Here is a 288,358-nt window from a genome sequence, read left to right on the forward strand (position 1 = left end):
TTTGACCAATCGTCTTGTGTTCTCGATGGCGTGGTAATAAAATGAGGTCCAATCGGTTTCCTGGCGCCGCTGCTTAGTAACACAGGAACACAGGAACACAGGAACAGGTCAGCTCATAAATTAGGTGAAACCTGGGTTAGCACAGGGTGTCGCCCGCATTGCAATTCTCTCATTTAGCCTTTTGGTGCGAATGACGAGAGACAAGATAGTTAGGATTTTGAACCATTCTGTTCTGGGGTGGGTTCAGTCGGCTACAGATCGCTTATACCAATATGCCAGTACTGTAAAGTACAGCAAATGTATTTGACCACTTTCTTGCAACTGAATGTTAACCAGTGGATTTTTTTTTAAACAAAAACAATCACTATATGCAATATAGGATGTTTTTGTTTAAAAAAAATGAAATCTGCTGCCCTCTGGTCATTGTGTTGATTACAATTAACAAAAAACAAGCAATGACACAATTTCATATTGACATCGCAACAGCAATCGCTAACACGTAATGTTTATAGCGAGACACTTGTAACTCACATGTGTCAGAATGAAAACGTTAGCTTTTTAGCACGTAGGCTATTCCCACACAGCTACTTTGCATACTGACACACAAAACTAGATAGGGAATTATGAAGTCATTTTGCGGTTTGCAGCGTGACAAACATATGCAAAAAGCATATTTTTCAAACATTTTCAAAAAGCATCCATGAGCAGCATCCAACAATGGACAGTTGGACTCCTAGGCGCGGGTGTCACAATAATGGCCTTTCCATCGACAGTACGCCCACACCAAATGTATGGCCAGAGGTGAAGCAGGTGAGGACGGCAAAAACTATACGTTTAAACCTGACGGTACATTAAATTAGCCTTTAGCGCTCATGCCGTTAATGGACATTCACATCACACATTAACCCCATTAAGCCATCAGATGCTACCAACCGCTTCACTGCTCCCTCTTATTCTTCCAATTGTGCGAACAACCAAGTTTGCCCAGCAGCAAACAATACAGATGTAATGGCGGGAGGATTATTCAGTCAAAAGTCACCACACAATCCAATTATAAGATTCCAGCAATGATGTGTGATTTCCATGCAACATACTGTATAGAGAAGATAGCGCTGGCAGACCAAAGTCATAACAAGTCCAGCATTCATATGCTGGCAAATCCGACCCCTGAGATAAGCTATGGGGACGGCAATCCCGATTAGAAACAAACAAAGCTTCTTCAATTAAACAGAAAACAAATATAAAATATATTGCAGTGGGACTGTCATACAGTGTAGCCCGTAACTCATCTAATATGAGGTATTTACAATTAGAATTTAGTCTAAGGATTTAGTCACATCTTTACAAGAATATCAAGTCATATATGTTGCACTCATTTCAATTAGTTCATTAGTTTGCAGCTATTTTTTACTTGAATTGCAATTATTGGGATAAAGCCCCGTAAAAGTAGTACATAGTTCTCCTACCTGGATAACCTTGGAGACACTTTGTTTCCAAAGCTTCCTCCCAAACACCTGAGACATGACGGGTGACCTCCTCTACAGGAAAGCATTCACACCTCATTTGCAACTAGACAGAGGGGCGCATGTCATGGCCGATCAGTCACCATGTGACGGCTTTTTTTCGGGGGGGAGGGGCAAAATAGATATGTAGTCATCCCTTGTTCCGGAAAGTAAGTTTCAATATTAATAACCTGAATATTTATGTAGTTAGATCATTAGATCATGTTTAGGACATTTTAAATGCAAACTTTCTAAACATAATCAGAGCCCTGTAGACATAAAATAACAACCCTATAGTCACCTTTACACTGTAGTTTTCTCTTAGTTTATCTACGGGATCACTACAGGGATATAAAAGACGGCTGCCGCTAGCATTAGCAAGCCACTGCGGTAAATAATAAATGGAATGTGGGAGGAAAGACGAGTACCTGGAGAAAATTCCACACAGAGGTATTATTGTGACAAATTCATTTGGAGGACTTTTTGGTTTTATTGCTAAGAAATAATTCCCCATTTCACCTTCAACCCTCTGCATTGTTTTTCACCACAGGCTCCTTATAGCGCTGAATATGTGATTTAAAGCATGTAAACATACAAAACGTGGTGTTCAGATGGCGTTTAGATGCTAGTTTATAACAAACCTCATTTCAAATACAGTAAAATGAAACACCCGCCTGATTGTAACATACTATTGCCCTTCAAGATCAGCTTCTTTGCTATAAACACGTGATCAGTTCTGCTAAATTCCGCATCATGCATGACAAATGAATTACATTTGACCTTGGAAACCAAGCTGTCTGAAACTTCCGAGCTCTTGGGTCACCTTACCTCATTTTGATATTCTGAGTGCAGCATCGCTCTTGCCCTTTCACACTGACACTTCTTTTCAAGTCAGTCCGCCCTCTTAATTGGCTTCGTTTTTCATGACATCAGAGAATTAGGGCAGCCGACAAAGACGACGCGACAGAGAACAAGCGGCTTGGCTAAACTGGGAGGGCAATCAGCCTTCTTATTAGCCATGTGAGAACGCTTGCTAGCCTGGAATTATGTGTGTTCCTGCTAAACGCACACTGCTAACAGGATAATGCGGTGTTGGATGACTGTCTGTTGGCCAGGTAATTATCGCAGGCCTGCTCTCGTCTTACAGTGGGATGGGGGGAGGCGGGGACGAGGAGCCGTGGGGCTGGAGATGTTGACTTGCTGGTATACGTTGTTGATTCACAAAAGAAGACAATATCAATACACCAAGGCTTTTATGGCATCCCATGTCACATTATGTTATTGAATAATTGATTTCTAGTGGGTTTTTACTAGAATTTGTTGACAACAATACCTCTGTGTGGAGGTTGCATGTTCTCCCCATGCGTGTGGGGCTTTCTCCAGGAACTGAATGTGAGTGTGGATGGTTTGCCCAGATGTGCCCTGCCATTGGCTGGCCACCAGTCTGGGGTGTACCCCGCCTCTCACATGAAGTCAGCTGGGATAGGCTCCAGCATACCCTTGTGACTCTAGTGAGGATAAGCGGCATAGAAAATGAATGGATGGTTCAAATGCTTACATTCACTAGTGGTTGCTGGTTGCATTGGAATGTGACTGACACTCTGAAAAACCTGCCTGTGAGGTTTTGGTGACATGTCAGCCAATTTACCACTTCACAGGGTGCGCTTTGCCTGCGCCAAGACTAGACCGGACGGGTCCGGAGCCTTGTATGACAGTTATTAAAGTTTTTATTGGTATTTTTGATGATGAGCGGAGTAACAAGGTAAGTTGTGAGGTGTTTCGGGCTCACGTTGGGCCACGAAATACTAAAAAATAAGATGTTTCCAATATATTGGTCCTATTTTAATTGAACCTCACCGCACGAGTGAACATGTACCGCATATACACAATGTACTTTCATCATGTTTGATGATGATGCAAGTTTTTCTGAGGAAATGTACCCTGACCCTTCAGTCAACTGGAACCAAGTAGTCATAATTCATGTTGAGGGAAATTGCTTTTTGTCCTTAGAATGGAAGCAGGTGCATAAAAGGTAATTGTGGAACAAGATTTATGCCCTCAAACAAACACACACACACAAATAAAGTCCCACATTGACCACCCACCAATGAATATGAAATCCCATTGGTGTTCCCAGCAAACCACGTGCAGCCGATGAGGAATAGCGCTCCCTCTGCTTGGCCGTGGCTGACAGGTTTGTATTGAAAATAATCATTGCCAAACTTTGCATTTAAAAGCAGTTATTTCATCAATTATTCAATACGCCATGACTGAGTTTCCATATTGAACTGTCAGCTCGTGAGCTGCCGTGAAACAGGGAAGTGACTTTGAATTATACATGCAATGCTGAGATCTGAGAGGGAGGAGAGGAGGCTTCTCACTGAGGCTGGGATGGATTTTGTTTTAAACTCACTGGCCACATCATTAAGTACACTTGCACAATCTAATGAGCCACAACAGTACAACAACTTGAGTATAGTAAAACTGTCAGGGAGGGGTGAGAGAGGCCTTCATTTCAACGCAGACCTACCAACATGTACACATTTATAGTAAACAACATGCAGTTTGACTATTGAATGTGCTTGTTCAGTCTGTGCAGTACAGATAAATGAATAAATATAATCAGTTTCTCTACTATTTCAGATGGGGGGGGGGCATTTGTGTCCCTAAGGAGGTGTGGGGGCCATGGCAGAAAGTCATTAAGAAGCCCAGAAGCCAAGTATAATGTCAGTCAGTCTGCAGAGCTCCAGTTGTCATATTAACCTGTGACTATGCCGCCATCTAGTGGACTCATGCTGGCGGTGCACCGGATCGTTACACTATTTCAATCATCGCAAAGAGGCCAAAGTGTCTTGTAGTGATTCTCAAAGCAATTACCGCCCCCCTCCGCCCCCCCAAAGGAGAAGTGAACTGAAAATTAAGTCTAGAGTCTCTCGATTACAAAGAATTACGGACATTGATTGAAATTCATTGTTTTGTGGTGGAGAACTCCCCTTGGATCTTTTATTGATTTGGAATGAATGCAGGTCTTACAGGTAGGCCTAACTTTGGCATCTACTGTTTGTATGACCTTTTGTTTATGATATTTCCTTTTATGCATGGCTATTTTCACCTTCATTTAATGATTTAGCAACCAATTCACCTTTCCTCCCAAGGTCATGGCGTCTAAAGATAAGCAAATACATTATCACATTATATATAGACCTGTTCTAGTGTCCTGGTAAAGAAGCAAACAATGCAAGTACAGGAATGTGAAGAAGACATTGAGTGGTAGGGATGGGGGGGGGGGGGGGGTAGCATTTTTGAATGTTTAACTTGTACTGCAAACATGCACTGAGCACTTTTAATTTATTTGTTGAAGTGATGGTGATAAAGATATGAGTATATAATTCATCTTTGAATAAAATTATCTGGTTTTACTTCATTTTAATTGTAGTTTTGATTAGGTTTAAAAAAACAACTCGATTAAAAAATAAAGTATATATCATTAAATGTACTTTAAGTATTTTTCATGCAGTGCCTACATTGTTCGTTGTAATTGTAATTGGATAGCAGTTTTACCAATATGATAAGGAAGTTATGGCATTCCATAAAAAATCAGTGTATGTACTTTTGACCGAGAAAAGGCGCTCCTACCTGCAGTTCTTTGAGGGACTCCACAGGCCCACTGGGCTGGCTGCTTCTGCTCCTGTAGCTGACCTTCACCTGACGACATGTGGAAGACATCTTGCTAACATGCCTCCTTCAAATCACTTCCACTTCTCCACGGCTGTTGTTTTAAACGCTTAAAGATGTGTGTGTGTGTGTGTGTTGCTGTGCAGGCACCGTGTGTTGTTAGTGGTTACCTAGGCAACGTGGGCAAGGAGGGGGGGGGTCAACATGGGGGCTATTTCAACTTTTAGAGAGTCGTTGGTTGTCTTGTGAACTCATGGACACATTCACTGGCCATAATATTAGGTACGCTACACGCAGAGTGAAATATTTCAATAATTATCTTTATAATGTTGACGATTATAACTAATAAAACCTATGAAATGTTGATGGAAACACATGTCATTCTAGGGGCTGCACAGTGGAGCTCCCCCACCTTAGTAAGGATAAGCGGCATAGAATGATTGGATGGATGGACATCTCCTTCTCCCTAGGTCGGTATACATAAATGTATAAATGTGTTAAAATGTACAGCACTGTAAAAAGTGGTTGCCCCCCAAGGGTAATAACTGGTTGGACCGCCATTAACAGTTGCGATCAAGTGTTTGTGACGAGTTTCTTACAGCACTGTGGAAGAATATTGGCCCACTCATCTTTGCAGAATTGTTGTCATTTCGTCACACTAACACTGCGACGTATAAAAATAGACATTGTTGTGGCTTTTCAATTGCTCTGGGATTATTAACATTCACTGGTGGTCTTGGATTTGACCCCCCAGTACCCCATGATAACTGTATTCTACTGGTTCTGAATTGAATTTCTAAAATCAAATAACTTTTGACAATATTCTAACTACTGCGATGCTCATCATTTAAATGGACCAATTGTGATACAGCATGACAGCAAACTCAATGTACTTTCTACCTTAAATATTACACATTTTAAATGAACACATTTAGGAAGTATAAGCTTCATATGCGATATAAATGTATTAATTGAAATAACAAACATATTTACTGCCATAATGCTTGTTAGTGTTGTTAGTAGTGCTGTACCTGCAACAAGCAACTACAGAAGTCCACCACTAGGTGGCAGCAGCGCACTTTACGCACGCAGAAGGTCCGAGGAAGAGTGGTCCGGAAGAGAAGTGGGTTAGATTTGTGGGCCAAATGACCTCATACTGTGGCATCATCTTCCTCAAAGCCGACGAGAAGAGAAACCCCCCCAACACCGAACCATGTTCGAGCCCACGAACGTTCGGACTCCGAAAAGCTCAAAGTCACCGCAGAGGCCGCCGTTCAATGAGCGGCTGGGAAGGAAAAGCACGCAGACACGCCCACGCAGGCGATAGCGGCATCAATGAGCTCATACGGAAAGGCAGAAGAACGACACTCCCTCACGGCCCGCATCAGCACCGCAGTGACGTGGGAGGGGGGCCATAAGCAAGAGTGGTGCACGATGCGCCAACCCCCCTCCTCCCCCTGAAACGGAATCCCAGGATATCCCACCCCCAATCATTTCCAATCCTCCTCCCCTCTTTTTTAAATCCACCTTCTCCTCTTCCTCCCTTCAACTCGGGAGCGCCGCCGCTCGGTCGTGAGGATTTCTCCCTTCTCGGTCAAAATGGAGGAGGAGGTCTTTGGCTTAGTGAGGGGAGCGACGATTTTACGGTCGGATCGACTCCGGTGAAAGGCTCCGCTTGGCTAGTGCGATAAGAGCCGACACCGAATCGCTCCGGTTTGTGGATTTCTGGCGCTATTTGCGCACAGGAGAGCGCAGCCATGAGCGCAGGAGAAGGGCTGGATGAGGCTGCAAAGGACGCCGCAGACGTAGCGGCGTTTTTCAAATCCGGTAAGTCGAGAAGGGGCGAGTCTGGGCTTTTAAGCAGGGGGGGTAATGACAGCGGGGGGATCGGGCCCACGGTGAATTAGAACCATAACGGTGAGCGTACATGTGCCCGTTGGCCACATTTTAGCCCCCCGGCTTGTCTGCTGGGTTTCGGACACGAACGGCACCGTTAATGATACATCAAATGTGCGTGACGAGGAGCTGCGTGGCCCTGCTCTGAGGTACACTCAGGTGTGGGTAACTGCAGCGTGAACACGTTATGGATCCCGACAGGATTGATCACCAAGGCTTTGGATCGGGACAGGATGTTTCCTGATCCCCCCCCCGGATAACGTATACGTCATGCATCCGTGGGCCCTTCGAACGGTGGCATCACGATCACAACACCAAGCACAGGCCAGCCCACTAACAATGCATCCTGAACGTAAACACGTTTTATGGGGCCTACCCTGGCGTGACATCATCCACGCCGCGGTTGTTGTGATGGTGCTTGTGACAGCTATAATCATCTGACTTGCAGCTGCAGGGCTGCAATACACACTAATGGGCAAACCTGCCCCCCCCCCCCAACCCCCCCACTGACGAGGAAGCAGCTGCATGAAACACCCTCTATGTCAAAGATAGTACTGTCCACTTTTGATTTACAGTGTGTGTGTGTGTGGGGGGGGGGGGGGGGGTTGCATATTTGCACTGGAGCTGCACAAAAAAATCTCAACTGACTAAATTGTCAATGATGGCAGTTAAATATATTTTACTTAACAAGGCCCCCCAGCCAAGTTTGCTTAACTGCCCTGTTGCCAACCCCCTGATGGTTGACACCTCGCTTCACGAACCTCACCGGCAGCGTCTTATCGTTCTTTATTATCCTTCGCTTATACGTTTTTATAACGCCCGATCTCAGAGACATATTTTTATTTATTTTTTTGCTCAAGAGACAGAAAGAGGTGATGACGCAGTTGCACCCCCTCACTTTTACAGCAGTTTTAAACCATAGAAACGGCCACTAGGTGGCAGGAGTGCATCTGATGTGCGAGCTGATGTGTGAATTTGAATGGAAGAAACAGTGACAGCAAGGAGGAAGTGGAAGAATGTGGAGGATTGTGGGCGTGCAGGAAGTAGCGCTTTGTAGGGAAATTCACGCCCCCACACAGATGTCACAGAGTTGTAAATAGTTCATGTTGTTATATTTGTAAATAAATTGTCATTTTGACGTAAAACGACCCATATTTGTGTTGTTTATGGTCGTATGGCTGTTTAGATATTTCAGCTGTCACAAAAGCGAATACAAAATCTGTCAAAGTAAAAGTTACGCTTCAGAAAAAGCAGTTTTTCTCACTATTTTAGTTGGGAACTGATATTTTCCTGAAGCTTACCTATGTTCTACTGCTGATTGTCACGCCAAAGTGCATTGTGGGGGGAAGGAGTGATGGGGACCGCCACCAGTGGTCGACCCCAAAAGAAGCAGCTGTCTCCCCCTCTCACTCAGCTGTTTGACTCCCTGACAACTGGTGCCGTTGGGTCTTCTGTGTGTTGTGTGTTGTGTGTTGTGCATGGTCGCACATTCATGACGTACAACATTTTAAAAGGCTGCATATTGGCATATTTTGGAAAATGTGCTCTAATATTCTCCACATGAGAAATTAGCATCGTTTTGATATTGTCATCAGAATTGATTTTGATGTCGTTACAGTTGCCTGTATTCGTGTATTTTCTTGAACTTGTGTTTTATAAGGCAAGAAAGGGGGCACAGTTAAGTTGGACGGTTTGGATGTTTGTACAGCACCAAGCACTGCTCATACAGTATTCATGATGGAGGGAAATAGGTTATGGCATCAGGAAACTTTAATAAGAGACTATTATGCATAGAATATATTGAAAAACAGATTTTTATTTAAAGATGGAATGGCACTAACTTAAAAGGGAAGCCTATAATCGTCAGTTGTTGGTCATATTCTGTGTTGCTATATGGAGATGGACTTGAGGGAATGCAGCAAATTAAAGTTGCATTCATTCAGTCACAGCCTTTAATGTGCTTTTCATTTGACCATTACTCTGTTCTGTAACCTAATACACTGAAGCCATGCTCTCCGTATTCATCAATGCAAACATGGTATTGATCTTCTCAGTCGGTATCCTGATCCATCATAGAGCCAAGTGCTCTCTACTTCTACTAACGATGCATTGCGTGTCCGACCGTTATTCACCTACCGTATGTTAGGCAGAATCATCTGCCACTGTTTAAGATTACAGACATGTGACATGTCATAATATCAATAATACATTGACAGTATTCACATGCATAATTTAATCTAAAAAAACATAACATCGCAAATCATCAAAAGTGTTACCGCTCATGATGTTTTACAGGGCAAAAGCACCTTCTTCGCCAACTACAGTCCGTTTGAGTAGGAGTCTATCCGCATGACACATCCTGACTTTGCAATATTTGCCCACTCCTTTTGCAAAAGTGCTCCAAATCTAGCAGATAGCGGGGGCCTCTCATGTGCTCTTTGGGCCATCCCACGTACTTTGAAGTTGGATTCAGGTCTTGCATATGACTTATGGTGAAACATTTATTTCGTTGATTTGGGTGAACGCTGTTTGATGCTGAGCAAAATGCCATGTATGGAAACCAGCAATACCGCTAGTCGTCGCTACTTTGTACTGATCTTGACTCCATCAATTCCAGCTGACTTCAGGCTAAAGGCAGACTGGAGACCCTGGACTCGTGGGGGGGGGTTGAAAAACACAATGAGTGGTAATGGATTCCATGACTGTTATGTCAACCAGTACACTACAATGTCTTCATTAGGGTCATGTGAAAGCTGAAGCCTATCCCAGCTGACGGGGGGGCGGGTGACACCATGGATTGATCACCAGTCAGTCACAGGGCACACAGAGACAGCCAACGATTCACATTAGAATTCATTAAAAGGCCTTTGGGTAATTTGGACTCAACATTTGGACCAGTTAGCCTAACATGCATGCTTCTGGACTGTGGGGGGGTGCCAGAGTACCAAGTAAACCCATGTAAGCAGACTCCACGCAGAGCCAACCCAGATTCCCTGACCAGATGCAGACTGAGCTGCCAACCACTATTCCTTCCTGCCGGCCCCAATGATGTATGCGGTAAAAAAGATTATTCAAGTGCTTTTTGATGGACTTGTGCTGGTATAAAATACATATTTACCCAGAAACCAGGGTTTTCTTATTTATTCAATGCCTGTGCAGTAGTATAGTTCCACTTTACATGGTCTCTCCAGCAGGCACCCTTAGTGCTGCCAGCTTTTTGCACACAGAACTCTCGACACGCAGCTGCTCAGCCGAGTTGATCCCAAGCAATGTATTCCCAAGGCTCTGATTTGTCTTGCTCGTGTTTTTCTTGGGACCCGGCGGCGCTTTGCTTGTCAGCGATGGTAACAATGTAGCTATTGGCACCACCAAACAAACAGACCTCCACGGAATGAACGACTTTTCATCGCCAAGGTTAACTGACAGTCAGCATCAGTGGAGTTGAGCGTGGTGAGTTTTCATCTCCATGTGTCTTAATTTACTTTACCTGACCTTTACCTGACTTTACTCTTACTCTACTTATGAGTATGTTTACATGCAGTCACTTTTTAAGGTCAATAGTCCAGTTTCTGAAACACTCGGAATAAACCATTATTCCTGTTTACATGGTAATTGGAATCATTCAGGATATCCCAATCAGAACAGCGATGCCATTCCTGCTCTCTGTTTGGGTATTTTCAGCAAACTGACAGAATGCACGCCTCTAAGTCTGCCAAGATATCTTTCCACTCCAAGTTCACCATCTTTAGCTCTGTTAATTTTAAAACAAGCAGACAGTTTGGATTAATTAGATCTTTAAGATGACCTCCATCAAATGTGTTTAAACCCAGTGGAGGGAGTCTCAAGGTAAAACTAAAAATAACTTCCTGGTGATGCACATTTTCACAATCCGTTTCTTTTAATGGTCTCATGAGTGACGTCTAATGGAGTTACTGGGTGTGTGCAGTAGCATTATTCTACAAAACGGCATTGTGAAATTGAATTGGCGTCCAAGCGAGTGGATGCATAGTGCAATAAGATCAAACTAGTGTCAGTCCATCTTAAGCTACGTGTATCCCCATTGGTGCCTTTCCGAACTGGCCACAGCACGGTGGACGTCAGCATTTGTGGAGACTCACTTTTGCCCGTCAGACCAGTTCCTTTTCTGGCCTTCATGCACGATATTGCAGACAGGCTTTCAAATGTGTGCCAGTCTGCAGTGTTGAATAATAGATTGTTCCACATCAAGGGAATAATTTATACATTGGAGCATAAGGTTTTCCTGTGCTTTCACTCAATTTATTCAGGGTTATTTTTCATTTCATTCCCATATGTGGAAAATACGGGGGCAATGTCCAAAGGATGCTTTTTATACCCGAGCAGACTTGAGCGCAGTGCATATGGCGGGAACGACAGCCTTATATATTTATATATAATATAAAACGTTTTTTGAAGAGACGTGTGTTTGAAGAGACAAACAAGCTGTCACCCATCAAATTACAGAGTTGAAGTCCGAGTGGACCACGCCTTGTGCAAAGCAGGCATCTCGGCTTTTCATGAGACTGAACTCCTTTGGAACTCAAGGGCTCGTCTAATTGCCAGTTGGTCAGAGTTAAAGACCGAAAGCATGGATACGTTGCAGGAACCTGCGTGTACGCTTGGCTTTATCAGAACCCCAGAAGAAGGAGGTTTGGAGGAAGTCTGTCTTTATTTTTATCTCGAACATCCTTTTTTGTGCGCTGTATTTGCCATCATGTCTTGTATAGCCTTTTCTGAATTACTAACCAGGCCAAACATGAAAGCACTCTGACAGTCTGCTCAACTTATTTGGAATTTTAGATTTCCAGCAGGGCATTAGTTCACCGCTCAAGGCTTGCATCTATGCGACTGTCACAAAAACAAGTGCATTCTGCCTGAATGTTTTGAGCTCCTTTTTCCAAAAAATCCTACCTTACCTTGCCTTGCTTAGTGAGAATGAGTAAAGTCAATACATCAGTTGGTCATAAATGGCAAACAGAAGCAAAACTGTTTGGCTAGCATCCTGGATGTTAGCAAGAAGGAGCAGTTAGTTTCGTAAAGCTCCAACGGTTTGGAACCACATGTTGGAATTGGTTGTTTGCCACTGTGTTTATTATCGACACGTTTCAGGCCATGCTGATCAATATCGACAGTGATTCAACCCTTTTGAGTGGTCAATTATTGATGAGTTGAATACCTCATGTCGTTCTGAAGACACGGAAGCCTCATTATTAAATATGTTGGTGTGTTTACCTTTGCGGGCATTTTAAACATTTTACAATTATTGATTTGTAATGCTTCCGACAGAATGCTTTGGAATGATTGAATAAATGCATAATGTTCCCAATCATCTATAGATTTAAAGCCACTTTGTTCCACAAATATATCAGGATCAAAAGTATGAAACAATTTGTTGAAATCTTCCAATGGAGATTGTCAGCTATGCAATATTTAATGTAACAGTCATTCCCATGTAACAGTCATGTTACATCGGTGATTGTTATTTTCTCCCATGGCCCCTCTGGAGGACAGAAATGTTTTTGCAATACTATCAAGAAACCAATATCTATTTTACGACAAATTCATACATGTTGGCAGGTCTGCACTGATATGTAAAGCCCACCCTGCCTGTCACCCCCCCACCCCCAACAGTTCAGTTTGAAAAGTAGTGCTGTACATGAAAATTAGCTGGCATCCGTATGTTAATATTAAAGAAAGCCAGTCGGTAGACGATGCATTTGTATTCATTCTAACAAGGTAAGCGTATCAGGATAGCCTCATTACCTCACTCACATAGCCAACGCACGAGCACAGAGGTATAAATCACTACATCCCACCCACGTCGCCTTGGGCTCTCAAAGTAAGGACGAGGGGGATGGAGGAATGATGCGTGAGCGAGGGATGGGTGCTAGGAGGATTGGGAGGGGGTCATAAGAACAGGCTGCAGGCTGGTCTGTGTCTCCTGCAAATCCCCCATCTGAAAATAGAGGACCCTCGATCGGTTAACTGCCGACTCCCACCGCCGCTATCCTGCTTTCATTCCTTTCATCACCTCTTCCAGGCGTCTCCCACACAGCCTGTCGTCATTACCTCATCCCTTGCCTCCGCTATATACTGGATATGCGGTCAATCATCTCGTTCTGCAATATTTCGAAAGCCTCATACAGTCAAATGCTATTGGCAGTAAGATGCAATCTTAAATGTTGTAGTGAAGAAAAATAAACATGGGCAGCAATTTAATTAATTCCATGAATATATGAAACAGTTTGGAGGTTTGTTGTTAATTTGTTTTCTTGTTTCTTCTTGGATGACATGAAAAATACACAACAGATTCCCATAAATGAGCAAGAAGCGGTTAAATTTTGGTGCAAGCCTGGATCGAAGTGACTGAAATTTGGAATCTCCACCCGTGAAAAAAAAAACAATTTTAGTTTGTTTCAATGTCAGTCAAACATTATCATAAGTTCCATATGTGATGGCTTTAGTCAATGAAAACAAACATTTTGTCTAGTTCAGTTGAAAAAAAAAACATAAATTATGTCTAAGTATTGGAAATTGGATGAGGAAAAAGACAAATAGGGGATACAATCAGTCTCTCTGTATAAAACGTAAACCTTTCAAGGTGTACAGGTGAATAGAAAACCAAATGTAGGTAGAGCACATCTTAAAAACATCATTTACACCTCGCTGTCATTCTGTCACTCCCTGTCGCTGAAATAAAGGCCGCAGGAAGTCCCGTTGCCATGGTAATAAACTGCCACCCATTGGACAGCAGTTGTAATTAAGAGAAAGTTAGCCCTCCGCACGGCTAACGTTACGTTGGTAAGGTACATTAATCTTAATCTCGCTGATTTGTGCTACGTTAAGTTTACCTTGTCGAGGATCTTCCGCTTCATTTGGGAGGAGATGATGCAACTCGTAACGTGCTGCCGTTACAACGGCTACGCCTCACAGTGCCAAACTTGCACTTTCGCCACATTTTATGTCTTTTTTACATTTTGTTTTCCAACTCTTTTGTTGTATTCTTTACACCCTTGCTGTTCTGAATCACAAGTCCACAAAACCCTCTACATGTTGCTGACTCGCGGCCTATGCATTTTTTATTGAGTGTGACTGCTAAATAACCCGCCACGGTGCCAAGGAACGTCGGCATGTTGTTTTCTGCATGTCAAACTATAATTATTCTTTTGTATGTATTGTTTGTTCATATTTTTAGATGTGTGGAACGGATTCATTAGTCTTGCATTGTTTCTTCTGGGAAAAACTGCTTCAGGTTCAGTACATTTTACTTCTCGTCAAATTCATCGATAACAAAAAGTGAGGTAGCACCGTGCATTCTTTGTTGCAGTCACAACAGTTTTTAAATGATAGTCATTTTTTTTTTACATTTTAGCTTTTGTCATACTTTCATTATAAAAATTTATTTAGATTTTGTCGACTAAATTTCACATTTATATCGCCTAAAATGACAGTAGATGTAGTTTAATAAACTCTAAAGGATAAGGCATTAAAGTTTACACCAAAAATATTTGTCATTGAAACGAACACGCTGTGTGATTGGCTGGCGACCAGTCCAGGGTGTACCCCGCGTCTTGCCTGAAGTCAGCTGGGATAGGCTCCAGCATACCCTTACGAGGATAAGCTGTATAGGAAATGGATGGATGGATAAAGTTAACCCTGCTTTGGTGTTATTTTGTTATTTTGTCACAGGATGTACAGCATCCCACATGTGCATGCCCGTTCTCCACAACCTAATCCAAGGAATAATCTAGGTCTCAATCCACACACTTATCCAAAATGTTCAGTTCTTGGTTTTCCCTCAGTAACAACAAAACAAGTCCAAGTGATCTTGTATAACTCCCGCAGTACACATACGCCACATACTGTAACTTATCCTGACCCCAAGTGTTGTTTGTCTTTCATATTGTATATGAATTCTATGTGTACTCAAGCCATTCCTTTTTTATCTGTAGGGTGCTTTTGAAACAGTCAGACATTTTTCCTTTTTACTGGAGCTTCTGTCAGACGTCTCTGACGTGTACTTGTGATTCCAAGCCAGGTACATGCACTTTACTGCCCCTCTCTGCAATCACGGCATGCTTTCTCTGCTCCAACAAGAAGACAAGTTCTTCTTTCAGAGTAAAGCAAACTGCTTTTGGGGGTTGGAACTCCACTGGAGTTGTATCTGCATGCACTACATGTGTCAACTCGTGCTGCCGAGACTACTCTTCTTCTGTCAACAGCTGTGCACGGCCTGTCCAACACAAGCTGCGCTCTCTCCGCCTCTTCATTCCCTCTTGCTTTGAAGACAGCAGCAGGCTTTGATCCGTGTCGCGTGAACACTGCCAGCCCACTGCCAGCCCACTGCTCCTCTGGCTTAGAGAGGCTAAACTGCCGCTCGGCCTTCCCTGCTCCGGATAAAATAGGTTGGGGATCAAACGTGGTATCTTCCTGTATAGGCTTGCACCTAGAGCTAGCCTCCATACGCCTTGCATAGACGTGTATACTACCGGACCGGACGCCGTACTCTATGAAATAATACATCCAGGACGGGAACAGGTGATGGCTGTAATCTGGCAAGGCGGCAGCATATGCCATGCTGTTCTTCTCACAGAGGAGACCTAAGCTGCTCTTCATCCCTGCTTTCTCTCTCGACTATCTCGTGCTACGACCGTGTCCTACTGGCGTGACCCAGAAACAGGGTTTGATACAAAATGTCCGTTTGTCCAACTAGACCGTGTCCGCGGTGATGGACTTGGGTAATATCAAATAATGATGTTAAGTTCAGGGTTAAGTAAGCAAGCTGTATTGTTGTGTCTTTCATGTTCCTGCTTTGGCAGCGCAAAGCTGTTTTAAAACATCAAACAAGCATGCTTCCTGTCAAGTCTGATTATTTATTTGAAACATCTCGTCTCCGTGAAGAGGATGCTCCGGGGAAAACAGATCAACTGCATCTGCTGTTGCTTAGATTGTATGCAGATATTCATACAACGTGTTGTGTGTGTGTGTGTGTGTGTGTGTGTGTGTGTTTGTGTAAGATAAAGTAGAGCCAGGACTCATGGTGGCACTACAGACTTGATGTTTGCCTTACGGAGATGAGGATATCGAACATTTCAACTGGCCACCGATGTCTAGCCTTACTGTTGTGTTATTGTCAAGTCGCAGGATTTAATTGTTTGTATCTTTTGTCTTTTTAGATTTCTCACTTCCTAAATGTGAATCCAAACTAGATGGACCTGGCCAGACCTCAGGTAGGATTCATCTTTGTTCGACTTACTTAGCCAGCGAGCTAAACTAGCTTTATATCCACTGCTTGGAAGATGTCCATGCCCTCGTATCAGTGATTACAAAATGGATTACAATCACCTTTATTGGTTTAACATTCAACAGAATGAAACTGGGATTATTGTGGTTAGGTCAATTCCACACTTTGATGAATGATGTGTTTCTTGGTTTGATTATGGTTTAATTTGATTTGAACATGCATCAGGTTACAATGGAATGCATCACATAATCAGTTCAGAGTTCCACGTGTCCAAAAGGAGTAGGAAGAAGCAAATCTTAAGGCTTTCCTGGACTAGTAGAGAGTCTTACTAAATCGGGAGTAAAAGTTGACAAATGAGAAAAAGCCAAACGTTAGCTACGGAGCAAGCAACGTTATTAAGTTCAAATGTCCACAAGTGATGGCAATGTTTGAAATGAAAGTGGGAGGCGCCCATAAACAATAACTAATTACGGTCAAGACAAAAAGGGGAAGGAACTAAATCAGAGACAAGACGTAAGAGCACGGACACGCAATGTGTACTTGTGTTTAAAGCAGTACTATGGTTTTATATGTGTTTTTCTAATTTAATAATTGTCATCTATAAATTAGATGAGATAATCCAGTTCACTGTTCCATGTGGTATTGGGGATGGGATTACAACAACCAATTCAATTAATTAATCTATCAATTTGATTGACCCTTTTACTTTTATGCCCATCTTTATAACGCATGTTGCACTAAGTATAATAAGATGTGGCTTTTATTTTTTTTAGAAACTGGTCACAGATTGTCCTTAATGAGTATGGGTCTGGGTCTTCTGACACAGATAATCCAGTTTAATCTCCATTAGACTAGACTAGGAATAAGAGTTTGGGAATGTTGCTTCTTTCTACAGTGATGCTGGATAAAAATGGTGTTTAGCAGTAGATAGAAATGGAGAGTGAGACGGCAGACTCGGTATCTACGATATCTAAGGTATCTACGATATCTAAGGTATCTACGGTATCTATGGTATCTACGGCAGTTACTACCATGTAGTCGGTGTTGTGTTTATCCCAGCAAAGGCCATGTGATTTACACGGTTTTGTCCTGATCTTTCCAAATGGGTCATCCAGAGATAAACATTTTACAAGACTTTTTTTTTTTTTGCCAGTCTGACAGTCTGACCTATTAGTCCCAGTTGCCAGGATCTGAGCGTGGCTTTAATAGGACGTGATTGGACATAGTAGCCAAATCCCGTGCACAGGCCTTCTGCCCAAAACCTCTTGAGTTTCACCCCCCTCGGTCAAAATAAAAAAGAGGGTTAAAAGTGTATCTTAATTTGGATCAGACAGACATTCCAAGCCTTTCACGTTGAGTTTGAGGTCATGAGACTGCAGTGAACAAGATGAACAGTGAAGAATATCGTAGTGTTGATTTTGCGCTTAAATGCCTGAAGCTTCGTTGCACCTTAAAGCAGAGACACCAGGGGACGAAACATCTTAGAAACAGATGACAGATTCACTTTTTCTCAATGTCTGTAATGCTATAATGTATGCCAGCCATGCGCTTGACAGTGTAAGAGATGCTGTATAACAAGCAGTAATCACTTAAAGTAAAACTGCACTTGGTAAACATGTTACCCAGCATCCACAGTTCACAAAATCAGTTATTCATGTTTTAGTATTCCAAACATTGCAAGTTACTATTTTTCAGTCTTTTTGGACTCAACATCTACCCAGTCAGCACTTTCTGTATATCCTTCTCCCTGAATATTCCCTTTCTCTTTGCACAGCTGTTTTTGTGGAGCATTATCATTTTGACAAAAAGCATTTCTCTTCATGTTGTGGCCCAGCTTCTTTGGGTCCTTGTTTGTTTCCTTTAGAAGATCTGACAAAACCTCAGCTGAGTCCGTCCTGTTTTTCAGTCCAAACCAGACTCGTCTGCCCAACGTGTTTTTCAAAACACTTTTTTTCCATTATTTTATGAATGCTCTCCGGGGGGTCTCGCACGGGGGGCATTTTGCTTAGCCTTGTTATTAAGATAGATAGATACAACATGTTCTTGTGCACCCTTGAAAATAATAGCTGAAAATGCATTCATTTGATTTGGAGACACTTTAGTGTCGTGCTTGCATTGCGGTCTCGCACCAGAAAGACGACATTCCCTCCCATTGTCGAATCTGTTATTGTTTTGGTTTTTTGTGTGCATCAACACTAAGGAAGGCCTTTGGTTACATGTCTGTTTCTTGCTGGTGCAGTGCATCATTAAAAGTGTTACACAATATTTTGAGCGCGAACAACACAAGTTGTTTTTTAACTCAATCAATCCCAGCCATTTTCAAAGGTCCGCCCCTCTTTGGCCATTTTTGGATGGATGCATGAATGCATGGATGGACGGATGGATGGATGGATGGATGGATGGATGCATGGATGGACGGATGGACGGACGGACGGACGGACGGACGGACGGATGGATGGATGGATGGAGTGCGTACTTTGAAATGCAACTAGGGTGAACTACTCCAGCCCTCATTCATCAAAGTTTGCAGTTTTGCCAAAGGTTTGTTTAATGATGATGGCAAACGGTTGCCTGGTGGAAATGTCAGATGGCGCACACTCTCTCTCTCTTAGACACACACATTCATACACACACACACACATTCATACACACACACTGTAGAAGACTGCAGCCGTCCCCAAAACACTTTTGGCCCACATATGGATTTACAGGCTAAGCGTGCTTAGGGTAAATATTTTGACACGTTCCCAGATATGGTTTGGCGCCGAGACCCAGATAATCTGCAACAGTAGCCAACCGCCTGTTCACGCAGGACGACTCTAGATCTGTTGCTGCATTCATCATATTATCATATTTAGCTTTGGGAATCCAAGTCCAAGTACAACACTCATTCTGTCGTCCAATTAGCTCCAGTCACCATGTGTGTGTGTGTGTGTGTGTTGTATTTTGATCACAGGAGAAGCAAGACAAAGTGGAACCCGAAACCTCAAAGTGGCTGTAAGAATGTAATTACTGTGTGTTGTGGAATACAAGTGGCACTGTTTGATGGTGTTTATATCACCTCGCTGTTTGGGCACACTTGGAACACCCGTACAAATAGGCAGTTGTTGGTGCTACACATGCATATGTAATGGGCTCATACCCTCTAAAGTCAATAGTTTAAAAGGGTGTGTTTTTTGTACAAAAAAAAAGCAATGCCGCATTTGTGGCCCAGTTGATACTTACCAGTTTATTTTGGGGTCTATATCCGGACTCTCTTAATCATTCATTCATTCATTTTCTATCGCTTATCCTCACGAGGGTCGCAGGGGTCGGAGTCGGAGTACACCCCGGAATGGTCACCAGCCAATCACAGAGACTCTCTTAATCTTTGGTGCTAAATACAATATTACATTCAGTATAACACACTTCCTGGTGACGAGGCTCTACATTACCATCTGGTTTCCGATAAATGCAGGAAACATTGACATCCATGTTCTTCCCCACCTCCCCATCTCGTTCCGTCCTCGTTCGTGTTGACTGTTCAGTTCCTTCAGTAGTGAACTTCAGCTGTGTGTCTTGCCGTGCCCACACTGGGTGGTTCCTATTGGATTTGGGCTTTGAATACTAAACATGTGCACTCCAGGCCGACAAACATGCATGGCATAATAACTCGTACTGTTCACACACACACACACACACAGAAGCAGTAGAGGAAGTGGTTTTCTTAGTTCATTGGATTTTCTTTCTCTCTTTCTTCTACTTTCTTGTTTTTTGTGGCATTGCTGTTTTTATGAAGTGACCCATTTCAGTTAGGTTTGCAATCTAAATCTATGCTCTGTGTATTTCATGTAAAAATCAACCACTTTCAACACAACTAAGTTGAGTCAGATTTTGTGGATGGACTTTTAAAGATCCTGCAATGTTTGTACAGATGCTAGATGTTGCTAACATCACTGGAAAATAGTCCACTTTCCACTAATGTTTCATCATATTGTATACCAGTTAGGCCTGTTGCCATAAGTGGATAATTTTGCCGGCCTCCAGATATTGTTTTCCCCTCTCTTTTGACCAAACGGGCTGGATGGCAAGATGTTATACGTATCTACAGATAGTCCTGCAAGCTTAAAACAGTTGAACTAAAGCAGACATGTTGATGTGTGAACTCTGGTAGCCGTCATATTTCATCTCAGAATGTTCTGAACTTCTATTTCCATGCCATTTTGCCTAGAGATGCAGTATGTACTACCGTCGAGGAGAGCTACTGTATGTGTGAAGATAGGCCTTAGCTGGCATCACGTTGCTCTTCAGGCCACAGCGCCAAGTATTAATAACCATTCTGTTTTTGCTATTGAATTATTAATTATCATCACAATGATTAAAGATCCCTCATCATTTCCAATATCTATTCTTAGGTTAGAATAAAAGGTTGGTATTATTCCACCTTTGACATCATTTGATAGACTGTCAGAGTTGTCATGCTGTGAAGTCTTACGTAACATTTGTGCTTGTGTGAAACAGAAAGAGGGGGAGGGGCTCTGCAAGGCACATGACCGAGCTTTCAGCCCCGAGGCTGACAACATCATTCACACACAAACCACAACAAACACACACACTCCTGCCCACATACACACTCGGTAAATACGTGTACGCAGATAGCATGCTCTGTGCTAATGAGATCCATCTGCTCTGAAGTCCAATTCCCCCCGAAGTCAAGTCAAGTGTTCCTCTGCCCGGCCAACACCTTCACTGTTGTACTCGCCGCCATCATTGATCTCACTGCAGTTAGTACACATTATCAATCTATTGTTGTTCTAGACTACATTTTCACCCCAACCCCCCCCCTCGTCATCTTTGTCCTTCCTCTCCGCCTCCGAGATGCTCTTTTCCTGGAAAGCATCGATGCATAGCAGAGTAAGGGTTCCGCCACATTGCCCGGTCCAATCCCCGCCATCCTCTCACCTATCCATCCACCAATCGTCTTTGGCCGAGGGCTCACGGGGGAGGTGCTAAGCGTGAAGGGTGGGGTGGGTGGGGGAAGTGGTGTGTGCATGCTGGTTGCTGTTTGACGTGAGGGACATTAAGGATGCTCGGATGCGTTGCTGCAGGAACATAGCGGTATCTTCTTGGATTTCTTTACAGCTGACATTTTGGAAGCTCTACCTCTGTGGGGAGTTCTTTTTCATCAGTGGGCAGGATGCAGGATTTTGGGATAATGGATCATCGTAGCTTAATCATGTAAGTGATTATGAACAGCAATTTAATGATCAAAAGGGGATGCTCGGTTTTAGCAATAGAATGCCACAGTCTTTATGATGGAGAAGCAAAAAGAGGCAAAATTGGAGTAGAGTCTCACATGGATGGACCTACCTCCTGCATCCTTTCGCTGCTGTTTTTGTCATCTGTGAGCAGAAGTAGCGACCACCAGCAGAAGATATTTCCATTCCCATCATCACTGCTGGTTCTTGTAAGTATCATCTTTTTCAAAACCCACGTTAGCCCCACTCATACAAATATTAATCATAACATTTGGTTTCCCTTTTACTCTGCACTAAAGATAGAGCCCCCGCTCTCGACAGTATCACTACGCTATTTTTGGCCCGCTTGCTAACTAATGAATATGTGTGCGTCATGTGATTTTTTCCTCTCTTTATCCAAAAATGTTTGCTTACATCGAGATGGAGTAGAACCATCAGGGGAACTGGAGATGTATTAGTTGGAAAGCCTCGCTTTGATTTGCTCTCCTCACTTGCAAAGAGAAATCCATCTTCCTTGCTTGAGCGGAACTCCTCTCCTCGAGTCCCAGACTTTAGACCTGAACCTTTGATGGTATGCCTACAGGGTACAAGTATGCGGTCTCTACACATGCTGTGGTACACATGCTGTGGTACACATGTACACATGCTGTGGTACACATGTACACATGTTACGGTACACATGTACACATGCTACGGTACACATGCTGTGGTACACATGTACACATGCTACGGTACACATGCTGTGGTACACATGTAGTACACATGTACACATGCCACCGATCATGTGGGGCCCTTGGGGCCACCATCAGCACTTCACCGATATGTTTTTGTTTTCTTAATACTGTAGTAGTAATACCACGATATTTAGTGAGGACAAATCTGCAGGTCAAGCTTGTCAATTCCAACTTTATTTGAGTCCTTCTTACCTCCATGTGTGGACAAACTACAGTTAAAAAACAAAAGATGGAAAGCAGAAAGGAGTGTTTTTTTCCGCTTCAGAAATATGTTGATGAAAATAGGAAGCAGGCATAGTACTTCACTATATGGAGGGATGCAATATGGAGTCACGGTGCAGTCTAGATGTGGTCCAGGGCCGTTTGGGTAGCAGAGATCCAAAAGTTCACTTTTTAAAGGATCTGGAATTAAATGGCTTGAAGAGAGCCTTCATTCAGGAGTAGATTAAATCCAGACCAAATTGATATTTATTCATGTACTTCTGCCTCATCAAGCTAAAAATAAACATGAGCTCAGACCTGCAACTTATTGACTGTTGCAGGATTAGGACTTTGTTGGAAATGACATTTCATTTTATGGAAGCCAGAATATGTACTTTGTTGCACTTGTCATTTACTTGATGTATGGATCAGGCCATTTTGCTCCAATGGCGACCATAGAGTGGCGAGCGTGCGTGCATGCATTGAGGTCAGATAGCCCTGTTTGCTTAAGCGGTTGTTTTCAGGGCTGTAGCAATGCTCCATAGCCGCTGCACCAACTGACCGCCTCCTGGCTGGAGACGAGCCACGGGGCCATGGCCTGTAGTTCCCTGTCTGCTCGGTGTTTACTCAACAGGACAGCAGCCTTTGTGGAGGACAAGTCTAGTGAGAATCTATTCACAGAGGAATAGAAGGAGGAGTGATGCGTAGACACTGTTTTGGAAATCATCGGGCTGAGAGAAAAGGGGAGAAATAAGGGAAGCGAAAACACACATAGTACTTTCATTTAGTGGTTGTAACGTACACGACGAGCCGGACTTCTGGAGAGAAGCATTAGAACAATTGGATTCAGTCATCATTTTGTTGGGCTGGTTCTGTTTGGGGAACAAAGACCACAGGGAGTCCCTGTTTATCATCAATCCAGACGTTTAGTACCAAATGTTTCTCTGAAGAAAGTACACAAACGCAGTTGCTCAGCAACATTTTTGCTTTTGTGCTCACAGCACATCATTTCTTTCGCGTTTGCATTTCACTGATTAAAAAAAGTGCAGATCCAATCCCCACACACAAGCTTTGCTTTACTATTTCAGCAAATATTATTAAGTTCTTTCAAGTTATTGAAACTGAATAATTACTGGTACGTGAGTTGACTTCCGCCTAATAAAACATTGAACTGGATTCACTTGAGCCACCATGGGGGAAATTGACCATCACTGGTCAGTTAGCTTTAATTATTATTTAAATGAGGTGTTCTGAACTCCTGCTTTGATGCCGAGATCGAAGAACTAGTGGTCCGCGTGGACGTACAGAACTGTCACCTACCTTCTCATAGACCGCGGCCAACAGCACCACTGCTCGTTGAATCCAAGCAGTGCACCCACTCCATTAGCAACCAATGAATGATGAGTATGGCTATCCTTGCCACGTTGCCTCAGTTTGTTACAGTTTTTATATTCTTATATCATTTTAGGGCATACATTCACTAGCTACACCATCATTTGACTGAGAAGTACGCCTTCGACATGCAATAAATAGGTACACACAGGGATATCATAGCTTAGTGTAAAAGTCAACGTTATATTGTAGTCAATCTGCAAGAAAGCTCATTACATAATTCATTCATATTTCTGTTTATTGATTCAATAGCGTTTGAACCACATGACGTAGCATCCATTATACACCGTGCATGTTCCACTACTGGTTAGCATTGGCTTTAGCATCCATTAAAGATATGATAAACACAGACAATTATTTGAAACAAATAACAGCCGACATCAAAGTAACACAATAATAATAATAATAATTAATTTAATTTATAACCCACTTTACATCAAATTAATGATATCAAAGTGCAACAGCTACAATAGAAGAATAAAAGTTAACATCAAATGTCACAATAACACAATAAATAGATAAACAATAGAATAAACAATAGAACATGAATCCAATGGCACCACTATAATAAATTAGCAAACAAGCCCGTGAGAAAAATACTTTTCAGCAAACAAACAACTTTTCCACACAAGTTACACAACATAGCGGCTTCCAATACGACGGGTGGCAATTGTGGAAGGTGTATGTCCACCCCCCCCCTTCACCCGCGTTATGTCCCATGTCATCAGTTCACATCCCCTCTGGTCTGGGCAGTTGATATGTTGTTATTTCTAAGCCATTCTTTAAACTTCCTATTTCCTCCTCTGTGCTCCGAGGCAGCTATTGCACCGATGGTACACACACACACACACACACACACACACACACACACACACACACACATTCCTCTCTCTTCTGCACCCTGCCTGTCAAGTGTTATTTGCTGCACTGTGGTTTATTGGATGGGTTTTGTTGTGTGGCAGACAGTACAATCAGAGGATTGAGGATGGTTTGGATAGAGGGAGCTGATGAATGGCGTTCCTTGAGCCGGACAAAGAGCACCGCTATGTCGCCTTTTCTACTTCACCGACGTGTGGATGCAACTCAGCTGGCCGCACAGTGTGTTTCTACTGTATTCTACTGGGCGCGTACATGCAGATAGGCGCTCTTGGACACTCGGGGCTGAATAGGCCCAGCCTCCGCCTTTATAGCCCCGATCCCTCTCGCACTCTTCTCTTCTGTCATGATAATTCAGTCCTTCTCTTTCCGCCACACTAACATTTGCGACCTTACTCTAAGACCACGGAGACGTCTCTGCACCGCTCAGCGATGAGTTCACAGCCTAGCAAGGAGCTTCTGAGCACATATAAAATGTTCATTTAGTCTTTTGGGTAAAATAAGTAACAAAAGTGTGTTATGCTTTTATTTCCACTTTTTGGGACATTACCGATGTTTCCCACAGGGCTGCAGTCTAACTGTGTGTGTGTGGGGAGGGGGGGCGGGGTGCTATATGCAATTATTATATCATCATAGCATCATTGGCCATGATGCATGTGCATGTCATTTTTATGGACCCCCCAGAAAAGTCCCATAATAATGTGTTAATGAGGAGGGCTAACGGGTAGAAGTGCTTATGAAAGTAGTGTATGGAATTATGAACCATTCGGTGGTTCCAGTCAAAGAACACAAAATCATCAGAGGGACTCATCAACTCGAATTGTGGACTTGGACGTGTACACACAGTGCATTGCTTTAATTCAATAAGCTCGATGTCTCCAGTTTATATATATATATATATATATATATATGTAATTACATGCCAATGACATTGTAGTCTTAAATCAGCAATAAGAGCTATTTGTGTAACAATCAAATTCATGTCTGGGCAGTCCAAATGAATTAGTCTTGTTCTATGAAGGTATTTCACAGCATTGTTATATTTGGCACAACAAAACAGCGTGCTAGAAGTATACGCTTCATGAGGTAGTCACCTGAAATGGTTTTTGCTTCACAGGGGTGTTCTGTCAGGGAATTACTGAGTCGGGGCCATCAGCTGTGTTGCGTGTCCAAACCTTTGGTGTGTACCGTATTTTATTATCCCAGCCTCTTGGGTCAGCATTCCTCAGTATTATTCCCCATTTGTGCAAAAAGGCTTTTCTCAGGGATAGAAAGGGCTGCCTAATTTACAAACCATGTTCAGCATCCCAGCAGCGGCCCGACATGTGTTAGAAAACACTAGAATTAAACTGTTGGTATGCCATGTGTTGTTATACTCCCATTTATTTTAATTTCTACAACTCTATGCCTCCTCTTCTCTCAGAACCTCCCTTTTGGGAGACGACTAAAACGTTGTAATAAACATTGAATAAGCTCTTTGTCTTCTTTTCTGACTTGGAAGGATTTTCAGTCCAAATCAAGCCTCGGTTTTATGAAAGTGGAATTCATTAGAGTGTGAAGAACCATTTGGACGTACGTATAAAAGGGGAATACAAATGTCTTTGTTAATTTACACACACTAGGTCACTTTGGGCATGTCAGCAGTTTATGGACGTCAAGATTGTATAAGAGAGAGTTTTGTGTCCGTGGCGTGCATGCTAATTGTAATTGTAAATGTGTACAATCAGACAACCGCATTGTAGAGTAAAGTCAAGTTATTTGTGTTGTTCTTCTTTTTGGAGCCAGTACACACTTTAAGATATTTTATTTAAGATTTTGGCGTTAAAAAAAGATTTGGGTGTAAAGGCTCAGGGTGTAAGCAGAGAGAAGATTACAACCAATCATGAGTAAAGCCTATTTCACCCACAAATCCACCAGTGACAACTGTTTGACTGGTTTAATTTCTCTCTTTTTTTGGGGGGGGGGGGGGGTGCATGGCAAAGAAAAGCCAGTTGGTGTTGGCTAAAAAAGGAGATGGGAGTGTTTTTCAGTTTCTGCCGTTCAATGGGTGACAGGGCTTTGGGCGCTTGCCTTCTTGCCATGCAACGATGGCACAGCAACCAACAACAGGCCAGTGTAGGACCGGCCAGGGTGTAGGGTGTAATCTGGACCGATCGGGACCGGTTTGGGACCCTCTGGGTTATCAATGGCGGTGCTAGACAACCACAGCTGGCAATATGCACAGGCGGGAAAAGTCTTGATCAAACTCTCAGGTAGGATTTTTCTTCTGATGGACTGTTTTATTTTTCCCGAAGTCAAGGACTACAAATGAACTGCTGAACACGACATTGTGAATAGTTCAGTAGTGATCCTTTAGCATGTGGTTGTTTTGTTGTGTTTGATTGTGAGGCTTCCATGGATGCTTTTTAAGTGAGACTGTTATTGTCTTGCTTTAAATTAACTGGATGTTTTTCATCCAACAACCGTGGTTCAGTAAAGATTGTAAAATAAGTCGAATATTTGCTAATTCTGCACAGAGGAGAGGTTGTTATTCAGGCCCACCGAGGTGTGAAAGGAACACCAAAACAGCTGTAGCATCATAAAACCGCCCATATTGCATAAAGGTCTGACAATAAAGACAAAACTTAAATTATGCACTTCCATGTCCTCAACATTAGCTGTATAAGAATATTTTTTCCCTCACAGGCTTTCTCCCTTCAAGCTGCCTTTTTAGTTGCCAACGCATGAAAATGTGCTTTGATGCCTACAACGCTGTCCTGAAAACTCTACCTTTCCCATACATCTAGACACATTAATCCAGCGTTGTTTTCTGTGCGTTGGGGTTGTATCCAGGTCGCGGGGTTGTGGTAGGAGCCAAGTGTTATTTTTACTGTAAGCCACACTGTAACAACAATATGAGAAACCCAATGAAAGTTGAACTCACCACAGTCTGCAGGCCCCCTGCCAACTCCAACTGAAGGTCACACACAACTGGAGTGGAGCCTGCTAGACGTGACCTTATATCGGGGAAAGTGATGGAAAGACAATGTACTCAAAAGTAAATAAATAACTGTCGTTATTGCGACAGCGGTGCGGTTCAAGGGCTTTACTGACCGCCATAAGCTGTATCTTCAACGATGGACTGGTCATCCATCTTTCATCCAACTTTTTCCACTTTTCAGAGGTCGCAGCGATAGGAACAAGCCCCAGGCAGGTAGCGGTGCATTTCAGGTGGCTGACCAGATTTAATGTGTTGAAACTGAAAATGTTTTTTTCACCTTGCAGAATGTTAACCGAGCATTTGAAGCATTTGGAAATGTCTTCTGAAACAATGTGAAGTTCCACACGATCGATTCGTTTGAGTGTGCACAGGGGACGTTGGGACGGACTGTTCACGTCTCACAGCCCAATTTATCGTTTTTATGAGCTTTATTAGTAGATTTATCAGGACGATGTTATGATTGCCAATATTTTACTAGGTGTGCACGATAATTACCGGATGGAAAATTGTAAGAACTTCTATGGTCAACACAAAGCGTATACTCACAAGGAGGCAGCAAAGGCAGTAGCAGCAGGAATGTACACAAATGGTACGTGTACAGTGTGAAGAGGAGGCACGTTTTCATGTACGGAAACTGTGATGGAGTTTTAAAAAAACTTTACTTTTTAAAGTTGTGGCAGCAGACCTAGCTTTGCAGGGGATGTGTTGACGTCATGCTGTTCATCATGCAAGCACGTGTGTGTATCGTCTTTTATACTTACTTTTATACTGCTTGTGTTCTGGAAGGTTTCACCCCAAAATCTGACTTGTTGGCACATCCTTGCTATTCTAGTGTAGGAAGCGCTATTCTTAGAGGTCGCCGTCGCAGTGTGAATCCCTTTGTGTCACAGTAAAACAGGCCAAAACACGTCCACATACACATCCTATTGAACCACAGTCGAAATGAGATCTAAAATAAGGAATTTTAGCGGAATTTCCAAACAAATGAACAATCCCGTCCCAGACAGTTTTATTCCCACACTTCTACGGTTTCCAAGCGTTTCCCCCGAAAGTTATGTCCCTCCAAGTCTGGCCAATTTGAGCACAACCAGGCTGAACAACGTGACAAATACCTCCTAACTCCTGCTTTTCCCATGATCCCACAGAACTCATTGGACTGAGCCGGAGAAATGAAGTATGAAACAGCCATCTGAAATTCATCAGTCTCACAGTGTGACAGTTTCCATCAGAGCTCACGTTCATGCAGCTGTGATTAAAAATAAATCACTTGTGTGAGATTAAAATAGCCGTAGCCGGCACACTGTAGATACCACGTCGTGCCCCCCCGAGTCGCAGTGTGCACTAAAATGTACTAAAACATTTTTTGACCCTAGATGGGAAAGCATGGATTGGATTGTGGCGCTGATATCAGGCAATAATCCAGAATGGGCGGAATATAATTCCGAGTCAACTGGGTTTTTGTTGTGGCATTGAAATTTGGAAAAGGGTTGGTTTTGGTTTGGTAGAATGTTGGCTGCAGGAGAAGAGGTGGACTGAGGCGTTTGATCCTCCGTGGGCCCCCCTCCAGCCATGTTACATGTTGCCTTGTTGGCTGATATTCCTCATATTTTAGCAACAATGTGTGGTTGTCCCCAACACACACGCTTTGGCTTAAAATTGGTCACATGGTGATGATGCAGATGATCGGCATCTTGTGGTACGCTTGCTCGGAACAGACGCACGATGCCAAGTCTAGCTTGTTTTAAAGTTTAAAACATTCTCAAGTAGTGACTGACCATTTGTACCGAGGCTGGCGGCGACTAGAAGATGACACCAATATGTAGTCTGCCTTTTTTTCAAATGCCCTAAAAGTCAGGAGGCTTGTATGTAAAGACATTAGGACATTTTTTTGCTATTGCACATGTTGCAATTTGGGGTTTGGGGTTACTTTTCCCATTCCAGTCCAAATTTAGTGCAGTCATTCCAACATCATCTCATTAGAAGAACCTGGAGGCAGCAGCTTTGGTTTCAAGGATGTTTTCAGTCTGTGTTCTGAAAAAAGGCACAGACAGTAAAAATAGCAGGACAGACCATTGAGTGTGTCTTGGATCCAGCATGGAGAAGAAACATGGACAAGAAACATCTACACTGCAATACGTCAGTGAGAATCTCAGCGGTTCCAACGTCCTCGTGTGAATCTTTGTCCCCCCCCACGAAAGAAAGTTTGCTTGCATGCACTCACCGCTTTTGAAATGTCACAGCATTCGACTTTGAGCAAAGACATCAGACCGAGACTTCATTTTAAGGCTAACCGTGAAGACTCCCACGCTCATTCTGTGACCTCAACGTGGAAGCTTCAATTTCGTGTCCCCCTGTGTTTTCAGTGGTTGTGGGTTGTCTCAAACATTGCACCGAGAACCAAACCATTGCTGACCTTTTCAATGATCTTTTGCTTTTAAAATAATGTGCAAAGACTTATTGTAGTTTTTGCACAACCAAGCCTTTATTGCCCATTAAGTGCAAAGAATGAGAACACGGTGGAGGAAGGGGGGTGGTTCCCTGAGCTGGGGAGGACAACCGTGTTATTTGCTTCACTTTTTTTGCTTGCTTCTGCTCGCAAATCATGGCGGAGCATATTCTAGTAAATCATGGGGGAACACATTCTAGCTGAGAATGGCTTCTGCAGGATTTATAGATAGATGGATATACCGTATATTCCTAATTCATAGATAGATGGATATACCGTATATATTCCTAATTCATAGATAGATGGACATACCGTATATTCCTAATTCTTAGATAGATGGATATACCGTATATATTCCTAATTCATAGATAGATGGACATACCGTATATTCCTAATTCATAGATAGATGGATATAACGTATATATTCCTAATTCATAGATAGATGGATATAACGTATATATTCCTAAATCATAGATAGATGGATACACCGTATATTCCTAATTCATAGATAGATGGATACACCGTATATTCCTAATCCCATAATGCATTGGTTCTCAATTATATTTCTGATAGGCTCCCACAGGAAACATACATGTTTTTCGTTTTAAACTACTATTGAGAACTTGATAATATTCATATATTTATCTGTACAAACAACTGTATGAGTTGCTGGTACTAGTATTGTTCAAGCGTGAATAAAGACGCTGACTGTTTTCGCTCCCAATATGATATGAATATTGCAGTATCGGCTGATGTCGATACTAGAAAAACTAGAAAATGGCTTGATCAAGTGATATTACTGAATATTGAATTGGAGGATACATATGTAGTAGTATGTAGGGGAACAGACCCAAACTGTATTTCTTGCTGGAAATGGCTTCATGACCAACATTTTAAAGGTGACTGTCATCCTTTTTCAATCAATTATTTCGACTTACATGCAAAAACGTAAGCGTGCGTCATGTTGTGCGCCCGTACAGATGCGTTTCCAATGGGAGACGAGCATCTGGCATTCCTGTGCTGCAGAATGATTTACTACCCGTCCCGTGCTCAGATGATCTTTTATTTGCGTCACAGTCTATTGCTAGGATGCATACTCCTTCTACTGCGCTGCTTTTCCGTGCTCCAACGAAGAAGCAGAGGAGTGACCACAGTGGCGAGTACGATGAACGGCAGATCGCGCTATGAGGCTGCGACTGTCAGTAAAATGGATTGCTCCCATTATGAGTGTTATGCACAAGCAGTCCGTGATTGAAAATCTTTGTTTCATGCTTGGCAGACTTGTAAATGAGTAGTTTATATGAAGTGAAGAGAGACAATTGCTGCTGTGATTGTCTTGTTACTTAGGGTTAGTATGTGCAGTGACGGGCGATTTATTGTTTTCATTCAAGATGCATGTGATATAGAATATTACATAATCCGGTATGACCTTAAATTCGCTCATAAATTCTCATGAGATGTTGCAGATGTCAATTCAGTTACAAGTTACCATAAAAGGGTACTTTAATACTTAATTTATTCATCGATTTGTGAAATTCCATGCTTACCGCATCCTTTCAAGCAAATGTGCTGGTGCAGTAAACAAAATGCTTGTTTGTGCTGTATCTCCTATAACTGGTGCGGGTGCGGATGAAAGTGTTCTTTTGGATGAAACTCCAGCATAAATATCACTTAGTGTAAGACGAAAATAACAAATCCGAAATGAAATGAACGTGCATGAAAAAATGCCACATTTTGTCAGCTGATGTATGTATGTGTTAAAAACACGTATGAATACATTTTGACATCGTTCTGCAGATTTTTTCCTGTTTGTGCTGCAACCTTTGACCTCTTGTCCTCTTCTGTGTTGTAGGCTTCCATCGCAATGAAGACATGAAGGCCATCGATGTACTTCCCATCCTCAAGGAGAAGGTTGCCTTTCTGTCAGGTCAGACATTTGTATCAAAAACGTGCTGCAAAAAGACTGCCCTTTATTTGCATAATAACTCGGGATGCTTCAATCCATCAGCCTGTGATCGTCTTTAAATGCCGTTAAAAGCCCAACACAAGAAACGATCGGCGTGCCGCCACACAGAGCCGACCACAACTTTGTCCTTTATTTCCGTGAGAAGCAAAACTAGTCTGTAAAAACTCCCGGGTTCATTTAGCAGCCTGACACAGGCCAAGCCAATCGATCTCAGTGTGCTTGTTATACTAAATATAGTTTCTAGGAAGCCAGTACGTTTCGGTGAATAACCATCCATCCATTCTCCATGCCCTCCATGTCCTCATTTCAGTGAACATATTAAATGATAATAACAAGACACAATTCCCAATAAGGTCTATTGACAGTGTCCTCTGTGCCAAAATACACCGTGGAGTGGAGTGATGCTCATATGAAATCACGGAGATGATTGCTGCTGCTTGGCTGGTGCTTTGATCGGCGGCTCCTCTTGGCCATGGAGACCAGCCAGAGTCCAGAGTCTGATATTGTATGGGTGGATGAAGACCAGCAGTGTGTCCTGTAATGATGTCAGAGGAGCTGTGGAGAAGGATTTGCATACATAAGATGGACTGTTGTTAAGTAGCATAAGAACTTCTGAGTGGGTTTCTCTCACGTTGATCAAACGATGCTCTGATGTATGTAGAGACTGTATTTTCAATCTGGGCCTGTACGGTGATATGCAGCAGCTGTGTTAGCGTTAATTGTGTTATGTTTACGTCTACTATCTCCTCTCCCCTCGCAGGTGGCAGAGACCGACGAGGGGGTCCGGTTCTCACGTTCCCAGCACGGAGCAACCATGATAGAATACGAGCGGAAGACCTGCGCAGGCTCATAGCCTACCTCGCTACTATCCCCAGGCAAGAAACACACAAAGCATGTGTGCCCACGTACACACGCACAGGGACTTAACCCTCTTTACGGTCCCGGCTTAATGTGAAGCAGACGTGCTTCCACCGTTCACGTGTATAGACGTGGACAACACCTCGCCGTCCGCAGAGGTTTCCCATTGTTTGTGCTTCCCTTTTCCTGTTTCCATGCAGTATATGTGTGTATGCATATATATATGTATATATATATATGTCAAAGGAAAATCATTTTCTCTCTTCCCATTTGCTTCATTGTCCTTTTGATTTCTCTCTCTGTCTCTCTCTCTCTCTCTCCCTATCTCTCTTTCTATCCCTCCCCTCTCCTTTTTTTATCTGGCCATTTGGCGGCTATGGATCTGTTTTCATAGTGAGGTCAGCGTGAGTTAGAGCAGGAGGCCCTGCATATGCTTTGCTCTCCTAAGTAGACGCATTCTGATTGAAACCTTTTCACACAGAGAAATTACCTTTTATGGACTAATAGAGCAGCAGCGCTCCTGGTAAGCAACTGCAGACGTTTTTACTGCTTCCATTTCGACCCGAGAGGTTCAACGCCGTCAGTCGACTGTTACTTTGTTGAGGTTCTGCGTGGTTAGTCAGAAATACTACAGTGTGATCTAATATGTGATCTCTGCTGTAGTGAGGAAGTGGTCAGACATGGCTTCACGGTCATCGTGGACATGCGGGGCTCCAAATGGGACAGCATCAAACCTCTGCTGAAGATCCTGCAGGAGTCCTTCCCTTCTTGCATCCACGTCGCCCTTATCATCAAGCCGGATAACTTCTGGCAGAAGCAGAGGACCAACTTTGGCAGCTCCAAGTTTGAGTTTGAGGTAGGGGCGTGCATGTTGTGATACTTGAGTTTATTGGTCTTCCATGGACTGTAAACAACTGAGCAGTCTGTATCGGGATTGAGTGAAGTTGTTTGCGTTGCTATGGGTCCTAATTCATCAGTGCTAATTGCACTGCTGCTCCGTGACGGTGGCACCGTTCCGTCCCATGTGGTGGTGTGCTACTGGTATATTTAGACCTGACCCCGTTACCATGGAAACTGGATATATAGGACACCGTGATGCGTTTCGCCCCAGTGGTGAGCTGTGCTTGGACAAGCAACTTGTGGTTAAAAACTCCCAACAAAGTTTGTTGGACAAAAGTTCACCAGTCATACCCTTTCCTGCGCCTGCTGTCAATCACAAGTTAGGTGTTGCATAACTTTTGTTGTGCGTTTCAGTTTATTATGTCTCCAGGTCTATATCTATATGTATTTGTGTAACTTCCAATAGTATGAATGTTGCATGAAGTGGCTGGAATGTTTTCACACCTGTATAAACAGTAGATGTGAAAACCCAAACACGGCTCCACATTCTTTGCAGTCCTTAAGTTGGACTGTGGGAAATCTTTTTACAAGTTTAGCGGTTTGGTCGCTTGGGTGATGAGGATGATGATGATCATGGCTCCTTTCTTCTCTTCCTACCTGCTGCGTGACACCACCACCAGACGGTGATGGTCTCCTTGGAGGGTTTGTCCAAGATTGTGGACCCGTCCCAGCTGACAGCCGACTTTGACGGGAGCTTAGAGTACAACCACGATGATTGGATTGAGGTTTGGCTGCTGAAAACCAGCACTTTGTTCACGCAGACAGTCTTGAGTTTTTCTTTAGACGCAACTTATATTTGCAGTTTGAAAAACGACTTTTTTTGTAGGTGCGGCTCTCATTTGAGACCTTTGCCAGCGATGCTGCACGAGCTTTGGCACGCCTCGAGGAGCTACAGGAAACTTTGTCCCAGCGGGATCTCCCACGGGACCTGGAAGGGGCTCGGCGGCTCATGGAGGAACATGCGGCATTGAAGAAAAGGGCCACTAAAGCCTCGGTGGAGGAGCTTGACACGCAGGGACGAAGGCTGCTCCAAAGGCTGCAGTCCCAGGCGGTGGGAAGTGGGAGCGGGAGCGAAAGCGGGTACGGGAACCGAATCAGCGCCGCCAGCGGAGAGTCCAACGATCACCATCATGGCTTCCACACGCATGCGGACGCTCACAATCTGGGAGCCAAAGTGACGAGTTTACTGGATAAGCTTCACGGGACGCGGCAGAACCTGCAGCAGTTGTGGCACATGAGGAAGCTGAAACTGGACCAGTGTTTCCAGCTGCGTCTTTTCGAACAGGATGCAGAAAAGGTGGGAATGCTTTTCTCCTGGTGTGCTATGTGTCACAAAAGGTTTAAAATGACCAAGTTACCTAATTACCTAATTAAAAAGGTTAAAATTACCTCATGCACTCGGATGTAATGTTATTGCAGGGTGTTTGCAAACTCTTATCCACCGTCCGCAGTTCAGTTTTCTTCACATTCCGGCTAGATTCCAAGGCTACAGTTGCATAAATTGGAAAAAAAAACATGACAAATGACATCCAAGGCCCCGACAGACCGAAGGGTGAAATACAATATTGTTTTCCTTATCATTCTTTGATCAGATAATACTAGTACCATATTACCCGCCATACTAGTACATGTATGCGTGGATACAGAAGGCAGAATACGTCCGAGTGAGTGCGTGTTTGTCATCAGTATTCCAAAGGAGTGTGAGTGGCATGTGCAGAGCTGATAAATGTTGCTATAAGAGCCGGGCAGAGCTGGAGGCGATTTGCAGAGGCCTGCTGTGGAAAGTCTCAGGGCTGTAATTAAACACACCTTTCCATACTCCTAGCATGTCAACACGGAGCCGCTACTGATGCTGCTGCAAAATGAAAGCCCAATGTGTATACTGTATATACTGTATATACTGTATATACTGTATATACTGTACACTTTAATACCACAGCATAAGGCTCACTTGCAATGGAGACAATAATATACATGTATATGCAATTACAAAGATACTGATGCTTAAAGGGGAAGTGCACTTTATTGGGAATTTTGCCAGGGAATCATTCCCAGTTCTTTTGTGAAACATCAACACATTTATTTCCCTTTTCTGTGCATCCAAGCGCAACTAAACAAGTTTATATCAGCTTGCTAGCAACGGCAAGTAAATCTTGTGTTTGTCTGTTTAACAGCAGACAGAAGACACATTCTATCTGGTACATTGTGTTCAACTAACTTCATGTTCTTCCTTTTTCCTATGTGTAGATGTTCGACTGGATCATGCACAACAAGGGGCTTTTCCTCACCAGTTACACAGAGATTGGAGGGAACCACCAGCACGCCGTCGAGCTGCAAACCCAGCACAACCACTTTGCAATGAACTGCATGGTAAGATGCTGCTGGTGTTGGGCATGCACACGCACACACACACGCACGCACGCACACACGCACACGCACACTGAGAGAGGAGCCGCAATCGCATGCCATCATCATTACTGTCATTCACAGTAACCAGTAACACTCCATCCTCTCCTCCGCACACCTTCCTCTCCCAAAGCCTTCCCCTCTCCTAGGCTGAGACTTGTCACCGTGTCTGTCCTATTATTCAGCTGTTTGCCACTCAGCCTCGCTCTGTCATGTCTTATTACAGCACTGACCCAATAATTGACCCATATTGCCTCCCTGCCCTCCCAAAGCCGTGTGCTGCCCTCTGCTGCCCTCCTTTCTGTAGCCAGCGAAGCTCCTCTCCCAACTAATAAGCGGAGTTGAGGACGTTATGCTGTATTGACCTTGTGGTCCAACGGTGTTTTGCTCCACTTGCTCACATCTGAAATGCTGCAGCCAAATGCGTGTCGTTGCTGCAAACACGCTGTGGAAAATCCATCTTTGACCCTTTATTCTGTATGATATCATCTATGTATTTAAATTCCACTGACTGTTAAGGTCCCTCTGTCATGGATGACGAGACTAAGCAGGATTGCTGGAACATTGGGTACACACGGACATCAAATGGCGTCCAATCCAATATTCTTTATAATCATGCAAGTAAAATCTCAGTTTGACCAGTACAGCTCATGGCCTACTGGCTAATTCCTCTCGCTAACTAAAAGTAGCAACCTCAGGGAGCAATGTGACCCAGAGGGCCCCGAGTGGGGGCAACACTTTGGGTCAAAGCGACCAGTAACTCCTGAGTAGTAGAAGTAGTAGTAGCAAAAAAGATGGAAGTGCAACATACGCTTGCTCTTATGGAGCAAAAGTCACCAGGCTTGTTTGAAGTCAACTCCACGACCCTCCACCCATTCTTCCACAGGAAGCCGCGTTTCCCTTTCCTGTTGCCTGCATGACTGAATGGAAACACCGGCTGGAAGAACAATGAGTGACCAAGTATGATTAGGTTTCTTCATATTGGAAATAAGGTCACGGCGTAAAGTGACTGGTTTGTCAGTTATTACTATATCTTCTCCTTTGGTGTACAAGTTCAGTAAATCTGAATCAGTTCCGAAGAGATGCTCAGTTAATTTGACCTTTCACTGGACATCTCCATGGACAATACAACAATGATGACCTTTGTTGCTACACACTTCTCGGACGTGACGATTCCAGCATCTAAGAGCCAGCAACCACATATACATTGCAGACCTGTGAGAAGCATGTTTACTAGGGTTTGGCTTCCGTGCTCCGAGTACAGAACTAGAAACTTTATTACATACAGTAGCTATTCACAGTTGCTTACTGTCTTACTCTTACTCTACTTCCTGCTTCGAGGTGACCTTTGCCCTCATCAGGTTTGAATTAGGAATGCCATTTCCCCTGCCCAGCCCCACACTGCTTGCCATCCATCAGTTTCAGATTAACCTTCTGTCACCTGCTGAGTTCTAGTCGTCCGGTCTTTGTTATTTAATATCATTTGTAATCTTCTACAGATGCTTTTAGAGACCTTCAGGTATCTTAGTTGAAACTTTGTGCTTCTCTTACCCCCGTTCTTCTCTATTTGTTTGTGCACGTGCTTATATGCGTCTTCCTGGAGTCTAATAGCACCACGCCACCGTTCCTAAGATGGTTCTTCTGGGATGTTTGATTTGTAAATTGTGTAATAGGATTAAAGTTTCTCCATGCACTGCTGTTCTTTAGTGTTCCGTACCGACTGCTGTGTTCGAGGGCCGTCGGACTCCTCAAGTGCTCATGTGAGCTTAAGATTTAAGCACACCGCTGCCTCACAACATTGCAGCACCGTCGGTGCCCACCGGCAACATTTGTCTCCACTGTGGATTTGTGATGTTAAATTATGCGTTTTTCTAATATCAGACAATCTCTCCCAAAGCCGTGTCATGAAAGAGAAAGCTTGTTGCTGATCCGTCATGGCTTTATAGTTTTGTTGAACGCTCATAATGTTGGTTGCAGAACCATCCTTTCTCTGTTTTCCGGCTGTTGTTGCACTCTGGTGTTGATTTTTGGTTAATCTGGCCTTCCCGTTGTGATCTAGACAAGCAAAGTAAGAAGCCCAACAGGCGCCGGGAGCAGTAATTGAATAGAATAATAATGGCCTGTTACCAGTCTGTTAATTAGCATTCGCTGATCTGTGCCTATCTGCAAACAACAGCTTGAAGCCCATCTATTAAAGAAGAAAAGATGGTTGAGTGGCAAATGACTTTTCTTATTATTCCCAGGGGGGTATGATTCCCAAGCGAATGGTTGTATAATGTCCACAAACCGGTGGCGCCTCGGTTAGCGTACGCTCCGGTTAGAGTGTTTCTTAGTTTAGGAAAATTCACCACAACATTTCGCCTGTTTGCCTAGATTTTCTGATTAGCGTGTAATACGAGTTACACCGCGTGAAGGCAACCGTGTTCCTGTTATCTCAAAGCGTCCTTGTTAGCAGGAACCGGATGCCCTTGATCATCTCATCAGTGGTTGACTGTAGTTCCTCGCTAACGAGCACAAGTCTGAAAAATGTCAACACAAAACATGTTTTTGTAGTTTTACAATTGGACTTTAGTCTTGTGGAACTGAGTAATAAGACTATGATGTTCCACTGTGTTGACTGGCCTGCAAAACACGTCTCCCATCGTTCGGGAGCCTTCAAATTCTTGAAAAAATTGCATGAATAAAATGATCTAACAACACGTGAGTGATGAGTTTGATGGACGTCAATAAAACATCATTACATCAAACTGTACATAAAACTTGTTTTTCTTATAAATAATGTTGCGTTTGTACGTAATCTTATGAATATTTCATTTAGCACAGCTTTAATGTGCTGGAGAAGCTGAAAATGTGCAACTGCTGGCTGAGTACTTAAATTTGATGAGTTGCCTTAAACCTTGGCTTGTTTAACAGAAGCAAAACAATATTTTAGCTCTCAAGCTGTAGGCGAACTGGACCGGATAAATACCGCATGACAAGACTCAGTATGAGATGATACCGGCTGCTGTTTGTATTCTACTTACATGACTTTTACCACGCAGAGATTTTTAATCACACAGCAGTATCCACTCATTCTCCTCCATCTGTTCTGCAAACCACCATGAGAGGATATTGGTTGAGCGGCAGAATGCTTCAAATAAGAATGAATTGGGTCTGAATCTGTGCTTCCTTCCTGTCTCTCCATGGTCCCAGAATGTCTATGTGAACATCAATAGGATTATGTCGGTAGGGAACCGGCTCCTGGAATCAGGCCACTATGCCTCCCAGCAGATCCAGCAGATTTCAGGCCAGTTGGAGCAGGAGTGGAAGGCCTTTGCTGCAGCACTGGATGAACGAAGCACCCTGCTGGAGATGTCTGCCAGCTTCCACCAGAAAGCGGACCAGGTACTGGCAGACCCATGCAAACCCGCAGTATGCTAGTACGCGTTATACTAGTATGTACAGTATATTGGCATTTCTCACTGACAGTCCACCCAGATGGTGTGGAGCTCAGATAGCATCTATCCCCATGACTTATGAACAATATAAAGAGTAGAAAATGGATGAGTGTATGAATTATACACCATAGGGTCCATTACTGTGCAATATATATGCAAAACATAATTTCTTTGACTTAATGTTTGTTCTCTTCGCAGTACATGGGTAAAGTGGAGCCTTGGTGCAAAGCTTGTGGCGAGGGGGACCTGCCCTCGGAGCTCCAGGATCTGGAAGACACCATCCACCGTCACCAGGGTCTCTATGAGCACATCACCACTGCCTATTCCGAGGTGTGTACACAACAATTAACAATTATTTATGTGGAATTATTAATAAATGTGTAACACGGCAATTATTTATTCAAAATTATTTACATTATTTGTGCAATTTACTGTTTACGCTGTACATTGCTGTTCATATTTGATGACATCTATTCATTCGCCACATTATTATTATTTATTATTATACGGGAGCCAGGTAACGACATTTCGTTGGCAATTTCACTGCTGTGTTATTGTGCAATGACAATAAAGGAAGTCTATCTATGCATCCATCCATCCATCCATCCATCTATCTATCTAACACTCAGGCTGGACTTAAACACGTCTTATTTTCAACTAAGCACCGTCCACTTCAAGTGATGAAAGATAATAGTGGCCAGTTGAGAAATTAATTTAATAATATGAGTGACAATTTTGGAAGTGATATTAGTGAGTTTGGTGATCTACTACACTGCATTAGACCGAAAAATACCTTATTGAGCCGTGTGAGAGGAGAAAAATATTGATCAAGTATGCGGGGACGTTATGCACCACAACAATCTACAAGCACAATGCAGGTCCTCTGTTTGTTTCAACATTCAACCACCATCTTAAAGGATGAAGATGGTATTCCTGATCATGTGAAGGACCTGCTCCTAGGGAATGGACAGGGATAACAGCATCAGCATTGAGATGTTCTCCTCCCAATAAGCATGCGTCTCACCTCACATTATTGTGTTTCCTGTGTTCTTGACTTACTTCTCAGTCTATAAACACAACTTGTGTGCATCCCGAGGACTACCTCATGGTTCTCACCCTAAGGTGTTGTGTTCAAGTAGCAGAACGATCACGTAATTGTTTCTTGGTGTATCTCACCTTCACCAGGTAAGCCAGGATGGGAAGTCTCTGTTAGACAAACTGCAGCGACCTCTGACGCCAGGAAGCGCCGACTCACTGATGGCGTCGGCCAACTACTCCAAGGCGGTGCACCACGTCCTGGACATCATTCACGAGGTGCTCCATCATCAGAGGCAGCTGGAGAACATCTGGCAGCATCGCAAAGTCCGCCTGCACCAACGCCTGCAGCTGTGCGTCTTCCAACAGGATGTACAACAAGTGAGTTAGCAACACTCCCGTTGTTGAATACCTCGTGTGTTGGTGTATTACTGCTAACAGGCAGTATTTCCACCAGGATAGCAGATGTACGATATAAAGGATATAATATAATCAGCTCGAGCATCTCCAAAGCCTTTTGTGCTTCCTCCTGAGTTTTTTTTTAAGTAAAAGCTTCCGTCTGCTGAGCGAAACGCCATGAGACGGTCTCTACGGCGAAGGTCTTAGATAAAAACTGCTGGTGTATGCCGCCTTCTCTCTTCTCTACCCTTTGGGCATGAACTCCTCTCTGACGCTCTACCCCCTCGTTCTGGCTTCCTCTCTCTCTTTCAGGTAGCATCTCCGTCATTCTAGCATTCGCCTCTCATCACCCATCTCTCTTGGTTGTGGTTTCCATGGAGACGCACTTTAGTGTCCCAATCATTGTCATTGTATATTGCCTAAGACCTTGAAATGACCACTTCTTGCCATTATACACTTGGTCATATATATATAGTGTATATATAGCATAAAGTTGCTGAATAAATTGTATCACAATGGACACAATCACATTTTGGCACGGTGTATTGTTGCTCTCAAGAAAAAGATGTAAGCGATCATTTAAGACGTATTCCACGCAGAAAAAAAAACACCAAATACAGTAGATGACAAACCCTTGGAATTGAAATGGTGAAGTGCTCCCTCTGCTGGCGTAAAAGCTGCACTGCATCGGCGTCGCCCAGATTGAGAAATACCTTCTCAGCAATTGAAACGTACGAATGCTTACCATACTCTTAACGTGTTTTAAGGTACTGGACTGGATAGAGAACCACGGCGAGGCCTTCCTCAGTAAACACACTGGCGTCGGGAAGTCTTTGCACCGAGCCCGAGCTCTGCAGAAGAGACACGAAGACTTTGAAGAGGTCGCACAGGTGAGCTGTATACTTTTCCTGTTTCGTGTGCCTTCAGAAGAGGTTAATCTGCGGATTAAATACCATTTGAAATACTCACCCTAATTATCTTTAAGTTACTGTAATAAAGTTTCCCAACACTTCCAGTTAATGGATGTGATGTAATCTCTGTGTTCCAGAACACCTACACCAATGCTGACAAGCTGCTGGAGGCAGCGGAGCAGTTGGCCCAGACCGGAGAATGCGACCCAGAGGAAATCTACCAGGCCGCCCACCAGCTCGAAGATCGCATCCAGGACTTCGTACGGCGCGTTGAACAGCGCAAGGTCCTACTCGATATGTCCGTGTCCTTCCACACGCATGTCAAAGAGGTTTGTCCTGTTTTTTACTTTCTCCTTTCACACCCGCTTACATTTAAATGCAGTACATATATTACATATACTACAGTGTATACACAAACGTATGGTTTTTGTGGGTTAGGGTTGGAGTTATTTTGCATCCGTAGATGTATTATTTCTTTCATGGCTCAAGACTGGTGTGTGTGCTGTATTTCAGCTGTGGACATGGTTGGAGGAGCTTCAGAAGGAACTGCTGGATGATGTGTACGCAGAATCTGTGGAAGCGGTGCAGGATTTGATCAAACGCTTCGGTCAGCAGCAGCAGACCACCCTGCAAGCGACAGTCAACGTCATCAAGGAGGGGGAAGACCTCATACAGCAGCTAAGGTCAGCCTTATTTCCACACCCGTACAGGAATTGAGGGGAACCTCGGATTTTGGATGCCCCGCGTCCATCCGCCCAGGGCGGCATTCAAGCCAGAACCGCCACTGGGCATATACAGTAGTAGTCGGACAATTGCTTTCAGTATAACAGCAGGAGATTTCTTTCCACACAGGTGGGGTCCCGCCTCTGATGGGCGCTTTAAGGGGCTGCCAAAACGGGAGCTAAATCCTGGTCCCCTAAACACTGTGATAATGGAGTAAATGACTGACATTATTGGACTCTAATCCGAGTCGGATGCTGTGGCTTCTGTGCACAGAGACTCTGCCATCTCGAGCAACAAGACCCCCCACAACAGCTCCATGGCTCACATTGAGAGTGTCCTCCAGCAGCTGGATGAGGCCCAGGGCCAAATGGAGGAGCTTTTCCAGGAGAGGAAGATCAAACTGGAGCTCTTCCTCCAACTTCGCATCTTTGAGAGGGATGCCATAGACGTGAGTAGACTTACAGTCACATTGGATTTGTTTGGCCTCATCCCACAGAAGGCACGGTCAATACATAAATAATAAATACAAAAATAAATAAATTAATAAATACAATAAATAAAACATATAACCAACGCCAAGATAAAACTCCATTCTGAACCCCCCCAACTTTTAATGTTAAAAACCATATTTACAAGGTCATAAAGAGGTTTGATATGCTCTATGGAAGTGTATGGAAGATTTTTAAATAAGGGATGCTGGAACCATTTAATCGTGGTAAACAAGGGATGACTTCATATGTCTTAGCACTGTTTAAGGAAACAAAGAAATAAAGATGTTCAGACAAAAATACAAATAAAAGAAAAACTATTTTTTAAAAAGTAATAAAATACAAATATGATAAATAGAGAATATATATATATATATGTGACATGCATGATATGAAGAACATCTCATACATGTATGAGAAGAAGGTAGTTGTACATTTAGTCAAGATGCTACTGAAATGATTGACAGTAGGGAAGACCAGATAGACCACCAATTATCAAAGTCCGACACGCTCCTTTAAATAGTTTAATATTGTAATAGTGTGAAATATACTATATTATACTGTACTATACTACACTATACTACATTATACTGTACTGCACTATACTGTACTATACTATTTTATACTATACTACACTATACTATTTTATACTATACTGTACTATACTCTACTATACTATTTTATACTATACTATACTACTCTACTATACTATTTTGTACTATACTATACTGCACTATACTATTTTATACTGTGCTATATTGTACTGCACTATACTATACTGTACGATACTATTTTATACTGTACTATACTACACTATACTATAGTATTTTATACTATACTATACTATTTTATAATATACTATACAACACTATACTATACTATACTATTTTATACTATATTATATTGTACTGCACTATACTATACTGTACTATACTATTTTATACTATACTATACTATTTTATACTATGCTATAATATACTATATTATACTATACTATGCTATACTGTACTATACTATACTATACTATACTATACTATACTATACTATACTATACTATACTATACTATACTATACTATACTATACTATACTATACTATACTATACTATACTATACTATACTATACTATACTATACTATACTATACTATACTACACTATAAAGATATACTAGAGTTGAGTTGATGAAGCATCCTCTACCATCGTGTCAGCCTTTTCAAGTTCAGGCAGGCTAAAATACAAAAGACGTTGAGAGTGACAGGTTGCTTGTCTTGCTGACGAGTTAGTTCCTCAAACCAGATGGTATTCCAGCCACGGGTGTCGGCAAACGGATCTGTAATTAGGATTGACGACTATGTTCGGGAAAAGGGCCAGAATCCTCCAAAAGGTGAAGACTTGTGCTTTTCAATCATTTTGTCCTGATGAGGATTGAAAGGAAGAAGACATGAGATTAATGTGTCAAAGATCTGGTGTGGGGGGGGGGATTAGCACCATGCACACTCAGGGACGAGAAACACACACACACTCAAGCACACTCCCTCCTGCCGCTAATGGGGGTGTGTCTTTTTGAGGTGAGGTGAGACACGCGGCGGAGGTTTCCTTTTAGATGATTCCCTCCGTATCGCTGCGTTCTGCTGGAAAAGACACAAAGGAGCTGGAGCTCCTCTCTCGGTTGGACTGGACAACTTTAAGAGCAACTGATATGGTCTTTTGGCACGCTGAGGGCATTTTACTCAACTGTATGCGGAGAAGAGGGAGGAGTACAGATGAGTGCTTGGTGAGTTTGCCCTTGCTTGTCAGCCTAGTGAATGATCATCCAAGGTTAAGGGTTGTATTGTATTGTATTCGTGTCTTATGGCCGTTTGATAAGATTACTCTGAACCCTCGGAAAGTTAGTCTCCTATTCGCTGTGGATTTGTGTGAATCGAAATGCCCACAGTACTTTGTCACATCCGAAGAGAGCAAATAAATCTTTACCAAAAACATGGTAAATCTTACTTTTGGTATTATTAAATGGAACAATTTAATAACAATGTCTGAACTGGTTGGACTGGACAAAAATAAAGTATATTACAAAACAGCTGCACATAAAGTAAATAGAGAAGTTTGTTCTCATCAGAAATTATCTTTCACGGCTAAAATCTAGACAATAATTGCAAACACACTATGAAGTATATACACTATAACTTTGCTTAAAACAAAAACCTTCATTTCGTTATATAGTCTTTGCAATCACTATTTTGTCAGCAGTTGTATTTACCAGAGACCATTTTATCTGTTCCTTGCAGCAATCCAATTACCACAGCACGTTACACTGTTACACTGTTACCCTATCACTAACACAACACATACAGTAGATGACATACTCTATCACTAACACGACACATACAGTAGATGACGTAGTAATTGTCCACCTCCATCATGCACACACAGAACAACAGAACCAATCACATTAAGGCCCTGCAAATAAGAAAGACGTTGTTCAGTCGCCTTAACATGGCGTTCCTCTGGGCCAAGTCGTCTGTTTTATCGCCAATATGTACTGCTGAGGGAATATTAGGTGGAGGACATGACTGTACAATTGCCATGAGCCTCATAATTAACTGTTGTTTATCTTACTATTACCATATTAGCTTCAGGACGCATAAAACTTTGTTTGTAGAGGTCAGAGGTCACACCATGTTTGAGGCAGCGAGGACAGCTGCAAAGGAATCTTTTCATTTCTATCCACCGATTAATGTTACCGTAGTTATGAGGGAGCACCTTGATGGTTCTGTTACTGCCTTGGTCACATAGTGTATACATTCACTATGCTCAGTTGTTAGCATGGTAACTTCATAGTGTATACATTCACCATGCTCCCTTGTTAGCATGGTAACTTCATAGTGTATACATTCACTATGCTCAGTTGTTAGCATGGTAACGCCATAGTGTATACATTCACCGTGCTCAGTTGTTAGCATGGTAACTCCATAGTGTATACATTCACCATGCTCAGTTGTTAGCATGGTAACTCCATAGTGTATACATTCACCATGCTCACTTGTTAGTATGGTAACTCCATAGTGTATACATTCACTGTGCTCACTTGTTAGCATGGTAACTCCATAGTGTATACATTCAACATGCTCACTTGTTAGCATGGTAAATCCATAGTGTATACGTTCACCGTGCTCTGTTGTTAGCATGGTAACTCCATAGTGTATACGTTCACCGTGCTCTGTTGTTAGCATGGTAACTCCATAGTGTATACATTCACCATGCTCTCTTGTTAGCATGGTAGCTCCATAGTGTATACATTCACCGTGCTCAGTTGTTAGCATGGTAACTCCATAGTGTATACATTCACCGTGCTCAGTTGTTAGCATGGTAGCTCCATAGTGTATACATTCACCGTGCTCAGTTGTTAGCATGGTAACTCCATAGTGTATACATTCACCATGCTCACTTGTTAGCATGGTAACTCCATAGTGTATACATTCAACATGCTCACTTGTTAGCATGGTAACTCCATAGTGTATACATTCACCATGCTCAGTTGTTAGCATGGTAACTCCATAGTGTATACATTCACCATGCTCAGTTGTTAGCATGGTAACTCCATAGTGTATACATTCACCATGCTCACTTGTTAGCATGGTAACTCCATAGTGTATACATTCACTGTGCTCACTTGTTAGCATGGTAACTCCATAGTGTATACGTTCACCGTGCTCAGTTGTTAGCATGCTAACTGCTTTCTTTCAGCTTTCTAGTGGAATTGAAAAAAGCATATTTTTATTTTTTTTAAGAACTTTGCTCACCCCCCTTTTTTTCAGATATTTAAATTTTCGTCTTAAATAATCTTTGTACATTCTCTTCATGTAGTTTTTTTTAGATTTTAGTTTTCTTGTTAAAATACATTTTTAGACTGTACTGTGGGCAAATAAAAAAGCAAAAATCCAGCCCTCAGACGAGACTTTGGACACCCCAGTTTAAATATTTGCTTCAACCTGTAGAAATATTTAAGCTCTTATTTTCTAGACAATTGAACAACTTGCCAAACGTGATGAATGGTGGAAACAATGTAGATGAAGAATGCAGAGTGGCCGCTGTGTCATGATTCACTGTGATGCTAGTCTAAGACAAGCGCTGACATCTGCTTTACCAGCCGTGCATCGGCAGAGTGAGACGCTATCTCGTCTTATGGCAGACGTTGTGCCGTGTCGACTTGGGGTGCTCGTCTGGCTGGAGGAGTTATGACAACTATTAGCACTGAGAATGTCGTCTGTGCATGAATGGAAGTTTATGCTTGTGGAAATATTTGAGTCTCCCATGCATCGATGTGTCCCATGAAATATTTACAAAGATGGCAGCGTCTGCATTCATTTAACACTGAAGTGAGGCACCGTGAAATACAATGTTTTGGTCTGATTGCTAGCGCTGCAATAACAAGCTTCAGTTCGCAGCCCTGCTAAATAGCGTTCTGCCAAATTTGGCACATCGGAGTCGTACCCATTAGACGGACATTGATTTGCCAAGCCGCCTGTCCACGTAGTAACACAGACCACATGACGACATTATTCCCATAGTGAGGAGTCCAGAGTCCATTCTGAACAACTAAAGTCTCCAAGTACGGATCCAAGATTGAGCAGCTCCGATCCCTCACACACCTTTTACTTCATTCGTATTTCCTCCACCTATAGATCATCTCCGATCTGGAGTCATGGAACGAGGAGCTGTCCCAGCAGATGACTGACTTCGACACGGAAGACCTGACTCTGGCTGAGCAGAAGCTCCAGCATCACGCAGACAAGGCCCTCACCATGAACAACCTCACCTTCGACGTCATCCACCAAGGCCAGGAGCTGCTGCAGTACGTCACAGAGGTCCAGGCGTCCGGTGAGTCAGTGGTTGTGGAAACACATCTCGGGTGCACTTGAGCAAGGCAGCTGACCCCCGCCAGCTGCTCTTCTAACACTTGAAATATGCAACTCGACAAAACCCAACATCCACGTTCAGACTTAATTGGTCCCGTAACAGAAGTTGTGGACTTAAGTTTGTCAAGTCCGGCTTTGGACTTTGGGCTTTGGGCTTCAGGTTTCGGGCGTTCACTAATCAGGAGGTGCTTTCACTAATCATCCCGACTGGTGTATTTTACAAAAAATGAGTATGCAATTATTATGGAGCGTTATGAGGAGTTCCCAAAGGATTCCGACTGCTAAAAGCCAATAGAGCACCATGATCAACAATGCACATTATGACCACTAGATGGCAGTTTTGTGTTTCACGTGTTTGTGGCAACTATTTTTTTTTCGCTTTTACTTTTTAATTGTATTTTTGTCATTTTTAGAATATAACATTTGTTTCAATGCACTTATTAAGGTCTCAGAGTCGTTAATCCACCAGCAAATATTGTAATATAAGAAGACTAACAGTCTGAGTACTCAAGCAAGGACTCCTGTGACATCTGCTAACATGAATCATTCATATTTTATATTCTGTTTTATTTCTGGTCCTATAAATCAAATGTGAATGAGTAATAATAATAATAGCATTCCATGTCATCCGTGTCTCGTTCAGGTGTGGAGCTGTTATGCGACCGAGATGTGGACATGGCCACGCGGGTTCAGGATCTTCTGGAGTTCCTCCACGAGAAGCAGCAGGAGCTGGATGTGGCTGCCGAGCAGCACCGGAGACATTTGGAGCAGTGTGTCCAGTTGAGACACCTCCAGGCTGAAGTCAAACAGGTACGGCGTGGACTCTGAAGGGGACCGGCGTGTGAAGCCATTCACGATGTAAATGAGACCCGTTAAACCTTCTGACGTGTAAAAAGGTTCATTTACCGGGGGGAGGGGGCCATTTAATAGCAGGTCTTGCCTCAGCCGACCGACCGTGATGTCACAGCCGGGTCTGTCTGTACACGACCGTGGACTGATGACTCACCTCTTGCCAATGTTTCTCCTTCCTGTCTTGGTCTCTCTTGGCTTTTTCTATTCTTCTCCACTGAATGCTCCACTTTATGTGGTGCAAGGAGACTAAAATCTTTTAGTTGATCATGATGTGTTTTGTAAATCCTTGATCTTAGCAGCTTTACATCATGTCCATGAAGGCATGCTTGGGTACATTTGGTGTGAAAATACTCAAGAACCTTGACATCAACCCCATCAAACATTCTGGGAAGGAAGAATGGTTGTGAGCTAGCTGCTATCGTCCAACATCATTGATCGTGGACCTCACAAATGATGCTCCTGCATCTCAGGCCCGCTTGTGCAGCTTCGGATTCTGCAACAGCAACCTGCCTGAGAAGCTACTTCATATTTCTTTCACTTTTTTATGGCACGTCAGGGAAAGTGTAGCCACTTTGAGATGAATTTAGTCAGATGAAACCACAATGTGCCATATTTCACCTGTGGTTTCGTGCAACAGACTGGAATGGACTGCTTGTATCGCAGTGCCGATATCTGACATTTTAGGCCGATACTGCTTTTTTGGGGGTTGATATCGGATTGATATCAATACAGGAGTGGGACACCCGGAATATTTAGAGCATAGAAATCATATTTACAACCTTCTAAATATGTTTTTATACTTTTTCAGAGACCTCTAGATATGAAATAACACCCCTATGATCACTTTCACACTTTGAACCCCTAACGTCACTTTTGTACGATATTGGGGAATAAGAGTTAAGTTAGCGTGGTGTGGGTAACTGCAGGTTACTTCCTGTTGTGAGTGTATATCCTATACGTCTGTTATGAAATATTGCGTGTGTGTGTCTTTTAGGTGCTGGGTTGGATCCGGAATGGCGAGTCCATGCTGAATGCCGGCCTGATCACGGCCAGCTCGTTACAAGAGGCTGAGCAGTTGCAGAAGGAGCACGAACAATTTCAACACGCAATCGAGGTACAAAGAATACAAAAATGTTTCTGCACCAACATTAATATTTCATATATATTAGCAATTATTAACAATGAAACAGCCGTGAATGAGGATCCGAAGAAATGAACAGGCCAGATCCACAATTAATAATAAAGTGGGAGGGTCCACCGAATTTGAATTAGGAGCAACTGTTGTACCATCACCCGCATAACACGGTTCTCTTATCGCCCCCGTAGAAAACCCATCAGAGTGCACTTCAGGTGCAGCAGAAGGCTGAGGCGCTTCTCCAGGCTAACCATTACGACATGGACATGATCCGGGACTGTGCCGAGAAGGTCTGTCCCTCTTACGGTGCCACTTGTAGAGCCACAGTTTGACTATTCGACTGACGCCATGCTCCCCTGTGTGCATCACCTTGAAGGTGGCAGACCACTGGCAGCAGCTGATGCTGAAGATGGAGGACAGACTCAAGCTGGTCAACGCTTCTGTGGCCTTCTACAAGACCTCTGAACAGGTGTGTGTGTGTGTGTGTGTGCGTGTGTGTGTGTGTGTGTGTGTGTTGGACTGGACGCCAAGTCACGTGTCATGTGATAGGATGTCAGACGATCCCAAGGAGGGAGTTTGGGGCGAGATGATGGAACTGGAAGATGAGAATGAACGAGTCCGCCTGATGAGGATTTCTGTGTCCCGGGTCCATCTCAGGTGTGCAGTGTGTTGGAAAGCTTAGAGCAGGAGTACAAGAGAGAAGAGGACTGGTGCGGGGGGGCTGATAAACTGGGCCCCAACAGCGAGTCGGATCACGTCACCCCCATGGTCAGCAAACATCTGGAGCAGAAAGAGGCATTTCTCAAGGTGGGAAGCGAGTATATGGTGTACTTTATTTAGTAGTAACTACTACTATTTATGTACAGGAGAGGTACTCTAATGAATGTCAGTCAGTCTCACAACTTTGTGGCCTTTTCCAGGCGTGCACGTTGGCCAGACGCAATGCCGATGTCTTCCTTAAGTACCTGCACAGGAACAGTGTGAACATGCCTGGAATGTTGTCCCACGTCAAAGCTCCAGAGACTCAGGTTAAAAGTACGTGGAACCACGCTTGATGTCATCACTACACATTTAGCCGTTTTTATCCTTTCAGTGTCCACGTTTACATGAGGAGATTCTCCTCTTTCCGAATGGAATCTTTTCGAATGACGTACCAGAAAGCAGTGTATACATGGAAAGGAATATTCCAATCTTTCGTGTGGAATATTGACCCCCTCGAGGCTGGATCTTTATTTGATTGTATTTATCCCCCCCCCCCCCCCCCCCCCCCCCCCCCCCCCCACTAGATATCCTGAATGAGTTGCTGCAGAGAGAAAACCGAGTTCTCCACTTCTGGACCTTGAGAAAGCGAAGGCTGGATCAGTGCCAGCAATATGTTGTGTTTGAACGCAGCGCCAAGCAGGTGAATGGGGAGGGGGGGGGGCATTGTGTGCAAGTATACTGTACTATACTATACATTACATAATACAGTAAGTGACGTTCCTGGTCATTGATCACACACGTCTTTGATGCGTCTACTCATGGATCAATAAGTCGCCATGGCCATGCAGCCTCCATCTTATTTTGACTCTCTTTTACTGCTGAGTTGTTGTTTTTCTTCTCTGTAATGATAGGTGTCTTTTTCAGGAAGATGTAAGCTGGGAGACATTTGTAACAATGACAGTCGTAAGGGAAGCTATGATTACAGTACATGACCCTGGAAGCACACTGTGTTTATTACAGAGAATCACCACATAGCTGCCTATCGCTTATTTTGGCCTTCGGGCCATGCAGAAACATTCACCGTAGGGCAGCGATGTCCAAAGTACGGCCGGCGACTTGATTATTTTTGACCCCCAAGAAATAATTTCAAACACTATAACAATAGCGAAATTGGGGATGAAATTGTAATAAGGCACAAAGTGATGAAAAATTCATTCTGTCAATTAATAACAAAGCTTTGGTTTTAAATATATGTAAATTGTTTTTAATCTTTTTTTATAAAAGAAAAAATATTTATGGCCCCCAGCATCCTTTGTTTTTTCTTTTTATGTGCAGCCCTCTGTGGAAAGGTTTATGTTAATAATTTGCATTATGTAATTGAACATCACTCAGACTTGAGATGTAAACAGTTCACGGGTTGTTTTTCGTTTTTTTAAATAACGCATCATATTATATCTGGTTGAAATCCACCGTGTTGATAGAGCAGCGCCTCAAATGTCACTCCTGTTAAATAGCCCCCTCTTGTGGTGTCAGGGTAACATTACGCAAACATGGAGCAACACATTGACTCCAAGCATTTAAGTCCACATGAAGTACACTTGTACAAGATTATAAAGAAATGTGTGTACAGTATATAGTACAGTACAGACAGTACATCCTGTACGCTGGTGTGCAGCTGCGCCAAGGTATTTGAACAGGAATCCCACAGGAAGTGTAACGTTTTGAGTGGGTGTTTCCACAGGCACTGGAGTGGATCCACGACACTGGGGAGTTCTACCTGTCCACACACACATCCACTGGCTCCAGCATCCACCACACGCAGGAGCTTCTCAAAGAGCATGAAGACTTCCAGATCACCGCTAAGGTTGGTCCCTTTTCCATTCTACTCCGTGGTGTATTCCGCTCGGAGTGATACGTTGTTTGCACACTCCTACCCTCAGCTGGGGGGCCCATTCACAGGGTGACATATTGTTCTGTGTCCACTCTGTGTCACCGCTATTGTGTTGGAGAAGCAGCTAGTATGCCAATCACTGAATCCCCCCCCCCCCCCCCCCATCTACCTTTCCACCTCTCTGTGCCCCCCCCCCAAATGTGCCGCTATTGACAGCAAACCAAAGAGCGCGTAAAGCTGTTGATCCAGTTGGCTGATGGGTTTTGTGACAAGGGCCACGCCCACGCCCTGGAGATAAAGAAATGGGTGTCCTCGGTGGACAAGGGCTACAGGGACTTTTCTCTCCGTATGGACAAATACAGGACGTGCCTGGAAACGGCGCTCGGCATCTCTTCTGACTCCAACAAGGCGGTGAGTGTCGACCAGCGATGATCTTGTCAGACGTTCTGGTGGATGAATGCGATGGCGGTGATTTAGCTGACATCGGCGGCTTTTGTTGTTAGACCTTAGATGTTAGCCTAGCGGGTTGCCAAAAGGAGCTAGGAATCATACCGGAAACCACATGCCTCAACTCTGTATGTCAGAAACGATGTTTCATTCCCGCCTGTTGGAATGAGCTGGGAGAAACGGAGAAAGGAGAAACGAGTGCAACACGCTGCTGTAGGTGTGGTGGCTGGTGAAAGGCTGCCAGAGCCATTGTGCACGACATAATAGGGACTGTCTCGTTTTTGTTTTTTTTTTTACAGAGTAAAGAGCTACAACTGGACATCATCCCAGCTAGCGCTCCGGGGTCAGAGGTCAAGTTGAGAGATGCTGCTCATGAACTCAATGAGGAGAAAAGGAAGTCGGCGAGGAGAAAAGAGTGAGCGCCGTGTTCCTAAGACATTTTATGACGGCAACAGCAGACTACTGAAATTTATCTGAAATGATGATGATGCAAAGAGAAGATGATAATAATTATGATAATGATAATAATTGTCTTCTCCCTTTCAGGTTTATAATGGCTGAGCTGATCCAAACGGAGAAGGCCTACGTCAGAGACCTTCGAGAGTGCATGGATGTAAGTCCAGTCCCAGATAGAACCATCCAGTCACTTATTACACATATGGAAATCCAACTGGGGAAGATTCCTTGTATTTTTGCACAGAAATATTTCCATATAAAATGTTGTGTAATAAACAAGCTGTGGCGACGCTCCATCTGCCACACACTCATGTGTGGAGTGGGGGCCAACAAATTCCAGCAGGAACACGTACACATGAACCACTGATCAGTTGTATGAGCCACAGAAAGTTAGTTACAACTTTACAACGCCAGGGGGAGCCCTGTAACAGATATTCCTTACTTACCCATATATGTCACTACATACTTTTATTTGCATAACAGTACTTCTTTATTCAAATTATGAAATGAAAAACCATTAGATGCATATATTTTATTATATTTGTGGGTTCATGACCACAATATCCATTAATAAGCCATGCGCTGACATGCAGACATACCTGTGGGAGATGACCAGCGGTGTGGAGGAGATTCCTCCAGGGATCGTCAATAAGGAGCACATCATCTTTGGGAACATGCAGGATCTCTACGAGTTTCACCACAAGTCAGTCATCTTTATTAGTACTGATCCGTGGTGGAGATGACCATAAACGCTGATCATGGCTCCATCTCTGCACAGTATCTTCCTGAAGGAGCTGGAAAAGTATGAACAGCTTCCAGAAGATGTGGGCCACTGCTTCGTCACCTGGGTGAGTTGTGGTTTGACTTGTACATGTTGCTCTTCAGAGGATGATCAAACATAGAAATACTCATTTTGTCATCTGCTTCATAATGCGCTTATCATATCCATAAAAACAAATGAGTCCATGGTGCTGCCTGTTGCACTACTGATCACATTTGGACGGTATTCAAAGATTTTTCCAAGACTTTCATCTCAGGTATGCTTCTTCTCCCACTCAGGCTGACAAGTTTCAGATGTATGTGAACTACTGCAAGAACAAGCCGGACTCCACACAGCTCATCTTGGAACATGCCGGACCATATTTTGATGTGAGTTGTATAAATGCAATAACCTTCGGTGTGATTTTAAATATCATAAGCTCGTCTTAAAGGCAATGTTTACTGTGACATGATCATATGTAGACACACGATGACCTGACAGATGCGACTCTCCTTCACAGGAAATCCAACAAAGGCATCGTCTGGCCAACTCTATCTCCTCTTACCTGATCAAACCAGTCCAAAGAATCACTAAGTACCAGCTGCTTCTTAAGGTAAAATAAAGAAGCACATTCATCTTCACTCTTTGCTTCTTCTGCCCCCGCCTTACACATTAAATATATATCTATATGCATATGGTCTTTTACATGTTTATATTGTAGGAGCTACTGACATGCTGTGAGGAAGGAAAAGGTGAGATCAAGGATGGCCTGGAGGTGATGCTTAGTGTACCCAAGAAAGCCAATGATGCCATGCACCTTTCTATGCTGGATGGTAGGTTGAAACACAACCACACAATTACCTCATTCTTAGGACCGCCTTTATTGAATTAAGTATGGGGGTGACTCGTAAAGGTGCAACGGTAACGCATGGTATGGCGTCTACCTCCGTATTTGGGGATATATTGTCATTTTCATGCGTTTTTGTGTGGAAAGAATGAATCTGGAATCTGTGATTTTGTGCAGAAAGAATTAGAATTTGTTTATTATTTAGTATTATACTCGCACATCGGTAGCCAATCGCCACTTCCCTCACTTGAAATATGTCATGGGGCACGGGCAGGCATCTGGCAACCCACATGCTTGGACAGACAAAGAATCCAACCTTTTGTCTCACGACTTCAGGCTTTGATGGGAACCTCGACACCCAAGGAGAACTGATTCTTCAGGAGTCCTTCCAAGTTTGGGATCCCAAAACCCTGATCCGAAAAGGTCGTGACCGCCACCTGTTCCTCTTTGAGATGCTGCTGGTGTTCAGTAAGGAAGTGAAAGATTCAAACGGACGCAGCAAGTACCTCTACAAGAGCAAGCTGTTTGTAAGCAACACACCGTTTCATGTTCCATCTGCTAGTCGGCAATAGAGGCTTCACTACAATGTTCTTGTCCTCAGACATCAGAACTCGGGGTGACGGAACACGTGGAGGGGGACCCCTGTAAGTTTGCCCTCTGGGTGGGTAGAACGCCAACCTCGGACAACAAGATCGTGCTCAAGGTGAGGTATAAGTCAAATTCTATGCACAACCAAAGTCAAAAGGAAAGGTTGCATGTAGCGCTGGAGCTAACCCCCTCCACAGGAAAATACATAATTTATGATGTGTATGATATATGCAGATTATGTCTGCTCATATTGGTTTGTCTTGTCTTTGGGAAAGACGGCTATACCATATTTTCCGGACTATAAGTGCCACTTTTTTTCATAGGTTGGCTGTTCCTGCAACTTATACTCCAGAGCGAAAAATAAAATACCCGTAAAAAATGCAACTTATGTATTTTTTTGTCTACCTAATTATGCATTTTTGGCCTTGTGCGACTTATAGTCCAGGAAATACGGTACTATTGAAATGTTGTGGGTAAAACTGTGTGTCTGTTTCATTGTACAACGTGTGATGGAGATCTGCTCCTTATGCAACATGCCATCACTGCAGTCTCGGTGTTGCTGGTGTCAACGCGAAGGCGGGAGAGCAGGATGTGTCAGTGACGTTAATTAGACGCTGACAATAAATGTCTTTGAGCGGAAAGCTGCAAAAGGAAATGATTTCTTCCTTTAATCTCCACTTGGCTGACTCCTAGGTGGGTGTGCTGTTATTTGTCATTGACTGAAGCCGTTGCTCTGTTCAAGGCTTCCAGCATTGAAAACAAGCAGGACTGGATCAAACACATCCGCGAGGTCATTCAGGAGCGAACGGTCCATCTGCGAGGCGCTCTGAAGGAGCCCATTCACATCCCCAAAGCCACCACGGCCAAACATAAAGGCAGACGGTAGGCTAACAGGGCATGGCTTGTTTGCCGACACTCATTATGACAGCGTGCGCTAAAACAGCAAATGGTTTCTTCCATTGCACGTCGTTAACACAGCCGGACTGTGTTTCCATCAGAGGGGCAGTACAGCGACATGATATTGTTTATCCACTTGCAGGGATGGAGAGGAGCTCGACAGCCAAGGAGATGCGAGCAGTCAACCTGACACCATCTCAATCGCCTCACGGACGTCACAGAACACGCTGGACAGTGACAAGGTAGAAAAACACAGAGTCCCAGTAGTTGAACGTCGAGACGTTAGTGGCGCTCTTAGCCATGTTGGTATGCCGAGATGAGCAGAACTTTATGGAATGAATGAACACATTACTTTTACTCTCACTGGATGCATTTCACAAATAAACACTGTGTATGGAAAATAAGACGCACGCAAAGTAAGTGTAAAAACATTCAACCTCATTGAGTCATTCTAGCCAAGATAACACTTCACTATCCGCCATTTTATAGTAGGAAGATCAGACTCATGGAAGAATACATTGTTGAGATTATAAAAGCATATGAATACATATTTGGTATTGAAAGAGTTAAAAAGTCATGACCAATAGTCAACCAAAATAACACATAGTGCTAGCATTGACAAGTAATCTTTATAATTTGACAAATAAGAATCAAATTAAATAATGCTGGCAACGATAGAACACAATATTTGGCTCAATAAAGTGCAAAGTGCATTTGAGATTTTTGGATATGCCGAGCTCGGATGTGGAGTGGAACGTCACCACTTGTCAGCCAATGTCATTATTGGCCATATATGTCATTTCTATGCCAATAGCGCCCCCTGGATATTCGGACCTCGCTATAGTTGATGGTCAGTTTCCTCACATTTCAAATTAATTTTTTATTTTTCAAACAAACATATCGACAATGTCATTTTTAAACGTTCATATTTTGCCATTCCACCACCAAGGATAGACTGATAGAAGATAAAGATGTGTTCACAGCATTCCATCACGGGCATCCTCTTCATCGACCTGCGGTTAGCGCAGCCCGCGGACATGCCAGCGTGTCTTTGCAACACGTTTCCTGTGGAAGCGTCGAGTGACAGTCCATCTGTGACGGAGATTTGATGCAGTGTGCGCGTCTAAGAGAATTTCACCGGGAGCGGGGACAGCCGACTCCAGTTATATCTGGTAATCGCGCCACAGAAGGCTTGTCCTCCCACGCTCGGTGTGAGCAAAGCGAACACACTCATACGCGTACGCGTACACACCACTGCAGAAGAATCAGTCGATACTTTCCAGTCCAAAGTCGCTGCAAAGTGAAGCCATGCATGTCTGCTTCATGCATGGTGACCTCGTTGGCGTTTAAAACTCACTCGTGTGTCCAGCAAGAATCTGATCAAGTGTTCGTAGGTTTAAACCTGGCATGAATGCACCGTTTAATTGTGCACAATCGCACATGCAAATAGATATTCCGGCTCATCTCCCAGCCTTGAATGCATCTTTATCCCTCTCTGTGAGGATTCTGTGTGAAGCCTCTCATTCAGGAGGCGGCGACACTGCCGTGTTTGTGTGTTTTTTTTTGTATGCGAGGGCTCATGTTCCTGTGTGCATCCGCTTTAGTGACTGACTTGTGTGTCAGCTGCTTCAGCCTCCCACTCGCAGAGGATGCTCGCCTCTAATGCCAGACAGGAAAGAACCTTTTAAAGTCTTCACCGCTTTCTCTCGACCCAAGACTTCCAAAACCGAGACTGCGGACAACTCACCTCACTGGAGTTTTTCCCACTCCATTCCTGGTGGATTTTTGTTGCTGAACTGCCATCAGCGTGACTTTCCGGAGGATATTTCATAGGCAGCGATGGATTTACTGTACTGAATAGGATTGATTCCCACTTCAATAGAGTGCTGTTTACTATAGAGTCGTGGATTAGCTTAGGTTCGATCCCAGTGAACGTCATTCTAGACAGTTGGTGTAACGGAGCGTAGAGTCAGATCGCTGTCAGGGTTTTGGACACTTTGGGACTTTTCTCACAATGAGGGAGTGGAAAACAATGGAAAAATTGGAGGAACGGATCGCTCATCCCGTTTCTCAGCTTCTCAGCTCGCTGGCTTTACCTCACTACCAAAGGGTACGTTGATAATCATACCGGTACCGTTGATGCGGTCATCACGTGTAACGCCTCAGCAGTGGTAAACCTTGCATGCATTGATATGTTGCTGATTCATTCAATAGTTCACTTTCATTGAACCATGTATTATGATTGTATTATGATTATGACTGTACTTTACAGTCGTACACAAATCCCAACGACATCAAACTTCCTAATATTTTGCTCCTCGTGTTACTGAAAAGACGAAGGCTCGTTGCATGCCGGCACACTGCAACCACAACATATCATCAAATGAATGCTGCTCTGACAGGCTTAATTAAAGTAGTAATTATGCAACCTGTAATCAGGAGATCCATGTTTGAATCTCCATCGGAACATCTCTGTGGGGTTTCTTACGTGGGTTTTCTTTGGGTCTCCTCCCACACTCCAAAAATATGCTTTAATTGGAGCCTCTAAATTGGCCAGGGGTGTGAAGGCGAGTGTGAACGCTTGGTGTATGTGACCTTTGACCTGAAAAATCACAAATTTATTTACTTGGTAATTGATTTCCTTTGTTTTCTCAGCAGTCAGGCAGTCAGAGCGGAAATGTCAATGTGATACTTTGTACTAGCATGGAAATGTGCTTTACTTTCTGTCCATATGACTGCAACCAAAATATGAAGGGATAATGTATTTTCCTCCTGGGATGGACTAGGGGTGTCCAATAATATCGACTGGCCCATATTGGCATAGAAATGACATATCAGGATTGTCTTTTGTGCCACTCAACGGGTCTAGAATTGCTGATGGGCAGCCATCTTGCAGTGCCCGGGCGGGGGTCAGTTCTAGAAAAGCTTCGCAGCGAGCAAACATCCAAAGATAACAGCAGACTTTCTTTCTCTTTCAGCTGTCCGGCGGTTGCGAGCTGACGGTGGTCATCCATGACTTTGTGGCCACCAACGGGGGCAGCAGCGGGGAGCTGACAGTTCGACGAGGCCAGACGGTGGAGGTTCTGGAGCGGCTCCACGACAGACCGGACTGGTGCCTGGTCCGGACCACGGACCGCTCTCCTGCCCAAGAGGGCATTGTCCCCTGCTCCATGCTCTGCATCGCACACTCCAGGTCCTCCATGGAGATGGAGGGTCTCTTCAATCACAAAGGTAGGGGAAGGCCCCAGACCTTGATGGATGCTGTTGTTTTGGCTCACTGGGAGCCCAGTATGCCCAGTGGAGCCGTCTAAGTCACTGATGGCAGTCATCATGTGGTGCTTTTAACTCAAAGACGTGTTAAAAAGACAATTTTTTTTCAACCCAAATGCCAGATCCCAAAGACACATTAATATGTCTTTTAGACATATTTATACATCTTTAACCTTTTTATAGCAGAGCCATGATTAGTGGTGTTTTAAACTGTAAAAACAGCCACAAGGCGGCATTTGCTAAGTCTTTTCCACGTATGAAAGCGTTCCACTGCAAGGCGGAAGTGGAAAGTCATGGAGCCGTGCAGCGTGCAGACGTTTACTGATTGAAACGAGATGTCAACGCATGTTCAATTCCAAATGTGAAAATTGGAACTAGTGTATTATTTTGATGTAAAACAACCATTTTCGTGTTGTTATGTTGTGTCATAGTTGTTTACATATTTTGACTAAACACCGCTATATGGCTCCATTTGGGTCAAAGTGAAAGTTCTGCTTGAAATGTATCCAAAACTTTTTTTCTCCTCTTTTCTACACTTTTTTGATGCTTTATTGGTAGAATTACATAAGTCGTATATGCGTTAGGTACGTTCATATAACCTTAGAACACCTAGAATGTCCTATGTGCCTTGAAAGATCCTCTACAATGGAGGGGATGTCTGGCGGTGAACAAGTTCATGGTAAACAACCATGTGACTTTGTGTGGCTTTAGTTTACACGTCTATGTATAGGCCCGGTGGAAATGCATCATAGACTGTTGTGTATTTTGGTGTAATGGACCAGGAAAGGAGGAATACACAAAAAGAAAACATTTTTAAACATGGCAGCAAAGACGTCTTTTTTTGTTTGTTTCCCATTCCATGTTGATTGTTGCACATAATTTATGCCATACTTAGCTGATGGAAAGATTGTTTAAAAGGCTGGCGGCTCCTGCAGCGTTAACCAGGAACATAAATGTTCACAGATCCAACCATCAAAGCATCTGTGTCGTCTTAAAGAGTGGGTGAGTGCAGGAGAGCTTGTTTCTATGGCAACGCGGAATACAAATATTGTTTTGGCACCTTCATAAGAGGAGGCTGTGTTTATTTATGAAATGATATTGGAAGTCACAGCTTGAGAATTAGCTGAGCGTTTTCCTTATGTAGAAATGGAAGGTGAGAATGCCTATCTTCCGGTGCCCGTCTTCCTGCCAGCAGAAGGTCTGGTTTTAGTCTTTGGTCTGCTTTTCATTGGTTGCCTTCTTTCTATGTTTTATGCGACCTTGAGGAGACGTTTTGTAAAGGAGCTCTCCTCCAGCAGAGGATGAAGTCGACAAGGATGACAAAAGGTTTATCGCTCCTTTGTGTTCGCTGGCCACCGTGTAGGCCACTTTGTTCGGCGTTGCAGAAGTGTGACCGTTTCGGGGATTAGAGTGAAAAGCTCCCCAATTCCTGGAAGCAGGGAATAATTGGCGGTGGAAGTCACTGAAGGTTAGAAATAAAGGTAGATGTTCCACAGAATGTGTTTGCATGATGCAATCTGAGTGGTGTAACCACTGTTAAATTTAATCATGTTAAATAATTGATGCCTGGAATTCTTTGAGTAAATTAATTCATCATTTTTGATGAAAGAGTTGACCAAAGAAACCTTCTTGTCAGTTAAACAGCCTGTGTGGCCCAAAGGCACTTTAAAAAAGTTGTTGGAATTTCAAACATCAATAAGAGAACATCCTTGACTGTACGCTTCTTTTGACTGCACTTTATGAGGTTGCGCTGCTCGGATTTCATAACTCTATCTATATTGGTCTCAAGGCGTCGTGCACAAGTTCCGTGCATCCTCGTGCTTGTTAAATATGCGCCCGCCCCCTCGATCTGAGTAGGTGTACCCACAAAGGATAATATGGTCCATGCACAGCATGTTTCCAGACATTCCCTTGGAACACACACAGCGGAGGCTCGCCCAATGTCCTCGTAGCAACCCACTCATGAGGGGGGGAGGGAGCGAGGGAGTGAGGGAGGGAGGGAGGGAGAAACTCTCTCATGCTGCATTGGACTTTTTATTTTTCCTCACTCTGGACTTGACTTCCATGGTCCACGTATTTATGGAAAGAAGTCAAATTTTTTGCAAGAAATCATTTGAATTCCAAGTTGTGATGATGTGAGGGGTTGCTTCATGTCGGACTGGTTGGACGTTTTTGACTGACATGGCCCATGGGATCCAGTCTTTAGTGTCTCTGTACCCATTTTGCCCCATGGATTCAGCACAGGGAGCACCTTCGCACAACTGCAAGTTCTGGCTGCTGGACCTGGGTAAGGCGTTTAGACTGACAACATACGGCACTGTTACTTAATGTTAATGTTAATGTATGACATTCCATGTAAAAGTAAAGCAACGCTATCTTAGGGCAGGTGTCTTCTATTTTACCGTCCTTGTCAGCAGAAGGTGACGCAGCTGAATAGAAATGGATGCCGTGCTTCTTACCTTCATCGCGTAGACATGGAGAGTCTAAAAATGTGAGCGTGTTTTTACTTAAGAATGCGAAGCGAGTGCTGTGTCCACTCCCTTATCGCCCATGCCAACTACACGCCCTTCCTAAATGTGGCTGTCGGTGGTGAGAGCTTCTCAGCATGCATTGTCCTCATGTCTCGAGAAGAGAACCACAGAGGAACGTCCTCCTCTCTTGGAGCCTCTGCTTCCAAAAAGGTGCGCTTCTACCACATCTCCCATGGAAGATACAAGCCCACTCGAAGACGCTCCCCTGGTGACACCTTTGGAATCGCAGGCATGCTCCTGCAGAATTAGAGCCACTTTTCGGATTACTCCCCTCCATCCTATTGTGGGACACCGACCTGTAGGGTTCAAATTCTGGCAGTTTTTAGAGGAGCGTGAAATGATCTCTTGTGCTACACGCCATTTTGTGTATTTATGGCTGGATGTCAGGGATATCAGCTGACTGTTGGACTGTGGAAAGGACGGCTTGCAACTCATCTCTCCATGCTGACCTTTTACGATGCGCTCCGGGTCCTGATATTCGAAATTGGATCGTTTTTGGTTGGCTAAAATGGCCTCTAACTTGAATCAGCACCAAAGTATGCACTCATTTTTATTCTTATAGTTTCCTTCTTGCTTTCTTCACTGACAGATCTTGGCTTTGCTTGGCTTTGATTTTTTAGACGAGAACATAGCCGCCTTGTGGAAATTCATCCAATGACCTTCCAAACCAAAAAGGACAAAGGTCAAGCCCCCTGTGTGCATGAGTGTGTCCTCAGAGGTTATTTTCCAAGCCTTAATTTGTCAAGGCTGCCGACCTCTCGTCTGATCACCACCACCCACGGACCATGAAAGGGGACCTATGCTCATTCTGGGCCCTTTGTATTGGGTTCTGGACTCCTAAGGGGCGGATACACACCATAACCCGCATCGAAAGCTTTCTAGATCTTCCAGAATCTGCACCTATTCCAGCTAGATTTCGGTCTGTCTTCATTTATTCCACCTTTTGGCAAGTGATTCAAACATTTCTAATCATACGTGACGACAGAATTCCATGCAAACATCTAGAGTACAGGTTCTCCATCTTGTCCCTTTTAGGCCAACAGCCTCCTCATACCTCGCCTGTGTTTCTGTCTTGAACTTCGCTGATTAATGGCTAAGAAAGTCAAATATTGCAGGATGAACGACTGTGTCTGTCACTGCATCATCACTGCATGCCTTCAGCCAGCTCTAGACATGGGAGGAGATTGTTTGGGAATCTTCATGGCACTGATGGGGATGCTCTTCTGAGACCTGTTCTCCTGTACATGATGTGAAAACACTTGCTTCATAGAAGCAGTTAAAGGTCCTCCAGGCACAATGACTGCACCTTCGCATCCATTTATTCCAGGCGAAGGCTAATACTGTACACGCTGGACTATACTGTACTATGCTGTACTATACTGTACTATACTGTACTAAGCTGTACTATGAAAGGCTGCGTTGAAGTATGAATCCTTGACAGATGCTGTTTAACATGGAAAAATACTCCCTAAAGTGCCAGGCTACTGCAAAGCATCCAGATCTGTAGACGCGAACCCTCATCATACCCGCCGGCTGTTCGAGATGTTCCGTAACTTGAAAGGTCACATGACGTCAACAATCGTGTAGGCGTAGCTTCTGAGTCAGCGTCGGCCCCCGTACACACTTTACTTGTGCATCTTGACTTGAGCGCTTCCTGTGCCAAGTGACAAGTTGGAGTCTTGGTTCCGCTGCAGCTGAGAACAGCATGAGAGGCATTTCATTACTTTTGTGGTACAAAAGTACTTTTCATGTACTACATCCATCTTTCATTACTGATGTACTACATCCATCTTTCATTACTGATGTACCACATCCATCTTTCATTACTGATGCACCACATCAATCATAAAAGTTGGTCAAAAGGAAGTAGAAATAAAACCATGTAAGTAAATATTCACAGCAATAATGATGTGTTCATGTGTGGAATATAAAATCGTATAAAATCATTCCATCGGTGAACCGTGAGCGCTTCAGCGGGACTCATCCCGATGTACGTACGTGTTACATTTACATATACGTACCCTCCATCCGAAATTTGTAGCTTTTAATCGTGAGTGCATACTTAGAAGGCTGGCGTATGTTCCACTCAACTCGGACGTACGCGTGTGGGCAGCGTAGGAGGCTCGTGAAGCGCACTCGCTTCGATTGCAAGATGGCCGCCCTGGCTTCCCATGGTAAGCGTGTTAAGCGGGAGGAGCCGCCCACTGTGGCCGGGGAAGGGGCATGGATGTCGGATGATTTCTTGTGACCTGGCTACGTTCAAGGTCTTCCTGGGTAGCATCTAGGAGCACGTACCCCCCCCCCCCCTTTATTGGAGGTCAACAGTCATGTCCAAGGAATGTTGTATGGTATCAGAGTTGGGTCGACATTGCGATAACGAAGTTAGACTTCAAAAACACGGAAGATGGAAAGAGAATAAGAAGAGAGGATATTTTTTGAAGCGTGCAGCATATCCTTTGTCCTGAATGAATGTTCTCATCACCACACATAACAAAAATAGAAATGACCACCTACGTACGCCTCTGAGAACAAGTTGGGGATCCTGGGTGCGAACTAATGATGCTTATCGAAATAAATGTTGTCGGTATGAAGTCCGCCCGCTGAGCGAGACGAGCATTCATGCCGTTACTGTTGTGTTGAAACGGATGCCATGTTTACAAAGTACTCATTTGCTAACTAATAGATTTCCTCTCCTCCCCGCCCACCTCCAGACACCTTGTCTGTATCCAGCAATGACACCCTGCAGCCGGGCTCCAGCCACACCCTGGGGCCACACAGCTCCCCTGGCCCCAAACGCCCCGGGAACACCCTAAGGAAGTGGCTGACCAGCCCCGTTAGGCGATTGAGCTCCGGCAAGGCGGACGGTCATGTCAAGAAGCTGGCTCACAAGCACAAAAAGAACCGTGAAGGCACCAGGAAGAACCTGGACGTGATGCAAGGCCCTCAGAAGGACTCTGACGACAGTGCTGCCACGCCACAGGATGAGACGCTGGAGGAGGTGAGAAGAGTCTGAGCAGGTTCTTCTCTGTGGTTGGACTTCATCACCAATCATCTGGAGATGTTTCTCTTCCCCCTCCAGCGCATGCGTAACGAAGGCCTGAGCAGTGGCACGCTCTCCAAGTCTTCTTCATCCGGCATGCAGAGCTGCGGGGAGGAGGAAGGCGAGGAGGGGGCTGATGCTGTCCCGCTCCCCCCCCCCATGGCCATCCAGCAACACAGCCTGCTGCAGCCGGACTCCCAGGATGATAAGGTGGGTCGGCACGGAACAAGTCCACAATGGCCGGGACTTTTCTTAGTTAAACCACAAATAGGACGGCCTTTTAATTGGAGCCGAGGTTGTTATTTCCGAAACGTGACACCCTGTGGTGAATAACAAATGGGTGCGCTTGAATGATGATTTGGCGTGGATCAGAAAGTCAAAAGAAAAACAAAGTTCTCCTCGTCCACGTGGCAACAGAACCAATGTTGTAAAATACCCAAACTGCTCAGATATTTGCTTTTGTGGATCAGCGACCCTGCAGTTAATCAATAGAGGCTTCAATTGGAGCATTTATGGCACATTTACATTTTTTTTTCTTTTTTTCGTATTTTCTCTTTTTTCTTATATACATAATATAAAAAAATCCTACTTAGGTCATAAACAGGATAATTAAGTAGATAATTATTATAATTAGTAAATATATGAAAAACTAACTAATTATTATATCTATTATTTGCCCCATTGGACATGAGAAATATCAATATCATATTTTTTTTTTCACGGTACATTTGTTTATAGCCATATATCCATATTTCCTATTTAAATTGATCATTTAATTCATCCATTTTATCAGCGCATTTCCACTTTTTTTATTCTACATGTTCTAAAAATAGATTTGTAAAAATCCAATTTGCCTTGGCACTAACCATATTTCCTTTCTTTTCCTCTTATGTTCTTCATGGCTGCATGTTCTGTCCGTCAGCATTATGTTGATTTCTGTTCTGCCTCTCTTCTTTCCCAGTTCCCTTATCTTTCCATGTGAAGACCACCTTCATCCCCGCGCCTTTTTCTTTTCTTTTTGTCTATTTTCTTGACTTTTCCTCTGACGATTGACACTAACCATCGGAGTGTTGTGACTACGTATGTTGTTACTAAAATAATACTCCATTGTCCATGTTCTCATGAGGCTTATGGGACTGCCACTTGCCTGCCGTTGTGCCTCAAACTGCCCCCGTCACTGATGGAGTATTGAACAACATCCATCTTTGTTTTTATTTGAGCGGCTGAGCCAACCCCAGAGCATGCCCTTTACCGTGTTACCCCAAACCGACCTGTGATTGGCCCCGATTTAACCTTTTTATTAGGGACCACACACCCGCCAGGTCCTTATTTGAACATGTGGAGTGTCGGGGTCCGAACCCTCCACTGGTGAGCGCGATCACAAACACAGAGAGCAGCAGCCACTGAAGCTTCAGGGCTTCTGCATGCATGAAGATGTCAGGATTAGTTCATCATCTCATGTCAAATACAAAAATCATCACCTTCTTCTTGTTTCTTTTTTCTTTGCCAGTCCGCCACCCGCTTGTCCGCTCGGCCCAGCAGTTCAGAGACTCCCAGTGCTGCAGAACTCGTCAGCGCCATCGAGGAGCTGGTGAAGAGTAAGATGGTGAGAAATACAAATGCGCGGTGTCCCACCCGTCATTTGGGACGGTTGGGACTCGTGCCCGCTGTCGTCTTTTCCAACAAACGACCATTCCACTCACCAGCGTTCCCAATGCAGACATTTCCACTGGCCTTACGCTGGTTAAGTGTGTCTGGAGGCCGGATGTTTTTCTTAGAAAATGCGGTTTCCTGCGGATCAAAGCGCTACAAATACCTCACTGCCACAACATGAACCATGAAATACGCAGCTGTAGTATTACTCAGGGCCATTAGTGGATATTTTGTCAAGTAGTTTAACCGCAATGAAGTGACAACAGGAAGTGAAAGAAAATATATCAACTTGGTGTTGTCCATTCCTCCTGAATATAACAAGAGAATAATAAGATGTCGGCGGTCACAAAGCTTTCATCCAACCACAGTAGGTTTGTGTTTGTGACAAAATAGGGCTTTTCCCACAACGTTCCCACAAGGTTGGACGTGTTGAATTGTCCAAAATGTCTTTCCAAGATGAAGACTTAAAGAGGAAGTAAACCCTACAATTTAGTTGAGTCTAAAAGTTACTTTTATGTTCTCCTTCCCGTCCCTCCATCTGACCGCCCTCTGCTCTCCACCACTGCAGTCCCTGGAGGATCGTCCCAGTTCTCTGTCCGTGGAGCAAGGTGACAGCAGCTCTCCTTCCCTCAACCCCTCCGACAACTCCCTCCTCTCGTCCTCCTCGCCCATGGACGAGGTGGACGAGCGCAAGTCCGGCTTTCTCAAGAGAAGACAGTGAGTCTTGTGTTCTTCTGAACATGGCCGACTATTGTGTGTACTAGAAGCCAATATTCCGATATGATGATTGCTTTCTGTTGTTGTCTTTTAGTTATGTCTTACTGGAGCTGGTGGAAACCGAACGAGACTATGTCCGAGATTTGGGATCAGTAGTGGAGGTAGTATGAGCCCAAGTACTGTACTATATATACGTATATAGTAGAGCATATATAGTATATATATGATCCTAATGTGCTGTGGAGTTGAAAATGTTCACGGCGGTTTCCCCCCCCCAGGGTTACATGAGTCGGATGAAGGAAGAAGGCGTTCCAGATGACATGAGAGGAAAAGACAAGATGGTCTTTGGAAACATCCATCAGATCTACGACTGGCACAAAGAGTATGGCCATAGCCTTTATTCCTTGGCATCCTGGATTCATCATAAATACATATATATATATATATATATATCTCTAATATCCTAATGTGTCTTTTTATGAAATGATACCTTTTGTCCACAGCTTTTTCCTGGCGGAGATTGAGAAGTGTTTGGAGGATCCTGATAGACTTGCTTCTTTATTTGTCAAACAGGTATACTTTACACCGTGTTTCTCCATGGTGGGGCGGGCACCCCTGGGGGGGGGAGAAGGTCGGACAAGACAGTACTCACAACAGGTCGTTATTGATGCTTGAACGATGCTGGTGACAGCAACTCATACAGTGGTTTGTACAGCCAAATAAAAGATTATTAATAGTATTTCATATCTGGGGGAGGAGCATAGTAAGAAATAATGGACAAGCCCTGATAGCTAATATAAGATAAATGCTAAACCATCAAATGTTTATGTGGCTAACGGATACTTTTATTTTGTGCTATTTCTTCCCACTTCCCGTCTTCTCCGTCCTGCAGGAGCGGCGGTTCCACATGTACATCGTCTACTGCCAGAACAAGCCCAAATCCGAGCACATTGTGTCTGAGTACATTGACACTTACTTTGAAGTAAGCGTTTCAAATAATTGTTTAATCAAACATTTGTTTCGTAGGCCAGATGTAGTAATCCTGCTATCTGTCCATCAGGAGCTTAAGCAGCGTTTGGGACACAGGTTGCAGATCACCGATTTGCTCATCAAGCCTGTCCAACGCATCATGAAGTACCAGCTACTCCTCAAGGTAACGTGCCGCCACGTGTTTGTTTTTACGGTTCATGGACATTTTTGCTGAAGACTTTGTGATTTATCATGACTAGGATCTTCTCAAGGTCTCTAAGAAGGCTGGAGTGGATTCTACGGAGCTGGAGGTAAGACTAAATGCTCCGTTCCAGGGCGGAACTGAAAGTGTCCCTACTTGACCACGTTTGTAACGAACCAAAGTAGGAGTAGATGTTAAAACAGAAGATGATGCGGTGACATCACGCATGCATGCATGATTCTTGAAGTCCGTTTGCTTCTCTTCCTTCCTTCCAGAAAGCTGTAGAGGTGATGTGTGTGGTTCCCAAGCGCTGCAACGACATGATGAATGTTGGACGCCTTCAAGGCTTTGATGTAAGACTGCTGTCAATAGTTTAGCCTTTAGTTTAGCCTAACAATAGTTGGCTTTGTTTGAGCATCTGGGAAATGAATGGCGGGCATTTACGTGTATGACATGACCTCCGAACACGTGTACAGTGGCGTTGTTAGTCGTAGGTGAAATGAAATGGCTGGAATTGTTACATGGACACAGAAACCTGATGGGAATTGGCTGTAATTACATTGGGTAAAATTATTTACAGTGAAGGCCGTTATTCACGTTCACAATATTCACACACAATTAACAGATAAAACACGTTAACAATCGTTTACTTTTTGTCGCCATCACGCATTTTTATTAACATTGGAACGACTTCTGTTTTGCTTCTAACACAAAAAGCATGGTTTTACTATAGATGGATGGATGGATGGATGCCTGGCTCCCGTATAATAATAAATAATGATAATAATAATGTGGTAAATAAATAGATGACATCAAATATGAACAACAAAGTACAGCGTAAACAGTAAATTGCACAAATAATTAAAATAATTTTGAATAAATAATAATAATTTAAAGTTTTTGTGTGCATGTGGGCAGGTAGATGGGCTTATTCACGCACAATGTATTGATATATGGATATTTATTTCTTTATTTATTTATTTTATTATTATTATTTTTTAAATATTGATATTTATAAACAACATGGTGTCCAATCATCACCATAGTTATGGCTGACATGAAGGTTGGGGTCGTGTAAGGATTTATTTGTACCACCTTTCATAACTTTGATATTGTACAGTTATTCTTTTACATGTAGTAGTCGTCGTAGTAGTTGTAGTTTTGTCATTGGCCACAAGATGTCAGTATTCAGTATTTCACCCCCTCCCCTCCCAAGACTTGACACTCTGCTCTCCTTCTATCTTCAGGGTAAAATTGTAGCACAGGGCAGGTTGCTCCTCCAAGACACCTTTTTGGTTTCAGACCAGGATGGAGGACTTTTGTCCAGAATGAAGGAGAGGAGAGTCTTCCTTTTTGAGCAGATTGTTATATTCAGTGAACCCTTGGACAAGAAAAAGGGCTTTTCTACTCCTGGCTACCTCTTCAAGAACAGCATCAAGGTTAGTCTGATCCTACGAGCGTTTGGTTCTCACCACTCCTGTCCTCCTACGGCGCTCATCTCATCCCGTCCCACCATGGCAGGTGAGCTGGTTGGGTCTGGAAGAAAATGCAGAAGATCCCTGCAAGTTCACACTGACCTCCAGGTCTTCTGCTGGTAACGTGGAGAGGTACGCCCTCCATTCCACGAGTCCTGGAGTCAGTCAAATCTGGATCCACCACGTCAGCCAGATCCTGGAGAACCAGCGCAACTTCCTCAATGGTGAGAGAGGTCCCAACGTTGGCAACCCAAATTGGAAATTGGAAATGTTTGACTGTGTTTCTTCTGCTGGTGACGAGTTCAGGGTCGAAACATTGGATGAAAACCAGTAACTTTTCATTTCTCTGCCACAGCTCTGACGTCCCCCATAGAGTACCAGAGGAACCACGTGGGGGGCAGTGGGCCTGGGGGTCCACCCAACAGTAGCAGCAGTGGTACCGGAGGCCTTCCAGGAGGCAGCAGCTCCACCAGTACCGCCAGTCTGGGTGGAGGAGGTGGCGGCGGCGGCTCCGGAGGATCGGCAGGCAACTCCTCCTCCTCCTCCTTGTGTGGTCCTCGCTCTCGCCCCTCCAGAATTCCCCAGCCGTCTTCGCGTCTCCCCCAGCCAGTCCACCACCACCACCCCCCGGGCCCCGAGGGGCCTGACAGATCAGCAGGTACGTGGTCACCCTGCCACCCTCAGTCCGGCCCCTCTAACTTGTATCCCGGCAACCCTTCCAACGGCCAACTGTTGGATTCAGAGGAGCAAAAGATGGAGTCGGATGCGAGCAATGGAGGCGGAGCTAACAGCATCAGACCGGCAGGCAACTTGGAGCGAGGCGTCAGACACGGTTCGGGAGGCTCAGAAGAAAGCCAAAAAGCAGCCGCCATCCCACAAATGGCGGTCCCTCCTCTGCATCTGGCCCTCAAGAACCCCCGAGTCAGGACAGTCTCGCCTCTGGTCTCGCCTCTGGTCTCGCCCCAGTCTCCTGGAGGAGAAAAGGACGCCCTGGTCCCATCCAGCCCCGCTCATAAGGGCAACCCTTTCTGGCCTACGGTCCCGCCAGTGCCTGCTTCTCCCACACGGCGACCGAGTTCCTACGTGGGGGACGGTCTTGGCGGAGGGGAGTCCTTCATCAGGGGGATCCCTCCTCATCACCGCCACTCCGCCCACAGTAAGGATTTGGACCGCATGAGCACGTGCTCTTCCACCAGCGAGCAGTCCGTACACTCCACCCACAGCAACGGGGTAAGGACAGGTTGAGGTCTTGGCTTCGGACAAGCAACCCGCCGCCACTAACCCCGCCTTCACGGACTGGCCGCTGTCAGTCAGAATGAGAATGGCTTACACCGACGACTCCGCTGGAGATTAACGGCTAGCCGAGTGCACTAACCTCAGCCAGCGTGCGAGTGAGACCAGCATTTGGTTCTTCTACTAACAGAAGATCTCATCCATAGAGACGCTTTTCCACTTCACATTCTCTTTCGGCTTCGCTGTGTACGACCTTGACCTTGAACACCTGACAAGCATCGTTTCTCACCTTTTCCAGTCATTCTTCTAAGAAGGAATCCTAATCCCGAACCAGCTCTAACACACGAACGCCTCTTTGACCGCATCACATCCTTTCCTTCTTCGCCCAGTCTAAGTCCTCCAAACGTGGACTCGTGTGTTTCCACGCTGATTTAGGAGTCACCCCCACGGAAAGGTTTCAGGTCCAAATATTGGATCTTTTCAGCCTCCCATCCACATGGAAACGGCCTTCCGAGTGTCCTGAAACTGTATTTTTTGGAAAACGGCTTCCAGAGTAGGAGAATGTAAAATGAGTGGATTTCATGAATATCTGAATATTTCCACTGGCATGACTCAACTTTGTTGATGTATTTTATACTCTTATATCTTATACTCCAAAATGACTCGCAGTAATTCCACTTCTCCTAAGATCAGCCTTGGGAAGCGGAAGACGGATTTATGCATGCGTTCTGTCTTCATGTACAGTATAGCGCCACACGTAGGTGAGCCTTGTGTATTACATCCTTTCCACTCGGTGATCCGTTCCCGTGTACATGTGAGTACTTCCCACTCCGGCAGCAGCGTTCCCATGTGGACGGGGGCCTATCCTTCGAATGTCATGTGACAAAAGTCATCACTCCCTTTTCCTGTTCTATCAACACGTCCAGGATGCCGAGCACTTTAACCTGCTTCCTTTAACGCTTGCACCTTTAATCATCAAATCATACATTTGATTGATATTAAATATGAATTATTTCATGTTTGCAAGATGTTTCATGCTCCTTCCCATCTTGTGGTCTTCACTAGAGTGAAAGCAGCAGCAGCAGCAGCAGCGTGTCCACCATGTTGGTGACCCAGGACTACGTGGCCGTGAAGGAGGACGAGATCAGCGTGGCGCAGGGTGAGGTGGTTCAAATACTAGCCAGCAACCAGCAGAACATGTTCCTGGTGTATCGGGCCGCAAACGAGCACTGCCCCGCAGCCGAGGGTTGGATTCCTGGCTTCGTATTGGGACATACTTCATCCTCCACCACCCCTGAACTCCCCGAGGGAACCATCAAGTAAGACGACGTTGGTCGCCTAAATAGGAAGAAATATGTCCTGGAAAAGGTCAGTGGTGATGTCATCTCTGTTCTTGGGTTTAGAAAATCACTTTCATGGCATACTGCACTTCGTATCCGCCGCAAGTCCGAGAAAAGAGACAAGGAAGGCAGGAAGTTGGAGAACGGATACCGCAAATCTCAGGATAACCTGGCCAGCAAAGTCTCTGGCAAGGTGGAGAGTGGAAACCATCGTCCTTCTTTTCTTTCTGGAATGTCGTTTTTTATGTTGGCAGCTTATGTTTGTCTTTGTGTTTATTACAGCTTCTCAACACCAACTCCATCTATGATGGTAGGTCACATGGTTGTGTCAATCCCAAGCATGTCAATCAAGCATAATCTATTCTTGGATGCTTGTCACTCTTATTTTTATTTGACTGCGCTGACGATATTTTAATTAGACGTTATATTCTCCGAACCTGCAGGGATCTTCACAAGGATCTTTTAGTTTCAGCTTTCGGTGAAATTACATTCCATGGTTGTTATTGTAATTGATAGTAACTGTAATTGTATCCTCTATTCGCAGTGGAAGTCAATATTAATGTTTGCAAAATTCACACACAATTTCTGCTTTGGAGATAACACAGCCAAAGTACAGGAAGTTTGGAAAGCCAATACATGTGATCTTCCAAGTTGGCCGCCGTCACGCTCATTAATTAGCGGGAACGCCGTCTGTTTTGCTGCAGACTTACACCGACGCAAGAATTTGAATAAAATATTCATTGATAATCGCCGTATTCTACAGATTTTTTTATTTATATTTTTATTTATTTACATTTATAATGTAAATATCAACTTACAAAGACAACTGAGACGGAAAGATGGAATACAAATGCCCCCAAAAAGAAAATCTTATTCTGCAGATTACAAGCCAAAGTAAATAATTATGTTGATTGGCTATAATTAATAATTATATAATAATAATAATAATAATATTTTTTTCTTAATTAATATAATATAATAAAATATAATAATAAAAATATATAATAATAATAATTAAATAATATGAGACATAGTTTATTTTTATTGGTCTCTGATTTTATAAAATACATTTCTTATGGACCCGTGCGACTTATATGCGACTTTTCTTTTTCATTATACATACCTAGCGACTCCTAGTCCGGAAAACGGGGCATATAACGATCTCTGATATCTAGCATTTTAGGGTCATGTGACGCCCTCGGTTCCAAAGTATGACGTAACGATACACAAGCATCGACTCAGCGACTCTCATTCTTCCTCTTCTTCTTCTCCCTTGCAGCTCCTCCGGAGTTCCTCATCCCGCTTAGCGATGTAGCATGCGATAGCGGCGACAATGTGACTCTGAGGTGCAAAGTGAGCGGTCGACCCCGAGCCGCCGTCACCTGGCGAGGGCCGGACGGCGGCACGCTGAGCAACAACGGACAGTACAGCATCACCTACAGGTTCAAAGTCCATTACTTCTGTTTGGGTCGGATGGCGAGGGAAGGGTCCTCAGGTCTTCATGTTCGCCATCGTCATGTCGTATTTCTGGACGGCTCTCGTAGTAAAAAAAAACGATACGTGCGTGTTTCTGCAGCGAGACAGGAGAGGCGACTCTGAGTATCCTGGAGGTGTCTGACGAGGATAGCGGCACGTACTCCTGCGTGGCCATGAACGCAGCGGGTTCCGTCACCTCCTCCGCCAGCCTCAGAGTGTCAGGTGAGAGACTTTGGTCCTGGCGTGTGCCAGATATCGTTCTTATCCACACGGACGCCGTTTGAGATGCTCGGCGAATGGCGATGACTTCATCATAATCGTGAACATCCTCCTGTTTTTTCCCAGGAACCCCCGATGATAACAGCAGCGTCATCTGGAAACGCGGTTTCGAGTCCCACTACACGGATATTTCTGAACTCGGAAGGTAAGAATTCCACAATAATATCCAAACCACAGGACTCGCCGTGTCTATATCGGAGCGCCACAGAATAATTGAAGTGGAATCCTCTTAATAATCCTCTTGTGGCGTTTCCCAGAGGCCGCTTCTCGGTGACCAAGCGTTGCGACCAGCGAGGGAGCAAATGGACGGTGGCGGCCAAACACGTCAACAAGAAGCTGTTGCGTCGGGAACAGGTTCTGCAGGAGATCAGACTCCTTCAGACCGTGGATCATCCCAACCTGGTCCGCTTGCTGGACACGTACGAGACCGCCAACAGCTACGTCCTGATACTGGAGATGTAAGTTTGCACGCTAGCGTACGCCATCCCGTTAGAAGTTTGAGACCTTCCACGGAATGTTTGTGACGCCAAAGTGGCGTTGGTGTGGTGCTGGTGTGTTCAGGGCCGACCAAGGACGATTCCTGGACTACATTGTGAGCTGGGGCAACCTGACGGAGGAGAAGGTGGCTCTGTACCTTCGAGATATCCTGGAAGCTCTGCAGTACCTGCACGGCTGGCGGATAGCGCACCTCGACCTCAAAGTAAACACGCCCCCTTGCCGTCATGGTTTCCTGTCCTAACTCCGCCCCAACACGTTTTATTTTTTTTGGCTTTTTAGCCCGAGAACATCGTGGTGGAACAAGTGTCTTCTCAGCCTGTGGTGAAGCTCACTGACTTTGGAGATGCCGTCCAGCTCAACCCGCCTTCCTGCTTCATCCATCCTCTGGTGGGAAGCCCGGAGTTCTCAGCCCCGGAGCTGGTCCTGGGTCAGCCCGCCTCGCTGATGTCCGACATGTGGAGTTTAGGTGTGTGTCCCGTTCCAGCTCACGTATGTTGTTAGCATGTAACGTCGACTCATGGCTGCCTCGCAGGCGTGCTGACCTACGTGGTGCTGAGCGGCGCGTCGCCCTTCCTGGATGAGAGCCTGGAGGAGACGTGTCTGAACATCTGCCGCCTGGACTTCAGCTTCCCGGAGGACTACTTCGAAGGCGTGAGCGCGGCCGCCCGCGACTTCGTGTGCCTGCTGCTGCAGGGCGAGGCCGAGCGGCGGCCGTCGGCGACCTTCTGCCTCCAGGACCGCTGGCTGCGTCCTCCGGGAGTGACGGACAGGGACGGCAGATACGCCGCATCGCCGCCGCCGCCGCCGCCATCATCGCAGCATCACAGCGCATCGCACCTGGACACGTCCAGACTCATTTCCTTCATCGAGAGACGGAAACACCAGAACGACGCCCGGCCCATCGGGACCCTGAAGACCTTCCTTCACAGCCGCCTGCTCAACCACATGTGACAGGAAGTACCTCGCTGCTGTTCCTCCTCACCGATGACCTTCTCTCTCACTGATCCACAAGCGTCCTGCTGCTGCTGACTGACTGATTTGACGTCTGCTGATAAACCCTTTGACTCCGCCCCCTCCCTGCCCAACCCCGGCGTGCCGCGTGTATGCCTGCACAAAAACCCGACTTAGCGTGGAGAAAAAGGAAACAGGAAGTAGACAAGCGTACGGCCAGGCTGCTTTAGTTGACCGCAAGCTTGTTTTTGTAACGAGATGACTTTTTCTAAGTCAAAGTGTACACTTAGCATCAAATGAACCTTCTAGAGGAGCAAAGGAGGGAAAGTACAGCAGGGAGATGGAAGCCAAGCGGCGGCCGATAGCGAGGCCCGCTTGTCCTTCCAGCACCGTGAAGACCAAACCGTGGTTCCCCTCGCGGGAGTGCAATCGTGCGTGCCGTCGTCGGCACAAACTACGTGAACAAAACCTTTTCAGCAAAGCTTCTACGATCCGCGCCTTATTTGTAAATAAACACGTCGCTTTTTCATCGGTCGCCACTCGACTGAAAGTCTTACGTTGTTTGCAGGAAGGATGTTGGCGAGGAGCAAAGATGGACGCGCACGCATTCTGCATCGGTTCCCATGTGCAATGTTGCAGCTTCAACATGTATGCAACTATTTATGAAGACTTGTGTTGTAGCCGTATTCTTTAACCACAAAAAAGGCATGTACGTACCCGGTACTGCGATAGACGTCTGTATTGTGTTAACTCTTTTTGTATTAAGTTCAGTATTAATATCTGCAAAAATGTATCAAATGTGTACTATTAAAAGAATCAGGCACTTATGCTTTTTTAGTTTGTTTTCCATAACAATACCAAAGTTGTCGATGCTTTTATTTCCGATGTTGTTATGATTTGTCGTGTTAACTTATGGAGAGCGCAGGGAACCGGAATATTTAAGACTTTTAATTTATGATTTATGATTTCACTGCTGAGGAAAAGCTGGACTTGGCTTTGCTTGCTTTTGTGTGCATTCCGAGCTAAGTTAGGCAGATAGCGTATATGAATATATGCGTATAGACATATAGGAGACCTTATGGAGCTTAACTTATGGAGCCACTTTTTGTCCCGACGGTCCGGTATGGTAGCTAAAGGAAAGCAAAGGAAAAGGAAAACTTGCTTCTAATTTGATTAGAAGACGGCAAAGTTGAAGAAGTAGTTCTGCACATTTTCTATTTTTCTTTGTGCATCTGAGTTCCTTAAAATATTGCTGATGAAAGTCAGCATAATATGTTGTAATTAAGTCAATGCCTTTGTGAGCCCATCTCCTCCTCCTCCTCCTCCTCCTCCTCTTCCCGGTAATGTAAAGATGTACAGAGAGGGGGGGCCGGGGGGGCCGGGGGGCGGTTGGCCTCCAGCCAGGATGTAAACCTCATTCAGTGACTGTTTCATATTGGAAATATTGGAACCTGCAACACTGACGATGCGCCCGTGTCAATTTGAATGTTGTATGATGACGTCATTTTTACTTTTGCATGTATATTCTCTGTACAGAAGATGGTGTTTACATGTTACTTCGTGTTGTAAATATCTTAGTTTGTCGTGTTATTTTGCCATTAAACGTTCAAGGAGCAAGTCCTTGTATGTTTATTGTGGGAACTGAACTTTTTTTAATGTTGGGGGTGTCATCACATGATTTAGAGGCGAACACTACAACGCCATGCAGACAAAAGCCTTTTGTGGAAAATGGCATAGCTTTTAAAAGCCGATGAATGATAAACGGTAGCTACCTGCTAACGGTGTAGCAATAACATAGAAGATGACTGGCTGTGCATCAAAAGCGTTTTATTGCACAACACATGCAGATGAATTCAGCGGTGCGTTTATGGCATGACTTGCACGTTGAGGCTTCGAGGTTTCTTTTACTGCCCTCGTTTCCTCTTGCATCAGCGAGTACGTGACCTCACAACATCTCACATACTCGCTCTGCTTCAGTTTCTCACTTGCCATTTAAACAATACACAATTTCCTGAAGAACTATTCTTGTACATTTAGGACTTTACTGTAAATTTACAAGTAAAAAAAGTTGTAATATTGCAAGAATTTTTTTTTTATTTAAAAAAAAAATTTTGTTCATAAATGTAGTTTCAAAAAAGTTTCATAAATGTATAATCTTATTCCCCACTTAAATCTCAAACATGGATGACTGACTGACTTTTTCCCCCTAAATTTAAGACTTATTCCCTATTCCCTTAAATGTAGGACTTTATTCCTGTAATATTATGGCTTTTTTCTGATTTTTAAATTTGTGATGTTATTCTTATAAATTTGTTATAGTATTAGGAATATAAAAATATTCTGAGATTACGGGTTTACTCTTTAAAAGTAGATAAACAATTTTACATTTACATACAGTGAAGAAAATAAGTATTTGAACACCCTGCTATTTTGCTATTTCTCCCACTTAGAAATCATGGAGGGGTCTGAAATTTTCATCGTAGGTGCATGTCCACTGTGAGAGAGATAAACTAAAAAGAAAAATCCAGAAATCACAATGCATGATTTTTTAACAATTTATTTGTGTGATACAGCTGCAAATAAGTATTTGAACACCTGTGTATCATCTAGAATTCTGACCCTGAAAGACCTGTTAGTCTGCCCATTAGAAGTCCACCTGCACTCCATGTATCATCCTGAATCAGATGCACCTGTTTGAGGTCGTTAGCTGCATAAAGACACCTGTCCACCCCATACAATCAGTAAGACTTTAACTTGTAACATGGCGAAGACCAAAGAGCTGTCCAAAGACACCAGAGACAAAATTGTACACCTCCACAAGGCTGGAAAGGGCTACGGAGCAATTACCAAGCAGCTTGGTGAAAAAAGGTCCACTGTTGGAGCTATCATTAGAAAATGGAAGAAGCTAAACATGACGGTCAATCTCAATCGGAGTGGAGCCCCATGCAAGATATCACCTCGTGGGGTCTCAATGATTCTAAGAAAGGTGAGGAATCAGCCCAGAACTACACGACAGGACTTGGTCAATGACCTGAAAAGAGCTGGGACCACCGTTTCCAAGGTTACTGTAGGTAATACACTAAGACGTCATGATGTGAAATCATGCATGGCACGAAAGGTTCCCCTGCTTAAACCAGCACATGTCAAGGCCCGTCTTAAGTTTGCATATGACCATTTGGATGATACAGAGGAGTCATGGGAGAAAGTTTTATGGTCAGATGAGACCAAAATAGAACTTTTTGGTCATAATTCCAATAAGCGTGTTTGGAGGAAGAAGAATGAAGAGTACAATCCGAAGAACACCATCCCTACTGTGAAGCATGGGGGTGGTAGCATCATGCTTTGGGGGTGTTTTTCTGCACATGGGACAGGACGAGTGCACTGCATTAAAGAGAGGATGACTGGGGCCGTGTATTGTGAGATTTTGGGGAACAACCTCCTTCCCTCTGTCAGAGCATTGAAGATGGGTCGTGGCTGGGTCTTCCAACACGACAACGACCCGAAGCACACAGCCAGGAAAACCAAGGAGTGGCTCCTTAAGAAGCATATCAAGGTTCTAGCATGGCCCAGCCAGTCTCCAGACCTGAACCCAATCGAAAATCTTTGGAGGGAGCTCAAACTCCGTGTTTCTCAGCGACAGCCCAGAAACCTGACTGATCTAGAGAAGATCTGTGTGGAGGAGTGGGCCAAGATCCCTCCTGCAGTGTGTGCAAACCTGGTGAAAAACTACAGGAAACGTTTGACCTCTGTAATAGCAAACAAAGGCTACTGTACCAAATATTAACATTCATTTTCTCAGGTGTTCAAATACTTATTAGCAGCTGTATCACACAAATAAATTGTTAAAAAATCATGCATTGTGATTTCTGGATTTTTCTTTTTAGTTTATCTCTCTCACAGTGGACATGCACCTACGATGAAAATTTCAGACCCCTCCATGATTTCTAAGTGGGAGAAATAGCAAAATAGCAGGGTGTTCAAATACTTATTTTCTTCACTGTACATTTATGACTTTATTCTCATAAATTTAAGACTTTATTCCTGTAAATCTGCAACTTTATTCTCGTAAATTATTTTTTAATTTATTCTTGTAAATATAATTTTTTTTGCTCATCAAAGTACAACAACAAAGTCATACATTTATGACTTTCTTGTCAAAATGTCAGAATATTTGTATTTTTCAATTCCAGCCCTAATATTCTCAAGTATTAGAGTATTATCCCTAATACTCTGTTGTAGTTAGCATGGCCTTTTTACTAAAACAAAGCAAAAAACAAGAACAAGACAAAATGACAAAGTGTTGCCCCCTCCAACCTTTTTTTTTTACTTTGTCCCTGGGTGTACCTAATGTAATGTCCAGTGGGTGTATCTCCACCCAATGATTGATCTCCAGTCCATGAAAGCCCCCCAAACTAAACATGGCTGCCACTTTACACCGCAGTGCTCCTCTCATCCAGGCTGGTGGTTTGGGAGATGAAGGACCTGCTGAGATGTTCCTGAGGCAGGACCACCCTGACCAGCCGACACAGCCCACACGGAGCCCTGTGGATCAACCTGAGCAGGTTCCTCCTGAACTTCTCCCCCACAAAGACGTAGAGCACAGGATTGAGGCAGCTGTGAAGGTAAGCCACCATCTCGGTGATTTGCAAAGCCAACCTGATGTCTTTGCTACTTTGGCACTCCGTGTAGATGTGCAGCAGCTCCAGCGCTCTGAAGAAGGACGCCACGTTGTAGGGCACCCAGCACACGAAGAAGACCGCCATCACCACCAGGACCAAATGGATGGCCTGCCTCTTGGGCGACTGGCTGGAGAGCAGCCGCCGGATGATTTGTGAGTAGCAGAACGCCATGATGGCCGCGGGGACAAACAAACCCAAAACGTTCATTTTAAAAAGGCTGAAGACGCCCCAGAAGTGAGAGCTCGTGCCGTCCCGGTTGGTATAGACGGGGAAGCAGAACGAGGCTTTGGAAGGGTCGGACTGCTGTACGGTCTGTAAGAACGTGACTTCAGGGAACGAGGACAGAAACCCAGCGAGCCACGTCACGCCCGCTGCCGCCGCCCCAAAGGAGCGAGTGCGTGCCCTCATGGCGTACACGGCGTGCACAATGGCCAAGTACCTGTCGATGCTCATTAACGTGATGAAGAAAATACCGGCATAGAAAACGATGTGGTAGATGCCGAGCACCGTTTTACACATGGCGTCCCCAAATATCCACTGGTCCCGCCCTTGGTGGGCCAGGAAGGGGAGGGAGGCGGCCAACAGGAGGTCGGCCACCGCCAAATTTACCAAACACACGTCCGTCATGTTGCGAAGTCGCAAGCCACAAACGATGACCCAGATGACCAGGGTGTTCCCCAGAATTCCCAGGACGAAGAACACGGAGTAGACGGCGGGAAGAAAATAGGCTCCGTGGCGCTCGTAAACGCATCTCCCGAAGTCGCCATCGTCAGGCAAGGTGTAGCCGTATAGGTAATCGTACTCCGCCGTTGCACTCGAGTTGTCCGCCCAAGCTGTGGACGTTGGCCTGCAGGGAAGCAGGAGGAGGAAAGTAAGACATAAACAAACGGATCTCATTCCTCAAATTTCCATGGCAACTCGGAAGGTCGGGTGTAAGCGTGAAACCAAATGTCGTATTGATCCAAATATGGGAAAAAAGAAGCTTTTTGTTTTCATGGAAAAAAGCCATTTATGGAGTCACACAGCAATTGACTCCAGCAAATCAGAGCTTTTCTTCCTGTCAATCACACACACCAGTGACACCAGTGACCTGGAATGGTGCGTAATCCTGGAACCTGGAATCCTACGTTTTCAGGATCAGTCTTTGATATTTTGTGAAAAAATTGCCCTTTATTTTCTTCCAAGTTCCATTTTCTATGCCCAAATGGTGAACATGGTCCTATCTGGGAAGGTTTAAGAACATCGTTGTCGGTCATGGAGCCGCACGGTGGACGAGCATGTCAGGAGATCGGGAAGATTGATCCAAAAGGCGTCTTCGGCGTGGCGACCACCCACAGGGGACAACCCCAGCAGGGGCTTATTTTAAGCGAGGAACCGGTTCCAACATCCCAGCCATCTGATGCGTCTTATTTATGGCTACGGCAGCAACAACAGGAAATGAAAAGCATAAAGTGATTCTTACTTTGGTACGGTCAAGCCACTGAGAACAGCAGGACTTGGTGCGGCCATATTTGTCCGCCTGCAAAATAAAAGTTCATCACAAGCCGCACTTTGAGAGGATGGTAACATTCTGCATGTAAAACTTCATTTAAGTGGATAATTCATAACAAATATTACAGTTATTGTTCATACCTACAGTCTACATATAGCGTATTAAGCGTATTAATTGTAATGGAATGATAATAATGGGAATGTTATCCTTGCTAAATCATATTCACTTTGCATAATTCTTCCATCCGTCCCAAAGTTTATGAAAGTAAAAAGTAAACGTTACCTTTCAGCTGATGTTGATGCTAACCTGCCTGATCACGTCGGCCTATGAATCACCTCAAACGGATGAAATAAGAGCAGCGGCATCGAGGCGACACTTCCTGAGGATGCTTCAAACACGGAACCACAAGTCAGGAGTGGCGTGCGGCGAACAATACCAGGTGTTGAACTCGCAACTGCAATACTGCCAGAGAGCAAAGCGACATTTGGGCTGTGTTGGCGCTCGCCTCTTAACATGATCATGATTTCGCTTTATTTAGGAAATAAACGGCTTATCATGGCTGGAACCTCTGGACTTTACTCTGATTAATACATCTACATGAAATATGAATTATGAATTTATTTGTATTCACATAACAAACATGACATTGTACATTTTTCATGTGAACTGTTAAAAAGTATCTAAAAATAAACAATAACAATGGAAACATGAGATGAGATACAGCTGGTCAGTCTTAATGAATATGTTTATATACATATACCACACTCACATTCATACCTATGGACAATTTGGAGTCGCTAATTAACCTAGCATGTTTTTGGAATGTGGGAGGAAACCGGAGTACCCGGAGAAAACCCACGCATGCACGAGGAGAACATGCAAACTCCACACAGAGATGGCCGAGGGTGGGGAAAGACAAAATAAGAAGCCAAAAAGTTACCACTTCCACACAAAATAGGAGGACAACTCATTCATTCATTCATTCATTTTCTACGGCTTATCCTCATGAGGGTTGCGGGGGTGCTCGAGCCTAGACTGGTGGCCAGCCAATCCCAGGGCACATATAGACAAACAACCATTCCCACTCACATTCATACCTATGGACAATTTGGAGTCGCTAATTAACCTAGCATGTTTTTGGAATGTGGGAGGAAACCGGAGTACCCGGAGAAAACCCACGTATGCACGGGGAGAACATGCAAACTCCACACAGAGATGGCCGAGGGTGGAATTGAACCCTGGTCTCCTAGCTGTGAGGTCTGCGTGCTAACCACTCGACCGCCGTGCCGCCATATATACAAATATATATTTAAAATATTTGACTCAGTATCGGATCAGAAATCAAATCAGCGGTATCGAACATCAGTGAAAATGAAGCAACAACGAATTCCACACAGCTAATGGCCATCATCCATCGTTATGTTGACCACGTGGGTCCTATCCTTGTTGTGATCGCAAGGCGGTGTTGGACGTCTCTTTATCTGATGCGTCTCCATGACCGACAGACTCTCTGCTCTTCTTACGATATCGAGACACCAAATCGCCCAAAGGCTTGCGAAACTTCTCCCCAACCAATGCGTAAATGACTGGATTGAGGCAGCAGTGGGACAACGCAATGATCTCCGACCAGGCCATGGCCGTGTTGATGGCTCTTGAAGACCTGTAGGTGTGTAGGATCTCAAAGAGCTGCAACGTCTGAAGGAAAACGACAACGTTGTAGGGAACCCAGCAGACAACAAACACGCACACGATGGTGAAGATCAGCTTCACAGCCCGAGCCTTTTTGGCGTTCCTCGTCTTGGACAAGACAAGCAGGATCTTCACGTAGCAGAACATCTGCATTGGCAGACACAGGAAGATGCTGACCGCGTTCTCACTGAAGTTTCGCAGCATCTTCCAAAACCGCTGGTGGTGGTCCGGATAGATGGGCTGGCAACTCGGGGAGGTGTTGGCACCCGTCTCGATGGAGGCAAACAGCACCTGCGGGGTTGCCATGACGATGGAGGCAACCCAGATAGCAGCGCTGGCTGTGATTCCGTGGCCCAGCGTGCGGGCTCGCATGGCCGCCACAGCATGGACGATGGCCAGGTAGCGGTCCGCGCTCATCAGGGTGACAAACAAAGTCCCGCTGTAGAATCCCAGCTGTTCAGGAGCAGAGATTCATTAAGTTCATTAAAAAAGGGATCAAGTACCAAAATAATATACCTCAACTAGAGACCGCCATGGCTGTCATTCACACCGAAATAATAATGCTACATTTTTGGATCAGGTTTTGATATTTTGTGGAATCTGTCGTGTATTAATCTGGGTGTCATCGGTAAAACGCTCCCACCTGATAGACCCCCGTAGCGAGTTTGCATAGTGCAAGGTTGTGGGAATCGTACGCCCACAGGAGGAGAGATGCTGCCAGAGTCAAGTCAGACACGGCCAGGTTGAGGAGACATACGTCAGTCAGCGTCTTCAGCTTGATGAAGCGATGGAGAATCCACAGAACAGCCGTGTTGCCTGTGGAATAAACGCTAGAGGTCAACTGCTGAGCATTTATCGCTAAAATGATCTTTATTATGACATATTTCATTTTCGGAACATACCCAGCAGACCAAGGAAGAAGAGGACGCAGAGGATAACACGTAAGGCCACGGATTCATCAGAGTGGCGTGGACTTCCATCGCCGTCGTTTGTGGAGTTGGGATCATAATATTCATAATCATACATGAAGGTCTTGTTCTCTGTGGCGTCCATCGGTCTGTGTGAGCAGAAATAAAACAAGAACTAGACTGATTTGTGCCAAATGTCATTATAATCCCCCGTGGAGCTGCGGTGCCCGTGAAGACACAGACAACGTGACTTCATACAAAATTATTATTATTATTCAAAATGAAACTGCAACAGCATCAAGTCAAGTCACAGGAGGTTGAATCACAAAATAAAACATTTGCCATGCTCCACTCGCACTGCTCCATTAATGGTAAAAGTAACCTCCTTTATCATGTTATCATGCTCTTGAAATATGGTAATGGTAATGTAATGGTAATGGTAATGGTAATGGTAATGTAATGGTAATGGTAATGGTAATGGTAATGGTAATGGTAATGGTAATGGTAATGGTAATGGTAATGGTAATGGTAATGGTTTTATTTGATTTGAACATGCATCAGATTCCAATTGAGTGCATCCCATAATCAGTTCCCAGTTCCACATGTCCAAAAGGAGTAGGAAGAAGCAAAGCTTATTAAATCCTACCCCTCCATCTGGTACTTTTACAATCAGTAACTGTTACATTTGTTCACTTCCTGCTTTCCATAATACAGTTTACTGTTACAGTCAGTAACCGTTTCATTTGTTCACTTCCTGCTTTCCTAATATGGTTTAAGGTTTTTTTTATGTATTTATGTATTTATGTATTTATGTATTTATGTATTTATGTATTTATGTATTTATGTATTTATGTATTTATGTATTTATGTATTTATGTATTTATGTATTTATTTATTTATTTATTTATTTATTTATTTATTTATTTTGGTGATATGAGCATCCAATGCCATAATGTGTACCATAGTGCGTGTCAATATAGTGATATGTATAGCACATCATGACTGGTTCAAGACTCTTCATCCTTGTATTTAGCAAATAGCATAGAAGTGTTTCAAATGTACTTCTTCCCTGAGATCATATTTCTCCTCTCTTGTAGAGAAGTATTGGATGACATTTTTAGCTAATTGGTTATTTTTAGCCTTATGCATTATTTTAGCTGTTTGAAGATGAACTATATCAGCAAGTTGAAGTATTTGTGATTTTAGAAATAAGGAGTTAGTATGTTCTCTGTAGGCGGCATTATGAATTATCCTTACTGGCCTTTTTTGCAGTACATTTAGCCAGTGAAGATTGCTTTTATAGTTATTAGCCCATATTTCCACACAATAAGTAAGATATGGTAGAACCAGAGAGCAATAAAGAGTGTGGAGTGATTTCTGATTGAGAACAAATATGAAATATAATATATATATTTATATATTATAGTACAAGCACCGGCTCCTCTTGTTCTTTTCAACCATGAAGATGCTCCATTCCTCTGCAACATTTCCGTGCGTTGGTTCATGACGTGAACTTTATGTCAAATATGTTGGACTTTCCTGCCCTTTCATTTGAACTTTACCGTCAGCTATGACCTTCAGGGCTAACACTGTTTCAAGCGCTATAGCTAATTTGAACACAAAGCATCGGCTGTGCAACACCGACAACATGAGGTTTGGAACAGGAAGTACATCTTTGTTTCGAATAAACTCCGACTCCACTCCTGTGGTCTTAGTTATAATTGTGTTACCATCACAGGCTTCACTTTTTCATACCGCTGAGCCACAGCTTTGACAGCCGTGCGACCCTCACTTCCTGTTGCTGACTTGGTGTCACCACACACACACATTTACATACACACATTTACATACACAACTATTCCAACATTTTTGTGAAGTTGGTGAGCAAAGCCAACGAGGTTTAGCTAAAAGTCAAATAAGTTCCCAAAATGAGTTACCTCAAGTGGCGTCCTGTCTCGTGTCAGCTTGCACATCATCCTGTTGACATGTGTCGCTACCTTTTTCTAGTCAAATCCTGTGGCAAAGCTCGTTTCTGGTAAAAGACGAGCGAAGGTGTTGTTTCCTACGCACCGCACCGAGGTGACATGTGACTTGCTGAGAAATGTTGCCGTTTGCGCCAAACATGACGGAAAAGCAACCAGAAGCTGATGCTTGGCTGGTTGACACGTAAATTGGGAATGATTGGATTAGATCGTTAGGTTCATTGATCTTTCAGTGTTTTTAATGGTTTTGTTTCCTTTGTCTTGCAGTCATCTTTATGATTTATGCACACGGTCTTCTTGCCAAAGCGGAATGAATAAATTGATGGATCACACATATAAATATCATTTTGCCGGCCTTGATATACCGCCGTGTGTGTGTCAGTCTGTTTTCCTCTCTCGCTATTCCACACTTGGTCTCTGTGGGCGGAGGCGTGTCCGCTGATAATGGAATTGGGTTTTTATCCGTGATTGGTTAACAAAATGACAGAAAATTGAGGTTGTACGTCGATGTGTTTACTTTGTCACAGAGTACGATAAATGTAACCTTTAAGACAAAACATCCCAACTTTGACACAGGCCGTCCCACCCAGGTTCTCGATGGGGGGGGGGGGGGGGGGGGGGCGCTTTTGGGCCCATGTAAGAGGGTTAGGGTTTGGGTAAGGGTTAGGGGGGTTAGGTTTAGGGGTTAGGGTTAGGGTTCGGGTTGGGGGGTTGGGTTTAGGGTTAGGGTTAGGGTTACTAAATCAATTAATCTCAACTAATTTTCAAATCAGGTTAACAAATTATTTCTATTAATTTCAATTTAATTCTGAGTTGAATTTACTTGAGCTAATTAGTTACACTAAATCAAAAGTGAGTTGAGATTACTTGAGTTTTTATTGTAGATACAACAAAAATATTTGTTTATTTGACCTAATAAGGAAAGTTCCCAAAACAAAGCAATAAGTCACGTGAACTTGATCTTTTAAGTTAGAGAAACTTCGTTGAATTGAGTTGAAATTACCTGAAATAATTTGCTAGATTTAATCAAAATTTTAAGGCAGCGAGGTTATAAGTTTTTTTAAGTTGAGTCAACTTGGATTTTTTTTTACAGTGGACAGCGTGTCCTGTCGTGAAACTGAATTTCTCATGTTTATTGAAACTAAATGAATCAGTAGTTTATTGCTGTTTAGTTCTTGACTGCAGCCTGTTAGTCGTCAAAAACGATGCATATGAATTTTGCATATTCTTGGCTTAAGTTAAGCATTTTCAGTGAATTGATATAGAAATACAATATAAGGCATTCAGAAGGTGAATGCCTTAACTTTGATCACATTTGAGTCTAAAGAGGTTTTATTTTGAAGGAGATATGGTAGATACAGTAGATACAGTAGATACAGTAGATACAGTAGATATTTCGAGGCCTTTGATGCAATGGAGTCCGATCCCCTACATAATGAGAAGCGTTTCCGATAAAGTGGACGCCACAGAGCTCCTTCTGGAAAAGCTATCCGATGAATCCCTGCGTGCACGTTTGGTCCCAGGCACCCAGCCACCCAACAGCAGACATACGCGCCTCATGAACTTCTGTCCCACAAAGGTGTATATGATGGGATTCAAGCAGCAGTGTGTGAACGCAAGGGTCTCACTCACTACTAGGGACATTTTCACGTTATGGGCGGAGTCGCAGTCGTTCAGCAAATTCCAGTCAGATTGCAGGAAGATAAGAAGACGTGAAATGTTATATGGCGTCCATAAGACGAAGAAGACAACCATGATAGAAACTATCAACTTGACCACACGTTGCTTCTTGGAACTCCTTATCCTCATCAGGACTGGGATGATCCTGGAGTAGCACATGACCATCACCATTAAGGGGAGCACCAGGCCCAATATGGTATTTGCCGAGATGTCGTACACCCCCCATGCCTTGCTCTCTGGGTCATAGTCGCAACCAGGCCCGTTTGTCTCTTTGGTGAAAATAAAAGCAGGAAGGGAGACGCACAAACTCAGCAGCCACACGACGACGGTGAGGGCGGCCCCTGTTCTGGTGGTGCGGTACTTTGCCACCTTGACGCCGTGCGTGATGACCATGTAGCGGTCCAGTGTCATGACAACCAGGATGAAGATGCTGCCGAAGAAGCCGGTCCTCTTGAAGCCACCTGCAAAACGGCACAGGAAGTCCCCGTGGCTCCAACGTTTGACCACGGCGTAGTCGATGTAGAGCGGCAGCATGACGATGAAGATCAGGTCAGACAGAGCCAGGTTGAAGAGGCAGATATCTGTGAAGGTGCTCTGTTTGCGATGTTTCACCAGGACGCACACCACCAGAACATTACCTGGAAAGAAAAGGAGTGAAGGTTGTGAGATCGGACGTGGTAGCTAGCGTAGCCAACACTCACCGATGAGGCCCAGGATGAAAACCAACGAGAAGAGAACCGTGATGAGCATCCTGCTGAAGTCCATTGTACCACGACTGACGCAAGGACTATAATAGTCACTTCCATCAAAGTACTCCGAATAATCATATTCAGTCGTCACGGTGACGGTGACAGTATTCTCTGAAGTTGTCTCTGCAGGAAAACGGTTGCAACATGATGAATTTCAAACATAACTAAAATTATTTAAAAATCCATCCATCCGTTTTCTATGCCGCTTATCCTCACTAGAGTCGTGGGTATGCCGGAGCCTATCCCAGCTGTATTCGGGTGAGAGGGCACATATAGACGTTCACGCTCAGATTTGACAAATCTCGAATAAAAGTCTTCTCAAACGTTACCTGACATGGTTAGCTATCCGTGATGTCTCGCTGTCAGCTCTTTGGTGCTCTGTCCCGATCTTTGAAAAAACAGAAGCTCTTGTGTTGTGTGAAGCTGAAGATCCTTATCAGGTGTGTACACATGACACTGCATACTTAATGTGAAGATACACAAAATAAAGGAAGGGCTAGTACATCAAAACATTCTCATGAATTAGTGCCTGTGACTGGCCTTGAAATTAAAAGGTTAAGGCGTAATCAAACTTATCTAAAATAGAAAAATATAAGTATCAGTGTTTCAGCTTTTCTCTTTACAGTGTCCCAGATTGTTGCTGTTGGTGTTTAGGATTTACCAAGAGAAATAGCACTACTTCTACTACTTTAACTTGGATTCCATGCTAAACGTAAATGCTAATTGAATACATTTGTTTTGGTGTGATGAACAAAGAAAATAATTGTTTGTCAGATGTGAATACAAATGTCATGCATGTGCCACCGATGATTACCATCAAGTACTGTACAGTATTACATAAACAAGGTGTGGTATGCAGTGTCGCAGTAGTGACCTCTTGTGGTGGAAAACAGTATTGCTTGCTTTTGCACAGCACAATTTGAGGTGGTAGGATGTTAAATTTCAGAATCTCAGATTTTAGTTTTTGGTTTATTTAATCATAATAAAACACGCATAAATAACAGTACTGCTGCAATAATTTATTTTTGGAATAATTGTAACGACAATGAAATATTTAATCGGGTTTTCAAACTCCACCTGGCGCTAAGTGATTTCCCAATTCCCACTGAGAAAGATTGACGTGGGATCTGCTGACGAAGGCGGGTTAGACGAAGATTGCATCAAGTTAGATTAGGACAGTCGCTCCACGCAAGCATTGTTATTCAAATAAAAGTCGAACGAGGTGATGTTATATTAGATTATTTTAGAACTGACATTAGTAACTTAAATATACATTTATATGTCTTTATATTTCTTGATTAAAGCTAGGTTACTCTTCAAAAGGCTCTATAACACGCCGAAGAACAACAATGAAGCTTTTATTTAACAGTAAACCGGAAGTTGGCTTTCGTCACTATCTACATTGACAGTGGCTCAGGGAGAATCAGCTGCGGGAGAGCTCGAAGATTAAAATCAAGTGGACTTGACAAGCAACAGCCTACGCAAAATGGCATTGAGTAAGTGAGTTCTTCCTCTGGCAAAATAAGTTAATAAAAAAAAAAAACATAATTTTGTCCTTTGCGTGTCGTAGTTAGCCTTCAAAGTACTTAGCGTTGTGTTTTGCGCCAGTGCGTCACCTTTGCTCACCCACTTGTTGGACCTTATGACACAATGTACACAGTAAGTCGTGGCCCCCCTCAAAATACGTGCTTTGTTTTGCTAACCTCCAGGAAAAAACACGCTGGTTATCCACACTCTTAACAAGTAGCGGAGCTTTGGAGCACATCTTGAGCGCCGCAATCTTCTCCTCAATCTGGATTTCACCGCAACAGCAGAATCTTCACAAGCGGCTTCTGGGTAAGTCAATGAAAAGCAATTGGTACCAGCACATGTAGTATATGTAGTAGTATGTGTAGCTGTGTGTACCACCTGGGTATTTTGGCTCAAGGGCTGCAGAGATAGTTATCTAGTGATACAGAACTACAGTACTGTGTCATGTACTACATAGTGATACAGAACTACAGTACTGTGTCATGTAGTACATAGTGATACAGAACTACAGTACTGTGTCATTACTACATATTGATACAGAACTACAGTACTGTGTCATGTACTATATAGTGATGCAGAACTACAGTACTGTGTCATGTAGTACATAGTGATTCAAAACTACAGTACTGTGTCATATACTACATAGTGATACAGAACTACAGTACTGTGTTATGTAGTACATAGTGATACAGAATTACAGTACTGTGTCATGTAGTACACAGTGATACAGATTTACAGTACTGTGTCATGTAGTACATAGTGATACGGAACTACAGTACTGTGTCATGTAGTACATATAGTGATACAGATTTACAGTACTGTGTCATGTAGTACGTAGTGATACAGATTTAAAGTACTGTGTCATGTAGTACATAGTGGTACAGAACTACAGTAGTGTGTCATGTACTACATAGTGATACAGAACTACAGTACTGTGTTATGTAGTACACAGTGATACAGATTTACAGTACTGTGTCATGTAGTACACAGTGATACAGATTTACAGTACTGTGTCATGTAGTACGTAGTGATACAGATTTAAAGTACTGTGTCATGTAGTACATAGTGGTACAGAACTACAGTAGTGTGTCATGTACTACATAGTGATACGGAACGACAGTACTGTGTCATGTAGTACGTAGTGATACAGATTTACAGTACTGTGTCATGTAGTACATAGTGATACAGATTTACAGTACTGTGTCATGTAGTACATAGTGATACAGAACTAAAGTACTGTGTCATGTACTATATAGTGATACAGAACTACAGTACTGTGTCATGTACTATATAGTGATACAGAACTACAGTACTGTGTCATGTAGTACATAGTGATTCAAAACTACAGTACTGTGTCATATACTACATAGTGATACAGAACTACAGTACTGTGTTATGTAGTACACAGTGATACAGATTTACAGTACTGTGTCATGTAGTACACAGTGATACAGATTTACAGTACTGTGTCATGTAGTACGTAGTGATACAGATTTACAGTACTGTGTCATGTAGTACATAGTGGTACAGAACTACAGTAGTGTGTCATGTACTACATAGTGATACGGAACTACAGTACTGTGTCATGTAGTACATAGTGATACAGATTTACAGTACTGTCATGTAGTACATAGTGATACAGATTTACTGTACTGTGTCAGGTAGTACATAGTGATACAGAACTACAGTACTGTGTCATGTACTACATAGTGATACTGTGCCATTGAGTGTCTGCAGCTGGTGAGTTCCAGCATGACCAGGATGAACCTGCCCCCCTCCCCCAGTGTTTTCTCTATAAGCCAGCCACACTTACTCTAATTGTCTCTTTAGTTGCTTATGTAGAGAACGGGACCAAGGTCTATTACAGATGTACAGAATGAACATCAATGCCGGGTGTTGCTGTCCAAAGTACGTTTTTATTGTGTACAGGGTGTGGCAGTCGATGCAAACACCAGCTGATTTAGAAAGGCACGTGTATTTATTGTAGGATTGGAGATTGATTGGCCACCAGTCAAGTGTGTGTCCGAGCGTATGGGAGAGAAAAGACAACATGCTTCATGCAGGGCTGGGTGTGCATGGATGATTAAAATAAAGCATTCATGTTTTGTGGACTCGGTGTAAGTATGTGCTGATTTGACAGATTAGGTACACTATCGCCACGTGTCAGTTAGTGTCGCCATCTAACGCCACGCTATATTAATGAACAGATGGTTATAATGCACAACTACATCAGTTCTGGTTATGCTAATTAGCTGATAATGAAGCAGAGTTATGATGCCATCTACTGTACAAGGTAATAACAACAAGTCAGACGGACATTTCCATTAAATTGTGTGAGTGAGGGTGGACAAGCGAAAGATACGGCCGCCCTGGATGCAGCCTCTCGGATCAATAAGGGTCAGCCATACATTTTTAGATTAGTATATTGTAGGAAAAGTCAGGACAATTCCAGGAGCTCCAAAATTAGGTGATTATTTAAAAAAATTAATAAAAATACTGGAGGGGGCAACCTGATTTTTGTTTTTTTCTCGGGACCCAGAATTCCTATGCCGGTCAAGCGGAGCATCCCATGTTTATGCCTTACTGTAGACTTTTTCACATTGATTATCTGTTATTATTTTGACTTTATTCTTGTAAAATCAGTGCTGCTTCTTTCCATTTCGCATAAAACAAGTTTACTTGTTAAATATTTTTAGTATGTGGCGCAGGCCAATAAAAAAAGCTGTGGGCCCCAAATGGCCCCCGGGCCACACTTTGGACGGCCCTGCCTGGGGGGTTTTTGCATGTGACGTGCTCGGTTTATTTAAAACCAAATGAGCAAAAACCTTGGGAGTGTCTCGCCTTGACATTTATTTATGAAGACTGCTTACTACAGTATAATTGTGGCTACTTGAGGTCATCTCCTGGCTCAGCGTTGTAGGAGAATTACACTCAGCTTAGTTTCCTGAAGTCATTCACATTTGACATTGTGCATGCTGATGTGTCATTGACTTGCTGGAGCCATGAATCAACGTCAGGATTGGTTAAATGGTCATGACATGATTCATCAACTTAGCTTAAATGTTGTTTCTAATTATGTTCCGCATTGTTGGATTTTTCAAATGGATTTATAATTCATGGTGTGAGCCATGAGAAGCTAGCCCTTGCAGTTCAGTTCTGGAAGTGACACCATCAGGATACTACCACTCAGGTGAACAAACATAGCGATGTACAAGAAAGTGGATGTCTACAGTGAGTATAGTGAAGTTTAGAGGGCTGTGAACATCCAGCAGCAACACAACATTTTGGCACACTACTATCTCGATGAAAAATACGCTGAACTAAGTCAACGATCTACCTCAAAGCCTTTGTTTACGCTGGTTCAGCTGAGCGGCGTCACACCGATGATGTCACTTTGGGAAATGAGGCTGAGCTGCAAGCAACTTTGGAGTGGCTGGTGCCGTGAACTGTAAATGTAATTTTTGCTAATCAAAAACATGGTTACAAACAATATACAACATATTCAGGTAAAGTTGATGGATCATGTCAGGAACACTTTAAACACTCTGCAGCCGTGCATTACGTGTTTGGTGAGTCATTCATCACCTGCAGAGATACTCCGTGCTGATGATGTCACCAGCAGCATGGTCTAATTCCCCTCACTGTAAAGTCTGCCTTTAGTGATACGACGCAGCTTGCAGTGTCGGTTACCTTTTCATCCGTTCAAGGTGTGATTGCAGTCCGTATCACGGCGCCATGACAACTCGCCCTCTGTTATCTGTTTTTTTTTTCTTGATTAGGAGTTGTACCTTTTTATTATGTTGTCCATAACAGCTGCAACACAGCTCATACAAGTCTGTACACAAAGTTATTCTACAGTAGTAGCGGTTTTTGGATTGTAACTGACTTCAAAATGTACATATCACTCCCAAAGCAAGTAGGGAGAAATGTTTATTCCTGCTTGTATTCTACGTACCTAAGTGCCTAACAGAGCTGTTCACATTTTAATAGATATTTTCATTGACACAACATGTTGAGAAAGTCATAAACTTTTAAGATGACTTTAATCAGATGAATTTGTGGCGATCTACCATCCGCACCCCTGCTTGGACTAACTTTGTCACTTTATTGCTGTTCTGGCTTGCTATGCATTTAAAGAGGCCTTTTCTGCCTCCTGTTTCCGTCTGTTCAGCTGTAAAAACCCAGCCACAGAGAGACAGTGGGTGAGGATATATCAAGTACGGCATTACAGTCTGTAGAACACACCCAGACATAACGATTGGCCACCACATCTCCTGTTTGCATTGACCTGCCATTGCTGGCTGCAGTGTTTAACCACTGATCAGGTGAAAGAGTATTTGGGTACCATTTGTATCAGTCTGTCAACGCACCAAAAAAAATGACAGTCATTTGACTGTACCCTTTTCTGTCTCAAAAGATGGGAAAATATGAAAGTGTTGCAAATTAAACCTCCCCACCCAGGACTGCCATCAGAGAAATGATCCCGAGTAAAACCTCCTGTGGTCAGCCGCTTAGTCTGCACTGCTGCCAATGGGAGTTTGCTCTTCTTTTCCCTCCATGACTTGAAGGAAAACTGTATATTTAGGAAAAAAAAGTGAGTGAATTTTAACTCCAGTGAAAGAAGAGATAACTCAAGCGATCATTTTAAGCTATGCATTGTTGGAATTGTTAATACTTTTGGATCTTGTACAAGTACTTTTTTCCCCAAAGGGATGCATTCCGGAAACAAATATGCGGGTGTCACGGCGGCATTCGTCAACTTTACATTTTCCAACCACTGCAATGTGGTCGGAATATGCTATGTACTATGTATACTCATGGCATGTTCACGGGTATGTTCCACTTTTTATGTTCCCATTTTATTAGACTCCACATTGTCTTGTTCTCCTTTAATTCTCTTTTAACTCTCCTTTAAATAGACTTGAAGTGGTCTTTTGGCTTTGGGATGTCTCCAAATGATGTTGATGGGCAATTCTCTTGATAAGTCCTGAACAGCTCCATGGCAGCCTCCGGAAGCATTCAGCAAGATTGAAATCCCTGTTATTGGCTTGCTTTAGCTCCGGTTGCTGAGGCCGGAGGACACAACGGAAATAATCCGTTTGGGGTCTATCTTTTCCGGATGCCGGAGCATTGCGGGAATTTTGCTAGCCAAATAGGAAGTCAGATGTCTTGAGGTTGAAACTTGCGGTGCATTTCAAAATAAGATGAGTCTGAATTGCAATTACTGTATTATGTCTTATGTCACACATTCAACAATCGGGCAAAGAGGCTCATCTTGCTTTGTCTAAGCTGCTTAGCCTCACTAGGGTTGTGGGGGTATGCTGGAGCCTATCCCACCTGACTTTGTGTAGGAGGCAGCATACACCCTGGACTGGTCACCAGCAAATGAGAATCTTAGTAGAAACATGTGGATTGATTTACTGCCACCTTGACAGACTTTTCCACGATCCAATGACTTCTGGGCTTTTGACGATTTATTTCCACTTTCGTCAGTGCTTGTTTCCCTCGGTTTCAGTGAGGAAAACTAACTGGAGCAGTAGACGGTAGGGACACTCTCCCATCATAGGCATTAAGTCCTGATTTTCCTTTATGTCAGGTATCAAAATCATTTGGCCTTGAATTGCACCAAATCATCTGAATGCGGCAAATGTTGTCTTTTGGGAATGTAAACAAGCTTACTCTGTCTCTTCGAGTGTTTGAGCATAAGCCTTCCACACTGCGAGTGGGTATTATATAAAATAATTAAAGAATCTTGCTCTGGATGTTCTGAGCTCCTGTTTGCCTGCCAGTGTCGTATTGAACAGACTCATGGTGTCAATAAGGAGTTGCGATATTGTTGTTGTTGCTCAACTTCCAAGCGCCGATGATGAACACGTTGAGACTGTATCAACACCCGAATACACATCATACACCACCATGCCTCAATTGCTTCAAGACTCAAGTCATCCCTTATTTCCACACAGTAATAAGACAGCGTGTGATCAATGCCAAGCATCTACAGTAGACTATATTATGCAGCTGTTATGGGCTTCTGATTTATTTTTGGAAAGCTGCTGTCACATGTCACTGAGGTATGCGGGGTAGTGAGCGAGGAACACAGACCGACATTAGTTGTGTTCCGAATGGAGAGTGTGTGTTTTTGACCAACACAAACATAGATGCACAGAAAATGACTGAATGTGTGAAATTGCTCCTCGCCAGTTACATAGCTTAGTTAACTTTTTTAGAATTGAAATCACTTTAGAAGGACTCAAACAATCCACAGTCAAATCCCAAGAGTGTATATAAACTTCTGACGTGGGCCACTTGGAGCTTCACATTAGGATGTATTTTCACCACCCATTGGTAATAGGAGCATCTAGGCATGTTGGGAGGCGGTATGTCCTAACATTGTTCGTGTGTTTATGATACTTTATTGAATTGTATTGTAGTCTCCATTTCACTGCTATATTCTTTGTTTTTCAATAACTTGGTCATTTGCGTCTTGTGTGTTTTCAAAATCCACAGCTGCTACTAAACTGAGGTCTGCACGTCTCAGCAACCAAGTGGTGTAAATATAGGTTGCCATGGCGACACCATGACACCAAAGTGGCATGCTGCCTGGGTAGCAGGACATGGGTGCCTGTATGTGTGTTGAGTGTTCAGGGAGTGGCTGAATGCAATGTGGGTCACTCACATCGTGCCCATTGCATAAACAGGGATTACAACTCAAGTGTGCACATTTTGTGGGAGAGAGTTTGGTTCTCGAGGCATGCGTTCACAGACTCCATACAGACACAAGTATGCATTGTGTTTTGAAGGAGAAATTGGTTCAAGTTCATTTGTCACCAAATTTAAATACATGCCTGTTTGCCCTCACAGTAATATGACATACATACAATATAGCTATAATTAAGAATGACAATAAATAGAGCTATTTATTATTTTATTGAGGTCAATTTGTGCTAATTTTTGACTACCTGCTCCATTCCCAATTAGTGCTCTACATGAGGGAATAGTAGCTCATTGTTTTGTGAGCCAAATTTGTCACATGAAGTACTTCTGAATAGTGTTCTGTATTTCCTGATTTGATAGTCATTTGACTAAGATTTCTTTGATAGCTCATTTTTAATTTTAGATAGGAGAAGATACAAAGGAACATACTTTTTGTGCATTTTATTTCCACATAAAACAGAATGATAGAACTTCCCAGAGACCCAAATCAGCCTTGTCACATTAGACCAGTGGGATCCACAGTGCGTACCAGGGTAGATCCTCAGCCCACAGCTTCCCTTTATTTGCTGTCTGCCAATAAATTAACAATTAAAGTGACAAGTTTCCTAAGTTGTGTTTATGAGGAAAGGCTATTATGCTGTTGAACTACTCTTTTCTGGTCTTGAGTACCTGAAAGACCAATATGTCACATATAGTCAGGAACCTCTATTGGATGTTTATAGAGATGCTTCCTTTGGACTACACCCAGACTGGTACAGCACAGTACTCCAAATATACACTTCTACTACCCGACAGGAAAAATCAAGTCACTTCCACATCGGAGAGTCTATCTCTGGGGGGAGTTGTTCTTTTCTTGTGCACATGTTTGCGTCCATGTTAGCTGAGTTATTAGCTGTGCACGATATTTTCTTTTCAAGCCGATACCAATATCCATAACGTCCTGCTTCTCAAGACTGATACTAGTAAGTTACTTACCTTTTTTTTTTAGATTTAACTGTAGTCTGCACCCCTGGAGGTAAGAACGACTTAAACATAGCTGGATTTGACAAACCGTGCCTGTAGATTTGTCCTAACCAAGTATCATGACATCACTGCTATTAACAAAACACTCCAAGCAGCGGCGGCTCAGAAGTACACACCGTGGCTCCAAGGGGTTGGCGTGGTAAAGTAAATCACAGATTGCTTTTGCCCTCGGATCATCTCCGGTAAACATTTAGCATTTTTCTAAAGCTGTAGCAATAGGAACAAGGCCCGGGCCCCAGGTGTCCTAGCAATACTCGCGTTTGAGGTGGCAGATAAGGGATGCTCAATGATTTTCTTCCTTCAGTGCGGAATGTTTGCAGAGCATTTGGGACATTTGGTGAAATGTCTTCCATCCATACATGCATGCATGCGTGCTATTAACTATTCTATTTTTCTGTGTCTGGTTGGTGAATTTGGTGAACAGTTTGTGGCCTCTGAGATGATGCCTGCCCTCCACTTAGCTGCGGACTGGTACAGTTCCCCTATAGAGGGTCAGGTTGGTCCTGATTGTCTGTTGCCGTCTGCGCTTGTTCAGTTTGGTAACAGAGCCAAAGCAAACAGATGGGAGGTGCAAAGAACAGACCGTATTATTGCATCATAGAAGGCTGGTAGCAGTTCCTTAGGCAGGTTGAACTTCTTGATCAGTCTCAAGAAGCGCATCCTATGCTGCGCCTGTTTCTCAATCGTGTCTATGTGGGAGGACCACTTCCAAGTCCTGGAAAAGTCCAGTCCGTAGAAACCACTTTCTATATTGCGTAATCATTTAGTTGATGTCTTACTTGACAGTTAATTGTTAACTTAAGGTTAGAGTCCGCTTGCTGTGTGATGATCATGCATTCCTCCTTCCCTGGCCTCTTATTAAGCTGGAATACCTTGACAGATGCATATCAGATCACACACACATTCTGTCCATGTTGAGTGACAGATCCTTTCAACTGAATTGATAAACACTGTCAACAATTGTAGAATCTTTCATCTGCACAAGGACTCCTTCTGACGTGAGTGGGACGTTTATCTAATCTTATATTTGTGCTGTTTGGACTGGGAGGGAGTTTGTGAGGTTATGTTGGTGTAATGTGTTTTGGCAAATCAGCTGGAAGTACACTTTATAGTTTTCAACAGCACATTGGAAGCTGTCACCTAAATAGTCAGAAGCACACATGTCGTTGTAGTTCACACTTTAGCATTACTGCAGTTTTATTTTAGATGTTGGTCATCATTTTGGTGGATATTGGTGCTAAAATGTCTTTTGTTTAACTAAAGTTGGTCATTTATAGAAATGTTGCAGCAAAACTGTGTATTATCCAGTGCAATAAACAGATGTCCATGCTTGTTTGTTATGGCAAATTACAACATCATCCCAAAGTATCTCTTGATTGTTGCAAAATATAAAATACAGGCAGGCAAGAATATGCTACTTGATGCTTTCATCTGTTGGCCATGTTGTGTAAACAATACTTATTGGAAGCACAATGTTCTGTTGTTATATTTGTGGATTCATAATGTTGTTTCCCAAGTATTTACTGTATATGATCACTAAATGATATTTGAATTTGCCACTTAGGAGAATGAAGGCACGTGCCCCACCTCCGCCACAGGCCCCTCAACCTGCCCCGCGCCACATCTTTACAAACCCTGTACCCGATGGGGGTGGAACACCGGGCATGGACTTCAGAGAGAACATAATGACACTGACTGTGGATTTTGAGCTGACTCTCCCGCAAGGCTACCGGACATCTGTAACCGAGGATGGAAGGTGAGAACAGAGCGGTTGTTTGTGTTTGGCACATTAAATAATCCTTTGTTTGACTAGAAAACATCAAATCCTGCATACCTCAAGTTGTTTAACAATCATTTAGTTCCTGCTTGGTGGGTTTGTCCCCTCCCTGTCTGTTTGGGTTTCTGTGCCAGTGGGGCCTTTTCAAGGGACCTATTCCCAGTCTCAGCAGAAGCTTTGTCTCTCGGAGTGCACCCATGGAAGCCGAGCTTTTAACAGGCGGTCCCTAATGAGTTGCAGAAATCCAGGACTTTCTACCTGGTACAGAACAACAAATCGTTTTAGTGCTTTATTTCTCTTTTAATACATAACTTCACATTGGTCCCAAACATCATTAGCCATCAGAAATATTCTCAACATTATTCTTGACACTGTTAATGATGCTCGCTGAGCTGAGCCTCAGGACGTTGACGTCTCTGAGATTTCCTCAGTATAGCTGCACAGGCACGCGTGGTATTCTCCGTCCTGTAGGTCTGGAGTCAGTCATGTGTTTGGGACTTAACCAAATGTGTGATGAATGAATTTATGGGAATCACTCAACATGGTAACACTGATTATTGTAAACCAATTTGACAGCTATTATTAGCACACATGCACTGAAGTCATTGTGTCATACTTTTTGTCCTGCTTCTTTTGTCATTCCTCTGTTTCAAACCCGTAAGTTTCAGTTTCATACTGCAAATTGGAGGCTAACAAGTGAGGTGAGTATACGGTATACAGCAGCCATCGCTCGTGTCACTTCAGTGCAGTCCCGTTGGAGTATACGTCTGTGTATGGCGGATATATATGAAGGGACATGCATCCTAGGGACATACATCCTCAGGACATACATCCTCGGGACATGCCTCCTAGGGACATACATCCTCGGGACATGCCTCCTAGGGACATACATCCTAGAGTCATGCATCCTAGGGAGGATGGAAGATCCTCATTATATTTGAGATACTATAACAACAAGGAACCTTCCCAATGCGAAGGGTCTTATTATTTATTATCATATCTACCATATCAGGTAATGTGAGTATAAAGATGGCACGTTATAGGGGTGTTATTTCACATTTATTGGGCTCTAATCTAATGTTAAAAACATTTTATAAGGTCATAAACAGTTTTTTTCTATTCTCCAGTTATGGAAATATTCCATTTTTGAATACGGAATCAAACTTTGCTGAAATTCCCTTTTTACGGTCATGTCTGGAATCAATGAATGCGATGAAGGAGGGATGGCGAGTGTTTTCTTAAATGAACCAATTTGAGGTACTAGCTATACCATTTGAATGAGTGAAGTGCAAATGGACATTTTTGCATACGGCAGAAACCGATGCATCAATTTGCTCATATTGTTGGCATCAATGTCGCCTAGCGGACTTGCTTTTGGTCTTGAGGCCATCAGGTGAAAGTGTTTTGTAATTAGTATTCTCTTTACTGGAAGTAAAGCCAGCTTGGCTTGGTAACTCAATCTTCTCTCCTCATCTCTTCTGTGGTTCTTTCTTTCAAACTCCCTCCCACCATTCCTGCTGTCCATCCTCTTCCTCCTTCTCTTTCACTTTCTTCCCCCCTCCCCTCACTCTTTGTTCCTCTGTCAGTAAGGCGCTGATGGACTTGCTGGTCGACCTGTGTAGCCGCTACCATCTGAATCCAGCACTGCACACCCTGGAGCTGTTGTCACCCGAAGGCCACTCTTTGGGTTTCAAGCCCAACGCACTGCTGGGCTCCCTCAATGTTGCCTTTGTCCTCATCAAGGAGAAAGCCTACGAAGAGAAGGTGGTGCGCAGACTGGCACCCAAAGCCCCTGAGGTGATCTGGTTTTGTCATTTGAATGTTGGCGTTGTCGGGCACCCTTAAGGTTTTTAATGTCTAACTTTACGCTTTCTGTGTGGTCGGAGTGGAGATTATTTTCTCGTAGTAAACGTTTATTTATAAAAATGTGATTATCCTTGTGACTATGTATTTTCTTCCATAAAGTCAGCTTGCTTTTTTCAATAATGCCTTTCTGCGAAGCTCCCCACTAAAGTCCTATATTATCTACCTTTGTCCTCTGACCACTGGCAAAAAGCAAGGCCTCTGAGGGGCCATGGTAGGGCAGGGGTTTGGTCTAGTAGGTTTTTAGCGTCATTCTGGGCTTTTTAACATCATTTTCTCACGTGTGGCTAAGCTATTTTACCCTCTCTCCTCTTTCTCGCCACGATTCTCCTACAGTTTGAATATTTGATGAGTGCCTTACCTTTGGTTACCATGCATTATTTCTCGTCTGGGGACTCATTGGCTGCGATCGCTCCATGTGAACGTTTGCTGGCCTGTGGCCAGGGAGGGACACTGTCTCAGACGGAGAATATTTGAAGATGCAGTACCTATTGTAAAGCCGACTGACTGATGGGAATATTTATATTTGACCATGAACATTATTCAAATCCAATAAAAAAGTAATGCATGGATAACTTGAAATTGCACAAGGTCAGTCGATTCACTGAGGAGGCTTTATAGAACATGCTGTGTATTTGGAGTGCAGAGTGGGGTCCCACGTATTAGCACCCAGAGAGGTAGAGAGAAATGACTTGACTTTCATGGCATTTTCAAATTGTGTCATTAAGAAATGTCAAAAAATGATTATGTCTACTTAACTCGTTTACCTTGGCATGTCGTAATCTTAAAATTGGATGTCTGACTTTTGTCAACTTTGTCCGTCTCCAGAAAACAGTGCGTTTGATGGTGAACTATCACGGCGGCCAGAAGGCGGTGGTGCGGGTCAACCCGTTGGTGCCACTTCAGGCACTGATACCAGTCATTTGTGAAAAGTGCGAGTTGGACCCGAGACGTGTCCAGCTCCTCAAGGACAGCATCAGTCGTGACCAGTTGCCACTGGACAAGTCTCTAGCACAGCTGGGAATTAAGGAGCTCTATGTCCTTGATCAGGGTCGAGGTAAATCTGGGCACTTTCTTTTTTTACCGAGAATGAACATGCAGACAATGCACCGTTCCTCCTTGGCTCATACCAACAACAATTTGGTTAAAATCCATATTTCTGTAGGTTGTTTTCATAGACGCAATGGCAGTAAATACTGAGGAAATTTGGTATTTCTTTTTCATTTTGTTTTGTGAATATGCTGCCAATTATAGAAAGGCTTATTTTGTGAATATCTGTGCCTCTCTCATGTTAACTGACATTCGTTACCAAGTCCTCAAGGCAACATTAAATAAACAGACGTTTAATGAGCAGCCACTGGCAATGGCCAGCTATTGTATTGACTAAATCCTGTCATTTTTTCCAGTTTTGCACCAAAAAACGGCTTCCACACCTGCGCTAAACTATTCAGGTATTAGCCATATCCATCATAGCGTTGACTACAACCATAATAATGTTGCTCGTTATCACTAGCTAGTGTACATCACTAACCTATATTACTCAATACTAACCCAACCTTTTTGTGTTTACTACCATAGCTTGCCTCCCCAAAATAATTAATAGTGTTTCCCCAGTGATTCCAATTTCCAGTTATTTTGATTAGGAACCAGTGGACCTCAGTACTAACCCTGTAGCGCCCTCTACTGATTGAACATAGCATTGCATGGCCTGGCCACTCACTTGTTTCAGTTAAAATAGGAATACATTAGTCGACTTGTCAATCAACATTATGTTCAAACTAATATTTGGTTGTATATATATACAACCATATATATATATATATATATATATATATATATATATATATATATATATATATATCACACGTGCTGAAATCCATTTTTTTTTGTTTTGCAGACTCCACCAGCTCCATCAGCTCCACCAGTTTAGACAGGGGGTCTAAGAAAGGCCTTTTTGGATTTTTCCAGTTTGGCCGGAGGAAGTCCAAGGTGAGACTCAACATGGTCATTCATTGATGGAGCCTGAGTGCTGCATGCAATTCATACTTCCTCCGGATGTAACGTAGCCAAATACTGCACGGCTTGGCATTTGAATGTTGCATGTCAGCTTTGCCTTCCCTTTGCAGACAGAGACATCCTCTTTTGGCATGGATGACTGCCATGATAAAAGTCAATATGCAGACCAAAGCTCCTACGTGAGTATTTTAAACACTTCATTCAACAAAGTTATGGAATTCTCCTCACAAAGTAGATAATGTTGACTTGGGGTCATGAATGTGGCTGGGAGTGGTTGTTTGTCTATATGTGCCCTGTGATTGGCTGGCCACCAGTCCAGGGTGGACCCCGCCTCTCGTCCAAAGACAGCTGGGATAGGCTCCAGCATGACCTGCTACCCTAGTGATGATAAGCGGTAGAAAATGGATGGATGAAGAATTTTTCTGGCTTCCATCAAACCCTGCATTCTAATGGTGTCCTGTAGAGGGCAGCAAATGATCACCAACTTCTGGCTTTATTGCCTTTTAGTGCTCAAGTCACGTCAGTTTCTAATGCCAGTCATTTCCAACCAGTTATTTACCAAGTATTTCACTATTCCAATGTAATTGTAGCCCCTTTTAAAGAAATGCTGTGCAGCATACATTCATAATGAACCAAATGGATGATAGATGCATTAAGGAGCTCCCTACCTGTGCTTCCCACAACCCAGTCACATTGATTTGATTAGGAAGCCATGAACCTCTGGTTAGCAGCACCCGTCTGGGGATAACCTCAGATCTGTTTGACGTTTGATGAAATGGCTGCCTGCCTCGTTCTAAATCACTGCTGTCCCACCATGCTTGAGGCTTCTCTTCAACTTCCATCTACTTCTCATTCCCCTCAGAAATGTTAACCTTGCCCTATTATTTGAATAGGTTTGCGTTAATTTAGTGAAGCCACCAAAAAGTAGCTGGGTGGTGGGTGGGTGCAGTGGGGGGGTCGTGTGCTTCCCAGTGGCCTTTAATGCAGATGGACATCTGTTTGTGTGAGCACACACACACCCATGTCCATGCACACGCACACACAGGCTTATCAGCATGAAGGCATCATATTACCCCAGCTTGGCTACATCAGCACTAAAAGCCCAACCTCTTATCTCTAATTGTTCATTAGGGGCCTGACCATGTAGCTGTGTGTGTGCATGTGTGGTCTTAAAACAAAAGCACGTCATGCTGCAAGGCGCGTTTACCCTGATTGTCATCATGGAAAGTACATTACATGGTACTTTGTTTGCTTATGTATGCCTTTTGTTCCTGGACTGTCATGAAAGTTGAGTTTTGGTGCAAGTCGGCTCTCATAAATTATCTCCTAAATTATACCACAAGTCACTCCATTGTACCAGACCCCTGGACAGAATACATAAGACTTAGTAATATTACATTCAAATCCAAAGCACTAGCAACCTTTTCACTTCAATAGCAATACTACTACCTCGCCAAGTTTTTACCGTCACTTCCAGAGGCTCAGCGACCCCGCAATTATGTTGACTGTAATTTCTGACTTGTTTTCACCAAAAGTAGCCTGCTTCATTTAACCTTGGAACGTCCGTGTGACGTTACAATACGATCTTTATTCTTAGTGCCGCTCATGGAAGCCAAGCCCTTGAAACTAGCGCCACAAATATTGAGCACATAGTTATCCTGTGGCTCATTACACTCATTACTTGGAATTCGTGGAATTCTTGTAGTTTTTTAGAATTTGATCAATTGACCAATTTCCTGTATAAATGGTCAAATTCGAATTGTAGTAAAGATTCCAAATATTTTAGCTAAAGCTGAAGGTGCATCTTGTGGCTTCCCGGCAGTAGGAGCTTATTTTCCTCCCAAATGCTGGGACACATTTTGCACGCTTATGTTTTCATCTCTTGCTCTTGACAGATTTCAGATTGTTTACTGTAGAGAGAGCGAGCAGGTGAAGAAGTCAGACAGAGTTCATCCAGATCTTGTACTTTGAACACAAGCTTTACGTTTTTCAGGAGTCCAAAAGGAAGTTGCATCAATGTGCCACTTGTATTATTTATTTTAGCTCTGACAGACTCCCATTTGACATATACCCTACCTTTCACTTTTCCTTTTCTTACTCTGTCTATCAAACAGCACAGTGAACAAGATTCATAATTTATGTCTTTTCCAGGACTTTGTAGTTATTTCAAGGATTTAGGATGTGTCTGTGACCGTGTTGGCACCGAAGCTGTGCTTTAGTCTTTTGGCTTTGTTTGGTGTTGTGTAAATGTCTGAGACATGCAGTATATCTGGCCATGTTAAAAGCTTGTACTTCAGACAAAAAGAAAGTTTGAAATATTTGAAAAATAAAAAAAACAGGGAAGTTCAAACTAATGTGCTATTTCACCTATATCACAAAGCTGAGATGCAAGTTAGCATTGATCCTAGCATCGTTGCCCTCGCTAGACGTCAGCCCTTTTTAACTCTTCATCTTACCCCCCAGGGGCTGTCCACACGGGGAGGACCTCCAGGCACAGAGGACAGGTCCCACACCTTGACCCAGTCTCAGTCAGTCGTGAACGTCTTGAGGACGTCTCCCAAGCTTGACACCAAAAAGCGGAGGGCTCCAGCCCCTCCACCAGGGCCCCTGGTGTCCTCTATGGGACACAGTCATTCCGAGGCTGATCAGGTGAGTAATATGAGTATATATAAGTATTCAGAAGTACACAATAATACACATTACAACTAAGTAAAGACTTTTTATCTTGCACCATTTTGTGGTATGGAAGAGGGAAGTACACACCGTCAAATGTTTTTTTGAAGTTGTTTACGCAGTTTTGGTAAATTTTTATCAACTGCTTGCTTGAGCCAGAGACAACAGACTCATCTGGCAGGGTTTTTTTGCGGGAGGGTTAAATTGCTGTTCATAAAAGTCCACTTTGTGATTTGGAAAAATGTGACGTTCATCAAACATCAAATATTGTGACTCTATGAAGCACTCCAGCTTCGTAGTATGTGCTTGACAAAGCCTTGTAATGTTTTGGTCTGTACTTCAGTCGCGTAAGTCAGGGTGACCTGTATCAACATAAACGCTATCTCCCATTTTGTTGCATGCTGGGAAATGTTTAGCTTGTGTTTGTGTCTTGTCACATGAAATCAATATTAAGACACTGAGTCAGCATCGCATAGGGTGCTTTGTTTGGAACAATACATTCATTCATTCATTCATCTTCTACCGCTTATCCTCACGAGGGTCACGGGGGGGCTGGAGCCTATCCCTAACGGGCGAGAGGCGGGGTACACCCTGGACTGGTGGCCAGCCAATCACAGGGCACATATAGACAAACAACCATTCACACTCACATTCATACCTCTGGACAATTTGGAGTGGCTAATTAACCTAGCATGTTTTTGGAATGTGGGAGGAAACCGGAGTACCCGGAGAAAACCCACGCATGCACGGGGAGAACATGCAAACTCCACACAGAGATGGCCGAGGGTGGACTCGAACTCCGGTCTCCTAGCTGTGTGGCCTGCACGGTAACCACTCAACCGCCGTGCAGCCCTGGACCAATACCGTAGAGGGCAAAGACTAGTTAATTGTGTAAATGATCCGAGGAAAACCAACTTGTACGACAATTAGGGCGTCGGAAAACAAGGTTTTACTGTATTACAATATTGTATTAGTACACTCTCGGAACTGAAATATCGCAAGGCTGGTACCAGGATGTCATAGCTGGAGTAGCTACACTTGGGTGATGTTTATCCAACAATGTTAAGCCGTCTGAGTAAAATTACCCCGCATACACTCCGAGAGAGAAAGTATAATCTGTCAACCTGAAAGATTAAGAGTGATGCAAACAACACAGCTAAAATAGCGAGACACTGGCGGAAGTCAAGAGGGCTAGCCTCAGAGAATAGAATTAGAAAGGTCATCTAAGGACTTGTTGACTGCCTTAATGGATGGTAGATTTATCTACCTGTCTGTTACCCTGCCTGACAGTCTAATGGATATTCATAGCTCCCATGCATAGCAAGGTCACGCTGTAGTGCAGGACGCCTCGTGTTTTGGCTTTCACATCGTGTGTCGTGTGCAGTCAGAAGGATAAAAGCGGACGGCCATTGTTTTATCGTCTGTCAAGCCTTCAGTCAACAAGTACGTCATTGTAAAACATTGTAAACATTTTTGACTGACAAGCAGACGTTGAAGTGTCAAAATGTAGGTGGTCGACAAACCACGAGATGAAGGACTACATCAAAGCTCGAACTTAACTTACCTGGGGGCCGCTGCAGGTAAAGGGTGGGGGAGGCTGGGCTGCACCAACTATTCAGTCAAAATGAGTTCAGCCGGACTCTTACTTGGTGATCCCACAACAGTGTTTCACTGGGGGCAGATTGGGGATCCCACAATAGTGTTTCACTGGGGGCAAACTTAGCGATCCCCCAATAGTGTTTCACTGGGGGCTTAAAGCAAGTCTGATGAAGACTTGCACTGACTCATGAAGAGATGAGCGAGACGGAAGAATGGTCAGGAAGGAGCAGCTTCTTACTACTGTTGCAATTTCCTCAAATGCACCTGATGCTATGCTAAATGTAGTAGCAACAAATACAAGCACCTTCAAACAACCCTGTGTAAACAGCCCCGAGGTATTCCAAGGGAGTTATACCAACTTACACGGAGATGAGATGATTGTAGAAGTTGTCATGCATTCTCAAGTTTGTTTTTAGCTCAACAATGTACGTTTGTATGAGTGCTGAACCAAACAGAATTGTTTTGGAACATAGAGTTCAGGAAAACACAAGCTTGTTTTTATTTTTTTCTCCTCGGCACACCGTTATTGTGGTTGTCAAAAGGAAGCTATGTCTACATTATGATAACAGAGATTGGAGCTTTGTGGAGCTTTGTGTTTCATTGCAACGCAACAGTGGGTCCTCCTTGAGTCAAATGTGTTTGTGCTCCTATCTGTTGTGTGGAAGCGGAAAGATAAGTGCAAAATAACTGAAGCAAGAAAACAGGAGAGGGAAGTCAGAATTAGGTGCTGTCACGTCTGACACGGGTACAGCGGTGTGAAGAAGTGTTTGATTTCTTATTTTGTTGTCACACTTAAATGTTTCAGATCATCAAACAAATGTAATAATAATCAATGACAACACAAAACCACGACTTTTGTGAGAAAACATCTTGATGATCCCCAAACCTTTGGGAAAATACTCCTCATAGATAGTGGTCTGATGACACAAATCACTTTTCCCCCACAGGGCCATGTAGGTTTGAATGCATCTCAGTCGCCGTGACTGTGGTTGTTTGTTAATGAGGAGGTGTTGTGTTGCTTTTGCGAGAGTGGTGTGGTGTGGGAATTGGGTACTATGGCGTAATAAGGACAACAATGAACTTTTTCTGAAAAGACTGTCAAGACTTCTGCGCTTCTGTCAAGGATTCATGTTGAAGACATGAATTGCACAATGTCACCTTCAAGCATTTTTACAAGCTATTCAAGCTATTGCTTTTTATAACTGATAACTTTGGCGTTTTGGTAACCATCTCTAGATTTAAACAGTGTTTTTTCTTACACATTATTGCCTGATGTATGACCATCATGGAGATGAACATTGGACATTGACGATTACGTGATTGCACCACACCACCCTCTTCCCTCGCCACCACCAATAGATTGAAGTCCTGTGGGAAACACCGATCCCGCCATTAAGTTCCAATTGTGCTGTTTTGTTCCTACAATAGCACTTACCGATGAGAAAGACCTTTAACTGAAAGATGGACTTTGGACTTTGCCATGGAACCCAAAACTACTGTTTTGGGGTTGCTTTATAATTTGAGAGTGTATGTCATTATATGGGTTAAGGTTTCTAGCTTTTTATATAAGACTCTGCTGAATTAAAATGTTATATTGTTTTATAATGTCATATCCCAAAAATATTGTGATGTGCTGAGGTCCATATCGGCCAACCCTAATAAGTATACAGTATATATATATACACTATATATATACTCTCTCTGTCGCTCTCAAAAACACTTTTTTGCTTCTTTACTTTATTTGCCTTTTATTTAACCTACAAATGTGTCAGATCATTCTGCCTGCCCCTGTATATACGTACGTATATGTTAGTATGCCCAATCGCACATGTTGCCAAACCTGTCATTTCTCAGAGTGGGTTAGTAGGCCAAAGTAGATGATTGTGGAACTGGGTCAGCCATGCGTCTCCTTATCCTCGACTCGTCTTCACCATTTCCACGCACATTGTTAACAGTAAATATTTTCATCACAGATGCACATCCACGCGACCGTTCTACCACACGTACACACACAATGACCCCAACACATGCTAACTGTCCCGCTGTCTGCTGTTACAATGGTTTTGACCTTCTTGCCCTTGCTGTGTGGAGACAGTTCATCTTCTATTATTATCACCTTGGAAATATGCACACAAGCACATATGAAGGTACTCATGCATGCTGATGTTCACATGCTCACATTTACACTGTAAGCCTCTGTCAAACACGCACATACTCTATTTCACATTCCACATTAGCGCCGTAATGTTGCCCTGTTACAAAGCCCCTCACCCGTCAAGAGTGCCTCAAAACAACTGATGAATGGTCACGCCACCAGGTTGAAGCCTCCATGGGTGGTCCGATCTGATCAACATGCTCCGACATGGGGCCCTGTGCCTCTCAAACCAAGGAGTGGAAAATTTAATAGACACACCAAACTCCCTTGGCAAAGCCTTCTAATTGCTTTTGCATAAAGACAAATATCCTTTTAAATATACGTCCAAACATGATATGTTGAAGGAAAACAAGTGCAGAGCGTGTGGAAGCAGGGAAAATCATGCATCAGTAAATCTGAATGTCCCTTGCAGTTTTTTTTTTACTTTTATTATCTAGTAATCCGTTTGAGAGGCTGGAGAAAAGTTGATCATTTTGTTCTATTTTTGGTCTATTTTCAATATTTAAAGAAAAACTATATTTTTGCCCATCATCCACAGTCTTTATGTGAAGCATGACCACAAACGTCTTTTTGTCCTTTTCTGTGTTCCCAAAGCGAAAAACAGCCAGCATGTGGGCGCTTACAATGCACGTAACGGGACACACCTATTTTGGCTATAATTATTAATATATATTATTATTAATATATTTGGCTATTACTCGCCCTCTAAATGCTGCACCAATCTAAAGCTTTTAAAAGATCCCACACACGGCAGACATGCTTGTGCTGAATGCTGCAGTAGAGACGGATGGAAAACAAGTATCGGCCGATATCAATACCTTGCTTTTGATACTGATACAGATCAGTGGCCGATGGATCGGAGCACCCTTAGTATAAACAACTACGAAAAGACCACCAAATTATCCATAAAGTATTAGCCCACATTCCATGTTTAGTATTCACACGGCCAGATGGACTGTGATAGCAATCACTATATGCTGCATGTATCAGAATCAATATGATGACTTACTCCATGGATAGTTGTCATAAAAAGGAAAGGCGTGTTGTCATGTTTCACATAACCAATGGTAGCTTTTCTACTTTGTACGATGCATGTATGCATAAAGAGTAGCACACATAGCACAGTGCCTTCATAAGGCTGCTACATATACAATTCAATGTAGTACATGTGTGTGATATACAGTAATAGAGTCGACAGCAAGTGTTTGTTTCAATCACTAACTTCAAAATATGTGAGTTTTTTTTCAGCAGTGAGCCAATGAGAGCAGGGCTTGCTTAACCTTTAACCATGTCCTTATCCACTCATGCAGCTCAGCCCGAGATATAAGCTGCACTATCCCCCCCGTGTGTGTTTGTGTGTGTGTGTCGATATTTATGTGAGTCTGTCCAAGCGTACATGTGAATAAGGAAAATGTGTGCTGTGGCTGCCCTGTTCTTTTCATAAGCAGGGTTGGGTTGCAGACTTATGTTTCACTCTGCAGGGAGCATATTCACAAACATGCATGTGCGCACTCCACATACACACATTTGTCTTCATCGCAGCCAGTCACCCATTTCAGCTTCAACTTTGGCCCACATCCACTGGTATGTGACAGTATTCATATATGTGTGAATGCCACAGAGGCAAATAAGTGGGGGACCAAGCAAGAGTAGAAAGACAACCAGTTGGGGGCATTTAGATTTACATAGCATGTCATGGAGCAAGTTCACTGAGTTCACGGGGGGACCCGGTCCAGCCTGTAAAATGGCAACATAATGCCGATGTCCTCGTTCTTGTTGTGTTGCATGATGCACGGCTACGTGCAGCATTCCAGTATAGTTCTGCAGCAGTAATTGGGGTTTCTTTGCTGTCAAAACGGGCGTGTAACACATTACAGTGATGCACAGGAAGTGACTTCATGAAGAGTTTTCAACATAAGTCTTGTGACGTAGCGCTTCCTTTCCGCTATTTCTGACGCTCTTTCGTTTTAGCTGTTTTTTTAAATCTCAAGTACAATTGTGATTGGTTACCTTGTGTCCGTTGGTGTGACAGAACACGGTCATAATTCATGTTTGAATTAAATATCACTTGGCATCATTTTACCTTTTTGCTTTCAAGTTCTTGGCGCCAAAGCCTGATAAACATGTTGGTTTATTTGTGTCCTTGTCGAGGAGAAATCCCATAATTGTGCTTGTGTCTCAGCTGACAACTCCTATCAGTGGCCTGTCGATAAAAAGCCCGAGGTGAACAGTGTTTCAACATTAAAGCATTACGTAATCCAGCAGGAGCCCCCTGTCTCCTGGGATAAGTATGACATGTGTCACAGTTACAGAATGAAGGATCGTGATGTGAAGAACTACTTCGTCAAATGAATTGTATTACTGACAGACATTGTAATTTGTGTTGTTGGAAAAGTTAAGAGGAATGTTGGCATTGGGAATTGAACAGCCCGAAGGCTTGCCAAAACTCTACTTGGATTTGATTACTTAGTACTTGACTCTTGAATGTATCATTTTGCAGGCTGATATATGGATAGAAAACACACACACACACACACACACACATGAACAAATGAGAGGTGTCCACCTTTTATTTTCTTAACTATATTTCCTCCATTTTCATTTTGTTTCCCATCAGACGGGCTATGGCTCAGAAAGCCAGCAGAGGAAAAGAAAAGCTCCATCGCCTCCTTCCACCGGAGGTTCCATCACCCCAGACGACCATAACGGGTCTACTTCTGCCACGCCCACCCCCGACAACCATACGTGTGTAAAACCTTCTCCGGCTTTGCGCACCAAGACGGCCCATACAAACTCAGCCACTTCCACCACCGTCACAGCAGTTAGGCCACAGTCCCTGAGGATTGAGGTTCAACCTCCATCGGTCGTCAGCGGCGCCGCTAAACGAGGTTCCCTGACTCCAAGCAGCAGCACTTCCGACAGCCAAGTCATCCAGGATTCCAGCTCTGAAGTCAGCCACTGCCTTGATGACTCTGATCTCGACACGGACACGACATCCCGCTACAGTACACTCACCAGCAGCAATGCAAGCGGATCAGTGCAGATCCAAACCCCTGCAAAAACCTCCAAAAAAAAGAGGGAATTAGAAATGGCTGGCAATGCGTCCGGCAAATCAGTGGTGGCTTCAACTAGCATCTCCGGGACAGAGAGTGAAGTCGAGACCAACGGACACAGCGCAACGGGTAAATATCAATACAACACACAGCAAAGTTGTACAAGCAGCGTTTATCTCAGGTACAATTTTAGTCTTTGGTCCCGCTTGACATTTTTAAAAATGATTCCCAGATTATCATTCCACTGTCTGTGGGAAGTTGGTGATTCGTGCAAAGATGCAATGATCGCAAACAGGAAGCCTTCTTCGCTGTATTTTTCTCAAACACGCAGTTTTCCAAGTGACTTTATCTCACCAGCCAAATTGGAAGAGAGCAGACGAAAACATGTCTTGTCAAATGCACTGTTTATGATTGCAGCGTGCATACTGCAACATATTGAGAGGGCTGTAATATTAGACCGCGGGTTTTGGATGTCGATACTGTGCAGGTGTACCTAATGTTATGGCCAGTCAATGGGTCACAGTCACCACTGTCTGTATACCGGCAACTGAAAATGAACATATCGGTATATTTTAGTAGCACGCCTGTTTTATCTTGCCTTTATGGAATAAGACAAATATATTTCAAGGAAAATATCGGTCATGCATACGTGAGTAACACAAATGCACCGCGTGCGTTACGAGTTTACCAAGTAACGTTCCATACAAACCGAAATAGAGCTGAAGAAAACCTAATATTGTGGAGGCAGTGTGACCGACACGACACATCGTGTACGTGAATGAGGTCTGTCTAGGGCAGGGGTGGGCAAACTACGGCCCGGGGGCCACATGCGGCCCACCAAACGTTTGAATCCGGCCCGCCAGTTGCTTTTAAGTATTTCAACTTTTAACATACCAGCTGGCAACATGACTTTCAAGTCGGATGTCTTATTCAGTAAAAAAATAAATAAATAAATCGTAGTTTGATGTGGTCTGATGTTTAAAGTGCTCCTGAAAAAAAGGAAACAAGAACATATAGCTGATAGTATGACAATTAAAATTAGACAAATAATTCAAAAAATTATAAAAATTATTAAAAATTATTAAAAAATTATTAAAAATTATTTAAAAATTATTTAAAAATATTAAAAATTATTAAAAATTATTAAAAAAATATTTAAAAATTATTTAAAAATTATTTAAAAATTATTTAAAAATTGTTTTAAAAATATTTTAAAAATATTAAAAATCATTAAAATTATTAAAATTATTAAAATTATAAGCGTAAAATCATGTGTGTTAAATATATGTTCTGGCCCCCGGCACAATTTTGTTAACTCAATGCGGCCCATGAGTCAAAAAGTTTGCCCACCCCTGGTCTAGGGAGAGGCGGTCTCTATGTGTGACTGGCCAATCACAGAGCGTTAGGAGTGAATACATAATGAACATTTTCCTTAAACATAAATACGGATAAGGATGAAAGTGAGTATGTGGCTTATCTCTAATCTTGTGTAGAGATCTCATCATTTTGGTAAGGAAAATGAGAAAAGTTAAATTCTAAATGTTCATTTATTTACTTCATGCATCACTTAAATGTATTTTGCGTTTTCTGCATACGAACTATAATTACATTTATACTATAATTACATTTACATTCTAATTACATATTATTTTACATCCAAGATACAGACAGCAGAAATAGAATCAAAAGAGCTATACTAGTCTCTGAATGGTTTTAGAGTAGTAATAATTCATGCCTTGATTCCAACCACTTTGCGTTTCACATTTTCTAACTCCACCTGGGAAGAATTTATACTCAAATGAAATAATCAATAATCTTAACAGTGAATGTTTAAGCCAGATTGCTTGCAGTTTTTTCCTCCCTGTTTAGAAAGAAAGTGCAGAGCTGTCATCCTGCAGCAGCATTTGAACACTTTAACGCCAAGAATGATAAGCTGGTGAAAGATTGTATGTGCTCGTGTCATTCTTCAAATGCAGGAACGAGTGGAGCTGGTTTTCGTCATATTTGGAAACTCCACCGTCCTTTACTCGTGCCCTCACTTTTCAATCTCTTCATTTCACCCCCCCCCCCCTCCTTTTTTTCCACTCTTTGCGTCTCGCTCCCATATGCATGCAGCCACTCACATAATCCTTCAAAGCTGGCAGATACAAAGACAAACACATCCATCACAGATTTAAACAGGATCTACTTGAACTTCAGCTACCCCCCTATTGATCAGATCTTTACTGGTAGCAAGAGTGAGATTGCAGCAGAGGGCTGCCATGCGTGACGGAGGCAGAGATGATAGAGTTGTAAACTTCAGAAGAAGGGCGAGGAAGGTGAGAGGCAGGGAGTTCAAAGAATGGGGCATGGGAAGTTGGAGGCCGCAGGATGAATGAGAGAAGGTAGAAACAGGAGATTTTTCAGGGGGTTTAAATGGAGAGCTGGTTGAAGAGGAGGATAAAACCAGGAAGAGGGATAACGCACGATGGTGTTAGGATAGTCAGAACGTGGATCATTAAAGTAAAGGAGCATGGTCATCCGGGAGGAGCTCAGAGAAGATCCACTTCTTCTTAACATAAAGAGAAGCCAGTTAAGGTGGCTCGGGCAAGTCGTCCGGTGGCCTCCTGGACGACGCCCCCTGGTGAGGTGTTCTTGGCATGCTCCAGCCAGTAGGACACTCCGGGGTAGATGTAGGACACGCTAAGAGATTGTGCCTCCAGACTGTCTCCAGGTTTGGAGCCTCCTTGCCTGTTTTTGCTCGCCTTGCTGTGTGCTGAATGATTTGCATTTTGGGTTGCATGTAGGAACGCTACTCGGGCTTGTGGAGGTGCATCGCAATGCTGACTCAACATTTTCTGGTGTGGGGAATTACCCAAAAAAAATATATATATATATGAATACATGTAGTTAGTGTACCATTAGTATTGACTTTAATTCAGCACAACTTTTAACTCTTAATAACTGTAGAAAGGATAGTAGGCAGTTTTTAATACTGTAATAATTGGAGTGAATGCAGCCCTGTGCATCCTTGCACGGGGTTGCCCCATCCTTGCACGGGGTTGCCCCATCCTTGCAATGGCAGAGACAGTGCAGCCTATTGTAGAGAAGTTTGTATTGTGTTGACATCAGTCGTATTTACCAGACATCAGGTGAAGTTTCACCTTGTGCTTGTGAACATGCTTGGGTTACGATCGGGTGGTTTGTCATGTCAGCTCTGCCTCGATGTATACAATAGAGTAAAAGATAAAGTAGCACATCAACAGTATGTGCAGACTGAGACAGCACACTGATGTATTGCAAGACCATGCGGGATGTTTGCTGGCTGTGTATGAATAATGCTGTCTGCAGAATTGCCTTATTGCCCCTGCAGCCACAGTAAATCATACGGATGGATTTGTTTTTCATCAAATGAACCTTTTTTGTAAGGGCAAAAGACGCACGGACACATTTATAAGACTTTCATGGCACCATTCCAGTCAACAGGCAGACGGGTTCACCTTGTAGTAAACTGCAATTGACGAGTTTTGTCGACCTGTTGCGAGTTCATCTTCATGTAGCCAGGTTTCGGTCACGTAAAAAAGCATTTACGGTCCACTGCACAGCACGTATTAACTCCGTTGCACAGATTAAACAGCCTGCTTGCAGAGACATGAACTTTATCGCCTGAAAATCTCAGCATAAAGATGCTATTGTTTGAGTAACAAGCACTCCCTGGGAAGTGCAGTGAGAAATCACTACGGCCAATATGTTGCCAAACTATAAAAAAGATTGTCACGGTGACTGACTGTAGGTATTCTTTACGACTTTCAGTCAGATAAGAGGTGTTTGTGTTCCATCCGCCATTCGTACAAGTAAAATGATCTGGCCTGCACACTTGTTTCTCCTCCAGGGACAGCTGATCCGCCAGCTCCACCCAAGCCCCGTCGTTCCCCGGCCCGGGAACACCCTACCGTGTCTACCCCTTCCCTGCACTCCCCTTCATTTGAACCCATAGAAAGCGGCTCCCCACGGAGCGCCGTGGAAAAGGAGGACACTGCTCCCCAGTGTAGGTGCCAGATGGATTCCTTTTTTTCTTTCACAGAAGCCTTTGTCCTTGCACGTGAATATTGAACTCTTTCCTCGGATTTCAACTGCGGCAGACTGGCTTGTTAGTGTTAGTGGGTCCATGTGAGGTCAAGGTGCTCCATGTTTATAAACGGCAACCAATAATCCTCCGGTCCAAAGGGTCAGGGCTTTGGTCAACACTAATTAAACTGGAGTGCTTTATATGTTGGATTTATACATAAGGCTGCTTTAAAGTAGATTGGGGGTGGGGGGGGGGGGTATATACAGTATATATTTTGCCTGTTATTCTGAGTTTGAAAGATATTTGCATACTCCAAGGCTTTGGTCATATTCCATTTTTCAGCACATATTCAGTGTTCTGGCTCTTGCTCTCAATTTTTTTCTCTTTCTAGGTTTACCCTGGATATTGTTTCAGTTTCCATTCCTGTCATATTCATAGTCTTGTAAATTTAAAATTGTTTCTGCTCTTTTCTTCACCTCCCCCCCATTTCCTGCACCCTTTTGCAGTGTACTGCTGCGGCCCGGTACGCCTGCGCTCCAAACGCCGCTGAAGCCTTTCTTCGTCTTCACCCTTTCTTCGACTTCACCCTTTCCTCTATTACTTTTTAGTCAATCCTCTTTTGTGTTGGATGCCCCCTTCTGTTTGTTCATGTTAGGTTTTCCTTCAATCCCATTTCTAGCTACCGTGGTAAATAATGAAATCCAATGAGCCGTTAAACACTCAAATTTAAATTTGAGAATAATTTATAGTATATGCAGAAAATAATGAGTAATACGTATATACCCGACAGATGTAATTCATTTGGCCCCATGGTGGCTCGTTAGGAGTGGCACAAAAATATGCATGGACATTGAGTCAACATAGCGTAGAGTGCTTTGTTTGAGCACCTGAATTAGCGGAACGATACAGCAGAGGGCAAATTGACTAGTTAGTTCTGTGCAATATTGTAGCAAAGATTTATGCTGAAAACCAAATCCTTTAAAACCTGGAGTGTAGAAGACCAAGCTTCTAATGTGATTTCTATTAACTTTCCTGTTTCACAAAACCTCGGTAAAGATTTAGATACGTTTTCTACATAGAAATGAGGCGTGTACAGTTTTAGGTTGTTTTTACATCAGTTTGATCGATCTGGATCTGGTTACTATTGATTATGAGGGAGACCCTCTGCTGCGGTAAAAATGGACGCCAAGTATGTGGTCAGAAGGTTATTCAATGACAGATGAGCTCAGCCCGGCGTGTATCACTTACGAGGTGATGGATGGGTGATGTAAAGGTGGAGCAGCGAGGCAAGGTAATGCGATATCAGCCATGGTGATGGGATATGTGCAGATCAATAATCGGACATAATACTGTATGTTCTGACTGGTTGTGTTGAAGTGGTTCAGAAACCCGATGCCTGAATGCACGCTGTCTCTTTTGGCAAACAATCTTTTTGAAAACCAGATCATGGGCCAAAGATGTGTTCCTTCTAGCTGGAGGTGGCTGCTTCGGCCATTTTATATGATCAGAATGATTACCTCAGTCGTGCCATTAATCTTTTAGACGGATAGTCCTCAAATGTGTGACAAGAATGTATTTGTATACGCTACAATGATTGCCTTTTCAGTCTTTCAGTATGATAGGCCATCGCACACACCGTTGTGTACAATACAATGCATCCAGATTAGATGAGTCTTTTCAGATGAACGTTGTTAATTTAGAGCGATGTGAAGTACTTGGTTATTGGAGCTCACTAATACGTCATGTACTTCATTAATTTGTCATTATGATGTGAGAAAAAAGTTGTTAGCATAATATTTTAACATGGAAAACAACAGATGAACTGGAATTGTTTGTAATAAAGGATTTCAAATAAGATTGCGAAGGCTGCGACAGACCTGTATGACAAAATATTGTCTTTAAGGTATTGCAATAAGTGAAGCATGTGCCTGATGTCTGACACTTCGTATGCGGCAATGTGTGCACGTGTGTGGATGTAGCTGCCATGACTAAGCTGTTTTTGGAAATGAGTTTGGAGTCTCGATAGCCTTGAGTCATCGCCACATCATGACCTGACGGACTAAATATACATGCACACGCACACACAGAGCACACAATCATTAATAGGAGCATTACAACCAAGGTTGCGCTCCCGTTTCCAAGAACTCTCTATTGAGCTCACACTTCTGTGCACGCTGGCCAGCCTGCAGGAAAGCCAACAAATGCTACATTGTTCTCTTGGCCGAGTTTAGTTAGTGACAGTGACAGACTAAATAGGTTCCCCCCAAATCCACAAAACTGACCAAACTGTACTAAAGAGATGACAGGGTATGAATCAATAGTGTCTTCCCTGGAACCTAAAACAGTACTGTAAAAAAGTCTAATTAAAAGGGTTTGTTTACTGTACTTGTACCCACACATCATTTAAGTTGTTTTATCAAGCCACAAGTGGTTGTGCACGGAGCTCGTGTTTGTATATTTGGCTTGTGTTTTTTCTGGTTTGTGTGTTTGTGGTGTCAGAATGAATGTTGAAACTAACATAAATACTTCCTCTGTTTTTTTTTCTTTCCCCGTCCATTTCTTCCCTGTTAGGATGTTGATGCTGCATCATGTGCTTCTTTTCAAACAACTGTCTTCTTGTGTTGGAAACTTGTCTTTGCGTTCGGCACTGCAGGAACTCCCAGCAGTTCAACCCAGAGTCCAACTCTGGATCAAATTGATTGGAAAGTTCTGTTTCTGTTCCGATCATAGCTTGTTCTTAGACGTTAGACGACTTACGTTTTTAATGCACTTTTGTGGATGTGGAGGTTGGAGTTGATTGTTCCTAACTGTACTAACTGCTACCATCCCTCCATTGAGCGACCCCTGAGAGTAACATGTGTTTGTCCTCTCCAGCCTGGCTGCACTCGATGCAGAGCACCGCAGCTCACGTCAAGGACCCAGGAAATAGAGGCCCCGAGGAGGAGAGACTGTCCCTGGGAAGCAGCAGTGGCAGCAGCCTCCCGGATCAAGGTTATGCCGCTTCTGAAGGAATGGTAGATGGTGACGACTCGGGCCTGGTGAGCTCTCCATCTGACACCCATCCCACATCCCCGGAGGGTAGTTTGTTTTTGGAGAGGAGCGATAAAGCCAGGCGAGAGAAGGAGTCTGGGCCGGTTCGGGACATTTCCAGTGACAGCGATGAAGGATGTGCCACCTGGAATTCAAACGACAGGTAAAGAGGTCATGGAAGGTTGTTTGAAGAAAGGTGCATGGGAATTAAACACGCCCCTTTGTATCTGCCAGATTAAAGTGGTCATGACGCCAAAAAAAGCGGAAAATCAAACCCAGGTTTTCCCGATCTCCATGCTAACCACACGTCCACCGTGTGGCTCAAGGAGAATGCTACTATGCATATTTACTTAGAGTATTAGAGATTTATGCTATAGCTGGCAGTGATTCACACTGACAGATTGACATTTGGCATGAAAGCCCATATTCTATTAAATCTATTTAAAAAACTAAGGGTGAAGATCCTGGTCTGAATCAAAGAAAGATAATCGTGACAGCTGATGGTTATTATCACCCTCATCAAATGCAAATTCAGTCCCAAATTATCATCTTTACCCGAGGCAGTTTTAAAACAAGTGTCCTCCAAATGAGCCCAACAAAATACGGAAGAATTGCCTTCTTTTAAAATATGAATAGGCTTTGTCTGCTTGAGTGTTTGAGCAAAAGCCTGCCACGCAACAAGCGGACGTAATATCAGAAGATATACGTATAACAGAAAAATAAAAAAATGCAACACAACGATATGAAGCCAATGTAGTCCAAGAGGGAGCGTTATCAAAGTCACGTCAACATTCAAGCACACATCTAACACAGGAAATATGCATTTTAATGTTGTTTTGCATTGCGGAAATATCAATTTTAATGTCTTTTTGGTGTCATGAGCACTTCAATGTTGATGGAACATCGAGACGTTTCTTTTCTAACTTGCTGCATCTCCGTATGCTCCAATCTCACTTTGGAAGCCAAGCATCTGCCAACAACAAATATATGACTATTTATCAATTTCAATAGGCAAGAGAGATGCATGCCTTTCTTTTTCTTGTTAGCGTTGGAGCCACTGACTTGGTGATCAATGTCGTGCCAGTGTTTTCATCTGAAGAGTCACCCATCACAGTTCATTTTTAGAAGCCTCAGCAGTTTTTAGCGTGCCAGCTGTAATAACAAGAATGCTTCTCACCATGTGTTTGTATTCAATATGTAGCCAAAGCTGACATTTTCAACCTTTTAGTTCTGGGTTGGAGTGGTTCTGCTTGAAAGGCCTTTGTGCAAAGTGAGTGGTATCCCATCCAGTATGAATGGTATCACATCCAGTATGAGTGGTACCCCAACCAGTATGAATGGTATCCCATCCAGTATGAATGGTATCCCATCCAGTATCAATTGTATCGCATCCAGTATGACTGGTATCCCATCCAGTATGAATGGTATCCCATTCAGTATGAATGGTATCCCATCCAGTGTCAATGGTATCCCATCCAGTATGAGTGGTATCCCATCCAGTATGAGTGGTATCCCATCCAGTATCAATGGTATCCCATCCAGTATCAATGGTATCCCATCCAGTATCAATGGTATCCCATCCAATATGAATGGTATCCCATCCAGTATCAATGGTATCCCATCCAGTATCAATGGTATCCCAACCAATATGAATGGTATCCCATCCAGTATCAATGGTATCCCATCCAGTATGAGTGGTATCCCATCCAGTATGAGTGGTATCCCATCCAGTATCAATGGTATCCCATCCAGTATCAATGGTATCCCATCCAGTATCAATGGTATCCCAACCAATATGAATGGTATCCCATCCAGTATGAGTGGTATCCCATCCAGTATCAATGGTATCCCATCCAGTATCAATGGTATCCCATCCAGTATGAGTGACCTAACTGTTGTCATTAGCAACTATTCCAGGAAAGCTCCAGGGAACTTTTTTCTGAAAATGGCGGCCCTTCACGTGTTTCTTTTGAAGACATTGTATTTGATTTGGTTGTTTTGTTTTCAGTTTGCTATGACTGAAATGTCTTTAAGATGAGTATGGTACATTTAACCCTTCATATAAGCGAATCCTATCAGTACATCACAGACATCATGCTGTGAAGAGAACATAATCCTAGTTGGCTGCATGCCCTTATATCTTTTTGCATGTCTTCTGATTCTTTATCCTTCTCTGTCACAGTCACATCAAACTGCAGGCAAAGTCAGGCAGAGTAAAAGGCACCTATGAAGACAAATATAAATGGCTCCATCAGGCCAATTTGGCTGCAGACCTTTCAGGTGAGGGTTCTACGACTAACACTTACTGAGCCGTCAGATAATGATACTGCTTTGATTATATTGTAGTACAGGTGGTCCTTGGTTTACGGCGGTTTGTGGTTTATGTATCATAAATTGCCCGGATGGTGTAAGGATGACGAGGAGGAGGTTGAATAGCGATCTTTGTTGCAAAAAACAAAACAGGCTACTGTCGGCTGAACCGCAACATGTTAGGAACCTGCGGCATACTGGTTCCCTTCTCTCCTTCTCTCCTTGCCTCCTTCATTCCCTTATTACATTGTCTTGATGTATAACCTCAGACGGCCCTGATGTGGAATCATCGCCACATCATCTTTGATGGCTGGAGTGTGAGATTGACCTCCATCCCCACCGGAGTCCCGCTGCATTTCTCACTGCCCAGCCTTCCGCCCACGGAGGATTCCCTCCACGCATATTCCTCTTCTCGCATTATTAACCAATTCTTGTCTTTGGCTGATACTAAGGTGTCACGAGGACATCATTCAGTGATCCTTCAAAGTCTAGCCAAGTCCAAAACAGCGATGCCGGAGAGAGCCAGAGAGGAACACAACTTTGGGGCTTTATGAATATCAGTCTGGCCTGTCCAACGCCCGACCGTCTTTCATGCTCTGACCAGCGACATGCTTGGGACTTCTTGCTTTTGTTTACTTACCTGACATTTTCATGTCATCTACACATTCATGAACACATTTCTAATGTTTGCCAGGTTCTCCAGTGCTTGCTGGAGAACTGACTGCTGTCAAAGCATTTCAATTCCTGGGCTACCTTCTGGGAAAAGGCTGTCTAGGCGGACTGAGAAAATAAAGGCTGGGCGGAGAAGCTAACACCTCAGACCAGGAAGGAGCTGCAGCGTTTTCAGCCACGTGGGATTCCCATGTGGCATTAATATGGACAACAGCTTCAGTTGGAACCACCAGGCAGAAAAAGCATTCCAGGAGCTTAAGCAGCTGTTTACCACCGCCCCAATCCTGATCCAAGCTGACCCTTCCAGGCGGTACGTCGTTGAAGTGGACGGCGTCGACACCGGCATCAAAACAGTGTTATTCCAAAAGGATGAGGATCAAAAGCTGCAGCTATGTTTTATTAACATTTTTATAACGAGCAGTTGGTGGTCAGAATGGCCCTGGAGGAGTGGCACTACCTGTTGGAGACCCCCACCTGCCGACCATTCGTCCTTGTGTTCTTGACGTTCTACCTCGTGGTTAGGGAAGGTTACATCCCAGAGTTCTTGAACATCCTGCTCTTTGATCCTTGACCTGTTTGTGACTTCCAACGCTCCTAAACAGACAATCCTGGGGCCCGGGTACTGTCCCTCTCTCCCCTCCCCCTTGCATCTTCCATTCCCTTATTACAGCGTCCTGATGTATGCTCTGATGTGGAAACATCATCACATCGTCTTTGATGGCAAATCCCTAAAGGCTCCATCGTTTGAAGCCCAGCCTTGGCTGCACTGCCTACCAAGGATTTCCTTACTCCTAATCTCGTACTCCTCGAATCAATAAATTCTCGTCTTCTGCTCACACTGAAGTGTCTGAATTTTGGAGTTGCCCACGACCCCAGTACCAATCTTTGACATCGAGGACCACCTGTAATGTATTCAACAACCATGTCTGCTAGTGTTATTGCAGTTAGTGTTAATTGCATCATTACTTAACCATAGATACGTTTTTAAAAGAATACACATTTACAAAACTACCTTTGTTTCCGCAGCGATCCATCGGGTGCCTGTTTCTGTAGTGGACATGGATATACCGGTCACTGCTATAGATGAAATAGTGGATGACCATCAACCTGGAGAGGGAAATACGGCAACAGTACTCACTGACATGAAGTTGTCTCACAGGAAAGGTAGGAAGAACAACCACCCAATCTAGTCCAGTTGTGGCCATGTAAAGCAGCACTAATAATGCATCAAAGGTTGTTGAGGTGATTATTTTCCCCTTTTCATCACAGGTTCAGAAGGTGCTGCAGAGTTGCGCAACAAAAACAACAACGCTTGCACAGCGTCTACTAAAAGCATTGTGAATGCCAAGCACGTATCTAAACCTGATCAGTATAGAATGCCACTGGAAAAGGGGCCAAGTGTTGACTCAAAGGACAACACCATTTACAAAAGAGCACGAGACCAGATGACTAAAGATGTGAAGGATGATAAACAATCATTTTCAGTCAATAAGTCCCCGGAATCGAGCAACAACATGATAAAAAATCAAAGTCTCAGATCTGATCTAAAGAGTAAAGCTGATTGTTTACCTCAGGACAGTTCCGTTCGACCCCATGCTAGCCAGCGATCATTATCCACGGAAGGGGGGGGCACTCATAGTGTGTACCCAAACTCCAGCTCTAATGTTGTGCAAAGGAAAGTTACTTGCAATCCCACCTCTCGATTTGGTATGAAAACGTTCACTGTTGTTCCTCCCAAACCGTCGGTCATGCAAGGTGCTCCGCAAATTGCATCTGCCCCGTTAACTGCTGGTGCCATTAAGATTGACGAGCAAGGAAATATCATGAAATGTGCCGGTGGCCACCACAGCAAAGGAGTTGAGCCCACACAGTCTGGGATTCCCAGCACCGATGGCGCCCCCCTGTTGGGAAAAGCCAAAGCTTTTTGGAGCTCCAGTGAATGTTCAGGTCCTTGTAGCAAAGGCGTGACTGACAAGGCAAAGGGGAGCTTGGAAAACTTGAAAACTTCAGAGACCACATTGAGCACTGACAGAAGAGAACTTGTGAAAACCCAACACAGACTGAATAATCCGACGGAGTGTACCCAGTTCAAAGAGACAGATCGTAAAACCAACCAATCAACAACGACTATTGTCTCTGCTAAACAGCAACAAGCAGAAGTGAATAATAATACTTCAGTACCCGCAGGTTTTAAGCAGCCACCACTTGCTCCTGACCTTCACGCCTTCCTCAAAACGTCCAGATGTACCTCCAGTCAATATGTGGCGTCTGCCATTAATAAGTACACCCCCAAGACCGCTACGAAAACCAACATTGTGTCTTTCCCTTCGCAGTCCAGTCCTCTAACACAACCCAAAGTTGCCTTCCGTTCGCTGGGTCACTCAATCCAAGTCAATCCACGACAGTCCTCCAAGATCTCTTTGATCGATAATAAGATGAGTCAATCTGAGCACCCTGGTCCCGTGAGGTCCAAGAGCTACCCCGAATTTGTGTCAGATAGCCAGAGACAAGTCAGAGAAGACAAGGGAGGAAACTGTGTTGAATCCACACAAGGCAGTTCCTGGTCACTCGGGCTCGTGTCGGACAAAATTAAACACTTTCAGTCAAGTGGTGTCACTCAAACAACCATGACTGATGGCGGCGTTAGACAAGTCCAGAATTATCAATGTAGAAGCCCCACGACTTCTCATAGTAGTCGTCTTCACTCAAGCTCGTGTCTGACAGCCGCTGACCCACAACCACAACCACTACGTAGAATGTCGGACAGTGCTGTCACTCAGGAACCTTCACCCGTGAACCTGTTTGGACCGGTTAAAAAGTTTAGGCCAGTGATCTGTAGATCTATTGAGAGAGAGACCTCTCTGCACACCAACCTAATGGAGGCCATCCAAGCAAGTGGTGGCAAGGACAGGCTCAAGAAGGTGAGCTCTTCGTCACTTTTGGATGAGATGTATGTGATAGAAGAGTTTGGCTTTGATGCTTTCGTCTTTGGGCAAGAAGACACTAATCTACATTTCCTCTTCTGTTGACATGACTAGATATCCTCATCTGGTCCCAGAAGCAAAGAGGCCTCTTCTGATGACGGTGATAGATCTGCTCTTTTTTCCGCCATTAGAGCCCAGAGCTGCTGTGAAAGGCTAAGGAAGGTAAAATACTCCAGAGTCTAGTTAGTCAGTTCCACTGGACCATGTCTGTCAACTCCAGGTCTTGGTCGTAGAAATAACCACCAATGGTATAGAACAATGGTTGATGTGGTTCCACAGTGATTCACTAATGGGGGGGTGCCCCCATGGGGGAATATTAGCCATTAGCATTAGCGATTAGCATTGTGGTTTTGAAAACCTCCAAATGAGTCCATGGGGAAAATGACATGACAGATCATTTAGAACCGCTGGGTTGACACTTTCAGATCACAGCCACATGGGTCTGGGTTTGAATCCCACTTTTGACCTCTCTGTCAAGTTTGCATGTTCTCGTGCTTCCATGTGTATACCTGGGTACTCTGGTCTTCTCTGGCACGAAAACATGCATGTTAGGTCAACTGGAAGACCGACCCCATAAGGGTAAATGTAAGCGGGAATGTGTCCTGTGGTGACTAGTGACCTGTCCACCGTGTACCCCGACTCTCGCCCAAAGTACTCAGCTTTAGATTGCAATGTAGACCATGAGAGTTACGTTCACAGCCACAAAACTGTTGTCCTGACTGACATCCTACCATTTAATATTAATGCTGCATCTTTGTTTGGCTTCCTTGTGTTCCTCCAGACTAAATCAGAGGCTGCTGAAGAGCTACAAAGGTTCAGGATGGCAGCTTCTGAAGAACAACAAAGGGAAGATTTTCCCTCTCCTTCATCAGCTTCTTTGGCTTACTCTTCTCCTGTCTTCGCATCTCCACCGCTGCTGCTACCCACCATGTTTGCATCTCACCAACAACCTCCTTCCTTCGTGCACCAAGTCCAGCAGAACGCTGTAGCACGTCCGAGTGCAAACGCCTTCATGAACCCTGTCATCGCCAGGGAAGCCATGATGGAAGCCATCCGCTCTGGATCAGCTGCAGAAAAGCTCAAAAAGGTCACTTGACTGTTTTTACTCTTCTACTTTGTACTGTTTAACTCATGCATTCCCATGCGTCACATTTCCAGTGTTCCTTCTGTCCCAGCTGTCCTGATTGCAGAGCAAAAGAAAACACAATCCAAAATAAAGCCAAGTATTACCATTAGCCCTGCAGGTGAAAGCGCAAAGCGGCATCATTGAAATAAAAGACGTCTTATCGACAATGGAGCAAGAAAGTCCTCACCATAGAAACGTGTCCTCGTTCTTCATCTTTCATCCTTTTCCGTTCGGCGAACAAATGGGCTCACCTCAGATTCATCAGGCTATGGACTTAAGAATATTTCCAAGAAGAGAAAGTTGACTTTTAGGGCAGATTTCCATGTGATTTGCACATTGTTGTGATTGAGTCTGCACCAAAGTAGAGTGGGAAGAAAAGAACTATTAAAAAGCCAACAACATTGAATAGGCTATATCCGTGGTTCCCACACTTTATTTATGTGTGACTGCATGGGAAATAAAGGCGAGTAATGAAATGAAATAAAGAGCTACCGGCCTTAACGGGCTGTTTTTGATGACCCTGCTCGTGAGACAATCTGAACAGTCCGGTTGGGATAGGTTCAATGCCCATCCAATTATTTGTGTGTGTTTTTGTTTTTTCCCCACATGTAGGTGGCCGCGCCCACAAAGACGGTCCAAGTGAACGGCAGACTGGGAACGATCTGTTCAAGCTCCAAGCTCTCGCAATAACCAGGCCATCAGAACAAGAAGTATTGACTTTAAGTTGAGTTTTATTTCTCCAACGTGGTCACTGATGTCCGTCAGCGACTTCCAATGTGTGACTACGGCAGATGAAAAGGAAAAAAGCAATATAAACGAGTGTTGATCTGAAAGTAACAACATGAAAGGAAACGGCTAGTTTAAGAATGCTAAACTTTCCAGGTGAAAGGTTTGTGTTTTTCATTCGGAAAATGGGATCAGTCAGCTGGAAGCTTCCCGGGCTTACGTGTATCTTCATCACATCATCTGGCTTCCACTTTTGGACGTTTCACTGGAAAGTTAGACAAAAAACAAGTGCCAACGAAAGCAGACCAGTCACATGCTTAGCGCTTCTTCCATAGCCTGCTCTTTTCCTTTTGTTTACCACGGCTGAGATCCGGATGCCTTCTGCTGCTGCTCAGTGTTACGTACATCAGGTTTGCTGTCAAATTCCCAATGCGGTGCAATCGCTTGACTTGGATTTGAGTTTCTTAGCGCTAGTACAGAATGCCAACTGACAGGAGGAGCGAAATAGTTGTAATCTACAAGTGCCTGTTGTCTTAGATGCGTGACGTGCTCGTGTTTGGATTGAATGATACACAGGAGGACATGCAATGTGAAACGTAATCTGCCCTTAATGTTAATAATATTTTGAAAAAGACGTTTATGAAATTGTAGAACTTGTGCAGAGATTAGTTAATGAGCAAATACCACAATACTAGTGTGTAGTGGCTTTGTCAGCAGTATCTACAGTTACTGCGTTTGTCTTCATATGTTTTTATTGCTGTATGAAAGGTTTACACTTTGGACTATTTTGCAATATTTGATTTGGGGAAAACCTGGCTGCCATTGGTGATTTGCGGCTTTAGAACTGTAGTGAATCTGTTTTATTGTCCGTGTTAAGTCTGACATGCCTGCTGCTGTCATAAATCCATTTAAGTGAAGAGATTTCATATACTAGCGTATGTTCAATTTTACATTCCAGATAATAAAAAGCCTGTTTCTTTCATTCTTTGACTGATTTTTTTAATGCTAGAAATGGAAAAGCCCACAGCTCAGTTTAGTCGATTTTGTAAGCTATTGAAAAAATATTGCTGAAATCTTTATTAAATGTTATTTCATTGGTGTTGGAGGGGGTTATAAACTATTGCTTTTTGTTTTTCTTGGTTGTACACTTATTTTGTCTACCTAATGTTTGATTGAATAAATGATTTTGTAATGGACAAATGTCTCCAAATGAGCAACGGTGAGATGCAGTGATTGTAAAAGCATGGCTGGATGTTTATTGTAGCGTTTCCAGGAGTCCGGCTTGATGCTTCTCATCCTGCTGCCCTATAAATATACTCTTTCAACATCTTTCTGGACCGACCACAGTCGAGTTGCTTTTCCCGGCAGCAGCTCAGCACCCTGACTCATCACTGTGGCTGCACAAAACCGCTCCGCCAGAACTTTTACTCAGCACTGCGTGTCGCGCTTCCAGATAGAGCAACATACTTAGGAACAGATAACATGACTTTTGACTTACAGTCATCTTGTGTCTTCATGTTTCGCCATTGATTGCCACAAATCATTTTCAGAAACAGTTGGGGTGCTTAAGTTTGGATTTTCTGTCATTTACACAAAATGATAAATGTATACGTACTGGACCAATATTTATTTGAGCCTTTCTTTTCCTGTGGACTGACACCTCTCCAGCAGATATCTGCAGATGTGTGTTGGATGGCTCTCGGCCTTTCCTTCCCTTCTGCACCGGCATAGCAAGCCAATGGTGCAAACAGCAGCGTGTGGTGCATTCAAACGTCAGACATCAAACATTATTTCTAAGGGTTTTTTGCATGATCATCCTAGTCACCCGTTGAAGGACCCAGCTGTTACCACGCAGACCAGGGCCCTCCATCCACCTGAGGCTCCAGTGTTCTACTGAATGGAAAAGCACCCCAGATCATGATGGACCCCCTTCCACTGTGCCGGGTAGCAAACATCTCAAGTGGGATCTTGTCATTCCAGTGACGTTGGAAGACATCTGGACCTTAAAGGTTTCATTTTTCCTCATCAGAGAATAAAACTTGCTCATTTTCAACTGGTCTTAGATTTTGACCAGGTCTTTATTTTCACCTCAAGGTTCCATTTAAATCTTCCCATCCCGTGTCCGTGTCGCCAGTGTCGGAGCGTGACGAGTGAAGGGACTATTGTGGTGTAACGTTACGCAGAACGTGCTCGTTCTTAAATGACAGATACTTTATGAATCATGAAAACCTTTAGAATTTCCTCCACCAAAAGTGTCTCCATCCGTGGTCCTGCGAGACACGTTTGGTGAAAGCCTTCGACTGGCCTCTCATGTTGCACCGCTTTGTTATGAGTGATGGACACGGTGACACTCAGAACCAGCGGGGGGGGCTACATTGACTTTGTTTCACGTGTTTGCTTGTCTACAAAGTAACTGATCAATCAATTGAAACAAAGGCCTGTGTGATGAATGTTGAATGTCTGATGAGGTGAGATGGGCCGCAATGCGTGTTGGGGGGGGGGCGTCGCGTCTCCGCGCCGGTCTTACTCCTACGCACCAGGATTAGCTGGTTTCAGGCTATGACTGATAAATGTGCAGCTTGAATTTTTGTTTGCCCTTTGTTTCCTTCTATGTATACCGAGGTGTTTCTTCAAGCCACAGTGTGACCCCCCCCCCCCCCCCCCCCCCGTCCTGATCCAGACACGCTGTTGACGACTGATGACCTCTTGCACTGCAGACTCCCATGGTGGGTTCCCATGACGTCTCATAGGCTTGGTGGAAAATCAACAGTATCTCTTTTTATTTACCGTGTTGTATTCAATGTTTTAAAATACATTTAAATTTAAAACATACATTTTATACATTTTAAAATATGTGGCCTTCATGGCTCTCAGGGGTCCCCCACCCCTGGTCTAAAACCTTTTTTTTTTTAACCCTTCCAGCGAGTCTAATGCTCCTGTTGAGACTGGTGCAATTCCAAACAAATGACATACACCAGTTTAAGAGGGGACAGAGGGGAAACCAATAAAAGCCCATGGTTGGATAGCCTGGTGATAGACAGGAGAAAACAATAATAATAATACCAGGATGGCAGGACAGAAAGAGGGGAGCAAAAAGCCATAAGAATGCTTACACCTGCCACTGCTTGCTTTAAAGGCGGGGCAAACAGACATGAAACGTTGAATTCATGGACCATGCTATATATATTTTAATTTTATTATAATTTTCATTATAAATGTTGATAGTTTTATTCATCAACAGTCATTGTCCAACTACCAAATGACAGGAGTTACCAGTCCTAAGCAGCAAAACATGTCCTAACCTAAACTTCCTGGTGCTGCTCTTCCCACTCACATAAACATCAGAGGGGCTTACGCAACACCCCCCCCCCCCCCCCCCCCCAATGAATAAAACCCCCAACAGTGCCGGGAAGGTAACCGGAGCAGTGAGATATGACCCCATCCAACAGGATTATTATTATTTTTGGATTTGTGGCAGATTTAATGTCAACAAAGTTTTTCGAAAGACTTAATAAATACAATAAATATGGTGGATGCGCATGCTCCCTTCAGGGTATGTACGTGTGTTGCATAGCGTTGGAGTGATCGTAAATGTAGAGATGACAGGTTGTAAAAAAAACTATCAAAATGTTTGGTGCATAACTTTAGTCGGTCCTACACTTTTTACAACCGGTGCCTAGAACGCGCAATATACAGTTGTAAGATTACACAGAAGGGATTCTGTGGACACGCCCTCGGTCCCAGCAACCCTGAACGCAGCATTAATGGCATTGAAGTGCCCTCGCTTTTGAGGGCGTGGCTAGTTGGCGGGGCGGACCTCCTGGCGCGCACGCGGGCATGTGAGCCTGCGCGCGCGCACGCGTGTGTGTATCCCTGCTCTCCCGCATGAGATGACCTGACTCGGGAATCTTCGGCGTCACAATTCCTTCGCTCCGTTTGCTTCCCTTCCATCCGCCGCGGCTCCTCTCGCCGCTTCCGTCTACTCGGGAATGTTGGCCGCAGCGAAGTGAGCCGAGTGCCGGGTCCCTTTCGCCTCCACAGGGCCGTGCGAGTCCGCGAGGGTCGTAGCTTGGCTGGCTGACCGGCTGTGAGGTGAGTGGTACCGGATGAAGACGCCGCTCCCCCCCCGCGGACTCGGTGTCAGCCTGCGGGCAAACTTTCAACTTTTGTCGGTTGTTCAACTTTCTATGAACTCTCGAAGGACTCCGCTGTACCCGCAGCACTCGTAGCGCTTCTGTTGGACTTTCCTTCACCTTCTCCCCCCGCGTTGAAGCTCCATTCAAGCCTGGCTCGGTGCTACTTGGACCCCGGCGGTGTCCGCCTGCCAGCATGTCGTGTTGACGATTGCGTAACAGCAGCTTCGAGTAGCACATAGCCCACTTTGCGGTGGGACGCCTGCGCCCCCCTTCAACAATTTGGCAGCCTTTTAGGGGGTGGGAAATTAGAAAGACAGAGGCGTTTTCCCAGGAATACTCGCCTTGTCCCACGGCATGGGTGCAGAGTGGAATCCCAGTGATTCCCAGACACATTCACTATGGGATGAGCCGATTGTGCTTTATTGCTCCAATATCTGTGAACCAAAAATGTAATATAACCTTTACAAGTGAACTTACTTTGACCTTCTCTAAAGTTGTTTAAAGTTGCAGTACTTTTTGCACCACTTTTTATCCTCTAACAAGGACCTGAATGGAAACATGTACCACAGGTAGCCTGCTGGATGACTAACAAAACAAGAAAACTAATCTGTGTAGCTCTGTGGCTACCTGATGGTGACGCCACTTCCCTCTGGGAACATCGTCACAGTGATGGATGGATGGATGGATGGGTGGGTGGGCGTTGTCATGGTCTCATCGTATTGTTTAAATGCCGATTTTAAGTGAACCAGCAAATGTGTTGGTTGATTCATAGACCATAGACTGTTGGGAATGTTGCTGTTCGGGTCCTTTTAGAGAAGACTACTTTGTGCAAAAAGTACTGCAACATGACAGTTGTACATGGTGGTACAGTGGTTTATAATGTAAACCAGAATAACTAAACTAGAATCTAAGGTAGGGGCACCACAAAAAAATGGCAGGGCCGGGGGGTCAATATAAAGCTGGTTGGAATCAGGCAGAGCCACATACTTGCTCACGGTGCAACAAAATTAAAACTTATTTCCAAATGCCAGCAAGGCATGCTGGGTAGTCCAGCTGCAACAGCAATATGAGCATGATCCATCCATCTATTTTCTATGCCGCTTATTCTCACCAGCGTTGCAGGGGGGTGCTGGAGCCTATCCCAGCTGTCTTGGGGCGGGAGGCGGGGCACACCCTGGACTGGTCACAACACTGAAAGTTCGGACTGTGTTAACTCCTCGTTTACTGCTCTGAAAACCTCCTCAACATATTTTGTAATCAAGTAGAAATGCAACAAACACAGCAAAATGACGCTTGGTGGGCCTGATGTGACCCGTGGACTGCAGTTTGCCCACCCCTGATCTCAGGCTTCACTAAACACAGATGTTCCCATGTGTATATATTCAATTCCGAGAGGAAAACTAAGTGTTTTATTTCAAATTTGATATGGATGCCAGCATTCGCCACCAGTTTTTCAATCTGCCAAGGATCGCATGAGCTGATTTCACAAGGAACTCTAGTAGGATGGAAGACATAACTTCTCGTATTCGCACTTCAGCTTCTTCTGAAGTCGTCGGTTTGGTAGAATAGACCTGCCCTTTTTTATCCAAACCCAAAGAAAAAAGTGGCAGGGTGTTAAGTCAGGACTTCTGGCAGGCCACTCATGTGGACCAGGACCATGGCGACCCATCCATCTCCAGAGGAAGGGGGCAGTCAGTCATTCCCAAACGGCAATAACAAAAAAGGAGCGGCATCTTGCCAGAAAATCAAATCTTCAATATTCTCCCAAGTAGTGATAAGCGGCCAGCATGCTGAAGTGCCTTTGGGCATTGATGATATCGCCCAGGATGACGGGTGATGTGCCGCTAGCTGGGCCCGTTCTTGTAGGATAAGAAAAATGTCCACCATTTTTGTTGGGCTTTCTCATTTTTAAACAAAATAATCCATCTGAAAAGAAAAGAACTCAGATTTATTTCCCATAAATTAGAAGTATTTTAAAAGGGCGAGTTACTTTTCAATCATGCTGTGTAATTCAGAATATAAACAATAATTGGACAAAACAATTGGAATCATATGTTATGTTATCCAGCAAAAAGATGCTCTTGCAAAGATGATATGATAATTATTAACTTAACACAATTATTTGCAAATGGTGTATAACTGAAGATTATTCTCAGGGGTATTTCTAATACAGTACCTTGCCCCTTCCGTGAAGCTAAAAAAGGAAACCAACTCCCCCTCACCATCCTGCAGTCCACTTCCATACCACTACAACCCCGATTCAAACCTTTCTGCTAGCGACAATGAAACTCTTTGCATGTGTAAACTCTACTGTATGTTTTTATGTGAGATCATGCCAAAATGCACATGTTGCTGTGAGTGAACTGAGATAAACGGGTCACACTAATCGGCATAAAAAGATATGGAGAGGAAGAGAGCCTGATTATGATCTTATCTAACAAAGTCACTCTTCATAAAAAGTCTATGCTGCTTTGTCATTTTGGGCTCCCTTCCAAATCAACTTTTATGTTTACAAATAAAAAAAAAAGTTGCACAACATGTGACATTTCTGACGGCATTCAATCCTCTATCCTCTGCAGGATAGGTGGGGGTACTGAGATTCAGGGGGGGCGTTGACTGGAGGGAGGGGCTCCACTTGATTTTTGTCATATGATTACCACTACTGTCAAAACATGAATTCACCTGTATTATACAATCTCTCCCCCCTCATTTAGCTATACGGGTGTAAGGTAACCCCAATATTAGCAATACCTCCTTGTATATAATAAAGACCGAACCAAGCAAACTGAGCATTCTTATCTTAGTTAGGCCAGTATTTCTAAGGTACTATAACTTATTTAATTGGGTCGGTATTAAGCATGCACGCTGTTCGACGGTGTCCGGGGCGATCTGGTGTCTGGGGAGCCGCACTTTTTTGGGAATTTTGCCCATCAATCCTTATGTGAAACATGAACACATATAGCGCAAGAAAACAAGTTAATATGACCTAGCTAACAATGCACATCATTAGGACACACTTATTTTGACTCCAAAGCCGTCTAAAAAAACCTTTAAAAGCGTTTTATTGCATGTATCTTGCTGTATTTTGATGATTAAAACATTAGTGAAGTCACCAGTGAAGTTTCCAGTCCTCGGAAAGAAATATGTGTTTATGTTCACATAAGGGTTGTGAATGATGAAGTGCAGTTGCCCTTTAAGCTAAGACAACAGCTAAAGCTAGTCTGAACAGTGAGCCAGGCCAACGGCTGCTGTTGGCACTTGCGAGCCGTGTAAAGAGCAAATCTACTGTGAGGGAAATTGAGAGTTGATGGCATTGGACGACTATTCGTCTTCCACTGTGCACTTTATTTTTGGTTAGAGGCTCAAAGCAGGTCTGCAGCCTAACCTGTTGTGCAAGTTTTGTTTGTTTTTAGTTGTTTGGACAGCAATTTTCTAAACGTTTCATTTACATTTGACAGAACTTCCTCATGTGCAGTTAAAACAAAAGCTTGTATTGTTTTAAGTAAGTTTGGAACATTAAGATTTATGCTGTGGCAACCAGAAAATTGCAATTGGTGGTCAGCGAGGCAAACGATGCAATATGTTTGTTGTTACAGTTATGGATGCTGAGTATAGCAGAGTCGTGGTTTCATTATGGTACTTGGAAATGGAACTTTTTGTTTTTTTTGTTGTTCAATGCAACACGGAAGGATTCTGTCGGAGAATGGAATAGTGTCCGCCTTCCACCGTTCACCGGAATGTACCTTGGAGTGCGACCGACTGCACTCCAAAGTGAGACGGAATCCTTGAGATTGTTTAGAGTGAAGCTAGGTTGGCTGTGGTACTTGCTAGAAACTTTAGCCATTTAGTCTCTTCCAGCTAAGCATTGTGGGATCAGGTGACCGCTACCTTGGCTTAAAGAGGCTAAAGCCCAAGTCAGGTCTCGCTTGGGACTTTTTCTCATCTGTAACCGTTGAGGATTTCTCTTCCCTGCCTTCGCCCATTAATTCCTGCTTTAATTCCTGCTTTCGCTCAGTGATGTTGCGGTTGCATCCCTGTGCGCATGGCAGCCGCTCGCATTGTGGTTTGTGCTCACCCCCTCTACACCCCGCCTGCTATTTCAAGTCCTTGCTCACTAAGCACAGGCATGATGGGGCATGAACTCTGCAAGACGACAAGCTGCCAAAAGGCTGCTGACTGCACATATTGCTCATAATTATATGCACAAAGTGTACTCGTCTTTTTGCAGCATTCAAAACCCAAATGTTGTGTCTTGGGATAAACCGTTGAAAAATATGTAAAGCCATATTTGGCACCGATCTACCAGATTTTGGGGATGAAAATATTTGCTTGGTCGCAGTAAGACCGGTGATTTGTTAAAGCGCCAAAAGTGACACCTCATTTTAAATATACGCTTGTTTTTTGGCCACGCAAATATAGCGTTAGTGCCTCCTTGTCCGTTCTCGTATGCACGTACTTTAAGCTGCCATAAAAGTGGCGGAGATATCCTATTAACCGCTATTGGTGCAATCAGAGCTCGTGGCTGTGCTCTAGGCAGCATTCCATTGGGTCTTGCGTCAGCCAGCAGTCATTCAGCACTGGTTAGTCTAGGCTTATATACTGTTAATACCCCCTCCCTGATGTAATGACACCATTAACCAATGCCTGCTGGGGGACCTCAGCACAGTTCATGTCCGCCAACTGAGTGGCTCGAAAAGCAACTCCTTTCTGCTGCCAAATTCTCAGCTGGGACGCTAATGGTCAAAAGGTACCCCGGTGACATTGAACTCTGCTCTAGGTTTTTTGGCTAAAGTTTGACCTGAACTCGAAAACCACTTGTTGACCAGGTTTTGGATGGTTTCAAACATTCTGCAAACAGTCGTGTCATAGGTTTTATTGGTGTATATAGGTTTTATATGGTAACCGCCATGGAATTAATTTCTGCTTTGCAAGAAGTGTTTCTAAAAACCACAGCTCCCAGAGGACAGCTATACAAACCTGATTCCTGCTACTTTCCACGAGTGACCTAAGGCCATGCAACGCCTGCTTGTCTAACCTCCAGAGTGTACAATGGATCGGGTTTCTCACCGGCTGGTTTTGGTCCAAATATGGCTGAAACCCAAACCGGCGTGCGAGGCATGAGTGTTGCCTTTTATTATTCACGTAACTCAACACTTGATGGACTGTAGGCTCAGGTGGGCATGTGCTGAGGGTGTTGATGAAATGGTATCTCTTACACGTACGGAGGGTTTTTTTTAACACCTCGTGTCTGAAACTTGGCTCAGTTTATGTTGTTGCTTTGTTTATATCTATGCACTCTCTGCCCCGCCTTTTAACTCGCTCGCTACTCTTTTGTTGGCTCTTTCACCACCAAGCCTTGTCTTTTATCACTGAAATCGCTGGTATTGCTAAGTCAAATCAAGTCGTAATTTGGGTCTGTGTGGCCGCACGGTGTGATGCTGACGTATTTATGTGTTTTCCATCGTATATTGCCGGTATCGTGTGACCGTATACGCTACCAGTTTTTGCAACACTACGGCTCTCTGAAACATGAACCGCTGTTTGACACATTTGCAATGCGTGATGAAATCCCGTGGGGTGGCAAAAAGTCATTGGCTGTACGAGAAAGACCCAGACCCTGATGGTGTCTAGCCTAACTACACTAAGGCTATTTCTGATTGCACCACCAGGGGCATCAAGAAGTAAATGAGTCAGTTTTTCTCATTTGTACTGTTGCCCGTTTTTTTGTTTGTGCACCATCACTTGAACAAGCTTTTTCCAACAGTCTATGCTCGTGGATGGCATTGGAAGTGAAAAAGTTGGGTTTACAAAAAAAAATAGGGTTTACAATTGTGTACTTGGGTACATAAATAGAATAAATGGCTTTACCCCACAGTGGTCCCCACTTTTTATGATACAATGTCTAATGTAAAAAATATCTGTTGGTGTTGACAATGTCACTTCCAATGTGACTTTCTTTATATTGTACTCCTTTTAATGAGGCTCCGTGCTGCCTTTAGGTGTTTTTAAAGGTTGGGTCGTCCATGTAAGCGAACCCTTCCAATAACCGTCACCAATAACGCCATCTTGTCCACCATTTCCCCGAAGGCCAATGCATTCATCTTGGCCATTGCATAAGACTGGTTCTCTGGAGCAGTCCTAAAATCCTCATCCAATTAGGATTCCAAAAGGCCTTTCTCTCATAGACCGATGCTATTCAGCCTCCCCCGGCATGACATCAGGCCCTCTCTTATAGCCCCACTTTACGCTGCTGCCCTCAAATAATGCAAGCTGCCAATTAATGACTAATCAACATGTGCAACAAGCACATCCAGTGAGGAGTGACTACCATCTAATCTGCTGATTAAAACCGAATACAGAGATGCTCTGTTCCGCTCTGTCCATCGTTCCGTGTTGCGCTGCAGAATAAATCACCACCAGCCCACACACGTACATCCACGCTCACACCGTCAACCTCGTTGGAGACAGCTGAAAGCTGATAATTGGAATGAAAAGTCTCATTTAGAAGTTACTTAAAATACAAAAAGCATCACAATAAAGTGCTTGTTACTCTTGCGTCATGCCTGACAAACTGTACCGTCTGACCATATTTGACCTCAAGTTAATTATGCTTTTATAATTAAGTTTTATGTGATATCATTTGGCTATTGGTGGGACTGTTTGTCTTCAAGTTAAAGATATTACTATTGTTCTCCTTTGAATATGAGAAGGCCACCATACATTCAGCTAAAGATTACGGTGGACCAAAGCAGGACTAAAGGAGCAACCTAAGCTATTCACACATGCAGCCTGGGGTTGGTTCAAGGATTTCGCCCCTCGAGGGATGTTTTCCTTCACCAAGTGCTTGCTCATGTGTGCACGTGTCTTAAAAGAAGCGTGCTTATAGACCTGCAACATCTAACTTTACATCCAATACATCATGATCCATCATCTGAAGGTCACAGGAAGTTTTGATAACTCCCAGTACCACCCCCAGATAGTCTCAATGGAAGTGTCTGACCAGTTTAAACATATACACGTCAATAAATGACCTCTCCTCTCCTCAGGGGTTGAGCTAAGTTCACTCCATTCGCTCAAGTGGATTGTAGACTCCACGCCATGACTTGGATCGGTGCCATTTCTCAAATTAGGACCTGTTGATGTTGGGGATCGAATAGCTTCAAGATTGGGGAGGGGCCATGGGGACTGACACCGGGGCAAGACCAGATTTTGGAGAAGAGGGAGTGGGTGGGCGTGGGGCATCATAGTGGCGCTTGGGTCACTGTGGGAAAGTGCAGTTTTCCCTTACAATGCAATCATATTAGGGCTAAGCTAAAGTTCACTTTAAAGGTTGTTTACTTCAGGAAGTGCCAAACGACAAAGGCTAGATTTTGAGTGGGCTATTTGGGTCCGACGGTGACTGAGCTGATGAGAAAAAGAAGCAATTAGAAACGTGCTGTAAAAAATGGGTGAATAGATGCTGACAGAAAGTGGTGCACCCCTCCCCGGGGACCGCAATGGTTTAGTATTGTTAAGCGCATGCAGATTGTCATATTTATTTCTGTAAGACAGAGGTTTGGACTGCGGGATAAATCCTTGTTTTGTTGACGTTTCATGCTTTCAAAATGAGACCCTCCCAAAAACTGGTATTATGTCCCCCGTGGTATAATGTGGGACGGGTTGGAATCTTTGCTGTGGCCACCCTTGACAGGGAAAAGCAGAAAGTGAATATAAATAAATACAGTATGATATTCATACCATTTGTTGGCAGCTGCGGCATTCGTTCTAATCAATTCAATCAGGAAATAATGACCTTCATAATGACCTTACTTCATAATTGCAATCATAAGGAGAATAATACATTTTATTTTTACAGCGCTTTTCAAAAAACATATACGGGTGTACAAAGCAGCAAAATAAGAGTAGAAAGTGAAAACCAAAAAGCAGAGTTCAGGACAATTAGTCAACAGAAAGTGCATACCAAAGACTGAAGATTGATCTGAGGGTTGTGTATCTCGATGACATCGTGATATCCGGAGTGATTGACAGCCTTCAGTCAATGCAATCAAGCGGTCATGGTGATATCTTATGGCATGGCATTCCGTCTCCACCATCCACCCATTAGCCTGGGGGGTGGCGTTGCTGTATCGCCGGTGCATTTTCACCCAGTACCCGATATGGGAAAAAATGTGCTCCCTGCATTCCAAAGATGACTAAGCAGAGCGGAGCAGCGTAGTGTTCAGCTGTGTCCAGTCAAATTAACCCAAGGCACGGTGAGTAAGATGAACACATTTTACAATTGCATACACAAGGAGAGGAGTTGACACAGCTGCACAGCTGAGTTGGAAGCGGGCAGTTGCTGCTACTGAGCCCATGTTTTCTTAGTTTTGGATTATGAAAACTGGCAGCGAATGTGATGGTGTTGAATGAAACCCAAAGGGACACAAAGGCTTATTCTTCGTTCAAAATGAATGTCATTTACATGGCTACTCCGTTAGGTTTTAGGGTAGGGTCTACCAATGTGACTATACCATTATGACACAGTGTATACCCTGTGTGTCACAACAACGGTAATCTCTGTTTGGGACACTAAAAGCAAAGCAGATGGAGACACAAGTCATCAGAAAGACAGGTCAAGAGGACAGACAACCTTGACCAACAGCAGCCAGATAAAGTCACGTTTATGAGGTATATTTGCGGGTGCATCCTACTAGACGGCCATTTATTTTACTTTAGGCCTCTATATTGTCTGTAAGGTTAAAAGTTGAATATTTCAATGTGTGTCTCTTCAATGTGCTTTTATTGGACTCTGTGGAAAGGCCAAGCGGCCCCCATGAGGGGAAGATGCTGCAGGGAAGGCATTATTAAAGTTATGGCTTGAATAATTCATGACTGTATTCCAAGGTACAAAATAGCCAATGGGCGTGGTCGTATACAGAGATGCATATCCACACCATCTCACCCATAAGTCTCACCTTGCTCTTTGGGTCAGCACCCTTTCTTTGTACAGTATAATATGGCATCATTGATGGGCTGTAAGCTGATCTGCAGTCGCTACAGTGGACTTGCGGAACGCCAGTTATTCATACATCCTGTAGCTACTGGCATTCCATAAGAAAGTTGCTTTCTAAACAGAAGTTATTAGATTGGATGCTCTTGCAGATTCTTCCAAAAGACAACCATTTAGGAATTTAGTCTTATATGATACTTTTACTTTATACTGTTATATAAGGCAGTACAAGTGCTACCAGCTTGAGTTGCTGTGTCAGATGATATGTTCAAAAAGAATGAAAACTGCGCCTTCATGGTCTGTCTGATATGCTAGTTAGTCCCAGACATTGATTGATCCACCGCTGCGCAAAGGTGACGTGTTGAGAGAGATGTTTCCATCTACTGTTTTAATGAGGCTTTACTTTAAATAGCTCAGATGTGTGATGATCCCAGACTTGGCCTCTAGCCTCTCTTCAGCGCTGATCACCTTGCCATGTTAAAGCTAAACCTTTGGAGGTATAAGCACATATCAGCACATTAACCTTGAGATGGACTGAGTGTGTTGATCGCCAACACATGTTTATCTGATGGTACTGTTGACCACATTGATTTGGGCAGGAGGCGACGCGCAGGTTTGCTACGAGTCTCTAGGCTAATCTTTTCAAGGGCCTGTACTGTTTACATCCTACCTGCCACCTTGTACACATTTTGAGTACACTAAAATGGTTTCTACTTTGTAACTGGATATTGTACACTGTAATACTGAAGTGTAATAGTTCATTGCTGTTTTAATTAATTACATTTGCAGCCTGTGTCAGAAAATAAATACATAAAAATCCAAGGTTGCCAGGTTTGTCTTTGTCACATCTTCAATGTGCAAAGGTTTGGCCGTACAGATTCTTCAATATTGCATAGATTGAATCCAAAAAGGGCTCATATGCAATGTAAGGCCTGGGGGGGTTTTTGGAGTTTAGCTACCTTTCACGTATCTGGGGTGTTATTCCTGGCCAATGCCCCAAGACACAGCCGCTGGAGATCTCCAGTGACTGTCCCGAGCAATCTGGAGGATTTAAGTTGAAAAACACGCAAAAAAAAGGAAATTGGGAACACTTTTTCACACCACTGTGTATCGTTTCTATGACACGTTCCTGCAGCTTTTTGGCAGTCCAGTTTTGAAGAAAAGCCAGAGTAGAGTGGAGTTGAAAATCCTTCGACTCCTGTGACAACCGAAATATAATCAACGTACAGTTGAAGTGTAGCTCGTCAGCAACTCCATGGCTTAATGAGGAGTCGTAACACTGCGTGACGCAGTGTGACGCACACTCATTACACGCAAGTCCATTCACCAGTCTTTGACAGACCCTTGCCAATGTCTTTGTTAAGATTGCATTCATGGTTTCATCATTATTTGGGAGCAATTCTAAAGCTCCTAAAAAAGAGCAGAAAAATCAGGTTAGCTGAAAGGAAACTGAAAATAAACGACTTCTAATCACAGCAAAACACTGGATGATTTTTTTAGCAGACCAACAATAATAAAGGCTTTAAAGGGCAACATTGATTTTCATGGTGAAGTTAACGTTTTTTCATGACTTCCACTATTCTCCTTCGAAGTCTTTTAAGGTCCAGGCAGATAGACGTCCTATTTCCCTTGTTAATGATGGAAATTGGTAGCGGACAACTACAGTGTTTTTTTTTATGTTAGGATTTTACACTGCTCGATCATCCAGGGACAACATGATGCACCACTTTTAAAAGAACTTCTGAAAGAGTCTAAAAAAATAAGTATGGAAAACATAGTATACCTCATGTGTAAATACCCTCACCGACACACATACAGTTTATACACAAAAATAGAGATGCACACACACACATAAGCACCAATGCAAACACAAGATAAAAGTAGCTTTAATTAATGGCAAGCCATATTTTTGGAATACCAAAGGAGGGTCGTGAACTGCTGCATATGAGCCTTCATAGTTTTGTGATTGAGCTGCTGGGCTCCAAATATACGCCGAGGTCTAACTTAAGCTCTGGGGGGGGGGGGCTGCAGTGTATTTTTGGGTTAGCGTTCAGAGGTGTTTGTTGAGTGGCAGCAGGACCAAAAGGTTAGTAGGATATCCACCGAAAGAAATACATTTCATTTAGTGCTGGTCGTTCTTTTTTTAACCCAAGGGTCTCCAAGGGTGGTACAGTACATGAAATACTCTAAAGAGTAATTACCATAGCTGTGACGTATTATATATTCATAATTAGATCATGTTTGGTCAGAAATGTATATGGAAAATATGGGTAGGAATAGGTGTTCCACCTTTTTTAATAGACTGCCTTTTTTTGTCTTTCTCCTCTGCAGGTTCTGCTTAGTTTATCTTCCAGACTCAAGCAGATTGTACGAAAGAACTGAACACAAATCATGGCTGTGGCAGGATGTCCCGATTACTTCCTGCATCATCCCAATTATCAGGTAAGATCCATTCTTCTGTCAGCGGGGGATTCTCTCCAGAGCTTTACTCAAAGCAAGGCTGTTCTGAACTTTTCAACTCAAATTAATAGGATTTCGTGGGAATACGAACATAATGTTGGAGTACCCCCACAATAAACAAGCCATAAACAAGGCATATTTCAGAAATGAAATGATGGTTTATTAACTTTTCATTACGTTATAGAATGAAAAGGTTTGTGTGTTTGTACAGTGGTGCCCTGGTTAACGTTCTTAATCCGACTCAAACCAAAAGGAACTCTAACCAAAGTAAATGATCCCAAAGAAAAGAATGTAAAGCCAGTGAATTCATTCCAGACACCCACAAATGTGAACATTTAACATCAGTCTGACCTAGTTTTGTTTTTTTGGGGTGCCCAAATTTAGGCACCTGCCTACTTTTGTTGCAATAATTTTCTGTAAATCCTCTAAACTTCATTTGACTTCTCATCTATCCCCACGTTGGTCTGCTATATGATATTTACCTGGAATTCAATTATCAGCGGTGCCCAAACTTTTTCCCACCACTGTATCATACAGGATATTTACCAGGCTGTTTACAGCATTTACTCATTAGAGTGCAGCCAAGGTCGGACGTGGTTGGACTTCTGCACCCTATTTTCGATCGTCATGAAAAGCGGACCAACCAATGGCTGATACGAAACTTTATACAAAGTTATTTTCAGGAACAAACTGCATTAGAGGTTGTTATGATGTTCTGTATTAATATCAGTTCATATTCAATCATTTGTCATAACATTTGACCCAAGTCTGACCTCGGCTTTTCTTTTTGTTTGAGTGGCCGATTTAAAGGCTGGTCTATCTGGTCTATCTGGTCTACCACTCAGCCCATTTGAAAGGCTCAACCCCATGAGCACTCCTCAACTTCATCAATATGAAAGGACACTTGTATGATCCATGTCCAAACTTGGCCTCCCGCAGTCCCGCCTTGACCCCTCTTATGGACGTGTATGTGTGTGCATGCTGTGTTGGAGTGCCAACCAGACTGAGAAAGAGCAGGCCTAAAAAGAAAGAGAACAAAGACCCAAGTTGGCTTTTCTTTTGTTGTCTCATTTAGCCTCTCCGCTGGTTTGGGTCTGGGCTTTATTAGCCTCGTAACCAAAAGCAGAGGACTGGCATGGCTGAAAATTATGCTAAAAGGCCACTATCCATGGGATTAAATCCGCTCGTGAAATTCTGCCAATTGTCCACAGAAGCGCGAATGGATGTCTGGCTTTGGGTTTTTTGTGCTAAGATGCACAAAAGAGTATACTTTAAAGCTCTTGTGTGTTTGTGTATGTGTGTGGGTTAGCTAATATAGTCCCAGACAGCCATACAAAACGCCATTCAAGACCCGTATATGTTGTGAAAGAGTCCCGACATCTTTGCTCAGCGGAGCTGAACCTTGGCCAGCCGTCCTGTCCTGAATGCACCCACACATACCCACTCCTGTACCGTCCCATCACTTGGATGACTGGGTTGGGGAGGGATGGGTCACAGTCTGGTGGCCGGACCCCCGGACAGAATGCCGTGTGCCGATGATGGCCTCGGCCGCATGAAGGAGAAAAGTGAGTGATGTTGTGTTGAGTACATTATTATTTATGTCTGAATGATGGTAGTCTCATTAAGATCCGATATTTCACTTTCAGTCCGACCAACAGAGCTTGAACCTGAAACAAATACAGAACAAATGCAAACTGCTGATTGGATGTGGTTGGCTTGCTTGGTATCAAGAGAGGTTCCGTGGGTGGGCAGATGGTTGGGGTCCAGAATCGCAGATGGTTGGAGTCCAGAATCCACAACTGTGGAGTGACGCTACATTCAAGCTGGGTTTTCTCTCATCAAATATTTAACGATATATTGATTGTTACAAATCCACTTGATGGTGTGGCGTTGATTTCTGTCATGTCATTACTCAGTGAGGGAAACATGTAGTGCACTACGTACTGTTATTACTGTAAAAAGTATTCAATAAGCATGGCATGGGAAGACAGGCTTCGTCCACTCAGATGAGGAAGCACGGTTTATTCTGATACAGACTTTAATTAATAAAAATAGTTTTGGTTTATTTATTGCTACTTTCCTCAGTCAAGATAATGTAAATGTGTAACGGTCATCATATAACAGTTTTGAACAGGAAGACCAATGGTTGACTGCAGTACTATGATGGTCATGATGAATGATGAATTCACTCTGGTAAAAAATGTTTTCATATACTTTTTAGACCCATTAATTTAACTTGTTATAAACTGAAACATACGTATTTGTGTTTTTACCTTTTTATTTTACCTTTTAAGTACAGTATGTGCAGCCTTTCCTTCTCCAGGAAAAGAGAGGCATTATTCTGCTGATTTTGCTTCCAGAAATGACGCTTTGCAAGACGGGTTTTTCAAAAGTGGAGCCATGAACTACAAATGTAATTTTTGCAAATTGACCAAAAACAATGCAGAACATAATTATGAATATATAACACGGCCAAATGTCAAAAAGTTAAAATGGTATAACTATGTACAGTAAAGTAAGGGTACACTACACTAAATCTTGGGATTTGTAATTTCTACATTCATAACTATTCAACCAAGCTTTTATTATGAATAATGGACCTATTTGGGTGAAATTCCACCCCATTGTCACCATAAGTCACTGCTCTCTGAACCTTTCATTGTCTTTTCCCACCAACGATGTTACTTTAGATGTCCTCCACAAGGCAGCATTACGCTGAGACTATCTAAACACCTTTGAATGAATTTCCAAGGGACTTAGCTAGCTGGGTTTTGATGGCGTACTCAGTTTGAAATGCATGTCAGAGGGACAAAGCCAAGCATGTTTCAGCAAGGATATACTGTACCTGCACTGTGTACTGTAAGTGCCACCATACAAGAAGCAGCAAGATCACTACTACCAAGGTGCACTGTGTCAGAGAGACAGTATCTGCCATCATCAGTCATCTACTCTGGGACATTCTGTTCTCGCTCTCGCTAGGCCCTGCATGAGAGGTCTACACATACTGTACATACACGTACACTCAATGGATGGGTGTCATGTGTTGTCAGGACTAGACACTAATCCAAATGACGTGTTTGTTCAAACCTACGGTGTACAATGTGCAGCGTATGTGCATAACATCCTTTTGTGCATTGAGATTCCGGACAGATCTGTACGTTTTAGTAGTGAGTCGACGAAAGAATGATGAGATCCATCCTCGTGCTGCATCCCAAATCTAGCAGTGTATTATTAGGTGCCTGTAGTTTGCTTGGTTTGCTTGGCCATATGAGTTCCCTGTTAACATCACTGAATTGGCCAATAAAAACACAATCTATGCGGATGCACGGCGGATGAGTGGTTAGCGCGCAGGCCTCACAGCTTGGAGACCCGAGTTCAATTCCACCCTCAGCCATCTCTGTGTGGAGTTTGCATGTTCTCCCAGTGGGTTTTCTCCGGTTTCCTCCCCCATTCCAAAATCATGCTAGGTTAATTGGCCACTCCAAATTGTCCATAGGTATGAATGTGAGTGTGAATGGTTGTTTGTCTATATGTGCCCTGGGATTGGCTGGCCACCAGTCCAGGGTGTACCCCACGTCTCGTGGGAAATGTTCAATGTGAGGAGAAGGAACATTGGTGTGACGAAGTATTTTTCCTGGCAGACTGCTCAATCATGGAGTAATCATTTGTACAGTATTATTATTATTATTATCACGATTATTATTATCATTATTATTACATTTATGTATCTAGGTGGTAATTAGACTCTTAGTCCCAGCTCTTGTTTCTTAAACCATTTTAATAACCTGACGTTTTTACATTTTATTTACATTTTATATTTGTGTTTTTATATCTTCTGTACAGCGACCTCGGGTGTCCTTAAAGGCGCTTTGAAATAAAATGTATTATTATTATTTTACATTTCTGCCTTTTTTCTCCCCCCTTTCAGCAGGACAACATAGAGCGATCCACCAATCACAGACAAGCAAACATCATTGGGCCGGGCTTCCCACAGTCGACCAGTAGAAATTCACCAAATCATCAAGGTTGGTTACCTGTGTGTGTGTGTGTGTGTGTGTGTGTGTGTATTTTGGCTGACCTTATATTGCCGTTTTGGTCCCATCTCATTTGCAGGAAGTCTTGATAATCATATTTGTATTGTATTGGTAATCGTGAAGCCTTTCCACTAATGATCAACTTTTACAACAAATCTCATCAGTGTTCGTTTATCTCAGATGTTTTTTTTTTGCAATATGAACATGTACTGTACTTTATAATAACTTAAAAGCTCAGCTATTATCAGCTCCATTTCTTTTTGTAATCCTGTTAGACTAAATTCATTCGCCAGTATACCCAAGTCTACAGTAATAGCAAATATTATGATTTGCATTCTTACAGTCAAACTTTTGAAGATTGTGCTGCTCCAAATGTGTTTAAAGATCTTAGGAGATTATTGGATTCATGTTCATTCATGCTCAACATTTGCAATAGAAAGTACCTGGCAGCGTGGCACTGCAGCTTGCCTTCAGTACAGTGTGGATGCAGGGGAGGGGGGGGGTGATTTATACGTCCTTGGCCCTCTTCCGCTGTAAACATTTGAGCAGTTCAAAGGGTGATCCGCACGGACACGGGGTGCCATTATAATTACGCGCTCTATCTAATTGTACCATACAGGATTGGTCCATGACAATCGGAGCATGAGATTTAAGCACAATATTGGCTCAGCATGGGAGGCGAGGGTGGGGGGGCGGGGTCTGTGCAGACAAAACTAGTGAATTAGAACGCTTGGCCGTGGCATGGGAAATAAATGGAGCATAAATTACATTGTCATTTTTCAGCATCAGCCCGGATTGAGGGAACTCGGGAGAAGAGGGGAGACGGATGAATGGGATGACTTTATCTAAGGAACGTTACGCTGACTAGATTTATGTCGTACATGCGATGGGAGCCTGATTAATGAACAGCCGTGCTGCCGTCCACGTTGTTGTTAGGTCACCTTTTGTAATGCCTTACCTTCTCGTGTAATGGATGACTTATTCTCGCCTCTGAGATGTAGAACTCGAAAGTACGTGAGAGCTTCTAAACTCTCTAAATTTGACCTTGCGTTTGTGGAGTTATTGGTGGAGTGATAATCCTCGCTGATGTTATGAAGCTTGTTTTCCAGGGATTTTGCTCTTTCTATGTTAGAGGTCTTTAATCGAGCCACTCGCTGTGTCTGCTCCACAGCCAGATTCATCATAAACCTGTTCATAAAAGAGAGAACAACGCAGCTTTGTTCAAACACGACTCGCTATTATTTATTAATAAATGCGGAATGAGATGCCGTTGAGCGGCTTATATGGGGAATTTGCAAGCTGGTGTTTGTTTAGAAATACCAGCTGTTCTCAACATGTAATTCATTAACAGGCATAGTGGAGTTGTAAAAAGACTCGGCAAGCCTTGACATGACGTGTGTGTGCGAGTGCCGATGTCACCCGCTTGCACTGTGTTGGCATCTCCTTGTCGTTCCTCTCAGCTGCACGACAAAGTGCTCCAAGGCTCGTGTGAGTTGACACACTGGCAAAGCGGCGTCACACGCAAAATGTGAAGTTCGTCAGACTTTTAAACGTGCCCCATCACTCCATGTTATCGAGTCATCTCAACAGAGTGTTGGTGTCGCAGCTGCTGGGCAACAAATCCCATCGATGGCGCCAATGCAGTGGAGTCATCTGCCGGGGTGGCTCTCATGAGGTCATGCTGGAAAAGAAGCTCCCAGCTCCAGTTATTCCTGCTATGTCCTTGTGTGTGTAATGGGGGGGTGTGTCATGGGCACACGTGCATGGGCATACCAGTGCAGGCACACAAAATTCCTCAGCTCCCCTCGGTAAGACGCACAACCACAGGTCTTATATATAGTATGTCTTTAATGGCTTCATTTTCTACCGCTTATCCGGTCACAGGGGTGCTGGAGCCTATCCCAGCTGTCTTGGGGCGAGAGGCGGGGTACACCCTGGACTGGTGGCCAGCCAATCACAGGGCACATATAGACAAACAACCATTCACACTCACATTCATACCTATGGACAATTTGGAGTCGCCAGTTAACCTAGCATGTTTTTGGAGTGTGGGAGGAAACCGGAGTACCCGGAGAAAACCCATACATGCATTGGGAGAACACGCAAACTCCACGCAGAGATGGCTGAGGGTGGAATTGAACTTGGGTCTCCTAGCTGTGAGGCCTGCACGCTGACGACTTGTCCACCATGCAGTCTTAAATTGCTTATTTAGTCTTATTATGTCTGCTATATTGGTCATATAAGTATAAAGGTGACTTTAGGGGTGTCTAGAGGGCTGTAATAATGTTAAAAACCTTATTTAGAAGGTCATAAACAGATTGTCTATGGTTAACTACAAACGTATTTCATTTCTGAAAAGGAAACTCCACACATGTTTGGGTTTGGAACCAATGAACTGCGGTAAATGAGGTATTACTGTATTGCAGTGATAGCATACTTCACAGAATAAGAGAGCTGCTTCTTAGAAAGCTGTGTCCCGTGGTCACCCTCACCCGGTGTGAACTTAGTCCCCTTCCCCAACACCCGCACCTCCCCCAACAGTAGCTTTTAAATAACAGTGTGTCTCCATCATCTCTCATTTCCCTTCTATTTGTTTCTATTCTATCTTTTCCTCCTTTGCCTCTTCTGTTTCTCTTTGACCTTCCACATTGTCTCCATCACCCCATCAGGAGGCGTGGGAGACTGTGTGTGTGTGTGTGTGTGTGCGTATGTAAGCGTGTGTGTGTCACCAGTGGTATTGTACACACCACAGCCACATTTTACAATTCCAACTTGCTGTGTCTATATTCCTTTGAAAGGAAGCCCCTCCACTGGGCGATGCGTTCAAGTGTGCACAAGCGAGCGTGTGTGTTGGGTTGATGTTTGATGCACGTATACCTCTTGACAACATTCCTTCTATACCACGGTTATCCCTCTTTTCACTTTGCAACCAGCATGGCTGAATAAAGAGTGCATAGGCTACATTCCTGGCTTAAGGACTGTGAGCCATATGCATCTGCCATCAGTACTACGGTCTTGTTTTGGCTTTGTCTCATTCCATAATAACTGGTAATATTCAACACAAGCTTTTATTCATATTCCTACCAGACCTAACTATTTTTACAGTAGAAAATTCAAACGGCAGGAGCGGAGCGGACTGTTCTGGTGAACTCGGCTTCAACTCTCCAGGATTATTAGTGTTGGGTTGATGAGTCACATTTTACGTTCAGTCATAGACATGATTGATTTCTGTGTTACTTGGTCTTACAAATACTGTATATTGTTTGTAGTTGAGGGTTTTCAATCTCCAGTGTCCAACTTCTGGTTTTCTGTTTAAACACGCTTGAGATGAAGGCAGTAATACAACAACCATGCAACTATACATTTTCAGCCCCAAAACACTCAAAACAACCTGAAGAGCAATAAGAACTTTCACATGTGACACAATTGTCCTTACATTGGACACATGAACAATGTGCACGGTAAGAGTTAATTAAGAAGGTGGACGTGGTGTACTTTTTAACTCTAGTTGGTGGACTCCAGCAAAATGCCTCTGGCTTCAGTTTGTTGTACGAAAGGTCATTGTGGCAATTGTTCCAGGCTCCATCCGTCTTAGTCATCAACGCATCCCACCAGAGGCTGAGATGTGTGGAATCACAACAATGCTCCTTCTCTGAAGTGGATAAGTTATGATTATAAAACCACATTTTCAGATGTCATACTCGCATTCACACCTACGGAGCAAAAACAGACACAATCTCAGGGAGATGATGCAAAGTCACATTGAGCACATGGAGCTCACGGTGTTGCCCATAAAACGCCCTTTCAGCAATATTTTCTCAGCTGCATGTCATATGCAGAAGCACTAAAGTACTCTGCACGCACTTAGTTGGAATTAAAGTCCAAGCCATTTTAATTCACAGTTTTCACTTCAATTAGTTGAGGGGGCACTCGCCACAGGACCCGGTCCCAAAATATGTTTCACTTAGGCGACTGCATCACCCTCGCAAATTCCGACTGTCATCAGCTCCGCTTTGTGTGCTCCCTGCTGCCTGAGCTGCCCTGATATTTTAAGAGGATCTAATGATTGGCTGTAATAATGTAAGGTCAGGCGTGTCATGACAGCTGTGTGTTGGCTCCGTATTAATAATGGCCTTTACGTCCCCGTCTGCCTGCCAAAGAAGAGCAGTTGGTAGAACGCGTCGTGCTCCGCTTGTTGTTCTACAGTCGTAGCATGTGTTCGGCATGCATCGCCGTGTGTGTGTGACGCACACTTATGTTTGCCTTATTGCAACACGCAAAGGTGATTACGATCATTCCACTGGTTATGACTCACAAGTCCGTGATCCACTTGTGAAATTGAGGTTTGTGTTGCGTCATGCAAGCGGTCGTGCCATCCTCAAACGAGTTTGACTTAAACATTTCTATCTCACTTGTCGGAGGGCACATGTCTCAACAAGTGCAAATGAAGGTAAAGTGAGGCCAGATGTGTTGTTTTGATGCTACTTTTTACGTCGCCTGATTGGTCTCTCCTGCTTCCCTCGCGCTGTCCCTCGTCCTATTTATGGCCTTGTGTGCACCCCGTGTCTTGTGGTTTACAGCTCTTTAGCTCCCCAGGCTGTCTATAAGTAGCTGCACCGGCTTACACGCTGCTATTAATACCAGTGGATTAACCACCTGTGTATCACGGGCACCTGTGATTCAGATACCTGACACGTTTTCTGGAAAAGTGCCTCCAAGGAAACATTCACACTATCGGCTCATTGGAGATAAATCTCCTCAGCCATTCACTAAGGGATAAAGTGGAGCATCTCCTGGCGAGCTCCATCATCTTTGCCGCACAGTTAGCATCGTGTTTTGTTGCTATTGCTAAAATTTGACAGATTTTCCTATGAACGCCATTCTTTGAAACATGTGACTGTAGATATCATAATTATAGCATTTATTGTCAGGGTCCAGCTTGCCTGCATTCACAATTAAGAAATTGAAATAGACTTCACATTCTTTAAGTTCTTAGACTATCCGCTTCCTGATTTAATTTCACTTAAATTAAGGCCAAATACTTGTACTAATATTAGTTTTGCATGTTGGTCAGTTTGAGGGCTTTTGCTACTTACAGGTGTGTGTTGTCTCCCCCTAGTGGTGTACTTGTGGCAGACAGTAGTTTTGGGGGCTAGGAGAGCAGTACTTGGGGTTCAATGATACATTTATGAACTGGATTTCCTTCCCTCAGTGAAGAATTATTTAACACAGTCACCGCCGTCGATTGTAATTTAAAAAGTGCAAAGTTTTGTTCCCAGTTTAAAGAGAGGATACAACTTTCACAGCATGAAGCAATTAAATAAGAACTTCCCATCAACTGCTGATATTTTACGCTCCTGGAGTCAGTTGAAAATTCACTTCATGAATTTCAATGTGCTCGGAGGTTTTTCACAAGAGCTTTGAAGACAGATTTCTCCTCCAAAAAGAATTTGACTCGTGCTTTTTAAGACCTCTAAAAGCTGAATGTTTGATACATGCTGGGAATTTTGAGGAGATGCTGACAATATGATGCCTTTCTGGTGAACCCCGGTGCTGAGAGCTGTTAGGGGCAGGTTTGTGCTCGTACCTGTTATCCTGGAGGTGTGCCCACAGGCAGCATCTTCTTCATAGTTAAAAAGGTCCTGACAAATGAGTGGTGTGACAAAACCGGGAGTTTTCCCGAAATACCGACAATATCCCGGGATTTCACCTCTTCCTCATCCCTCAACTATTCTTTCATAGTATTCTGGATATAAGCTTTGGGTTTTGACCTCCAATTGAGAGGATTTGTGTGTTCCATGCATTTAATTTAAAGTTTTAATGTAATTTCATGTGTTTAATTACATATTCCTCTCCATGTGTCTTTCAGAGGATGATGTTGATTTGGAGGCCCTGGTGAATGACATGAACTCTTCGCTGGAGAGCCTCTACTCCACCTGCAGCGCTCATCAGACGGAGTCTACGCCTCTACTTCAAAACGGACAGACCTCGGCTTCCTCCCAGCAGCACAACCACACACACCACCCTCACACACACCACACCCATCTGCGGCAGGGGTACCATGCGCTAAGCCACGCCTCCCCTGAGCCGCCCATCGCCACGCCCACGGACCGACCCCAGGCCAGCCTCCAACGGTCACAACCCATGCACATCCTGGCTGTCAGGTGGGTGCTACCGCATTTATGGGCTATTTCTCATCATCATCATCATCAACATGAACGTGTCTGTCAATGTACATGTAATCCCGTGTTTTGTATGTAGTACTGCACGTTATCAATCTAACCAAACACTACTTATACTACAGCCTCTTAGATTTACCAATCACATAACTGGATCTAACTATTTTACTTTATTTCCAGGAGTGCTAGCATTGTCTTCCTTCTGTTGCTCAAAGATCCCGTCATAAAGAATCTTGTTCCGTTCCATTCCGAGACTCGTACTGACAACTTAGAAGTTAGTCAAATATTTGTTGGTTTCAGATGTTGTAAGTCAACAATTATTTGTTCCTTTTTGTCGGACAGCGTGTACTAATGCACCCAAATGTAACCTCTTACCACTAACATTGGAATCATGAACTGATAAAAAAAACATCATCACCGGTTTAGGCATTGGGAAACACTTAACAGGTTAATAAATACTGATAAATCACGTAGATAGATACGGTAGATGGAGTCAGAATAATAACAATTCCATATACAGAAATATATATACACATATACAGTAAATATATCTTTGGTATTCAATAGTGAATACACACAAATACCTATCTTTACAAAATGGGACATTTTAGACATAGTTGCAAATGGTGATTAATCAAGATTAATTCATGACAACATGTAAAATAATCAGATGAAAAATGAGGGAACCCTAATTATTCTTTGTACACTAAAAAGTAAACTGTAATGATGGTATGTATCATCTCGCTACACCTACCCAGCTTTACTAGCACCTTATCTGTAGCCTGGGAATCTGGGAATCCCCCCCCCCCCCCCTTCTTGTCAGGCCCTGTTTGTCTCAATCTACACCATCAGGTCAAATTCTCATTCATTTTTATCAAGCACGAGCATCTTTCTGGGTTTAAACAATCAAAGCCCACAGTCTCCCTAAGGCGGTCATTATAGGCTTTTATCCTCCACTTTGACTGCAGAGCTGTCTGTAATAATGATCCCTGTCAGGACTATGTGACACAAGCACAGGCGAAATGATCAGGTAATGGAGTATTCCGTCTTAAGGACTCTCCCTTTCTCGCCTCGTCTTCTCACAAGCGCTCACTTGCGCACAGACTCGGGGCCCTGAAGTTCTTATTATTCAGAGCTGACCTCTGGATAACCCTGTTCTCAAGCTCAGATGGGACCACATCAAAAGACCCGTTCCCTTTTGAACTCGCTGGCTTCTACAGAGAGTTTGATAGAGGCAGGGAGAAGGAGTCGAAGAGAAAGAGTCCCACAATGGCTCTCTGCACTTACTGTTTGCTGTAAAAAAAAAAAGGATTGGATCCTGAAAAGTTTATGATCTGCTGTCAAACCATCATCCCGCTTCTGAGCCACAAGCTTATAGTGCGTGTGCCTAATTTAAAAACGGCTTTAAAGCAATGTCTTATTTGATATTGATGTGTGATAAATATTGCAGAAAATTAGCCAGCAGGCTGCAGGGGTCTGTGATTTCTCCCGACTTGGAGGCTGTTCATTACGGGGAGATCAGACGGAAACAGACATGAGCTTGGATACTTACAGAAAGAAATCTTCTTATTCTCACCCTCCCTCTTAGCCGCTCTTGTTACAGCCATTTTACTTTATTCACGCCGCCTCACGGCATGACCTTATGTGTCAGTTGGTATGTAATACCAAAAAATGTATTCGCTCATCCCCTCACCAATACGGTTCTATTACTGTTGGGAAAAACCTTTTCATTGGTCTGACAGCAATCAGACCTGAAATAAACACCTGGGATATCTGACCGGAACCGACTCCGATTCATATCAACTGGAAGAATCGCAGCAGCTTAACGTCTGTGTCCTACGTCCTCCAGGAGGCTGCAGGAGGAGCAGCAACAGCAGCTGAGGACGTCCTCCCTCCCGGCCATCCCCAACCCTTTCCCTGAGCTCTGCAGTCCGGCCAGCTCACCTGTACTTAGTCCCGGGTCACTACCTCCGGGAGAACCCTCCACTGGCATATATGTAAGTGCACGTAGAAACGCTTCATCTTCATCTTTTCAGGAACCGTCAAGTCATTTTGGACGGTAACCCATCATTAAAAATACACGTGGTCGTGTTGGACGCCAAATAGCGTCCACATAAGTCAGATGCTCCGTCCCTGGGTAAACAGGACAAGACATCTGCAATGAATCTGAGTGCCTTTTGATTGATGTCTATTTTGCTAAGCAAGGCAAAGATGGATTGCCGGTGTTTTTTTTTTGAGAGATGCCGATTTGGAATATCATAAATCAGTTGCACTTAGCGGTCTACGGCATGTTCCACATGTACGCTTAGGAATTTCCCTGGCAAACATCTGTCCCATGTTGTGCTCACGTCATTCATTTCATTTCTGTAGATTGCTTCCACATAACAGGCGTGATGTCTGCGCTACATGAGGACGTCCTGTGTACCAACATAATAAGCAGTATTTCTGCAGTACATGATGGCGTCCTGTGTACCAACATAATAAGCAGTATTTCTGCAGTACATGATGGCGTCCTGTGTACCAACATAATAAGCAGTATTTCTGCAGTACATGATGGCGTCCTGTGTACCAACATAATAAGCAGTATTTCTGCAGTACATGATGGCGTCCTGTGTACCAACATAATAAGCAGTATTTCTGCAGTACATGAGGACGTCCTGTGTACCAACATAATAAGCAGTATTTCTGCAGTACATGATGGCGTCCTGTGTACCAACATAATAAGCAGTATTTCTGCAGTACATGATGGCGTCCTGTGTACCAACATAATAAGCAGTATTTCTGCTGTACATGATGGCGTCCTGTGTACCAACATAATAAGCAGTATTTCTGCTGTACATGATGGCGTCCTGTGTACCAACATAATAAGCAGTATTTCTGCAGTACATGATGGCGTCCTGTGTACCAACATAATAAGCAGTATTTCTGCAGTACATGAGGGCGTCCTGTATACCAACATAATAAGCAGTATTTCTGCAGTACATGATGGCGTCCTGTGTACCAACATAATAAGCAGTATTTCTGCAGTACATGATGGCGTCCTGTGTACCAACATAATAAGCAGTATTTCTGCAGTACATGATGGCGTCCTGTGTACCAACATAATAAGCAGTATTTCTGCAGTACATGATGGCGTCCTGTGTACCAACATAATAAGCAGTATTTCTGCAGTACATGATGGCGTCCTGTGTACCAACATAATAAGCAGTATTTCTGCAGTACATGATGGCGTCCTGTATACCAACATAATAAGCAGTATTTCTGCAGTACATGAGGGCGTCCTGTGTACCAACATAATAAGCAGTATTTCTGCAGTACATGATGGCGTCCTGTGTACCAACATAATAAGCAGTATTTCTGCTGTACATGATGGCGTCCTGTGTACCAACATAATAAGCAGTATTTCTGCAGTACATGATGGCGTCCTGTATACCAACATAATAAGCAGTATTTCTGCAGTACCTGATGGCGTCCTGTGTACCAACATAATAAGCAGTATTTCTGCAGTACACGAGGACGTCCTGTGTACCAACATAATAAGCAGTATTTCTGCGGTACATGATGGCGTCCTGTGTACCAACATAATAAGCAGTATTTCTGCAGTACATGATGGCGTCCTGTGTACCAACATAATAAGCAGTATTTCTGCTGTACATGATGGCGTCCTGTGTACCAATGAACATGGCAGCCTTGCCACCTGTGAATCTTAAGGTTAGGACAATGTCCGTTCTCCGAGGTTGAAGCTTCTCTATCAGCATCATCTCTGTTAATGATCTTCATATGTGGCAAGCCTGGGCTGTTTCCGGGAGCATAGTAGTTTACAGTAATGTGTGACTAAACTATTCATGAGAAGTATTCTGCCTGTGATGCCGTCAGAGAACCCACTTACACTTCCAGTAAAACTATTTCATGATCAAACTCAGTTTATTATAAGTGGCTTAGTAATGAGTTGACAAAAATATCTGAGAAGTGTGGAAGTGGTGCGTTAGCATGACAACTTGTAACTGCTGTACTACGTTGGACTCGGCCTCCAAAATAAAAGTTTCATTCAAATTCAAGGTCATGAGCAGGGAAGTTGTTTATTTCCAGTCGGAGGCATAAATTAGCAGCCATGGCATGGATTCAGCTCTGCATGGTAAATTTGACTTTTAAAGGTCTTAAGGTCCAAAATTTATGTCTCTCAAAGTGACATAAGTATGACTCAGAATAAGTAGGGCAGGCAGGACGGGAATTTTGTTGATGTTTGAATTCCCAGACAGCCTGTTAAGGGCGCAATGTGGACCAGGAAATGGAGCGGGGGATTGGAGGAGGTGCAACGCAGTCATAAATGATGAACAGAGGTAAAGTTGTACAATAAGTAGTTGTCCCAATATCAGTTGATACAGCTAAACCAGAGCGCATTCTTTCCAGAAATGTTTCTCTGACATAAAGCAGAAGGTGTTCAATGCCGATGTAATGCAAACTTGTTTTTTTTTTATTGCAAAATTGTTTGTTTTTATCTTTTTTTTATAATGAAGCGTAATGAAGAATTCAGAAAGAGCTGTGGAAAATTCAAGTTCACATGCGTGCTTACCGTGCACACACAGTCTAAAAGCGCATCGGAACGGGTGCGAGTGTACTTGTGCACCCACCCATGCCTATGGTCCATTTGTTTTCTGGTTGTGTTTGCACTTCTGCCTGCTTATTTGCCTTTGTGAGTTCTGTAAACTATTTACAGAATTGGCAGTGTCCGTCCATTGTTGATGGCAATGGAAAGTATGTCTCATTGTGGTTGTTCTTCAGTGGAAATACAACTCAGCACCTTTTTATTCCAAAAACCTCCCACATAGCTGTCCCATCGTAGACATATGCTTCTGGATGTGTGCGAATCCAGTAGCAGGCGTTCTTCCCAGGCCAAAATGTACACGCTGTCTTGTATCTTGTATTGCGTGATGACACAGGTGACTTTTTTTTTTTAGTCTCTGCCTTGATTTCTCCTGGTGCTTCCTTCTCGAGAACTCCTTCCTGCCTCCTCGCTACGTAGTCCAGTCAGCCAGCGTGCTGAGACGTTTTTGTTTTTGTTTTACTGAATTTTCCAACCTCCAGGCGCTCTCTGACAGGCGCATGCATACCCTTCTCTCTTCCAACTCCTTCGCTTCTGCGCCGGAGCCGTGAGGAAGCAACACATCTTTCAGGAATGACTGGGCAAGCTGATGGTTATGGCCGTATGAGTCCTAATGAAGTTCAACTGTCCTCCTCATGGATTGCTGGGTTTTATTTCTCATTCTCTCTCATGCTTGTCTTTTCAGCTACAAAAGGGGTGTAACGTAACTTCATAATTAAACGGATGTGTTCAATGAATAAACATGACTTTTACTCATAGCTTTCAACTCCAGTGAGGATGATTTAGAAATCCTGCTTGGTTCACTTCAATTTTGACAGCTCATCACTTCATTTTGTCTTCATAATTATTGGTTTGAAAGAGTGAAAGAGCGTTAGAGCTATGACATCAAACACCTTTTAGAATGAAATACAACAGAGATTGTCCTGAGTGAACTCCAGATGAATGGAAAGTATTCTGACAGACACAAAAGAATGGTGGTTCCTCAAAGCAGAGGAGCAAGATAACAGTAGCAACAGGGAGGACCTGGATACGGCCATTTAGAGATTGAGTCTAAACCGGCATTTTAAATCATATTTCATATGAGTCAACCACCAGATGTTCTTCAGATATGACTTTTTAGGGGGTGCCTTCTCAGGTTGCCAGACGTACTAGCGTGTGGAAGCCCCAATCCAGTTCTGCGGAGAACAATGTTGGTGCCGCCGTGCTTGGTGGTGCAAGTGAGAGTGTTGTTACATTTCCTTGGACACCGTGTCCCTGAAGTGGGCCAAGTCCTTCCAGTGTGGGAACATTCATTTGATCACAGTGTTGCCAGATTTGGTTGGATTTACTGTACTTGGACTGGCTGTCCTCAAACTCTCAGTACTCTGCCGGACCCCCCCCCCCTTGTCTCGCTGGTCTGTGTATTCTTATCTCCCCTCCTTATTTCGGCCTATCTTTTATTTTTGAGATCCACGAGGATATCTTTCCTTCCCTCTGCTCCTCATGTGAAGCTCAGTTCAAGTTTCTGTCGGGAAGTTTGGGCTAGTCAGGAGTGCTGTTGAGTTGATAAATGCTGAGTCACTCGCGATGAACTGCAAGGCCTAAAATAGCACATCATGATGGATAGGTGGGGGTGGCTTTGGCACCGCTAACGGTATATCCAGTTCAACTAGTTTGAATACAAATTAATTTGTCATGTGGCTTGTCTGTATCTGTCTCGTATTTGTGACGTTGCCAAACAAATGACAGCAGGGCACGGAGAGACTTGATTACACAAGGGTGTTGAAATGTTAAGGCCATGCGCGAGTCCACATTGTAGTTTGAGTTTGGGACATTGAGTTTCAGCTGTATGCACATACTCTATTACGGGTGGGGCCGCATTTACTGTATGAAACATAATTATAATGTCAGAAACAAGAATCATCACCTGTTGCCATCCATCCATCCCTGGGGTCATGCTGGAGCCTATCCCAGCTGACCTGGGTCAAAAGGCAGGGTACACCCTGGACTGGCCAGCCAATGGCAGGGCACATATAGACAGGCATGGCGCTGGTAATACATACTATACAGTATTAGTGTAGAGTGGTGTAGTATTTGTACATTGATCACCCTGTCAGTATTGTTACTGTAATACAAATGTAATGTTACCGCATCCCTTGCTACATTACAGTTCGAACACCCCCCGCCCCACTTTATCGTGATTTTAAAATAATGAATTTATTGATAAACGATTGCTGTTCTGTGGTTGACTGTAGCCTATTATTAGTTACGTTACGGTATTAGTAACGTTGCATTGATGAAACATGACATTGTATTACATCATCTTCACACTGCATCCAGTCAGTCATGGCATGTCGGACATGGTAGATGGTTCATTTGAAACACTTTAGAATTAGTAAATGTCCATGCAGTGATACCGTTGTGTAAGTGATGTAAACAAAGAGTTGGGGTATATGGGTGTTATTTTATGTCTACAGAACTCTAGTGTTAAAAAACTGTATTTAGAAAGTCATAAACAGGCAATATTTAGTATATTAATATTAAGGAAATATCAAGAAGACTCACATAACGTGGCCAGGTCTGGAACCAATTAGCCGTGCCTACATTAGAGTGTTGCACGCGTACACTAAAAGAAGTTTCTGAATTCAAGAGCCAGGATCATTTGTCACACAATATTAAAGTGAAAGTCTCCCACGCCTTGAACCCTTTGACTGTTTAGTGGAAAAATTGAGGAATTCCATATGGGGCCACCCAACAACTTGTAAACACCAACACTATTATCACCTTGTAAATCAGATCTGGAAAAGAACTTTTTCTTAGCCTCTCGTCAGACTAATGTAAAGTTTGTGAATCCTGTGATTCTTCTCATGTTGGGTTTTTACGTTATGATTTGCTGAATCAGACATATTATTTTTACACCGTCAATCAACTGACTGCATCCAAGAAGGGCAAAAGTGGAAACACCCGTGCTACTACGCAGTACTCTGAGAACGCAAACCACCACCGAGGCTGCCCAATTTCCTCTATAATCAACCATAATCCCCTCAATTGGACGGGGAGAACAAATTCATGTTTTGGTGTGTCTAACTGACTTCCAAATGTGCTGCTTTTTTATGTTGTATGAAGTATTTTTTATATCATGTTGTATGAAGTATTCCACGGGCTGTACTTGTTTAATATAACCTACACACACACTCGTGGTGGTAGTAGTATATACGTAGATGGGCATCAATCCAACCATTTTGTTCCTTTTGCAGCATGCCGTTCCCCATCTGACTCATTTCTGTCACTTCCTGGAAAGTTGGAAGGAGTCAAGGTCGAAGAGCAGCCTTTTCCAATGTGACTAACCGTAAATTGAAATGTTGCACACTCTTAGTCCTTGACAGTCAGTCTCGTTTTCGTGCACGCAATCTACTCCTCATTGAAGTGCTGATGTGTTCTGCAGGCTGTGCAGTGAGCAGATCAAAAGTGAAACTGCTCCAAAAAATTCTGCTGGCTCACTGTGATGCTTTTTTTTTTCCTTTTTTTTTAAATTGAAGTGAAACATCGACCCAAAGACGCTTGTTGTATTCTGTATGCAGCATCCAATACTAAATTATATACAAAATGAGAGTGCCCAGGTGTTTGTCCATTTTGGTAATACTTTATATAGTACTTCAAAAGACACAAAACCTAAATCCCAATAGATATGTGGACTAATAAGCTCCTTCATTGTCTTTTTGTGGCATGTTTGTATTTGCCTGGTTGAGAGAATGGCTAGTCTTTGGAAGACTAGTGCTGAGTGGACGTGAGTGGGGTGTGAGTGACAGTCATTTAAATTTAACGAGTTTCTATGTTTTTACATTTACGTTACGGGTTTGATTCCCCGCTCGGGCATCTATATGTGCTCTGGATTGGCTGGCCATCACTCCAGGGTGTACCCCGCCTCTCGCCCGAAGGCAGCTGGGATAGGCTCCAGCATGCCCGCGATCCTCCTGAAGATAAGCGGTATAGAATAAAATAATGCATAAATGTGTTTTTAATACTTTTATACTTTAATTTGCTATGGTTCCACAACATTAAATCTTAGTAAAATCACAGTTTGAGTTCAATGTTGGTAATGTTTCTGAAGTGGACCCGACCACCCGGGTACAGCTGAAATAGTTCATTCGGGTGTCTATAGGTGCAAGTGGCATGGACACACACACACGTTCCTGATATTTGATGCTCTTTGTTGCAGAGGTCAATAGAGCATTCAGGCATTACAGTATGAGCCTTTGTCAGCGGGCACGCCTCTCCCCACTTCATCACCGTCACACACGCTCTTAGACACACACTCCCACATTGAGCGACGGAGTGGATTTTGCAGCTCTCGGTGCTGTGAAATACAAATTGTTTGGCCGTAGCTGAACAAACGCTACCTGGAGGAGAGCCAGGCAGGTTGCGGTTGAGCCTGGAACATCTCATGTGTCAGGGCCGTATTTATCCCTGGCTGCTAAATGGAAACATGCCTGAACCTGCCAGCCCAACCCGTTAGTGCCACATTGCCACAGAGACTTATATGCACGCACATACTCTGGCCTTTAGGTGATTTATTAGATTGGCTGTCATGATCAGTCTGACTAATGGCACGGTCTAAGTAAATAAGACCTTCAGCACCGGCACTTAACAAAGCCACTTGGTAAAATGTCAGCATTCACAGCCAGAGCATAAAGATCATTGTGTTTATGAGGAAATGAATAGGAGTATTAGTTCTAGTGCACAAGAGCGTGTACTCTGAGCTTGACATTTTCACAAAAAAACTTCTTCAAGGATCAAGATAATCTTAAAGGAACTTCTGTGGCCAACTCTGTCAGAATGATCCCAATTATGCAAATGCTTTGACACAAAATACCATATTGGCTTAAAATGATCCTGTTATATGCTAAATTAATTTACACGCTTCTCCTAAAAAATAGGTCAGCGCCACTGCAACTGCTAAGCCATCTGCAGCAAACATCCGCTGCCGACGAACTGCAGGAGAAGAATGCCACGTTGTTAAATGAAAAAGTTAAAAATACAGCATATATATATCATAATAGTGCTGCATCAACAATGGCTCAGATCAAGCTGATCATTTGATGTAGAAATCACTCAAAGAAATCTAAAATGGATGCATACGAACAATAACAAAATATTCTGATTATTACCTGCTTATTATTTTCCATCATTACATGAAGCATAGAATGTCACCGACTAAGGCTCAAATTGTAAGCCAGGCTTAGCTAGCCTGTTTAAAGATGAGATGCTGTTGGTTTGGTTTTTCAATCAACGTATTTGGTTTCCTGTCAAATATTGTAAATGTAATTAGCTATTCTATGGGAAGTTGACCTGGACACTGAGGCGTTACAGCATGAATACTTCATCCTCCGGAGTGTAAGACGAGAAGGCAACTTTAAGACGCTAGCAGGCTAAGATCTCAGTAGCCCAGCAGCTCATCTGGAACACCAAATGGTTCTTTCAGATCGTGTGTACGTCTCGACTTTGGTCAGGTTAACTTTTGTAAGACCATTCTTCAGAGAAAGAGGTTTTAGAACTACTGTTTTATGAGCAATGGCCACAGTTAGATTTGTTCATGCACGTGCACGCTCCTGCACGTGCATATGTCAATGCAGGTGTATGCATGTACGTTTTTGGCATTTCCGTGTGTTATACAAAGAGAGAGCAATATGTTGCAGCCGGCGGGCATTTCATCTGACCGAAGCTGAGCTGTTGGACTCATGTAGGTCATGGAGATCTCTCTCTCGGTCCTCCTTTCTGGGAAAGTAGAACAGCTCAGATTTCTGCAGATCGTGCTGTGAAATGGCAAGATTACGATGACAAAACAAATCATAATGATGTTTGTTATGCTGTATTTTTACAATGATCTTTTGTTGCCTTGGATGAAACTTGACCTACTTTTGCTATTCAGATTCTACGTAAGCACCAAAAACCATCCATGTGAAATGTATGTCGATTTTCCATTGGTGCCAAATCTGGATCTGCAATCCGGTTCCAAATAAAAGTTTGTCATTACGGTAATTGTAATTTTTAAACTACCATTACAAATCCTAGCAATAGTTTAAATTTGAGTAACAGTGTTCAATGTTTCCATAAACGCAATCAGGAATCAAACCAGCTGATCTTGTAGAGCTGCTAAAGTCGCCAATGTTCGCTAATTTCACACATAAAGTCACGGCACAACACACATGCTAGCCTTTTAACAAGCGCTCCCTGTCCACGGGGAACCGAGTCATGCACGTCATGCTTGTGATGTCAGCCATTGTTTTCCCATCCTGGTTCCCCGTTCCTCACCGCTCCGCCCTCCTGCTGTACTTGGACAATGGCTCCAAATGATCAGTGCTCTCAGAGGACATTTGGAACCCGAGGTTCTCTGGCAAACATGCTGGGTGCACAAAGTGGCGTCCATTCCCTCGTTTTACTTCTGGTGGTAAAATCTTTGGCTCCATGCACAGTTTAGAGCCATAATAAATAAAAACCTGTTTTTTTGTGACAATTTAATTCTTTGACCCATCATCACACACACAAAATAACGTGGCACTGAAGAACATTTATTGGTAAAGACATCCCCCTTTTTGGTTCAGGTTCTGGATTGTCTTGAACCATATTTCAAACACCCGACTTGTCTGCAACCTGCGTTGTTGATGAAGTCGTCGTCCATATAGAGCAGGGGTCGGGAACCTTTTTGGCTAAGAGAGCCATGAAGGCCAGATATTTTAAAATGTGTATCTGTGAGAGCCATATACATTTTTTTTAAACATTGAATGCAATAAAATGTGTGCATTTGTATGTAAGACCAACAGTTTTAGATATAATTGGCTCTAATTACGTAGACCAGGCACACTACCCCACGCCAATGGGGTGTGGCCAGCACACTTTCGTGAGCAGCGCAGTGTCCAATAATAAATCAAATACTTGCTGCCATTAATGCAACTTCTGCTGCTGCATAGTTTTGAACCGTATTCAGTACACGTATTTCATTCTTTTGGCCATCTTCATCAAAAGGCTTGGTTCTGCAGCTTTAACTAGGTGACTATTTGACTAAAGGAGGAAAGTTTACATTTACATGTTGACATCTCAATGGTAGACTACCGCATTACCAAGTAATAATCAAGTTTTGGTGTTTGACCTGGAAAATATCATCAAGAAAGATGGATATGGTCGGCCATATTGCAGTAGAAAATAGATGGACGAATTAAAATGCATAAGAAAGTTTTGATTTTTAATATTTTTAACAGTGATTTCTGTGATGTTTACTTTAAAATGTTAGCAAACATACATTTTTATTGGGGTAAATGCTTGAGAGCCAGATACAGTCATCAAAAGAGCCCTACCTGGCTCCCGAGCCATAGGTTCCCTACCTCTGATATAGAGCAATATTGTCCCCATATTTCTCCGCATATCCCTCTTCAGAATGACTTCCTGTCCCTCCTTAGCTTCTCCACTTTCCCCCTCTTGGTCCTTTGACAACCAAATTGTGGTCTGCCTTCTTTTGCTCCACTGAGCCCAGATAGGCCACTTTGTATTGGGTCTCAATTTGATGTAGTAATTGGATGACAAGGGACACTTCACAATTGCTTCCTCCTGACTCAGCAGAGTTTTCTTGCTGAGCGCCTCCCACTCCTGCTGATCACAGCCGCTCAATAGGAACAGCAAATTGTCTGAGGCCCATTTAGGTTTTTGTGTCTCCATCTCATCATGGAGACATCGGCTTCCGTAGGCGGCCCGGACCACACACAGCCCACCATTACTGTGCAAGGGTCTGCAGAGAGGGCACTTGTTAATGGGAATATGGAGCTGGGTGGCTTGTGTGAGCCAAATCAGCTTATCAAAGCCTACGGCTCTTTTTGTTTTCTCTAAAAGACAAAGGCCCAGCAGCTAAGCTACATTTTGGGCCGGGTTGGTGTGAAGGGGGGCTTGGGCTCCTGCCAAGATTGTTGACCACAATACGGCTGGCAACTTCAGTCTGTAGCACATGCGACTTTGTGCAATGACATCCTTCAGGACTTGAAGCATTGATCACACTTTTTCACTTTCTCACTGGAAGTTCTCTTAACGTGAGTTCCTCACTCATCTTAAATGACGTCCGGGACTGGTGTACAATACATATTTAAGCATATTTATTGGGTGTTGTTTCATGTTTAGATGGCTCTATTAATGTTACAAAAACATATTTAGAGGACCGTAAACCGTTTTTCTATGCTATCACTACACCAATAAGCCATTTATAAATAAGATCCATAACATTTGCAGAAATTCAGCCAATTTGTGTGTTACGTTATGTGTAACGTTACATGTAATGTGGTATGTTATGTGGTATGTTATGTGCTACTTTATGTGTTATGTTACATGTAATATGTGTAATGTTATGTGCAACGTTATGTGCAACGTTATGTGCAACGTTATGTGTAACGTTATGTGTAACGTTACGTGTAACGCTATGTGTTGTGTTACATGTAATATGTGTTATGTTGTGTGCTATTTTATGTGTTATGTTACATGTAATAGGTGGTACGTTATGTGTTACGTTACATGTAATATGTGTTACGCTATGTGTAACGTTATGTTACGTTACATTTAATATGTGGTATGTTATGTGCTACTTTATGTGTTACGTTACATGTAATATGTGCTACGTTATGTGTAACGTTATGTGTCATGCTATGTGTAACGTAATTTGTTACGTTATGTGTAACGTTATGTGTTACGTTATGCAGGTAAATGGATATTTAGAAAGTGTACATTGCCACCATCATTATTTCTTATAGAGCAGAACAAACGTTTCTGGATGTTGGCTGTTTGCCTTTTGTATGACATGCATGTTATCTGCAAAGCGAGGAGAGGGGAATTCCCCCCCCCCCCATTCCTCCATATGGTGGTGTATTCCCGGTAACACAGTAACTTATGCCTTTGTTATTTTGTGGACCGGGCCCAGGATGTTGTGGCTGCAGATGGTTTAGGTTGACATAAAGGCTGCGGTTAAGGTTATTTTTGAAGGGATCTAAAATGGTACCCGGTCTCGAGGCTCAGCGGGGGGCAAGAAAATCCCTCTACATCACGGGGACTTTTACTGTTTCTGCCAGGAATAGTTGCCGGTTTTGCTTTTTAACGAGACGTGTAAGAATGATGTGGAAAGACAAGAAGACAACAATATATGACATTCATCTGTTAATGTGGTTTTATTTTCCTTTTTGTGACACTTGCTAATAACCCTTGCCCCTCCTAGTCCAGGTCCTTCATCAGAGTGCCTGACCTTGCCACATGTAATGGACCCTAACGTCTGTCGTTGTGTAGTCTTGTAGTCTGATAGCTGATGGCCTTTCTCCAATTATAATCTTCAACAGAAACTCCTATCTGATGTAACGGCTTGTAATGTGTACGCAATAGCAGCGCGGCTATTAATAGGGCAGCCGCTAGTCGTGGAAGTGCAGAGATGGATGCGTGTGAGCTGCTGGGCGTGCACACACACGCTTGTGTACATACTTCAGTTTGCACAAAGCTCGTTCTCATACAGTTCAGTTTACTTTTCCTTTGTCTGTTTGCGCCTGTCTAGTTTCACTCTCACCGTCTTTGTGGGCGCCTCTCGGAGGATTATGGCTGCGTGAATGTGCATGCAGACGTCCATATATGTACATTGGGTGCATAGAAGCATATATGAAAGTGAGCACATCATATGGCTTAGACACCAAGTAATGGTGTGTGTGTGTGTGTGTGTGTGTGTGTGTGTGTGTGTGTGCGTGGTGTTTGAAGCTCTCTCCCCGGGGATTACATCACAGCAGTTATCAGGCCTGAGTCATCAAAAAGGTTGAGAGGCCCTGCCCTGCTGTGCTCCTTCATCCAAATGAGGGCATAGTTAAAAGACTCACCTGTTCCTTCCGTTCCTTTCATTTCTTTCCTGTGTTCTTTCATTCTTCTGCTTTCACACACTATTTTTCTCTCCCTGTTGCTTTTCCGTCTTCAGAGTGACGTCACACAGAATACTAGACCACGTTCAATACAGCCGTACCTCTTTTATCGCGGTTAATTGGTTCCAGACACGGCTGCGAGAAGTGAAGGCAGCAAAGGTGAAGGCAGCGATGGAAGCATCATTCCGAGCGAGTTACTTAATCGTTGAGCACAAAAAGTCCATCCAAGAAGGACAGATGTTGCATTCATTCAATCAGCTGACTCAATGAATCCAATTGTTCCATGACTTGAAAAACAAAGCGCAACTATTATCTTCAATTAAAAACAGGTTCATGCAGTACATCGGCAAATATTGTACATATAAAGACAAGTCAAAACATTGATAAATAAATATGTATAGGTAGCTCACATGCAGACAAAACATTACATTTGTGCAATGATGAAGAAATAAACTGGTGATTTTAGGCTTTTTAAGATGTATGCACCGTAACTTGTGATTGGCGCTTGATGAAACTTGGGACTTTGTAGCTTTGAGATTAGCCACAATTCCAGTTCTGATCCAAATTGGATTTTTGGGAAATCTTTTGAGTGCAGTTCTCGGGAATGGTTGCTATGCGAGTAATATAGACTAAACCTACCCATTATAACAATCCAAACATGTTAGTAATATATATTTGTAATTTGACATAATCGGTGCAGCATGTTGCTAGAAATGTGCTCAGGTTTTGTACACATAATTTCTAAATTCATATTATCCAACAGTCAGTATTATAGCCGCTAATCAGTGTGAAAGAACCTAATGTTTTGCTGTTTTGCAATCACAATGCAAAGCAATGGCGCCGCCAGTCTGCATCATTACTTGTCAGTAAATGAAGGATCAGATCACTGCTTAATTATTCTGCACTCATGATTGGTTGGCACGTTGAGGTGTAGCCTCTGGTCTTTGCACTTCTGCCAGTGAAGATCAACTGACTTATCAACTGACTGCTGTGAGCCTGTTTATACGGAACAAGAAAACACTTTTCCCATGATTCATGCTGTTGCAGCAGATCGCTTTGATGCTTCACGAAGCCACAATGAAAATCCGAGCCGGTCGTAACCATGCTCATTGTGCCCGTAAATGTTAAGTACGTGATTTTTTGGCACCGTGTGACAAACAATAGCAGGGTCATTGATGCCAAATGTCATCAATACTCGTTCCTTGCTGGTTACACCAGTTACAGTGCTTTAAAAAAATGTTTGCCTTCTTCCTGATTTCTTTTTTTTTTCATGTTTGCCACACTTTTCACATCATCAAACAAATGTAAATATTAGTCGATGACAAACTTGCAGTTCTTAAATGAAGCGTTTTATTATTTTAGGGAAAAAAATCCAAACCCCCATGGCCCAGATGAAAAAGTGCCCCCCCACACCTTTAAAACAGTAACTTTACTGTAGTTATGATGAGAGTTCAAACAGAAAAGGTCATGAAGCCAATTCTAAAGCTTTGGGACTCCAGCCAACCACAGTGAGAGCAATTATCCACAAATGGTGAAAAAATGGAACAGTGGTAAACCGTCCCAGAAGTGGCTGGCTAACCAAAATGATGCCAAGAGCGCAGCGACGACTCATCCACAAGGTCACAACAAAAGGCAGGCCTGACTTGCCTGGGTTAAGGTCGCCGTTCATGACTCCTCCATTAGAGAGACACTGGACAAATATGGCCTGCATGGCAAGTTCCATGACAAAAAGCACTGCTGAACAAAAAGAACAGTGATGCTCGTCTCAATTGTTGTTGATCCCAAGACCTTTGGGAAAATACTCCATGGTGGTGATCAAAAGCAAAGCAGAAACTGAAACAACACACAAAACACGTCTTCAGCGAAGGTACATGAAATCTTAAATGTTCATGTGTCCTTTTGATTCATCATGATAAGTGCATATGTATTTCAATGTGGAAAATGTATTTGGTTCCAGTCCGTTTCAGTTAGAGTCAGAACTACTGGAATGGATTGATGATGTTAACCAAGGTTCCACTGCATATACTATTTATTCATCAGTAGGGGTTTATAAGGCTTTATAGGCGGAATACGTGTTTCCCATTATGTTCCCATTATGACCCAGCTCGGTCTTTTTTAGCTGTTTTTATATCTTTATAACAAACAGAAAAGATAGACATAGTGTTCATGTTCAACATAAGGGTTGTGGATGATGTGCAAAATTTCCTAAAAAGTGCAGTTTTCCTTGGAGGCCAGATCAGGTCAGATTCAAGTTGTTAACTTTGCCAGCAGCTATAGGTATATTTACAAAAGAGTCACGCTTTAAACGTTCTTTATGTTTATTTTTGAAAGGTTCTGTATATGGGCAACGTGTGTATGTACGTTACAACACCTGAAGACAATATAATATGTGTCTGTAACTGCTTGTCTCCTAATCTGGTCTGGGAATCATGACTATCCGCTGATCACAGTAAATGGGTACTTTGTTATGTAAAGAGATAATCATAAAGTTTTTATTTTCATAATAACAGTCCCAAACTGTTCAAACCAGTTGTGAAATGTATGACGCCTGTCTTGCAAAATCCTTGAACCTCTTAGGGTTTCTATCTGTGTCACTCAATGGGCTGAATGAAACCAGTATGTCAGCATACATGGTGCTTGCACCTACTCGGGGCTTACCCCCCACGGGCGTACTAAAAGTGACGTAGAGGCGTGGAGGGGCGTGGTCCCACAGCTGGGCGGCCCAGATTAGCGAACGGTAGGACGCATACATGCTGCACATTCTGATGTGGCGCGCCATCACAAAATCTGAGTCCGAGGCGCTACCTCCCACTCCTTGGCCGTCACTTCTTACGTCTTTGTCAATGACCGACACACACACATTCCTTTTTGTCCCCCCCACCCCCACCCCCAACCCCCAGTTCCAGTCTCCTCCTTTCCTTGCTGAAGTTTCCACTTCCAGTAAATGAAGTTGTATCTCTTCACTAGCAGCACTTACCTCTTCCTCTTCCCTCCTGCCAAACCGTCTTTACTCAAGGAGCACACCTCGCCCACACACACACACACACACACACACACACACACACACACACACACACACACGCACACACACACACACACACGCACACACACACACACACGCACACACACACACACACACACGCACACACACACACACACGCACACACACACACACACACACACACACACAATTGAAAGAAAGAGGAAGACAAATAGAAGTAGCTTCAAGGCTAAAGTGGAAGGCTGTTTGCCCCCCTCCCAGACGGGGTGTGTCAAGGCCTTTGTCCTGCTCATGCTGTATTAAGTATCGGATTCTGGGGGGTGGGGGGGGGGGGTCACGGTGTTTTCAACAAGTTCCTACTGTTTTGTTTTTCCTCAGAAAAGAATGTTGGCACCAGGGTGAGGATGAACGTCGGGGTGCCTGAGTGCCGCCCCGGGTTTGCTTCATCTCATTTAGCCTAACGAGTCTTGGTCTGGGCCGACTCAGGAGTTGAACGTTAAGCCACAGGGAGGGATGGAGGGATGGAGGGATGATGGGAGGAGAACAGGGAGGTGGCAGATGGAAAAGGGAGGCAAAGAGGCAGAGGAAGCATACAACCCCGACGAGCCTTTACTTCAAAACTTTCACCAGCGAGAAAAGTCAAAAAGCTGAACTTTTTCTTTCGAAACTTGTGATTCTTGTCAACTGAAGCATCCGGCTTGAAGTCCTGAAGAGCAGCTGAGGGATCCCAAGAGGTCTGACAAGCTGGCGTCTGAGCATGACTGTGCGTCTGTGTGTGTGTCAGCTCACATCTGAGTCTGTGTGGGAATGATTACATCAGCCCGACGGAGCTTTATGATTGGTCGGTGAGCGTGTGGTTTGATTCAGTGTGCCTCGGAGCCTGTGGCTGAGGCTGGAACCCTTTGTGAGCGAGCGAGCGAGCGAGGGAGAGAGAGAAGGAGGGAGGAGGTGAAGAAAGATAGTTGTCAGACTGAGCCAGCGTTGCGAGCGCCACACCGTACCTGCTGCCGCTTCTCCTGCCTTGTGTGTCCTGTGAGCTGGACCGGACCGGGTCAGGCTGTGGGACTCCATGCCGGGTCTTTGGTTCTGGTGGCGGGTCTGCTAGCTCAGATAGATTGAAGCGTGCGTCGTATGTGACAGGCACCGCTGTCAACTGCCAGCATTATCGGTGACAGCTGGACTTTCTGTCCTTGTGTGTGTGCACGTGTGTGTGTGTGTGTGTGTGTGTGTGTGTGTGTGTGTGTGTGTGCATGTGTGTGTGTGAGTGGTCGGACGGCCTCCCTCCAGAAATGCCTTCGTGTTCCCCGGATTGCTGCCTATTGCAGGCCGTGGAGGTAAGACCATTATCTCTACTTCTGTGTCTCCTCGTGTTTTAGCCGCCTGACATTTGCTTACATTTTAAGACTCTGTTTTTAAATTTTAATTTGCATACACAAAGGCCAGGGACTATTTGTCTTTTTTTGGAAATGTGAACCTGGTGGGTAGAAACCCGTTCAAGATGACTGGAGCTTTGAATGACTGATGCACCGTTACCTTTGGTTTGGACTAGTTTTAATCCAGCTGTCGGCACCAGGCTACTCTACATCTTTCATAAGGAAGGGAACCGGATATGTATCGTGTTATCAATATGCGTTGGTTCATATCCTTACGTGGCTGTTTGGCATTATGTGGCAGTTGTGACTGCCTGGCTTCCTTGCCGGTTACTGGAGGTTAATTTGGGAGCGCTCACCTCGCTGCATTTCCTGTAACTGACAAGTCGAAGGCAGCTCTTTGTGACACTCTCTCGTGTTATTCTTCATAGTACATACGTACTGTATCTGTGTGATAACCAATCCATTGCATTCATAACAACCTTCTCCCATTATGTTCCCATTATGACCCAGCTAGGTCTTTTTAGCTGTTTTTATATCTTTATAACAAACAGAAAAGATAGACATATGTGTTCATGTTCATGATGATGTGCAAAATTCCAATTCAAAAAGTGCATTTTTTTCCTTGGAGGCCAGATCAGGTCAGATTCAAGTTGCTAACTTTGCCAGTAGCTATAGGTATATTTACAAAAGAGTCACGCTTTAAACGTTCTTTATGTTTATTTTTGAAAGGTTCTGCGTCAAAGGCAGCCCTTTGCGATACCGTCCTGCACACTCTCTCGTGTTATTCTTTACAGTATATACGTACTGTATCTGTGTGATTACCAATCCATTGCATTCATAACAACCTGCCTCTCTCCCATTATGTTCCCATTATGACCCAGCTAGGTCTTTTTAGCTGTTTTTATATCTTTATAACAAACAGAAAAGATAGACATATGTGTTCATGTCCAACATAAGGGTTGTGGATGATGTGCAAAATTCCCCAAAAAATGCAGTTCTCCTTGGAGGCCAGATCAGGTCAGATTCAAGTTGCTAACTTTGCCAGAAGCTATAGGTATATTTACAAAAGAGTCACGCTTTAAACGTTCTTTATGTTTATTTTTGAAAGGTTCTGTGTCAAAGGCAGCCATTTGCGATACCGTCCTGCACACTCTTGTGTTATTCTTTACAATATATACGTACTGTATCTGTGTGATTACCAATCCATTGCATTAATAATAACCTGCCTCTGTCTTTTAACGCTACATGTACACAGCACAGAGTATATGGTTCACTGCTTTATTTTCATATAATGTACCAACTTGTGTGTAACATGAACATTTGGTAGTTGAGGTGTAATACAAGATAATACTGCTCAGTACTCAGCAGTCACATTTATGTGGAACTGTACTGCGCATACTGCAAGGTATTTTGCTTATAAAACATTCATAATATGTAAATTAGCATCTGACTCTTAAAAGAGCACGAGTGCCTTTGTAAAGGTTTAGATCTTATTAGATTATACGGTTGTACCAAATGAAGGTCACAGGGAGGGGAGTTTAATGTATGCTAGACGGCTTCATATCGTATATTATATCTTTATTTCTCACATTCCACACTCGTATCATGTTTTCAGTGTTATTAACCACCCCATTCTTGAGTTTTCCTGATAACCCCCAAGTGTGTTCTGCCCCCTCCCAGATTGTTAAAATCTTTACCGAAGACGGCATGTGCAAAGTGGTGGAGATCCCAGCCGACATGACAGCCAGGGACCTTTGCCAGCTCCTGATATATAAAAGCCATTGTGTGGACGACAACAGTTGGTCACTTGTTGAGCACCACCCGCTGCTGGGGCTAGGTGAGTGGGGAGCCCACAGTGGCATACACACACACACACACACACACGTGACACTCGCCCGTACACGGAAACTCTGGGATGGATGGAGACATGCGATGCATTCAAGTGCACACACACACACAGGTGCATTCACGCGTGCATGCCAACATACTTGGGCAGACAGGCTCGGCCATATTCTCACGCAGGCATGTAGTCGAGCGTGAGTGCATGTACATACTGTGCAGCATATGCACGCACATACGTGTACTCTCCAGTGAGCTGATCAACTCCATCAGTGGGAAAGGTTTCTACGGATAAATTTAGCCTACAAAATACGCAGCCTTGTTCCTCACTGGAGTTTGTGAGGGATATGTCGGTTAAATGTATTGATTGGCCGGTGGACTAACGGGATGCACATGGATAGAGCATTGCAGGGTGCAGAGTTCGAGTTCCTGTCATCACGGCAGGACAAAGAAGCAAATAGGCGGGATACGTGGGTTCAAGTTCAAGGCTTTTGGATAGAAACTGGAAGGTACAAGAAGTTTACAAGTTGCCAGAAGACAGGCTTGGATGGAGGAGATTGATTTGCTGTGGCGGCCCCCCCGAAGGGAGAAGCCCAAAGAGAAGAAGGATGGAAACTGTAAGGTATAAGTCGTAATGACCTTTGACCTGTCCTTCCACACTGCAATTGCTGGTAATGAGGGAGATTCCTCGTTCAAAACGGAGATAAATTTGCGACACAGCAAAAGCAAGAATTTATTTCTTTGTTTTGTTTTTGTTTCCTGCCTGAAGCATCGAAATGAAGACTTTCTTATGGATGCTTTAGTTATTATTTTTTATTCAACAAGGGATTTCCATTTGCCGAAGAGTCTACTCCTGACTGCAAAACATACTCGGTTCTAAATTGATCGATTGGACCTCGGTGTGGATAGTCCCACGGTAACAACATGAAGAAAATGAAAGGCAGTGAAGGTTATGGATGAGGTCGCCCTCGTGACGTTGCAGGCTGGTGTCGAACATCATACGGAATCGCCAATGTCTATTACAGCCGCAGCAAAGAGGCGATGGAGGTGATCGATGCTGCTTTTAAAAGTATTTCTGTCACGTTTGAGGCTCCTGAAGATCTTAAAATGTGTTTCAGGAAATAGACTGCACCCCAGTTAGCCATTGTTTGACTCGTGTTAATGTATCGAGTTAGCTTGCTTGATGTCGGATACCTTCAAGCTCAGCTCTCTTGGCGTATAAAAGAAAAGTGATGGAGGAGGTTCATCAAGGTGTTCAGACCTGTTGCTGTATGAGGACCTTTGTGTGAGAGCCGCCGGCCCAGAATCAAGTTTGGAGAGCCGTGACCAGTCGAGCGTTAGGAAAGCCAGCGTTCCCCCGAGGGGAGAGTGATTATAAAGCACTTACGGTGCACAAGCTGAGCCTGTGCTCGGGGCTCATTTCTGCACAGTTCACAAATGTGTGAGAGATGGGGGGGTTGGGGGTCAGTCTCATATGGAGTACGGTGCCAAATGCAAACCAAATGTAAAAGCGTTTTGTCAGCTCCCATCTCGGTGTGATTGCATTCTGTGAGACGTATGCACGGACTTACCACTACGCCTTATGAAAGAAAATATATTGTCTCATTCCAGTCTAATCTAATATTTTGCAATCATCCGTGATCTGATTACTTTTCGCATCAGCACAGCCAGCCCCCCCGCTGCCAAGCGCATTTACTTTCATTTGTTTTCAGTGATATCATGTTTGGCTCGCATCCCGAGTCTATATTTTCTTCTTTTGCTGTGGTCCGCCTCTACTGCACCCGAACCTCTCATTTATGGGCAAGTGGGATTTTTTTTTTTTTGTTTAATTTTTATTTTCAGTAAAGGAAATGTTGTTAAATGAAAAGTGCTTTTCAGAATATGTACAAAGTACAAAGTAAATGCGTTGAAAAAGTATATTATTAACACCGCCACAATGACCTTTATATTGTGTTAGCTCCATGGTTAATCATTTTGATATTTCAAACACCAATGGTGCTTGGTGGTTAATAATTAATACATAGATAGATACTAGGGATGCACTTTATATACGTATATATACATATACTGTGCATCCCAATACACAGTAAAATCCCAATAATCAGATTTATTGGGATTTACAGGACATTTGCAATGTTCCTATACGTATATTTACTTCAAAACTAGCAATGACCCGTCCGTCATGCATGACAATGCGATTACTACTGTAATCTATATAAGCGTATATTTTTATACTGCACCAGATGACATTGTGCAGGTGGGGTGGACCTAATGTTTTTCCATGGAATTGTTGTAGCCTATGGAAAGGTTTGTAGGACAGTCAGTACTTCAATATTCTCAACAAGTATATGGATGCCGTGTTCACAAGCCTCAGTTATTTTGCGTCTTCCATACGGGGGCACATGAGATGCTCCATGTTTGCACCCGCTTCCTGTGTACGCGTGCGATTCGGAGGCGGACCAGAATAGAAGCAGAGACACTGCCGAGGCCTGTGAGCGACCTCGGACAATAGGTGTTTGAGGCGAGAGGCCTATTCTGGTCCACGGCCGCCCACTCGTCATACATTAGTGAATGGGATGAAATGGGCCTTTTGAGAAGTAACGTTGACCTCCACTTGTCAGCCCGGAAAGGTTAATAAGGAACGATGTAGTGAGGTCGTGTTGCCAGGGTGACTCACTGTCACCGACATGAGTGACTCATCAGGCAAGTGACGGGATGAAACGGAAATTTAAAACAGGAGTCGTGACAGCGATGGAGTGGTCCTGCCAGCCAGAAAGTGGAGTCAATAAAACGGTTCTATCACGTCAAAAAGAACACGGATGCCTTATACTACTTCTATTAACTACACCAGGACTTTTTATGAGGATCTTTTGGGAAAGGTGTGTTTTCCATTCAAGTGGAAAGTTAAAATGGGCTGAGTCATGTCTGGTGTCAGCGTGACCGTGGACACGAGGACCGCATCCAGGTTGGACACGCTTCCCGTACGATCGTACGCTCCCTCGGTGAACACTGATCAGTCTGGACCTTATTGTCTCGGCTCATTTGAGAAGCTCCATCCGCTGAACCCAGATGGCATTTTTCCCTTGAATCATCCCACATATGATTAAAACCAGTCGGAAGGCCGGACTGGAATATGCCAAAAAGTACAAACATGAGCCTAAACAATCGTGGGATGAAGGTTTGATGGACTTTTCGGCTCATCTATGTACTTTTTGGTCAACTCCGGAATGCGGAGTGTTAATGTTTGCATCTTGTGGTGTAGCCCTCGGAAGTCTTCACTGAACAGTAGACTGTGATACCGGCATTCCTGTCCTCTGATCGCTAACTTACTTTACTGCTCTCACAATCTTTCTGTCATCACCGGCTGATGCTTTTATTGGTGTACCTGTTTGACATCTGTTACTGACGCCTCTTACTTTGTCTTTTTTTTCTTCTTCAGGACATTCCTAATGGTTGTACTGTAATGTTTGTACAATGGTTCTGATTGATTCTCCATCTTTTACAATTGCTTGTTTTTCAACCCTTGAGTGATAGACTGTAGTCTTGGACTTTTGATCAGCCTATTTCAGCATAATAGTTTAAAAAATAAATTGCTTCTTCAAATAATTGTGTATCTCACCGCCATTTCGTCTTCTTTTGGGGATTTGAAGCTTGACTTAGAACCCTGATGAGATCCAATAGTTCTTTCTGCCTTCTTCTAGAACGCTGTCTGGAGGACCATGAGTTGGTGGTTCAGGTCCAGGCTTCCATGAGCAGCGACAGTAAATTCCTCTTTAGGAAGAACTATGCCAAATATGAATTCTTCAGAACTCCTCTGGTAATTATGATGTCATCATACACCTTCCTTCACATGCCATGTCAATCTCAAAGTATTCCTCCTTCTAAGTTGACTTATTTACATTTCATTTCTCTTTTTATTTAGAAATATGAATAACAAAAGCTGGAACTGTCTAAGGATTTTCATAGTCAAATCTGATGTTGGATTTCGCCCGTAGTCTACTAATCGTCAAACGTTTATATTTTCATTTATTTCTTTGTTTTTATAGATTAAGCTCTTGGGGATTCCTACAAATAAACGCATCTCATCCTGGACTTTTTTCCACCTCAAAGAAAAAGGCTAATTTATTTAGTGACAGAAAGCAAGATGAACAAAACCGGAAACATGCTAACTTTTGGCAAGCGGACATATTGCATCAGAATAGTGTACATAAAATAGGAAGAGCAAGGTTGGAAAAGGAAAAACTCTCATTTAGCCACCTAAGTTCCTCAGTGCAGCCGTACCCGTTTTTGGTATGGCATGTTTTGAATGACTTTTTGTAGTCGTTAATAAGTCGCTAATAAGTCTGTCGATGCTGACGGTCTTCCTCGCTAGCGCTCCCCTCGGCTGGTGCTTTTATTCCGAGTAAGTGTAGGTCGGCTCATTTTCACTTTTTAGGCTGATTTTGTATCCAAAGAGGAATAACCAAACAATCTTCATCACGTGACATTTTCATGCGTTTTGACTGCCGAGGTCGATAGTCCAGTCAGACCCCCCCCCTCCTGATTTCAATCATTGAATATTCTCATTACAAAATCAGATTAAGGGTTAGAAAATATTCTAAAATACAAATTAAAAGATTAAAAGTTTTTTATTCCTGTTCCTTGGTATGGAGTGTATGAGATACTTTCAAAGTGCGTCATTTCATCCTATGGAGAGAAATGATGACAGCAGACTGCACTAATAGGATTTGGGGCTTTCTCCTCTCTCTTTTTTTAATGGCTGAAATTCCGATGCAGTAATTATTGTCATGGTGGCTGCTCTTTTCTCTCTGTCTCTTTTAGTCACTCACCACCTTTTTTATTTTCTTCTGCCAGACATTTTTCCCAGAGCACATGGTTGCATGGTGCCAGGAAACCAATCGCCCGATCCCACCATCGCAGCTCCTGCAGGTGCGTACCGCACACACGCGTGCACGCACACACACACACACGCACACACACACACTGTACACACCTACTCATTACACTCTACCGGCAAGTCAAACACACACTGTACAATCAAGCTGACATACCTCACCCCTGACCCCGAGACAGTGTGTCTCGACAATGTCTGCTGTAATAACTAGCGTAGATCCCCTGTTGACACATGACTGTCTCGGCACACGCAACACGGGCCCCACATGTGTCATGGATGGAATTATGCCGTCAGAAATAGTCCCTACACACCATAGCGGCCCCGTATGTGTTTGCACTGTGCGAGCTCACACGTGGCTCACGCTGCTAACAGGATATGCCCAAAACACAACACCAGGAGCGAGGAGCCATGTTGGATTGTACAAAGTACGTCTATATGACGATAAAAAGCGTTCTTTGGGAATTTGGGAGTCTTTGGTCTTAATGGGTGGAGGCAGTCCCGCTCTTTCGTCCTACAGCGTCGGGATCTGTCAGACTTAGAACCACAAGTGGAAGCCGTCCGGTCATCCATGCCACTCAGAACGCTTTGAAGTCCCCTGCTAATCACATACGTAGTAGATGTTTGCTCCGCTATGCTTCACGGAGACTTCTCCATAAAAGACAGCTCCTGCGGTGAGCCAGAGTTGTGTCAGGAATTGTCAGTGTTTGGACTTTTCCCGACCACAGCACGGTTCCAGCCGTATTCCGATCCAAATGGACCTCTCCCAGTTCAAGCATCTCCGTGTAATCTCTGCCACACGGGGGCTGCGTGTCAACGCGTCGCGTGTGAAGGTGTCCTTTGAAGTCTTTGAGGTCCATTGTTGACATTTTCCAAAACACTGGCAGACATTTGTTGCAAATATTAAAGAGTCTTCTGGAAGAGTTTGCCTTCCGGCAACATGCCACGGCTTCCAAATCGGCTCTAATAACATCCACAGTGTCACTGTCGTGTCATTTTTTTCTTTTGGAAACATGCAGACGGAATACTTCTGACAAGTACAAGACATTTCAAGACGAATAATTCCCACAAGGAATGTATTTATCTTGGTCAAATGGATATACGTTATATAAAATATCCATGACTGCTGTCTGACACCATTTATCGATCCAGTCGCTTTGAGGTGTCGCATGTTGTCAAGGCTCTTCTCCTGGGGAACGAGATGCTGTGGAGGACGTCGGAGCGAATGAATCTCGACATGCACTGATGTCCCGCTTTAACATCCAATTCCCTCTCCTTTTAGAACTTTCTAGCGACCAGCAGTTGTCCCGAGATCCAGGGTTATCTGTACGTGAAGGAGGTGGGCCGAAAGTCGTGGAAGAAAGTATACGTGTTCCTGCGGCGCTCAGGACTCTACTGTTCTACAAAAGGAACCTCAAAGGTAACCCAGATTAGATCCATTGTATTTTAATATGCAGTAATATTCAGATATGTCCAGTATGATGGGCGTCTTTATGTTGAAGTTGGCCATGTTGTGTTTTTATTTGACGGAAATACGGGAACGACTACATAGTTGGCCTACATCGTTCCGTGTTGAAATGATTTCCAAGTCGTCCTCAACATCCACGTTCTTGTTGCCATCATTGGAAACATTTTTCAAAAGAGTCAAACTTTGAAAAGTTTATAAGCTGTGTAATGTTTTGCTCCTCCAAACTATTTTTTTCTATTGGAAAAATGTGTTGCGATGGTAAAGGTTGCCGACCCCTGCTTTAGGCGGTTTCTGTCTCTGTCATCATCCGACAAATGAATAATTGATGTCTCCAGGAGCCCAGACATCTCCATTTACTAGCAGACCTTGAAGACAGTCACATCTTCACTGTCATCACGGGCAAAAAGCAGCACGGCGCTCCCACAGACTTCGAGTTCTGTATCAAGGTGAGTGTCGGATAACAGAGCCGAGCTGAAGTGAAATATTATGAGCCTGGAAAGATTCACCTTTAGATGAACCCCCGCTGTCATGCATGCATTTATTAGATAGTACAGCAGATGACGCTTCTTTCAAATTCCCTTAATTGCCTTCATAATGCATCCCACAATTTGATGTTTCTTCAAAGAGACGTGCTCTGTGTATTCCTCTGCAGCCCAATAAATGCCGAGGGGAGTTAAAGGATTTACGGATCCTGTGCGCTGAAGATGAACAAGGCAGAACGTGTTGGATGACGGCTTTTAGATTGTTTAAGGTAAGGAACAAGCATTGTTTGATCATTCGTTCCTGTTGGACGCATTGGAGGGATGCTGGAAGACCAAGCCAGGAAGACTGTCATGATATTTAATTCTTTGTTTGAAATGTGATTTCATATCTAAAAGCGTGTAACACGTATCGCCCTAACACGGAGCTATACTTTATTAGATATTATTATCAGATTTATTAGAAGCTGTGAGATCAAATGTCCCATGCATGAAAGAAATGCCTTAACCTCATGTGGGGTTATTTTATTTTTATTTTATTATTTTATTATTTTATTATTTTATTATTTTATTATTTTATTATTTTATTATTTTATTATTTTATTATTTTATTATTTTATTATTTTATTATTTTATTATTTTATTATTTTATTATTTTATTATTTTATTATTTTATTATTATTGTACTTTATTTTTGTATTTTATAGTCAAACGTAACAAACTTTTGAATTATTTCACCCTTCTTTTCAATAACCACCTGTGGAGTGTCTTAATCACTCGACCATCCCCCTTTTGTGAAGCCGCAACCAAAGCCTCCCAGACACGGATGAGACGTTTAAGGTCCCAACAGGGTTTAGGTCAGGTGAGGAAGGACACCATGTTGCATTGTCCGTACGCCACATCATCCATTGTCCATTGTCCTGCATGAAAAGCAGGTTCTTTTTGAAAGAATCGGACTTTTTCCGGTTTCTTCTAGAAACTGGGGGTTGAACTTGAGTCCATCTTCAAGCCAAAAAGGCCCAACAAGCTGATTGGTGCTAATCATCTTCAATGATTCCAGCTCACCTCATCAGTCCAAGTTTTGACAAATATTTATTACCCTGATATTACCCTGGTCACTGTGTACTTGGGCTCTACGTGGTATTTACTGTACCAATAGAATCATTAGACTCATCTTTCGTCTGAAAGCTAAAGAACGGATCTTTAGCCCTGAGCAGTAGAACACACAGTAGCTAGGTTTCAGCAAAACATCCCTTCAACACAAAAAGGGAGGCAACGATGACAAACATCAAAATGGTTCTTCTATATTTCATCTGCAATGTTGCGACAAAGAAACCACGTCCGTCGTCACACCAGGCATCAGGACACTCGGAAGCAAAGTGTGCAGAGCCACGCACTCATCAAGGACGACTTGTGTGTTTTCTTTTCTTCACAGTACGGGATTATATTGTACCAGAACTACAAGATTCCCCAGCAAAGAAAAACCCTGCTTTCACACTTCTCAGCACCCGTGGTATGTTTCTCTCATTACGGGAGGGGCTCAGGCTTTTTCAATCTGACATCTAGAAACTCATAAGGCTTAATAGCATTACTTTGACACTCCTCATTTTCACTGAAATACCCCCCCCCATCCTTCTCCTCCTCCCCTCAGCGAAGTGTGTCTGAGAACTCCCTTGTGGCAATGGATTTTTCGGGAACAATAGGCCGGGTAATCGACAATCCTGTGGAAGCTCAGAGCGCCGCCATGGAGGAAGGACACGCGTGGAGGGTGAGTTTCATCCAGCATGATGACAGCAGCATTGGATGAAATAATAATAATAATATATTTTATATATTATTATTATATATAATAATAATAATAATATAAATAATAATATATAATAATTATTAATGATAGAATATTATTTATTTACAATATAATAATAATAATAATAATATATATAATATTAATTAGTGAGGACTGACTTTGTAGCAATAGGCAGCTTTGGGTAGACTTAAGCCCGTCTCTCCTCCGTGTTCATGACGGCTGTATTTCTCTGATATGTTGGTTAGTTTATTTAGCTACGTGAAGGTTGCAGGTCCAAAGACGGCATGGAAACACATTCCATTGTGCGGCAGCAGTGCCTCATTTTTAATCATAAGCTGATAATATTGCTTTTTTCAGAAGAGGAATCATCGAATGAACATCTTAGGCTCCCACAGTCCACTGCATCACTCCTCGCTCAACTCAGGTAAATATTAGGATGAACAAAAGGGTCAGGGTGTGGTAGGTTCATTCCTCATCCTCATCAACTATTCTAATTCTATTCTATTCTACTTTACTGTAAGGTGTTAAGGTCGCCTTGTTGTAAATAATTGCATGTTTTCTCCCCAAATATGTTCTTCAGTCATCCACATAGCCCAGCTGTGGTTCCACGGCAGAATCACCAGAGAGGAATCCCATCGCATCATCCACCAACAGGGACAAGTGGACGGGTAATTTACAAACCATTTGACACAATAAAGCCGTGCACTACAAGGTGTACGTTTGACTTTCTTCTGTTTCAACAGTCTGTTTCTGCTCCGGGTCAGCCAGAGTAACCCCAAGGCTTTCGTGCTTACATTGTGCCATCACCAGAAAATTAAACATTTCCAGATTCTACCGGTAGGCATCTTCCCCATCTTCACCCACCTTGGCTCCAGTGCTGCCCACACAGATGTAGCTTACCACCACCAGGAGTGATTTCTAGTCATTATTATTATTTTACAAAATTCCTCACATAAGAGTTATAACCAGAATACACGCAGCATTGCCACCACACTTGCAACCATCACTTCCTGCATGCGGATCGATAACGACATGATGGACAGCTGAGAACCAGAGACAAAAAGTGTTTTGCTGACTTTGTATTTTTCTTTCCTCCCCCCCGGTCCTGCCATGTAATGTCGCTCCGGCGCCCGTCTGACATCTTCACGCCATCAGTGTGAGGAGGACGGCCAAGTCTTCTTCAGCCTTGATGACGGTGCCACCAAATTCACCGACCTGATCCAGTTGGTGGAGTTCTATCAGCTCAACAGAGGAGTTCTGCCTTGTAAACTCAAACACCCGTGCACCATCGTGGCCTTATGACGGCGTCGGATGAGCTGACCCCGTGCCCCCCCTCTCCCCCATCCTCCCTCTTGACGTGACTCGGCCCACAACAGAACGAATGTTTCTATTGGTTGATTCTTGACGAGAAGCCGGTGAACTGACTGCTGTTTCATTGCTGTTGTTTTGTCCCGAGTCAGCCATGTTGCTGATCCCAGGGATTGCGTTAGCGTCGCACGTCGTCAAGTCCGATGCACAACCCGGTCAAGAGAGGATGGAAGTGAACACTGCCATTTGTGTCGATGCTCGTCGTCATTAAGCTGGGACTCGCTGAGCCTCCGAGGTCGTTCATCTTGCCGCTCAGTCGATGAACAAACTGGTGTGGACCACTCTGCTCTCCAGGAACATTGGGACTTCTCTGGCCGTGTTCTCCGGAAGACTGTTGATTGTCTCTTCGTTTTGCACTCATCCAAATGGGAGTGGCCTTCGAGGGTGCTGGACTTGCTTTCAACTGTGGGATGGCGCCACCGCCCTCTAGTGTCTGAGGCGTGAAACGACAAGACTAAACTCTGGAGATTGGAGCCAGAACAGAACGTGTGTGAATCCTTTAGAATTTTGGAGAAGTTCTAAGATGGTCTGGAGAACGTGGTTTATGAACACTCTGGAAATGTTTGAAAAATATTTTTTTAATCCGCAGACAATACAAAATCTGTTTTGTCTCTCCTCACTTATTTGCAAAGAGTATTCTTTTGACGCCACCAGTTTGCCGACTCTTCATATGCTACACAAGCTGGTTTCCACTCTTGGTAAGTTCCGGTTCATCACACTGCCATGTTGTTTTCCACAATGATGGAGGGAATAAAGCTAAATAAGTCAGAAGGATGCTAGCATGACGCCGGCAACATGGTAAGCTGCAATGCAACGCCGGTCAGGAGACAAAGCAACAATCAGATGCCTTACGACTTGCTGGATCTGGAGGTCTTCCCCACATTGCTCTTCATGAAGGTGCTGGTAGAGAGACCGTCAGGGTTTATATGGTTACCCCAACCTGCGAAATGAGCATTATTTTATACCCTGCTTATTTTGGGGGTCAACTTGGGATGCTGTGGTTTATGCTGTTTAACTGGTCCTAATGGTTGGTGTCCATTCTGGGAGTTAACCAATGCAGAGCAGACTATTGCATAATCCAGCATCTTACTAAACACCAAGAGTCATTTCATATCACGGCAGGAGTGGTCCTGTTTTCCTGCTCCTGCAGACCACCCATGTAGAAATATTACATCCTGAAATCTATTTATGGCCAAAATGTTAGGAACAAATGTTAGGGTAATTCTCATTACCAAACCGCATTAGTTCTATTTAGGGTTGCTGAATAAGCGGGTGAAGAAATGTGACTTAGTAGAAATATGATCATGCGAATCTAATAATAGTTTCCCAATACTCCCCCCCCCCCTTTATTAATTAGTGAAGGAAGATTATGACTCAGTGCCTTTAGGTAAGGTGGAGAATTGTATTTTTATTAGAAATATACAGTATATATATATATTTTTGGCACTGATCACATTTGGATGAATTTGATGATACAAAAGTCCAAGTAGCAAATTCCATTTTTAGGAAGTCCTTGGTAGATTTTTTTTTTTAATTCTGATCCTTTATATGTATTCACCAATAACATAATAACATAAGCCCTCCCATTCATTTCAATGCAGAAACCAACCAGTCACTTCATTTCCATGGTTTGTCCTTCAGAGACCCCCCCCCCCCCCCCCCCCCCTTGAACTTTAGTCCATTGGCAGTCGTCTCCAGAAATGCTACCTTTTTATTTAGCTGCAGGTTGTCTTAAGGTTTACTGAACACATGAGATGCAGTACAGCCTACTACACTATATTCTCACTGTGTATAGTCAGCGTTATTTATCGAAAATGCATTGATTCGTTTTTATTTGAAGTATTGTTTCAGCAGAAATGTATGTATTTATCTGGATGTGACTGATCTACTTGAAAATCTTAGAATTCTTTTTTTTTTTCCTCAGTGCTGTTCTGTACTGTTATTTTTATGTCAATACCACAGGATGATTGACCGGTGTGAGTTATTCTAATTATTGTCATAAATGAGATAGCATCTATTGATTATTATATCATATTTTGTATTGTTACAATGGAGTGTTGAAAGTGATAAAGATACTTCGACACATGTGAAGTGACATTTTAAAGCGCACCGGCATCCGTCGTGTTCGTGTCATTCCGGTTAATCCGATTAATTATTTTTTTGATTAATCCATGAAAAGCACATTTTACATTTCCGCCTCATTATTCAGAAATGGAGGATTTGAACTGACGGAGCAAATAATTGCACAAACACCAGGCTGCTTCTTGAATATTCTAAAATAATGTTCAATCATAAAACATCTAAACTTGTCAAATAGCTTCAGTCAGACAAACAAACACAAAAGTCGGACCAGACTCTTTGGCAGAGTTGATGACGTCACCAGGAGCCAACCCTGGTGTTCATGGCAGCCAATGATACGGTGGATCTTTCAACATGCAACTTTTATTTCGTCATCTGTGACAAACACAGCAGTTCAAGCACACACGCTAATAATAGCTAATAAACAATAATGCTAATAAAATGCCTTATTGCGATCACATTGCACGCTGTGTGCTCGCTTCCGCCTTGTCACATTGACACAAGCCCCCATATAGCTGTCCTCGGCTATGCCTACCGGAAACCAGCAGCTTGTCGCCCAAGTTTTAGCTCGTTCAGCGCAAAAAAAAATCAACCGAGAGATTGAATCACAAAAAAAACACTCAAACGGCAATTACCACTGTATGAATAACAATAAAAATACCTGGACTGCTCCAGCACATTCTCTCCTGTCGCCAGCATTTGAGACGACGTCCTCCATGCCAATTCACCTCACAGCAACAGCTAATACAAATACAGTTGTAAACATTTGAAAACCACCTGCTAGAGCTTTGAAGCTAAACTTACCATTCAAAACAGCAATTTCTTTGTCAATTCCTGCTCCCTATTTGGTCTCGTGGCGCTTCCTCAATTTACAGTGTGGTAAAAAAGTAAATTTCAATGAACTCGTTATTAACCTGTTAGCTCTAACAGTGCTAATTTGTATCCATAATTCCAAATGATGTGAGGAAACGTGTGTGTCATGGTGTCATATCTGGGGAGTTGAATCAGAGCATTTATATGTGGACCTGGACGAAATCAAACAAGTTACAGCTAGCAGGTAAGTTTAACAATAACGGTAGGACCATTTCTTTTAAAGACCAGCCTCTTGCACCTCCTAGTGGCCTGGCAAGCGAATAGCACACAGGCAAGGCGCGTTCACGGACACCCGGACATCATTATAATATATTTTTTAGCAAAGATCATGCGACCCTCGGTGGAGAATCAATAGCTTTATAAGATTGCCGCTGAGTAACAGCACCGCCATGTGGTAGAAAAGTAAAAGCACAGCACAGCAGAGTGTCAACCGGTTGGCCAAACTTTTTCCACCGAGGGTCGTTGTTATTGAAAATTAAAAGATGTGACGTGGCACTGATATTTGTCATGTTTGTTTTGGAACATTTTGTAAAAAGGTAAGTAAAAAGAAACGGGAAAAAACGCTATATTCGAAGAAATGTTTTTGTGTTTGTCGTTATTGATTTCAACATTTCAACTTTTTCTCTTGACGTTTTGCCTACTGGTTGATTTTTGATGTTTGGATTTTTGCATATGGCCCCAGGCTGCATTTTAGACAGCCGTTGTCTTCCCTCATACAATGGTAAAATAAAAATAAATAAAAATAAAAATAAAAATAAAAATAAAAATAAAAATAAAAATAAAAATAAAAATAAAAATAAAAATAAAAATAAAAATAAAAATAAAAATAAAAATAAAAAATAAAAAATATATACTATATAATATACTATATATAAATTGATTTAATTTATATTAACACCGAAAGCTTGTGGTATCTCTTAAACTAGCACACACTGATTAGAATAAGATGCTAACATAGCAACATAAAAGAGAAGACATATTGTAATTCCAATAGTCAAACACTACTTTCAATTGACCACCAGATGGTGCAATTTCACCACAATTTTAAGGGCAAAAGTCATGCAACTGGTTTTGGTATTCAAAGTGATCTGACCTGTGCGTGTCCATCCAGGAAGTAAATGTGTTGTGATGACCTGTGTAATAAAAGCCCCGGTAATGACGATCATAATACTATTGTAACCAACCAGGAACTTAGCCTGTGACTCCATCTGTGGTCACACCTTTTGGATTATCAGTCATGCCAAACTAGAGGTTCCAAGTTTTCAAGGCTTAACTTTTCGTGAGGGAAAGATTGAAGCTTAACATGTCAGAAGTTTTGCAGTCAGTCAAGTAAGTTACATAACCGGTTTACTAACGATGGGGAAACCAACTGAAGTCATTTCATAATTGATACTACGTCAATACAGATATACAAAATATGTTGAATTTGCTTTGTAGTTTGTGTACTCATTATGAGTGTTTGAGGCTAATTAGTATTCAGCTACAACTAACTGTTACTACTGTTACTGTGAAAAGCAAGTAATTCTAGCATGATTCTATACTAATACTAATACTAATACTAATTCTAATACTAATACTTCTCTTGATGAATGGACGTACACTGCAAATGGCTGGCCCCGCCTCTCGTCCGCTGGGATTGGCTCCAGCCTACCTGCAACCCTTGTCGGCACAAATGAGCAAACAACACAAAACATTCGCCATGTGGCTCAAGGGACTAAAGAACCACAGCTCCCCAGAGTCGGGAGCACTCATGCAGCCCCAGACTCTGACGCTACCACTACCATGCATAATGTGTTGCGTTCAGGTGAAGTACTGTGGCGGGGGATTGGTGGAGCCTTCCCAGCCGAATATGGCCGAGAGGCAGGGAACTCCTTGGACCGGTCGCCAAGTTTCATTTGTTAATATTATCCCTTGATAAGATATGCTGTATTCATAAAGTCAGAGGGTTTATTGTGATGATGGAGAGGCTCCAAAGCTGAGGTTCTTTTATTCTTTTGTTGTTTGCCGCCGGATCTACTCTACATGCGGTACGTCGGAGGTGTGGACTCGAGTCAGACTGGAGTTGCAATTCTGATACTTTATACGTGACAATATCACCAGACTTGGACTTTGACATCAGGGGCTTGGGACTTGACTCGGACTTTAGCCTGCTGACTTGAAAATACTTAACATTTTCAGTAGTATTTCCAGTAAAATGTGTCTCCATTCAAAGTATAAGCAAACCAAAGCAACTGTAGATACATCAGTTCCAGAAAACAACACGTTTTCCCACACAATCTGCCACATTGAATGCATCTTCATGTCCATTTGGGTTTTATGTCCTGTATCTATATATTTCTGGAGATGAGAGGCTACTGGAGAGTGGGAGAAAGGTACCCCCCCCCCCCCCACCCACACACACACAGTTAATTAGGTAATTAGGTTTGCACAGACTAAATCCTGAATGCTATGTCAGCACTCTTTTTTTCCGTGACTAAGTCTTGTCACACTGATCTTATTTTATGAAAAAAAATAAAAATAAAACAATTCGCAATGCATTCATTGTGTTTGTCAAATTTGGTCGTCACATTATTAAAATGGAATTTTATTTGCTTTTTATTTATTTTATTTAACCCAACAGTGTTTATGATTTGTAAGGACTGGCAATTTCAAGTTTGCCCCCCCCGAGTGTATACTCTTAAAGGGACAGTACGGCTCTGCAAACACCCCCTCTGCTCCGTCTCAACACCTGTCATGCACGTTAGAGTACATTTTACTTTATTTTAGCTTTATTTATTCAACCTACGTCTTTGCACGGTACATGAACAAAGTGGAACTCCTTCAGCACCACGAAGGGACTTTTTAAAACCACGATGGAAACGTGCAAAGGTTGGCCGAGACGTGCTAGTAGCGTGTGCAAGGCCGGGTGCCAAGTATTTTAATTAAACAAATAACGACTTTTCCATATCCTTGACTTAGGGCCACAGAACAGACCAGAAAATGAAAGTACTCTGGAGATAGTTGTACTTCTATGAAGTATACCTGCAACGTGTATATTAAATAATGGTATAATTATAGTAGAATTTTCAATTGTGTTGGGTTTTGAAGGCTGGTCCGGGATCTGCTTGTGATTCAGCCAATATATTATGTAGCAGACCTCCTCCTATTGGCTGATCCCCTGGGGGTTGCCGGGGTAGGAGTGGATAGTGGCGTTATAAAAGCGTAGAATGCTGCTTGCCCCCACACATTTACATACACACTGTGTGTATTTGGTAGCTACAAAAGAGGACAATATCATCAAGATACATCCCTTTGACACTCTCATCTGGAAATGTGAGTATTCACGCACACACACACACACACACACACACACACACACACACACACACACACACACACACATAATCGTATTTGAGATTAGGGTGAGGATAATGGTTGAGCCTGTGAAGTGGAGAAAGGGTGAAGCACTTGTTGCATGATAGGACGTTGGGTGTTGGCGTGCTGCTGTTTGCTGCTTCATGCGGGAATAATATGACATAATACATAACATGTACTTTTTGTTACATCATAGTGGCAAAGCTTTCAAACTGTTATGTTTTTATTTTTGCTTTCAACCTTCCAAGGAACAGGAAAGGCGGGTTGGGGGGTGAAATGTGCGCCCCGCAGTCTGTAAGGATGACATGATCTCTTCCTGTCTCATTCAGTTTCTCCCATATTTGGGACTTCTGTTCAACACAGCGTCAGGAACTGTTGATTGCAGACGTGAAGGAAGAAAGTGGAAAGTACATAATCTAATGTACTCCACAAAGACATGACATAAATAAACAGTTGTGGATGTACAAATATATATAACCCTAAGCTTTGAATATATTCTGGTATAAACTATACTAAGATAGATAATTGACAAAAAACAATCAAAATGGCGTCATGCCTTCTGTTGAGACGTATTTTGATTTATGACTGAAGTAATGCATTTCTGAAATCAAACATGAAAATATTGTAGTTATTAATATTATAATGTTAAGATGTGTCAAAAATATTGGTAAATGAATACCTGTATGGTATGTTTATGTGTTTCAGACATGCAAGGTTTATTAAAGATAGCATTACCTCCATACACGAGGTAATGCCAAGTACTTTTTATAGAAAAAGGGAAAACTCGCTTCATAAAAATGAAAATGAAGAGTGTGATAAAAATACTTGGGTTGAGGATTGTCACCCGTCTCCTGGAAGGTTGGTCAGCATCCCCGTCTTTAGCGTAGCACGTTGCATGGTTAGGTTAGCAGAAGCATCGCTTACTGTGTATTTAGTCCTAGCCCTTCCCATCCGTCTGTTATTGATCATTTATTCACATCATAATTTTTACTTTCTGACACTTTCTGACATTTGTCATTTACATATTTTTTTCCACTTTCCACTTCCTGTATGCTCAAAAATGAAGACGCCAATAGGAGATCAAATAATGTAAATCTCATTAAAGGGACAAATACATTACAGGAGAATATTTACAAAATGCAGGCTGAACATGGCAAAAAGAAATAAAACACAAATTGACTGAACACGTTAGTACAGACCTGCCAACATATACACATTTGTAGTACTCTCAAATATGCTGGTATGCTCTCCATTTTGTTGCATTTTCCTGGTGTCAGTTTGAAGTTCAGTCTGTATAGTACAGATAAATACAGATACTCTAGTATTTCAGGGGGGGGGGGTATGGAAGTCTTTCTGTTCCATCGCATGACAGAAACTGCTCGATGCTTAAACTACGTCATAACTGCCCGCATTTCTGGACTTCAGCTGCAAGGATCTCCTCCGTCCGCGTGTAGGTAGAAAAAGGTGGAGGTGCATGGAGCCCAAATTTAACACATGAAATGGGCCACTCGGGGGGGCGTGGGTCCCAAAATGACGTCATGTGTCCAGAAAGATGTGGAAAGCATAAAACAGGCTTTAGATAGTTAGGTCTAATGTTGCGTCCATTGTGTGTTTACCATAAAACCTTGACCGAATATGACCCTTAAATGGAAGGAGAACAAGAAGAACAAGAACTGAACCGAGGACCTCCTCTGAAGTGCAGAAGGTTTGCATAAGAACCACGACATGTTTTCTCACGTTTCTCACTCTTACAGCAACATGGATGCTGAAGAGTTCCGACGTCGAGGGAAGGAGATGGTGGACTTTGTGGCCGACTATTTGGAGACCCTGGAACAGCGACCAGTCTATCCCGACGTGGAACCGGGATACCTCCAGACCCTGATCCCGACGGAGGCGCCAGTGGAACCAGAGAGCTACGTGGATATAATGAAAGATGTGGAGCGAGTCATAATGCCAGGGGTAAGATTGAACCTTGTTTTGCTTATTTTTTTCCATGCGCTCTGATTCGAGTCTGAGTCATTTGTCCTTGCTTCATAAAACCAGCTCTACTGTCAATGTTGGTGTGGCTGACGACCAAATAGACAAGAGATAAGACCAGTTCTTGGACAATAATGACAGGGACCGTTTCATAAACCTTCATTCAAGGAGACAAACCAATCATTGATTTCATTCCTACGTAAGCAATATAAATATAAATATAAATATAAATATAAATATAAATATAAATATAAATATAAATATAAATATAAATATAAATATAAATATAAATATAAATATAAATATAAATATAAATAATTTAAATATTTTTAAAATATAAAAATATATAAATATTGGCCTATGGTGAGTCTAAAATTAATTTAGAATCCTGATTTGCAGAAATTCCCTTTTCGCGGTCGGAACCAGTTAACCAGTTAACCGCGATAAACGAGGGACTGCATAGTACTAATTCATATTAATATCTTCGCACATCTGTGACCACACCCAGTGTAATGTATGTACGCTTATGTTTGTACACCACAACAGAGACAACACAGAGTAACACAGTAATAACACACAGTAATAACACAATAATATCATAGTAATAACACACAGTCATAACACACACTAATAACAAGTAATAACACCGTAATAACACCGTAATAACACCGTAATAACACTGTAAAAACACTGTAATAACACCGTAATAACACAGTGATAACGAGTAACACCATAATAGCATAGTAATAACGCAGTGATAACACAGTAACAACACAGTAATAACAGTAATAACACAGTAATAACACTAATAAGCAAGACACATTCAACTCAGTAACTTTATCGCAGGTTGCCTACGAGGGGCCATTCAACACAAATGAATATTTTATCAGAAGTTTTGACAGTATATCATACTTACAAATATGCACTTGAAAAAAAATTCAAGTCTATTTAATACCGCTCATTTACTTGGACAGTTACGGATTTGTGGAGCACAACAAACTAAAAAAAATGTTCATGACAAATATGAATGCAAAAGTCAAAAATCAGCATTGACACACACACACACACACACACACACACACACACACACACACACACACACACACACACACACACACACACACACACACACAGAGTTCTTTATATTTCCTGAGAAGCAACTTCATGAAAATGTATTGACCAACGTACGTATGAGTAAGGCATCTCATTAGGCAATCCCGTCATATCCTCTCTCCTTTTTGCTGCTGAGATGTTCATCTAGCCATCTCCATCTCAGCCTGCTTTTCTCCTTCAGCATTTCTTGAATTAGCATCACTTATTCTCATCTCCGCATTCACTTAAATAAATTGTCCGGGGGGGCAGAACATATATTTAACACACACACACTATTTTATGCTTATAATCTTCCTTGAATTGTTTGTCTAATATTATAATATTATAATATTAGACAAATAATTCAAGGAAAATTAGGCTTAGGGTTAGGGTTAGGGTTAGGGTTAGGGTTCGATACAGATACAGATATATCTGTCCCTTTTTTCAGGAGCACTTTAAACATCAGACCACATCAAACTATGTCATTTAATTTGACAGTTTTGTTGTTTTTTTTAAATAAATAAGACATCCAACTTCCTGTTGCCAGTTTGTATGTTAAAAGTTGGAACACTTAGAAAGCAACTGACGGGTCGGATTCAAACACTTGGTGGTCTGCATGTGGCCCCCGGACCGTAGTTTGCCCACCCTTGGTGTACACCCTAATTTCCGGTGTATAATTTTTGTTTTAATCTTCTAACATCTCCATGACTTCCCAAATGCCACTAATGAAGTGTTAGCAATTAGCATTGAGGTGTTTGTGGTTTCGACTTTTGGAGACTCGAGAAGAGGCTTTGGTCTTCGTGTGTCACTTTAAGTATGCGAGTCAAAGCAACACGTCCAATAAGGCCCGGTTGTCACCTGAACGTGTCGTCTAATTGCAGGTGACCCACTGGCACAGTCCATACTTCTACGCTTACTTCCCGGCAGCTTCCTCCTACCCCGCCTTGTTGGCGGACATGTTGTCCGGCGCCATCGGCTGCATTGGATTCTCTTGGGTCAGCAACACCTGGAACCTTCTTTTCCATGAACGATTCTTAAGTGTCAGCATTTGATGCTTTTGTCTGGCTGACTTTAGGCGGCCAGCCCGGCCTGCACGGAGCTGGAGACGGTCATGCTGGACTGGTTGGGGAAGATGCTGCAGCTGCCCGACACCTTCATCGCTGGAACCAGCGGCCAAGGAGGAGGAGTCATCCAGGTTCAAGTCCTTTCATAAAACTGATTGAAAGACTCCAATTGAAAGAAAGACGGGGCGGCACGGTGGTTGAGTGGTTAGCGCGCAGATCTCACATCTAGGAGACCAGGGTTCAATTCCACCTTCGGCCATCTCTGTGTGGAGTTTTGCGGGTTTTTCTCCGGGTACTCCGGTTTCCTCCCACATTCCAAAAACATGCTAGGTTAATTAGCCGCTCCAAATTGTCCATAGGTATGAATGTGAGTGTGAATGGTTGTTTGTCTATATGTGCCCTGGGATTGATTTCTGTAGACATCGTGGTTGTCTACAGCAAAGCGTTTCGAGTTTGAACATTGGGACGGCTCCGCTGGTGCATCAAAGTGTAAATCATCAATTTGTCCTCTATTGATTCGTCCTTTTGTTTTTCTACACGCCAAAACTGAAAACTGGCAGGAAATTGCCTTTTAATGTGTCCGTCAAGCTGAGATGTCAACATCTGGGCTGTGTTTAGTTGCTGTGGCGTCACTTTATTGCTTCAGCGACACAAACACAACGCCATCGGTGAACATCAATATGAGCCTGGGATGGGGGGGGGGCATGGTGACAAGTGGAGCATGAGAGTGCACTCTGATGATGGATCATTTCATCCCCCTTCTATTATGACCACCTGTGTGAGGCTGGACGAGTGTGTGTGTGTGTGTGTGTGTGTGTGTGTGTGCTCATTTGCTTCATTGTGTTGTTGTTCGCTATGGCAACAAACGTCCGTCTCTCCCTGCAGCGGACTAAAAGAGTGTGGTGACGACACATTGCCACCTAATTATTATTTTAAACCCCTTCATTTGGGGTGGGGGGGGGGCTATCATGCATGGTAGATTCCTGGTTGCATGCTCTTATTTTGTATTCACTTCCTGTCTTGTCCTTTTCGGTGTGCTCCTGCGTTGCATTAATGAGTCACACCCGCTGCTACTTCCTGTCACTCATCTATGTAGTTCAGGTACGCAGCATCGCGTATGTTACTGCTATTTAATTAGTACAAATACTTTCTACCTGCAATCGGGTCTCATCGCTCGCATCCTGGGGTTGCTGCCAAGACGTGGCATCTGTAAAGCTGTTGTTTTCTTGAAATATATTTTGTCATAATCCGTACTTTAATACTGTAATACTCCTACATAGCGTATTTTCCGGATTATAAGTCGCACTTTTTTTCATAGGTTGGCTGTTCCTGCTACTTATACTCCAGAGCGACTTATAAATGAAAAAAGTGTTTATGTTACATAAACACTGGACACCGATTCTATTCATGTTTATTTTTTGTGTAGCTAATAACCATTGTGTTAGCATATCTTACACCTATTCAGCCTTTTCGCTATTCTTTTATTATTGTTAGAACTTGCCTTCCAAGAGGACGTAATGTCTGTTTTGGTTAAGTAGTTAAAATAAATTACCTACCAAAAATGCGACTTATACTCCAGTGTGACTTATGTATGTATTTTTTCTACCTAATTATGCATTTTTGGCCTTGTGCGACTTATAATCCAGTGCAGAAAATACGGTATATATATTTCCTAGTTGTGTACATATTTGATCACATATTGTAACATATATAGACCATATATATAAATATATATCACATATATAGAACAGGTATTACGCTTGGCCACTCTGTCTAATTGATTTTCCTGAAGACAAAACCCTTCAGGTATGGACCCGGTCGTAATTTCTATTGAAGTTTTAATTTGTTTGTTCACAAATAACCTGCTCAGCCAATACTGCCGGATGGCTTTGGGTTGATTGAATGATTTACAGTACATTGACTTGTGTGGCGATGCCCCCAGGTGCCTCATAACGAACCTTTCACATCATCATAAGAGTGTTTACTGTGTGGGTAGCAAGCGCTAAATAATGCCATTTCCCCTCGCGTCAAATACATCGGTGGAAATATCCACCATTTTAAACCTTCAAAGACATAATGATGTATGGTTTGGCTGCATTTCCCAAATCTATGTTGCTTATGTAATTTGATGTACCATCCAATGGACAACAGTGGAACGCTGCTTTATGTTAACCTTCTCATTCATCGACAGGGCACAGCCAGCGAGGCGACCCTCATGTCTTTGCTGGCCGCTCGTTGTAAAGCCGTCCGTCGAATGCAGTGCATCCACCCAGAAATGTCAGAGTCAGACATCCTCTCCAAACTGGTGGCGTACACCTCGGAGCAGGTAAGAACTGCCAGCTGTCACGTTGGAATATGATGTAGAGGAAGGGTCGTGCAGCCCGGAGATGCTTTTTATTGGCCTGGGGTTCATTGTAGGAACTAATAAAAAGCTGTAATGCTGCACAAATAACTAATAAGGTTTATGATTAGACAATATATGAAAAAGTGCATAAAAATATGAAAGTGGGCCCTCGCACTCTGCTGACTTTGGGCGAGAGGTGGGGTGCACCCTGGATTGTTTGCCAGCCAATCTAAGATAACATAACTAATATGAGGCAAACACATAAACATTATCAGTAACAAGTGAATGATGACCACGGGGATACATGGTGGTCGTTAAATGAAAAACATTTATATATATTGTAATATAGTTTGACCCAATCAGAGCACGCTACTTTATTTTGTATGTTGTATTTTATCATAGAACTCAACTGCTTAGTAAAGTTTATGGAAAGAAATCTTTCATAGTTTCAGCTTCCACATTCCATTTGAGCTGAGTTTTTTGGGGGTTACCTTGGCAACAGATGGAGAAAAGCCAGCAGGTCAGTTAGGCAGCAGATGCTGTGATCAGGTTAGATAGCAGCATGGTGCAGTGATTGGGTTAGGCAGTCACCCGAGGGCCCAGCAGACCTTTACAAGACAACGGGATCGCTGCTGCGGATAGAAGAACACGTTCTGTTGTTCGGTGTCGTCATCTTTACAAAGCGACAAAGCACTCCCGCTTCACATTTGGAATCACTTGTCTCATCTTTTAACGTGATTGACATAAGCGTTGTAAGCGGTGCTTGATTTGAAATGCTGCTTTGCACCTTTCACTCACGTCTCCCTTGTGTAGTCTCATTCGTCAGTGGAGCGTGCGGGTCTCATCGGAAGCGTGAAGATGAAGAAAGTCCCGACAGACAACACTTATGCTGTCACGGGTGAAAGTCTGAAGAAGATGGTGGAAAAGGACAAAGCGGCGGGACTCATCCCTTTCTACGTAAGGAGGGAAAAAAAATGGCAGACACACAATAAATGCTCCGTTATGCTCCATCACTCACTGACACGACATCCACAATATGACTGCCATCATGCACACCCCCAGGCATCTCCCCAAGGATAACATCTAAAACTAAACATAATCAGCTCCAGTGTGTGAAATGATGATGTCATCAGAGTGTTTGATTGGACTGCTTGTGTCTTTTAGTTTTGTGCAACGCTTGGTACCACTGGATCCTGTGCGTTTGACCACATCACTGAGCTGGGGCCCATATGTGAGTTGCAGTCCACTTCATTTATTTACATGACATGTGGTTCAGCTTTTGGTAATGCTAATGCTAATGCTAATGCTAATGCTAATGCTAATGCTAATGCTAATGGTAATGGTTTTATTTCATTTAAACATACATCAGATTACAATTGAGTGCATCCCATAATCAGTTCCCAGTTCCACATGTCCAAAAGGAGTAGGAAGAAGCAAAGCTTATTAAATCCTACCCCTTCTGGTACTTTTACAATCACTAACTGTTACATTTGTTCACTTCCTGCTTTCCATAATACAGTTTAAGGTTTTTTTTTGGGTTGTTTTTTGTTTTAATTTTAAAATGTTGTAATTTTTTGTCCCGTACCGAAGTACGAGGTCATATGACCATACAATGACATAATGTGTACCATAGTAACTGTCCATATAGTGATATGTATGTATAGCACATCTTTTCATCTGCACCTCAAAAATGAACAATACTGCACTACTAAACCACACACCTCAATTCAAATGTGCAATACTGGACTTATGTGCAGTAAGATTTGTTCATTCAAGTGAAAGTCAGGTACAATATGTACAATACTACCTTTTGTTTACTGCAATTCCACATTTTGGTTACTGCAATTCTACATTTTGTTATTGTATAGGTTATCGTTTTGATGTACATATATTTACACTTATTCTGAACAGCACCTGCCACTTTCATATTTATATTCTTATTCCTTGTTTTTATTATTATTTTTATTCTTTACCTTATTTTTATTTTTACTTTCTACAAAATGCACCGTGGAGTTGCACTTAAATTACAAGTGATCACCGTACAATATTACACTTTGTACCACACCATATTTTGAAAATAGCTTCATATAGCAGCGTCGTGCCTGTAAACTTTGCATTTGAAAATAACCAACATTTTCAACCGCTCAACCGTTGCTGTTGCTCAACCCGACATACCGTCACCGTTGCCATCTACGTAGGATTTTTACCAATGTTTAAATATCGGGTACAGCATACAGCATCTCTACGGTCTTAAAAAGTCAAAAATCCAATCATTTGAATTTAGGCTTATAACATTATCATAAAGTCTCATCAAATATCTTAAACACGAGTCGTAAAAGTTCATAAAAACGTGCATCAATTTTATTTAAATGAAAAGCATAAGTTCAGTCTGTGCTGTGAGCATAGCAGCGAAGAAAACGACAGGCCAGGGCAGAACCACATTACTTGTAGAAAATGTTTGGATGTGTCAAGAATCCGCTGCTGGCTTCAAAATAGATGAGACCCAAGAACCCAAGAACAGGTTCTTGGAGAATAATTACAGGTTCAATTTCCTTCATTTGGCTTCTTAAGAGAAATGCTGTTACTCTATAGGACGTGCTTACACTATTCCAGGGGAGGGACGGGTGTTCTAAAACGAGAGACATGCCCAGACGAGGAGTGGAGCATATGGAGGAGGATGTCTACCCAATGACAGAACATCACGTTAACCCATCACATGACCCAACACCCGAAGGCTACCAATTAACAGTATAGCATTTGAGTACAATATGTACAATAGTACAAATAGTACAAATATGACACATTTTTCTCAGGTTTAGCATCTTCTATTCCACAGCAAACAAGCTGTGAATACATTCCTCGACTTTCCAAGTAATTCCAGTCCTCAGATGACTTTTGCGCTTCTTTATCATCATGGATGTGAAACCGGTCTTTAAAAAGTCTTCCATCGGACTTGTTGAAACCTGCTGAGACCCCGGGGTAGGGCGAAGGAACAGAAGATGAAAATAAGGGACTTTGTTGTGGAAAACAGGAGTGTTGAGAATCATCTCTATCATGTTTGTGTTTTTGGAGTCGCTGCTTTGTAGATGATCAATAACTCTTATTTCTTGAACGTTGCAGGTAATGAGGAAGACATGTGGATGCATATTGATGCTGCGTATGCTGGAAGTGCATTTATCTGTCCCGAATTTCGTCCCTTGTTGAATGGTGTAGAGGTATGTGAAGAAAGAATAGTAAGAATAGTAATAATGGACAGCAAGACATCATTGCTTCAAAAATTGGTTTGAGCACAGACCTAAAACCTTGCTTCCTAATGCACAAGACTAGACACACACAAACTAATAAACACGTCTAAAAACCTCAGGTAGGGTTTAACAAGAAGAAACTGATGTTTGGGTTGGTCACCTGTCCAGACACGGTCTCAGGTTCTTGTTTTTTAATGCATAAGATTAGACACATGCAATACAGTAAATAAGTAAATGTCACAAAAAAAGTGGGCTTATAAATTGACACACAAAGACTGCGGATTTCAGAAAATAACAGATGAAATCTCTACACTCTACAAGAAGCAATGAAGTCTGTAAAATTAAATAATTAAAAATAAAAAATCACAAAATTTTTAACTATAATGATGAAAATGGTAATATTAATGATGATTATAATGATGGTAATAATGATAAAGATTATAACAATAATGATAATAATGATAATAATAATAATAATATTACAATGAAAATAATAACAGGGGAAACAAGACAGTGGCATGAACATGATTATATCCTGCAAAAAGGGGTAGGCATTTATAAGCTTTTGCTTCTGCCTACTCCTTTTGGGCTTGGGATCAGATAGTTGAATACAAATGTAAATAATGGAAAGTTATATTTTGATTGATGTAAGAAATGCACTGTAATGATTCACATATTTGCCCAAATAAAGGAAAAAAAAAAAAAAGAAAACGTACAATAAGAAAAGATGAATATATTCTGTACTGTAAACGCAGTCGGGACACTTTGGATTCAAATCCGGTGACGGGATATCAAACCGAGTTGACGTAACAGTTGTTGTGTTGTTGTTGTTGATCCCACTTTGGGGTCACAATGGTACAATCTGGATCACAACATTTGACTGCGAGGTTGGTAGTCCAATCAGACTCGGTGTATATATACCGTGTACATATATTACGTATGTACATGTAAAATACCGCATACATATGCTTGGTCAAAATGTATGGAGTAGCTTTTGGGAAGCCCTGATATTCGCATGTGTGTGCCAATACCTGCGTGAACCTGTTGCGGCTGATACGCATGCCAAATACCACTCATTGCATCGATGAAAGCACAGACTTAATTGCACGCAGGCTGTATCCTGTATCGCTTTGTTCCTTCGGGAAGACGGCACGGCGTTAATGTCAAGTAGGAGGTGCGTGGCGGTGAGTAATAGGCTGAACGATCGGCATCGGATGCGATGGCGTCACATCTGCTTTTTGAGGCTGCGGAGGCTGCTGCTCCCCAAGCCGTGCACAGACGCACAGATAAGGCCGGAGTAATTTCCTGAGGCGGCGATAGACCTTTGAATATCGCTCTTTATTAGACACGCACGCAAAGCAAAAATAACAGACTTTATTGTGGCTACCATAGACAAATATATGTGCTTCGTAGTTGCATGAAGTTGTATATAAACTAAGAATGCAGATTGATAGTTGGATGTATGGTTGTCAGAGCGATGCACAAGCAGGCATCGGGCGCTATGGCAACATTGTCACCTTTTATTGTGTTTGGCGCAGGTGGGGGAAAGGATATTACAAAAGATTGGTGACAGAGATGGAAACAGATGAGAATGTATTTGTCTTACAGCAAAGGCAGAATTAGAGCTCTTGATGGTACCAGCGACAGTGCAGGTACTTAGAAAATCAAGACGCACGGAATAGATTTAAAGCCATAGTCATGTGAAAATATACCGCAAATATACGGGATAAATAGGTGAAATGGCGTTGAATACTTTCTTTGTGTCTGTTGTATATAAAACGCCATCTGATGTTAATTTCAGCCCTCTAAAAAGTTAATAGTAATAGATCAGATTAGATTAGATTAGATTAGATTAGATTAGATTAGATTAGATTAGATTCAACTTTATTGTTATTGCTCATGTCACTGGTACAGGGCAACAAAATGTAGTTACAGGGCAACAAAATGCAGTAATACAATACGTTGTGCATCCAAAACGTCTAAACCCATCCAAAACATTACAGTCCATTTTATTTTCCCGAGGGTTTCGTTCAAGCAACCGTTCTAGGAACCCTTCTCTCTAGAGTACAGCAAACAAGTGAAAGAGATGATAGATGTGTCTCATGTTTGATGCTCCTGCCCAGGCTGTGTGGGTTCATCCGTGTTGGAACATCACAAACATCAGAAGATCCCATTATCATCAACTGTGTTTGCTTGTGTTCCAGTTTGCAGATTCCTTCAACATGAACCCACACAAATGGCTGTTGGTTAACTTTGACTGCTCCACCATGTGGTAAGATGTTGGACCACCACAAACATACGCAAACATACATCAGTATACATCAGAGGTAACAATATCTACGTCTTTGCATGACAACCAAGATGATCTCCATCAACACCTCAGTTGTTTACGCCATGAAAGAATAAGTCAGCCTTCCACGTGTCCTTTCTGTCCACAGTTAACAAATTCAGTGTGTTGTACACAGGATGTACAGGTGGTTGGATAGCCATTCATACAAAGACATATGGGAGTACATATTGTAGTAAACACTGGGGGTTCAAGGACCCGCGGTGTAGGCTGTATCTCTGTATTTTAACAGGGTGATGACTATTTTATTTTTAGTAAAGTTAATAGCATGCAGCACTGACAAAACGGAAGAATGGACGGATGAGTAGCGATTATGAAAAAGACATTACAGAAACAATTAAAGCAACAGTAAGGACATTTCCCCCAGTGTTAATTGGAATTTACTTAGAGCCACTGTTGGAATGAACAATGCTAAACATGCTTTGTTGGTTTAGCCGCGAGTATTGACCACTTCGACCAATATTACTTGGTAGCTACAGTAACAATCGTAGATCACTACGACAATGACTGATACAGTATTCTCCTCAAGAGAGGACAATATGTTGAGGTTCAAAGAATGTGTGGCTCTTTTAATTGCAGCATTTCTATCCTACTTGTCAACAGGGTGAAGAAGAGACAGGACATCATTGGTGCCTTCAAGATCGAACCACTTTATCTGAGGCATGAGAACCAGGAGTCAGGTAGCATCATCCCACCTCAACTACACACCGGTATAAGAATGGTCTTACACGGCCATGTTGATACACCTTGGATTGACTTCTCGATGTTGATACACCTTGGATTGACTTCTCGATGTTGATACACCTTGGATTGACTTCTCGATGTTGATACACCTTGAATTGTCTTCTCGATGTTGATACACCTTGGATTGACTTCTCGATGTTGATACACCTTGGTTTGACTTCTCGATGTTGATACACCTTGGATTGACTTCTCGATGTTGATACACCTTGGATTGACTTCTCGATGTTGATACACCTTGGATTGACTTCTCGATGTTGATACACCTTGGATTGACTTCTCGATGTTGATAGACCTTGGATTGACTTCTCGATGTTGATACACCTTGGATTGACTTCTCGATGTTGATACACCTTGGATTGACTTCTCGACGTTGATAGACCTTGGATTGACTTCTCGATGGTGATACACCTTGGATTGACTTCTCGATGTTGATACACCTTGGATTGACTTCTCGATGTTGATACACTTTGGATTGACTTCTCGATGTTGATAGACCTTGGATTGACTTCTCGATGTTGATACACCTTGGATTGACTTCTCGATTTCTCCATCGATGCAAACTGAAGACAGCATAAGTTGCTGTAATCCACACGTCTACAGTATATGGGGGTCCACGTGTTTTTGCAGCGCCCCTTGCAGATGGGCTGAACACTGGACTGTAATTTGTCTGACAGATGAGCAGACAAACAGAAAGCCGTGAGCCCCCCCCCCCCCCCCCCCCCAACCATACTTAGGCACCTTAGAAAAGCTTTCGCTCACTCAATCTGGACCCTCCAATCTAATTAGTGCTTATTAGCCGTGGTAAACACGGGCCTTCATTTGGTGGGGATGAGCTGCTGGCTTTTGTGCTCATTGTGTGACACGGTTGTGTTGTGGGGGTGGCAAACAGCACCTGCAAGACAAAATGTGACCAACTGAATTGCTAAAAGAAAAGCGTATTCTTGGATCGTATGCACAGGAAGAACAATCCATCACTGATGATTGGATTAAATGTACCGTCATGTTATTACCATTGTTACATTGAAATGGGTATGAGAGGGCTTGAAGTAGCTGATTGAAGTAATACTACCACATCATGCAGTAAATAACTAATGTGTCTTTCCAAACAGGTTTGGTGACAGATTATAGGGTAAGGATGTCATTTAGTTGTATGAAAAATATATTGTTACATTTCATGAATAGCAATGTAATCCCCAATACAAACACCAGACAACATCAAGAGTTGTGTTTTTTCTTCTTCTCAGCATTGGCAGATCCCGCTGGGCAGACGATTCCGCTCGCTAAAAATGTGGTTTGTCTTCCGGATGTACGGGCTCAAAGGACTACAGGCTCATATACGCAAGGTACTGCACTCACACAATTGGTTGTGGTATCTGGTATCTGGTATCTGGTATGTAGTAGCTGATATCTGGTATCTGGTATGTAGTATCTGGTATCTGGTATCTGGTATGTAGTAGCTGGTATCTGGTATCTGGTATCTGGTATGTAGTAGCTGGTATCTGGTATGTAGTATCTGGTATCTTGTATCTGGTAGCTGCTATCTAATATCTCATATCCGGTATATGGTATTTGGTATCTGGTATCTGGTATCTGGTATCTGGTATCTGGTATCCGGTATCCGGTATCCGGTATCCGGTATCCGGTATCCGGTATTTGGTATCTGGTATCTGGTATCTGGTATCTGGTATCTGGTATGTAGTAGCTGGTATCTGGTATGTAGTATCTGGTATCTTGTATCTGGTAGCTGCTATCTAATATCTCATATCCGGTATATGGTATTTGGTATCTGGTATCTGGTATCTGGTATCTGGTATCTGGTATCTGGTATCTGGTATCCGGTATCCGGTATCCGGTATCCGGTATCCGGTATCCGGTATCCGGTATTTGGTATCTGGTATCTGGTATCTGGTATCTGGTATCTGGTATCTGGTATCTGGTAGCTGCTATCCAATATCTGGTATCCGGTATCCGGTATCCGGTATCTGGTATCCGCTATCTAGTATTTGGTATCAGGTATCTGCTATCTAGTATTTGGTATCAGGTATCCGCTATCTGGTATTTGGTATTTGGTATCTGGTATCTGGTATCTGGTATCTGGTATCTGGTATCTGGTATCTGGTATCTGGTATCTGGTATCTGGTATCTGGTATCTGGTATCTGGTATCTGGTATTTGGTATCTGGTATCTGCTATCTGGTATTTGGTATTTGGTATTTGGTATCTGATATCTGTTTTTTACAGACAGAATACCTCAGATCAAATCTAAGCTTTTAGTGCCAAGCTTGCCCCTTTCAATAAAGACCATTACCATCATCAATGATGTTGAAGTGGTACTTGTACTTCCTTGTACTTCCTTGTACTTCCATCTTGAAAATGACAGGTTTTGTCGCATACTGGCATGAGTGGGCGGAGCTTCTGTCATGTCGACTTTTCCGTTGATCACGTCTTCCTTCCTTGCTGCATCTTCTTTTTCTTGACTGGAACATATCTGTCATTGCAATTGCATATTCCTGATCATTATGAGAAATGTCACCCCCTCCTCCCCACCCCTCACCCCCACCACCCCCCCATAATCCTCCTTACAGCACCAGAATCTTTTCAGTGCATTTCCTCTGTCTTTGTCTGTGTTTGCATCAGCACATCCTGCCAGTCACATGCGTCTGGCCTGTATCTTGCTTTTTATAGTAACCTTTTCCTACCCCACCCGCCCACCCCCCACATGCATGTCTCTCCGCCTCATCTTCCTCATTGCCCCCCCCCCCCCCCCCCCCGTCTGCTCTGTCAATCAAATGGGCCTGTTTTGAGTTTACGCTCCATTTTTAAACGAATAGCATCGATCCCTGCAGTCATATGTCATTTCATATCAGCTCAGATTGAACTGTGCATCCTCGTTTATTTCCGGTATGTATTTTTTCTTATTGTCAGCGTTGGTCGGAATCCTGGAAGTGGCAATGAGGTGATGTTGACTTAGATCGAGCACGTGACCACGTAAATAGCTAGGGAGATGCATGATATTCATCTAGTCCATTGCAAATGATATTTATTTGATATTTGTATAACCGGGGTGAAATTCAAATACAGTTTACATAGACAAAAAATGTATAATAAATGTAAATCATTTACACACTCAATAAAATATATGAACAAAAATAACCAATATATTAACACAACCCTTTTCATCTGCTCCTATTTTTCATGATATTCAAATATTGATATTTTTTTAAACCTTTTGATGTTTTTTAACCTGTGTTAGTCAGCACTGGTACAGTACGCAGATGATGAGGTGGTGGAACCCTCTCACTGGGGGGTCCTGGCTGCATGTTTTTGAGGTTATTAGATGTTCCTTGTATTTATTGTAAATAAATAGATCTTTTGGACACTTTTATTTGATGTACACTTGAAAAATATCCAGTCGTACACCCTGCACAAATGTCTTCAAGCATATAAGACAAACGCCATACAAGAGATGTTGTGTCAATAATCATGACCACAAGCATGGCGGGCCAACAAAATTAGGAAGCAAAGTCCAAATTGCCCAAGTCGCTAAACTCTCAAGTTTGCATTCCAAATAACACAGTGTGTAAATATTCTTACCATGCATAATTCAGCATTGCACGCGGTACTGTTGACATTATGTATCTGTGCCTCGGAGCGTTGTTGTTGAAGTTTGTTCAATGCATCACTTCCAGGTGATGCATCACTTAGGTGACGATAACATTTTAAAATACGCAAAGTACTTGCAATGCCCTAAAGTGCCTCATGTCCATTTGCTTGAACTCTAAAGGGAAGCTGGATGGGAGGTCATTTGCTGAAATTCACTGAACCTCATCAAGTGTATGAAATAGCAAGAATATCGAGAATCGTCTTGTGAAATACAACTGTAAAATAGATTTTAATATTTTTCTCAGAGACTGGTTAAACAAACTTACAGTACGAGAGAATTGCATATTTGGTGCTCAACGCATTTGGAACAGAACTGAACGTTTTTGTGCATTCAAATAGTTCCAACAATCCTTCCATTATCCAATCAATTGACAACTATTCTGGTATTCCATTGATCATTTTTGGTTCAAAATGTAAATAACCTCAGATTTCAGCCTCTCAAATGTGAATATGTTTTGACTATGACAAATCATCAATAAAAGCCCAGCTATTATTGTGTCGGAGATATAAACACATCAGCTTTGACTTTGGAAAACAATGATGGACGTCTTTGCCTCTTTTATGACATGTACAAAAATAGTATGGACAAAACCATTTCACTGCTTCATATTTATTTGGTCAGTCTAGCAGGCTTCTGATGAATTGACTAAGAAAATAATTATTTGTGGTTAGTGGCAGCCCAGTATTGAAAGTCTGTGACTTGGTCATCACATATTACAATGACTCAATAATACAACCGTGCTAGATATTTAACTTTGCCCACCAAATACAAGAGATTATTTTCATAGTTTTGTTTTCCGACTGTATTAAAAAGAATCACAACCACCTAGCAAAATGGTTTCCCTATTTACTGGGGCCCCAATCATTCAGGATTATTATTTCCCCCTTTTTTGGTGTCCCCATATCCAGACATGATATAAAAAGTATTTAAGTCATACAATGCTGCCCTCTAGCGGCTGTATACTTAATGCACAGCTTTGGTTTTGTGGAAGCTGGTTAGAAATGTTTCAAAATTCCATGCTAGGATGATCATATTTCCATAAACCAGGATAATGGCCCGGCAATGAGATACTGAAGTGATATTTGTTTACTATATTTAAAGCCTCCTTGTATAGATAGGATATTGTTATATTTCATAATTCTATATCTAACCAAAGACATATTTCCCTGTTGTAAGGATGTGCACGACTATACAGAGCATGAATATAATCCTGACGTGACGTCTTTTTCCACAGCAAGTGGAGCTGGCCAAGGAGTTTGAGAGTCTCGTACGAGCAGACAAGAGATTTGAGATCTGCGCTGAGGTCATCATGGGTCTGGTCTGCTTCCGACTCAAGGTCAGCATCCATAGTTGAATACGTTTAATTCTATAAGGCTGCTTTACTCTGATTGCTTCTCCTGGAGGATGAACGCCAAACACTAAACGCCTCCATTGTCAGCCTGGTTGGACCAGGTGATGAGTGACGCCATTTTTACATCAGTTACATCAGGTTTATGTCCCCCCCCCCCCCCCCCCCTCGCAGGGCTCCAATGAGCTGAACCAGAAGCTGCTGAAGAGGATCACAAAGAACAGAGAGATCCACTTGGTGCCTTGTCGTCTGTCTGAACGCTTTGTGCTGCGTCTGGCCCTCTGCGCTCGCACCACCGAGTCGCGCCACATCCAGCAAGCGTGGCGGCACATCACGCAGTTGACCTTTGAACTCCTGCAAGAAGGTTTTTAGCGACAAGTTGGTGAGCAAGACGCTCCCACGTCAATGCGGCATTCTGACAAATGTTACGAGGCTAAACGTTGCAGACAGGAAATGTCCTAAAGTACCAAACGCGTTGCAACTCTTAACAAGTTTACAACCTTGAGTTTTGGACCAACAATTTCATTTCTATAAGAAGATGCATGCTCCTTAGTGGCACATTTTATTTGCAACTTAGACTCAATGTCTGTCCCGACAGAGCTGTCACTTCTGCTTCCTACGCGTTTATTTATTCTCTATGCAGCTTCTGTCCTGTGTGTCCTATGGAAATACATTTCATGTGGTCTCTTATGAATGTATTGCTCAGTTATGTAAGGGTGGAGGGTTTTTGGTTAATACCTGCATTAGCGCGAATTGTAAGACGACCCTTCTGTTTTGGTAAAACAACCCACCCATCCAATAGATCCCCACCCACCCACCCAGATCCCCACCCACCCATCCATCCATCCATTATAAGTAAATGATGCATTGTTTTACTGCATTGCATTCTCAGCTGTTGATTTTTGTCTGATTCTATATCCTTAGAATGTTCAGAAAGGATAAACAAACACCGTATGTGTTCATGTCTCACATAAGGATTGTGGATGATGGGATAAATTCCAAAATATGTTCTCCTTTAACAATGAAGGGGGAACCACAGCAGCAACACAAATTGTCCTGTTGTGTTTATGGATGCTTCTCTCTGGTGTATGTGTGTGTGTGTGTGTGTGTGTGTGTGTGTAGGGTGCTTTGTGTTTATCAGGTTATTAAAGGCTACTGTTGTCAGCAAGGATGAAATGTTTGCTTTTCTTTATTAATGCAGAATAAACACAAAAATACACATGAATTCTTTTTTTATTGAACTTGGCTATTTTGGCTGAGTGGAATATGAGATAGTGTACACCTACACAATATTAATACATACGGTACAAGAGCGTAGATAATAATGTCCAGTGGGGGCGCTATCATTTTCAGCCTAAATTGAAGTTTAATTAATTCATTTATTTAATGTAATTTTAATGTAATTATTCTAACAGCCATTCATTTTAATTAATTAAATTGCAACTGAATTATTCATGGATAAGAATGTGTAATGGTACTTTCGATATTAAGGAGGACTAGTATCATCTTTTTATCCATCAAGTCACATGAGGATAGAAGCACACAGAACAAGGTGTTCCCCAAGGTTCGATGCTCGGTCCTCTCCTCTTCATCCTCTACATCCTCCCTCATGGAGGATGGGTTAGGATGTTTCTTGGAAACATCATCAATCGTCATGGCTTCCATTTTCAGAGTTATGAGAACTACACATCTCCATCATCTGTAAGATCCACTCCACCTTCACCAACTGCCAAACTGGTATGAACTGGTAACCTGGATGAAACGCAGCTTAACTTACTTTAACTGAGACAAAACAGACGTAATCATCATTGGTCCCAATGAACAAGCAATAGGATCTCCAGGAACAACGAGTTGGGAAAAGACATCCACTCCCAGTGAAAACCTCTCGGTGGAAGTGGGATGCTGTTTACGTTCAGCTTTAATGACTTCTCTAAGTGACTGTCTGATTCCCAGGACGCTCTTAGTTTCCTCTTCTCCATTTGTAATTAAACATTTATTTCAGCTGTTTGGCTGAGTGGAATGTGCTGCAATAAGAAGCTTCTTTACAGGCTTGGAACCACACTTTTATTCAGAGACCCCGAGAGGACATGAAGAACAAAACTAATGATGGCTTAAAAACATTTGAGTGTGCTTGCAAAATCTTAGTTGATTTGAACAAGTGTGTGTATGAGCATTAGGATCTAGAACTTACTGGTCCAGGGCATGTTGTGTACTGCAGATCATCTGTGGTTAAATGAAGTTGACTGATACACGTTGTTCTTTTCAGGTACACCTTTGGGCCACAAGAGGTCACTGTTGTACACAAAAATGCCAACCAAAATGAGACACAACACAAAGACCATCCCAATGACAGAAGAAGTCTGATTGTGTACACTATGTGTATATTGTGTGTACATTTGCAAATATTTACAGTAAAAAAAAAAAAAAAAACCAGGACGAACAAATATGAATTAACACAAAAAGAAAAAGTTAGTTTTTAGTGAAGACTGGCATTCAAAAACACAAAGTACCTCAGCTTTTGTTTCCTGCTGCTCTTTTTCCAGCATCCATTTAATTTTGACAAATATGACACAGCACAAAAAAGAAAACCAAATAAACGTTGGCACATTCACTTCATTCGCTTCATCAATAGCATCACTACTGAACATCTTTATGTAGACCAGGGGTGGGCAAACTACGGCCCGGGGGCCACATCCGGCCCGCCAAGTGTTTGAATACGGCCCGCCCAATCTTTCCAAAGTATTTCATTTAAACTCAACATACAACCTGGCATCTTGGCCTGAGCCAACCTTTTGATGGTTTTATCAATTTTGTTTTTTGACATGGTCTGTTGTTTACAAAGTGCTCCTGAAAAAAGGGACACAATAATAATAATAATTATTATTATTAGATTATTATAATTATTATTAGAACTATTATGATTATTATAATTATTATATTAATGCTAATTATTATATTAATTATATATAATATTATTGTTATATTTGCATATTTTACATAATAATAATATAATAATTATTATTTTAATTTTATTGTAATTGTTATAATATTTTATTATTTTTAAAATATTTAAATATAAATATAAAATAATAAATAATAATAGCAGATTGCATGACAATTTTACAGATACAATAATACCAGGTGGACTGTTACGTGTAAAATATATAGTCTGCCCCCCCCCCGTAAATTTTGTCATATCAAGGCGGCCCGCGAGTCAAAAAGTTTGCCCACCCCTGATGTAGACGTTTGTATTAAAGTTGATATAACATAGCATTCTTTGTACAGTAGGAAATAACAATGAGGATGTACCCTGACATCATTTCCTAACTCCTTCTTGACTTTGGTCATTTTCATTGTTATTTATTGCCAGTCAGTGAATAAAGCAGAGTAGAGCTTGTCTTTTTACCCCCCCTAATCCAAAAGAAAATGCATCATATTTTGCACTAAAAGCCCCCATATGGTGCGTAACGCCCCACCGGAGTCCCAGCATTTATAGTGTGGTCCAACATGATGTCAGCACCACTATTGACTGCACTCAAGGCACCATGGCCCCCAGTTCCACGGTCTGGTCTAATGCTCCATTGCCAGACACACTTAGACACTTGGGAGGCATCGGAGGAGAAGAGATTACAGTGAAGCAGTCATCAACACGTACTGTAACTCAATCTGCAGTCACGGCTTACATGGCCTGCATTTAATGTATCACACATCTATTAGGAAGAGTGTTTCCTCTCTCATAATTTAATATTAGCACAGTGTGTTATATTGCACTTTCATAATGCAGATTAACAGGAGTTATGTTGTGTGTCGCCCATAAAGCTGTGGTGGAGAACTGCAGTAGTTTGCTATAGTAGACATTGTTGTCAGGTCAGACAACTAATGCATATTTCACAAAGTGTCTATTTGATATTCCAGGATACACCAGATGCCGCAGATCCAAGGAATAACAACTGTATTGTACAATTGAAATGAATGTAAACAAACAATCTCATACTCCTTACAGGTCCTTAAAAAAGGTTTGCATTGCTGCTTTCTTGGATCTGGTGAAGGCCTTTGATTCAGTAAACCTCTAATCTGGCTCTCACTGTGGTTTGCTGGAGTCCCAAAGCTGTAGAAATGGCTTTATGAGATTTTCCAACCGATAGATCTCAATTAATCTCAGTTAATTTATGTTTTAAGAGAGGCGGGCAATCACTTTTTCAAACAGCACCATGGAGGATTTGATTTTTATCCTCCATTAAAAAAAATAATAATTTAAATAATTTCAAAAGTGCATTTTGTGGTCAGTTGTGTTGTCAGTGATTAATATTTAAATTTGTTGGATGAACTGAAAAATGTTAAATGAGAAATAGGGACGGAGGCAAACATCGAAAGGTGCCTGATAGTCAAAAATAAGTGATTAATTAAAGATTTGTTTTAATCTTAATTACAATTGGCTTTTTGCTTCACTTGTTCTGCCTAGCAACAAGTGCAACTGCAAATGTTTGAGGCGATTTGTACGTGAGAATATAAATGAGGTGTATTGGAATATGAATATGTGTCATTCTAAAGATGAAAACAAGCTTTGTCAAGTAAAGCAAGGATGAGTACAATTGCTTGACTTAATAAATAAAATAAATAAATAGATAAAAATAAAAATAAAAATAAAAATAAAAATAAAAATAAAAATAAAAATAAAAATAAAAATAAAAATAAAAATAAAAATAAAAATAAAAATAAAAATGCTCCAATAAATATACAATTTAGCATTAAATACATTTATACAGCATGCTAACCATTCAGTCAATCAATTCTGACCATCAAGCACATCTAACCGTTGTGTTACATTTATGTTGCGGTTACGAGCGCCAGTGGGGAGGGGAATGCAAAGTGCAGCCAAATGTTGCAAAAAAGAAGAAGGAAGAGAACGAGAGAGACAGGCTAAAGGCCATTATCTTGCCGTGCTCAACTTGAAACATTTGAAAAGTGAGGCCCGGGGTCTTACTGTGGATTTAAAGTGCTTCTCTTTGCTAATTGATCTGGCCACAACATCACAACATGGCCATAACATTTCCTCCCTGGTCGGGGGGCAGAGCCTCGTGGAAGTGTTTAGTGCAGTTTGAAAGCCTCCATGTCGAGACGTGCACAATTAGCAAAGACATCTCTGGGAAGTTGTCCAAATGACTCCTCATGTATGGCTGATAATGGTGTGAGACCGATGGAAGATGGCCGCCTTCCTTTTTTCGTCTCTGATGCCACATAATGGATTCTTTCATGTATTGTTTCAATCATATGCTGCACTGTCACCGTGTTATTTAATTGCGTTTTTTATTGGTCATGGCCGTCTTACACGTGGAGCACGTCCAAAAACAGTGTGGGGCGGCCGTCTGCCTCAAGCGGCTGGGTCGTATTACAGCAGAGGGTCAAAGGACCGAGAGAAAAGGAAGATTTATTATGGTCCGGATGAAAAAAACATCTGTTTAATTACAGCTCAAGTCAAAAAGCAGTTCAAGTAAAGTTTAGTTGTAAAACGATGCCTCAAAAGTCGATCAGTCGAAGAGTATGTGAGTAGTTTTACTTCATTTTCAGCTTAGTTTGTTTATTATAGCGATGAACTTTGTACTTGGAAGTTATGAAAGTTATGAAACAGTCCTCAAATCATGGCCTGTACAGTTAATTGAAGTTATGGTTGGAGTTTGCTTGATGATGATGTTAGAGCCAGGGTATGATGACAACAACTTCAATCATTTTACAGCCTGGAAGTTGTTTTGAAATCAGTCACAGAGCTGATTATGTTTGACAATATTGTTCCTGAAGTTTCAACGTCCAGCCAGGCTTTGTTGACATGCTACAGCGTCTGTATGAAACGAAAGTGAAAGGTAAATCCATCCATGACCACCAACATTTCTCGTCTTGACTCGGTGCTCCTGCTTGATGATGCAGATGGAGAGTTGCCACTGATGTGGAAGTGGAGCGTCGCCATGCCGACCATGGGTAGTGAGGTGATGTAAACACACGTGGAGGCGGTGTCGAAGCAGATGATAATAGTTTGCGCGGGGAAGGAGAGGCCGTGAGCACATGTGGTAGACATAAGTCACTCAGCCTTGTTTGACTTGCATCTGTTTAGCATTACTTACGTATAAATCATGACAAAGATGGAAGTCAAACAAAGGAAGTTCCACAGCGAGAAAAGCAGGTGTTTGTGAATCCGTTCCTTCTTTCCTTCTCTCTTCTCTATCGTCGCTAAGGAATTGTTTTTCCACTTCATTCGGTCCAGCCTTACTTAGTATTATACTGCTAAAATATGATACTCTATCCAGACCAGATTGTACTGTACTGTACTCCATCCTGCTGGAGCTTGGTCATGTTTGTTTACTCTATTTAGAAGTACATTGCTGCAGGCGTTTGCACAATTGCAGCGTCAAGTTGTTGAAAAAGCATTCATTTATGAGTGTAATAAAAGGCTTAATGTTGTGTTTGATTTTTTCCTAAATTCCTGTAAGAACATGTTGCAGCTTTCACCACACTGACTAATAATCATCTTGTTGGTTGCTGGTGCCGTATTCAGCCTGTGCTACATATTGGATGCTGTGTAAATATTACATAGTAATCTCAGGCAGTCTGGACTTGCTTTGCTCTATTGAGGGGGGGGGGGGCTCACCACTCTCCATTGGTCCATTTTGGGCTCAGACGTCATACATGACTTGTATCTGATTTTTACATGTCGATGTGGACAGTTTCAACAGCAAGTCAGGCGTCATTCATATGTAGATCTGATCTAAATCTGATTTGTATCTATAGATATGGATCTGATCTATTGCAGTCTGAATGCCGAGGTGACAAACTATATCCGATGTACACATCATCGAAAGGCGATGTTTACCGCACAAGACTTGGATGAAGGTAGTCACCAATGTCAACTGAAGGTTACCAAAAATAGGTCTAATTGTCTTGGCATGTATACCTAGGACAAATGCCAGGGTAGTCCAGAACGGAGAACCAGATGACATGGACGTTCCTCTAAACCCTAGCGCTAACCCTAACGCTAACCCTAACCCTAACCCTAACCCTAACCCTAACCCTAACCCTAACCCTAATGCATTTTTCTGGTCAAAAAACCTCACACACACACGCGTCAGAGGCCTGAGAAGCACCCAAAAATGGTGTTTGAATTTGGTGATTTTAGACAAAAAAATGTATGTCGTTTTTTTCTGTTTTTTTCAACTTGCTGTTAATGCACTTTTCTGGTAAAAAAAAAAAAAAACATGTGAAACCTCACACACACGCATTAGGGGCCTGAGAAGCACCCAAAAACGGCATAAAATGCCAGTGTTTGAATTTGGTGATTTTTGACAAAAAACGTAAGGGGTTAGTATGTTGTTTTTTTTCCATTTTTTTCAACTTGCTGTTAATGCACTAACCCCTAACCCTAACCCTAATGCACTTTTCTGGTCAAAAAACACAAAAAACCTCACACACACGCATTAGGGGCATGAAAAGCACCCAAAAACGGCATAAAATGCCAGTGTTTGAATTTGGTGATTTTTGACAAAAAACGTAAGGGGTTAGTATGTCGATTTTTTTCCATTTTTTTTCAACTTGCTGTTAATTCACTAACCCCTAACCCCTAACCCTAACCCTAATGCTAACCCTAACGCTAACCCTAACGCTAATGCTAACGCTAATGCTAACCCTAAACCTAACCCTATAAAACAATCTACCAGAAGATGTGCGTTGAAATCTCGTTTTTTTATCTGCACTCTTCATTTTTAGTTATTATTATGTTAGTTTTATTTTGTTTGAATAATTTATGGAATTTTATGGATGATTTTAGAATGATTTTATGTTTTTTTATGGAATGATTTCATGAAATGATCTTACCCTTCTTCTCTGTAAAGTACTTTGAATGACCTTATGTACAAATACTCTATAAATAAACCTGCTTTGCCTTAAACGTGCCTAATTAACCCGTTTGATGGACCCGAAAGGCAACGATTGTTATTGCATCTCCATAACTCCTGTACTTGGTCGATATTGTCTGACAGGCAGAAATTGCATGAATCTTGCAAACAGCACATCAACAACGATTTCCACTGCAAACGATTTTACAGGATGTAATTCCAGTTAATATGAGAGCCACTCAATACGAGGCAGGTTGGTGTGTCCTTTTTTTCATATCCAGGATGAAATCATCAGCCCAGAAAAGATGAAACGTTATCGTTACGTTATATTATGATAGATTAGAAGAGCGTGCTAAGATCTCCGCAGGTTGAAGAACATGACACAATTGAACAAACCAGCATGCTCACATTGGAGGTGATCACATAAATGCTGTTGATTTTGCTGTATTTAACCTTTTGTTGGGTCCAGGAGATCGACCCATCCTATCTATGCCACACGTCAATCTGTGTCGGTCATCACAACCTGACCTGCCTGTCTGTCATCTTCTTCCCGATGGAGGCTGCTGTGATGGCGGTGATGGTGGGAGTGGTGAAATCCTGCTTGTACATGACACTCCTTCCTTCCTCCCTCCCTCCCTCCCTCCGTGTTTTGTTTGGGGTACACCACCCCTGTTCCTTGTGGGACAGTGAATCTGAAGACCTCTCCCACTCACAGAAGAACAATCAGCCTCTTCGTTTCCTTCTGTGGCTCATCTTCTGCAGCTGCATCTGGGGTAAGGAAGCACCTTTCTTCTCATTCACGTAGTTGGACCTGTACATAAGAAGGCATGACCTAGTGGCTTTAATTCACATTTCCAGCATGATGACTTGCCTGGAGACCAGTTCCTACAAGCAGAGGCAGACGCATGTACAAATATGTGTGTTATTTGTCTGGAACCGCCACACGGTGGATACATTGGGTGTTGTCAGGGTGCAAACCTTCCCGTGTTTTCTTCATCTAAAAGCCCTTAGGAAGTATGTTTTATGTTTGCAAAAAGAAGGTCAAATCCAGACACACAAAGTGTCAATCATAGATTTACAAATATCTGTATCTCATTGAATGAATGAGTGAGTGTAGAATAATGTAAAGACTTCTATTACCCGTAATTACCAAAGTGTTTACCCTCAGTGTTCATTTCAACTGGACCTTCACACATTTTTGCAATTAAAGTGATTTTTGTGATTCAAGGAGGTCTTTTTCAGACAACGTTGGTGGAAGCTTGATGAAACACTGTCAGCCAGTAACGCCATGGATCAATGATCTCGTGTTGCTACATGCTTTTAGAGACTCTTTCTCCCTGGTGAGAAAACACGTGTCTCCTTCTAACCTGGTTACGTCTTACCACACACATTAAGGAAACACCTGAAACGCACTCCCACCTCGAACAGGTAGACAATATGTCTCGGTTATATATGGAAAATTATAATAACGGGCAGTTGCATGAGTGTAATGCAGAATAAATTGTAAAGAAGGTTTAGAAATAGTGACTTTGACATTTAAAACTGGTATTTCAGTTCACACTAATGTCGCTACAGCTACGATCATAAACGTGTTATTACATACATATTATGATCCATGACAGTGTCCATCATCATTATGTTTTTTTTTATCAGCTATTTTATACAGTTTGTGTATTGTGTATGTTGGTTATGTTTATGCTTTGCAGCTGTTTGGACATCATAAGACTCAGGCGTATCTCATATGCTGCTTAGAGTGCAAAGGGTAAATGATAATATTGGACTTTTTATATAATCAGTATAATCAATATAATCAGAGAAATTATTGATAAATAAATTTTAAAAAGTTACTATAAGAGTTTGACTTTTTGAGTGGATCTCCACAATAGTTTGACTTTTCAGATAAGAGACTGAGGTGGACCCGTCTAGGACATTTTGTGTATTTGTTGAAGCTAAAAGAAAAAAAAAGAAGCACATTGGTAAACACATTGTTGACCAAGAAGAAATCCAATATTTATTTTAGACGTCATTTTAACACAAAACTGACTAAGTTGCGATAGAGATGAAAATTGAGGCAGCACAAGACGCAAGTGGTTAGAAAATGGAGGCAAGGATCTTTTTTACTTCTTTTTCTGCAACTCTTCTTTCTCTCAACATTGTAACTCTCAACAGTGTACTAATTACTTTTTTCTGTAAGACATGCAGTATATAGGAATGTACTGTATTACCACAAAATGAAATGTTGAAGTTGTTGGATCCAATCAGTTTGGTCCAAGTCAAAATCAAAATCAAATATTTTATTCGAGTTAACATTGAGATGTATTTCCCTTCCGATGATGCAAGGTATGGAAACCCCCCCAGTACGATTAACGCTGATAGTATTTCTCCCTTATTATATAATAACCTGAACAATAATTGCCCCCAGCCTGCCCACATATTGGAAGCTTTTAGTGAAAACCACACAACTGGGTCTCTCCATTTCTTGCCAACAGGAAATGGCCGCCAAGGGGAAAATGGGCTACAAGTGTCGCATAGCCGCGGTTCTGCTGCTCCTGCTGGCCAGCGTTGCTGCGCTCGTTGCTGTCGCCGTCATCCAGAGCAACTGGAGGTCCAAAGAGTACACCTTAGAGGTGGCTATGTGCACATTTGGGATTCAGCACTCATGGCTACACAAATTGGAGCATATTTGCTTTTCAATTTTGTTTTTTCTCCGTAAAATATATTTTTTTCCTACAGATAACACATATTACAGTAAAGTCTCGTTATATCGATATTGTCGGGAGTCGGAAAAATATCGATATAACCAGACTGTCGATATATCCGATCCTGCGCCGAACTGCATTAAAAGTGGGCAATAATGCACTCGACATTGTTCTATAGTATAGATAGTATAATCAATATAATAAGCCAAATTATTGATAAATAAATTTTAATAGTATAGTATAGTATAGAACAATGTCGAGCAGCTTAAATCAATCTTTGTTTAAGGATTACAATACCAAAAAACGATACCCGCACTTCCTGGTTCACAGGTCATGCTCAACCCGCCCCACATAGCTGGCCAAACACATGCCTGCAACAGAAGAACCAACTGCGTTCGTAGTTTCTCTCGTGTGTATAGAATTAAAAGATATCTGAATACAACACAATTAAGTACATGTATTTGTACGCTTGTGTCTTCGTTGGAATAGGTGTGTATGCTATGTCAGTTGGTTCTTCTGTTGCAGGCATGTGTTTGGCCAGCTATGTGGGGCGGGTTGAGCATGACCTGTGAACCAGGAAGTGCGGGAATCGGTGTGTGTGCTGCGCTCTGGTGGTGGAAGTGTGAAAAATAAAGTAAAGAAGCAGCCGTTCGCCGTGTTCTTTTTTGGTATTGAAATCCTTAAGCAAAGATTGATTTAAGCTGCTTTTGTATCGATATAAGCAGACCAAATTGGCTGGCGGGAGATGAAAAGGGCATCGTAGTAACCGGATTATCATAATAACCGGGTATCGTACTAACGGAACTAATTATATCATAAAAGACTAGAAATTTGCCGGGAAATGAAAATAGTATCGTAATAAGCAGTAATTCGTTATAACCGATATCGATATAACGAGACTTTACTGTATTTATCATATGCCAGTAACTTTGCGATAATTTAGGGGTGCATGGTACTTTTCATATGTGGAATTAAATCATGGAAAAGATTAAGTAAAGAACAATATAAGCCTTATACAAATTATAATATGGCGTACGATTCCACTGTATTTTAAATAAGAATATCCACCTGCATACTTTCCATCACTGCAGTACGGCATAGTGATCGACTCCGGATCATCCCGATCCAACATCTACGTGTACGAGTGGCCCGGGGAGAAGGAGAATGAAACGGGAGTGGTGACGGAGAAACTGAACTGTCGAGTTGCAGGTGAGTTTTTATTTCCGTTATGTGTTTTTTGTTATTGCAGTACTTGAGAATGTAGTACACGCTTGGTGTTGTGTTTTTCAGGTGCTGGAATATCCGACATGAAACTCGACCCAAAGAAAGACGCACAATCATGGGAGAGCTTCAAAGAATGCATGAAAAATGTCTCAGCGGCCATTCCTGCCAAAAAGCACAAAAGCACCCCTCTCTTCTTGGGCGCCACCGCTGGAATGAGATTGTTACAGTAAGGAAACAGGACGTTTGCAGTAATCTCTCGCCAGTATCGTACGCTAGCATGCTACCTGGTGATAGCATTTCAATGCTTGGAGGCTGTAAAAGTGTTTAAACTGCAGCATGACAGCAGATTCCCTAAGCCAGGTGGTGGTGCAGCACTCGGAGCAGCGATGCTCCAAATTGGATCTACTCCCAATTGAGGGAAGTAATATGAGATGTTTACTCATCTTCCACATGAAAGCGAGCACATCGGCAGCCACAAACTGACCTTCATGCTTGTTGGGTCTGAACAAAACTGAAACCATTGTCTGTGGCCCACAGAAGGAAAGAGGAAGTGCAATCTTTGGTTCGATGTTGGGATTTCTAACCTGGTGATTGAACCTGATGTGTAATAATGGACTTTTTTTTTAATCTGACACATTCGATCAATAACGCCAGCAGGTGTTTACCGCCTGGTAAACACGGCCAAAAAACTCATGGACTCGATTCCTAAAATCTGATGGCTGAATGAGATTATTATTATATAATAAAGTGTGGTTTTATTCATGTAGATAAACGCTACTAAAGTACATTTGTGTGTATACTTCACCGACATTGTTTGTGCTTCGTTTTAAGAGAGCTGGAGCCACAGCGGGCCAATGAAATCCTGGAAAGTCTGAGAGAATACCTCCAGTCTCTGCCCTTTGACTTCCAAAACGCATCCATCATTACTGGTCAGGAGGAAGGCCTCTTTGGGTGGATTACTGTCAACTACCTCTTGGGAAACTTCCTGGAGGTAAAACCAACCACGCATGGAACACGTGTGTTGAGCTTGGGCGTTTGCCAGCATCCTTCATTCATTCATTCATTTTCTACCGCTTATCCTCACGAGGGTCGCTGGGGTGCTGGAGCCTATCCCAGCTGTTTTCGGTGGCGGGGTACACCCTGGACTGATTGCCAGCCAATCACAGTGCACATATAGACAAACAACCATTAGCAATTAACCTAGCATGTTTTTGGAATGTGTGAGGAAACCGGAGTCCCCGGAGAAAACCCACGCATGTGGTCCGCGCGCTAACCACTCGTCCGCCGTGCAGCGCCTTTCAGCATTCAGTCATGGCCAAAAGTTTAGCGAGTAACCCAAATATTAATTCTCACAGTTTTCATATTGTCAAATTTGGTTAACATATGCCGTTATTGTGAGTGTTTGCCTGGGTAATTGGAAAAATCACCAAGTTTACACTGTCCTGTACCCCCGGGGTCAAGGCAAGTGGACTCTTCCATATCTCCAGGGCAGGGGTATATGATAGAACATCATCTGGGTTCCATTTGGTCAGCTTTTTCTTGGGTGTCGTTCCATCGTCATCTCCTGGTGAGAGAGGGTAATGTATCCTTGTCCCGTCCCCTGAGCGTGGTGTATTCCGCTCACACAGTCATGTGATCGCTGCAATATCTTATCTTTTAATTAGCGCTGTAGTGCTATAAATGACTGAAGTACGGGAGACTCGCCATCTTTACCGTTTGGGTTCCGTGTCACTCTATCGGAGAGATGAAGGGAAGAGAAAGATTAAAAATGAATGAATGGATGTCATATTTGTTATTTGAATGTAAAAGTGTGCATGTTAAAAAGCCTTTAACAGACCTTTCTGCCTGGAAACAAAAAAAGAGGGATTGACCTCTGAGCATAAAATCCTCTCCTGTCCTCCCGTCCAATCATTTGTCATTTTTTCTGCATGTAACATTATAATTATTGTATATAAAATGTGTTTGTGTACATGTGCATGGTTTTGTGTACATTCTTGGGTGTCTGGAACAGATTAATTGAGAGGACATTATTCTTGCTTTGGTTAGAGTCTGTTTTGGTTTGAGTTGGATGTTAACCAAAGCACGAATGTAATTCCATAATGTTATGAAGAGTGATAAGATGGCAATGAATCGCAAAATCTTTGCCACACAAATTATTCAAGTCGAGGGTCACAAAAGTTTGGGGTTGGTGCTGCGAGTTTGAAACCCCTGGTTGACACCCCTGTGTCTAAATAGGTTTAACAGAACGCAAAAGTTCCTTCTCAGTGCCATAACGTCCACATGGTCACCATTCTTTTTCCGTTTGCAGAAAAACCTGTGGAATAGCTACGTCCGCCCGCAGGCCTCAAAGACGACGGGGTCAATGGATCTCGGTGGTGCATCCACACAGATCGCCTTTGCGGTTCATGAAGAACTGAAGGGGCCTGAGTACACGCACGTCAAACTGTACGGTTACCCTTACAACGTCTATGCTCACAGCTTCCTCTGCTATGGCAAAAACGAGGCGGAGAAGATGGTCCTGGACAACGTCGTCCAGGTATTCCGACTTAAGCGATGCTTTTATAGACCGTTTCTGTTGCGTCTGGGCTTCTTTCTGCGTGCCCGGACTGAAATGTAAAGATGGCTTAAGGAATTGATCGATGAAGACATCTTCTCCCTGTGCTGCCAACAGACAGGAGGCAACTAGTCAAGGATACATTATGTCATAAAAGATATTGATCAGCCTATGAGTTCGTGTGCTTCGTTAATCTGGTAAAAATACATTAGTTCTTGTAGCACCGCTTTCCTGGAACTATTAGCAAGAGGTGAATGTAGCAGTAATGTGATGTCTATTACATTTCGGCTTCAGCCAAATGCATGGAAGCATTAGCTCTACTCTAAAATGGAAATGATAAAAGTACAAGGTCCACCTTCTTGTCTCCTAACGCCATGATCTGATTCTCCTTTACTGCTTTCGTTTACTTCTGTCTTCCATTCCAGGCTCTGACCGATACTTCCTCCTCTCAATGTTACAGAAAACATCGAACAGCGACTTCGTTAACAACCCCTGCTTCCCGGTGGGCTTCAACATGACCATGAAGGCCTCGTCCATTTATGACACGGACTGCACAAAGACACCGAAGAACTACAACCCCAATCTAGAGTACTTCATGGTGGGATCGGGCGACACAGACCAATGTAGGAGAATAGTGGAATCCATATTTGACTTCAGCCCGTGTTCTTCTGCCCACTGTTCCTTCAATGGAGTGGAGCAGCCGCCAGTCGCTGGGGAATTCTTGGTACCACGCCGTATACATGCACGGAGGGGGGGGGGGGGTAAGAGAAGAACGCATCAACTCACTACGTTGGTGTGGTTTCTTCCATCTTCCAGGCATACGCAGGGTACTTCTTCATCGCCAGAGCTCTGCTGATGAATGAATCCAGTGAAATCATCCGACCATCAGAGTATGATGAATTCCAGAGCTTGATCACACACTTTTGCAACACTCCTTGGAATGTGGTAAGAACTTCCAACTGTCCAAACAAACCTCTGCTTGTCCAAAAAGGAGTATCTTATTTCATCCTTAGACCTAAATATTAGTCTATGACAATAAAAGTGAAGACAAAATGCCAAAGTTGTTATGATTAAGAGAGAAAGAAACCCAAACCTCCATGGCCCTGTGGACCTGGGATGGCCCCCACTCACGTTGGCCAATCACTCACAGTCAAAAAACATTATTTTGTCTTTGTGTGCCACCACAACCTAGGGTTGCATGACATGGTGTGTATGCGTTAATTATGCAAAAAAGTTTAAAAAATGTCTGTTAACACACTATTTTGATGAGATAATATTCTTAATGGACAGTCATAGAAGTTCATGTAACGTGTTTATATGTTTCATCCACATCATTTTCATAACACACTCCCTAGCTCGTTCTTGTAGATCTTTCTAAAAGGTCTTAATCGTCTTCTCTGTTGGTATCTTCCATGCTTCTCTTCTTGGAGTGTTCATTGTAAACCGTGAAGACCTGAAGATGGCCACTAATATCATGAATTAGCAGACCACTAATTGTCCGATTCCAGGCTCTACTGTATAAGAGATGAGTTGCAAGTTTTTTTTGGGGCAATTTTCACCAGTTTTGTCGTCGTTTAGTTAGGAGCGGCGGGTTACGCCGAGGAGATTCCACCACGATTGAGCGGTCTTCACACTTTTCGTCACCATGGCAGCATTTCATTCATTCATTCATTCATTTTCTACCGCTTTTTCCTCACGAGGGTCGCGGGGGGTGCTGGAGCCTATCCCAGCTGTCTTCGGGCGAGAGGCGGGGTACACCCTGGACTGGTGGCCAGCCAATCACAGGGCACATATAGACAAACAACCATTCACACTCACATTCATACCTATGGACAATTTGGAGTCGCCAATTAACCTAGCATGTTTTTGGAATGTGGGAGGAAACCGGAGTACCCGGAGAAAACCCACGCATGCACGGGGAGAACATGCAAACTCCACACAGAGATGTGCCGAGGGTGGGAATTGAACCCTGGTCTCCTAGCTGTGAGGTCTGCGCGCTAACCACTCGACCGCCGTGCCGCCTGGCAGCATTTCATTTACTTGATATCAATTTCCATGAGATTCCGTTTGTGTTGGTCAATTCGGCAATTCCCGGCATTGACCAACGCTGGCATACTGTTATTGTTTTATCCATTTCTCACAAACTATTGACAAAGTAAACATGTTTCCTTCCAGCTAAGGATGGAAAAGAAATGGATCTACGACAGACACCTTCGCACGTACTGCTTCGCCTCCCATTACGTGTTCACTCTGCTGACCAAAGGTTACCATTTTGATGAAGACACGTGGACAAACATCCACTTTATAAGAGAGGTGAGTCGGCTGAGTGAATGAATGGTTGGAGTGTCTGCAACAAAGTATGTCAGAAGTTGTTGAGACATAACGTACTTGAGCCGTCACCACTCCCAGTCGACCGCTCCAAGGCGGCCACCCATCGGGGGCCATTAAACATGACAAGCTAATCATCGGCATTCAACGAGCTGAAAGGCAGGCTATGTTTGGCTCCAGGATGCCCCCCAGATATGGGGGCGTTTTTTACAATGAGGGCCCTCAAATGAAGGGAATTCCTCATGTGTGACACCAGGAGAAAAAAAAAGTAGCATCCCCACATTCCAGCTGCTCTTTTTCAAAGCCCACAAGAGATGTTCCTCAGCAGCTGGCAGTGCTCCCGAACGACAAGCCCACCAACAAGAGCCTCAGTGTCTGCAAGTGCTGTTCATCGCCTTGGGGCGTCTACCAGTCTTTCTGGCTGACTTTCCGCACTTGGATCCTTTACAGAACCCCCAATGGGGGCAGGATTTTCTGACTCATCAGCCATAACAGTGCAACTTTTTATTGGCGTTTTACGAGACAGGGAAAGTGATGACTTCATGACGAGATATTGGCAAGGACGTCGACGTACGGTTAAGATGTGATGATTTCTTATCTTCCTTCCAGGTGAAGAAGACGAGCGTAGGTTGGAGTTTGGGCTACATGCTAAGTAGCTCCAATATGATCCCGTCGGAGGTGAAGGAAGTCCTCCCGTTGACGGATCCTGTCTTTGCTGGTCTTATCTTTTTATTTTCAGCTCTAACCATCGTTACCGTCATCGGCATTTGCATTATTCTTATTCGCATGTGCTACTGAGCTACCGAGTCGTGTCTTACATCGTCTGTGTGTCCTTTAAGAGCATATTTGTTAGGCTTCGTCTGAATAGATTCATAAATGAGTAAAAAACAGGACTCTAATAGAAGTATTACACGGGTAAGGTGAAGCCATAAAAGTACTTAGCAAAAATTAATGCGTTAATAGGAGAACAATCGATGAAGTTAAATATGTAACAATGAAATAATCTTGTTGTGTTTATGTTCCTTTGGAATTAAAAGAGGAAATAAGGGGATACTAGTACATGGATTCTCAAATTGTGGCACGAGTACCACTGGTGGTACGTGGGCTTCATCAAGCGGTAATCAGGAAGGTCAGAAAATAAAAAAAAGTAAAAATAAAGACATATTACAAGAATATACATGCATGAAATAACCAAGCTGTCCATCTGACAGATCGCAAGCTAGCAAGACTGTACTGGAGAATGTATGTTCTGGAGAAGAGCGCGGTAAAAAGTGAAGGCTTACGTTGGGTTGCTGGGGAAAGTCCATCCTCAATGAAGCCTTTAAAGTACGCTCTGACAGTACTGTTTGATGCCCAAAACAGACATGGCTCCCCTATTATTAATAATGCACAATTTGGACCTTTGACCTTTACCCATCCATCAGTTGTCTATGTCTTGAAGGGTGATGGGTGGGGGGGGGGGGTCCTGCAGCCTAACCAGTTGAGAACCACTCTACTAAACTATCCGTCCAAAACATCCATAATATCATAGATATCAATATCATTCTATGTGTTCATAGAATACAGTCTGTCCAACTTAGCTGTTGTAGAGACATTGCTAGTGTGTTCATGCTAGCAATGCTAAACCCTCCAGTAGCACCAATACAGTATATTCAAGTGCTGTGTTCCCCCTAGTGGATGGCTGTAGTATTGTTCAAAATTACCTTTTTCCTATTTATTTTTCCCCCTAATATTTTGGTTTGAAAATTATACTACCCCCCCCCCCCCAAAAAAAAGTAATAATTTGATTATTGCTATTTTCTTTACATCCAAAAGTGGAGCCATATTGCAACTTATTATTGGATATTTGGGCCTCATTTTGTACGCTGACGTTTGCTCCATGACACATAGACGTGATAGAAAGTCCAGTTGTTTTTTGTGTTTTTATTTTTCATACTGAGGCCTCAATTTAAGTTTTGACTGATCATTCACAACACTGGATTTCGAGGCACAGAAGAATGCAGAATTGATGGTCTTGAATTGTATTCTTATTATAGAAGCTTGGTTTTAATTAACAGAACATGCTTTTTTAATCTCAGGGACACACTGGCATTGAAAGCAATTATTTCCATTATTACCATTTTATGACTGGATCTTTTTTTTTCCACTGCACTTCCATAAAGAGGCACGACCTCGCCTGGTTTTACTCCAATAGTACATCCTGTATGTATGCACTTCAGTTGCACTAAATGCATATGCAAAACAATAGCACTTTTGCTATTTCTTTATGTTGATGTACTTGCTGTGTGTGTGTGTGTAGAATAATTGGCTTGTGGAAACTCAGTTGAGATAAGTCATAAGTCAAATCCATGTTAGATGAAGCTTATCGTGTATGCTATTGTGTAACAGCGATGTAGTATGATTGTTTGCGGAATCAGGCAACATTTGGTCCCCCATCCAAAGACTCGGCCTGCCGTACATCCGCTTAAATTCTGTTTAAGAATTTAAACAGACGGAATGCAAAGGTAGGATGTGCAAGACATTTCTTTAAGTTGTCCATTTTAGCTTGGCAGCCAAACTTAATTCATTTCCCGCATGGTGATGTTTTTATTTGTGCAAGATTTTCTGTATTGTTGTATTGTAAATGGAAAAATGATATTTAAAAAAAAAAAAATCCAAAGGTCATGTCTGGCAGCATGAATGAATTCCACATCATCTTTGCAGTTGTGCACTAATGTGATGTTTTGGTAATGACTCACATTATAATAAATATATCTACCACCTGTGCGTGTTTGTGGAATCACAAATCAATGGCGGGATAAGCTTTCCCTCTTCCACATGCATACAGTGCCCTCTAGCGGTAGTGCTGTGTAGCTGCACAGTGCACACTCTAGAGAAGACTTAGTCATTTTTTATTGAAAGATTTGTCTAGAAAGGAAAAAAATGAACCCAAAAGAGACATTTGAAACTACATCAACATCCACTGGCTCTACAGACACGCTCAGGATCACAATTGAAAAGACATGGAGGGCATGTGACCAAGCAAATAAAAAAATAGCATCATCAATGTTTTTTTTTTTTTCCGTCTGTTGCATTTTCTTTTCCACACCTGTACAAAAACTCATCTCATAAATATGACAAACTTTAGCTCTCTCTGCCTTCAAATGTCTGATAGAGGTTTGTATCTGCTTGTTTTGGTTCAATCATCTTTTCTTTCAATCTTTTCCCCTGTTTGTGTTAGTGGAGGGTGTGGCCCCAAGACCTGCACGCTCTGTTTTCTACTCTATCGGTACTCCAATACTTCATCCATCTTTCAGTGCTGCAACTGGCAACACTTTGGATATCATTTGATTTTTTTGAAATCTAAAGAGAGGATTCATCCCGGCTGAATTCAATTCGAGTGGCATTGTGAACGTGCAGCTTTTTCCACACCCACCAATACTGAAATAGTATTTAGCAGCTCATACATGGAGTTTTTAAAAAACACACAGTTTAAAAAAAAGATATAAAACCTATAGATAATGTACATAAGCTTAAATGGTTCCGTCCAGAAATGCCCTTTCCTTTCATGACTCTGCTTGCATCGGACTCGGACGCCTTGAAGAAGAGCTGTGCAAGTATTTTGGCTGGCATTTACAGTCTTACAGTGTGTGCATTTGGTGTGTACGGACACCCGAACGCACCTTGTCATGGTGTGATATACTGTTGATGAACCAGCAGCAGCTCCCAGCATCCCGCAGGTCACACATCTTCTTCTGATTCAGCTTTGACGAGCTTATTAGTTGGCCAGTTTGACACCAAGCGTCATTCCGAGCAACCGGAGGAGAAAAGAAAAGCTCCTCCACACCGTCAGCGACAACAAAATCAGTTTCAGTGGTAGAAAAATCAAGAAAAAGCAACAAAAGGAAGAAATCTTCTCCAGCTATTTTCTTCGTCTTTGGTATAAAATCTGCCACCTTCAGGCTGCCTTTGTTCAACATTTACGAAAGACTAAAACTATTGCTTTTGCACGTTTCAAAATTGTTCCTGCTTTTGAGTCAAAGCCATAAACGTTACTCCTTTTAGCTTTTGCGGTCAGACGAGTAAAGCAGACAAAAAAAATAGAAATACAATGGAGCAACCAACGGCTTCAACATGAACTGCGTCGTCACGCCGGTTACAATCATCTTCCAACTTCCTGTACAGTTGAATCTCTCAGCCCGTCCACTCACCGCTTCAATAGGTCGACACTTGGAGAAAATTAAGGCAAGAAAGAGTTACGGAAACGCGGACCTCCTAGAAAACTAGTCAAATGATAAAAAGGATGAAAATGATGGAGCTTAATATCAAAGGAAGACAATCGAGTTTGTCTTGACTTCCTTTTTTTCCAAATACAAAAGTCTGAAAATCTACCTGCACATTCAAATGTTCTTTTTTCTGTACAGCTCGTTGGTTGACGTTTCAGTCTTTGTCTTATTTTTGTTTTTTTTTTACTCCTTCGGAGGCAAAGTCCAGTCTCACTGGAGAAGTCAACAAGTCAAAAGAATTTGGTGTCACTGTCCTCGCGTTGGGAACGCCATCGTCTCCTTTGTCCTTTCCTCCGTTCCACCGGGTTTTAAAAAAAGTTGATTTGTTTCCCCCCTCATTTCGTTTTTATTTGCTGCCTCAGCACAGCGGAATGCTTCTGTCCCTTTAAGATGTCCGTGTGACCTTACATGATCCTGGTTTGGGTCTTTCTGTCAGTGCAGTCCCTGACAAGGCAACGCAGCAGCGACTCTTCTTATCTGCAGGAGAAACACAAAGGAGTCAAACTGGTGAAGTCGAATCATCCGTCTTGAACGTCCAGCAGCAGCACATCGGACAAACTTGGAACTTTAGTCCGAGGGAACGGCTTAGCCCATGAATTATTGTTCCGTTGTTGACACTGGCTAAGGAAAGCACCAGTGTTGGAGTGTTGGGCTGATTAGGACCAATGAAGCTTTTTAACCCGCTTGATCAGGGGTGGGCAAACTACGGCCCGGGGGCCACATCCGGCCCGCCAAGTGTTTGAATACGGCCCGCCCAATCTTTCAAAAGTATTTAATTTAAACTCAACATACAACCTGGCATCATGGCCTGAGCCAACCTTTTGACGGTTGTATCAATTTCGTTGTTTGACATGGTCTGTTGTTTACAAAGTGCTCCTGAAAAAAGAGACACAAGCACATAATAATAATAAAAATTAAAATAATAATTATTATATTATTATTATAACTATTATATTATATTTATTATATTAATGCTAATGATTATATTAATTATATATAATAATAATGTTATATTTGCATATTTTGCATAATAATAATATAATAATTATTATTTTAATTTTATTTTAATTATTATAATATTTTATTATTTTCAAAATATTTAAATATAAATATAAAATAATAATAGCAGATTGCATGACAATTTTACAGATACAATAATACCAGGTGGACTGTTACGTGTAAAATATATAGTCTGCCCCCCCCCCCCCCCCGGAAATTTTGTTATATCAATGCGGCCCGCGAGTCAAAAAGTTTGCCCACCCCTGCGCTAGATGGTTTGCTCCATGACAGCAGTCCCAAAACCAGCTTGGTAAAGATCCGTGAGAAACTCCAGTCGCCAATGAAACTGGTCTCCTTGAAGTAGACGATTGGAGCTGGGCCTGAACAAGACTTCATTTTCTCGTTCTTTTACTCTCTTCAAGTCGTGATCGGTTGAAATGTTCCGTATGTGTCGACACGAAGCAGAACGAGGAGGGAGGGGTCACACACAAGTTTGAAACAAAAGCTGAGGAAAATGTGTTCCTGAATGCGTTCTTTTGACTATTTCATTTCTTCTACTCATTTCAACGCCGAGCCGCTGAGTATTTCCACCCCGAGGAGGAATGACAAGCTGTTGCGTTGTGATAAACCTGCCGCCATGTCAGCCATCCATCCTCATCTCTTTAAAGACAGCCTCTGTTTTCTTAAATGACGCTGATTGGCTGGACTATTTAGTCAGCTTGAAGCTTGACAAGATGGATTTATGAGAGTTGTTTCCTTGTGTGCCGTGCCGCCTCGGGTTTAGCCAAGGTCTAGTGAAAACAATTTACGACGTGAAGCCTTCAGCTGCCACAGTTCGAGACTGAGTGGCGAGAAGGCGTCATTAAAGGACACTTGGCCTCACGGAAGACGACATGCAGGTCGTTTTTAAAGCTTGCTTTTTTCTACACGACAGAGCGACGTTTGTCTGAATGAATAGCAACACCCGACACCAGAACAAAATCTCCTAAATCCACAGTGAACGTGGAGCTTTGACTCGCGGTTACTTCACTTCACAGAAAAATCCTGCATGTTGATACGTGCTTTTATGCGGTGATTACATCTTTAGGTAGTCATAACAAACACGGCCATGGCGCCGTCACTCAACGCTGGCGAATGCATCTTTACACACCGTCACAATCACAGCCATCATATCTTAAATTTAAATTCAGGGATCCTATTTCATCCTGACTCTATGTTGTGTTCAATGAAGTTGGATTTGATAGTTTTCTTCAAATGCTCAGGCTTCTCGCTTCTCCCTATACATTTCATCACAGCAAAGCAATTCCGCTGCCAGGGTGCTGCAATGATACCTCTGTCCACTAGAGGGAGGCAGAGGAGCAAAGAGGGAGGCTGATGTCATTGCAGTGCCCTGGCCGGAAAAAAACAATTAAGTTATAGTATAATCTTATTCTTTTACATTTGTGCAATAAGAGATGCAGACGATGAACTTCCTCAAATTTTTGCTGTGTGGCGTCAAGCTATGACGTAGCTTGTATTAATATAGTATAGTATTAATATATACAATATATAAGTTATTCTCTACAAAACTTTCTCCTTCTTTTAACTATTTTTGTCTCCATGTCTCCTCAGGGACTCTATACGAAACATTACACAACAAAATATGCAAAAAAGTGCAAAACTACAAAAAACAGCATACAGGTAAAGTAGATAGTATTTGCTAGTTTTTAGGTTTGCCTTCAGAAACATAAAGTGACTCAGCTTTTACTTCCTGCTGCTCATTTTCCTCACCTCTCCAGGCTCCCGCCTCCTTCTGTTTAACGTCAACATGTCTTACTATTGTATCGTGTACACGACCAGTTGAACACAACACTTTTCCTGTGTACAAATGTGTAAAACCTATTAAAACCAGAGGAAATTGTGCACCCACTGACTCTGATTTGACCCACCGAGCACCGGGTCACTGACCTACTGGCCATGGACATCCTCACTACTAATTATTCGGATGTGTTACCGTGATGCTCTTTGCAGGATGAAGATACGGCATCCATAAATCTGTGTACCAGTAACTAGATCGTAATGTTATTGTATTCACCTCCACAAAACCATAAATTCAAGTCTTTTTCACTTTCAAGCCGATAACAGACTAACATTATTCATTAAAGTGCAGTGGTTAGCTATACGTATATTTAGTAGCAAAACATGGGATGTAAAGTGATTTGGGTTTAATAGTCGCCTTGACTGCAATCCAGGCAAGGATGCGGCAGTTATGTAGATTGCATGAGGGCCATTAAGCTACCAGAGCAACCAGGAAGATCATCATTAAATGTGAAAATAGAAAACCCAGACACGTATGAATTAGCTTTACTGCTATAAGTAAAAATGATCCGGCAATTATGCTTCATAAAAATGCAATGCAGGACAGTGTTCACTGTAAATAATTAGCGTAAAAATACTTAGTATTTAAACCGCTCCTGCCTATTTGCCCCTGTGACTCTAACATTATCATATTTACAGTAATACATTTAATATATGCCCAACTAACTCGCAGTCTTGGCTTCCAGTGTCAACGATACTGCAACTGTTTTGCATGTAAATGAATAGAGTGCAACACATCAGATGTACGTACGTCCATTGCAACAATATCGTTGTATCAGACGTACGCATCTTAGTGAAGGACACTCACTTAGTCTGCTGGTAAGAGTAGGCAGTGCCATGCTCTCCTGTGTTCTCCACAGACAAAGGCTGCTGCCCGCTGGCGTCCTGCAAAGAAGGGGCAGCCGTCTGTGGAGACGAGTCCGTCACCACACCCTGATACGACGACACAAACAGAAATATTATTACTATTCATTATCAGCACGGATTAATCATGCGCTAAAACAACATCCACGAGCTTGTTCATGTGACATTATGAATGCCAGCAAAGAAATGTGAAGAACGGAGCTCGGTGTGTGTCCTTACTTCCACTGTGATGGCAGAAGCAGGCACTGCAGTGTACTGGGGAATGTAGGTTCCTTGCATAGGAGCAGCTGCTGCAGCAGGCATGTACTGCAGCCAAAGGAAAAGGAGGAGAAGTTCATCATATCGTCAGCTTTTATCCCTAAAACAAAAACTCCACAGAAAGCAAAATCAGGTCTAAGACTCAATGACATGTCCCCTCCAAAGCTATTAATTAGATGAAAGCGTGTATAATTGTTGGTACTGTATCGCTGCTCCATTAGCAAGTGTTTGCTTATTGCCCTAACCTCCAAATGCAACTGCTGTAAACGGCAAAATACAACATTGTCAGGATATTAGGGTGGCCGTTAAATGCTTCAAATACAGAAACCATCCAAAAAAACAAAACCACCATCGAACAAATGGGAAAATGCTGCAATTGAAACTGCTGCAATCACACAAATACTGCAGGATAACAAATGAAAAAGATAACTAGGCTACTAGGGAGTTAGCCACAAGGAACAATGACCAGGTACGTTTGACTTTGCAAAAATGCTTAGCTCAATATAATATATATATATATAATAATAATACTGTAAAATACTATGTTATACGTGTGTAAAGACAGATATGCTATAATTGCAGCATTCCGATGCACATATTCTGTGTGTGTGTTGGCATTTGTAACATTGTTGTTGTTAATGTTTTTGAGTCTGTGGTTGCAGCAGTTTTAATTTTAATTAGCATTTTCCTGTTGTTTTATGACGCTTGGAGCCTTTGAATGTTACGTGTTTGCCCTGCAGTGTTTTTAGCACAGTATTTTTTTGGCACAAAACACACACAAGTCAAGCGGTACTGATCCTACCAATAAATAGTCCAGCTTTTAGATAATGGATTAATGACAATGTCCCGGTAAAATGTCATAAGAATCCCTTACCAAAGATCATTTTGTTAAAAAAAGACCGTATTTGCTCTTGCAGTATTTACACAAAGACACAGTGTAGATCATAGACTATAAAGATTACCATACATGCACATACAGTATCAGTATCGGTCGGCAGCGATGATGAGACTCACAGTGCCTGTAGTGCCCAAGGACAGGTGATTCATCTGTTGGGTGAGGGGTGCCATGACACCGGAGGGGTGGAGTGACAAACTGGGCTCTATGGCTGCAGACGGGGCGATCACAGCACCCTGTGGCAGAGAACGAAGACACATCTCATTCGCAATGAACACACGGGTAAATAGGCAAACATGAATGAAACACCAGCGACATCATTTTGATTCTTGGAAAATCCTTGCTCACATTAGCCGAGAAATGTCTATCTAAACAAAATATGTCTAACAAATTATGGTAATGGTTTTATTTCATTTGAACATGCATCAGATTACAAATGAGTGCATCCCATAATCAGTTCCCAGTTCCACATGTCCAAAAGGAGTAGGAAGAAGCAAAGCTTTTTAAATCCTACCCCCCATCTGGTACTTTTACAATCAGTAACTGTTACATTTGATCACTTCCTGCTTTCCATAATACAGTTTAAGGTTTTTTTTTTTAAATAATGTACCTTGTACCGAAGTAGGAGGGGATATGAGCATCCAATGCCATAATGGGTACCATAGTGCGTGTCAATATAGTGATATATATAGCACATCATGACTGGTTCAAGACTCTTCATCCTTGTATTTAGCAAACATCAACTGCTTGTATTGTTTCTTGAATTGGCTCATCGTTGTGCATTGTTTGATTTCCTTACTCAATCCATTCCATAGTTTGATTCCACATACTGAAATGCTATGGCTAGCATAACATAGTCCTAGCATAGAAGTGTTTCAAATGTACTTCTTCCCTGAGATCATATTTCTCCTCTCTTGTAGAGAAGTATTGGATGACATTTATAGGTAATTGGTTATTTTTAGCCTTATGCATTATTTTAGCTGTTTGAAGATGAACTATATCAGCAAGTTGAAGTATTTGTGATTTTACAAATAAGGAGTTAGTATGTTCTCTGTAGGCGGCATTATGAATTATCCTTACTGACCTTTTTTGCAGTACATTTAGCAAGTGAAGATTGCTTTTATAGTTATTAGCCCATATTTCCACACAATAAGTAAGATATGGTAGAACCAGAGAGCAATAAAGAGTGTGGAGTGATTTCTGATTAAGAACAAATTTTTGCTTTGTTCAATACTGAAACATTTCTGGCCACCTTATGTTGTATATTTGTAATATGAGGTTTCCGGCTCATATTTTCATCTATTGTGATCCCCAGAAATGTATTTTCGTTCACCCTTTCAATGTCTACACCGTCTATTTGTATTTGCTGCTGCATGTCCTTTCTGGTGTTACCAAACAGCATGATTTTAGTTTTATTTAGGTTCAAGGACAATCTATTATCATCAAAGCATCTTTTTAGTATGACCATTTCTTCTCTGACCTTTCTAATGATTTCGTTTGTACTCCTTCCAGAACAAAAAGCAGTGGTATCATCCGATACTGGGAAAATACTGAGCTAAAACCGCACACCTTGACAGTACACAGCTGACGGTAGACTTGTGCCAGAAAACACTCCAAAAGTCATGAAAGTTAAAGCGACTTGAAGCTTTTTGCTGTTGAAAGCAGACATAATCTGTCAGGATTGTTTTAGAAGTGCTCTACCGACTGGTAGCTGTCCTCGCATCCACAACCGTTTGAAGAACACAGCAGCTTGCTTATCACAATCGCTCCATCAACTGTCCTCAACATCCCCACTTAAGAGGGGCCTCATCTGCATGCACAAACACACACACACACACACACAGGTACAGATGCCTCACTCGACCTTCCCACAAGCCAGCGCCCAGGTTTTTGGCAAATGCAGCTTAGGTTCAGCAGCCAGGATCCAGATAATACCCAATCTTTTTATCCATCACTGTAACACATTGCCTCATTTTATGATTTCTCATCCTCCGTCACTCTTTCTCTCTTCTGGCTTCATCTTTGCACGCAGCAGGCTCTCGGGAAGAGAGACTGCAGCATAAATCGTAAAGAAACCCACAGCAGCTAATTGTCTGCTGTGATTTATTCCTACAAGTGTTAAAGCATCCACCCCGCCATGTGTACTCTGCACATTAGCGCACTGGTGGTCTGTGATTAGTGGGACTCTGCACTTTTGTGTCTTTTCTTCCAAAAGGAAGGCCGTGCTCGAATGTGCAACGCAGACGTTTGTATTTTCCCCGAGGACGCGAGATGCTGATGCTCAACTCTGAACTCCCTCCGCCTCCAAATTACTCGCTCGCTCTTTCTGCTGTCATCTTTTCCGCTTGAGATGTGATCTTGTTGGGAATCTCAAAGACGATTACTGGTAGACACCTGCTTACTCAATGCTGCCGTGTTGTTTCCACCAAAAATGCACAGGAGTTCAACTCGCACACACACACATGGATTATACTCCCCACACAATATTTGTCACTATTCATACTGTGTTTTGTGATTTCTTTGTTTACCTCATGAAGATCTCATTTCTCGGGATGTCTAATTACTGCCCCCCCCCATTAAGCCACCCTCCTTGCCTGGCTTGTTATGCATGGTTAGGTAATACATTCATTTCCGGCAGGGGGACGTATGAGTAATTATGCACAAATAAATCCTCTTACTAATTAAGAGGTAAATACGTTCAAGTAATCTCTGCAAAGGCTGCCAAACACTTCCCAAAGCACTCCGCTGTTCTATACTACTATTGTTCTATACTATAGAACAATGTCGAGTGCATTATTGCCCACTTTTAATGCAGTTCGGCGCAGGATCGGATATATCGACAGTCCGGTTATATCGATATTTTTTCCGACTCCCGACAATATCGATATAACGAGACTTTACTGTATTTGTATAGCGCTTTTCAAAATACTCAGACACTTTACAGAAGAATGGAGTTGAATAAAAGCAAGTAAACAGAGTAAAGGATACATTAAAATACAACATTCATTGGTTAATATGCAGTTAAAACATGAGGAAAAAGCGGGGCGGGGCACAGCAGTCAGGTATAAAAAGTTAGACATTAAAAACAGATTTAAAGAGGTGAGATTTTAGTTGTTTTTTGAAACTGGGAAGGTCAGGGCAAGCATGGAGCGAATGGGGCAAAGAGTTTCCAGAGGGTGGGGGCAGCGATGGAGAAGGCTGGGGTGACAGGTACGTGAAACAGTAAAGGTGTGAGCGAACGGAAAGAGACAACAAAGGAAGTGGCTACAAAATAAGGGCATGGAAACAGGAACTAAGGCATGGAAGGAAGTAAACGCGCTGTCATGGAGGCTAACTCCCAAATGGTGACAGACTCTTATTTCTGTCATTTTAATTGATGTCCCAAACAGGCGTGCATTGAATTTGTCTTTTTTCAATGAATTTCTGTTACCGATGATGTGAAAACCTTAAACTGCACAGTTGACAGTGGTTCTAGCAGACGTGTGCTCACGGGTGTCAACCTAAATCTGTCAATGAGCGCACACCATTAATTCAACTTATGAGTCATTAGTTGTTGCAAAGGACCGAAGGAGACTCTGCGACTGTAGGAAGAGAATTAAGCTGCAGACTTTGAGTCCTCCTCCCTGATGCAGCTTCCATTTGCCAAGTTCCTCATATCCAGGAAATACAAGGATTCGCCGTCGCCTTTGTTGTCTAACAGGGATTTCAAGACAAGGTTGGGAACCAGCCCAGACATGCTTTTGCAGCAGTTGCTCTCTTTGTTGCTGATTTATGCTTTGTAATCCGTTCCTTTCTTTCCCTTCCCTATGCCCCCCCCCCCCCCCCTCGCTCTTTCTGTCTAATGCACACATTTCTTTTATTTACTTTGTCTTCCGACATTCCCACATTTGCTCGTCTCCCTCTATTCTATCAAGCAACCCGCCATATAATAAGACAGGACATTTGTTAGAAAACATACACAAAATGCTATTTATTCTCAGTTAGAGACGTAATTTGTGTCAGACACGAGACCAGACCATTTCTAGCTTAAATTGGCAGACACAAAGGAAGTTCAAATTGGAAGCAGGAAGACAAAAGACAATCCAGCACAGGCTTGCAACCATTATTTAAAGCAGTATGGGCATTATCTGCAATTCATGCGCATTCTTTATCCCTTAGTAGTTTCACCAGGCAGTAAGGTACACAAAGATACAGTATTCAGGAACTAATGAGGGACTAATGAGGAACTAATGACTAAGGCACATAAATCTAGAGTAGTTACTGAGGAAATAATGAAGAACTAATGAGTAGTGGTTAGAGTTAGGTGGGTTTGTACCTCATTTTTGTGTACCTTGTGTTACCTCTTTACGTCCTGTAGTTTAAATAAAAATTGTACAACGTGTCAGCAAAATAACAATGTAGACTTTCAATGCAACTAAGTGAACATCAGGCACTTAGAAACAAAAAGGAGGTGTTAAATATTATTGTCACACCTTTAGATTCAGTGTGTTAGAGCTTCTCATACACTGTAAGGCCTTTGTGACACACTCACATAGCACAATCGGAAGTGTGCAACCGCTACATACAGTATGGCTGATGGAAAAATACTGGAAGAGGGAGACACAACAGATGAATTGTTCCCACTCACACAAGCTTAAAGGGGAAGTGCATGTTTTTTTTAGGATTTTGCCCATCATTCCCAACCATTTATTTGCCTTTTTTGTGCATTATAATACAAGAAAACAAGTCAATATGAGCTAGCTTACAATGCTGTCATTGGGATACACCTATTTCGACTATGGAGCCATCTCAAAAAACTCAAAAAGGTTGCATGGTTTGATATCCATGCTGTGATCCTACATTAACACGTACACTGATGACAACATTTAAGTGTATCTTGCCGTATTTTGTTGATTTAAAACACTACCCAAACTTCATTGATACACATACTGTACTTATGCTAGTTCTGTCACCAACAGCAGCATAGATAAAATTACGATGTCCGCTCTTTGTCCATCGAGTCCAGAGCTGCCGTCGCTACACAGAAACACGCATGCTCTGGTGCACAGGCGTTAATTACACTACAAAATGTCACGTAATTAATGCAATAAATTAGTTCCCACTGTTTACGTGTTATTTTTGACAGCCCTAAAATGTGTGTTTTACTATGTGGTTTATTTTGGGTCAGGTTGGCGTCATGGTGAACCGCCTGCATGCATAATACAGCACGGATGTACTAAACGATAATTAGTGATTAGTGTTTATCAGACGCATCTTTGGCTACAATATTCATTTTTATGGTTGGAATAAAATATCAGTGTGTAAACTTCACTTCCATTTTCAACCAGCAGGGTGTAGACCTTTATTACATAGCTGGGGCTCAGCATCATGGAGCTCTTCCAAGTGATACGTGGAGGTCAGACGTGGGCTGATTCAGCAGTGAAGACCCCAGCCTCGGGCAACATCTTTTTAGCCACATTTAGCAGTTTTCTTAAAGCGCGTAACTTGTCTTTCATATTTTGTGTGCTCTTGTTTGATCAGGACTTTGTCGTCGCTTGCAATTAGAAGTTCAATTCCAGTGTAAGTGCTGTCTAAGGAGGTGGAGTGTCATCATCTTGACATGCATGAAATACAGAAATGTCTCCGTTTGGAGTTTATTATTCACAGAAATGGGTGTTAATCAAAGAAGGTGTTAATCGTAATCCGAAAGAGAAATCAATTAGAGATGAACTTACTGTAGGTTGCATAACATACGGTTGATGTGGCATCCAAGATGTACTCTGGACCTGCGGATAGATGGTACAAACGGAGATTAAGGACCGTCACTACGTGATGACAATATGCACAAAATAAAAGATAAAAAATACAAACTAGAACTAAGGCTGATGGGAAAAAATGCTATTAAAGGAATGGATGGCAAAAGGACACAGATGGGAAGAGAGGGGAAGATCACAAGATGATCATTGTGTGCGGGTGGAGATGGTGCAAGAGAGAAGATAAGAAGGGACAATCGGAGGGAGAGAAAAGAGGAGAAAATGACCAAAGAGGAAAAAAGAAGAGAAAATGAATCATTAACCCGAGCCTCCACAGGCACGTTGCGGAGCAGCGGTCCCTGCGGCAGTGTGTCTTGAAGAATAATACAGCGGCAACCGAGGGTCCACTTGGCCGTGTTGTAATTATAAGAGGATATGGAGACCACAGAGAGCAATACAGTCGAATAATTACTGTTTCACACTCCAGGTTTCATCATCAAAGCCCGTCTTCCACTCAAATCGCCACTTTCATCTCTTAGTCCTGTCGACTTCCCAACTATAACGTAAGAAGTAATAAGTCCCTGAACACATCTTTGTTGTGTAATGTAATGTATACTGTGGTTGTGATGTATGCTGTAAATAACGACAAACGTGCCTTTGATGTGCAATGTACAAACTACAGAAAATGGGGTATTGTTGAGTTGTGAGTATTCTCAAGTACTGAGTATTGTTTGCATCATCGTGTACTTCTCATCAAAGAATGGACTACCACGATATTTCTCAGAGGATGACTGAGGAATAAGGAGGCTCAACGGTTTGTGTGGGGAGGAGAGAGCCAATACGGTCCAAGATGTCCTCCTCCAAAAGCTCACCCAACTCACTGGGCCTCCTTCCACCTCTGGATAAAGAGGTCCCTGACATGACAGACGCCAGCTCCAGGTTCTTGGGCTCCACCATCTACCGGGACTTGGAGTGATCCTCCCACTAGACACGATTCGGAAAAAGATGCAGCAGAACCTGCCTACGGAATTGCTCACAACCTTCTCCAATGCAATAATAATCCAGTCTGTTCTTTGCGCCGCCATCACAGTTTGCTTTGGCTCTGCTAGCAAACCGGACAAGAGCAGACTGCAAAGGACAATCAGGTTGGCAGAGTAAACCATCTGAACCGTACCAGTCCAGAGCCAAGAAGAAGCCAGGCAACATCTCTGCATAGCGCTCACACCTCGCCCACAAACTGCTCCAGTTCCCACCTCCGGTCGGTGATGCAGGACCCTGCTCGCCAAAGCAAACCGGCACAAAAACAGAGTCATCCTCCGGGCCGACAAACTATTGAACGACACACGCCGTCAGCAACAAGCTGACCTGTATGTACTACTTTATTATTTATCATATTTCTATTAGCAACCCCGGCTATTTGCACTGCAGACTGGACATAACCTGGAACCCTGTCAGTAGCAGAATCAGAATGATCTATAAACCTTCATTCCGTATGTCAACTTTATTTACTATTGCTGTTGAAGGTATTTGCTCAATTGTGCTAGCTAAAGATATAAGCTAAAACAAACACATCGTTGACTAACGTGACAACTGACAGTTAAGGTGGAAACATCGAGTACGCATATGACGGCTTGCTTTGCAACAAAGGAACAGCAGAATGTTCCAGACGCCTTCATGCCCCAGCGAAGCCTTGATGCCCCTGCAAAGGAAAGATGCCTTGATGCTACAGCGAACAAACGAAAGGAGAAACACCGTGAAAGCGGTTCAAGCAAGGGCAGTGGCGAAAGCTGATCATCAGGACTCCAGCATCAGGACTCCAGCCTCGAGTGTATAAAAGATCGGGCAGGGAAACGAAGGGTGCTTTTTTGCAGCTGTGCTGTAATAAGACCCGCTTACTTGTAGGCATACAGGGACTGTATTAGGTATTGTTTTCAGGAATAAAAAATCTGGTTCTCATTCTATAATTTGGTTCGTTAAGATTTCCTTATCCTCTATTCAAAACCCACTTCAAGTCCTCAGGGGGCGGATTTCTACAGTGTATAGACTGGCGTCAAATCCCTATGTGGTAACATACATGGGAAATAACGCCGATCCCGACTCTGACATGAATGTGATGGCAAAGGCATCACCAAACACGACCAAACTGGCAACATTTCCAGCTGAAGTGTTCACCCAGTTACTCGGGATGTGCTCTTCATGAGAAGAACCTTACATCATTCAAGGTAACCCTGCCAGTTTGTCTTCAAACCTTTATGAAGCAGTAAAAGCCCAAGAGCCAACACCAACCTGATACGTGGAAACAGGAGAGGCGGCAATGAAGGGTGTGATTGACGTCTGTGCGATCATCCGATTGGTGGAGATGCTGTACGGTGATGAGTAGAACCTGCAGAGGCAAACAATAAAAGCAACGCTGTCAGTATTCCGGTCTCGATTTAAGAAAGTACCACTCCAGGCATCTAACCCTCGCCGCGAGACAGAGATTCAAGCAACACGAGCAAAGAATCGTGGCGTTCTTTTGACACTAACAAAAGTTGAATGCTGCTGACGAAAGGGATCAGTCAGCCATCATTAGAGCCGTCGTGGAAACACTAATATTGCAGGTTTAGTCTGAGTCACAGCATCAAAGACATTCAAGTGAGACATGACATCCGAACGCCGCGCACATCATTTATCAGCTCCACTGCTATGCATAATAATACATGATTACCCTAATGTGTGAGTGGGAGACATTTTTCACCGTTGCCCTTTAGGTGTCCGCCTACACGTATCCCACTTGATGTGGAAGAGACGCCGTCTGTAACGTATGCATTTTAACCTGTTTACTATAGAATTGTTTGCCCTTAGGATTTTACTTTGTTTCCCTCCCACACCTCGTCAGCCCTCGCTGGTGGAATGTTGGCGCCGCGAGTGCTTTATTTATCATTCTGTACCTCCATGGGACATGTTTCATCTGCCAGGCCCTGTTTCTGTGCCCAATCGATGCCTAAGTGTCTGTTGACTGAATAATGGAGCATAGCGGCAGCGCCCCCCCATCCCGACCCCCCCTTCTCTAACACATTCTGTGTTGCTTTTTTAGTCCAAGGAAATTGCTTACTGGGCTTAAATTTGTTAAGTCACCTTAATGCGTCTGGCATTATTTTTAGCCCTGATCGACTTATTTTTACACCACAAACAGAAACTAAAGAAAGATACATTTCATCAAATCTTTTAGTCTGGCATGCATCACTAAGCTTTTGGATTTGGGTTAGGGTTACACATTCCAGACCAAAATATAGCATCCGGTTGCCAGGTAGAGGTGAGTTTATTGTTTTGTTGGAACTAGACAACCCGCCTCATAGTGTTGAGACGTTCATTTAATTACAGGCATGAGCTAATGTAGCATTTTTATTACTTCTACATTTACAGTATATCCTGGAACCTTGGTTACGTTACGGTTATTGTATCTTTCACGTTTACTAATAACGCTAACAGAGTATATTTATTATTTAGTGTTAATGCATTGATAAGGTAAACTCGAAACAAAAATAAACTTATCCCTGAAATAATTGAAGAGCTTGCAACCAAAAGGCGCTAAATCCATTTTGACTGATTTTGAGAAAATCAATGATTTTTAATTTAATTTAATAACACATATCAATCTATTTGGTCATCAAGTCTACATTGCAAATGAAAGAGCTATCAATATAAGTCATAAAAATGCATGCTATAAAAATCCTGCAAATTTTCGGATTTAGCGCCTTTTTCTCATGAAAGTTGGAGGTGTCAAGGTAGAGACATGGCTTTTATGGCGTAAAAAAAACTTCCATGTTACAGAATACTGTAAAAACACAATTTGTGTTCTCCTGAATTGCATAACATACTGTAACTGTCATACGTGTACTTCATGTACACAAACAAAACAGGATGCACACTGATACTGGCTTTCTGTATGTGCAGTGCCAATTGTATTCTTCTCTCTGGTTGGTCAGATTATCAATAGATGGGAAACTTGGGCCAATCAGAATAAAGAATAAAGAAAGGGATTTAGCTCCTTTTGGTTGAAATCTGAAATGGAAATAGCGCCTTTTGGTTGAAAGCATAAATTTCATAACACTTTTTTTCATATTTTTAAAAATGATTTCAAGACCAAAATATGTGATTTGGATACACATGACAGAGGTCTATTAAACTCGTGAAAAACATGCAACTTAGTGAAAATTGGATTTAGCGCCTTTTGGTTGCAAGCTCTTCAATTGTAAAGCTGAAACTTTCTTCTTTATCTAAAGTGGACGACTTTAAGGTTGAGCAACAGGCCAAATGGATTGGAATATCTCAACAGGTCTATGCTCTAGTGCCCATCATTTCAAAGATGGCTTCCCCAATCCCGATTGTCTTCCGTGTGTTTCACATATTTGTTTGCTTTACGATATCACAAGCAGTTTAAAACCCTGTGCTGTGGCGGTTCAGGCCTGCTGGATGCAGTTTCTTCCTCGCTAGCCGCGATAAGCACCAGACCGTGATCTCGCCTCACAAGGACATCATCTGCCCCCGTCTTACCCGGTCCCCAGGTTTTCGTGCTCTACCGGTCGTGTTTAAGCCACAGAAACACAAAGCGCGAGAATCCAACTCCCCACCTCCGATGACAATGTGGTTCACCTCCTTGGCGGCACAAATAGAATTCTCATGAATTATTAGCATAACACGTTTTCTCTTGCAAAGGCTCGGCTCTGGTTCATGTGTCGGCCAGTTGCATCTTCTAACTTGGCGTTCACCTCATGTTACCTTTGTTTTTCATTTTACAATTACTTTTAAATATGTGCAGTCTCAAGACGGTATAGTAATTCAATCTAATTAAACACATTTTAAATACATGCATGTATACACATGGATTATGGACATGGACGCACTGCAGTAAAGGTCGATGCTAGTTTTGAATTCTTTTGCGCCACTCAACATGCAAACTATATAAGACCTAGAAACACATTTGATCCTTTTTGACAGACACACACATCATGGAATATGGTTCCTTCTGCTGCACATTTCTCACCATTTCTCACCGTGTGGGGCAGTAGAAACGGCTCTACTGATAGTACTAGGAAATATATCAAACATATCAAGTGTGCAGACATAAAAGGAAGGTTTTCAGAGGGTGAGGCATGCAAAAAAAGCTAACTTCATCCACATGTTGAAGGCAAAATGAAAATGAGAAAAATCACTGTTAACGTCCCTGACATGTATACCCAAATAAATAAAAAAATAAAAAATCACTTTATTTAAATTGTCACAAAGGTGATGTCATTTAAGCAGACATTAAAATATTATCAACAACACAAAAGCGCTGTGAAAAGTTATGTTATTTGACCAGACGGTTTCTGCAAGTGATCGCTATTTGACACGTAAAAGTACGAACATATTGGAGGCACACCACATTTGAAGTGTGGAAAATTGAGAAAAATTGTGCATGTAAACACCGATTGTCCGGCACCCGTATACCGATTAATTTTGTCACCCATTTCAGTTAAAAGTTTCTGTTTAGAAACAAACTATGAACAGTCGTGAACAGTTCAAGCCGGTCTCCTAGAAATGTGTTCAGCCTGAATGTGACTGCAAGCATACTGATTTTTTTTTTTTTTTTTGTGTGTGAGGAAACAAAAGACAAATGTTAAATAAGAAATATCCGGTAAAGAAAATGCTTTCTAAAACACACCCGGTGAACCTTGTAGGAATTACATTCACGCTGCTATATTATATATTATATCGCTGATGAATATGAATGAGCCGCCGCTGCCAAGTTGGCCAAAAAACGGTCCTGTGGTTGTGTTTATTGTATTTTTCATTAGAGCAATGTGTGCGGAGAGAGAGAAAAATAGCAGATAGAGGACAGATCCAAGGTTATTGATGGAGGCTATTAGGCCGGAGCAGCTCTCTGTCAATAAGGACTGTAGTACGGCTGTTTAAATAACACACTGAACATGTAATTGCAAACGCAACATTGATACAGGATTTAATTTAAAGCCTATCTATGAATCCCTGGTTTGACCTAGCTGCACTGTCAGGAGTACGCCCTGAAAAATTGGTTAATGATTTAGTGCCAGCCTCAGAGACACAAGTGTGGGAGAGCATTCTGGGATACGTTTGTGTGTGGGCAGGGAAGATAGATGGAATAGAGTGGCACGGATGAACGAAGGGATGAACACAAAGGCAACGCAAAGAGAAAAAAACTAAACAGGTTGTGCGCCAAAGTGGTCTGGGACACATTAGACTGGCGGTCAGACGCTGAAGTCTAAAGCCGTTCTCGCAAAGACCTGGTGGATCCCGACCCTGCTCTCCTTGGGCTGCCTTCACCGTACTTTGCGCCTCTCTAATTAGCTGCATTAGCATTTCATAATCATGTGGTTCTGTGCCGGAAGGAGCTTGGCTGACCCCAGAAGAGAGGTCAGCGTGGCTTTAAGAACATAAGTGGCCAAATACTGGAGCGTGAGGCCACAGGCGTTCACACACATAGATGACCGAAAGGAAACCGGAAGGAATAATCAATTAATCACCAGCGATATGACGGGATATATAACGGGAGAAGAAGTGGAACAGGGCAAAGCAACACTGAGGATGCGATGGAACGTTCCAATCAGTAAAAGTACAGTGAAGCGAAAGCGCCGACGCCTAAAAGCACAACCGGGTGACAGCATGAGAGCTGATGAAAGGGAACGTCGGGACACAAAGTGGAAGGAAGGCTGAGACAACAAGGAGAATGGGAAGAGAATGGGAGCTGGAGGGAAGCGTCTCCTGGGATCGCATCACCAGAAGCGTTCATAGCAGACGGGTCCAAACTCCAATTTCCCCTTGAAGCAAGCAAACCATCGTCTCTCTGGAAGAGCTGCAGTGGGCCTTGGCTGATGAAAATCTTACAGGAGCGCTGCAACGATGCCCATCTCGCCGCTTTTACACGTGTGACATCCATTATGCAAATGAGATGTCCATCGCCATAGCAAAACATATCGCTTGGTGTCACCCGGCGCTTCGAAAACTTAATAAGGGGAACCTTTAAGTGGACCGCTCCAAGGTCGTGCAATGTAGAATGCTGTCTTCCGGTGTCTCCCATCAGGGGTCGCTACAGCACATCATGTCTTTATTCAAGCCCCCCATTAGTGGGCGCTAAAGAGCTCCAAAGGTTAGAATTGGAGGAACTGAGCTACAAGTTTTGGTTAAAATGCTCCCCTCGGGTTCCATGCACGACGCCATGCTAGCATATCTTGGTCAGATCTAACGTATTAAGTCTATTTCTAAGCCAAACCTTAGGGGTTCCAAGAACCAGATTTGCCCGCCGAAGACCAGGTCGCCCATGCACCCGCCCTTGACCGCCACCCAACACACATTGCACCGGACCCTTATGCTTGCCCCCGTAGGTGGTGGGTCTAGGTTTGGGTGAGGAGCTCAGTCATCCGGGAGGGGCTCAGAGTAGAGCCACTTCTCCTTCACATCGAGAGGAGTCAGTTGAGGTGGCTCGGGCATCTAGTCCGGATGCCTCCCGATCCGTTCCGAGCATGCCCAGCCGGGAAAAGGCCCCCGGGCAGACCTAGGACAGGGATTGTGTCTCACAGCTGGCCTGGGAACGCCTTGGTGTACTCCCGGTGGAGCTGGAGGAGGTGGCCGGGGACCGGGAAGTCTGGGCTTCCCTTCTAAGACTGCTGCCCCCGCAACCCGGACCCGGATAAGCGTAGGAAAATGGATGCATGGATGGACCTTAGGGGTTCCACTCTACGCACTAACAGTCAAAAGACACTTGCTTCTGAAGAGGAGTTTTTCTTTCCTCGTACAATCCCGGCGTGTAACAGCTGCGTGAAAAGAGCCAGATGCAGGAACGCCATGAGACGACGTGAGGGTGTTTTTATGATAATAGCAAAACAGCGTTGCTTAGGTTTGTCTGAAGATTCTTGCACATTCCCGTTCCGCTCATTTGTATGCATGTGAAGTGTGAGATGTGCTGATGGGAGGCTTATGTGCGATATGAGCATCTGGCCAAGTGCGCTACAGGAAGCACTTAAGTTTCACAAAGCATCATTTGCAGGTGCACAGGCATATAAAGACGGGGACACATTTGTAATTCTGAGGAGAAAATGTTCCACCTTACCCATTTTGCATCGAGGTGGGATCATATGTTAGCGCCATACCACTCTGCAGAAACAAAGAGAGGGACATTAAAGCTTGTTAAACGCTCATTATGGCTGATGAATAATTTCTGCATAGAAGTCACTCAATGACTTCTACGAACAAATTGACTGATGTTTACCGTGACTGCAGTTCCCACCAAATGACATACCTTCTAGTTCAGACTCATTAAAGGGGTTATTACAGTGCTTCAAAAGTAATTGCACTTTTATATTTATATAAATCATCTTCTTGTATATTAATTGACTGTTATTTTTACTAAATGATTTTTAATAGAGGAAGTTATGCTATTCCGCTTAGTCTTTTGTGTATGGAATTTTGTGTATTTATGTATAAAAGGCTATTTTAAATGTGCTTGGTTTGACGAGAAAAGAGGGTCGTGACTTGATGGCCATGTAAAAATGCGAGTCCCAAAAGCACTCTGGGTTTTTGTATAGTTCTGAATAATCCTGCTAACATTGAGACATATGACCATGGATGCGGATAAAACCACGCTTTCTTTGGCAGTGTTTAGGCTAGAACAGGGGTCAGCAACCCGCGGCTCCAGAGCCGCATGTGGCTCTCCAGCCTCTTTGTTGCGGCTCCCGCAACAAAGAGGCTTGAATATTTTTTAGCACCCGTGTGGTGAAAATGCACATCTTTGTTATGAGTTTACAAAAATCCAACTTTGTGTGAGACCATGAATGCATCCTGACTGAGTTCTGACTGGTGACTGAATGAGCAGACAGGATGCTATCCAGTTCTCTCTGACAGGTTAACATGAAGGGAAATGAGTAACACTTTGAGTTATTTGAGTTATTAATTATTATTAATGAGTTATTTGACGATTCTAAAAAAATAAATTAGAGCTCATTTAAAAACAAAAGTTTATCTCCAGTACTAGCAAGAGTACTCCAACTCGTCTTTTTTTTTCCCTCCAATGTTGTTTTAAACATACAACGTTTTGCGGCTCCAGGCTATTTTTCTTTAGTGGGCAAGTGGGTGAAATGGCTCTTTTCATAGTAAAGGTTGCCGACCCCTGGGCTAGAAAATAATCATTTCAAAAACTGAATCATCAAGGATGTACTGTCTCACCCCCCCCAAAAAACAGCTTGGACAAAAACAATTCTCCAAAAATGCCTGCTGAACTCAAGAAGATCCAGTTTGCAGCACATATCCAGCCTAAAAGGATTATGTGAGCAAGGCACCAGCAAGGCAGACATCAGCATCAGCCTCCAACCCAACACACGCTAGGCAGCATCGCAGAAGACGTCAGAGGACATTGGGTACTGAACGGGGCCACTGAACATGGACTGTGATGTCTGGCTTAGAGGAACACGTGGCCATACCAGCGTTATGCGTTCAAGGGCGTTCTAATGTGCTTATTTGAAGATTCAAACTCCACACCTACCATCACAGTGTCCACTGTGCAGTCATGGGTGATTTCTGTTGCACCTCCAGGTTTTTGACTGAACAGGAAAATGGTTGACATACGATTTTCCTTAGTCTTTTTCTTTATGCACGTACATCGTGTACTTTTTATGGTGGAGTTTGGGTAACCGCTGGCCCACCACGCTGCACTTTATCAGACATGCATTTTATGTTGGCTCAACAGCAGCTCTGCAAGTCTTTCACATTTGTCCTACATTCCACAAAAGGCTTGCATCCCCAAAATGGCAGCAGTTCAGTGGCCTAATGCTGAACTCTGCAGCAGTTATCTCCACACAATGTTCCGTGCCAGAAGTGGTGAAATACAGACCGTGAGCGATACAAAGCTCCCCTTATGCAAAGGAATCATGCAGATTTACTTCCCAGCCCAATCATTTTGGATGAAATAAGTGCTAGCGCTGTCACAAGAAGGATTTTATGTCGTTTTTCTGTGTATAGTTTCCATGTTTTCTCCGGGCTTGCATGGGTTCTCACAAAATATGAAACATGTGAGTTGATTTTAAGTGCGTTACTTTGTCTCATTCTTGTGACGGGTCTAAATACACACACGGGTCTAAATACACACACGCAACAAACAGATGTGTATCGTGAGGACTTTGCTCCAACAAGGCTGACGTCGCCTCTCACGAACGAGCGCGGTATGCAGATTAGCTTTGGACAGCATAGCCAAATGCAATCACTGCCCATGAATGTCATATTATTGCTACGGTGGTCCTGGTCCACTGGACTGCGTCGCCGTCATCGAGTTGTGTACTTGGAGCGTGGGTGGTGACGCTATTCACCTCCCTTTGTTCGGGAAATCAAGCCTTCGCTTTAAACCCAACACGGTGAAACAATTCATCTTTTGCAGTACTGAATGAAAAGTTTCAATTGCAGATGTCAGAGCGAATACGGGAAACAAAGAGCGAAAAAAAAAAACAAAAACCTGCAATCAAGTCTTTCAGAGATAATCTGTTTCATTGTGTTTAATTTTAATACCTTTAGAAATGACAGCTTTCACACTGTCAGCAACATCTCAAATTCACTCCCGAGCTTTATATTGAAATGAAATCCAATAATTACACAAGAAAGGATCTGTCAAAGCTTTGCAGATTTAACCGCCACTAAAATAATAATAATAATAATAAAAGGAGAGAAAGTTTTCTTGCACAGCTCTGTGAATGACGACTTGTCGGTGTTCAACTTGTATTTTGTTCACAATCAGAATCAGCTTTCTTGGCCAAGTATACGTTCTCACTCAACATATACACGACGCTTAAGAAATGAATAAATAATAAGATGAATTCGTGAGGGCGGCACGGCGTCTGGTGGTTAGTGCGCAGACCTCACAGCTAGGAGACCAGGGTTCGGTTCCCGCCCTCGGCCATCTCTGTGTGGAGTTTGCATGTTCTCCCCGTGCATGCGTGGGTTTTCTCCGGGTACTCCGGTTTCCTCCCACATTCCAAAAACATGCTAGGTTAATTGGCCACTCCAAATTGTCCATAGGTATGAATGTGAGTGTGAATGGTTGTTTGTCTATATGTGCCCTGTGATTGGCTGGCCACCAGTCCAGGGCGTACCCCACCTCTCGCCCGAAGACAGCTGGGATAGGCTCCAGCACCCCCGCGGCCCTCGTGAGGAAAAAGCGGTAGAAAATGAATGAATGAATGAATGAATTTGTGAAAACTCACCTCTCCATCCCGCGTCCATGGTCGGCCATTCTGGGGATATTTGATCTGGGTCTGTCTTTTTTTCTGGCCTCCATCAGCAAACTTGCACAGCAACGGCTCTGCAGGGGCTGCACGGACGCAGGCAGGCAGACGAGCGGCCGGAGAGAGAGACGCAAGGACAAACATAGAGGAGAATAATCTTCTTAAAAGCAAGAAAGTGGACAAACCTTTTAGGAAAATGTAAAGAAGCAAAGCTTTGACCAAACAAACATGATGAGGCGGTCTGTGTGGTGGAGCTGTTGACTGTAAACTGTCCTGGTTGATTTTGTGTAACGCTGATATCGAGTCCAAACCCCAGAATCACGATACATAGCAAACAAGGTCAAATGCGAGCTAAACCTGAACACAATTTCCCCATGCCTTGGACCATGGAGAACAACGCTATCGCTCCATCTCTACGGTCCCTTCAGATATGCTTGCACAAAGCGGTGCTGACATGAAAGCAAAGCCACAGGCTAATCACCAAAGCACGACGAATGTGGTTCAACTCCAATCCGAACTTGAATGCTTATTACGCTAAACAGGACTAGCTTGACCCTTGGCTTTGCCACTGGAATCTTCCCTAAAGACAACAAGATGCCTTTTGGAGCAAAGATGGAGTAAAGATGAACGGAATGGGTCAAGTATGACCTTCCGGACTAAAGTTTATTGAACCTTAACTTGAGCTGCAGCAGGCAACTCGGTTGGAAGACGAAGGCAGTGAAGGAAAATCCCTGGTTTTTACCCAAAGAGTGGGGAGAAATGTCTGTTTCAATCCCAGAATTTAAAAAAATTAAAAGACAAACCCTTCAGTAGCGGCCATTTTAGACCATTTTGACTGATTTTTCAAGGCACACAGATTATGGGTTCTGTGGCTATATGAAACATGACATGAAACCAACCAAAAGAAAGATTAGACTCCCGTCTTCCGTAGGAAAAAATGTTATGTAAATGTAATCAGCAGTACAGCATCGATACGTGTCAGGAAAATATCAGTTCCCAACAAGAAGAGGAAGAAAAACATTGAATAACTTTCACTTTTACAACAATACTGAACAGCTGAACTGGCTGCACGGTGGTTGGGTGGTTAGCATGTTGGTCGCACAGTCAGTAGATCAGGAACACCAGGGTTCAGTTTGCACGCTAGCTTCATTGGCCACTCCAAATTGTCCATAGGTATGAATGTGGGAAAATATGAAAAGACAGCTGGGGTAGGCTCCAGCATACCCGCGAGTCGAGTGAGGATAAACGATTTACAATTGTCACATTTCATCTTTCACCATATTTATTATTTTATTTATGTTTTTTCTTGTCGCTCATGTATTGCCTTGTTTGTTTTATTTTATTGTATGATGAAGTTCATTATAAATATATATGTATATATAATATATATAATATATAAGTATATGTTTGTAGAGCTTCTGGAGAAGTGAATTTCCTCTTTTACTATTTACAATTTTTACATTTTGAACTAAACTGTGTGTGTGTTAAATTAGCCTACGCTGGTAACCTTGAGGTTTTTTTTTGCTGTCGAGGCTTTTTTCACATGCAAAACATCCGTACTGAGCTCTTGGTGGCACTTCTGCCGCCTCGGGGACATTTTTATGACTTAACGTTCACACAAAAAGGAAAAAAACGGACACGTACAGTATGTCTTTGGGATCGGGCGTTGGGGTTTAAAAATGTATCATTATGTCTTTGGTATTGGATGAGTTCAATTTTAAAAATATTGCCGGTACTTCATGTTTCAATGTTTGTTGTATGATTGTTACGTTTTTCTTCAATATGATTTTGGCTGCTACCTCTCTTGGCCGAATCCTCCTTATGAAAGAGCTTTGATCTGTATGGATCTTTCATCTGGTTAAATAAAAGTAAAATCATATCCAGTGATATCACACGGCAGCATCTGATAAACATAACAAAACTTAGCGGGCTTTATGGGTTTTATTTAGCATGAGTGGAGCCCTCTCCTGTGGTCACGCTTCTTTAAAAAGGGGGGTTGGGGGCGCGGCCACCACGGTTGTTGTTGTTGAGGAGAGGACCGCTAAACATTGTGTAATTAGCCGGCGGTCTTAACTGATTCTGTTGTCCAGATTTACATAATCAATGGTATCTCTCTCATGGGGCACACATACAATCATCTCGGTTATTTAGGGAATTAACATTAATGACTAGAATACATGAAATAATACACACTTTAACTGGAAGAATACTGCACTTCTGATACTGAATGTACCATGCTTTGTGCGGTATCAAGATATGAATGTGCTCGCTACGTTTATGCCCTACCTCCATTTTCATTAGAAAAAGACTGATGTCCTATCAGGACCGCCGTGATTGCAAATTTCAGAAAAATGTGCACTCCGGATTGGTGCGTGCGGCTTCGACATAAAGCAGGAATGTCATTAACTTGGAATGGCGAATCCCTGCTGGTACTGATTCAAATTTTATGGCTGCCAAACTAAACCATGCATTTACCTCCAAGATAAATGTTTGTTTATCTCCAAACAGAAGAATAAGTGGAGGGAGGTTTCATCGGAGCAAAGCCTTCCGACTTCAACCCCGGGGGCCTACGGGAGGTGGCTGCTGGAAACGAGATGCTGGATGAGCAAATTGGAGAACGCTGTCATGGCGCTGGCTTCGTCTGCACACGCCATGACCCCCGTTATTATCCTTAAGTATTCATATTTATGCGTGCTTTCTTTTCCTTTCTAGGGAATACCTTTGATGCCATAGACCGTACGTTCGGAGATGTTGGTTGTCCTTCACTTTTTTCGTGTTTTTAAATCATTGTTTGAAAAGTTAACCAAACTACATCATTAATTCCAGGGCCAAAATGTCGTGATCAGAAAGCCTTTGTTAACTGCTGAGGTTCCCAAAGTCGACTGCTTTGAGTCTTCCTATGTCACCAACGTTCCTGTGAATATTCCCCATCTTTCCTATCACACTTTCGTCTCCTTAAGGAGAGACTTTCTAGAGGGAAAAAAATCCTCTGTAAACTGAGCTCCAGCATCGTATGCTGACATCCGCTTAGACACCATCCGGGATGACACTTCTTCTTCTGGTACTCTATATCTGATACTTGTGGTAGATATACAGGACGGAGAAAAAAAGGCAAAGAAAAAGCAAAGCATAGACCAAATCCTTTCATGCTTGTCCTACAGAGTGACATTTTTACATTTTAAAAACTACATATTGTATGATTGCTACCAGAATAACATCATAGAAAACGTTGAATCCTGAAAAGTTAAAGGGGAAGAAGATAACTACATCGCTGAAAGATATCATAATTCATTAACATTATTAGAGCCCTCTAGACTTGAAATAGCACCCCTCTAGTCACCATTACATTCATATTACCATATATTTTAGCTAGAATCTGAGAAAATAGGCCATTTAAGACTTTTGCTCATGTGTGGCGCAGTAAATTTGTTTTGGTTTAGCAGAGGAGAAAAATGGGTGGCAGACAGGAAGTGACGTTGGCTGTTCAGAGTTTGTTGTGGGTTATGGCCGCAACCGTTTTATTTTTATACTATTATTGTGTTTTATTATTGTGCCTGTTGTGACATAATTTAAAACTGCAAAAAAAAAAAAACAATTTAGAATACTACATTCACAATATGCTCAATGGTTTATATTTAGATCATTTGGCCGTTTTTATGCATGAAATGGCTTAATTTAGGCAACATATATGTAAAGCTTGTTTAAATTTGCATATTTGCTTTGTAGGAATAGTCCGTATTTAACCACAAAACAGCATTATTGATGAATTAATACATGTCTGATAAACGTGATAGATTGATGTTGCGAAATTGGAACTGTGATATGGCAAGGGACGATTGTAGATGGCATCCCTCAGGGAGCGGGTCATTTTAGCGAAGGTACACATAATTGCGCAGTGACCCAAAGCTTACCAAATAAATGTTGGTTGTTATCTAAAGCCCCATCTGCCATTATCCAGCACTAAGGGTTAGGATCTGGATAAATCAGCAGGGAAAAGCTGGGTGTGCACACACATACGCAGACGCAGACACACAGGAAATAGACAAGCCCTAAATGGCCCTGGTGAATTCTTTCTTCATGCTTGACAACTCGAGTCTCAGTCTTTGTATTTGCCTGCAATATTCCTGAATGCAGAGCCCGCTTTCTGAAAGATCTCTGTAGGTTACCTCAAAAGAGTCTAGTCTAGTAGCTTCGGGTGATGCCTGTAGCGACAAACTCACAACTTTTCTCTATTGGTGCTAGACCCAAGTAGAGAATACATCTGTTATTTTGCATGCTATTTGTGCACAAACAGTGGCAAACAATCATGGCTGCAGTCATGGATGCTGTTGCTTTCGGAGACCCAGGTTGGAATCCGGGATGTGATGACTAGAACACATTCACGTTCACACTCGAAGCAGAAGTTCAAAATGCAAAATGAAGAGATGGAAGTGAGACAATTTTGAGTAATTTGTTACAAACAAGCATTCAAGTGAAATCAGCTGATGAAAAGTTTCATTTAAAACCTCAGACTTTAAAAGCCAAAATCGCTAAAAATGTGGATTCAGTATCATTTTCCATCAGGCATTCACTGTCATGATTTCTTTATGGCAAAGACAAAACGCAGTCAGACTGTTGAGCTGCATAGGCAAGGCCTCTCGCAGCGCGCCATTGCTGCTGAGGTTTGATGCCCTAAGACATTTTCAACCGAGAAGAACCTCAGTTCAACTTTTGTTCAGTTTTATTATGGGACCAAAAAGTTACCGGCCCTCAGAGTCACCCCCAGAGGATCTGATTGGTTCTCTGTCAAGACACAGGATGATCCCCGCCCAAATGAAGGTTGTTACTGGTGCCGAGTCCTGCCCAGTAACAATGACAGCAGCAAATATGGGACATTGAAAGGTGGAGAAAAAAAGGCTTGATGGAGATCCCACACAGCACAGTGGAGGGAAAGCCATCATGATCTGGGGGGCTTTTTCCTTCAGTGGAACAATGGAGCTTCAGGTTGTGCAGGGGCGTCAAATGACAGCTGGCTATGTGGAAATGTTGCAGGGTGCATCCCTGGTGACTGAAGGTCCTTGTCTGTGTGGTAATGACTGGCTCTTTCACCAGGACAACGCTGCATTTCACAATGGCTGCCTGACAAAGGACGTCTTCCAGAGTAATAACCTCACTCCCCCTTTTGGACCGTCCTGTCCGTCTCCCTGATCTAAATCCAACTGAGTACAAAAAGGAACATCAGTTCCAGACAGTGGATGCCCTCTGTGACGCCATCTTCACCACCTAGAGCAGTGCTTCTCAAATAGCGGGGGAAGCCCCCCTGGGGTGTAGGGGGGGCACCGGCATCAAGAATGCTTCATTATTGAGTCCTTTTTATAAAATGCTATTTCTATTCTATTTCAGCTCATAAACCGCCTGCTTCTGTTTCATGCTTTCTAAGTTTTTTTTGTTGTTGGTCTCACTCATATTTCTTCTTTTTGCATTTTGAAACTTTACTTAAAACCTCCTGAACATCCAACAGTTGAAAATGTAAATTCTTGCTATTTTTCACATGGTCTTAAAATTTTGATCAGTAGTGTATGCGGAGAAATTAAATGCTAAAAGTGCCACATCACTGTAAATATTAATAAATATTAGCCTGCTTCTGTTTCATGCTTTTTTTAATTTTTTTTTGGTCTCACTCACATTACTTCTTGTTGCATTTTGAAGCTCTACTTTAAAACCTCCTGAACATCCAACAGTTCAAAATGTAAATTCTTGCAATTTTTCAGATGGTCTTAAAATTTTATCAGTAGCGTATGCAGAGAAATTAAATGCTAAAAGTGCCACATCACAGTAAATATTAATAAATATTAGTCTGCTTCAGTTTTATGCTTTTTTAATTTTTTTTTTTTGGTCTCACTCACATTTCTTCTTTTTGCGTTTTGAAGCTCTTCTTAAAACCTCCTGAACATCCAACAGTTCAAAATGTAAATTCTTGCAATTTTTTAGACGGTCTTAAAATTTTGATCAGTAGTGTATGTGGAGGAATTAAATGCTAAAAGTGCCACATCACTGTAAATATTAATAAATATTAGCCTGCTTCAGTTTCATGCTTCTCAAATTTTTTTTTGGTCTCACTCACATTTCTTCTTTTTGCATTTTGAAGCTCTTCTTAAAACCTCCTGAACATCCAACAGTTCAAAATGTAAATTCTTGCAATTTTTCAGATGGTCTTAAAATTTTGATCAGTAGTGTATGCGGAGAAATTAAATGCTAAAAGTGCCACATCACTGTAAATATTAATAAATATTAGCCTGCTTCAGTTTTATGCTTTTTTAATTTTTTTTTTTGGTCTCACTCACATTTCTTCTTTTTGCAATTTGAAGCTCTTCTTAAAACCTCCTCAACATCCAACAGTTCAAAATGTAAATTCTTGCAATTTTTCAGATGGTCTTAAAATTTTGATCAGGAGTGTATGCAGAGAAATTAAATGCTAAAAGTGCCACATCACAGTAAATATTAATAAATATTAATATGAATATTAATATTTTGTCACTCCATCCCTCTTCACAAGGGCAGCAAACAGATGAGGAACATTTATGGGCACAACGGTGCAAAAACCAGTGTCGCTTTAAGCCGTGCCAACGCAATTTACACTTGGGTGTGAAGAGAAATCCCAAATAAATAAGATGGGGTATAAATATAATACACACCGGTTTCCCTTGCCAGCTTCCCTCAAGAAGAGTGAGAAAAGACACATGACATGAGCGCAATCTGATTTCCCTCAAAGAATATCTGAGTTAAGTTGGCTGAACAAACTAGTGCGCCGTGCAGACGAGACCACAGCCTGCAGGCAGAATTGGCTGTTTAATGGCGCACATTTAGTGGTGCTTTACTGTTGTGATTGTTTCTATTACACATTTCCATACTATTATTGTTGTCCTTGCGCTCTAATTGTTTTTCATGCACTGTTTGCACGGCCACTGTGGTCAAATTTGCATTTGCTCTTCTATAGCCTCGATTAGTCTATGCATTTATTTCAAAATGTCACAGTATTCAAATTAGCTTAGATTTATACACCATTATGAGAAAGATGCACTGATAATATGTGATCTTACAAAATGTCTTTTGCTGGTTTGGACTTTTTGCCAGTGTGGGAATAATAATGTGTAAGCGTGACAGACCCACACTACAATCTAATGTGTTCTGTTGTGTTTTCCCCAGTAGTCAATACAACTAAACAACGTCTGCTGGAGAGGCACCAACTTGACAAGATCAATGGAACACAAGACAAAATGCTTAGCAGGACTGGTCAATTTGTCCAGCAGAATCCACCCCAATTTTGGTGCTTTCTTTTCTTTGTTCAGGTCAAGAGAAAGACACCAGCGATGTTTACATGCACTTTTTTTCAAGAGTCGGACTAACATAACTCAATTATGCAATTATGCAGCCGTTTAAAAACAATCTAACGTTTGGGAGGCGCACCAACCAATCAGGTTAATGTAGGGTTAATGGAGGACACATCTTTAGTCCTCTAAAACTGAGACCCCCCCAAACACAACCAAACAAAACTGCAAACTTAAATTATGATTATTGTTTTGTGCTGATGAATTAAAACGTTGACCAGCGTCTGAAAAGAGATGCATGGCAGCAATTACACGGCGTGGCATTCCGATGGTCAAACTGGAGCCGATATGCTTTATAAATGGAAATACACCAGAGATGAATCTTCCTCAATGCAACATAGAAATAAGGAATATAATATATGCAGACGTAATTTAACATCCTATATTAAAATGCTGAACATGCAAGACTTTGCTGCTGATTAAAAGGGACGAGGCAGATGGCAGAATGATGCTGCTGACCACTTTTTTTTTTTTTTTAAAGTTTGTTAGAAACTAAATTCATCCTGATACCTACAATACGAAGCAATGGAAATGTTTTCTAATGATCCTGCGATATTATTTAAATTGTAAAAGTATAAAATCCCCAATCGGATGCAATGGAAGCTCCGTTCATGCGATGAATGCGATGACGCGACGTGTCAATGCGTCGTCGCCCAATGAGCGTCGTGTTATGAGAACACACGGAGAAAGGCAAAATGGGATTAGACAGGAGGAGCCCAAGGAGGCGATGCAACCATCCATTTTCGATGCCACTTGTCCTAAGGAGGCTCACAGGTGAACTGGAGTTCGGCTAAGTGGAGACTCAAATTGTCCACAGGTGAGAATGATTGTTTCTACTTATGTGTCTGGCAACCATATATGTCTGTGTCTGGTATATATATATACACATATATACACAGTATATATAGATACTGTAGGGGTGTGGCAACTGCTATATACAGTCCCATTTCATTCTGGGTTTTCCATTTTTAAATAAAATTGGAGAATCTTTTAAATTGTGTGATTTCTTCGACAGCAACGTGGTCCAACAAAACAGGAAGACGTTGAAATAAAATATTCTTTATAGTCCACATGCTTTTAGAAAAGTCTGTCCATGGTCAATATTGTCTAAAACTCAGTTTTGTGTCTACAGGTATATCTCGCTGGCTTGTGTCATAAGAAATTTGCTAAATGATCTCATATATGGAATGCATTTTCGGGCTTCTGTTTGCCTAAAATTCACATGACAGCCTACGAACGTGTTTTTGTGCGGTCATGCTCTTGTGGATACGCTGCAGTGGGGAAAACGTCCATTGAAAAGCGATACGTCCGTATTCATTTGGACATGGCCGTAGGTCTATCACCTATAATGTATGTAGACTTCCACGGTTCCAAGCTTTCACAATCATGAATAATTTCCCACCGTGCACCGAGGTTGCTAAGCCGGGGATCTAACAATGGGAGTAAGATTTTAAACATTACGTGTTAGCTTAATTGCTTGTTTTTGAGAGCAGCGCCTTAATCAGTTAAAGCACACCTAATTTCATTGTGTATTAACTTCTCCGTTGACAGTACAGCTTTCCGTTTCATCTCACAGAGGCTGCAGATAGAAAAGCAGCATGGGTGGAAAATGACACCATTAGTTATGTTTCCACTCCAATGTCCACACTTTAATCACATTTCCATGAAATTAGCCAAAGAAAATGCAAATCTATGCACGTCCACACTCCGCCATGAACAGCCAGAGTTGGCCACATGAAACCGAGCAGCTGGTGACACTTATTCTCCATTTCTCTAATAAGATGACACATTAAAAGAGCACTGATCAAAACTGAAAACATAAAAAAAACATGTGGAAAACATGCTGGAAAGAAGAATTCTATTTTTGGCACATTTATGGAGGTATGAAGGTCCCTCTTTGGCACATCGGAGATACCTGTTCAAATGGCACTTACATTACATTAGTGGGTAATACTACAAGAGATTCATTGTTTTACTGTACACCAAACCTTTTAAATTAAGGCTGGGAAGTGGCGTCTTTCTGGCGGAATGATCATGCGTTTGCCCTGGAAGTCAGGACTAAGGATCAGCTGGGATTGCTCTGATTGTTGGTCTTACTGGATGCTTTACGATATAATATTACCAAATTCTCCATCCTGGTCTTTTGTCGCAACATATTGCATCGTCATGCTTCCAATGTGGTGCAACCATGGTTGGCTTAGTTTTCAGTTTATGCTGAAAATGTATGCAAAAATGTTGCCTTGGTTTGCGTAACTGTCCTGGTTAGCGTACAATGTGCCGTGCATGAATCCAACTGTGTTTTTAATGATTTTTATTCGCACACTCGCAACTGGAAACCGGAACTGGTAGTCATTTTTTGTTTTGAGATAAATATATTCATTTTCAGTTTGAGTCGGATCTTCGGATTAATGACACTAACCGAGGTTCCACTACATTTTTTTTTACCATAACATTTGGATGCAATGTGGTATTGTTTTCTTTCCAGTGTGGGCGTAATAGTCCTTGGTATGATTGATATGAGCATGATGGGTGAGTCAGAAAAGACTAGTATGTTTTACAAAGACACAGCTAGATGTAGGAGCACTGGGTTCCATCAGGTCCATGTCAGGCTTTTCTGACACACATAAATCCTGAACAAAGCAGTGCTAGGATCAGAACTCAAGATGCCACTCTGATAGAATTAGAGTGAAAGAAAGAGTGATCTATGCCATATTGGTGTTATTATTTACATGGCCCCTCCGCTGGTAACTTGCTGGGGACATTATGTTCCTGGAGAACTCCAGACCTGACATCTTAGTGCGTTTTCATGATCTCCTCAATCAGGCATGACTGCGCAATTGTTTTTTCTCTCCTAAGTGAATTTTCAGCAATTGTAGGCTAACAAAGTGATTTCCCCTGGGGGGGGGGGGGGGGGGGGGGGGGGGGGGGAGTCTTGGGGGGGTGTAGACTTATCTGTAGGATGTGATTTAAGCTTACACGCTGGTCCTTAATGTCAGATCCTTTATGTGGAACATAACTTACTTTTTTATACTTCCCTGACTCTAATCAGTCCGGAGATGTTTGTTTCCTTTTGGAAGCCCTACAGTTGAAGGCCCCTAAAAATGTCAAACGTTTGAGGGGAAGTATGCCTCCAACGTTGCACAAAACCCAGGCGATACAACTGTTGTCATTCGTCGCATCACATAAAACATCGATAATGACACAAGACACTTGACACTTCCGAGATCTCTTCTTCTACGACTTTGATTCTAAACGTTAGCTCTAAGCCAGGCTGCAGAACATCACTGCACTACATAGCCGACACTTTAAAAAGCAGCTCAGAACTACAAAATACTTAAAATACTTTACAACACTATTTCACTTATTTCTTAAGACACATTTCCTGAACGATCATAAAGGTTTTGAGAAGGTAACAGCATCCCAGAATGTATGGTCTTTGACCCTAAAGGTTCTACTATGTATCTCCATTTACTATTAAAGGCAATGTAAGTGGATGCTTCTGAGACTGAACCGCACAGGAGGCTGATTTCCACAAATCATGCTAGCAGGACACGGGGCGATGCATCCTGTCTGCCCTTGATTTCCATTTTATCCAGTCCACTGCACAGCCGGTTTTACTATCTGATCGCTTTATACCTCCTTGTCTTCTTTTTCCTCACTTGTCGCTTTCTGTTTTGTTTTATCAAACACACCCTTCATCTCCTTAAACCGTCTGACATCGCCATATTCGGCTTTATCATGGCTGCCTGCTCCGTATTCCGCACTTCATCCTTCCTCTTTGTTGTCAAATGTTCAGAATGTACGCCGGCCATTTTGGTCTTTATAGTATAGTAAATGTTTATACAGTAAACCTCGGATATATCGGATTCAATTGTTCCCACTGGTTTTGTCCGATATAAGCGAAATCCGTTATATGCGTATACCGGAAAATGTCCGTTTTACGCATATATCGGATTTATATCCGGTATATGCGTAAATGGGATTTTATCCGTTATAAAAAGGCACTTCCTTGACTATGTTTCCAATGTACCTGGACGCGCAGGCAACGCTGCAAACGCTGCAAATGACGTCGTATAGCGGCCTGTCACGATTCCGCGAATCGGAGCGCCACGATGCGGCCATCCGATATATGCGAGGGAAATTTAATGGAAATGCATTGGAACGGGACTGGAGATTTTGTCCGAAATAGGCGAAATCCGTTATAAAAAATCCGATATATGCAATGAATTTTTATTGGAAATGCATTACAGAAAAATTGGTTCTTTTTTATCTGTCCGTTGTGAGCGAATTTCCAATATATCCGAGTCTGATATATCCGAGGTTTACTGTACTATAACAATTAGTTTGCTGTTTTTCTCCACAGATTTTCCACAGGACCGGCCATTTTAAGGAGTTGCATCATCACTTCATTTTGCCCGTCATGCACTAAACATAATAGATGTACAAATACGTTGTCGGGAAAGGGCGTTCGGGTTCATAAAAACGTCTATGTTTGTCTTTAGTATTGAATGAGTTAAGTATTTGGACAATGATGCTTTCGAACTGGCCTACTTGATTAAACGAGAAATGGACTGATGGATGGAAAACATACATACAGACAGCAGAAGTCATCTGAAATGTTCAAAGATGATTGAATCCCGGCTGGGACAGCAGAAGGCCAAAGTTTGGGATCGACACCTACCTGTCATGCCTGGAGGAGTTTTCAAGAATTTTCCATTGAAATTTTGAATAACCACATCACACTTTTCTGTAGACTCCATCCTGAGAGACAGCAAAGGAAAGCAGATTAGACCTGATTAGACCTGATTAGACCTGATTAGACCTTATCCAAGGACAAAAGATCTTTCTAGAACACAATTTCCAATATACAGTACACAAACGCTGATCAGTACACGCATGTATTACATAACAATACATACATGCCTGATATGAGATAGGCTAAGTATGCACGAGCAAAATGTCTGGAGTGGGGCCGCTGACTCCCGTGCACGTGAGTGTGTGTGCGTGTGCACGTTTTCTATGGGGTTTCCTCTCCTTTGTCCCACTTTAAAAGCCCCATTCAGTTGGAGCTGTTGTGTGTCATGTCCCCTTTGTCCGCCCCATTCAGCGACGCTCGCCCAATCACAGCTCAATGACTAATTGCCTGCTTGGCAAGCAAAGCCAGTGTGTGAAGGGGAAACGGTGACAAGAGAGACGGCTTGTGTGTGTGCGGGTCTTGGGTTTCCTTCATATAACCGCTGACCCTTAAGGGGGACCTGACTGCATGCTAATCAGCGGCACACTCCACAGTGAAACCGAGAGGATCACATGCCAACGCTGGCACGCACGTACGCATGCACGTACGCACGCACGATTGGTGAAGGGACAAAGGAAATGTGGCGCTACTGCATTTGAGAAGGAAGGGGGAGGCGGTCTCTAACACGGATATGTTATATTCATTTACTGTATAGATATATCCTAGTTATTGTGTCATCATTATTGCATCCCCAATAGACTGTTTGCCAGATATAGTAAATACATACAATACATACGGATGTACTCGTGGAAATGGAAATGGTAATTGTATAAGTTTTATTTTCGTTTTGGCCAGAAATATTTCAATCTTGAACAAAGCAAAATTTTTATTTTATCTTTATTGCTCTCTGGTTCTACCATATCTTACTTATTGTGTGGAAATATGGGCTAATAACTATAAAAGCAATCTTCACTCGCTAAATGTACTGCAAAAAAGGTCAGTAAGGATAATTCATAATGCCGCCTACAGAGAACATACTAACTCCTTATTTCTAAAATCACAAATACTTCAACTTGCTGATATAGTTCATCTTCAAACAGCTAAAATAATGCATAAGGCTAAAAATAAGCAATTAGCTAAAAATGTCATCCAATACTTCTCTACAAGAGAGGAGAAATATGATCTCAGGGAAGAAGTACATTTGAAACACTTCTATGCTAGGACTACGTTATGCTAGCCATAGCATTTCAGTATGTGGAATCAAACTATGGAATGGATTGAGTAAGCAAATCAAACAATGCACAACGATGAGCCAATTCAAGAAACAATACAAGCAGTTGATGTTTGCTAAATACAAGGATGAAGAGTCTTGAACCAGTCATGATGTGCTATATATATCACTATATTGACACGCACTATGGTACCCATTATGGCATTGGATGCTCATATCACCGAGTACTTCGGTGCGGGACAAAAATTTAAATATTAAAAAAAAAAACCTTAAACTATATTATGGAAAGCAGGAAGTGAACAAATGTAACAGTTACTGATTGTAAAAGTACCAGATGGAGGGGTAGGATTTAATAAGCTTTGCTTCTTCCTACTCCTTTTGGACATGTGGAACTGGGAACTGATTATGGGATGCACTCAATTGTAATCTGATGCATGTTCAAATGAAATAAAACCATTACCATTACCATTACCATTATTTGTTTTGATTTCATATGGGAGGGGCACACAGCAGCACCCAAAGCTCATTGAGGAGACCAGAAAAAGTTGCTAGATTTGTCGCTGCCCACTTTTTAAACAAAGTGTATCAATCAGGCTCTAAATCCTTGCAATGTGTATGGAACAGCCAAACAACCAAAGCTACTCATGGCAATGCAACGTTCAAGTTACACGGGAAAGATGGAACTGGAGATAGCTTTTCCACACCTGGCAAATCCAACCCCTCTGCTCAGTCCGTTAGCGTCCCTCAGTATCCGGGTAGAAATAACATGACCGAAAGGCTTCAGCATGTTCTCCAGCTCCTGCTCATCCATGGACACCGGCAGGTTGGAGATGTAAAGGTTGGTTGGGTCCTGTTCCTGTTGCTGCAATAAGAGCAGATGGAGAAAATGCATAAGAATTCAAGATGTCACTTAGAAATGACTGCTTACTTCCACTTTGGCGTATGGATAAAAGACAAAGGAACGTTGAAACGCTCCTTTAATTCTCTCTCAGGGATGATAACGTCAGACATTACAACGCCCCCGTGTAAAGCAAAACACCTTTTCTCCCCCATTTAACTCTCTTCTAAAAGCAATGAGCATTAAAGCGGACTCCTTTGAATTATTTCCACATTTATGACTCCATATGTCACCATAAAACCACAGTCAATTCCACTCAATTTTGCTCAAAGGAAGGATAAACACAGCATTGAAAAGACACACATTAGTGTCACACTCGCAACCCGCTTAGCGACGAGCGACGCCCGATAGAATTCACGGTTGTTTACTAAGTTGCATTTAAGTTCTCCTTGGAAATGGCGGAACCTCCTTCTAATGTGCTCCTCACTTAACTCGGCTGACATACTTTCATTATTTTTGTTGTCTTTGGCAGCGTTCCATTAAAAGAATCCTTCACAGGAGACGTGTGTGTGTATGTGTGTGTGTGTGTGTGTGTGTGTGCTTGCTAAATATTGTCGATAAATGCTAAGTTTCATGTTGTGAGCTTGACGACAGAGTAAAGTAAGTCAGAGCTCTGTACTGTAAATCTGCCATCACCTTTAAAAATATTTTTTAAAGTATTTAGTACTTTTCATTACGCCCAACAGCGTGTAGATGGATGGATGGATGGATGGATGGATGAATGGATGGATGGATGGATGGATGAATGGATGGCTGGATGGATGGATGGATGAATTGATGGCTGGATGGATGGATGGATGGATGGATGGATGGCTGGATGGATGGATGGCTGGATGGATGGATGGATGGACGGATAGATAGACTTTCTTTATTGTCATTGCACAATAACACAGCAGTGAAATTGCCAACGAAATGTTGTTACCTGGCTCCCGTATAATAATAAATATTAATGTGGAGAATAAATAGATGACATCAAATATGAACAATTTGTACAAATAATTTATATAATTTAGAATAAATAATAATAATTTAAAGTATTGCGTGTGGGCAGGTTGATTTGGATCATGTAGTTTTGTATGACCACATGTAGTTTTGTATGCGCTTAATTTTACAGAAATGAAAAAAAAATCACAGCTCAAACATATTTTCATTTCATTTTACATCATACAACCATGTTTCTGTGTTGATGAATGGCAGAGCGATGTCAAGATAAAGTGAAAGTCCTTTGGTTCTCCATAACTACTCAAAAAGCCTCATTCTTTCCATTCCTTTCTTGTTATGATTATACGGTACATATATATATATATATATATATATATATATATATATATATATATATATATATATATATATATATATATATATATATATATATATATATATATATATATATATATATATATATATACAGTGAAGAAAATAAGTATTTGAACACCCTGCTATTTTGCTATTTCTCCCACTTAGAAATCATGGAGGGGTCTGAAATTTTCATCGTAGGTGCATGTCCACTGTGAGAGAGATAAACTAAAAAGAAAAATCCAGAAATCACAATGCATGATTTTTTAACAATTTATTTGTGTGATACAGCTGCTAATAAGTATTTGAACACCTGAGAAAATGAATGTTAATATTTGGTACAGTAGCCTTTGTTTGCTATTACAGAGGTCAAACGTTTCCTGTAGTTTTTCACCAGGTTTGCACACACTGCAGGAGGGATCTTGGCCCACTCCTCCACACAGATCTTCTCTAGATCAGTCAGGTTTCTGGGCTGTCGCTGAGAAACACGGAGTTTGAGCTCCCTCCAAAGATTTTCGATTGGGTTCAGGTCTGGAGACTGGCTGGGCCATGCTAGAACCTTGATATGCTTCTTACGGAGCCACTCCTTGGTTTTCCTGGCTGTGTGCTTCGGGTCGTTGTCGTGTTGGAAGACCCAGCCACGACCCATCTTCAATGCTCTGACAGAGGGAAGGAGGTTGTTCCCCAAAATCTCACAATACACGGCCCCAGTCATCCTCTCTTTAATGCAGTGCACTCGTCCTGTCCCATGTGCAGAAAAACACCCCCAAAGCATGATGCTACCACCCCCATGCTTCACAGTAGGGATGGTGTTCTTCGGATTGTACTCTTCATTCTTCTTCCTCCAAACACGCTTATTGGAATTATGACCAAAAAGTTCTATTTTGGTCTCATCTGACCATAAAACTTTCTCCCATGACTCCTCTGTATCATCCAAATGGTCATATGCAAACTTAAGACGGGCCTTGACATGTGCTGGTTTAAGCAGGGGAACCTTTCGTGCCATGCATGATTTCACATCATGACGTCTTAGTGTATTACCTACAGTAACCTTGGAAACGGTGGTCCCAGCTCTTTTCAGGTCATTGACCAAGTCCTGTCGTGTAGTTCTGGGCTGATTCCTCACCTTTCTTAGAATCATTGAGACCCCACGAGGTGATATCTTGCATGGGGCTCCACTCCGATTGAGATTGACCGTCATGTTTAGCTTCTTCCATTTTCTAATGATAGCTCCAACAGTGGACCTTTTTTCACCAAGCTGCTTGGTAATTGCTCCGTAGCCCTTTCCAGCCTTGTGGAGGTGTACAATTTTGTCTCTGGTGTCTTTGGACAGCTCTTTGGTCTTCGCCATGTTACAAGTTAAAGTCTTACTGATTGTATGGGGTGGACAGGTGTCTTTATGCAGCTAACGACCTCAAACAGGTGCATCTGATTCAGGATGATACATGGAGTGCAGGTGGACTTCTAATGGGCAGACTAACAGGTCTTTCAGGGTCAGAATTCTAGATGATACACAGGTGTTCAAATACTTATTAGCAGCTGTATCACACAAATAAATTGTTAAAAAATCATGCATTGTGATTTCTGGATTTTTCTTTTTAGTTTATCTCTCTCACAGTGGACATGCACCTACGATGAAAATTTCAGACCCCTCCATGATTTCTAAGTGGGAGAAATAGCAAAATAGCAGGGTGTTCAAATACTTATTTTCTTCACTGTATATACAGTATATACAGCATATACACATAGCTAGCAATGACCTAGAAGGGCATTGCAAGATGGCCACCCCCCTTCCAGATGTTGATTATAATGCATGCCCGTGCAATTGCACTCCCTGCCTGCAGCATAAGAATTGAAGTGCTTTGGAGGACCCGCGTGATTGAACTGCTTGACTTTGCTAAAAGTTACAGTAAACTTTGTGCAACAACGTTAGCCCGTCTCTCTGCCGCTTGTAAATGACTCACCTCCCCCCCCCCCCCCTCTGTGGTTTTACCCTCTCCTTATCCTCGCTCTCTTTTTCTCTGCAACATCTGTCTTGAGCTGGCAACAGCTCAACACCGACTGCTCCTCCACTGAACCCGCCTGCTAGTCAGTCAGCTTGCGTTTTCAAGCCCATTAAACCTCACGGCTACATCGGTAACACTGATATGGGACTTTTATTACGTTGCTTTATGGCGAGCATGCAAAACATGGAAAGGGTGATTAGAGGAGTGATGGTATGGACAAGGGAATGTGCTTAGAGAGTTAATGCCATACCTGACAAGGAGGAGTAGTACATGCCTTTGGGCTAAATTACAGAAATATAATATATATATAATATATATCAATCTATACCGCTTGTCCTCATTAGGGTGGTGGGCAAGTTGGAGCCTTTCATGGGGGAATTGGCGTGAGGACCTGGGATGTTTTTTTTTTTTTTTGGTGGGGGGGGGGGGCAAAATATTCTGATATTATGTTGGCTTTTCGGCAGAAGTAGACAATCTGTCATTGTGGATGAGGTGGATGTCGAGATGAAATAATAATAATAATAATAATAATAATAATAATAATAATAATAATAATAATAATAATACATTTTATTTGTATAGCGCTTCTCAAAATACTCAAAGACACTTTACAGAAAAATAGAGTTGAATAAAAAGCAAGTAAACAGAGTAAAAGATACGTTAAAATACAACATTCATTTGTTTATACACATTTGTATATACACATTTATACACAGCAGGGCACAGAATCAGAATCAGAATCAGAAAAGGTTTATTGCCATGTATGATCAAACACATACTAGGAATTTGTTTTGGTGTAGTAGGTGCATACACATCTATTAAAAAAGAATGAGGATACAAAATATGAAATACAAAATATGAAAATACAAAATATACAGAATAACAGTATAAATATATGTACACAGTCTGTTTTTGTTTGTTATTCCGGAAGTACAGTCTGATTGTTTTTCAGTTAGATATAAAAAGTTAGATATTAAAAACAGATTTAAAAAGGTGGGTTTTTAGTTGTTTTTTGAAACTGGGAAGGTCAGGGCAAGCATGGAGCGAATGGGGCAAAGAGTTCCAGACGGTGGGGGCAGCGATGGAGTAGGCTCTGTCACTCGGAAAGCGACTTCATCCATCACAAGTTTGTCTCAGATTGACTCCGACTACGTGCAAGTCATGTTGCCAGCTTGGATGTTAAAAGTTTATATTAAATACTTTGGAAGCATCTGGTGCGCCGGATTCAAACACTGTGGCCCCCGGGCTGAAGTTTGATTTAGATTATGGATAAAACCATGTGGAATGCAATCATCATCGGTAATGGTGACTAAAAACCTGCACATGCATTCGTTTGCTGATGGATTTTTCCCGATTTCTAACCTTTCCTTCGGTATTCACCATGTCTACGTATATCGCCCTACTCTTCGTGTGGCTTCAAACATCAGTCAAAATGTCCCCGATTGGGACAGCTGTGAAAATGTCTGGGATTGAATGAGTTAACGTGGAATTTGATTGGGTGTGCAGTTTAATTTGTCGTCACAACATCAGGTCATCTGCGTCTCGGTCCCAAACCGTCTTAGTCTTGATCTCGGCTTGGTCTCAACTACCCAAGTCTTGATCAAGACCACAACACAAGTCAAAATATATTGTCTGAGTAGTAATAAAAGTATTCCTTTGGCCTCGTATTTATTGTTGGTTTAAGTGATTCCATTAGCGGCTGGCGCGTTTAAAAGCTGCCCTGACCTGCTGGAATCTTAATTATGGCAGCTTCACCGTACTGGAAAACCTATGAGTCACATTTACGGCATCTCTAAGAGCAACACCTTATTTCACAAATGAAGCACCGGAGCCACCCATTAACCCAAACAAAAACAAAGAGAAAGCAGATAGATAAGAAGCACTTAGCCGGGAAAGAGAAAAGCCTTTAAAACAGCTAGCCGGGCATTTCCATAAAGAAATTCCGTCATTTAGGGAAGCAGACTTTTCATTGTATGTTGAATCACATCTTCTTCATCCTTACTCTAAACTTCTCCGGTGAAAAGTCCACACTCCCTATTTCCCCCCTCCTCCTCTTTGTCAGAATAAACCCTAATCCCCTGTAATGGTATAGCCCAGCTGGCCAAAATGCTATCTGAATACATGATTAATAATTAAAGAGCACACTCACTCCTGCGTCCTCCATCCCGTCTCCTTGCCCCTCGTCTCCTTTCACATTCCCACCCTTCCATGCCCCCTTCAATGACACCTTGTTCTTTCCCATATTCGCCCTCCAAATCCTCCTGTTCCTCAAGCCAGCATCTAATCTTTCATAATGATTGTCTGGGTGTCTAAACGCTTTCTAACGGCTTAATCAATACTTAATGAACATAGCATAAATACTTTATGAACCCTAAACCCTGATATCCCCAGGGTTTCATTAGCCAAGGAGATGTACACTTCTCCAGCTTCTTGATGGCTGGAGGCCGGCTGGAATCTACACCGGGTACTGATGACCTCATCAGCGAGTCTCCGGTCAGCTCATATTACCGCAGTTATGCCGTTTTACCACAGTCTCTTCTAACCTTGTCAAAGCTCTGTGGAGAACGCACCGTCAAGGTTGTATCGATCAAACGGCATCCATAAAGCCTTCTGGTTCTTCTGGTCCTCATCAAGACATTTGCCTGAATATTTTGTACAATAGTTGAATGTGGCAATTTAGAACTCAAACATCATATTTTTATACATGATAGATAATTTCCCTAATTTAAGAGCTATTTACTTGTTGACTGTGTAGTATAACCTTAAGAATCAGGGATTGGTTTTTTGACTAGTTTAGTTCAGAAATGTTAGAAATGAGTAAATAAATCATTTTGGTTTTTCCAACAAGCATTCAGCTTATTCATTTTGCAATAAAATGTAATTTCATTTTCATTTATTTTAATAATATTTTTATTGGGGCGGCACGGTGGTCTAGGGGTTAGCGCGCAGACCTCACAGCTAGGAGACCAGGGTTCAATTCCACCCTCGGGCATCTCTGTGTGGAGTTTGCATGTTCTCCCCGTGCATGCGTGGGTTTTCTCCGGGTATTCCGGTTTCCTCCCACATTCCAAAAACATGCTAGGTTAATTGGATACTCCAAATTGTCCATAGGTATGAATGTGAGTGTGAATGGTTGTTTGTTTATATGTGCCCTGTGATTGGCTGGCGACCAGTCTAGGGTGTACCCCGCCTTACGCCCGAAGACAGCTGGGATAGGCTCCAGCACCCCCCGCGACCCTCGTGAGGAAAAGCGGTAGAATGAATGAATGAATGAATATTTTTATTGCTCATATGAAATATCTTATTCTGAACATAAGCATTTTCATCTTAAAGGTCCAGTTTAGAAATAAAAGCCTTAAATCTAGGATTTCCATCCATTCCCAGCTGTCTTCGGGCAAGAGGCGGGGGAGAACATGCAAACTCCACACAGAGATGGCCGAGGGTGGGGAAAGACAAAATAAGAAGCCAAAAAGTTACCACTTCCACACAAAATAGGAGGAGAACTCATTCATTCATTCATTCATTCATTCATTTTCTACCGCTTATCCTCACGAGGGTCGCGGGGGTTCTGGAGCCTATCCCAGCTGTCTTCGGGCGAGAGGCGGGGGCCGCCCTGGACTGGTGGCCAGCCAATCACAGGGCACATATAGACAAACAACCATTCACACTCACATTCATACCTATGGACAATTTGGAGTGGCCAATGAAGCTAACATGTTTTTGGGATGGGGGAGTTTTCCAGTTTCCAAAAACATGCAAACTCCACACAGAGATGAGAGTGGAATCAAACCCGGGTCTCCTAGCAGTGTGGCCTGTGCGCTAACCACTCATCCACCGTGCAGCTGGATTTCCATCCTTCTTATTTATAAATATATATTCATACACCTTCACTAGATTTAAGCCATTTTTGTATTGGCTAGCTGTTTTTTTCAGTGAAAACGGGCTAACTACTCTCTAACTACTCAAATATTTTATTCATAAATTTGAAATCCTACTTCGCTGAAATTCAGTTATCCCAGTTGGGTGAGGAACCAAATGAGGGATTAAAGCATATTTGAAAAAAAAAAAAGTCTCAACCCAGTACATTTAAAAATAAATATCTATATATACATTCCAGCGGTATGGTTGACCTTTTTGTGTGCTGTAGGAGAAAAATGGAGGGGAACTGGAAATGGTGAAGCGGTACACATGTTTCTGTCCTGGCTGGTCACTATATTATACTGACAATAAAAGGGAACAGTATTTAATCTTTAAGGCCCGTTGTTAACATAACCGGGTCATCTGTCGGCCTTGCGGTCCCTTGCAATTAAGGAAGGGAACGCTGAGTCGACTTGGGCTCCTACGCATGTGGTTGACTGACACACAAATCTCTGTTCAGGCTGCTTAGTACAGGAGACGATTGGTTCTGTGATAATTATAACAGCATGAAACATATGGCTGTTGTAACATTTACAACATTTATATGAATGTTTCAAACATGGCTTGTGGGCTTGACAAAGCTTTTATGACAGCAGAATTCTATGGAGATGAATTTAAATAGAATATAATCCCAACCGCCGTACTGTACTATTTAGTAACTATGTAGCCTTAACTGCGTTCAAATTGGATCCCAAAAAATGGCAAAAGTGCTTCACCACTGCTGAGTTTTAGTGTAAAGATACATTTATGTGTAAAAACACTACACTAAAATTGATCCATGCGCTGTGTAAATTCCAAACCAAACTGTTCTGTGGTTAATTGGCCACAAAGGTCATTAAGCTTTGCTAACCTTTAAAAGATTCAACTCATTGTAAGAGCCTCATTAACTGTGGAAAAGTGGAAAAGACTTCTCACATGTTAGACTTGTGAAAATATACAAAAGTCGAAGAGCTGCGCTCGACTCTCGTGGTCGTCAAAGAAACCGTGACTCACCAAATGAATGACATCACAGCTGACTGAATGACAAACCGCCTGTGTCACTATTTCATTCATTTGTGACAAACCATTGCACCGTTTTCCTCTTTCCAGCTTTCAGTTCTACGAGCATCTACCCACTCCATGACTCACTGACAACATTAAGATCAGACTTTTTCGGTCATTGAGACTAAACACGCACAAGATCTGCTCCTTTTTCTTCTGGGAGGTGTCTTCCTCCGTGCTCTCCTTCGTGCTGCTTTCACCTCATATTTCTCCGCATTCCACTTACTCCGTCACGTCTGTGTCTACTAAATAGCCAGTAATTCATCAGAGCATCCGAGGGAGAGCCAGAGAGCCAGAGAGCCAGACGCCACTGCACAGCAGCGTGGAGGCGGCTTTCTTACCGTTTGGTAACGGCCTGTCCAGGGCTGGCATCAATCACGCTGCTGTGGGACGGTAAAACCATCAGAGGTACGACTCCGATATGAATACTGATGCTCGTATCGGGATGATGCTGGGTGTACACAATCTCACATTCTTACAGAGTTTGGTTGCCGTGTTTGGATTCTACGCTTTCTGTTGTTTTGACGTAGATTTGACTCCCCGAACCATCAGCATGGAATACAGCATATGTGTGTGGGATTGATTCCGCTAGAAAACGACCAGCAGTGTAATTTCCTGTGGTTGTGTGGTTCGTGCCATTCACCCCCAAAATCCAAATGAGGCATTTTGACTGGGAAAACATGATGCTGTAGTTATAATTTACACACTTGTCAATGGTTACCAACCGATACTCGGTACTGGGCATCCAGTTGTTCCAACCGTTCATAAAACTGACAAAAAGGCTTCACTGGTATTACAGCCAAGCCAATTGTCACTCTCACACTCACACACATATACGCAGACGCCAAGTACACGCATAAAGAATAAAACATGACCAGAATGCTTGGTGCTCTCTGACGTTCTTAACGGTCTCCTCTTCTGTACTGAATGTTGTAATCATGGCTAATGGGACTCAGCTGTTGGCCAATCTAATTACTTGGAATGCAGACAGATGATCTGGACGACATGCTGACACACACACACGCATGTATGCGAGCCCCCCCCACCACCACCACCGCACACAAGTGCTTCCATAGCTACTCCATTTATGCATCCGCCACTCCAAGTGTGTGTGTGCATGATGCCTGCATATGGCTGTTTGAGGGGGTCTCCTTGGTGCAAATAAACAGAAAGCGTGAGAGTGCACACGGCTGCATGCTTGGCAAGGGTCAATAAAAAGTTCAGGCGGCATTTGCATTGTTTCTACAAGTCAGCCAGTTGGTGCACACGTTTATTACCGACATTTTATTCTTTACGTGATTCAGTCCTGCTTTAAAACAGGGTTTCTAAAGAAAATATACTGTATACTGTAATATATTGTATTCTTCGTTTCTACAGGCTTTGCTCTCCTGTTAAATACAACTAGCAGTCCAGCATAACTTATATGGTTTTTTTTGACCCCAAACATTACATTTACATTAATTTAACATGATGTCAGCCATGGCATGTCCAACATGATAGACTGAAAAGAAGATATCCTCCCACCCCATGTGGAAGTGGTAAGTGTAAGTGTGTGAACCAGTGTATTATTTAACTAGCAGGTCCCTGATCCATTGTTCCTGGAAAAGGTCAATGTTTTATTGTGTCCATTCTGAATTTATATTTGTTGCTTTTCTAAGATATAGACAAAGTATACGGAATCTTTAATACAACAAGGCAATGCATAAAGTACAGTACATCAATTCATTCACAAATAAATATTGGATAATTGTTGTCGTATTAGTGGCACGGCGGTCGAGTGGTTAGCGCGCAGACCTCACAGCTAGGAGGACCAGGGTTCAATTCCACCCTCGGCCTTCTCTCTGTGTGGAGTTTGCATGTTCTCCCCGTGCATGCGTGGGTTTTCTCCCGGTACTCCGTTTTCCTCCCACATTCCAAAAACATGCTAGGCTAATTGGCCACTCCAAATTGTCCATAGGTATGAATGTGAGTGTGAATGGTTGTTTGTCTATATGTGCCCTGTGATTGGCTGGCCACCAGTCCAGGGTGTACCCCACCTCTCGCCTGAAGACAGCTGGGATAGGCTCCAGCAACCCCCGCGACACTCATGAGGAAAAAGCGGTAGAAAATGAATGAATGAATGAATGTTGTCGTATTGACGTCACATGAGACCTTGTTGGCCTGCTCTGTTATACGGAGAGAGTAGGATTCTGGGAAATCCTCTCTGTAAATGATTCATGGAGTCTGAAAAGGCAAGTTGTCTTTGATTGCAGGTACACACCCTGATAATGCATTTGTGTATAAGTACAAGTTAGTTTATGTACTGCTTTGTTAGTGTCAAAACTGTTGTACAGGCTTTTAGCAGGCTTGCCTATGCATTCATATGAATTCATATATGAAATCATATTCATATGTCCACTGAGGGGTGGAATGACAATTGAAGTATTAATAGAAACGGTTCTCACAAAGTTGGAAGCACAGAATGGGAAGAAAATACAGATATCTTGTTATGGTGAAGAACGCTGTACCAGTAGTCCCAAACTTTTAACAGTCTCGTAACCCTTGAGACATTGACCCGAATCGTATTAGGCTCCTCTTATTACGAGCCAATATTCTTCCTCGCAGCTTATTTCCACAGGACAAGTGTCAAGCAAGTCAAGAATAAATCCCCGACCTCGCCGCCCAAGGTGTCTGGTCTTCAACATAAACAAGAACCTAGCACTGCCTACTCTAGCAGATTAAAAGCTGGGCTGCTAAAATGACTCACATCCCACCTCCTCCATCTCCCTGCTCTCTATTTCCCTTTCACTGAACCATTCCTTAATTGTCTGTCTCAGAACGTTTTATTGCAAAAATGCAATAAAGCAGTAGGCCTGTTGTGCTTGCGGGATTAAGACTGAGGAAGCACTCTGTCGGATCAGGGGAGAAAACATTTAAATACGTTTTTGGAGACAAACATAATTCATTGTTTTCTACTTCTTTTGACCTGCAAAATGGCACGAGGCTTGCTCGCAGGCAAATTGAAGAGAAAATGAAGTTATAACAAAGGAAAGAAATAGGCAGGAAATACCAAAATGTGAAGAGAAGTTCACAGGAGCAGTACTCTACGTTTATGCTCGGGGCGTTGCAGTGATGAAAACGTGTTTGATTCTGGTTTGTCGTAATTATTCTGCATCTATGAACCTCTTTTTGGTAAAAAAAAAAAAATGCTAGTAGAGATGTATAACGTAAAAAACAACAACATTTTAATCATACGCGGTTGAAGCCTCCAACCTGGGTCCAGCGTGAAGGCTGGTCCAGTATGGTCCAAGGTCCAAGGTTTGACCTCCTTCTGCGGCCCCAACCATGAATTGAAGTTTACGCCTCAATAAAAGACCCATTTCATCAACTCTGTTTTCTCCACATCTGTCAAGCTGTAATTGAACAATCAAGGTCAAATATGTGAAGGTCAAGCTGTTGTGTATACAGAATGTGTGGCTGGTTCGGTGTAGAATCAAAACCCGAGTCATCCAAATTGACAAACCTCTGCCAAGGCTGGCAAGGCCGCCAATCCTAATCTATTTCACGTTTTGACTTGAGGAAATTTATAAAACCACAGACTGGTGGAACATAAATCTGAAGCCATATGTCGGGGAATTATTATTATCATTATTTTTATTTATTTTTTTTACAAATTTGACAGTTGAATTTAGGGATCGGCATACAATGTCCACATTTCACATTTATTTGACTATAGATTGAATCGATATATATATATACTGTATATCAACAGATTTCATGACTTGTTACCAATATGCAGATTGATTAATAATTCATAGACTGATTAATTCCTAACTTATAAGAGAGTGAAGTCCAATGCACTTTGGTGAACATAAACCAAGGAATTGAGGTTTACTGCATATATTGAAGTAGTGTACACGATATATATGCAACACAGATTAAAAAAAAAGTGCGATAATAAAGATTTTAATCTGGAAAAACACGATCATGATCTATTTCAAATGAATAGAAAAAGAAGAGTTACTCCACAGTTGATGATTTTGCCCATCTGTAAAGGACGCCCCGAGCCTATTTTTGCTGTCGGAACAGTCATCTACAAATATTCGAGCATTCCTACTCTACTGCGCAAATTGAGTCACTGAACTTAAAATGTATGAATTTAGTATGTATTATTGGACTTATCAATCACTATAAAAATGTAATGGGTTCCTACCGAGGCCAAGGTGTATATCTGATAAAGTGTTTGTGCAAATCTATATGCTGTAGGTTTCTGTGCAATCTCGCAAGCAGCTAGAGTACGGAGCAAATCTCATAAACTCCCTGGAAGAAATATTAAACACAATATGAAATTCAGTATGAATTCCCACCACAGTTCTGAACAGTTATTATTCACGGAGTGAAATATTCCCTGTTTTTATGGCTGCTTGCAAAACTGCCATTAATACTTGGCAATGGCTCCTCTCTTTGCTATGAAATATATTCACATGTATTCATTTTTTTTCCAACCTAGTGGTTAGGAGCCAAGGGGTTAACATTTCTCAAGGACACAAACTTGCATTTATGGAGGTGATAAATCTTAGTTATTTTTCTTCAATACATACTCTGTGGGGTCTCCAAAGTACAAACCTCAGATCTTTGCTTATACCAAAATGTTCGGAAAATCGTATTTCATAAAAATAACAACCCTTTTAATTCCTCAAGGGGAAAATATTTTTTACAGCTTCCTTTTTAGACATGCTACATACACAGCAGTCAGAAATCCACATACTCTCCACTCTATGCTTACATTATTATAATGCACCATGTCCAAGGTCAAAAAACATGTTTTAGAGCTTTGTTAGATTGAATAACTTACTCGCTGTGCGTACATAACAAGTAGCTTTTCTGTTGTCTTTGAGACTCCAAGGCTTTTAAACACTTTATCCCAGTCATAAAAACGTCTCGGAATATGTTATTTACTGGATCACAAACTTGTGCGTGTCCATAGATGCATGATGTGTGCTTTGCACTTCCAACGGATACAGCTTCATCCCAATCAATGCATTTGTCCTACAGACGTAAAGCTTGAAAGCCATGGCCTGTTGCCATGGTTATCTCTGTTCGAGACCAGAGGGATTAACCTCCCGGGGAGGGCTTGAGAGAACGGAGGAGACATGAAGGAAGCATGTGAGAGGAGCGAAACAAGGGCAAACCAAAAGGAAAAAAAAAATACTGTGGGTTTGAATAAATCAATAGATACATAAAATATGGTTTGTTTTGGCATGTCTTGCTTTGCTTTGGATCTACGCGCTACGCTGGTGACATGCGCTCACCGGCCACATCATTAGGTACACCTGCATCTATTGAGATCTAATACATGAGCTAAGCTGAGGACCGTTATCTTTGGAAAGGCGACACTTTGGCAAATACAACTGAAAAAATAAACACCTTTATAAAAGATTTCGAGGTTTTTTTTGCTGGAGTTAGCTGCACTGGTTGAGCCTCTTTAACGTATAAAAACCTGCTTCACGAGAATATGTCTCTACACACAAATGTGATTATAAATAACACGTAGTTGAATTTGTAAGTGTATGTTGTCTGGTTAAAGATCTCAAAGAAACATTCAATGCAACAACGTGTTCTGTAAGTAAGTTAATTTAACTTGCATAAGAAACCTTGTAAACTGCCAGCTTTGCATCGGAAGGTCTTTTTTTTCAAGACAGTTTTTTTCACGCCCTGCAGGCTCTCTGACCATTTGTGTTGTGTGTTACTGTGGTGCTTCCATGAGAGAACATAGGGTTTTTCTCAGCATCTTTGGGTGTTGGGACGCAGCAGGGCCGGCTGACAGCTTGGCGGTTCAAGGTTATTTACTTGGGCAAAAAAGGGAAAGCAGCCTGAGTCAGCAAATAAACTTGAACACACACAAGGTCAAACTTAAACATCTAACTACGTTATCGCTTCTACCTTCGCAGAAGCTCACAGATGTTTCATTGCCAACGCACACATACACAGACCAGACGCGTACCAAAAAGCGAAACTAAGTCATTGCTGGAAAACTATTGACAAAACATCTAATTAGCATTATATCCTCGAACCAAGGGCATCTCATGACCGCACGCTCTAAAATTATCTCCTCATTCTACCTGAAAATAAATCTTCTTGTACAAAGTCATTAGGCTGCAACAGTGTTGTCCAAAGTGCGGCCCAGGGGCCATTTGTTGGCACACAGTGGAACTATTCCAACTATGGAATGGATTGAGTAAGGAAATCAAACAATGCGAGAAACAATACAAGCAGTTGATGTTTGCTAAATACAAGGATGAAGAGTCTTGAACCAGTCATGATGTGCTATATATATCACTATATTGACACGCACTATGGTACCCGTTATGGCATTGGATGCTCATATTACCTCATACTTCGGTACGTGACAAAAATAAAATGAAAAAAAAAAAAAAACGTAAACTATATTAGGAAAGCAGGAAGTGAACAAAAGTACCAGATGGAGGGGTAGGATTTAGTAAGCTCTGCTTCTTCCTACTCCTTTTGGACATGTGGAACTGTGAACTGCTTATGTGTTGCATTCAATTGTAATCTGATGCATGTTCAAATGAAATAAAACTATTACCATTACAGTTTCCTGTAAATTTCCTGCATTTTAATTTCAAAATTATTTACAAATAAAAATAAATCTGTGAAGACAATGGTGCACCACATGGGTGGTCGGGTTTTTCCACCCCCCCTATAGAGTATTACAACATGAATGAAAGTGTCAGGCAACTGCAATCGGTCAGCTGACCAGCATGAATGGAAGAAGACTCCAGCTGAAGTCAGAGGGACCCCCTCCAAGATGAAGACGTAGCGTAAGGAAGTGTGACTGCAAGAGGAAACACTAAGACAAAAAGCAGAGTGAAGAGAGACGACAGACCGACGGCTGCTCGAGGGGAAAAAGCCTCATTGGTTTTCAGCAAGCATGTGCAGACTCAGGAATACTAAAAGGTTACAGCATTTGATTTGTGGCGTCCAACTCTGAAAGCTCTCTCTCTCTTTGGCGTCTGCTGTCCACCAAGTTTGATCGATGGCTGAATTATGCCATCGGATTGTGAATCTAGCCGACTCCGCTGTCTGCCAGTGACAAACAACAAACACGCTTGGTCACCAATAACAATGAGAGATGTGAGGACCGAGCACCCAGTTGGAATACATCACTCAGCGGTGTCACCGGAAAAGGGGCCATTTTTGTCAGCCTCACCTATAAGCATGACTGCACTCGGTATTCATTCGGCGATAATGCATGGATAATACCGCAGTACTCGTTCCTTCCTCAAAACCTCTTCATCTTATGAGCATTTATTTCCCTCTCATATCCGCTCATTCTCCGTGTTCACTCTGCAATTCCTGCTTCTCGGAGTTCAAGCCGCATGCCCACTCCATGTTCCCTCCCTCGCTCCGGCTGCCCACTCCCTCCCTGTAGCTAGCCTTCCCTCCCTCGCTTCAAGCAGCCCACTCAAAGGCTAATTCCACAGAGGAAGAAAATGTAAGGGGGGCACTTTATGATGTTTTCCAGTTAGTGCTATCCCGGCTCCATCAAACCAACACCACCCCCATGCTCACTCGGCTGCCTACTCCAGTCCTCCTCTGTTCACGGCGATATTTCTCTCATTCTCTTTCCTTTGTTGTTCCCCTGAGGACAATTCTGAGGTGATACTCATTCACAATGAGGCCCTCAATAGTGGGAAAATATATCACTTTTGTATGAAAAAAAAAACTCTCAAAGGTAACCTAAAGCCTAGCTGTCCTATTTTCACATTAAATAAGCGCATCTTTTGTCATGCTTTTGACTAGTGTGAATATGTAATACAAAAACAGTCAATTCATAGATTTACTATTGGAGTGGAACCTTCACCTGTGATTGGACAAGCAAAATATGGTTGCAAAGAATATTCAGACCAGCGGCGGCTGCTGGTTTTTGGATCAGGGGCAGCTCATCGGGGTCTGGCATACATTTAAAGAGAGTCCGGATTTGATCAGCGGTGTAGCGCATCAACAGTGACCTTTCCCCGACTTCGTACCGTGAACCCAGTTGTGGTCTGTTTTTGATGTTGAGGTAGGTTCAGCTCGTTGGCGGGCTCGGAAAAGGAAAGCGTCATGGCTCCTCAAAACAAAATGGATTCTAAAGGGTAAAACATTTGCATCACAAAAACATTTGATATGTCAAAGTCAGATGTCACGATCGCATAAACGCATATTCCTTTGAGAAGAAAAATGCTTTCTTTATCTGGTCCCAACAATTACCTGGACTACTTACCTCCAAAACCAAAATCTGATCAGAACCCTGATCACGGGACAAAGTTCACGTCAAAAAATTGGAACTATCTTTTTTTAATATGATTTTAGCACGATTATCTGCAGTCATTGAATCTGGAAAAACTAGCGAGCTACTCCTCCCTTAACGCTGATGTGACTGAATGGACAAACAAAACTCATATTTCATGTACAAGGTGAAAGAAATACCTTTAGAACTGAACTCAACCGCCACTCACTCACTCTGGCTGCTGTCAGTCAAAATCGAGGACCACCCTGTCCTGTAAAGAGCGAATCTACACAACCTAGACCTTGGACTCAACACTTCAGTCTGCCTGTGATGTCATTTCCAGCTTTAATACGGGATTTGTACTTATATATTTATATACTATATATATTAATATCGTGTTAGACCACAGCGAGTCATGGATCAATAATCAGGACAAGATTAAAGGTATGTAAGATATAAATCCATCTTCTTATCGATAAGCAGATGGAATTCCATTATGGTGGGTGGACGTCCTCCTATGGTTCATAGTTAGGGAACACTTTGGGTGTGAGACCTATCAACCTGAAGAGTTGGTTGTATTTTATTCAAATTAAAATTGTGAATTAATTTACCAGTGAATGTTGTTTACTGGTTTGTTTTATATTCATAATTCATTTATACCTGATTCCATGACAAAAAACAAAGCTGCAGATCCAGTATGCAGATGTTTATTTCAGTCAGACTGGATGAATGTTGGGTTAAAAAGTCACTGAATTGTTTAGCGTCAATTTGGGGGACAATAAACATTTCAAAACGCACCTGCACGGTTTTGTGATTCAGTGATAATTTGTTTGTCCAGTCAAAATATGTTTTCATTGTTTTAACACTGTTTTGTTTTTGAGCGAGGATCCAAACCTGTTGCTACCTAGCAACTGGTCCATGACCCCACAGTGGGGGTCCTTTGTGTTCCTACACATCTTCAATGTTATGTTGGAAGAAGAGTCTTGAACCAGTCATGATGTGCTATATATATCACTATATTGACAGTTACTATGGTACCCATTATGGCATTGGATGCTCATATCACCTCGTACCGAAGTACGAGGTACATTATTAAAAAAAAACAAAAAACAAACCTTAAACTATATTATGGAAAGCAGGAAGTGAACAAATGTAACAGTTACTGATTGTAAAAGTACCAGATGGAGGGGTAGTATTTAGCTTCTTCCTACTCCTTTTGGACATGTGGAACTGGGAACTGATTATGGGATGGACTCAATTGTAATCTGATGCATGTTCAAATGAAAACAATTACATTTTTTAAAAATTATTTAAAAGATAAAAATAATTTTAAAAAAAGCTATATTTAAAAAAAATATAATTTTTTAAAAAATGTATTTAAAAAAATACAAAAATGTATTTAAAAAACTAAAATAATTAATAAAAAAAATACAAAAAATAATTAAATGAAGAAATAAATAACTTCAATTATATTAGGAAAGCAGGAAGTGAACAAATGTAACAGTTAGTGATTGTAAAAGTACCAGATGGAGGGGTAGGATTTAATAAGCTTTGCTTCTTCCTACTCCTTTTGGACATGTGGAACTGGGAACTGATTATGGGATGCACTCAATTGGAATCTGATGCATGTTCAAATGAAATAAAACCATTACCATTACCAATACCATTACCATTACCATTATCATGTTTCCAGCTTTGCCTCCCACTGCTTACTGTACATCTCAGTACCCTACTTTACAGTACGGTATTTTTAATCTTTGTTATGCTATCCTTGCTAGTTCAACCTTATGCTGTTATTACCCCTCTGGCTCATCACGCCGCCTCCCTTCTTTTGTTCCTTTTTCCTTCATCATTTTCAGGTCACAGTGCATTTTTGTATTTGCTTCAAGCATCGTTGTTTTCCGCATTTTGGGGACGTCCTGCATGCTCATCAATGGTCGCTTTGCAAGTTATCTCTGCATCTGGGATCCAACCTTAAACTAAGAGTTAGAAGATAAGCACATCCATATTTTACAGAGGTAAATCAAATATTTGCTTTGAAGAAGAGCTTTATGAATTAATATCAAGGTGTTGTTCCTTATCATGCTGTATCTTACACCAAATACAGTACTGTGAAAAGTACATCGCTATAAATGACAACTACGGTGTTAGTAGCTCTTCCAAGAGATGTTTGCTTTCCGATAGGGAGCATCATCATTCCACGACCATCACCCGTACCTTCTCTTACTCTTGCCTCAATTCTGCTGTCAGGGATGGTGCGTATTTTGGTATCCAAGTAGAAACACGACTGCGGTGGGGAATTTGGTTGCTGGGCATTCAGTGGGCCAGACATATTTGACAGCCAGTATCACAAACAAAACAATAATTATAGAGAATATGTGCCATGGTGGGGTTTTGAACCAGGGTTGTTAGCGGTAATAGACTGTTAGGGATACATTAATATAATAATCTAATGGAACAAACACTGCAATTTAAGTCTTAAATGTAGGTCAGTGCTTCTGGTCATGGTTAGGTCAGCAGTGAAGGCCTTCCTGGAGCTGACTGCAATTATTACCGTAATACTGACCAAACATACAATCCAAATATAAAAATGTAGTTTAATACACACTTTAGTGAGACTGAATCCGTACGGCACCAGGACAAATGATGACGGTTTGTTGATATTTAGTCATTAGCCACGATGCTGAGCCACATTCATCAGACAAACACACATTGTTCATCTTCGTTGTGTTCGCTCTGCATCTCACACTCCTCTGCCACGCATCTTCCCTTTTCTTTTCTCACTTATCCACTTAACTCCTCTATCCTTCCTGCCGTGCGCATGCGCACGTGCGCACGCACGGGCACCGACACAAGCCATGGGCTGGTAATGCAGGGTTAATAAGATTGGAGAGCAGCTGATGGCTGTGCACTTTCAGGCCAAATTACATTTAATTCAATTGGGTCTCACTCACTTGCCCCCCCCAGCCCCCCCACACTCGTCTCCTCGCTCTCTTCCCTCAACTCATTGTCTTCATCTGCTTCACAGACACACACGTACAGCCCTACTTTTATTTTACAGCTGTACGCCATATTGTCCTTGACCACGTCTCTGTCCTTTCCTTCCTTTTGCTAAATGGGATTAATCACTTGCACTTTAGAGTGTAAACACCTAAAAGCAAACCTTAAACGCTTAAATGAATGGATGGATATATGGACGGGCGGATAGAGGGCGTACTAGGAAAGGAGAGAATCACACTAAACACATGCACACGCACACATTGGATACATCAGTCGCAGTCAAAGGAACATTGGGCATCTGTGTTGTATCACACTCAGCCACTGGACAGAGATGGACTGGAACTCGAGTCTGGGCTGAGGCGACCGTTCAATCAAGCCTGACAAATGGCAGCCATGTAACAAAGTTCACTTTGTGTGTGTGTGTAGATGTGTGTGTAGATGTGTGTGTAGATGTGTGTGTGTGTAGATGTGTGTCATATAATGTAGACCGTAGACAGCCCTCCCCCTCGCTCGCCTTCACTCAAGCCTGTAACTAATGACTCTGGAGGAGGTGCTGCAGCACCTGGTGTGGAACACACGCAGACAGACAGGAGGTAAAAGAAGAAGAAAGGAATCGGTGGCAGAAGGTGCCAAGGACGAAGCGGTAGTGGAAAAAAAGAGAGAGAGAAGAAGGGAAGAGGAACGGGAGAGAGGTGTGAAGTGTCACTGTCAGGGGTAGCAGTTCTCATTAGCATAATGACCTTGGCCCTTTGCAACGGTTATTACAGTACACACACACACACACACACACACACACACGGATGCTGAATGTGCTTTGTTTACAAAGCAACGACGTGCACACAAAAGACAAGACATCCACCTGCACAAATAAATAATAAATAACACTAACTCTAATGGCCGTCTCCACCAAGCTCTGCATGGTCTATTCTGAAGGATCACTACAGTTCTACAGATCTTACTACATAACGGGGGTCTCGGACTGAATGTACCTGGGAGGTTGCTGGAGGTAGAGTCTGTGTGAGGCTGTTTTAACTGTTCAGTAAAAAAGGTTTCAAATATTCAAAAAGTGATCCAATCCTGTCAATCATTATCAATAAGAGCCGACATGAATGGGTCATCACAACATGAAGAACCTACATAGCCGACGCCCTGCTGCCGGAGATCTGATCAGTGTTTCCCTTTCACGCAGCATCCTGGCATTGCTTCTGGCTCCCCAGCATGCCTTGCTACACTTTTGTAGAAAGTCGCTAAAGTTATATAGTAGTTATTTATTATTCCTAATAGTAGTATTTGCCCAGTGCGTGTTTACTACATGTAGTTAGTGGTCTGTCCTATAATTACTTAAACAAATACTGAAAGACAAGTTATACAGGAAGTAGTATTATGGTCACTCGGCTCAGTAAATGGTTGGAGACATGATGTTGAATTACATGACCTTTAACATCGCACAGAGGCTAGCTGCTAAGGCAACAGAGCCGAGCAGACGTGTCACGGCTGAGATCGTGCGAAAAAAAGATTACCCTCTCTTTTAGTGTGGAAGTGGTGTTTGGCTTCTTTGTCTTTCTTTGTCCTTTGTCCGTCTTCCCCACACCGTTTGAAACACTTGAATTGAAGCACAATTTACAATAAGTGAATTGGAGAGGTGAACTAGTTAGCTCGCTAGCTTGCTATGCTAGCAGTGGCTGTATGTTATGTCCCTGTTGTGATCCTGTAATCTGCGTAATGTGATGTAAACAACGTAAACACAATGTAAATAAAGGGCGTAAAAGTGACTATTGGGGTGCTATATCATATCTAGAGAGCTCTAATAATGTTTAAACTTGTGTTTATAATGTCATAAAGAGTTTTTCTATAATCTTAACTACAAAAATATCTGGAACCAATTTGGAGAGCCATGCTGAATGCTGAGCTGACTGTCCAGATTTTATTTTGGTGGAAAGCACTCACGACTCCCATCCCGAAGGCCCTGTGTTCAAGCCCAGATTGGCTGAAAGAGGCAGGTTACATAGGGAGCCACAAAATATGGCATTTGGAGCCCATGGGACGCAAGTTTGAGACCTCTTCCTTCGATTTACACTTCTGAAGGTGGTACATGATAAAGCGGGTTCCAACGCAACGAGTTTTAATTTACACAGAAGCTAATCTGCTCCATGGAGTGCGTACAGAATGTAATATCCAGCTAACACACAG

At 42.6% G+C, this 288,358-nt stretch overlaps 9 protein-coding genes and 1 long non-coding RNA gene across 33 annotated transcripts in view; 5 read left to right on the forward strand and 5 right to left on the reverse strand.

Moving 5' to 3' along the window:
- The first annotated feature begins 6,301 nt into the window (after positions 1-6,301).
- Positions 6,302-78,066, forward strand: triob (trio Rho guanine nucleotide exchange factor b). 8 transcript variants are annotated; one of them, XM_058052917.1, is made up of 61 exons: positions 6,302-7,004; positions 16,268-16,321; positions 32,054-32,128; positions 32,928-33,042; positions 33,689-33,881; positions 34,546-34,650; positions 34,752-35,222; positions 36,173-36,295; positions 39,524-39,715; positions 39,967-40,098; positions 40,954-41,184; positions 41,970-42,092; positions 42,251-42,442; positions 42,627-42,796; positions 43,110-43,284; positions 48,006-48,201; positions 48,883-49,049; positions 50,086-50,205; positions 50,418-50,516; positions 50,603-50,695; positions 50,884-51,033; positions 51,147-51,261; positions 51,513-51,628; positions 52,670-52,792; positions 53,036-53,230; positions 53,566-53,681; positions 53,813-53,879; positions 54,316-54,425; positions 54,501-54,570; positions 54,782-54,871; positions 55,003-55,095; positions 55,204-55,315; positions 55,666-55,856; positions 55,931-56,032; positions 56,660-56,799; positions 56,957-57,056; positions 59,793-60,045; positions 65,327-65,613; positions 65,695-65,865; positions 67,166-67,261; positions 67,877-68,025; positions 68,120-68,186; positions 68,304-68,407; positions 68,529-68,598; positions 68,918-69,007; positions 69,086-69,178; positions 69,255-69,305; positions 69,472-69,549; positions 70,444-70,635; positions 70,718-70,895; positions 71,027-71,901; positions 72,970-73,223; positions 73,308-73,437; positions 73,527-73,554; positions 74,524-74,686; positions 74,821-74,942; positions 75,066-75,144; positions 75,257-75,457; positions 75,561-75,699; positions 75,777-75,963; positions 76,030-78,066. In XM_058052917.1, the coding sequence occupies exons 1-61, from the start codon at positions 6,935-6,937 to the stop codon at positions 76,446-76,448; spliced, it is 9,462 nt and encodes a 3,153-aa protein (XP_057908900.1). In that variant the 5' UTR covers positions 6,302-6,934; the 3' UTR covers positions 76,449-78,066. The 8 variants fall into 8 exon arrangements, 7 of the variants coding, with proteins under 7 accessions (XP_057908900.1, XP_057908898.1, XP_057908902.1 ...); XM_058052915.1 differs by lacking the exon at positions 6,302-7,004 and adding an exon at positions 15,421-15,772; XM_058052919.1 differs by lacking the exon at positions 6,302-7,004 and adding an exon at positions 15,421-15,629.
- Positions 78,067-80,878: 2,812 nt separating this feature from the next.
- LOC131105448 (C-C chemokine receptor type 8-like) lies at positions 80,879-81,898 on the reverse strand. The gene has a single exon (XM_058053581.1). It carries the CDS (start codon positions 81,752-81,754, stop codon positions 80,879-80,881), a length of 876 nt encoding a protein of 291 aa, XP_057909564.1. The 5' UTR covers positions 81,755-81,898.
- A 2,158-nt stretch (positions 81,899-84,056) lies between these two features.
- si:cabz01093077.1 (C-C chemokine receptor type 4) lies at positions 84,057-87,282 on the reverse strand. Its single transcript, XM_058054117.1, has 4 exons — positions 87,154-87,282; positions 85,211-85,365; positions 84,952-85,124; positions 84,057-84,761 (listed from the first exon to the last, which is right to left on the reverse strand). The coding sequence occupies exons 2-4, from the start codon at positions 85,359-85,361 to the stop codon at positions 84,057-84,059; spliced, it is 1,029 nt and encodes a 342-aa protein (XP_057910100.1). The 5' UTR covers positions 85,362-85,365; positions 87,154-87,282.
- Positions 87,283-88,626: 1,344 nt separating this feature from the next.
- Positions 88,627-89,963, reverse strand: LOC131105711 (C-C chemokine receptor type 1-like). Its single transcript, XM_058054118.1, has 3 exons — positions 89,957-89,963; positions 89,580-89,750; positions 88,627-89,516 (listed from the first exon to the last, which is right to left on the reverse strand). Exons 1-3 carry the CDS (start codon positions 89,961-89,963, stop codon positions 88,627-88,629), a joined length of 1,068 nt encoding a protein of 355 aa, XP_057910101.1.
- Positions 89,964-91,023: 1,060 nt separating this feature from the next.
- Positions 91,024-130,425, forward strand: cobl (cordon-bleu WH2 repeat protein). 6 transcript variants are annotated; one of them, XM_058053643.1, is made up of 18 exons: positions 91,024-91,123; positions 91,337-91,463; positions 100,459-100,650; positions 102,258-102,468; positions 103,363-103,591; positions 103,941-103,985; positions 104,432-104,523; positions 104,661-104,729; positions 107,014-107,199; positions 113,595-114,159; positions 117,902-118,057; positions 120,953-121,271; positions 123,291-123,388; positions 125,117-125,254; positions 125,360-127,011; positions 127,129-127,236; positions 127,856-128,161; positions 128,813-130,424. In XM_058053643.1, the coding sequence occupies exons 3-18, from the start codon at positions 100,463-100,465 to the stop codon at positions 128,888-128,890; spliced, it is 4,440 nt and encodes a 1,479-aa protein (XP_057909626.1). In that variant the 5' UTR covers positions 91,024-91,123; positions 91,337-91,463; positions 100,459-100,462; the 3' UTR covers positions 128,891-130,424. The 6 variants fall into 6 exon arrangements, with proteins under 6 accessions (XP_057909626.1, XP_057909630.1, XP_057909632.1 ...); XM_058053647.1 differs by lacking the exon at positions 128,813-130,424 and adding an exon at positions 128,233-128,805; XM_058053645.1 differs by having other exon boundaries at positions 91,109-91,127.
- Positions 130,426-132,779: 2,354 nt separating this feature from the next.
- Positions 132,780-187,540, forward strand: LOC131105070 (growth factor receptor-bound protein 10-like). Of its 4 annotated transcripts, none has more exons than XM_058052806.1 (17): positions 132,780-133,018; positions 144,383-144,493; positions 148,440-148,536; positions 154,415-154,709; positions 156,574-156,721; positions 175,284-175,440; positions 179,144-179,259; positions 180,297-180,371; positions 181,616-181,753; positions 182,137-182,247; positions 182,454-182,552; positions 183,716-183,793; positions 183,932-184,048; positions 184,448-184,511; positions 184,668-184,755; positions 184,831-184,924; positions 185,243-187,540. In XM_058052806.1, the coding sequence occupies exons 2-17, from the start codon at positions 144,443-144,445 to the stop codon at positions 185,387-185,389; spliced, it is 1,875 nt and encodes a 624-aa protein (XP_057908789.1). In that variant the 5' UTR covers positions 132,780-133,018; positions 144,383-144,442; the 3' UTR covers positions 185,390-187,540. The 4 variants fall into 4 exon arrangements, with proteins under 4 accessions (XP_057908789.1, XP_057908787.1, XP_057908788.1 ...); XM_058052804.1 differs by having other exon boundaries at positions 132,781-133,018; positions 184,445-184,511; XM_058052805.1 differs by having other exon boundaries at positions 132,781-133,018; positions 148,443-148,536; positions 184,445-184,511.
- Positions 185,431-188,745, reverse strand: LOC131105073 (uncharacterized). Its single transcript, XR_009119872.1, has 3 exons — positions 188,339-188,745; positions 188,196-188,275; positions 185,431-186,395 (listed from the first exon to the last, which is right to left on the reverse strand). It is a non-coding gene; the product is annotated as an uncharacterized LOC131105073 (long non-coding RNA).
- ddc (dopa decarboxylase) lies at positions 188,243-210,752 on the forward strand. 4 transcript variants are annotated; one of them, XM_058052812.1, is made up of 14 exons: positions 188,243-188,591; positions 193,516-193,720; positions 195,712-195,825; positions 195,906-196,025; positions 198,086-198,220; positions 199,052-199,195; positions 199,403-199,469; positions 201,359-201,453; positions 203,688-203,755; positions 204,434-204,510; positions 205,684-205,703; positions 205,819-205,917; positions 209,472-209,573; positions 209,760-210,752. In XM_058052812.1, exons 2-14 carry the CDS (start codon positions 193,520-193,522, stop codon positions 209,955-209,957), a joined length of 1,440 nt encoding a protein of 479 aa, XP_057908795.1. In that variant the 5' UTR covers positions 188,243-188,591; positions 193,516-193,519; the 3' UTR covers positions 209,958-210,752. The 4 variants fall into 4 exon arrangements, with proteins under 4 accessions (XP_057908795.1, XP_057908791.1, XP_057908792.1 ...); XM_058052808.1 differs by lacking the exon at positions 188,243-188,591 and adding an exon at positions 188,674-188,943; XM_058052809.1 differs by lacking the exon at positions 188,243-188,591 and adding an exon at positions 189,549-189,736.
- A 7,394-nt stretch (positions 210,753-218,146) lies between these two features.
- Positions 218,147-229,298, forward strand: entpd3 (ectonucleoside triphosphate diphosphohydrolase 3). The gene is made up of 10 exons (XM_058053169.1): positions 218,147-218,238; positions 219,955-220,092; positions 221,256-221,373; positions 221,455-221,614; positions 222,220-222,379; positions 223,697-223,924; positions 224,403-224,666; positions 224,759-224,887; positions 226,118-226,255; positions 226,880-229,298. Exons 2-10 carry the CDS (start codon positions 219,958-219,960, stop codon positions 227,066-227,068), a joined length of 1,521 nt encoding a protein of 506 aa, XP_057909152.1. The 5' UTR covers positions 218,147-218,238; positions 219,955-219,957; the 3' UTR covers positions 227,069-229,298.
- The window catches only part of LOC131105249 (RNA-binding motif, single-stranded-interacting protein 3-like), a 166,447-nt gene continuing 107,233 nt past the window's right edge, over positions 229,145-288,358 (reverse strand). For 5 of the 6 annotated variants that reach the window (XM_058053170.1, XM_058053174.1, XM_058053171.1 and 2 more), the window contains 10 exons: positions 266,442-266,599; positions 264,453-264,532; positions 252,384-252,490; positions 249,248-249,291; positions 243,427-243,523; positions 241,123-241,173; positions 235,528-235,644; positions 234,475-234,561; positions 234,200-234,324; positions 229,145-231,012 (listed from right to left, as the gene is read on the reverse strand). In XM_058053170.1, coding sequence (XP_057909153.1) covers positions 231,009-231,012; positions 234,200-234,324; positions 234,475-234,561; positions 235,528-235,644; positions 241,123-241,173; positions 243,427-243,523; positions 249,248-249,291; positions 252,384-252,490; positions 264,453-264,532; positions 266,442-266,599 — 870 coding nt within the window. In that variant the 3' untranslated portion in view covers positions 229,145-231,008. Of the gene's footprint in view, positions 231,013-234,195; positions 234,325-234,474; positions 234,562-235,527; positions 235,645-241,122; positions 241,174-243,426; positions 243,524-249,247; positions 249,292-252,383; positions 252,491-264,452; positions 264,533-266,441; positions 266,600-288,358 lie in introns of those variants that run through there. The other variant, XM_058053173.1, reaches the window with a different exon arrangement.

Source organism: Doryrhamphus excisus, chromosome 17 (assembly GCF_030265055.1).
Source record: "Doryrhamphus excisus isolate RoL2022-K1 chromosome 17, RoL_Dexc_1.0, whole genome shotgun sequence".
Taxonomy (NCBI): domain Eukaryota; kingdom Metazoa; phylum Chordata; class Actinopteri; order Syngnathiformes; family Syngnathidae; genus Doryrhamphus; species Doryrhamphus excisus.

What these genes read in the sequence shown, in the direction of transcription:
- triob (XM_058052915.1), top strand. Translation starts at nt 15,667, where the DNA reads ATGCTGTTCTTCTCACAGAGGAGACCTAAGCTGCTCTTCATCCCTGCT. An exon ending in CAGTACAGCATCACCTACAG is followed by an intron (nt 74,687 to 74,820) that starts GTTCAAAGTCCA and finishes GTGTTTCTGCAG; the next exon opens with CGAGACAGGAGAGGCGACTC. An exon ending in TACGTCCTGATACTGGAGAT is followed by an intron (nt 75,458 to 75,560) that starts GTAAGTTTGCAC and finishes TGGTGTGTTCAG; the next exon opens with GGCCGACCAAGGACGATTCC.
- ddc (XM_058052808.1), top strand. Translation starts at nt 188,915, where the DNA reads ATGTTTGTTTTGGAACATTTTGTAAAAAG. An exon ending in TTGGAACATTTTGTAAAAAG is followed by an intron (nt 188,944 to 193,515) that starts GTAAGTAAAAAG and finishes TCACTCTTACAG; the next exon opens with CAACATGGATGCTGAAGAGT. An exon ending in GCTGCATTGGATTCTCTTGG is followed by an intron (nt 195,826 to 195,905) that starts GTCAGCAACACC and finishes GGCTGACTTTAG; the next exon opens with GCGGCCAGCCCGGCCTGCAC.
- LOC131105448 (XM_058053581.1), bottom strand. Translation starts at nt 81,754, where the DNA reads ATGACGGACGTGTGTTTGGTAAATTTGGCGGTGGCCGACCTCCTGTTG.
- LOC131105070 (XM_058052804.1), top strand. Translation starts at nt 144,443, where the DNA reads ATGGCTGTGGCAGGATGTCCCGATTACTTCCTGCATCATCCCAATTAT. An exon ending in AACCCTCCACTGGCATATAT is followed by an intron (nt 156,722 to 175,283) that starts GTAAGTGCACGT and finishes GCCCCCTCCCAG; the next exon opens with ATTGTTAAAATCTTTACCGA. An exon ending in CACCATCGCAGCTCCTGCAG is followed by an intron (nt 180,372 to 181,615) that starts GTGCGTACCGCA and finishes CTCTCCTTTTAG; the next exon opens with AACTTTCTAGCGACCAGCAG.
- entpd3 (XM_058053169.1), top strand. Translation starts at nt 219,958, where the DNA reads ATGGCCGCCAAGGGGAAAATGGGCTACAAGTGTCGCATAGCCGCGGTT. An exon ending in TCTTGGGAAACTTCCTGGAG is followed by an intron (nt 222,380 to 223,696) that starts GTAAAACCAACC and finishes TTCCGTTTGCAG; the next exon opens with AAAAACCTGTGGAATAGCTA. An exon ending in TCCTGGACAACGTCGTCCAG is followed by an intron (nt 223,925 to 224,402) that starts GTATTCCGACTT and finishes TCAATGTTACAG; the next exon opens with AAAACATCGAACAGCGACTT.
- cobl (XM_058053643.1), top strand. Translation starts at nt 100,463, where the DNA reads ATGAAGGCACGTGCCCCACCTCCGCCACAGGCCCCTCAACCTGCCCCG. An exon ending in CAACGGACACAGCGCAACGG is followed by an intron (nt 114,160 to 117,901) that starts GTAAATATCAAT and finishes TTTCTCCTCCAG; the next exon opens with GGACAGCTGATCCGCCAGCT. An exon ending in CTGCAGAAAAGCTCAAAAAG is followed by an intron (nt 128,162 to 128,812) that starts GTCACTTGACTG and finishes CCCCACATGTAG; the next exon opens with GTGGCCGCGCCCACAAAGAC.
- si:cabz01093077.1 (XM_058054117.1), bottom strand. Translation starts at nt 85,361, where the DNA reads ATGGACGCCACAGAGAACAAGACCTTCATGTATGATTATGAATATTAT. An exon ending in CTTCTTCCTTGGTCTGCTGG is followed by an intron (nt 85,125 to 85,210) that starts GTATGTTCCGAA and finishes TTTATTCCACAG; the next exon opens with GCAACACGGCTGTTCTGTGG. An exon ending in TCGCTACGGGGGTCTATCAG is followed by an intron (nt 84,762 to 84,951) that starts GTGGGAGCGTTT and finishes GCTCCTGAACAG; the next exon opens with CTGGGATTCTACAGCGGGAC.
- LOC131105711 (XM_058054118.1), bottom strand. An exon ending in TTTCATCCTGGGCCTCATCG is followed by an intron (nt 89,517 to 89,579) that starts GTGAGTGTTGGC and finishes TTTTCTTTCCAG; the next exon opens with GTAATGTTCTGGTGGTGTGC.